Source organism: Rhinolophus hipposideros (genome assembly GCF_964194185.1).
Source record: "Rhinolophus hipposideros genome assembly, chromosome: 10".
NCBI lineage: Eukaryota > Metazoa > Chordata > Mammalia > Chiroptera > Rhinolophidae > Rhinolophus > Rhinolophus hipposideros.
Genome location: NC_138056.1, coordinates 12,669,683 through 12,957,143, shown reverse-complemented (window position 1 = coordinate 12,957,143; position 287,461 = coordinate 12,669,683). Strand labels below are relative to the sequence as shown.

The window sequence follows — 287,461 nt, the reverse complement described above, 5'->3', positions numbered from 1 at the left end:
ATCAAAGTTTAAATTCTGGTTCTGCCCTTTCCGACCCAGCCTTGACCTTCCTGGGTAAGGGTTCCCTCCCAGACTCATCCGCCTCGTCCCTGAGGGCCTAAATGGGGTAACAAGACCGGGAACCTGGCTCTCAGGAGGCTCTCAGGGAGGCGGAGTCCACCATCACCCTCTACCTGGGCCAGGACTCACCTTGACCTGGGCATAGAAGCTGCCCAGGCTGCAGCAGACGCGGCACTCCAGCATGGCGTCATCGTTGTTGTGGGCATAGCGCAGGGCCTTCTCGAAGCTCTCCAGGGCCTTCTGGAAGAGGCTGAGGCCCAGGAAGGCATTGCCCATGCTCACGCTCACCTGGCCTCCAAGCTGGGCGCCCGCCCTGGTGCCAGGCAGGCCGAGGCAGGTCTTGCAGTAGGAGATGGTCTTGTGAAACTCACACAGCTTCTCGTTGCTGCGGGCCAGGTTCAGGTAGCCCTCCAGGAGGAAGTCAGCATCCTCCAGCTCCCGGGCAGTGTCGATCTGCACCACGGCAAACTGCCCATGGGGGCGGTGGGCAGGGGGCTGTCAGCCTGGACTCCGAGCCTCGGACCCGAGCCTCCGTCCACCCCGCCAAGCCTCACACCCCAAAGCTTCCAATCCAGAGCTTCTAGCCTCAGCCATAGACTAGAAGCTTCAGCCCTGGAGCCTCTACCTCCCCAGCTCAAACCCAGAGCTTTCACCTTTCCCATCTGCAGTCTCCACTAGGCCCCGCCGACACTCTGCACACACAACCCCGCCCCCAGTCTCAAACCTACAGCAGACTCAGAACCCCAAACAGGAAGGCTGGAACCTAGACTCGCCGAGACCTAGACTCAAAATCCCCAAACCCTGAGGCTGAGAACCTCAGTCTGAGTCTCAAGACACTGAAATTCAAGGCCACAGGCCCATGTCAGAAGCAAGACCCAGCATCTAAGACTCAGGTCCTTGGATTCAGAGCCTCAGTCCCGGGCCACTAGCTCATGGGACACAGGGGAGCCTGAGGAGGCAGAAAGGGGGCCGGGAAGCCTGGGAGAAATCTAGCGCTCCCAGGGCCTCGCCCTCCCACGTCAGCGCTGGGCGCTCCCACCTTCAGCATCTCCTTGTAGCGGCCCATCTCCGAGTGGGCCGTGACCAGGCAGCCCAGCACGCGAAAGCGCCCCACGAGGTCCGAGCTCTTCTCCAGCACCTTCATCCACACCTGCAGAGCCTTCTCTGTCTGGTTAGACTGGTATAGCTGGAGCCCTTTCTCGATCTGCTGCTTCGTCTGGTCCTGCCCCATTTTCCCAGAGCCCTGCGCCCCACACGTTCAGACGCTGGTGGCTCTGTGCCTTTAGGCACTCATGGCAGGGGACCCACAGTGCCAGCTACCCACTGAGACCCGGGAAGGAAAGCAGTGCTGGGCAGAAGCTGAGCAGGGCCTGATGGAGAGCGGGTGCCACCCTGGGAACAAAGCTAGTTCGGCCCCTGTCTGCAGCTGTCCCTGCCAGTTGGGGTCACGTGGCCGCTGAGGAATGTCAGCCTCAAGGTCACGCGGGCCTCTGCCGTACCCACCCCCTAAGCTGGGAGGTGGCTTCCCAGGGATGCAGGCACCCTGCCCTCTGGGCACCTCCTTGGGTGTCTCTTCGGCACCTCTGACACTGGCCCTGACCCTCCTGGCAGGGCAGGCCGTCCCGCAGCCTTGCCAAGGAGTTCCCTGCAAGGGGTGGGATGAAAGCTGGGAGGAAGCAGGGGTGAGGCTGGGCACACAGGTGTCAAGCAAGCGGGGGCAGCACCCAGCCTGCCTCTCCCTCCCCCACCCCCACATCTACCCTCCCCCAGGTTTTGTTCCTATGATTTCCCTGGGCACCGAGGTCATGTACCCATGTACATGTCCACACCATTCCCAACATCCTAATAACCAAGCCAAGTCACTGACCTCTTTGCGCCTCAGTTTTCTCATCTGTAAAATGAGGATAACAATAGGCTGATAAACCCTAACTCATAGGGTTGTTCTGAGCCAGCATGGTGTTGTGGGTAACAGCGTGGACCCTGAAACCAGCCTGCCAGGGTTCGAATTCTGACTCTGCCATTTATTAGCTGTGTGAGCAGCGTGACTTTGGGCAAGAGAGAAATGGTACCTACCTCACTGGACGGTTAGAACTAAATGATGTACTAGTGGGCAAGGACTTCAGAACAGTGTCTGGCACACAGGAAACACTCTACGTGTTGACAAGCAAGGGCTCATCCCGAGCTCTGTCTGCTCCACAGTAAACTGCCCACCAGGGACACTAGGTGGCCCTAGGAGGTTTAAAAAGTGTCCCAATCCCAATCCCAACCTCAGTTTGAAAGGGTCCCTAATTAAGAGCTTTAATACCAGACATTGTGAAGAAGGGCAGGGAGCAGACATCTGAAATATTGGGGCTCCTGGGATTGAGAGTCAGGTCCTAGGTAACGGGGCCCCTGCCAACCCACCAGCTCATCTCACCCCATTTTTCTCCTCCCTTGCTGCAAACCAGGTTCCTTCTTGCCCCAGGACAAAGTTCATCCTTTCAGAGCAGGCAGTGGTTTTTAACATATTCCCAAATTTGTGCATCAATCACCACTAATTCCAGAACATTGTCATCCCCCTGAAAAAGCCACGTACTCATTAGCCCTCACTCCCCATTCCTCCTATGTTATGGGCTGAATTGTGCCCCACCCCCATTCATATGTTGAATCTTAACCCCCAGTACCTCAGAATGTGACATATAACTTGGTTACCCTGTCTTTAAAGAGGTAAAGTGAGGTCATTAGGATGAGTCCTACTTTGATAGGTCTAGTGTCATAAGAAGAGACTAGGACACAGACACACAGAGGGAAGACCATGTGAAGACAAAGGAAAACGACGGCCATCTACGAGCCAAGGAGAGACCAACCCTTTCAATACCTTGGTCTCTGCCTCTGGCCTCCAGAACTATGAGAAAATAAGCTATTATTTAAGTCCGCAGTCTATGGCAGCCCGAGCAGACTCATGCACCACACGAGCACAGCCTGCTTTCTATGGATTTGTCTATTACAGACATTTCACACAAATGGAGTCATACTATGTGGCCTTTTGTGACTGGCTTCTTTCACTCCGCCTGGTGTTGGAGCGTGTGTCAGCACTTCCTTCCTTTTTGTGGCTGAGTAGCATTCCATTGTATGGATACACCTTTTATCCCCCCATTAATTAATCGATGGACATTTGTGTTGCTTCACTTTTTGGCTATTATGAATAACGGTGCTATAAACGTTCACCTACAAGATTTCATGTGGACATGCTTTCATTTTTCTTGAAGATAGATACACATGCACACCTAGGAGTGGAACTGCTGGGTCATGTGATAACTCTGTGGCCAACTTTTGAGGAACTGCCCACCTGTTTGCCCCAGGGACTTTGCACTGGGATCCTTTCCTCCTCCCTATCCCGACATTCTGGGGTTAAGTCCTGGTTTGGGTGAATCAGCTGATTAAACTCTCAGAATTATAATTCATTCTGATATGAGATTTCTATCTATAGTTTTATATTCATTAATGAGGTTATTTGCATAATGTCTTTTCCCCCCATTCAAATGTGTGGGCAGGGACTTGGTCTTATTCATCACTGATTATATCCCCAGAGCAAGGTACACAGTGGCCACTCAGTAAATATGCTAAATGAATGAATGGGGAAAAAGGGGAGGGACGCAAGTTTAATTTTGAAATTTAAAGCAACTGCTGCAGACTTAGCAGCCAATCTGCCACTCCCTGCCCCATGCCAGGGACACTGAGCACAGGTAGCAATGACCTCCTGTTTACTGTGAGCCAAATGGGTCCAGAGAGGGGTCATGGGGGGGAAACGCATGACCAGCTCAGGGGTCCATGCCCCAGGCTCATGGCTTAGCAGAGGTAGAGGAGATGTAGGAGTGGGACCATGAGACTAGACAAGGCCACCAGGATTCCCCAGGGGGAAGGGCCCTTGAACCAGGACCACAGGAAACTGGAGAAGGTGGGGGAGAAAGGGAGGTACAGTGGTGAGTCAGGGAGCCAAGAGAGTTGGCTGGGATCTTCCTCTCAACTGGAAGGTGGGTCTGGGGTTGACGTTCACCTCCAGAGGGGAAGGAAGCTGGGTCCACAGGGAAAATGCCAAGGAGCCAGCAGCTTCTCTCCCACTCCGTAAACCAAACACAAGTTCACCTTGAGTCTTTGGCAGGAAGGAAAGGAGACGGACAGCCTGCAGTTGCACCCCAAAGGAGTCTGGGACCACAGTTTCCGGGCACTTGGGAACTCACATGATTTCGAAACTTGAAAACTTGACAGGAGAAAGTCAGCTCAGCCAAGAACTGACCATTGCACACAGTTGGGTCAAGGTCATGCTCTTTTAGGGGAAGAGCTGTGGTTTGTCTTTGTACTACTAGAACCTGCACAGCTCTGGCAAAGTGCAAGGAGACCAATAGAAGAATGATAATAACTAACATTGCCTGAGCTAAGCATTTTCTCATTTATAGATAAGAAAACTGAGGTAAAGTGTCCGGCCCAAGACCACACTGCTACCTAGTGACAGAGCAGGGACTGGACCCCAAGCAGTGTGACTCTGGGAGTCTCAAAAAAAAAGGAGAGGGAGAGGGAGGAAAGGGAAGGGGAACTGGACACCGTTTTCAGGAATCAGTGATCTTCCCCTGACACACAAGCTCACTGGGGATGTGATCCAAGGCTCTGGCCTTGGTGGGCAGAAGAAATGTAGACAGAAGTGGCTAAGGAGACAATGGACAGTCAAGCCTTGCTCGGCAATGCCCAGCGATGAAGATGGACAAAAGGCCCTGGGAAGTCGGGACGAGCCACAAAATTAAATGGTCTTTTCTGGGCCACTTACCCTCCCAGGATGGTGGGACAGTAGGGCGTAGAGGTGCTTGCTGTGTCTGGTACCGGCTACGTGCCTCACATTTTAGGTCCCTCTTTTATCGTCAAAAGGAGAAAATTACGTTTGGGGTCACAATCTGGCATGTGTGGGCTGAAGTTTTCTGCGTTGGTTGTTATTTGGGAGATTTCATATAAAAATCTGCATTTCCTGCTTCCCTTGGAGAATGAAGCCCAAGCAAGCCAACCCTGTGATTCTCTTAACCAGTCAAGTGGTCGGTGTCTGGTCCTAAGAGACTCTCTCTCTTTAACCCTATTCTCACTTTAACACTGAAGCCAAGTGTCACCCGTCATCTTAGATTGGCCTTCTTTCACATGCTCCCATCACCTGCCTGGTCTCTGCAGACACCTGCCTTTGCAACCTCTGCTCTAGAAATACAACAAATGTAACTGGAGGGACCGGTCCCTGGCCCCCTCTGTCGTGGTTAGTGATTGGGAAGTCTGTCCCTCTAAATAAATTTGTTTTTCCTGGTTGTAAATGGGGTATCACCTCTCTGGTAAGGTTTCTGTGAAAACCAAATGAGATGGTAAGAACTTACTTTGAAAGCAAGACGTTGAACTCATGTCCCTCTAATGGACCTCCTCAACCTTCCTTGAATTGGCTTTTACTATTTATAACTGAGAAAACTAGAAATAATCTGTGTCCAACAGGAGAGTGGTTGAGACACCATGAAATTCTATGTTGCCTCTAAAATTGAGAGTTGTAGACACTGGTGTACATACCCAGAAGGAAGGGTGCCCGTGACATAGTAACTGAAAAGCTGCAAGCCGCAGAACGTTCTGTACATTATGGCAGGATTTCATTTTTATTAACAAAAATGATGTATGCACATATTTTTGTATGTAGAGAGAAAATTTCTGGAAGCATAACTACCCCATCTGTTTGTTATCAGTGGGCTGTGGGATGGGAAACGCTCACTTTTATGTACTTACGGCTGTTTGCAACTTAAGCGCTTGCCAGGGCAGTGCTGTGCCAAGCGTTTGGGACAATCTCTCATCTTCCCAAGTCTACTGTGTGTGTGTTTTCAATTCTGTTGGACAGATGAGGAAGTTGAGGCTGAGAATCAAATCACTTGCCCAAGGCCAATACAGTAGGTATTATAGGCAAATTAAGAGACTCTATAAAATTAAGGTATTATAGGCAAATTAAGAAAAACATAAGCTTTTCCCACCACACTCTATGGCCTCCTCCTAACTATACAAATGTTATGCATTTTTTAAAAAAAACCTCAAACCTTAAAACAACTTTTAAAAAAAATTTTATTGAGGAAAATTGGGGAACAGTGTGTTTTTCCAGGGCCCATCAGCTCCAAGTTGTTGTCCTTCAATCTAGTTGTGGAGGGCGCAGCTCAGCTCCAAGTCCAATTGCTGTTTTCAATCTTAGTTGCGGGCGGCACAGCCCCTCATTCCTTGTGGGAGTCGAAGCGGCAACCTTGTGGTTGAGAGCACGTGCTCCAAACAACTGAGCCATCTGGCCACCCGGGAGCTGAGCTGCAGCTCGTTTTAATTCTAGTTGCAGAGGGCGCAGCTCACTGGCCCATGTGGGAATCGAACCGGCAGCCCTGTTGCCCAGAATTCGTGCTCTAACCAACTGAGCCACCTGTCCACCCTAAAATGACTTTTTAAAAAAGGTCATTGTGTCAAGTAAGCCTCATGCACTGGGCACACTCCATTTTAGAGGTGACAGGGTGGGTGGCACTCTCAGGGCTGGAGGGTCACAGGTAGGTTCCCCTTCCCCAGGGGCTGTCCCTGTTAAAGGGACTCTCCAGCAACAGAGGGCCCTGCAAAGCAGGTGCTGGCACCAACTTCCTGGAGAACAAGGCCTTGGTGAATTGCCTCAGAAGTTGTATTAGCAGGATTCCTGTAACATGGCTCCAAGGGCCTTGGCTATTATTTGTTTCGCAGCCACTGAGGGTCTGCAAAGAATTTGGGTACTGGCTGGTAACTAACAATCTATGAACTATGTATGGAAAAAAATTAATCCCTTTCTTCTGGAGTGGATGGAAATTTCTAAATAAAACTCTAGTATGTGTGTGTGTGTGGGGGGGGCGGTTGAAGCCCCTTTTTGGGGAAGCTCTTGGACAAAAGTGACTGTCATCTTTTGGTATCTATTGTCCATTTACTCAGTGTTTCCTGAATACTATCTGCCAGCCCTGGGGCTCCAGTGAGGAATAAGACATACATGGTCTCTGCCTTCCTGAAGCTCTGTTATAGAGATGGAATTTCAACCAGGGCACCCGGGGTCCACCACAGACTTAGGTGGACCTGGGTTAAAACCCCTCTCCTACCTATAGTCACGTGACAGAGGAACTGCAGCCTGTGTGTGCCTTACTCTCTACCTTCCTATGCTGCCAGTTGGTGATGGGCTAGTCTAGTGGCTAGGATCCATAAATGTAGTTACTTCATATTGTTAAAAGCAAAGCAACTGGCCAGAACAGTCCTGACCACTGTAACAGGCTGCAATGATGGAAACGATTGTGTCCAATTCGGTAGCCAGTAGTCACGTGTGGCTTCACCGTGAAACTGAGGAATGGAACTTTTTTTTTTTTTTTTATCACACAGCTACAGTACTAGTGGGTAACCATACTGAACAATGCAGGCAGGTCTAGAAGATTGCCAGATCCAGGGAGAAGGGAATGATACAGCAAGTAGGTAAGCAAGAGGAGCTGGGAGAAGTGGAACGGACCGGGTGGCTGCAGGAACATGGCTGGATTGCGAGGAGGTAAGCTCAGAAGGGCTGGAATGGCAGAAGCAGGTGGCATAAGGCTAGTGCTGAGTAGTTTTCAAGTAGGGGGAGGGAGAGCATGCCTCAGGAAGTAGGTGAAGTGAAAGCCAGACATAAAAAGGCACACATTGTATGACTGCATTTCCATGACACGTCCATGATAGGCAAATCTATACAGCAGAAAGATTAGTGGTTGCTAGTGGCTGGGAAGGGCGGGGGAGGGGGGTAGTGACTAGGGAGAATGGGGTTTCTTTGGGGGCTGATGAAAATGTTCTAAAATTAGGCTATGGTGATGCTTGCACAGCATAAAAGTCAATGACTTGTACACTTTAAGTGGGTGAACTGTATAGTGTGAAGAATCGTTATCTCCATCAAGTGGTTTAAAAACACCAAAAACTCAGGCATCAGGTCAGTGGGACGCCTGCGGGGGATGAGGTGGAGATGGAGGCAGGGGCCAAGTCCTGTAGATTTGGCTGCAAGAGTGTCAGGATGGCCCTTTTCAGGTGAAATGTATTCAATTTCCCATCCCAGGACTCTGATTTTAAAAAAAACAAGAGCTCTCTCTATAGCTGGAACCTTCACCAGGAAAGAGAAAGTCAATGTATGCAAAAGAAATTAAACACCAGCTGGTAGGGGTTGGAAAGGACTCCTGAGAGAGAAGGAAAATGCTTGAAAAAGGAAGGTGTAAGAAGCAGCCATCTATGATCTCTCCCAGAAGGACTGTTATCAGACATTAGTTTGACATTCCCAGAGGTGAAGGGACAAATCTGGTCTTTCATTTCCTTCTCGATGGCGGTTCTTCATCAGGAACGGAGATGCTCAGATGGGCACAGCATGTACAGAACCTGGGAGACAGGGGAGCTGTGTGCTAATGGAGAAGGTCGGTGCACAGGCTGTCTCTGCGGTAAAGCCAGGAACCAGGGGTGAGGCAAAATTTAGGTACTGAGGAATCTACTCAAAAGTAAAAGGTGACTGAATGTCGGTTTTTAAAAGGAATACAGTTTAATTAAAACACGGAGATATAATTATAAAGATGCACAAGTCCACATTTTAAAAGCTTAAAAACAGTACTTTTGGCATATTCCTTTTTTTGTAAATTCTAACGAGAAACAATAGCCTTTAAGTGTGTTAAATTGGAAGACGTTCAAGTTGTACTTAGCGTTCTATTTTTATACCAAGTTCTGTCTCAGAACACGGGAGTTCTAAGACCACGTTGGTCTTGAGTCACAGAAAGAGCCAAGCTAGCGTGGAGATGGGATGGACAGCAGAGAACAGTCAGTAACACTGTGACGACTTCTGTGTAGTCAAAGGTAACCAGATCTATCGTGGTCACTTCGTAATGTACATAAATATCAATCACTATGTTTCACACCTGGAACTAATAGGCTACCGGCAGTCAGTTATACTTCAATTAAAAAAGAAAACCTGGGGGGCCGACCCAGTGGCTCAGGGGATTGGAGCTCGGTGCTCCTAACTCCAAAGGCTGCCGGTTCGATTCCCACATAGGCCAGTGGGCTCTCAACCACAAGGTTGCTGGTTCAATTCCTCCAGTCCCGCAAGGGATGGTGGGCAGCGCTCCCTGCAACTAAGACTGAACACGGCACCTTGAGTTGAGCTGCCTCCCGGATGGCTCAGTTGGTTGGAGAACATCCTCACAACCACAAGGTTGTTGGTTCGACTCCTGCAAGGGATGGTGGGCTGCACCCCCTGCAACTAGCAACGGCAACTGGACCTGGAGCTGAGCTGCGCCCTCCACAACTAAGACTGAAAGGACAACAACTTGAAGCTGAATGGCACCCTCCACGACTAAGATTGAAAGGCCAACAACTTGACTTGGAAAAAAATCCTGGAAATACATACTGTTCCCCAATAAAGTCCTGTTCCCCTTCCCCAATAAAATCTTTAAAAAAGAAAAAAAAGAAAACCTGTGCTAGATGGGACAGAACTTTGGGTTCAACCACCCTCTAATCACAGAAAGAGGTCTGGGAAGGGAGTCCATGGAGGAAGCCCAACTCCATTCTTGCCCAATCTCCCAAAGTGTGAAACACAGCCTGGCAATGGCATCCAATGACCACATCATAGGTATATATAGAGATGCTTATGTAGCTTAATGTGTATTTTAGATGAAACTGGAAACGGTGCATTTCAAGTTGCTTTAAAACACCGTAGGTGGTGATGGTAGTATAACATTGTGAAGAACTGAATACCACTGAACTGCCCACTTAAAAATGGTTAAAGTAGAAAATTGTATGTTATGTGTATGTTACCATATGAAAACCATTAAAACAAACATCAGGTAAAGACGTTTCGGTGGTACCAGATCGAGGCAAGAACTGTGGAAGGTGAGCCGTTCCGGAAGCAGTCGAGTCCTCACAGGACACGGCCTCGCAGGAGCACGCTGACCAACCACTCGGGGCTCCAAGTTACCAACAGACCCCCTAAACACCACGACAGCAGCTGAGGAGGGCAAAGCAGTAACGATTCACCTCCCCAGGGAGCCACAAGTTGCAGGGTCCCCCAAATTCCTGTCACTAGAGCCCAGAAGGACAGTGTGGAGTCATGTGCAATGGAGACCGGTTAATTAAAGCATCTACTGGGTTTATTATTTCTCCTCTGTCTGGTTAAGGACTCAAGAATCAGGCTGACTGGTTGGATTCCCGGTGCATGCCCCCTTCTAGTCGGCACCCCAATTTCTTTCAACCTGTTTACTCATTTGCAAAATGGGGATGGGAATAGTAGCTCACTCCCAAGGATGTTATAAAGACTGGAACACACAATGTATACCAAGTGTTTTACAGCACTTGGACTGTGGTCAGTGAACACTAGCTCGGATAATGACTGCATATTAAAACAAAGTTTTGGTTTTCAGTTCAAAGTATTTTTAATGAAAACAAATGAGAAAGCAATATTCCCAAGTTTATTTGCGTTCAGAACCCCTACTTCACAGAACATTTCATGGGCTGGTGCTCAGTGCAACTCTCACTGGGACATATATTCTACTCCAGGTACAGCACACACAGAGGGACTCTGCCGAGCAGGCTGAGGTCTCTCCTACCCATCGGCCATATGCTGGCTGCATGTGTCTAGACAGCCACCAGCTTCCCAAGGACTGGCCTCCTGGAGGACGGAGGGCGCAGAGGCAGCAAAGGAGCACGTAAGGAGCAGACAAACTTATACTTAGGCCAGAGGGCCTGAGACTCCCCGCCATCCCAGGGGCTGAGCCCCTCCTTCACAGAGGACTGAGGTGGCCCAGGTGCAGGTCCCACGTGGAGAGTGATCTAGAATTACTGAATGGTAAATCCAAGCAACCTGGATTTACCAAGGGAATACCCTTCTGTGGCCTTGTTCGGAGGTCAGAATAAGGGGGAAAGGAGTTGCCCCACTGTGGGCTGGAGCGGGAGAGGGGAAGAGTCCCACGCGCCAACTCCGTGCTGGTCGGCCGCCTCCCTGGGCGTGGGAACTCCGCAGCCCAGGGAAGGGCCTTGCACTCACAGGATTGGACCAATTCTGCAGTGTGGCAGCCACTACTGGCAAGAGAAGCATGAAAATTAAGGCTGCCCAACAAGTTTTAAGGTGCTGCCATATCGGCAGGGATGCTGCAAAAGAATAGAGGGTGGTGGAGAAGACAGTGTTCTGGGAGAAATCACCGTTTTTCAGGAGCCTTTGGTGCGTTCACTTGCATACCAACAGGTACATGAAGATGAAACCTTCCTTAGCAGGGCGCCTACTCCTTCTCCAGGAATGCCACCCACCCCAACAATCAATAACTCTGAAGACAACATCAATTCTTCTCAAACAGTTTAATAGCAAATAAACAAAGAAAGAAGGTACCACACTTGGCAGATACAAAATGACTTTTTGTCCGTGTGTCTGTGCAATTAAAACAGATTTAGATTCCCCATTGGGACAAAAGGAAAAACACACAAAAAAAGGAAGGAGATTCCTTTTAAACACATACTCCCTTGCTCCAAACTTGTAGCATTTTTTTTTTCTTTTTTAATCCACTACACAAACTCTGTGATCAGGTCAGAAAAGCGACAAGGGCTCTTCTTGCCTTTTTTTTTTTTTTTTAAACCATTAAAGTAAAATCCATAATTTTCTACATAGTACAACACAAGTTCACACAAAAAAGACATTTTCTTTTGCAAATCAAAACAGGAAAGAAAGGAAAAGCTCAAACAAGGTAAAGGAAAAGCGTTTCTACGGCTGAATCACGACTTTGAGTTGATTGAATCCCGTGGTTGCTGCAGAACAGACTGTGCGTTTGGTCATAGTGGCAATTTTTTTTCTCTTCACATTGTGAAATCACTTTACATTGTTTTCTAGTAGAAAAGGCAAAAAACTGTACAAAACCCCTAGTGTTAAATACAACGTTTGTACCAATAAAAAACTCACACAGGTTTGTCTCCAAAATGTAAAGGTTCTTTTTTTTTTTCTTTTTAAATTATTCACAAAAAGCAGCTGGAAATCAGAAAGGCAGCTGCCTCTCCAGGGTCTCAAATCCATTAAAACCACCACAGAACAATTAAAACAATCAGAGAGAAAAGGAAAAGGAAAACAACGTCCAACATTTGGCATTTGGTTTTATCCACAGGTTTTCCCAGAGCTCCTCTTGGAATTGAAAGCAAAATATATTGGCAAACACGGATTCTGAATACACAGGAAGGGGAGCCTCAGCGCGCCTTCTGCCAACAGAGGCGGCTCTGTGCAGTCAGACTGTGGGGTGCCCGGCAGTCTTGCTCAGGCTGGGGTTCCTGGCCTCTTTCCATCCAATCACCCCTTCCAGGAAATGAAGCAGCCTACCATACACTGGGCCTCCATTTGGCTGCCCTTTCCTCCTAGTAAGAGTGCCCTCAAGCATAATACTAGGCAACCCCTGGGTCCCAGAGCAGAAATTATGCTGGGATCCCTTCCTTCAGCAACCCCAGCACAGATGACGCTACCAGTGCTGCTACCTTCCCCACCCCCGCCCCCGCCCCTCGGCTACCCCTCACCACCCACCTTCCCTGGACAATCCTACTACCCAGCTCTCCCACCCACCCAGCTAGGTCTGCGTGGGCTCTATCACGGACTCCTCCCTTGGCAACCTCTTACCTCCACAGATCCATCCCGTGACCTCTCATCTCCTCTGGCCTCTCCCTCCGCCATTCACATTCTCACTCAAGTCCCTAAGACCCTGAGGCTGGATGGTGCCACAAGAGAGGAGGGCAAGTTCCTCGCAGGGAACCAAGGAACTGGCTTGCCTGGCACCCAGGGACAGTAGCTATTTGGCTCTTCACCCAATTTAAAGAAACAAACCCCCACCCCACCAGCTAAGCCAGAACAGAGCTGTGGTGAAGAGCCAGTGTAGGGTGTGGTGGCCAGGGCTGTAAACAGTGTGAAGACTGTAGAATTGTGCTTGTCACCTAGGAGAAGCGCTGGCAGGTGTATTGCCGCTAGTGCACAGATGGCCTCCTCCGAGTGGCTGGAGCACCCTCCTCCTTCTGGGCCGAGGGCTGCTCACTGCCCCCGATGCGCTAAGCCTCCTGCCCACCTGCAGCCACCTTCTGGATCCTATCTCTGCTCCTCGTGCCTCTCTGGGCACCCTCCCAACCCGTCTCTGAGCAGAGCAGCCAGCCTCCTGGAGGCCCCGCTGAGGCCTGGAGGCCACATGAGGTGACAGTCTAAGTGCACAGGCAAACGCTCTAAGGGCAATAGAGGAGAAAGTTGCCACTTCAAAATAAAACAATACAATCTTGAAAAAAAATCAACCCCACAACAATTTAAAACAGCTTCTTTGAAACCCTTTTAAATCGGTCAGTTTTTGCACAAACTATAGAAAACAGAGAGGTGAAGGTGATATATACGAAGGTGTGAAGAAACAGCAGGAAACATGCAAAACTTGTTTTTTCTGGGCATAATCTTAGTAGGAAAGGAAAAAATTCAAAACAAAAACACAAAAACAATACAAAAACAGAAAAAAAACCAAAGCATCACATTTTGCTGTGGAGACTGTAGGAACAAGCATGGGGGTGGGGACAGTGGCCCAAGGGGAAGGGGCCGGGGGCCAGAGGGACCTGAAGGCTCCCTGCAGGTCGCAGGGTGGCTGCAAGGAAGAACCACAGAAGAAAAAGGGCTGGCTGGGGCCCAAACTGCAGCTGCTATCAAAAAGGAAAGGGGGTTCTGGTGTTTTCTGCAGCTGAGAACTCAGAAACAAAAACAAGAACACATGCGGTCTCCTCAAGCCCCATCAACTGTATCAGCAAAATGTGCTCAGGAGCCTCAAAGGTTTTAGTGACATCTTTTATTTCATTGTTTACTTCAAAGTTGTCTTTAAAACTAAGCACAGAGAAACAAAGCCTAGGAAGGGACTGGCTGTGTGTTCACAGAAACACAAACACCACGCGGTATGTGCTAGTAGGGCTGCTCTGAAGACAGTTACAAAGAATTGGAATCACAAAATCAAGTGGTTATCTTATGAAGTTCTAGAAAAATAGATTTTTTTTATATTCAAATGCAAGTTTAAATATTTCCCCTTCAGCAGTCGTTCTAGCAAAACCAATTTGGCAGCACAAAAGAAAAAAAAGGAGAGAAAAAAGAAAAAACAAAGAAAGAAACAAACATAATAAAAATACACGTCAGCATCAAAGGTCAACACAAGGTCAAAGGTGAGAGTTCAAGCATCAGAGAAGCTGAAGAGACAGGGATTTGGACGATGTACTTGACGCCACATCGACATGCTTTAGGCACAACGATGAACAAACGGCAGGAATCTAGAAAAAAAAACAAACCAGAAAGAGGGAGACCCACTGAGTTACACAGAGCAATACATCCAAACAAAGAGAGAGAGAACAGAACACTCACTGTGTACAGTCCTGCATGAGGAGGCGGCGGGGCGGGGCTGGGTAATGACAGGGAACTTTTGCACATGCTAACAATGGACACAGGGAGAGTCAAAAGGACATGGAGGACACCAAGAAAACATCCAACTGCCAGAGACAGAAGGGAACCTAAGGCTTGGATTTCCCCCGAAGCATCCAAACTTGTCTGAGGAGGTCTCTGGTGGAGCAGAGCCTCAGCCCCTCGCCCAACTCCCTGGTCAAAACCCGGGCAGAGAGCAGGAGATGCTGGCTGGGGTAGGAGAATTCTGTAGGGGAGAGGGCCAGGATTTCTCCTCAATCCTATGGGGATGGCCCTTTGCTCCCAGAAATCCAAGCTCTTAGCTTCCACACAAGCCCTGGCCACTCAGGTGGGACCCAGGAGACAGTGTCTGGCTGCATTCAAGGCAAATCAATTTCATGATGAAACCCAAGTAAGAAACAAAACGACAGCAGAAAACACATTTATGTAAGTGAAACCCCCACACAACAGTAAAGGATTGCTTAAGACTTGACTGCGAGTCTCCACTCTCCGAGCTGAACCCTTTCACACGGTGAGACTGATAGGGGAGCAGCTTCTTCACAAACCATCTTTGGCCTGGGGAGAGAACTGTGCTCAAGGGCAGTGCTGCTGTGCTAACGCACTGGGCAGGGGAGAAGAGGACAGACACAAGTGCCCGGTCTCACCAGCTGGCGGCCGTGGCAGCCCCGGGCCTGCTGGGGCAAACGCTCTTTTTAGAAAAGAGAACCTACCCACGAGCAGGTATGAAACCTCAGGGTCTGGTATCAAAGACGGACTGGTCGCACCTTTGCCTCTGTCATTTGTAAAGGGGTTTCTTAAGGTCCCAGTGCACAGGACAAATCCTTGGACAATAATGGTGAAATGGGGGAGGAGGGAGAGAAAGGGGAGAAAGTGGGAATGGAGTGGAGTTCTGGGCTTTGGAACTCCTCCACGATGGCCGAGGAGGAAGACAGAACAGCAGGTTAGCAATCACAGCACCGCAGCACCTGAGAGCACAACTCTCTCCTCCGCCAAGTCACAGCATTAACCCCTTCCCCCTCTGGCAGATTAGCTGGGCTGCAAACAGGCCACAGAAAGTCAGTAGTTTCAATCATACACAGCACCCTGTGTGTGTAACAATCACATTCTGGATTCTACAAAATCCTGGCCTTTTCCAGAGATATAATTTAGGTAATAAATATTCTCCACCCTGGAGCTGTATAAAACTTCTATAAAAATAGAAACGACATTCTTGGTTCCAGCCGGTTGGGATTCAGAACAGCGCCTCCCCAACCTAGCATTTTTTTCTTTTTTTGTTTTCTTTTTTCTTTTTTATTTTTATTTTTTGCATTTATTTAAAAAATCCCATCATGACCCTGGAAGCCTTTGGAACAGTTTTATCCTTGAAACACAGGACACATTTCACCCAGTGCGCAGAATTCAAGTTTACGTGGTTCAGCTAAGAAGTGTGTTTCATGTTTGTTTCTTAGAGGACAACAGACCCCAGTTATCACTATGCGAAGGGAACAGCTGTCCCAGCTTGCATGGGATAATCCAACACCACCAACTACCTGTATGACAGCAAGATGGTCAATCCCTGTCTGTAACCAAACGGACAGCATGACACGGAGAGAGCCCCCATCCGACTTACTTGTGAACCAACTCCTTTAATCTCATCCCTGCTGCTAGGGGTCAAGGCCGATGTCTGTGAAGTTTAGGATCGCAGGGACCCAGTCCCTATCCTTGGCTAAGAGTCGTATCCTAACAAGGCTACCTGTGCGCAGGTGCCCATTCCCAACAGCATGTCCTTACTGGCTCTCTCCCCCCACAGCAGTTCTTGGAGCAAAGGCAGAGCCCAGAGGCTGGGTGGGTCACAGGCAAGAGCTGGAGTGAGACCGTGGGAGGCAGCGGGGAGCTAACTGTAAGCACGAGGACAAAAATGAACACGGTAATACTGAGGTAAATGAACACTAAATCCATACGGAGGCTGTAAACGTCCTGTTGTCTCCTCTGTCCCCAAGAGCAGAAGATGGGGCTGGAGTGGTTAGAAGAGGGGCCTGCCTTGGTGAGAATACTACGTCTGGGACACCTCACGCAAGGAGGCAAGCGTTGATTTCTTAATCCTTTGAAGTACTAAGTGCTGGCCACTGGCAAACACAGCACTCTGGCTGGAAGGGCCCTTCTGATGCAGGCTCACCCAGAAGCAGGCTCCTTCTCCCCTAACTCGATGGCTTTTGATTCCTCTGCTCAGGAGAGGTGCCCCTTCAGCTGGGTCCTCTAAGCCCTTCTTGGTTCTGCCCTCCTGAGAAAGCTGTGGCTGTGACGGAAGTGATGGTACTTGCCTGGTCAGTTACAGGGAAGCAGCCCCGAGCATCTCCTCTAGAGGCCTTCTCTACCAGGACCTCTTAGAAATGGGCTGCAGGCTAACGATTTGGTGTTGACATAAACCAAAAATTACCTTTGACCAGCTGCTTCTTCCTAACAGCCACCAGCGAGGCAGGGCGAACCCAACACCAATGGCTAGCTGGGGAAGCTGGTAATGGGTGAAGTCTCCCTTTTTTTGCATGTCAAGCTAATTTAACAGGTGCTTTATTTCCAGAGAATCGTTAGCCCCTTCTTGGGAAAGAAGGACAGAAATCCTAATCAAGAATCTGAAAAATTGGTGGCAAGAACTCAGAGGGCAGCCCCGGAGAAGTTTCAGCCTGCAGCTCCCAGGGCTGCTGGGTGTCGAGCCCCTTTCCCTCTCCTCCAAAGGCACCCCCACCCGCTCCACACCCCCAGCTATTGGACGTTTAGTTCTCATTTCATCCGCTCTCGCACTTAAGGAGATTCTAGGGGTCAGTTTTTGGTTTCATTCAATCCTCTCTCGGGGGAATTTGGGGCAAGTTCTGATCTTCTTTTTTGATGTTTCTCCATCCCCTCTCCTCCCCCAGGGCGGTTTGATGTTGGTCCTTCTCAACACACACTGGTTACAAACACAGCAAACTTTAAATAAAGAAAAAAACTTAGGATATGGCACCTAAACTCCAAAGTAAAACACTGGAAACCAAAGCACAAACTTGTCCTCTGTACGAAGCGAAACTCCCACAGAAGGCAGTAGCCGAGTCTTCAGGGCAAGCTGTGCCTGCGAGAGTGGCAGGGATCAGGGTCCAGGGCTGTCAACACACAGCCTCAGGGCTTCGAATCATTAAGGGTGCTCCTCCCAAACTTACCAGAAGACCCTCTCACTCCAGTCTCAAGAGGGGAGCACGTTCAGTAGGGCTTGCTGTCATTCTTCGAACGTTTGAGCTGCACTTTAAGCCGCTTCATGCCAATCTGAAAGCCGTTCATGGACTGGATGGCAGCTTGAGCCGAAACAGGATTGTCGTAACTTACAAAACCTGTGTGTCCAAGCAGAAACCTAGGTGAGGGACATAATGAGGCAAGGGGATTCTCAGTCCTCCTTATGCAAGATACTTTATGAGCTGAGTCTCAAACCCCAATTTTTCTTAGCACGGACAAGAAGTCTGGAAATTCTATCACATGAAATAAATTAGGTTCCTAACAGTACCACATGACATCGACATGGTACTTTTCAGTTTTTCGGCCAAGCCGTTTTCCATATATTATTTTAACCTCTGGAGCAACAATGTGGGCAGAAATCATGCCCACTACAGAAATAAAAACCAAACAAACCTGAGGCTCAAAAAGAGGTCATGTAGCTATCGAGGACTGAGTTAAACAATAACCCAAACTCCAGCACAGCTGCCAGCCATCGGCCCCTTCTCCTTCTTTCTCAGTGGTAAGCACACTTACCACCGCGCCGCCCGCACACTCCAGAAGAGAAGCCAACATACCGAAACACTTGCTCAGATTCGTCTGCTTATCGATAAACACCTTGGCCGACACGACATTCCCGAAGGGCATAAACATCTGCAGCAGGTCCTGATCCCCAAACTCCTGGGGCAGGTGGTAGATGAACAGGTTGGCTCCCTCGGGACCTTCAAGCCACCCAACGATGGAAAGATATCAGTGTCAAGCATGCTCATACCCCTGCACCAATAGTCTCTCACTTCCCTGTGTTAAAACTGTCAGACCCCAACAAACAGAGATTCATTTGGAGAATTGAACAGATTCTCCAAAGACAAGGCAGGGAACTGAAGAGCAATAACTGAAACAGAGTCCTTCCCTCATGCTTAGCCACACTCCGTCTCACTGAGAGATGTCAGAATTCGACCTTGTGGGAGGAAGGTATGCTGAGACGATAAACTAGGCAGACTTGCGTGTGAAACAATAAAATCAGAGACTAGAGGCTTACAGAGGGTAACACAGAAATGGAGGGAGAAAGAGATTATAATCAAAACAGGTTTCAAAATGGTGCCTAGAAACTACAGGGACAGCAAATAGACTGGCAGTTGTCAAGAGGCAGGGAATGACTACAAAGGAACAGGAGGGAATTTCTTGGGGTGACAGAAATGTTCTGTATCTGTGATGGAGGTTACAGGAGTGTATACACTCAGCAAAGCTCATAAAGCTATATTCCAAAAAACGGTGAATTTTACCATATGTCAATTCTGCCTCAGTAAAAAAAAAAATTACATTTTAAAAGTTGCCTATGATTAACACTGAGCTCAAAAATAGAATATGCTTTCCTTTTCCCGCCACTCAACTCACCAATTTTCTAACCAAAGAAGAGTTTCATTAAAACCACAGTCCAGCCTTTCTCCAGCCACCCTGGCCTCCCTGATGTTGTCAAACACATTAAGGAACATCGCTGCCTCAGGGCCTTTGCACTTGCTGTTCCTCTGTCCCCATTACTCTTCTTACTCTGCTTCCATACTTCCTTCGGGTTTCAGCTTACATGGCAACTTAGAAAGACCTTCTCTGACCATTCCATATAAAATGCTGTGCCTCTGGCACTTCGCTTCTCCTCTCTTCTTTCCTGCTCATCATTCTACGGAGTATTATCTAGAACACCTCCTGCTTTTACCTGTTTATTGTCTGTCTCCAAAGTTCCATCAGTTCCCCCACTACCACATCCCAGGGCACGTAAGTGTATGATTCAGAGAAGGTAAGAATGTACTAGACCAGGACTTCTTGTTGCTATGGCAAGAAACTGGATACTTGTCTTTTTCCTACACTAGTGCTTAAATATTGCCAGCTCCTGGTTATAAAAACCCAGTCAAATATGCACAGAGGAATCAGCAGGACTTTTCTCTTCATTCAACCACCTTCAGCCCCTTTTCTACCTAGAAAGCCTCTCTTGAATTTAATACCCTTTATATCAAAACACGTATCGCCCACTGCATCGACCCCTGGGCCCTAACTCTTTCTGTCCACTCAGCCTTCAGTCTGTCTCAATAAGGAAAAGCATAGGTCAGAAAGTGAGGAGAACGCCAAACGATATTGCCGTACACAGAAGATACCCTGACAGGTTTGTAACACACAGAGAAGACTTCCTAAGACTTGATTACTAGATTGCCACTCTGGTGTCAGACACAGTCAAGTTGGTAAGTTTCCTCCTCTAAAAATGGCAGCCCAATCCCAGGAGGGTGCATAGAGGTTCTGATGTGATGAACATATCCAGAAAACATTCCAAAAACAGACCGACCACACTTCAGTTTCTCAGTCTACCCCTGACAATGACCACCTTTGCCCTGCCTTTCAGTTCTGGTGCAGATGGAGAAACCACCCCCATTCCTGACTCTAGCCTCCCTTTGTGCTCACCTTCCTTCTGGCTTCCAGCAGCACCAATACTCTGCTGTGTCAACAGATTCTGGTTGTACAGAGTGGGAAGCGCTGCGGCAGCGTACTGCTGGATCCCCGAGTAGGCCTGTGTGAGGGCCTCCATGGTGCTCCCAGTGCCATTGGAAAGGCCACTGCTGCCCAGGCCGCCATTTAGCGCAGCCATCCCTTGGGTAGGGAGTGGGGAGAGAACAGGATTAGCAGATTGGAAAGACTCAACCGACGCCGAAGACAAACTCCGAAGTCCTCCCTTTCATCTCTCTCTTAAGCCTTGCCCTGAGGAGGAATCCCCATCGGAGTGGTCAGATTTCAGGACACTCACCAGGCCTTGTTGCTAATAGGTCATTTAAAAATGCCATCCCCAGGTGTGGCTCTCCCCATTACCTTCTTCCAACCTGTGCATTTTGGCCTTTCTGCCACTTTCTCACACAGAGCTGGAATCTGGTAAATAAGAGTCCCAGGACTGGAGACCAAAAGGGGGAGATGTGGTTTACAACAAGATGTGGGTAAACCCTATCGGAAAAACAGCACCTAACGTTACTGAGTACATTCTACAAGCCAAACATTCTGAACAATGTGCTCAGAACTTTACCCATGTTCTCATTTAACTTTCTAATAACCTGCCAAGTACTCTATTCCAACTTCATAGATGAGAAAATGACCTTAGAAAGGTGCCCGAAAGTAACAGCTAGTTTAGAGGAGAAATGGGATTAAATTCAGGTCTCAATCGAAATCCCATGGTTATTTCTAAGTTCACTGGGCCACTCGTCATTCTAATGATGCCCTTACCCTGGGCTATTTAAAATGAGCTACCAGCACAAAGAATGGACTGGTGACATGTGGGGCTGCCCCTCACCTGCCAGAGAGCTGACATTGAGGCCTGCTGTCGCTCCAGCTAATGTCTGCAAGGCTCCAAGGGAGGCGATGGGGTTGACGGAGCTGCTGCTGCTGGAGCTTGGCGAAGACCCTGCTATCAGAAACCCATGAGTTAAACTCAAGCCAACACTTGCCTTCTCACGTCAACAGGAACCAAAGTCCAAGAGTGACCCTACTTAAGTACCCTCTTTTTTTTTGAGAGCCCACTGGCCCATGTGGGAATCGAACCGGCAGCCTTCGGAGTTAAGAGCATGGAGCTCTAACCGCCTGAGCCACCGGGCCGGCCCAAGTACCCTCTTTTAAAGAGGTTTTCAGTTACTAACTTTGATAACTCTCCCTGCTGGATACAGACTCAAATGATGGTTACAAGTCCCTAAAAATTATGAGCGTTCTCTTAAGTCAGAGGATGGCATTTGAAAATCTGTTGTTCATAAACTGACACCTTTGGGAATGGGAGTTAACTACTCTCCATAATGACATCCCCTCTCTTGGATTCTGACCCCTACATGCTTACCTGAACTGGTGAGTACGCTGAGGGGACTGCTGGATGTAGTGAGAGCACTGGTACCACTTGGTGTGTTCTGAGCAGCGCTGGCTGCAGCAGCTAGTGCAGCCAAATTCTGTAACTGCATTGCATTTAACCCTGGAACATCCAAAGCAAGACATCAGCCAGCAGACAAGGGTGCGTCCTATCCGCTCCAGCGTGACAGCACACACTGGCAGAAGGCTGGTTCCAAACAGGAGCTGTTCTAGGTGAGCCTTACAAGCAATCCCACAGGGCTCCCAAAAGATCCAGGGATCAGTCAACTCATTAAGAAACTGGACAGCATTTCCTCAGGGAAGAGGCATCTAATCCAACAGCATTCCACCCAAGGGAGCGTTAATAAAGGGCTGGGCAATTCGGAAACCAGGAAAGAGCGGTAGGTCTGTGGTCTACCATGGGCCAGGTATCCAAGAGAACAACAACACCAAGGCCTGCGGCACAGAACGGGACAGCGTCTGAGCCCATCCCTCAGACCTGACAGGGGATGTGCTCTTTGAAATGGAGGTGAATAAGCAGCAAATGTAGCAGAGATCCAGAGGCCAAGGAAGGAATGACGATGAAAATACATGTGAGCACAGCAACAGGAGGAAGAATAAAGGAAAACAAAACAAAACACCATTTGAATAGCAGATTAGTCATCTGAAGGAGAAGAGAGAGAAAACACTTGAGGGAAAGACTTGCAAGTGAGCCTAGGCGGCACAGTTCCAGGAGAGAGAAATTGGAACTGTGCTGACAATGTGCCGTAAATCATTTACAGACGATGGGCAGGCGGGGGTGGGGGGCAGAGGTAACGAGATAACAAACCACCACAGATTCCCAGTCTACCACTTTCTAAGTCTCAGGGAGAAAGTGAACTACACTACCAACATTTTTCAAACAGCAAAATGTGGGTCAGCTTAGCCCAGTCCTTTCTCAAATGCACTTGCCAAGGGGCAGGGGCAGGCAGCTCTGGAGCTACCCCACTACCTGCCTAAGGTTTGTCTGCGGAGCGCATTTGGTTATAAACTCAGGTATTTGTCAATTAAGTTTCCTGGGCATGTTAACATCAACAAACGGTAATTCACCTAAGAAGTAACATGTATAAGACACAGGTACACTGCCTGCCTGGGTTCTAGTGGCTTCAGGGGAAGCCATCTGCGGCTTTTCTTCAGAGGCACTGGAAAGAAAGAACTGCTGCAGTTTTCTTGTGATCAAAGAGCCTCAGATAGTCTGCCGGTGCTAACAGCTCTTTTCCACATTCTTCCTCAACGTATTGGTGGGGAGCAGCAAACAAGCCCAGAGCAAGCGGGTCTCCATGACTAACAGAACTTCCTTCTAGAGACAAGGCAGTAGAGTCCTGGGATGTTCATTTTATGTCAGGTTCATGTGAGTGGGAAAATATTTTTCCTGCATAAACAGTGCAAAACTCTGAGCCTGCTGTTAGCTGGGTCTGTTGGCCTGGCTGCTGCAGCTCCTCTACAGCAGTGAAACACTTACCTCCCATTGGGTGGAGGCTGCTCAGGGTGTTGAGGTTCCCAGAAGAGGCAGTCTGCTGAAGGAGCTGCAAATAAAGCTAGACATTACACCAAAAAACAGAACAAGAGTGAGAGTGAGGGCTGGTTCTGCATCTGGGGTAACTCTACAGCACAGCAAAGCGAGAGTGCAGAGGCCCCCAGACAGAAGAACGTCGAAGACAAGAACCCGAGCCAACACAACAGAACGTAAGGCCGATGACAGCACAGGACATACAACACAGCTAAAGCCCTGGCCCCGCGACAGTTATGTTCCTTGAGGACCGAGCCAAGTTCAAGTCCCGGGCAACAGAATACAGCCTAGCAAAGGACAGAAGTAGAGCAGGGAGCTAAGCTCCACTCCAGCAGGTATGTTGTCGGCTGCGATGAGTGTCTGAGTATGGGTGGCTGCCACTTCTATTTCCTCTCTCCCAAGTTCTCCTTAGTTAGGTCCACACATCTTATTTTGCAGACTGTTTCCATCTGGACACCCAATTTGTACTTTATACAACTCTCTTACATATCAAATCTGACCACACGAGGGTATTCCTTGGAGTCATTCTTTACCAGCCACAACAGATCAGTGCCTCCCATGCTCCACATACATTTATGTCCACCCGCCAAGCTGGTCTTCACTGCTGTGATGACCAAACGATTGCTGGATCAGTCCATAACAGTTCAGTGAACATTCTCTTTGAATGGGTGTCCCATAACAAACGAAACAAGAGCTGTCCATGAGCTTCTGAATCTCCATAACCTTGACCTTATTCTGTATCTTAGCAAACTGCAACCTTCATCTAACCAACCTGCTGAAAACCTTTGTTCCATACAAACACAATCACTGTTCCTTATGGATAATTGGTATTCTTGTTTCTAGATCCTTTAGTCAACCTGTTCTCCACTCCCTTAAATATCTAACCTGGTTTCTCTGTCATCGTGAATCCCTTTAGTCCATGGGTTTCAGAAGGTCCACGAACCTCCAGAAGTAGAATGAAAAAAATGCACATACACACAATTTTCACCAGGTTCTCAAAGGGGCCCACAACCCCACAATTACTAAGAACCACTGCTCTAGTCCAATAGAGATCAAATGCAATCCCCATATTCCAGAAGGAACCTCCGAAGTATGACGCTGCACTACCCCTTCCACAGCCCAGTAGCAGCCGTGTCTTCATTCCCGTCTTCCTAAGTCCCGTGGGCAATGTGTTCAGTCCAGCTCGTGGACCGCGCATGCTGTACTTGGCACCTTCATTTCTCTCTACGTGAGAAGAGCTCTTAGGGAGGGATCACACCTAACTTAGAGACCGTAGCTTTCACCATATGCCATCATGCATTTGTTGCAATGACAATAAAAAGGGGAGTGTTCCCTGAATAAAGGCTCCAAAACTCTCTAAGAAAAGTAAATGAGTATCACAGAGATCACTTTCAAAGCATTATCACTTTGCAGAAGACTAAAATCTCTTTGAAGTTTCTGAACTTTTAAGCAATGTCCTAGCATTAAGAAACAACTTAATCTGTTGAAATAGAACAATCATCTACACTTTTTTAACGATTATTGCTTCAATGTCTTTCTTTTTAAGGAGGGCACAGCTCACAGTGGCCCATGTGGGGACTGAACCGGCAACCTCGATGCCAGTATCAGCACCATGTTCTAACCAACTGAGCTAATCGGCCACCCCTAACCATCTACACTTTTTGACTTCAGAGAAATAGTAGCTAGGATAAACTGGGATTTCCTCTAACATTTTACAACTATGGAGACTAACGGGCATCAAATTAGCCAAATAATCTTTGAAAGGATGAGGAATGAATGACTATTCCTATGTGTATATTTTTGGACTATCCATATAAATGGAGTGCTTTCACCATTTATTTTCCTTCACTGGTAGCTTCACAGATGACCTGTCATTTCTGATTCGCAGATGACACGGTTTTAATTGTGTTGTCCTGTCTGCAATTCTTTTAGAGGTCAAAGCAGTGATAATCCCCTATAACACATTAAAGACCCAGTAAATCTAAATAACTGGAACCTGCCCCTCTTTTGGACTGTATGACTCAAACTCAACAGGAGATCAGATTAAAAGAAATCTATTTATGACATAGTGAACTCAAATATACATCTGTAATACTCATTTAATAATGTCCATGCTTGATCTTAGTCAGTAGAAAGGAACATTTATCATACTTTCAGGGAGACTCAATTAGGTCTTTAATGATGCCCTCTACATCTGGTAGAAAGAGACATGGAGAAAGATATTTGGTAGTTAAGATTCCCTTAGGAATATTTTTTTCTTAGGGGTAGGGACACATGAGATGTTTCTAAATCTTTTTATCAGGAAATTAGGATTTCACTTTAATTGTAGCAGAAGCCTCAAGATATAACCAAAGATGTGTGACGAGAGAGAGGGAGAGAGGTGGGGGGGGGGGGCGGGGAGAGGGAAGAGGAAAGGACTTAAAGAACATTGCATTGCCTGAATTCTGACATAAAATTTCAATGTGCCAAAAGTTGTAAATGCCATTCTGTCTGTTAGCTGGGGACAGCAGAAGAAGAAACAGCTGGGAGCTTGCACAGTCCGCAGAAAGCAAACCACAAAGACTCACTGCTAAATACTGGGGTCCGAGAGTATTCAGACCAGCGAGGTTTCCCCACACAGATGCTGCACTGATTTGCTGCATTTGCTGCTGGAGCTGCTGGGCCATTCTCTTCTGTTCTTTGTCCTTCTGTGTATCAGCAAATTTTACCACCATGGGGGATGAGCAACCCTGTGAGAACACCAAAACGAAAGGGTCAAACTTCTCCTTCTGGGGGAAGGAAAAACATCCTCCTTTCTAGTGACACACAGGCTGCACTCTAATTTCACTAATTGCCAAATGATTCTTTTCCTGACACTTGTAAATGATAAAAGAAGATTAAAAAAGGCAACTAGTTCCATCCAGTATGTTAATTTTAATAACATTCAATATGTTAACGAAAGCATCAATTTTTAACTTGAAGACGTCTGGCATGCTTAACTTTCACGGCAACCAGATACTGTGCATGCTGCTGGGCTTTGAAGACCAAACGTCTGGGTGCTCTCAGCTACGGAACGTCCCTCTTTCATTCATCTGTTCCCTACCTCCATGGTCTGTGCTTGGTGCATCGCCTTGATAGCCGTCTGTGCCATGGCTCTTGTTGTGAAAGTCACAAATGCACAACCTGGTAAGAGAAGGGTCAATAACTCATTCATTCACTTATTTATTTATAGACATTTATTGAGCACCTACTATGATGCTAGCAATAAAGACATGGTTCCTGCCTTCGGGGGCTCATGATGTAGTGGAAGAGACAGATATGTTACACCAGGGCGATTAAGTGCTATAATGGAAAACCAGGAAAGCACAGGTAGGAAACAAAGTCCTTAAGGGGTATCCTCAGTTCCTCTTGAGAAGGAAGTGTTTCCAATTTTGGCATCAACAATCTCTCCAAAAGGGGAAGAGGAAAACAAAAAAAAGAAAGGAAAATAAAAAAACCTCTTCGAGCACAAAAAGATACATGACGCTGGAGTGCAGAATATAGACTCCTTAAGGGTGCTGGGAAAATATAAAAGGGATCAACTGGGAAGAGGAGTTGTGACTGGACCTAGATATACAACACCACTCCTAACCTTTCCATGACAGAGCCATGTTGCCTAGGGATCACTGGTTTTCACTGGTCCTACTAAAAAGAGAATTTAAGACAAGTATCTTTGACAGCTAAAAATGGACCCACCTCGGCTCAGTCCATCAGGTCCCCGCAATATTCGGCACTCTTCAATCTGCCCAAATGAAGAGAACATGACTCGGATGTCATTTTCAGTGCACTTCTTGGAAATCATACCAATAAACAGCTTCCTGTCTTCCACTGCTAAGAGAGTAAAACACAAAAGGCTTGAACATTATTACTAAAGAGGCAGTATATAGCACAGACTCTGCAGGCAGGACCACCTGGGTTTGAACCCTGATTCTGTGCCCTTACACCACATTTCACGGATTCTAGGATACACACTTTTTAATAATTTAGCACCTCCTCTTATAAACAGTGGTATCTTAAAATTCTAATTGGAAGCATTTAGATGAAATATAGTAGCTCTGTGATCTTGTAAAAGTTACTTAACCATTCTGTGCCTGTTCTTCATCTGATAACTAGGGATAACCGGGTTTACCTCAAAGGTAGCTGCAGGCATTTAATGTACAGTGCTTAGATTCTTGCCTAGCACTTAGTAACTGTTGGCTCTTACTCCGTAGCAATACTACTAAAGAACGAGTTTTCACCCTTAATTGACAGGACAAGAGTTACAGAAAACATCTTTCAGAGTTTAACTGTCCACTTTCCTTTTCTGACTCTCCTCTTGAGGACTAAGTTCTCCTTCCTAACTTGTTTATTTCCCCCCTTTACTTCTGTCAATAAGAAATTATACTGACCAGACATTCCACTTTACTCTAAAAAGTTCTTGTAATGTTTCCCTACCAACTAACTGTATATACCTGTTATTTTTCATACTTATTTTAAAGAAAAAACAGACAATTTAGATGACAGGTTACTTAGAGCACTGAACCACTCTTACACCATACACAAAAATTCACTAAAATAGATTAGACTTGAATTTAAGACCTGAAACCATAAAACTCTTAGAAGAAAACCATAGGCTTGGTAAGCTCCTTGACATCAGTTTTGGCAATGACTTCCTTGGATATGACTCCAAAAGCAAAAATTAACAAGTGGGACTACGTCAAATTAATATGCTCTGCAGAGCAAAGGAAATCATCAATGAGAAGGCAACATACTGAATGGGAGAAAATATTTGCAAATCATGTATCTGATAAGGGGTTAACTCATTTAACTCAAGACAAAAAAACCCACATCTAATTAAAAAATAGGTGGAGGGAGCGGGCGGATGGCTCAGTTAGAACATGAGCTCTGAACAACAGGGTTGCCGGTTTGATTCCCACATGGGCCAGTGAGCTGCGCCCCGATGGCTCAGCTGGTTAGAGAGCGAGCTCTTAACAGCAAGGTGGCTGGTTCAATTCCTGCATGGGATGGTGGGCTGCGGCCCCTGCAACCAGACTGAAAACGGCAACTGGACTTGGAGCTGAGGGGCCCTGGAGAAACACACTGTTCCCCAATTGAAAAAACAAAGGTAGAGGATCCGAAATGACACCCCCCCCTTCAAAAACGACAAACAGATGGATAACAGGTACATAAAAAGATGCTTTATATTACTAATCATCAGGGAAATGCAAGTCAAAACTACAAGATATTATCACCTCATTCCTCTTAGAATGGTTATTATCAAAAAGACAAGAAAACAACAGATGTTGGTGAGAATGTGGAGAAAAGAGAACCTTTGTACACTGTTGGTGGAAGGTAAATGCATGTAAATTAGTGCAACCATTACAGAAAACAGTGCAGAGGTTCCTCAAAAAAATTAAAACTGAGGCCGGCCCGGTGGCTCAGGCAGTTAGAGCTCCATGCTCCTAACTCCAAAGGCTGCTGGTTTGATTCCCACATGGGTCAGTGGGCTCTCAACCACAAGGTGGCCAGTTCGACTCCTGCACCCCCTCCAACTAGCAACGGCAACTGGACCTGGAGCTGAGCCTGCCACAACTAAGACTGAAAGTACAACAACTTGACTTGGAAAAAAGTCCTGGAAGTACACACTGTTCCCCAATAAAGTCCTGTTCCCCCTCCCCAATAAAATCTTAAAAAAAAAAAAAATTAAAACTGGAACTACCATATGATCCAGCAATTCTACTTTGGGTATGTATCTGAAGAAAATAAAAACACTACCTTGAAAAAATACATGCACCCCTATTTTCATTCTAGCATTATTTACAACAGCCAAATATGGAAGCAACCTAAGTGTCCACAGATGAATGAATGGATAAAGAAACTGTGGTGTGTGTGTATGTGTACAATGAAATGTTATTCAGCCATAAAAAAGAACGACATCTAGCCATTTGCAATGATACGAATGGACCTTGAGGGCATTATTTAATTGAAAGTCAAACAGAGAAAGATAAATACAGTATGAGCTCTCTTATATGTGGAATCTTAAAAAGAAAACAAAACCCCAAGCTCATACAGAGAACAGACGACTGATGGTTGCCAGAGATAGGGAGTGGGAGGAGGACAAAAAAGGCACAAACTTCCGGTTATAAAATAAGTAAGTCAAGAGGATGTAAGGTACAGGATGGTAACTACAGTTAATAACATTGTATTGCATACTTGAAAGTTGCTAAGTAGATTTTAAAAGTTCCATCACAAGACAAAAATTTTTTTGTAACCACATATGGTGATGGATGTTAACTGGACTTACCGTATTGTGACCATTTTACAATATACACAAATAATTGAAACATTATATTGTACACCTAAAACTAATATAGTTTGTTAATTCTACCTCAAAAAGAAATTACTTACAGCACTACACAATCTGGATGCCATGAGAAACAGCAAACGAACTAAGAAGAAACCTGGTAAGGGGAGGGCTTATGTGCTTGCTTACCATTGTTCTTCTCACTGTCGGCAGGTTTCATCTGTATAGGATGATGCATCTAAAATTGAAAATGAATATTACCATGGCACACATTGAAGGCATTCAGGAATATAAATCAGGGTTCTAAGGGAATACCAAAACGAAAGCCTTAAGACTTCTATTGGACTCACGTCTGCTTCATGATCTTTCCCCCACAAAATACCAGAATAGGTAGAATGCTGAGTCAAGAAGTCAAAATTCTCTTGGCTGAGAGACAATTACTTTCAGCCTATCTTCTTTGAAATGTCCCTTTACATCAATCCCTGTGGCAGTCGCCCTTTGCCCAAACTGGTTTTCAGGGTGCACCTGACATGCATCAGCACGTTCCACGTGTCAAAACCCCCACAGCCCCACTAACTAGTAGATTTCTTACCCCTGGGAGGACCTTCATGTTGTGAAGAGCATTCTGTGCTTCCAATGCAGCTTTGCGGGTGTAAAATGTAACAAAACAGCACCCTGCAATAAGCAAGATTTCAGAAAATCAAACCAGTCCTTGGAAAGTAGACAATTCCTAGAGCACTCCCAGATACACTGGAACTTAAAAAGGGCAGGGTTTATTAATATTAGCCAGAGAGAAACACACAGAGAGACAGAGAGAGAGACACAGAACCTAGCGGCGGGGAGGGGACACAAAAAAACCCCCCACATTTTCTATGCATTTTCTTTATTGTTATATTCTCTCAGTTCTATTAAAATTCTTCTTTTGCTGCTCCTATAACTTCTTCGGGAAAGATGACTTCCCTTACAGAGGTCACAATACCATGCCATTCAACCCACCCTACTTGGAGCAACAGGTAGTGTACAGGGCAAGATGACTCAGGTCCAGACAAGACCGGGGCTTTGCATTCGTGCGGCATGGAGTCTACGAGGCATGGAGTCTACGAGAAACTCTTTCCAAGAATAAACCACTCCTTACATTGTAGCCAATTCCTACCACATGCCTCAAACATCATGATCATTTATTAAATTATAAAATGACTTGGAGAACCTCTTACTATCCTTTTGTGGACTCTTGGTTCTCATCAAATATAATTAAGCTTTTAACAGCACATGGAGCTGACAGATCTGTAGATTTTGTGCTTTGTATCTTTACTGGGGATATGAGGGAGGAAGTAAATCTTGTAAAGCTCAGATCCATATTCCCTCCTCATTGCTAAGCCATCATCTACAAACACTAACAAAAATCCATGGGTACATGGACAGTCTTCTTCTTTCAGCTTATCCTAGCCAAAACACTAAAGAAAACCTTATATGGTTCGTTTATTTACACTTTATTTTTGTCAATCCATTCCCAAGATCAAATGAGACTGTCTCTTGAATTCGGAGTTCTCACAAAGGACTGCTCAAGATCCATTTTACAAATAATCCTCATGAAGTCGCCTTAACTTTTTATTTTTTAAGCCATTAAGTGTGTCTGGGCTGGAATATAAGCCACTATAAAATGACAGACATCCCCCTTCCCCATTACCACAGGAACATTGTGCCAATGAGAAAACAGCATGCACACGCCAGAAATTACTATGCAAAACCGAAGCCCTCACCTTTGCTCTGAGGAGGGTTTTGGCTCCTATCCCTTAGGACGTTGATTTCATAGACAGCACCATACTGTTCAAAGAGTTCCCTCAAATCCTTCTCAGACCAGGTCCTCGGAACCTGGCCCACAAACATCTTGATAGCATCAAGATCCGGTTGATCTGGGTGGTCCAGGGTGCCGTTCATTTTCTTTGAGCTGCATTAGATAAAATAAAACTCTTATGTATTCATGTTGCTTTCCAGAGGGAGTTTTCTTTGCTGTAAAGATGTCAACTACTTTCTCGAAAAGTAGGGGGAAAATTTTACTTCCTTTCACTACTTCCACTCAATTTATGAGTTACCAGAGTTCCCCGGTTGCCCCTCACCATGGCCTCCCCCTTCCATTATAATTAGATCCCAAACTAAAGTCACCATTCTGATTAGGACATCCCGGGCTTTAATTAAGAAACTGAGTTTCACTTATTCCTTGTTTAGCATGAGAATTCTCAGAAGAACTTAAGAGGTAAAGTTCCTAAAGCAAAATTTAGTAATTTTTAAGCACAGTTCACATAACTTTTTTAAATGTCTGTAAAATCACAAAGGACTACTGATTATGAATAAGATTCAGGACTCTCAATGTATACAATGACAGGTAAAAAGTTTTCTTTCAGCAGACATTCAAACAGAAGCACTTGATTTCCAAGGCCTGAGCTCAGAACTGACTAGAATGTTGGCCTCTGTGGCTGTCTCACATGTTAATCCTGGTTCTCTCGAGTTAGGCCCCCAGACTAAAACAAAGCTTTGCCTCTTAAACTCTGACAAATGATGGTTATATAAGTATAAACAATGATGCCATCATTCTGGGTTTTTACTGTTTCTAAGTTATCCAATATACTATTTTTCCAAGACTTTACCGGTTAATTCCCTTACCAACTGCAACCATTACAATGTCAACAAATTCCTCCAATCCTATTACACCAAACTTTTAATGCTAACTTTAATACCTTCCTTGCTAGCCCTGCAACTGCCAAGAACCTGGGGGATTCTTGCACAATAAATATTTCCACCACTCAAAATACATCAAAGAACTTCTCCTACCACTGTTTACCTAAAGTAATAACTTAAATTCCAAACAGCTCGCATAATTAACTTTTCTGTTAGTGTTTGCTGTTTAATCCAGAATCACATTATCATATTCAAATTTGCCATGTTTTAATATCCAGTTCTAAAAAAAATGCTAGTTTTCATGAAAGAAAAAACAGTAGCTTTTCCACCACTTTTTTTTTGGAATATTGAAAGATCCTTGAGAATGCTGAATCTATGAAAGCAGCTCAACCTTTGCCTTTTAATTCCTAAATCTCTTGTAAGTAAACACCCACAGGGGCTATTCTCACATCACCTCTGCTGAACCTAGCACTAACTAAATCTCAAACGCTGATGAGATGAATGGTTATGGGATAGAGACCAACTCTCCCTGCTGTGTCTGTGAAGTCTCCCCACACTCTAGCTCTTAGCCTAGAGCTCCTTGAAGGCAGAAACTATTTTATTTCCTATTCATTCTTGTAGCCACACCTGCTACAGTCAGCGCCTGGTTCAAAGGAAGCGCTCAATGTGGGAAGGGAGAGATTTCTTTTCTCAGCAATTCCATTTAAGCAACTAGCCCAGATAAAAGTGAATGCACTTCATAAAGAGGGCTCACAAATTAAAGAGCAGCTATTATCTCCTATGATTACTTGACTGTCACAGAATCCATCTAGCCTTTTTTTGGTCACAGGATCAATCTACCATTTTTGTTTGCTTTTAAGTGTTTTGGGATGCACTGTTTTATTGGTTTTCCTTTAACCAATTAATTTAAAAGCACATGTGGCAAGTTGTTCCAAAAATATAATGTAACTGCTTTTAGAAGCCTAAATCTAATGTTCTAACAGAAATCATGCTACCGTGATTTTTTTAAAAAAGCACTATGCTTAAACAATGAATGTTACTCCCTATGACCTGCCCCCAACAAGTTTAATCACCAATTTTAATATTTTATTAAAATGTTGCTAATCTTTAATCATATTTTTATTCCAGGAAGAGTTAAGTAAGACAAAACCCCAGTGGTGCTCAGAGTGTTTGCTAAGGAAGCTGACAGCTATTTCTGCAGAGACAGGGGTTTATTCATTTGCATTACAGTGGAGGCCACTGTTCTCAGTTTGCCCCTTTCTCCTGAACTCGTGTGCCGTTTCTAAACTTTCATCATCATTGTTTAGTGCAGAAGCATCAATATAGTCAACACATGTGGATTACGGTGTGTCTGACAGTTCAGTAGAGCCTCAGCATTCCAGATACATGCCCTTCCTTTCTCTTTACTCTCTAAATCCCTCGTTTCTTCACTCCACCTACTCCATGAACAAACCCCCCCCCCCAATACCAATTCATTAGAAGAATCCCCAAGAGCAGTGCTACTACTCTAAGTGCCAAGGACCAGGGGCAATCTTCAAACTGAACTCGTTAGAAACTTTTACAGCGGTTGGATCAAGTGATTTTATAAATGTTCAATCTAATAAGACACAAAATACAAATTCACACCTTATTATTTTGTTTTTCTATTCAACTGTTTTATACTGGATTTTATAAGCTGGGGGCAGGGGCAGGACACAGTCCTTTCAGCAGTTTGAGAAGCATTTCTAGAGCACAGCAAATTATCAGGCCAGGTTCAAGATACTGTGGATATCATGCAACTGGAGTTAGGCCCTGGCTTAGCTCTCCCTCTAGTAAATACTGGGCCCTGACTTACACAGGCCGGGCACTATGTTAGATGTGGCATACAATGGTGAATAAGGATAACATTTCTTTGGAGCGCATGAAGATGACAGAGTTAGAAATAAAAGTGGCAACATCAGCAGAGAGGGAAAAAAGAGAAGCAACCACATGTATACCTATGTATATGTAACAAGCAGTCAGAAACTTTCTCATCAACTGTTATTGTGTCTGAAGAGATAAGCAATAATGCTCTTCTGCAACCTTCCACACATACTTCCAGTGTGCATGTTGTCCTTATTTAAAAGGAACCGCTGCAAAAGCAAGTCACCTGGGGACAAGACCCCCAGTGTGATGCGCCAAGGATCCCCCATTGTCCAAGTATGGCATTTTCTACATGTCGCTAAATCCACTCTCAAATCTGTACTTATGTCCCCCCTGATGGAGAGCTCCTCAGGGTCAGCGACCATGAATTCTGCGTATTTATTACGCCTGCTCAAGAACCGCCTGGAGAAGTGACAGGGTCCCTGTCACTCCTAAGAGGCAAGTCTGTGGAATTCTTATCTTCTGTGGGAACTGCCAGTACTTCTGTGAAGTACTGAACTGAAAGCAAGATGGGAGAGAGAAAAAAAGCAGGGTCTGCAGCAGTGCGGGAAGAGGGTAGATAACAGGCAGCAAGTACTTAAGGGGAGGGGCATGGCACTAACCCACCTCTTTCTATGTTCCGTTTCTGACAGCAGAAGCAACAATGGCACCAAGTGGCAAACCACTAAGAACGAGAAACTGAGAAATCAGGACCAGAGGCTGTCTCGTCTAGCTGATTCTCAATAGAACATGCCATAGGGAAACAGAGCAGAGAGCCAACTTGGAAGAGAAACCGGAGGGAAAACAAAGAGCTTTATTTTCAAAGCACATTATCTGTTCAAAACTCCTAAGCTCTCGCTTCTTTCTCCTATCTTTCTCCTTCTAGAAACTTCCCAGCCCCAGGCCCAGCTCAGGGAGCAGAGCTGATGCTCTCTACCACTTCCTTCCCACTCGCAAGCCCCAGCTGACTAGACCAGGGGGTGAATCTTAGCCCAACATGCGGAAGCACTGGCTGGCCAGAAAACTAATAGCATGACGGATGCTTAAAACAGAAAGATAGGCCTTGCCTGTCAAATTCCTCTTCAGATGCACTGAACAAGACAACAGCCACTACCCACATGTGGCTATTTAATTTAAAAAAACCAGTTCCTCAGTCTCACTAGCCACATGTAATTAGCGACTGCCACATAGGATGGCAGAAACATAGAATACTTTTATCATCACAGAAAGTTCTATTGTACAACACTGCTCCAAAGAATCTGGAAATGGTTAACAGAAACAGGCAGCGGTGAAGCCAGAAGTGGAAAAGGTGCAACTAGAGACAGTGTGAGTTAAGCTGACAAGATGAAAGAGCAGTAGCAAGAGATAACAGGGGTCGTGCTACAATATAGATGAAGTTTGAAAACATGCTAAGTGAAAGAAGCCAATCACAAAAGGCTACATACTGTGTGATTCCATTTATATGAAATACCCAGAATAGGTAAATCTACAGAGACAGAAAGTAGGCTAGTTGTTGCCTAGGAATGGGGAGTGGGGAGGGGGAGAAGGGGCGGGAATGACTGCTAATGGGTACAGGGTTTCTTTTCAGGGTGATGAAAATATTCTGGAATTAGACAGTGGTGATAGCTGCACAACTTTGTGGATGTAGTAAAAATCAATGCACTGTGCAGTTTAAAGGGGTACATTTTATTTTATGTAAATTATATCTCAATGAGAGAGACAGCGAGAGAGAGAGAGAGAGAGAGAGAGAGAGAGAGAGAGAGAGAGATCAGAAGACAGGCTGGAAGGGCAGTGGCAAGATAAAGAAAGCCAAGCTGCAACCGAAGTTACAAGGCAGACGAAGAGCAGAAACAGCAGCACACGTAGGGAGAGCAGAACATGCGTCCTGAGTCAGAAGGATAGTTTCCAGGTCTTCCAGCTGTGGGGTTCCAGATTATATTATAGCATAGTCCATAGCAGTCCTTACAAGAAAATCTTGCATATACACTAGCTTGAGTGGGTATCTGTTCCTTGCAGCCAAACAGGCTGGCAAATATTACTTTTGCATCTGTTTAAAACGCATTTCTGAAATCTTTCACTATTTTTTTCATTCTTTCTTATCATTACCTGTTGACCTCCATTTGTTCATTACACAAACGGAAAAATTTCAGATACTTACCAATCCCTTTTCCTCTCCAGCAGCCACAAATACTTGCTGCATCCCAATCTCCAGCCACCACCCACCCCTACCAGGTCCCTCTGGCTCACATACTGGGCTGTGAAAAAACTGGCACAGAAGACCATCAAAATAAAAAGGACCCAGAAATACTGTCCTCAGTTACTTACCAGCTGTTCTCTAGTGGGAACAAGACAGAATGTGTCTATGTTGGAAGGAACTAATTTTCATTTGGATAAAGGGAGATCTCCCTATGTTAGCTGGGGTGTTAGATACTAGGAGAAAAAGCTATCAATAAAGGTTTTTATGTGACCGTTCAACAACAGAACAGCTACCAATCTGCTTCTGAAGGTTTTCAACCTTCCTCCCCGAGTTATGAGATAATGTCTGTAGTCCTCATCTCTGTAATCATCTCTATTTTTAAAAAAAAAAAAAACACCTCAGGGGTGGCCGGTTAGCTCAGTTGGTTAGAGCGTGGTGGTAATAACCCCAAGGTTGCCACCAAGGTCGCCGGTTCGATCCCCGCATGGGCCACTGTGAGCTATGCCCTCTCTTAAAACAAAAACAAACACACACACACAAGAATGCAAAAACAAACAAAAAAAAACCCACGGGACTTATCATTCATTCAACTGTATTTTCCAAACTCCTACTATGTGCTAGACACTATGCACTATAAGGGTCTACTAAAGTGGACTGAGTGAGTCCTGCCCTGGAGGTAATGGCACTGAGCAAACGGATGGGCCCACTGTAATCCCCTACACATGCTTTAACAAAGGAATAAAAGTTCTGCGGAAAACGTGGCTCTATTTTATTTCGAGGAGAGGTGTGTGTGCAGGCATTTAAGCTGAATGGACTAAGCAGCTGGAAAAAGTGCTATATAGCATGGAGGTGTGAAAGCCTAAGAGGTGAAGAGGAAATGCTAAGGTCTCACTCAAAAAGGAAAGGACAGTGCGGTAACATTAGAAAGGTAGAAAAAGGACTTGATAAAGTTAGGGGAGAGTATAAAAATATTTTAAAATATTAGAAAAAAAAGAAAACATATTAGAAAATCAATGAGAATAGAGAGTTAGAAAGACCCAGTGAGGGCCTTTCCATGCTATACTGAAAAGCTTGGCCTTTATTCCAAGATTTTTAAACAGGAAGTGATCACATTTGTGCGTTAAAAGATATTGGGCAATAATCAAGAGAATGAAATACAGTGAGGAAATATGGAGGTCAGGAGGCTCTTGAAAATATTAGTTCCAAAAGTTAGGAACCAGTCTCAGGCAACACTGAGAAATTTCGGGGGGTTGGGTGGGACAGGATCCACTAGAACTTGGAGATTACTCAATCAAGAAGATGAGGAAATAGAAGTGATCGATTCTAGTGCAGACAATATGGGGGCTTGTTTGCGTGGGGAAGCCTCCATATGGAGGTAATCAATGAACAGTTTTTAAAACAAAGTTATAGAGCTCAGGGGACATTTAGGGGATAGAGATCTGAGAATCAGAAAAGCACATCAGTGCCCCCTTAGGCAATGGAAGACCTAAGAGAAAAGACCTGAGATACAAGCCCTGGAGAACAGCCATGTCTTAGGGTGCAAGCAAAGTAAGAAGAACCTGGAAGCTGAAGAGCGATCAGAACAGAATCAAGGACATTATCACAAATGCGAACAGAACTATGGCCCAGGTCCCCAAAGCCTTTCCACAGCTCTTCCACCAATTCTTCTCTGCTGTAAAGAAATTTGGAAATAAGACATCGCTAGATCACATTCCTAGGCAATATCACTTCAGAGAGAAAATCACTGATGTCAAGCCTGCTAAAAGTACTAAGAGCAAAAAGGGCTTAGAATCCAAGAAAGCAGGAGCAAGCACACACCATTCTCCAGATCTTTCTTCTGCCCAGCTCTGTGGTGTTTTGGTGTGAGAAGAGTTGATGGTAACTGCTCAGTGACACGTGAGGCCTGGTCTAGGGGCAAAAACAACGAGAGTATACCATGAAACTTGCTTTGCAGGCCCAAGGCAGACACCAACTCTCCTCAGGCAAGTCACTTATAATCTCTCCCAAGTGGGTTTCTTATCTGTAAAACAGGGGCAATGAACCTCACAGCGCTTTTGTGAAGACAGATGACTAAAACAGATGCGAATGCACTTGGGAAAAAATGACAGAAGAGTCTAGTCCTTGATTACCTCTACTCAGAATGACCTGTATTCAGCCTGTTAGTTCTCAAACTTCAGTGTGCAGGACACCCACGTGAGGTATTGTTAGACAACAGATTCTTAGGCATCCCTGCAGCATAAGATTATCTGCGCATGGGCCCCACCGTCTGCATTTTTACATTCCAGATAACGTTCATGCAGTGTTCCACGGTCCAGATTTCATGGGATACTGAATCAGTGCAACCACTTAAAAGATGAGAAAACAGACTAAGGAAAAAGGCTGTACCTAAGAATTGAGCTCTAGGCAATGGCAAGGCCTAGAGAGAGAGTTACAATGCAAGCTGACCTGAGCCACGAAATCCTGTTTCTGGGGCTCATATGCCTGTACACGGGAGGGGTTCCGCTATGTAGCAAGTCTCCATCACGGCATCACTGTGATTCCACCTGCTACCTCCCGCTAACACAGAATTTAGCAGGAAGGAACTCTCACAAAAAGACATCTAGATTATTATTATTTTGGAGACTACAGAGAAGGCTAGAATCTATTAGGTTGGTAAAACTTTTTTGCACCAACCTAATATTTCAAACAAGCAAGCAGGCTAACTTTGAGGTTCCCAAATTATTCCACGAAGAGCTGTTCAGAAGCTGCTGTTATCCACACCTGTTACACCCAAGCCCAGCGAAGCCTGATTTGCACATGGAGGCCTAAACTCAAAAACGTGCAACTACCACCTGCTATCTAGGGAATATTCTACCATTTAATATTCCTGGCTTTGAATAACCTAAGACTCATTTACTTGAGGTTCCAAGATACTCTGAAGCCTGGTTAAAGTAACTGAAATCAGGAGTTAGAAACATGTTCTCTATAAAGCCCAAACTTCAGGTTCCCGATAGCTACAACGCAGGGCCAGGTTGGCGTTTTTGCTGGTACAAGGGCACTCACTTCCTGTCACCTCCTCAACAGTACTGTAAACGGATGAGTCCTCTCATTCCCATATTGAAAATTTATTTGCCAATCAAGACTGATCTAGATTTTTTTTTGGGGGGGGGGCATCTGATACCTCCCAAATCATGTATTGTGTTGTATTTTCAATTAGATTGGGGGGGGGGAATCAAAACTCAGAATAACAGTATACATGTCAATATAGCATTCTGTATATACTACTAAATACACTCTCTCTGCTATGAGTCTAAGAATTTGATCATTAAAAATAACTTCCCCCCAAATTACTTGAAATTACATATCCAATCCAAAGCAATAAAGCTACAGTTAAAAAACGATGCTAGAATCTATCATACGGGAAAACAGTTTGAAGAGACAGGAGCCAGCACACTCGCGTTGATGCTGCTGGTCATTTATCAACAGGACCCTTAAGTACAGAACTTAGTTAGAGCTCAAGTTCACCAGCAGTAATGACACAGAATCAGACAACAATAGAAGATAACAATAGCATGGGCTTTGGCTTCCTCACCCAATTTTTTCTTCTCTCTTTTAAGGGACTATTTTCATTAAATAACCAAGAAGACAACCCAGTTCCTCTGCTTATGATAAAAAAAAAAAAATTAGACAACAGAAATACTTACACGGGACTGGAATTCAAAGAGCAATGATCCACCATCATTTCTGGAAGGAAATCCAACTTAAACGCAGCCATCACCTCACTCTCCCCTTCAGAAGCCAATGATATTAACTTGCTGCACTTGTCTGATCCACAAATACACACAGCTTTAGTTTCCTGGGCCCCACAAAAACACAAAGTGGAAACAGGAGCTCAGGGAAACCAGCAGTAAGTGCCACAGAAACAGGCAGGGCTGGAGAAAGGAAAGGGAGTACTGGATTAAAAGGGGGCTGTGACCATGTGCAGGGAGGCTCAGCCCGGCACACAATGAAAGCGCTGATGCGCCAGGCTTGTTTTGTGTGATTTTCCCTGGCGAAGCAGTACTGAGTGCACTGTCAGACAAATAGAGTGTCAGATCCATGAAGACAGCAGTGGCTAACAGAGCGGAAGAAACACAAACTTGTTTCACGTCTTCCAAACTCCTTCCTGCAAACCAGTTTTTGAGGGCCCTCAAAGCCTGAAACTACCTGAAGGAAAAAAGGGAAAAAAAAAAAAAAGGCAGCTCACCTCATATGGTCTGAAAATGGTTTTGGAAAGAAGAGCTGAGTTGAGCCTTAGTCTGAACTTAGTTCCCATGTGCCAAAGACAGCACTGAGTACAGTGCTTGGGTCCAAACTGACCTCAGAACAGTCACATAAGGAGGAACAGTTCAGACCATCAGAAGGAGGCCAGAGGCAAGCTGGCCAGAGAAATGGCCACCAGAAACTTACTGCTCACACACTACGACCCGCACTGGACCAATCTGGCTTTCCGAATGGTGCTGAAAGCAAAGTGTGCCTCCTCACCAGACTGAAGGACTTCAAAATTTGTTGCTTTGTGCTATTTATTAGGTGGCACAAGGCAGAACTTCTTGGCTATGAATCCTAATTTGCCAGAATATTTAAAAGGTAAAAATAAAAACGGAACTGTAACATTCTGCCTCTTGATAGAGTACTAGGAAATAATGTCTTCTCAGTTGTTTGACCTTTCTAATAATGAAAAAGAACCGGAGCCTGCTAGGGACAAACACTCAAACATGCAAGGAAGGACAGAGAAATGTAAACTAAGCCTCTTCGTTTTCTGTCCTCCTTTAAACTGTTGCTAAAACCAAGATTAATGAATGCGCACATAAAAATTCTATTGTGGGTGAGCAGCAGAGATGGATATACTTAGCAGTCAAGGCAGATGTGGTGCTCCCGTTCTCAATTTAGCTCCACATCCCTCCAAACAACAAATGGTGGCATTTCAATATTTAGGCAGTGACTCTAAAACTGTATCGCTGAAGGTTCCCAAATTTCACAGGCCTTCTTTCCATTTTTATCATTAGGGTTGCCTTACCTCAAAGATTTCACTTCACTCAAGCTCAGTTCACAACACAGGGAACTTTGAAAAAAAGAAGTTATGTTCAGCCTGTAAAGAGGTAAATGAACGAAATCTAAACATGTACAGTTGCTTTGTAAAAAATAACGAAAGGCTGCACGTCATGGTGTCAGCCGAAATGTTCTAGTCTATGTAACAATGGCTGACATCTGTCTACATTTGACCCCAGAAGGTAGAAACTGTGTTTTCTGTCCAATATCCAGACATAACCATCCAAAATGTAAAACTGTTAATAGCACCTAAATGCTTTTCTATTTTGTCAGAGATCCCGGCTCACTTGATCTACTGCTTCACAGACAGAAGTGGCAGGAGCCCTCTTCCATCCTATTCAAGGAGGAAGCAGAAACAAGTTACAATTGAGAGGAGACTGTGCAACTGGCACGCAATCCACAGTTCACCAAGCCCTGATTGCCAGACAGGCAGAAGATGGTAACCCAAGCTGGGACTGGTTAAGTTACTGGTTAGGTTTGTCCTACTTTCTCCTATGTACACTGGAGCGGATCACATGCCTCTTCCTACAGAAAGCTACCTGGACCAAGAAGTAAATTTGTGAGGTCAGTTAACAACCAAATTAGATTTTTTAGTTCAATAACTAAAAAGGAATCAATAACTTTTAAAAAGGAATCAATAACTTTTAAGGAATCCCACTGGTTATTGTTATGCTTTTATTATTCACTAAAAATACATAGCTTTTAACTGCATCTGTTTCAATCTGTAACAAGAGTACTTAAATGTAGGATACTTTACTGAGTAGCCGGGCACTGCTTGGTGTATGAAAGGATGAGCACTCCTCACAGTCAAGTTTACCAAGCCAAATGTTGGGAAGCACTGATTTAGAGCACTGTTTTAAAATTCATTTTATGATTCTATAAAGCAACACCGCTTTAAAAACCTACAAGATGAAAATGTTATTACATGAAAGAGGATGCTTCTCTTTAGGCAGGTCACAAGAGTTATCTCAGAATAATTAAATTCAACATGCTTATGGGGAAAAAAGCACAGAAATTAATCACAAGTCAGTCAACTTTAGAAAATGGTTACAAAGTTAAATGATGATAAAAATGATTGTGGAAATATAAAAATGCAGGTGTTAAGAGAAAAATGAAAAGGTAGAATTAAAAGTTATCCACAGAAAACTGCCCGTAAGTTTTCTTATTTCTTAATCAGAAACACATTCTAGGCTTTTGCCACAAAGGATGCATTAGAAATAGAGATGGCAGGAAGAGTCATTACCAAGGGTCCACTGCAAAAGAAGGCCTTAACTTTCCCTCAGTTCCTTTTTACCACGGGTCCTCTCACTATGAATTTACATTAGTGGGGTCCTCTTCTTTCATTGGTTGTCGGACTGCCTCCGTTTTCTTTGCCTTGAATAAGGACAACAATTCAGAGCCTGATTTTGTGAGCGCAGGGACAATCAGCCTGCTGTAACATTAAGATTATCAACTGATCATAACATTTAGGCAGTGACTCAATTAAAATTGTATCGCTGAAGGCTCCCAAATTTCAGAGGCCTTCTTTCCATTTTTATTGTTAGGGTTACCTTTCACTTCACTCAAGTTCAGTTCACAACATAGGGAATTTAAAGGAATCCTTGAATACAGAGAATGTTTAAGATTATCATCAGCTGATAAGGGAAACCCCTCAAAAGAATAGCACACTCTGCATTTACAATATTGTAATGGAATAAACAGTTTAAAAACTGGATTAGCAGAGAGAGAAGTGCTAGAAATCACAGCATTCGTTTTGTCAAGAGTAAAAGAGCAATTCAGAAAAGCATAGTTGAGCAAAAAAAAAAAAAAAAACAACAACACGCCGGTGGCACGTGCAAATGTCAGGCTGCCTATATTAATGTAACCAGGGAGTTCAACGACAGGTGAAGGGCTTTTATACTTCCACCCTGGTAATCTAAATATGTTTTAAAGGGCAAAAATGTGAAGTTTGGTTATATGAGCTTAGAGGAAATTAGAGCCTACTACTAAATTATAAAAGAGAAGCTACGTCATTAAAAAATCACCAACAGTCTCTGTAAAGAAAAGTATAAAAATCTAGGGAAGTGAAAACCTCAGTTAAGTGGGCTGGATATCCCCCTCTCCCAGCTTCTGGCAGTTAGATGACATAAGCAATATAGAAATTGATATAACTTGAAAATAACCAATCAGAGGAACTTAAAAATTTAGCTTAAAACCTTTATGGACCTGAATGTCACTTCAAAACTTGAGTACTTCTAATGTAATTAGTGGGTCTCCTAGAGAGCTCCCAATCCAGTACCTTGCATATGCAAAAACATACTAACCTATATTGATAATTATCTCTTTGGCATCTCACTTTGTGGTAACTTTTTTGCAAAAAACATGATGGTTAAGTATACTTTAAAACAAACCACAGTGAGTTTCCAGTAAGTCTTGACAATGAAAAAATAATTCTGAACGTGGGAGGAGAGTTTTAAAGTAAAGGAGGAATAGAAATATTGTAAAAACCAAAAAACAAAACCAAAAAACTTTTCTATTTCAAATCTAAAAATCACTGTAAGACAAAAAGCACTCAGTTTTGTGATTGTTTTTTTTTTTTTTTTTTTTTTTTGTTGAGAGCCCACTGGCCCATGTGGGAATCGAACCGGCAGCCTTCGGAGTTAAGAGCATGGAGCTCTAACCGCCTGAGCCACCAGGCCGGCCCAGTTTTGTGATTGTTTATGCAAGTTGGTTTGCCTGTAAAATTATCATAGGCGGTATATTGAGAGGATATGATTAGGTTGAAGGGGAAGAAACTACCACCTTTTTTGAAATCTAAAAGGTTTTCCATTTCTTACCCCATCCTTAATCACTGTCTCCCCCCGAATCAGTGTAAAAGATAAGGACTAGCAGAAAGACCCTCTTCTCAGCTTAGTGCTGTCAGCAAAAGTATAAGGTCAGAGCCTACCTTGGAGTTTCTGGGACTAAACCTGACCTAATAAACTGTCCTGTGAAATTGTGATCACCCTTCAAATTAGGTCATATTTTCAGATCCTAAACTAGCTCTGGAACTTAAGTATAATTCTTTAAGCTCCAGTACTAAGTTAAAAATATTATAAGATATTATAAGATTATAAAATATTGTAAGATTATAAGAATATTGAACAAATTCTGGTTCGAGGAGGGTAAGTATTATCTGTGTGAAATCCATTAAGTTCTATCCTCATCCTTGTTCTAGTTTGGGGTATTCCAGCTATGAAATGGGAATGGCGGAAGTTAGCTGGGTAGATGCTGTGTGGAATACTGCTCCCAACACACACACACACTCACACCCTCTCTCACATACTCACACGCACTCACCCACACTCTCACACATTCTCTCACACACACACACTCTCTCTCTCTCTCTCTCTCTCTCACACACACACACGCACTCACACACACTCTCACACACACACACTCTCTCTCTCTCTCTCACACACACACACACACACACACACACACACACCCTCCCCCCACCTCCCTCCCCATCCCACAGCTGTTAGAACTAGGCAGCAGCTAGTTCAACTGGGAGTTATGTCTGCCTTGGAAAATACCTAAAGGGAAAGAGTTGGGAAAGAGAACAAGAAATATTTCTATCTTCCTAGTAACAGGAAATTATATCTTATAATGTAGGGAAAAAGCCATCACCTTCCTGAAGGCAATTTTTTCATATCTGCACAACAGGCCTCATGCAAGGTTAAAAAGATGCCCCTGAAGCAAACCCATCCAGCAGTTAGCCCATACCTGTAGCTTTACACCTCCCTCTCTGGGCTATGTCTTCACTCTAAAAAAACCAAGGAAAGAAAAATAAGTGGGCCATGCCTACACTTCTCATAATTCTATATATGTAGCGTCTTTCCCAAGAAAAGCCTCCCCCCTTGTCACCTTAGCTAAAGATTTTTTTTTTAATTTTAAAGAGCCCTTCCCTCTCCCATTTTTAAAGTATGCAATACCTTACAGATAAATGCATTTAGCATCTCAAAGCTAATTTTAAAACATCAACTAAAAAGAGACTTGCCCCAAAATGTCACAACAAATAGTAAGACAATGACTAGGATTTATGAGGTTGAATTTCAATACGTTTAAGTCACCAAAATAATCAGTTTTAACATCTGCTTTCGGATGGGAAACTACAGTAAAGCTAAAGGTTGTATAATTTTTTTCAACAATTAAGGATCATGTTATTAACGTGGAGAGGCCACACTTCCCCAAAACAACCTTCCTGACGAATTGCCAGGCATAAAACCGTTTAAAGGCAACCAAGTTCCTGGCTGTGTAAATGTATCTCGCTGGCCCTGTAAATGCAGGGTGGTGGTGAACCACTGAAACCAAAAAAAATCAGAAGATGGGGAAGTTAATTGAAGGTAAAAGCAAACAGAGGAACCACAAAACCAATTTGTTTTATTTTTAAACATTATCAAACAATCTTGCAAGTAAAGATTGATTCTGTAAAGCTGCCCAACTGCCTACAAACTTCGTCTACAACCCCTGCCAGTTGTACTTCTGTCTGGACCTGTCTATAGACGGAGAACTAATCAAAGTCACCAAGGACGAGGCCTATACTGGAAAGCGTAAGAACTACCATGAAGGACAAAGCCAGAACTAGAGCTTACTGTGAGAGCCTATGACACTCTACCTACCTTCCCAGAAGACAAAGATGCTTCCTGACTGGCAGAACATCATTTACTAAATTCACAATCCCTCATTCAGCCCTGTACCATCATCACCATTTAAGGTGGGGACTACTCTTAAGGATTTAGATGCTAAAATAATGTCCCCAGCAGATTCTAACGCAGAGCCTACGGTCTGCCTGTCTGTCTGGAGAAATGTGACCATCATTTAGGAGGTACACACTTTTACTGAGGCAGGTATGTTTACTGGAGTAGTGTTGCCTTGGAGGGTAGAAAGCAAATTAAATTCTGTCAGTTTTATTGCAGATGGTGTAAAAGGCAAAGAAAAGACCAAGGAGTCATGTTTCTTCCAAAAATGGTACACGGAACATGCATGAACCGTTGAGAAACACTGCTGTTCTGTGACTCTGTGAGACCAGACTCAAAGTGCATGCTAGTTGGGCACTTTCCAGGATACAGAAAGCAAAAGGGGGGCCTGGTTGTTAAGAAGGGTGAGGGACACGTCTCTAGGTCTCAGAGAACACAGCAGCACCCATTGGGCTGAGGAACACTTGACCAAGAGAAAGAGAAAAATGAATTCTTTAAAACAAACATATAAAATATTAATCACCCTACTCCTAAGTCACCCAAAGACTTTTAAAGATAAACACACAAAAAAGGATCAACACTGTTTTCGCCCACACAGGCCCTAGTCACTTGAGGGAGGACAGTGGGAAGCCTACCTAATACAGGAATCAATTTTCTTTAAAAGCTGTTTTCCCAGTTTTGCTTTTCCTACATTCCGTTGCCTAGTCTGTAAGAAAACAAATGCTTTGGGGACAGAGGAATGCTAAATGGAAACTAAAAGATTTGAGTTTTTTACACCTTTCAATTTCTGTGAGGAGCTAAATAAAAGGCATTAAGCTCTGTGAGGAGAGGAAGCCGGTACCTCCCTGGAGCCCCACAGAAGTCTGTTTCCATTAACATTACCTCTACCTTTCGCAATCATCATGCACAGAGGCATAAAGGTGGTTCCAAAGAGGGGTGAGAAGAGTTAAGAGGGACGGGGTGGCCAGATGTCTCAGTTGGTTAGAGCGTGAGCTCTGAACAGGGTTGCCGGTTTGATTCCCACATGGGCCAGTGAGCCGCGCCCTCCACAACTAGACTGAAGGACAACGACTTGGAGCTGATGGGCCCTAGAGAAACACAGTTCCCCAATACAAAATTAAAAAAAAAAAAAAAGTTAAGGGAGCACCAGAAAGGTGAGGGGAGACAACAGAGGAGGATGAAGGGCAAGCTAGCCTAGCTCTGAGGGAAGCAAGCAGTATTATCTGCTTGGGATATGTTAAGATGGTCAAAATATGACCTCCTTTGAAGTTTTAAATTGTACTTGGTGAGTCAATGGTACAGGAGATTCTGAAAAGGCAAACTACCTATCTCACGATTTCCCCAAAGAAAGATAACCTGGAAAGAATTTGTATTTGGTTTTGGGCTACATCTTGGAATTTATATATGATCTTGACACGTTTCAAAGATTCAAGACTAAATGAACAGCATCACCTCTCAAGACTGATACAGAAGCTCTCAGATCTTCTACACGCCTTCCTTAGTGTAGGCAAGGTAATGAACCTTTTTCATTTCTCAGTTTTCTGCTGGCCTATGGAGCCTGTATGTCGAATAAATGACAAAACACTGTCCTTCTCAAGAAGACGGCCACTGACTCACTCACCATCAGCAGCTCTTATACAATCTGCACTGAATCACAAACCACAGATACAGGGGCTAGTAGCAGGTACAGTCATGCTCAATGACCTACATAAAGCTTGAACCCAGGGCTTTGGCCTTATTAGCAAAACTCACTCTTTTAAAAAAAAATTTTTATTGAGGTAACGTTGATTAATAACATTATATAAATTCCAGGTGTACAACAATATAATTCGGTATCTGTTGTCATACAACAGCCTAGCAGACTGCCCTCCCCCCGCCCCCGTGTCTTTCCTTAAGGAAAGAAGAGTCTCTGAGACTGTGCATCTCTGGGACTGTCTATTTTTCTCTAGAGGGTTTGCAGCCAATGACGAGTAAGATCCCCCACAGGGGAGGGGGGACGACAACTCAAGCCAGGCGGAACCCTATGGAGACCCCCAATGAGCTGTCTTAGAAAGATCTGGAAAGGGGCCTTGTCTCCCCTTCACCCTGCCTGAGAAAAGCGGCTGCTGACTCTGGGTTTTCCCTCTCACCTAATTGGGAGAAAAGTCTGAGAGTGATAAGATTCAACTCTGCTCAGCTCTGTGAAACAATTTCAACATATGATATATGTCCCTTAAAAGAGTTACATACCTCACCTCAAGGACTTTCTGCTTCGGCTGTTTGAAGATCAACATAATTGGTTTGGGTTGTTTCTATAACGTGATAAGTGAGTCTCACTGACCGTGCCAAAAACACTGCTACTCCCTTGTATACTTATCAATACAAACCTCCAGTCAGCTTTATTCTGGGCCCCAGTCTTTCAGAACTGAGAGACCCCTGGCCTTCTGAGATTTAAACTGCATTAAGTCTCTGTATGTTTCTTTCTTAAAACTTAACCCAAAGCTGCCCCTTCTCGTATCCTCACTGCACGTGCTGTGCACTCTATTGTGTGCTCACCACCAAAAGTCTAGTTTCCAATCCAGTACCATATATTTGACCCCTTTTACTCACGCTGCCCTCATCCGAATCCCTTCCCCCTCTAATAAAACCATTCTCTTAAGGTTCACTAAGAGTTACCTTACTAACAATTGTAAGTGCCCTCAACACCTTGAAAAACTATGTTGACATAAAGCAGGAACTAATGAAGAATTGAATAACTATGCAGATTAGGGTTTTCAAACATTTTTAAAAGCAGAAATGTTTTTCCCCTAAAGATAAAAGTGAAGCTATTGAGGCTGAAGACAGAGGAGGGCAAGGTAGGTCCCACCTATTTACCCATCCTTGCCCTCAGGGTAACCCTAACCCTGGGTATCCTGGGAAAATGAAAACAGGCCTGGAATTCAAAACAATAATTTACAGATAAGGGCGGCCAGATAGCTCAGCTGGTTAGAGCGCGATGCTCGCGACACCAGGGTTGCTGGTTCGATCCCGGCATGGGCCAGTGTGAGCTGCGCCCTCCACAACTAGATTGAAGACAACTACTTGACTTGGAGTTGATGGGTCCTGGAAAAAGAAACGTAAATAAAAGTTTTTAAAAAATATTTTACAGATTTTATATACAGCTTTGAGATGAACAGTTTTTTGAACAGATTTTTCTGCCTTATAGAATCTAACAGATTACCACAAACCAAGGAACTTAAGATTCCATCAGTGATAATATGTGTATCCTCGAATTAATGGAATATGGTATTTAAAATTTGTAAACCTTATCACCTGAAAGTAGGGGAAAATGTCCAGACATTTACAAAGTGATAATAATTATAAGAGCTAACATTTTCTGAGCATTTCCTGTATTCCATGTGATGTCTTGCGTGCTTTCTATTTAATCCTCATACCTAACTTATCCTTATTTACAGATGAGAAAAGACACAAGAAATGAACTCTCAAGGGCACCTGAATCCAGGCAATGAAGGGACTGTAATATAAGGTCAGACATTTTAACCCTTGAATAAAAGGTTGACTCAGGTTAAAAACTGTACAAGCAAGATCATGCACACAAACCACAGAAAAGGCTGTTTAAACGACAAGGGCCAGAAAGTTGAGTCTGACTGTTTTTCTAAGGCAAATCTTGTTAAGTGGGTAAATGTCCAAAGTCTCAACTGTCGGGTGAGATGCGATTAAGAGTAGTGAAGGGCCGGCCAGGTAGCTCAGGTGGTTGGAGCACCGTGCTCCAAACGCCGAGGTCGCCAGTTCGATTCCCACATGGGCCAGTGAACTGCGCCCTCTACAGCTAATATTGTGAACAACAGCTCTCCCTGGAGCTGGGCTGCTGCGAGCAGCCAGAGCTTGGGCTGCCATGCGGTGCTGTGTGCTGCAAGGAGCGGCTGGCAGCCATCGTGAGCAGCCCGAGCCGGCGAAAGCTGCCGACTGACGACCCGACCAGCGACCAACTGCCTGGGGAGGGGTGGGGCAGAAGAAGGGGAAAACAAAAACAAAAATACTCCCCCTCCTAAAAAAGAGTAGTGAAAACTTCCTGCTGTTACTCAGATGTGTGACTCTAAGCAAGTTAATTAACATCTCTAAGTGTCACTTTCCTCACCTATAAAAAAAGACAACTACAATCTGAAAAGAACCAAATGGATGCCCAGAATTCAATCAAGCCACTGTACAAATTTCTAACTGGAAGAGAAAGAGACAAAAATGTCTTGGGGAAACTGCTCTTTTTAAACCATCTTGTTAACCTTTAGACCTCTTTCAATGCCCTTCCTTCCTTCTTTTCCTCCTACCGTGTTTCCCCGAAAATAAGACCTAGCTGGACAATCACCTCTAATCTTTTGGAGCAAAAATTAATATAAGATCTGGTCTTATTTTATTATAAGACCGGGTATCACATCATATCATATAATACTGGGTCTCATTTTACTATAAGACCAGGTATAATATAATATAATACCGGGTCTATATTAATTTTTGCTCCAAAAGACGCATTAGAGCTGACTGTCTGGCTAGGTCTTATTTTCAGGGAAACGGGGTATCATATGGCCTGCTCAATAAGAAGGCTGGGCTTCCTACTTTGGAAAACTCCATGTCCTCCCACTCCCATACCCTGGAAAGCCAAGTAACCAGATAAAAGGATCAACTGGGAAGCTTTCCAGGCTAGCCTGGCTTACCCCAATGCAAAAATCCACCAGGGACTGGTGCTAAAATCCAGCAGTTTGCCTGGAGTAGTCAATCTATCTTCCTTGGGAAGCTGTAGTGGGGAAGTAACAGTTACCACCAGATTCTAATCCAGGATTCTGGGCACACACATCACAACTAATAGGGTAGAATCTACCTCAAGGCTAGTGCATTAAATGAAATACAATTTGTAAAAGCACTCAGCAACAAATAGGTGGACCCATGACTGAATGACCACAGAGAAACTATTTAACCACTGTTTTTTGCTCATCTGTAAAATGGGGGTAACTAGGTGGATTAAACAAATATACTGAAGCACAGAGTAAATTCCCTTCTAGTCCCATCATTCCCAGAAAAACTTCCACTGTAATAACCAGCTCGGTGTGGGACAGCCCAAGTCCTATACTGCACCAGGCTGAGTCCTGGCTTGTCCTGGTCAGCAGGGATAGAACTGAACACTTTCTCTGTGGAGTGTACATAAAAAGAAAAAATTGTGACACTTGCTCTGTGACTACTATTTCCATTATTCAGGTGTAAGTTTGGGGCTTCTAACTGTTTACTGACTGAGTCACCTATGTTTGTCCTCTCCCTGATCCTAGAAGAGTTTGTAAACAGATCTCAATCTCATCACCTTCTCCACCAGCCAGTATGCTCATCTTTTCTTTGGTGTCAACAATTTTTTCCCCAGCTTTTAAAAGAAACTGGTAAAAAACATGTAAAATTTACCATCTTAACCATTTTTAAGTGCACAGTTCAGTATTGTTGTGCAATGTGGCAACTATTTTAAAACCTTTCCATCATGTTTCTCAGTCTGAGACCATCAGATAGATCTCTTTAAAGTCCACAGATGGGTTTTAGGGAAATGGGAGATCTAAGGACCCTATATTTTTTTGCTAAACTGTGTGAAGATGGACACTGGAGGTTTCCTGAAAAGAGAACCCAAAGCCTTCATCTGATTCTCTAAGAGACTCATGACCACTGCTAGAATGGTCTCCCCCTTTGACTGCCTCTGCTGCAAGGTAACAAGACAGGCAGTATGTTAGACAAACGCCAGACCTGATGCCGTGTGTGATCTTCAGTGAGTCACTTTTCTGGGCCTCAGTTTCCTCATCTATAAAACTAGACGATAGGACTAGAGTAATCCAGACTATCATTAAATCACCTAAAAACATAATTGTTTTCTCCAAACTGTTTTAAAAGTAACCCAAGGTCTAGTTCAATCCTTATCATATATGGGATACACCTGGAAGAAACTATGTGTAAACCTCATTTCTAAATTTTTGTTAATAAATATCAAATGCTACCATTTTGTGAATAAGTAACAAGTCCCTCCTTTTCTGTTTATATCCCAGGACACCTGGAATAAAGAACATATCAGGCCTTCAATTGTTGAATTGGAATCCTCTAGTTTACTCTTATAAAATTTCCATTACTATTTAAATTAAGATATCTACACATAAGTATTTGTACTTTTTAGTAAAAAATGTCTTTTTCCCCTTTAATGTGTGGATATTAAAAAGCAACATTGTAAGCAGCCCCCCCCCCTTTAATTTTTATAAGAGTTTATTTGAACCAAACTGATGACATATGCTGGGGAGAAAGATCTCAAATGCTCCACAGTAGCCGCCTTTTTAAATAGAAGTAGATTTATTAGTACTTATTCCCCTTTAATTATTCTACTTCTTCAACTTAAACATTTACCTGTTTATTCATTTTTACATAAAATCACATTTTGGGTTAATTCCCACAACACTTTTGACCTATGCATATGTTAAGAGGCATACACACTCAAAAACACAGTATCAAATGTACTATTCTATTGCATAACCTACTTTTTTCACTTAACAATTATAAACAGTTTCTTATGAGCAGCCCATATGTAAGAATCAGCGTCAGAACTGGCCTAAAGTCTGACTTTGCCAACAGCATCCTTCCTGTATGTCACAACCAATAAATGTAACACCTATTTTACAAAGCCATCGTAATTATTAAATCCTCTGAAACTGCTACAAAAAAAGCGGTACACTAAAGATGGATGGGGTGGATAAGTTCGTCGCCTCTTTGTTCTCCTTCGTTTCTCTGATATGCCATCTATCTCATCTCCTGTTTAGTTAGATGATCTTTTCCTTCTGACACACCTAAACAACCAGTCATCTCACTTGAGTGGCATCCCATTTTCGGAGATGCTCAGGTGAGGCAGATAGGGAATGCAAAACACATTTTTAAAAAATCCCTTATCCTACTTCCTTCTAAAATGCCTATACCCTCAAAGTACTTCTCAAATAGCTCTCTACTGGGGGCTGGGGGTGGAGTGTAGGAATTTCATTCTGTTTTAGCTCCTCCAGTTTCCTTGGCAGCATTGTCAGAACTGGGCAACAAACTGCTGGATGCAGCAGTAGCAATTTACATATGGTAGCTAAGCTAATGTGCAGCTCTCTCTGGAGAGAATTGCTAACTCTTCTATGTGTCTTCCTAATGTGAACCCAATGTTCAGATATATCGAAGTTAAATATCTGCCTAGTGGCTTCTATTTTCATAGACACAGGGAACCATGCACAGAAGTCAGAGGCAGCAAAGGTTCCCCATTGTTTGAAAGAAGTGGGGGCTCTAACGACACAGAGGGGACCTTATCTACAGGGACTGAGACACCGGACAATGCACCTAATCCACACACGAGGGCTCAGTCATTCTACTTTGCCATAATATTCGTGTATCACTTGCTCAAATTTGGCATGTTCTAAGACCACCGGTTCCGCCTTCGTATCAGTGCCCTGCCATAAGGCCAAATCTGTTTCAGCTAGTGAGTCACTACTGCTCCTCTCTCCAACTGCATTTTGATTTCAGCCCACTTGTGCAGCTCATCAGGGCTACACCATATGTTAGTACCATGTAGGCAGAATGTGACTCATTTTTTTTCTAAAACACTGTCAGTTACTTTTAAAATTACCTTATAATCTTGATGTCTCTGAAGAGTCATTTCTATAATACATAACCTCCTGGAAATGACTCTGTAATTATTTTTCTGACTGCTCAAAGGAGATTCTTTAGCATTTTCACTCCCATTTTCAGATGAGGGAACTAAAGTGAAAAGAACGAATTAAGTGACCCAGGTTCCACAACCAGCCAGTGAGACTTGTATTTTCTGGAGTCACAGCACACTATTTTGGGAAAAGGCTTTTTTTTTTGGGGGGGGGGGGCTTAAAATATTACTTTGCTTTTGTTTTCTGAGGTGATTATTAAACATTAGCTGTAAGGTCTACTTGGAATTTAAAGGCTAATTCTGATGACTAAATGGTCTCATGATATCCATCTGAATAGTTTTAAGAGTAAAGGACTGAATGAGCCATGGACCACAAACGTTTTTCTGATTGGTAGAGATCATAAATGGGTAAAACTAACATTTTGAAAGTAAGAGAGAGACTTGCAGATTCAACTGCCATCACCAAATTCAAATAAAATTAAAAAGGAGGGGCTACTCCTGCCAACTCTAGGTAACTTTCCTCTTCTCTGGCAATAATGGCTGCTAGGTTTGATAATGAAGTTTATCCTGAGAAGGTTTCTTAAATCTTCCATTTCAGGTCATTTTAGGAACCATCTGGAGTGGCAGTTTGACTGCCATTGCATCGAGGCTTTTCTGATCACGAATAATATTCTTCAATGGGTAATATCACTTGCCAAGTATAAAAGAGGATCTTAAATATCTTACCAATATTGAATACATATGCCTTTTGAATCCAGTAATTCCATTTCTAGAAATATGGCCTTCAAATAAACTTGTATCTGATGTACACAGGATATGCCAAGAGGCATTCATAAGAACATTGTTTATAATAGCAAAAACTGGACACATACACGCCCATCACTTGGGTGCTGCTTAAATACGTTATAGTATAGCTATATAAGAGAGCACTCTGAGCTAGTAAAGAGTAAAGGCAGTTCCAACCACTACTAAGGATTGATCAGGAGGATATATTTATATAAGAAGAAAGGAACTACACGTAGCTTGTATTTAAACAGAACATCTCTGGAAGGAAAAAGAAAACCTGCTGACAAGGTTGCAGATGCGACATACTGGCTGAACTGTTCACATACGGATGTGTTACCTCGTCAGAAACTGTTTTTAAAAGAAAACTCTTGAAGAAACTATGAGGGACAAAGTAAATTCCCAACTCATGCTCTACCCAAACAAACACTTTGTTTTTGTATGTTTTCCTGCTTTGCCTGGAACCTTTATGTGGAAACAGCCACTATCCAGGTGAACCAGCAATACACCACATGTCAGCTGGGTCACTACACTGCACCATTTGAAGTTACCCTAGCAACTCAACTGATGTTCATGCAGCTTGGACTGCGAACCTTACAACTGGCCTATTTTCAAAGTTTGGAGCTATTTTCAATCACTCAGCTGTAGATCTATGTGTACATTTTCTTCAATCAACCTTTCCTGCCAGGCAGAGAGCACCATTAGCTGGATTCCAGTAAGGAAGGCAAAGGGACACGGTGAGATAATATGCCAAAATAAGTTCTATAAATACAGCTTTTGGCCTAATAGCTCAAAAAAGAATCAAAACAAATTCAAGCTTAAAGAGAAAAACTTTACAGTCCTGCAGTATCTTGCCTGAAGACTCTAGGGAACAGAAGAAGCCAGGGATCTGGAATCTTGTTTCTCACACCATTGCTTGTCTCCCTCTCCCTAATCTCAGGGGGATGTTAAGATTAAATTGCAGGTATGATTCCGGGTCAGCATTTCCTCACCTCTTCCTTTATCTTACCCCTTACACTCCTCAGCACATCAGTGTCCTTTCACTGAGCTCACTTCACCTCGTAGGCACACATGCCCAATACATACAACACACAGCCCCTCCTCAGCACCGAGCACCTAACTTTTACCATCTCCGAAACCCTTCACTCAGCAGCCAAGAACCCTGCCTGGACCATCTGCCCCAACCTCACCCCAAACACATGGGCACTCAAGCAGGAGGTTTCCATATGGCCTTTTCTCAGGAGGTTTATCCTGTTTTGTTGAAAAGCAGGAAACTTTATACAATCTCTTTCTGTTCTTAATATCATAATCCTACAAAACCAGAAAAGATTTTTTTCTATGGATATGCTTCCTGAAATAGAGTACGTGCAGAAAGTACAAAAATTACACCTCTACTTCAGCCAATCAGGGAGTATTCTGACATAGCTTGATTCATCCCAAAGGATGCGCAGCCCTAGGGCAAATTCTAAATCTCTCTTTAATGCTGTCACTTTTTTAAAAAGTTACTTCAATTATCATGCTTTCATCACGCTCAAATTGTGCTTCTAAAAGTGCTTCTCACATTTAAATACCCATTTATATGATCTCCATCACCTCCTTCAATTCATTCCTAAAAAAAAATCCACTGTTCCACAAAATTAAACTTGTCAGTGCTTTGATTTCATTTTTACAAAACAAGCTCTTTATAAAATGGGAGCTCTATCAATCAAAACCGCACGTAGAGAACATCCTCTTATTATAAACCCAGAAGGTACAAAAGAGGCCCAAACCCTGTCCGTAATGAGTTTCTAGTCTCGCTCAGAAGACATGACTTACACAGAAACAAAAAACACAGGACAGCATACATCCAAGGGAAAGCATATATGGCAAAGGACAATCTGCCTTCAATGCGAGAGAGACTGAAATATCTCAGGAGAGCTGATTCTTATTTCCCTGTCTAAATCAAACTTTTGTGCTATTCAATCACACCGCCTAAAACAGAATAACACTTTGCTACCCTCTACTGAAATTACTCAGCCTACCAGTAATTCTCCCATCATCATTTCTTTTGAACAGATCTCAGTTACCTTGTTACCCTCACACGAATCATAGTTAATGGATTAGGCAAAACTTGCCAACCCTCCCTTCCCATGCTTCCCCTGTGAGGGCATCTCTTAAGGATGTGAAGTGAGGGAACAAGAGTCAGAGAAGCTGGACAGCCGGATGGCTCAGTTGGTTAGAGCGTGACCTATGAATAACAGGGTTGCCAGTTCGATTCCCACATGGGCCGGTGAGCTGCGCCCTCCGCAACTAGACTGAAGGACAACGACCTGGAGCGGATGGGCCGCGGAGAAACACACTGTTCCTTAATATTCCCCAATTAAAATTAATTAGTTAATTAATTCGGCTTTCAATACCTTCAATAAACGTCTGGCATTAGCGGAGAGAGACTAGGAATCTGGAGGTACTCCGTGGGCTTGTCGTTTGCCCTGCGGCTCTTTATCATCAATAAAAGAGTTACTTGACAGCGCGCTGCAAACCTGACCCAAAATGAAACTGGGTTAGACTCACTCATGGTTCAATAACCCCAAGTAATATTCGAGTGGGTTAATAAAATAACAGACAACTATTCAGTGCAACATAGGCTCCACTCAGACTCTGCAGTCACACCACCGTGTTCTAATCCCAGTCTTGCCTGCTAACTAGCCAAGTAACTTTGGGTAAATTGTTGGCCTTCTTCATACCAGTTTCCTCCTCTGGAAAATGGTTATGGTATTTACCCCACAGGGTGTTTGTTTGAATTAAAGAATTTACACATGTACAGCATTTAGAGCAGGGCCTGGCACATGAAAGTGTTTCCATCTCATTATTATTCCATGGTCAAAGGCTGGTGCCTATGGTGAGACGGGATGAGTCCCAAAAAGTCTTATTCTTTGACAAGATGATTATTTCTCTTCAAAATGGGAGTACCTAAGATAACATACAAATATTTCCTATTGGAAGGAGGGTGAAGGAAGTAAGAAGGGAATGACTGGCTGACAGGCCTTCGACCTCCAACGAGGCGTGTTAGCTCCAGTGTAAGTGTAATATTCATTATGAAATACTGAACTACTTGTTCTAAGAGTACTTATTTATTTATAATCATTTACTTATTACCCTCATCATACCAAAAAGGATTTGAAGCTTTGAAATGCATATAATGAAAAAATATAAACTAATAAAATGAGACCAGGGAAACTGTAAATTTCTTCAAAAGATCAAGAAAAGGAAAGCTGGAATAGATGTGCCAGTCACAGTATCCTGTACCAAGGCTGAGCTGTAAAAATCAACGAGCTGCCACTGAGTTTAATCTCCAATGACAGCCCCTACAGAGGGTGTACAATGACTCATGGTATAAATGGGAAAACAGTAGGATGGTAAAATGAGATGGGCACTAAGAGTTGCCAAGAAGGGGAAGGTGAAGCCTATTTAATGCCACACTTAACAGAATTTTAGAAAGTCATTAAGTATGCAGGACCAATGACAGACTCAGCACCAGGTCTTAGGCCCTAAACAAACACATACAACAGAAGCCAACAATGGGCAAGTGGTAGAATAGATTCCTAAGTACTCAGAGTCAATACATCAGCAAATGGTTGCTCGGAACCTACTACACAGCCACAGGAAGAAGCTGCCTCAGTGAATGTGTTTCTCCAGCATTTAAAGTTCTTTTCTCTCCTGACTGGCCACAGTCACAAATATGTGCAGAGAACTGTCTCATCCCTACTCAGCTGACAAGTTCTATTCCCAACTCTGCATGCTTATGACTCATGGGGGTGGGGGCGGGGAATAAAAGAAAGTGTAAAACAAAGAAATAAAATTGAATTTAGACTCAAGTTGATCAAGAGTGAGATTCATTTCTGTCTAATCAGAACATCTCATAACAAATGAAAATATCCTTTAAAAACATAGTAACAGACCGAATACTATTTGGAATTAGCCTGAAATTTGTCTACATGTCATGTCCCCTACTATTCCTTAAATAGACATGACACCAAAACACACTGCAAGCCCTGTAAGGCCAAACTTGACAAAGCACTCTGAATCAGTGCAAACAGAGCACTGGCCACTGCAAAGCCCAAAGCCAACAGGGCATTTCCCACAATTCCTTTTCCAGCAAACAGCCAGGCCCCTACCGCACCCTCCTCCAAAAAGTTGTGTACAAAATAATTTCTTAAAGGGGTAGAGGTGTCTCAGCCTCTTTACTCAAATTTGTATCAGCAAATTTGTGTGCCAGGAAAGGAATTAATTTCCACCTCTAAGAACTGATCTCTGTGACCAGTAAAAAACAAAAAGGGAAAAAAAAAACACTAATGAGATTAAGTTTCTAAGAGACCCCAAAGACCATTTCTGACACTATATTTACCAGCTGGGCATCCTTTTTCTAGAACAAGTGTTGTTAAATATAAATCTTGCCTCCTCACCCCATCCCGGAGACTCTAAACCATTCTCTACAATTCATAACTGACAAAAAACAAAACAAAACAAAACAAAACAAAACAGGTCACCTCTTTAACTCGAAAACCTGAGTCCTCCACAGAAATGTACACAGATAGACAGATGGACCCACGTAAGAACAGAGCCCTGAGCAGCCCAGAACCAGTATGGGTGCACAGGGCAGCCACACAGCCTAGCTAGTGGGCTGCTCCTGCTGTTGCTGTACAAATATAGAAAGCTAAAAAGTGGCACAGCAGCTTCAGCAGAACAGATTCTGCTCCTTGCTCAGAGAGGGAGGAGCAGGGGCCTGAACGGCTTTACCCATACATGGTTGCTGAAAGGGGGCCATTCGTGAAAGCTCAGTTATCTCACACACATGCACGCTGTTCACATGCTCCAGACAAAAACCAGAAACACACAGGCTGGTACTTGAAGAAAGGTTTGAGAGATTCTATTACAGTCAAGGAACTTCCCAATGATTTCAGTCACAGCAAGAATCCCTCAGCGACGGGAAACAGATAAGACACTGTAAAAACTTTACTAGGTCAGCTTCTTAGCAGATCGGCAATAGCCATTAAGCTGAATTTATCATTTAAATTCTGTAATTTAACACACAAAAAAAGTTATTCCCCATCTGTGTGAATGATCCTAACTGTACTGGCGCTTTGCCGTTTTCAGAATGAAGGTCTCATCCCAACTCTCAGATTGTATTTTGCGGTCTTTTTTATTTTTTCTGGTTGGTACAAGTGTTTAAAAATTCTAATATGGTATTTTAAAGATATTTCCCAGGATGCTGGCTTGCATAATCAGAAGCCAAATATTTATATTCCAAAAATTAGTTTGCTTAGAATAATTCATTCAGATTCATCTCAATGTGAAATATATGAAAAACTTAATTTTAAGCAGAGTAGACCCTCCAACATGAGAAATGCACTGCCAACTGGCTTAAATGATTCTGTGCTTTAGCTCTTAAGTAACCAACCAAGTACTTACTGCACAGTGTATATTTTTCTTCAGTATTGTACAGACTGTGGAACAAACATAAGCCACGCCATCACTGACCTCCAATACTTATAATCTAGTTCTTGGAAAAGCATAACACTAGATAATAAACGCTGGTAGTATATAACTAGAGCTAAAGGATGGGGTTCAAACTATAAATGCTATGCAAAGTAACGGGAGAGACTGAGGCTAGACAGGCCAGGACCTTCCAGGGGTCCCACCTGCCAGCACTCTAAGTAAGGGCACCCGCAGTGAGCTTAAACGTCAGGATATAGGGTCTGTACCACATTATTTCTAAAGTCCCTCCATTACTGAAATTCCTTGAGTCTGTCATTTAAAATGTAAAGTAACTTAAAGTTAAAATGTTTCATAGTTGTATGAAATTAATACCACACTGCTTATGGAAGCAAAATTAGTTTTTGCCGACTTCAGGAAAAATATATTCTAAAGAAAGATAAAAAATAAACTGAGACCATAACTCAGCATCCACTCTAACGTCTCTCGTAACACTTTCAGGAAAACAGTCTTGCATCTCAGAAATCTCTGCCTAGCCTTTTGAGGAAATTTCACACCACCATTAAAAGAAAAACAAACACACCTGCCACAGGGAAACAAAATGGTGGAACTAAAAGTGTTGGCGCTGTTATACTCTGAGATCCTCCACTACAAAACACTGCTAAATCATCCAGCCATGAAGCGGGGCTCCAGAGAAAAGAGCACTGCTCAGCTCCTTTCCATCACTGAGCTGCCAGGTGTATGTGTGCACAATCCCAAGCTCATGGGGCACAAACACACAGATCTACTAAGCAGCCCCTTAACAGCAGGCTTTCCCTGAAACATAAGAAAACCATTCAAATTCTTAACATATAATTGGTCCACCATAATTACTTGCTTTAATACAGTTTACCAGCAAATTAACCACTTGAAATTTTGAAATTTTCTCTTGGCCCCTTGTAGGTAATGAAGTACTCAGAAAGGGTGCTTAATGAAAGCAAACTTGACCTTTCAACCCCACTACCTATACAGATCTCCCAGTGCAGGCAGAGCCCTGTCCACACTGCAGGATTCTTACAGTAGAGGCATTTTCATGTCCCACAAAACACAGGCATGCAAGTGTTCAAAATTGATTAAAAACCTCCTAACTGTGTATAGTGGCTTATATATTTAATTTTTCTGAGCAGCCCTGTTATTGCAACTTTGATTTCCCAAAGAGTTGCTTATTGTGAATTGATATGCTACCTTTTGAGGTAATATCAGAGCTTTAATGACCTGTTATGTACTTTATTAAGGTTATTTACGGTATGTGAAGGCAACTAAGTAAAAATAAAGAACACAATGTAAAATAACACAATTGTATATACCAAAGCTGATTACTCAAAAGTATAATCTCAAAATCAAAATAGCTACGAACACACAATATGGCCTTTGGCAAGTTATTTCTCCTCTCTGGACCTGTTTCCTCAAGTGAAAAATGGTACTGGACCAGATCAAGTATTTCATGGATCCCACAAACTCCCTTATGGGAGTTTGATTATGTGCAAGATTTTACATTTATATGTAAATTATATTTATGTACTTATTTATTTATATTTATAGGGAAGATGGGTCCATAGCTTTTTACTAGATTTTCAAAGGAGGTCCATGATCCAACATAGGTTTAAGAACCCAAGACTAAACAATGTACAGTCTGTTCCTGTCTAACATCCTGTTATCTCCTCTTACACTTCTAGTCCAAAAAGAAGGGAATCTTCATGACGAAACCCAACCAAGAATAAACAAGTTACCCTGGCCAAGAAATTATTCAAAATAATGTATTCCAATTCAAACTGAACCTGAATTGTTTTTAGTTAACAGACTAACTTTTCAATGCTTTTTAAAAAAAACAACTTTCAAACAAATTTTTCCACTACAGCTCATCTCAGGGGGCTTACATGGGAGATTCCTTAGGTGTGCTTAGGGATACCCCACTAGATAGTTCCTTTCTTACCAGGTGCACTTTTTAAGAAAGGAAAAGCTTTCAGTTTCCTACTTCTAATCTTATCCTGTAGCAAAGAGTAACAGGAGAAAGGTACAGAGGGAAAAAACTAGAGCATGAAAGATTGGAATGAAGGAGACTGATAATAGGCAAACAAAGAAGTTACCCATCCTGTAAGCAAGAGGAAATATATGAGAATGGCTACTGCCTAAAATCTCAATTTGTAAAAAGCATATTAGATAAAAGAAAAAACTAGCTTTCCTCTAAGACAATAAAAGAAAAAACAAGTCTGTTACTGAACCATTTAAGCCTAAAATTTTTAGGTTCTCATGGCAACCTAAGTCATCACACGGCACATACTGTATATAAAGCACATATTTACAGGCTTAACTAGTAAACTCAAAATGTGACATATGTGCAGTGTGGGCGACAACATTATTCTGGGAACTTTAACTTTAAAAATCTTCCAACTTTTATTTGCAGCCCCAAAGATGATATAATAGAGTCAACTATGCAGAAGTGCAAGCTCAAGGAAGAAGAGATGCAAAGAACACAAATATAGAAGCAAAGAGATGAAAGACAAGAAAATTCAGGCTATCAGAAAGTGTTTGAACATGGCTCTCCCCCACTGTGAATCAACTTGTAAAGGGAGGCTTAAAAACCAAGTCTGCCAGTGAGGACATGTATCAAGATAGCGTTTGCAACAAACACTCTTGAATGTGGGCCCAGTCCAAAAAGGGCATGGTCACAGATCGGACCATTTTAGTAAATGTGGCGCTGACTGCAAGGCAACCCCGGACAGGGCTGGTGTTTTGTCTTTTTTCTAGGAACTCACGGAACATGGCTGTTTAGAATCAAGAAGCAATTAGAGGCCCAAAAGAATGGCTGTGGGTCATGGGAGTTCCGAGAGGGGGACCTGATTTTAAGAAAAGGGAAAATATTAAAAAGAAGTTGGCAGTCTTACATCACATCATGTCTCACTAGGGAACCAAATAAAGATGTAACATCCAGTTTTCTCATCTACTAAATAACCCATGTGGGGATACCTCCACCTGTCTGCCCATAGGAACTCCATTATGATCCACGCATTTCTTTTAAAAGACTTGAAGACGCTATGCCATGAATGCTACCTACCTTAAAAGCACGTTCCATCCCCTTCTGTTAGGGTTCAATTACTCCTACTTGCCAGGACGAACACAGGGAAACAGTTTAGGTAGGGTACACAAAGAGTGTCTCACCAGGGTGGGTAATTGACGCCTATCTTCCTAAAGCTCTGTTAAAAACTTCTAGAATGAGATACTGAATTTACATTAATAGTTCAAAATTATACTGCCACATGAAAGAAAATGGTTACAAAAATTAGTTATTTCATTACTGTCATGAGACCGGGGCCTCAGTAAGCAAGAAAAGAACAGGAAAACAGCACAGCATTTGGAGTGTGGACTGGTAGCCAGTCCTGTCCTACCACTTAGTAGCTGGATGCCCCAAATAAGTGACAATCTTCAGTGAGGTTCCTACCCCAAGTTTCCTTGACGACAAAACTGTAAGGGTGCAACCGCACCTCTCACCCCCCTCTTCCTGCAGGTCTGTCTCCGTCTGTCTCTCCCCTACCCCTACCCCGCACCAACGTGAAGTCTAACGGCTGGTTTCTTTCATTACACTATAACCGGGCATATTATCTTATCAAGGAAAACTTTGTAGAATGAACTTTTATGCAAAAATTCACTGATCAATTAAGAATCAGAATAGCAACCAAATAATAAATGTTTTAGAGTAAATGACTGAAAAGGGCCCTGGGATGAAGCTAGGATAAGAGATTTCTTTCACAGCCAGGCCACACCCGCTAATGACTAAAACATCTGATTACCTTAATTATTACCTTGGGGGCACAACAAGAAGTGCTGGGGGTCATGAAATTCCAGAATATTGAAAACTTAGCCACATTTTCATTATAGCATTCTCTACTGTGTTGAAGTCAAGACAACAAAAGACTGCCAACAGCATTTTCACTTTAATTTTCTGGTAAGATAAAGAGAAAAATTAATATTGGAGCCAAAGTCTCCCTTTCTAGGTACGGCAAATTCTTCCAGAAAAAAAGTATCTTTGATTTTAAGAAACTGAAAACATTTCTGTATAACTTATTATAAAATATTTGTGCTTTGCTTAAAAGGTAAAAAAAACCTCAAGGTAATAATCTTAAATGTTTACCTATTACTAACTTTCAAGCAGTTCTAAAAGAGGAAAAGTAAAATAAAAGCTGAAGCACTTACTGACAAGGGCATTAAATGATTGGTATACTGAGCAACATGACATCCAAAAAATGGACCTTAAAAAAAAATCCCCTTTTTGGTGTATGTAATTAATAATTATCAAAATAATGTTGGTTTTAAACACCAAACTCACTTCTGTGTAAATAAACCTAGTCTAAACACTGACAAAAGCATTCACAATTGCACCAGAAAAAATACAAAACAACTTGCCTGTTTGGCTTTTGTCTGTGCCTTTAAAATGTTCTCAGGACTCTTTTGATACTCTCTAGCTCACAATCACCTCATCTTATTAAGCATATTATAAAGCACTTTAAGCTGAACATAGCATTTATCATCACTTCCCTCCCACCTGTTAAAGAGCTAGCTTACTCCACATATGGCATTATCTTTTCAAAGTTCTAGGTTAGGTATGAACTAATTCTTTTAACAAATTAGCTGTCTTGTCGTGATTGACAAGCATGACTTAAGTGGAGATAAATAGGCTAATGAAAAACATTCGGGTCTGATTTTCAATTGCTGTTTTATAGGGGAAGAAAAACGAAGTGTATAGCTTTAAAATAGGAAATCCAGGTAAAACTATCTTCTCTTTTAATTTAGGCAGTGGGTTTTTGCTAACTAGACAGGTAACCTCTACTGCCTGTCCGGAATGGTGTAGAAGGATTTCTTCCCTGGGTAGAAAGTTTCCCTGCATCATCTCTAAAGTCCTTTCCAGCCCTCAGAAACTGAGATTTCATTTATGAAAAGAAGAGGCATGGTAAACAATGCACGGATGGAAGCAACAGAACAGTATGCTGGAAAATTAGAAGGCCTGGACTGGAATCCTGCTTCTGCTCTATGCGAACCTAAGTAAGGCGTTTCACTTCCCTCATTTGCAAAGCGAAAGGATCAGAAAAGAATAATCTCTGAAGAGCATAACAATCTAAGCCTATGGCTCCCTAGGCCTGCCAGAGCCACCCACCACCTTCCCACTACCACACCTTACACAATTAGGCAGCCTTTTAAAGCATCTAATTAATGGAACACAGAAGAAATTAAAACCTTTAACTTTCTATTTCTGGCCCGTTGCAAATGTGCAACAGCATTTTATCAAGGTCTAGTTAGTTAATGCCACACAGTTCTTGATATACTGGCTTTTCTTTGAACCTCAGTGACAGTTTCACAGTGACAAGTTATAAGCAAGTTTGTTATGATGGGGACCCATTAGGATTCCTGGGGGTGGATCCAGCAGACTTTCCCCCTCCCTCTTTTGAATTTTTTTTTTTAAATGTTCTGGGTCTGGCAATTCAAAAAGCCTGATCTGATTTTTCTTCAGCAAGCTGCCTTCAAGAAATATTACCACGTAGTATACAGTTCTGAAAAAATATTAAACTCTGTTTTAGTGCCTCTCTCTTGCAAAAGAAGTTAATTATATTCCAATCTTTTCCCTCCCTATTCATAAACACAATTAAATATAAACTCAATGAAATTTCAGTGACCTATGTATGCTATTTCTTTCCAGAGCACCATACTGCATAAATTTTTTTATTTAGTAGTTTTCCTATCAAGACTGCAAAATATTCCAAAGCAAGTCTACTCGAGAAATTTCAGTTTCCCAACACATTAGAAATATATCAGACACATAAAATATAATAAATAAAACTGATGATAAAATAAACCAAACTGATTAAATGAGATCAGAGAAGTGTAAGTTTAAATTCCAAGTCTGCTCCAAAGTTGCTGTGTGTGAACAAAGGGAATGTAACTCAGGGAGATGAACTGCCACTCCCAGCTAAATGTGGGCTGCCACTCGGCTCCCCCGAGACACCTTCTGTTAGAAGATACCTTAGAAAACAGATCATTTACAAGTCTGATCTGTGGATCTGGTTTGTTCAGAGAAGTGGGGCAGTCAAAATTCAAAAACATTTTTCTAAGTTGTACACTTCTTGGAACAGAGTGAAGTTCTTTCTCTAGGTCTTAGCCCAGAGCAAAGTTACACCAAAAAAATGAACATTAATAAATTAAAAACAGTACTTGATTTCACAGTAATAATCTAGAATTTCAGCTATCCTAGGCCTGATCCACTGTGCTCATAAAAGTTTTTCCTTGATCTCAAACTATTAATTATGGAAAATTTGAAATATAAATGCCACTAAGATAAAATATGTTGGAAAGCTAATTCATAACAATATTATAAAAAAGTAAAACAGAAATTGCAAATTCACAAGCCTAAAGAAAAGAAAGATCTAAGGAGATAGGGCATACCATCAGTTAAAGGTAAGCAACAGGTATCAAGACATTCCACAGAAATATTGTATTTGGTTTTGATATATTTACTCACATAAGCTTTCCTGTAGCAAGTCCAAAAGGGTTATTTTTTAAAGTTTCCCAATCCCATTGCCACAATCTATAACCCAAATTAGTTCAATAAAGAATTTTGCAAGCTTTTTTTATTGTACTTGTAAATGTATCCAAAGGCTATTAAACAGAAACAGCATATGATAAAATCAATACATATATAATAAACATGGTGTCTTTACGTGATTATTCCCCATAAACTTGAAAGGGGCAGTGCGAAGGACAAGCCCAGAGGACAGTTTTGCCACATTAGTTTAATATCAGAGCATCTAAAGACAAAAAGGAGAGACTCAGGCCATGGGACACGAGAGGAGGCAAACTCCTGGGTGCTTTATTCATTTTCACTACTGGTTTACAATTCCCTTGATTTTATTTTTAAATGCATGTCTTGGCCCAGAAAAGCAAAAGACCATAGACTGCCAGGAGTATCAAATTCTCCTTTTCTTATTCTCTGGAGCTACAGAAAACAGAGCCAGAATAAGGGTTGTCTAGGAGCCTTCTGAGTGCGGCCAAGCAATATACAATATGAGGTTTCAAGATCACAGAGCTACATACACAAAGGCTTTCATAGTACAAATCTTAGGCAACTTAATGTCTTTCAATGGAAAGCTGCTTACTTTCTACAGCCCCCAGAAAACTCCTTGGAGCTTTAAAGTACTTTGATTATCTTCAAAAGGCAATGATTTGAACAAACAAATTCACAGAATTTCAATTTTAAACAGTTTCTTCCTACTCCTAATCCTTAGTACTGAATCCTTAGTACTGTCTCAAAACATAAAACTAAAGTGCCATTAGACCAGACATGAGCTATTCAACAAATAATCACAATGCACTGTACAAGTCGTATGCACAACTATACTATGCGCACACTCCATGAAGGCACGACACTGTTTAGGTATATATCCACAGCAACTTAGCCTCCCATGCCAAATAATGTCTTCCAGCTTTTTCTACCCTGCAAACCCATTCCTTCCTCCCTGGCTGTGTACAAATCCACATTTCAAAGCTGGCTCTTGTCTCTTTTTAATGCCTGCTCATTAATATTACAGGGAAATTTTACATTTCTCTGGAATGAAGTCTTTCAACTTAACAGAAACCGAATGATCACAAGATGAAAAAATACCAAATTAGAAGCATTAAACTGTCTTTCTCTGAGCTTCCCTCTCTCACTCATTAACATTTTTCAAAGAGAAAAACTCCACTGTGATGCTCCTATTACAGATCATTCATGAAGTTACTAACTGGGCAGAAACCAGACAGACTCCATCAACTGGGCACACAGCCACTCACCATTACCCTTTGTCTAAAGTCTCAACTGCCGCTCAACCCACATTATTGTGTTCCACTCAAGTCCATCAACCTTTTTTTTTAAGAGGAAACAATCAGGAAACTAAATGTGTTACTTAACTAGAAAAGAAGAAAGGAAGGACTTAATCCATATGCCTCACAAAAAAATTCTTTAAAAGCGATGGCTTACTTTAAGTTTTCTATCTGAAACAGTATTTTATTATCTGTCTTATATGCCTAAAGAACTAGTTATAACAACATGATGGAAGGAGAACTAACTCTGATGGTGAACACACAATGTGATATATAGATGATGTATTACAGAATTGTACACTTGAAACCTATGTGATTTTACTAACCATTGTCACCCCCAATAAACTTTAAGTTAGAAAAAAGAACTGGTTATAAACAAATAATCGTTAAAACTTGTAAAAAAATAAACAAAACTTCAATCTCGATCTGACAAAGCACCAAAGAGAAGTACTCTATACACCAAAAGCAACAACACAGGTGTATATCTACACTACAGACTGAAGAGCCAAGCAGCCTAAGCCTGGGTTGGGGGAGACTGTTGGGAGAGAAAGGGGCACTCTTCCAAAGAGCCATGATCCTAGGCCTGACTACTCTAAAATTCAAATGAATTTAAGGAATGTTAGGCAGAGATCTGTACTAAGTATCTTATGCAAAGCTCCCAGTTGTAATTAAGAGAAACCTCCTTCAAATTAACAAGCAAAAAAATGGAATTGAAAGGATACTGGAGTATCTCAAGGAACCCAAATATAGAAAATACAACACGCCACAGCTGGAAAGCCTTTATGTACTATTCTCCATGTGGACGGCTGCCTCTTTCCAAAGTTGCATTTCTCATCTATACATCTTTCTGGATAAATCTACTTAATTCTCCCTCCCTGCAGACAGGCCTTCACTGCTTCCACATGTACAAACCTGAACATGGCTGCGCCCCAGCCTCGGAGACTGTGTGTTTCAAGTTCTTTAAATTCAGGTGATCTGACCTGAATCTCAATTCCAATCTCAAATTCCTAGGAGAAACTGATTTACCCTGCTTGGGTTAGGAGTCCACCCTGGTCCAATAAGCGATTAAAAGAAGGGCTAAGTCAGAGTATGATTGGGGTATACTGATTATACTGGTATCTTTTGAGTCAGGCTCACAGTCTGCCTCCTCAAAAGATACGTAATACATTAAGCAATAAAGCAGTCTCCATCCTCAAAAAGCTTAAAATCTTGCTCAAATGAAAAATATAACATTAACTGGGGTGACCGGTTAGCTCAGTTGGGTAGAGCGCGGTGCTGGTAGCACCAAGGTTGCTGGTTCGATTCCCGCATGGGCCACTGTGAGCTGTGCCCTCCTTAAAAAAGAAAAAGGAAAAAAATATACTTACACACACACACACACACACCGTGTTTCCCCAAAAATAAGACCTAGCCAGATCATCAGCTCTAATGTGTCTTTTGGAGAAAAAATTATTACAAGACCCGGTATTATATTATATCCGGTGTTATATTAAAATAAGATCAGTTGTTATATTAATTTTTGCTCCAAAAGATGCATTAGAGCTGATGGTCCAGCTAGGTCTTATTTTGGGGAAAACACTATATATATACTAAATATTAAATAATATCCTCTGATACAGTATCGGAATGGATGGACAAGAAAAGCTTCATGAGAAAGGTTAGCTGCGCACTAACTGACAAATGGAAATTGAATCATGAGCAAGGAAGCACTGAAGAACACAACATGCGATGCCTGCTCCTGTGGCTCTAGCCATCTAAGAAATATGAACCTAAGGAATAATCTTTTAGCACAAAAACAGCCTCTAGTGAAATATCCTGTTGAAAGCCTTCAATAAGGCTTAAAATGACTATATAACCATAAAGCACTACTGCTTCAATGTGCGATAATCTGCTAGCTGATGAATGTCAGTTATCCATTTTCAAGTTGCCTGTCGCCACCACCCTGACTTCCTCTCACTCCCTGGACTCCCTAAGACTCTTGCTCAGACAGCATTCCGACTCAAGCAGGCAGCCAGTTGGACAGACAACACAGGTGTTTCTCTCGGGGAATATCCCACCCAACCTAGTATGGTAAGTTGGCAGCACCATGCAGACAGAATTCAGGCAGGAGAGAAACACTAGCCAAGCTCTGTGATGTTAGTGTGGAGGGAGGGGACCAGCAGAAAAGAGGACCGTTTCCCACACAAAAGCATGAAAAAGAATCTAGAATCTATATAGAAACTAGCAAAATCTTAACAGATGTCCAAATAATATTGGGTTAAAGACAGTCAATGCACAGTAGACTATTAGTTACCCCACATTATCACCAAAATGTCACACATCCCCACACACTCTACAAGAGCTTGCTTCAATCTCACAGGAAACAAAAAGATAAAAGAACAATGAGAAAGTGGTGACAGTTTCTAATTGAGGGACTCTTTTAGCTGAAGGGTAGCAATATTATGTAAATGGCAACTACTGGTCTTCTAAAATAAATAGTGAAACAATATAAAACTAAATAGCTTTGGAACCAAAAACCTTCATTTTATAGAATCCCCAAACTAAAGACATTTTCCAATTTAAAAACAAAGTTTCAACGGAGTTTCAATATGGGGATACTGATATTCAACTCCATGTTTTCAAAGCGGAACATAGCTGTAAAAAAAGAGCTGGCAGTAGTCCATGGAGGTCAGAAAGTTAGCGAACAGTTCTTTCTAAAGTCACACTCTGTACCTATGAACACATCCCAAACTGGCATATTAAAATCAATTACATGAGACACAGCCTCTAAACTCACCATTCCTCTTTATACTTGGGGCCATATTTTCTAAGTAGAGGAAAATAAAAAGCAAAGTGTTACAATCCAAAAGCTGTTCTGAAAATGAGTCCATTTCCTGTAAACTGGGGAAAAGGTCAGCTGAGTGTCACATCAGAACTTGACAAAGATCTGAGAGTTAAAATGCTTTAAATCACTTAAGATGCTGAAATATCTTATATTCAGTCTCTTCTCCTTTCTCATCCCTTAAGAAAAAAGTCTAATTTTAATGTAACTTTTCGTGTTTATGAAATTCATGTTCTCTGTATAAAAATTTAAAAACAATTGTAAGTATGAAAAAGAAAAAAAGAAATTACCAATGTCCCAGTGCTCAGAGAAATTTGGTATTTATTCTTCTAGCCTGTGAGATAAAGTTTTTAGGAGAATTAAACAAAGACTACAGTAAGTCAATATGGAGTTTATGATGGATATAAAGCGGTCTCGGAAAATTTTACACATCTGGAACTCAAAGAAGTTTAAAATAAACATATATGCTCATGGCCTCCACAGCAGAACAGAGGTTAAAAAATAACTATAGAGCAATTCTGCTAATTCTTTAAGGAAACTCCTATTTTAAGGAGATTCCAATAGCCAATTCCATGACAAGGATAAAGTTACAGTTACAAAGATCTCATGAAGAAAACTGTTTTTAGCAAATTACAAAGCTCAGATAAGGGTTCTTGATACAATATAGCTTACAAAGCAAATAGCTACAATTAATTAACTCTTTCCTCTACATTACAACTCTAAATATTAGAGTCCTTCCATCTTCCCTCCATGCCTAAAACTCGTTACCTACTTAGGAAAAGACCAAGGCGTCCCTATTACAAATCCAATAACATACTCATCTGTATTTTTCAATTTTCTATCAACAGACTCTCAGGTGAAGTAGACAATGAAGATGAATCTAGGAAACCACATTACCCAAGGACTCCACAGGGAACAATGAGCTCAAAGGTTCTATGGGGAAGGATGTCTTGTGTAGCAAAACATTTGGACAGTAGGAAAACAATTTTATCCCTTAAACTACAAGAAAGGAAAATGCAAAGCAAAATATACCCAGAGGGAGAAACAAAAGGAAAACTGACTTAGTAGCTACTGCCTATGTGTGGCACTGCTGGGCATTTTAACTGTGTCATTTCACTTGGTTGAACTGCATCACTGACCCACGTGATAAGTAGTATGCCAATTTTTTACAGATGAAAAAAGGAAATAGCATTATCAACACTATACCAGGCACTGTTCAGTGCCCAGCATAAGTTATCTCAATTAATTGTCACCAGTCCAGGTTGGTATCTCTATTTTCAAGATGAGAAAACAGAAATATATGGTGATGGAAGGAGAACTGACTCTGGGTGGTGAACACACAATGGGATTTATAGATGATGTATTACAGAATTGTACACCTGAAATCTATGTAATTTCACTAACAATTGTCACCCAATAAATTTTTTTTAAAAAAAAGATGAGAACACAGGCCCAGAAATGTTCAAGTCACACAATGATGGCACCAATTTTTAAGCCCATTGGCTGGAGCTGTCATCCCTATCCCCCCCCCCCCCCCCCGCCCCCAGGGTATGCTTATAAACCCCATTCAAGTCACATCATTCTTTCAAACCACAGGTTTTCATTTTAAGGACTCGAAAATCAAACAATCAACTGAATTACAGGAAAGACTACTTCTCCAGGTTTTCTTTTTTTTTAATTTCTTGTTTCTGTTATAGTTGCCTTTTGACCATTTTAGTGTTCCATAGCACACCTCTAGGAAGGAGTGTGCAGGTAAACACAGGATTCTATTATCATCAATCAACTTTGGAATGTGTTAGAAAAGTTCTACTTGGGAAGGCTACACTGAAAGTTAATTCTTGGTTCAAATTATATTTCTGAAATACTTAAACTTCCATGATACACTCAATTTCTACTATTATCAAAAATAAAATAATCAAGAATCAAAGAAATAGTTTTGAACAAAAGACTGGTTCATATATGTCCTCCCTAACACTAAAATAACATCTCATGTGTTAAGTACTGTGAGGGTGTAATACCTCATGGGACAATAGGGTTGACTAAATAAAACTTCCAGTTCATCCCAGGCCCCAAGGATTAATATTACACTTCCTTTATTACTGGAGAGGAGGAAAACGAAGTGGGAGGCAAGGTCCAAAAAGCAAAAAGAGAAATAGATAATCAGGCAGATCAAAATCAGTTATGAACCTCTAAAAAATAAGTAGAAGCTCATCTTAATAAAGCCTTTCATGAATAAGAATACTCTAAACAGCTTGGTTCCTACTGAAATAAACTGAGAGACCTATGACTACCTTCAACATGCTTTTACCCTGAAAGTATTAATCAAACCAGGCTATTAAATGTCAGGTTTTTAAACCTATCTGTACACAATATGGAATACCTGGACCTTAAAAAACTCTGTGCTAAGTGAAATAAGCCAGACACAAAAGGACAAATATTGTACGATTCTAGTTACATGAAATACCTAGAACAGACAAATTCATACAAAAAGCAGACTAGCGGGTTACTAGGGGTTAGGAGGAAGGGAGAATGGGGAGTTACTGCTTAATGGTTAAACGTTTCTGCTTGGGGGGGGAGAAAATATTTTGGTAAAAAATGGTGGTGATTGTACAACACTGTGAATGTACTTAATGCCACTGAACTGTACCCTTAAAAATGGTTAAAATGACCTATAAACCTAAAAATATAAATCTCCTACAAGAAAATGTAGGGGGAAAGCTTCATGGTTTTGGACTCAGCAATGATTTCTTGGATATAAGACCAAAAGCACAGGCAACAAAACAAAAAGCAAATGAAACTGCATTAAACGTTAAAACTATTAAGTTTTTAAAGGCTATAATCAACAAAGTGAAAAGCCAATGTACGGAACGGGAGAAAGTATTTGAAAATCATTTATTTGATAAGGGGTTAATATTCACAATACATAAAAAAACTGAAACAACAAAAAATCAAATAATGTATTAAAAAATGGACAAAGGACTTGAATAGACATTTCTACAATGATGATATTGGCCAACAAGCATATGAAAAGATGTTCATTAGTAATCAGAGAAATACAAATCAAAACCACAAATAAGGTATCACCTCACATCCATTAAAATGACTACTATTTCTTTAAAAATTAAAAAAAGAACGGAAAATAAATGTTGGTGAGAATATGGAAATATTGGTGCCCTTACGTTGTTGGTGGGATTTAAATATTGTGCAGCCACTATGGAAAACAGTATGGAGGTTCCTCAAAAAAAAAAAAAAAATATATATATATATATATAGGGGCAGCCGGATGGCTCAGTTGGTTAGAGCGCCAGCTCTGAACAACAGGGTTGCCAGTTCAATTCCCACATGTAGTGGTGAGCTGTGCCCTCCACAATGAGACTGAAGACAACAAGCTGCTGCTGAGTCTCTGGAGGAGCGGCGGGATGGCTCAGTTGATTAGAACACGAGCTCTGAACAACAGGGTTGCTGGTTCGATTCCCACACAGGCCAGTGAGCTGCGCCCTCCACAATGAGACTGAAGACAAGGTGCTGCTGAGCCTCTGGAGGGGCTGCTGGACGGCCCAGTTGCTTGGAGAGAGAGCTCTTAACAACGTTGCCGGCTCGATTCACATATGGGATGGTGGGCTGCGCCCCCTCCAACTGCGACTGGACTTGGAGCAGAGCTGCACCCTCCACAACTACACTGAATGACAACGATTGGAGCTAATGGGCCCTGGAGGAACACACTGTTCCCCAATTAAAAAAAAATTTTTTTTAATACATAAATGCCAAAAGATCCAGCAATCCCTTCTCTGGGCATTTATCCAAAAGAATTGAAAGCAGAACTCAAAGAGATATTTGGATACCCATGTTCATAGCAGCACTAATTATAATGGCCAGAAGGTGGAAACAATTCAGGTCACCGACAGATGAATGAACAAAATATAGTATGTTTATATATAAAATAGAATTGTTATTTAGCCATTAAAAGGAAATCCTGTTACATGGTACAAAGTGGATGAATCTTAACACTACACTAGGTGAAATAAGCTAGTCACAAAAAGACAAACATTATATATATGACTCCACTTACATGAGGTATCTAAAAGTAGTTAAATTCCTAGAAATACAAAGTAGAATTGTGATTACCAAATGCTGGGCAGAGAAAGAAAAGAGGAGTAGTTTAATGGGTATAAACTTTCAGATCTGCAAGACGAAAATTCTATAGATCTGTTTCCCAACAACATTAATGTATTTAATGCCACAAAACCATATATTCAAAACTAGTTAAGATGACAAATTTTTTGTTATGTGTTTTACCACATCAAAAATGCCAATATAAAAAATGGTTAAAATGGCAAATTTTGTATATATATTTCACACAATTTTTTAAAATTAATAATGTATCAAAACCCACCAAATTGTATGTCATGTTAATTATATCTCAATAAAGCTACAGGAACAACAACAAATACGGCAGAAGAAACAGCAATTTGTTGGGAGTATCCTAGAGCAGAAAGGAGTCTAACGCTCCTACTTCCTCCAACTTCACCCTGGCCTCCAGGTGACAGCTCTTCTCTGTCCCTTTCCAAGGCACACCACCACCTTCTAACCTCCCACTTCCTTATTAGGTCCAGCCTCACAGTAAAATAAAGCTAAAGAAGCGACAGTGGCAGTCACAGGAAGGGGTACTGAATTCAGGACTCACTCTACATTTAGGAGCAGAGCCTGAATCTTTATTTAAAAAAAACAGAAACCACCATACAGTAGGCATACAATCACTGTTAGGTCTCTCCCCTTCCTCTCCTCCTCTTCTAGTCCAGCATGTTTAAAAGAGCAACTTCTCTGCTCCCGTGCTGGGATATCCACTGGCCTACCTCACATGTGCTGGAGCTGTTAATACAGAGCATCATTTAAAGTGTGGTTGTTAAACCATGCCTATCACCTATTATTAAATCTTAAAAGCACGTCACAAAACCATTACTAGGGGGTTCCCTTTTGGTAAAATAAATATTTCTATAGCATATAAAAAGAATATGATAAAGACTAAATATTAATAATATTAATAATCACCTCTGACTGGTGGGAGTAAGGGTGAGTTTCTTCCTCTTGGGTTTATCTATTTTTTATAATAAATCTATAACTTAATAAGAAAAATAAATACAAGTCTTTATAAAAATAAACAAATAATCTGGCTCAAAATTTCCGTCTGCCTTTTATACCACCGGCTCTTTCACGTGCTATAGCACCAAAGTTAAATTAGCAGCATGTGAGGTAGACACTATTTCCTCCATTTTGCAGATGAGCAGAAACTAAGGCTCAAAACAGTGACTTGTTCACAATTATATAGCTAACAACTGACAGAGCAAGGATTACAATCCAGGCCTTCTAACTCCAAGCTCAGGGACCTTTCCTTCCAGTCCATCACATCTTAAAGGGCAATTTGCTCATGGTATTGTTTTTAAAAAAAATCTGCCATGAGACTGTTTTAAGAACACTTGCTATGTAACCTTGGGCAGAAGTCAGTTAACCTCTGGAGGCCTCAATTTCCTCATCTGAAAAGGGACGGGGTTGGGAAAAAACATTCTATCTCTCACAGCCCCACCTGCTAATGGATTTTACGTCCAGACACTATCTAGGCGATAGTATCTAGGAAAAGAAAACCCTATGAGGAAGAATGAATGGATGGAGAAAAGTTGTGGCCCATGCTCTGGGACAAGAGATATTCTTAATGGAAACAGGTGTCAAGAGGAAGGAACCACTGGGGGAATCATAAACTTCCTGGTTAAAGCAACAGCTGAAAGCTCCAGATTCAGTCTTGGCTAGCTCATGATCAGAACTCCGTCGTATAAAGCCAGAAGAATATTCACACTGGCATGGGGGAGTGCGGGGGAACTACAACAGTTCATGCATGCAATAGTGTACGCGTGCTATGGCAACTCCATGATTTTCCAAGTGGACATATCAGTGTTCAAACAGAAAGAGCCCTGGATGATTCTAAGTGGAGACACCTTCTACTTCCTCACCAAGAATTCCAGGAGGCTGAAACTTGCACAGCACTCCAGATGCTCCTCTTGAAGAGAGCCCACCCAACCCTTGTTGGAAAGGTGAAAGGGTGCAATAAAAGCCTCTCCAACCCCCAGAGACTCAAAGACAGTGAAAAGCCTTTAAAAGGTGAAGTTCCTGCAAGGAATTCCTTGGGTATCTGTGACCTCTGACACTGCAGGCATCACAGCACTCCACGCTATTGAAAACTGTTATACAGCCTTGTTACTCGAGGGTAATAAAAGTACAGCGTTAACTCCGCTGGCAAAAAAAAAAAAAAAAAAAGATTCCCTTTTGCTGAAAAAAGTCTCCGAACAAAATCTCGCCACCTTCTTCTCCACGATAAGGACGAGCCTAATCCAACGAGAAGCTCCTTAAAGCTTGAGCAATAGTCTTAGAGAATTAAGCCATCCTGCCCCGAGGACGACAACCAAGACGCCGACGGCTTTAAATTCAAAACCCGGTGCCCAGCAGAAAGCATCTCCCGGTGCGCGATGCCAGCCCGGCTCCCAGTAGGCCACGACCGGGTGAGCACCGGCGGTGGGGGGAGGGCGAGCCACGGCCCGTGCGGATCTGGGGCGAGCAAAAGGGGCTCGGACGCCTCCCGAGGGGAAGCGCTGCCCTCCCGCGGCGGGGGGTCCTGGGGCCCCCCAGCAGGGAGCTCCCAGAACACGTGGGGCGACAGGAGCAGGGAAGGGGTGTCTCGGGCCAGCAGCCTGGGTCTGGCAAGGCGGCCGGAAAAAAAGAGGACGGACCTACCCCTGGGCAGGGAACGAAGGCTTCTGGGCCCGGAGGTGAACGCAAAGGGCGCAGAGAGAGGGAGCGAGGCCACGAGGAGGGCGGGTCTCCCCGGCCGCGGGGGCACGCGCCCGGCAAGAGCTGCGGGCCCCGGGGCGCGGAGGACCCCGACACGCTGACGGGGACAGCTGACCTGCCTCCAGGGCGCGGGGAACGGAGAGCGGCCGCGCCCGGACGGCCCTGTGCCCCACGGCCGCCCGGACCGGACCCGCCCCGCGGCGCCTCCCTCCTGCCTCCTTTCCCTCCCTCGCTCCCTCCCTCCCAGCCGTGGCCCGTTATCCCGCGGCCGCCGCACTCACCAGCGGCTGCACCTGAGCCCGCCGCTACCTCAGCTGCTGCCTGCGCCTCCGCAGCCGCCGCCGCCTCGCTGCTGAGGCCGAGTCCCGGGGGAGCCTCCGCGTCCCGCCGCCGCTGCCGCTGCCGCCAGAACAGAACACCCCAAAATGGCGGCACTTCCGGCACCTACCACCGGCGGGGAGGGCCTAGGAGGAGGGGTAGGGCGGTGAAGGGGAACGTACCATCGCGGTGCCGCCCGCAGCGCCGGGCGGAGCGGAGCGCGGCGCAGGGGCGGGCCGAGCTCCCGGCGCTGCAGCGCCCCCTCGGGCTGGGGAGTAGCAAAGCAGCCGCGCGGTAGCCCCCCGGGGCTGCGGGGGAACCCGGGGAGCTGCTGGGGCTCATCTCTTTGTCTCTGAGCTTTCCTGGAGGCAAAGGTGGGAACGCCATGGCCTGGGAATCTGAAGTTCTCGGCTCTGCGTACCGCACCCAGCGGGAACTCTGGGTGGCCTGGTGGGCGAGGACCCCTGCTTGGCCCTGAATATGCGCATAATGAAATACTTGGTAAATGAATGGTGGGGTTGAATGCCTTGGTATTCGGCCGCAGGACATACTCTCCTTTCTGCCCCAGCAGATGAACTACAGGAGCCAGGCCTTTTTCCTTTGCTGAGATGTGGAATGTGAATGTATTGCAAGCTTTCTGTATTAGCCGAGTGCTTTCTAGCGGGATGATCCGCTGTGTGAACGCACAACCTTGCAAAAATCCCTCCAGCGCCACGAAGCTTATGGGGGTTCTGTTAAGAAACTGATGTCCCAGCCCTAAACTGCTTTCCCCAGAAAAAAAAAAAAAAACAATTCTGAACAGCCCAGGTTAGGATGCTAAAAACCAGGATTTAGGTGGAATGCAAACAGTGCAACAGTTTATTCGTTTTTAAAGGCTAATAACGTCTTTTGTTTGGCAGGTTCTACACCTCGTGGGACAGTGAAATAGAGTCAGAAAAAGAAAACTTAGTTCTGGGACCTTTTGGCCCCAGCAACATGCAAATAACTAATGGTTTTGCAAATGATTTTCCTGCAAAGTCATCTGGCTTCCCAAAGCAAATAATTCTTATACCCACCAATACTGATTATACCCTACCTTACCACAAAACACGCACAAACGCGCGCACACACACACGCACATAAGTGGACTCCCAAGCATAAGTCTCAAGGGTTATCCCATATGCTGGAAGCAACTTTTTCCCTCTTAGGAGTACAAAAAAAAAAAAAAAAAAAAAAAAAAAAACTAACCAGTTTTTGTGGTACCTTGTAGACCGGAACAATTAGCCGCTGAATTTAACACTATCATATTCCCTAATCATACTATGTAGTTTGTCATTTTACATTTATTATGCTAAGATATTATCTTGTTAATTGTTTTATGTGTAATTTACTGAAAACATCTTATATTTATAGACCCTGTAGCTTATAGAATGTTGTCACATTCCCACAATTTTATATCTGTGGTTTCTACCACAGATTATAGAAACCTTTTAAGTGGAGAATCTGTCTCATTTTTTGTGGACGATAGAATCATCCAGATATCCATACGGTTCACTTCCTTACCTTTTTCAGGTCTTAAACGTCACCTTCTCAGTTGGGCCTTCCCTGACCATCCTATTTAAAATTACACATTAATGGACTTATTGGGATGATTACTTTGTGAGGTATATAAATGTCTAATCGCTAGTTGTTTTGTACACCTGAAACTAATTATAAGTAAATAAAATTACACACACATACATCCATGCTTCTAACCTCCCTTTCCTGCTTTGTTTTTATCTAAAGTATTTATCACTATCTAACATAGTATATTTCGTACTTCATATTTTATTTTATTTGTAGTCTTCCCCCACCAGAAGATCACCTCGATGGGGATGGGGATTTTGTCTGTTTTATGTCCTCAGAGCCTAGAATACTGCTTGACCCACAGTAGGTGCTCAATAAATATTTTTTATTTGATTTACATATATTGTGTAATGATTACCACAATAAGTTTAGTTATCATCCATCATCACATAGATACAAAAAAAAATATGAAAAGTAAAAATATGGTTTTTTTTCTTGTGATGAGAGCTCTTAGGATCTCTTCTCTTTTAACTTTCGAGTGTACCACTATATAGCACTGTTAAGTATAGTCATGTCGTGCGTTTCAGCCCCCCGACTTATTTATTTTACAACTGGAAGTTTGCGCCTTTTGATCACTTTCATCCATGAGCTAAATGAGAGCAGGGACCACACCTGTCTTGTTATGCTCATGTTGGACCAGTGCTTTTCACAGTATCTGGTTCAACAGATGTTTCTTGAAGGGCACCCAGAAACTTCTTCCTATTTTACCTGTCCCTTGACCTCAGGCTCCCATTGTCAAAGAGGAACTGCCACTCCTAGCTGTTTCACTTTTGCATCTAATTACCCAGGGGCCACAGCCCATTAGCCCAAAGCTGGGGGGAAGAACAATTACATGAAGAACATAAATGAGCTCTTATAACTTCAAAGGACTTCACAGCACAGAAAAAATACTCAAGAGTCCAAATACAAAAAAAGCCAGATGTGAGATGAAAAACTCCCTGTTTCATTTTTTGCCTTCCTAATTGATTAAGATTTGTTTTTAAAAATAGCCAGTGTTAGCAAGGGTGCAGAGAAACAAGCCTTCTTCAAGTGCTGGTGGGAGTAAAATTCAGATAATCTGCCTGGAGGAATCTGAAATTTTATATCCCTTTCTAGGAACTTATTTTAAAGAAATAACCACGGATAAGTGCAGAGATGTACTGATGTATATGGATCATAACTTTGTTCAAATAGGATAAAATTCGATACAAAAGGAGATTGATAAAGTATAGTATATCCATAGCTTAGAATATTATATGTAATTTCAAATAATGATGCAGAAAAATATTTAATTGTGGGAAACTGTTAATATGATACCTGTTTAATGAATAAAGCAGGTAACAAATTAATAGGTACATATGATTCCACCTTTATTGGAAAGTGTTTGTTGAGAGAAAGAGCCAAAACCCAGAAAGAATATTTATTAAAGTATTAACAGTGCTCTGCATCCTCACCACCATTTGGTATTATCAGTCCTTTTTTAATTTTAGTCATTCTGGTAGGGGTGTAGCGGTATTGGATTGTGGTTTAAATTGTTTTTTCCCTAATGGCCAATAATGTTGAAAAACTTTACATATATAATACTGACCATTTGGATATTCTCTTTTGTGAATCACTTACTCAAGTCTCTCTCTCTCTCTCTCTCTCTCTCTCTCTCTCTCTCTGTCCCTGATTTGTCGAAGTTCTTTATATATTTTGAATACAAGTTCCTTGTTGGAGATATGTATTTTATATATCTTCTCCCAGTCTGTGACTTGCCTGTTACTCTCTTAATGAATAAAAGTTTTTAATTTTAGTAAGGCCCTATTTATTGGTCCTTATTTTATGGTTGGTAATTTGTATTCTATTTAAGAAAGCTTTGTTTACCCAGACTGTGAACATTTTCTCCTTTAATTTTCTCCTTTACTGCTTTAATCTTTCGCTATTAGATCTAGGATTCATCTCTAATTTTTGTATATGGTGTGAAATAGAGGTCAAGTTTCTTTTTCTTTCATGTGGATATCCAGTTGATCCATCACCACTTGAAAAGACCATCTTTTACCTCCTGATATTTGCAGTGAAGACTTTTTTTTTTTTTGCGCTTTTCAAATATTGTTGGTAGCAATGAGAATTGATACAACCACTTAGGAAGACTGACTATATCCACTAAAACCAAACAGCTAAATGGCTTATGTCCTATGATGCAGCAATTCTGCTCCCAACAGAAACTTGTACTTATTTCCACCAAAACAATGGTCTATAGGACTCTTTTTAATAATAGCCCAAACTGGAAATGAAAGGTAAATAAATATGCAGCATACTTACAATGGACTACTTATATAGCAATCAGAAGCAACAAACCGCTATTGCATATAACACTATGGATGAATTGCACAGACATAATATTGATCCAAATAAGCCAGGAAAAAAAAGAGCATATATTGTATGAGTCTATTTAATTAAAGTTTGGGAACAGTCAAAAATAATAAGAAAAGTCAGAAAAGAGGTTACCTTTGATTGACTGAAGGGAGTATGAGGGAGCTTTCTGGAGAATTAGAACATTTTATATTTAGTCTGGGTGGTTGTCACATGGGAGTATAGACAAATTAAAGTTATCAAGTCATACCCTTAGAATTTGTGCACTTTCTATCGCCAGGAAGAATAACAATAAGCGAGCCATTAGGGAAATGGACAAAGAAAACGAACATGCAATTCATAAGAAGAATACGAATGGCCAATAAACATAAGATGTTCAATCTCAGCTCACAAATAAAGATATACAAATTAAAACAATGTAAATTTATTTGTTTACTGTGAGTTTGGGATAGAAATAAATTTTAAAGGTTGATAAAGTTGTGAGAAATAGGCACTCTCAATGTATACAGACATAGCCATAGTGGAGGAAAATTTGACAATAGTCATTAAAATTAAAAATATTCACAGCTTTTATATAAAATTCTGGAAAATGCTAATCAATCTGTAGTGGATCAGTGGCTCCCAGGGAATGGGATATGGGAATAAAGAAGTGTGGGAAGAAGGGGTTACAAAGGGGCATGAGAAAACTTTTTGGGGTGATGGATACGTTCCATTATCTTCATTGCAGTGATGTTTTTGCAAGTGCGGTATATACATATGTCAAAGTGTATTAAAGTGTATACTTTAAATGTGTAATATATGTCAATTATACTCACCAAAACTATGAAAAGTTCTCCATGACCTTTTAAAAATGTGAACATATTCTTTAATATAGCAATTGTATCTAGAAATGTTTCTTTCAGAAACACAAGAAGTGGGAGAAGCATACACAAGGCCTTTTTTGACAGCATTCTTTGATTCAGCCAACTGGTATTAATTGAATGCTAACTATGTCAGACACTGGGCTACACGGTAGGGTCACAGGCATGAATAAGAGAGACAGGGCTCTGACCTCATGGAACTCAATATATTTGCTATTGGCTAAAAAAAAAAAAAAAAAAAAAAAAAAAGGAGCATATGCAGCTGGGTTCCCCATCCATTGATACGGAAATGGTTAAAGAAATGATGGTACACTTAAATTTCTGAATATCAGAAGCTACTTGGAAAAAATGTTTTATAAAAAAATATATATTATTTATAATATATGTACACACACATACTGACTGACATGGAAAGATTTTCAAAATACATGGTTACATGTCAAAAAGCAAGTTACAAAATTCTCAATTTTTTTTCAAAATCAGTCTTTAATTAATCATCAAAATTCCTTTTACATAAGAAAAAAAAGTTTTCAAGAATAAGCCAATTGCCAAGTGCCACTCAGCTAGTGTCAGAAGCTGGACAGTCTGACACCAATACCCACGTTTTTATTATATGAAACACTCCCTTTGCCTCACCAAAAGTGAATCTGTAAAATGTAAAGAGAAAAGTATTCAGAGAGTTCCCATACGAGTTTTCTGCTATTCTGGCTTCATTAACTAATAAAATTAGAATATTTTAAATGTTAGAATGGATGAATTGAATGTCTTTCAAATGGTTCTCCACAAATCTTTGGCCTCTCAGTTTGTTGATCCCCTCTTAGTTGGTGATTTTATTTTTCCTTTGTATCTCCTCAGTCATTCACTTTTATGATCACGTCCTAGATCTTGAGATCAGAACCAAATGAACATCCCAACTCCTGATACCATATACTTTAAAACAGCATTCCATACTCCTATCCTCACTTGTTCAAATACCCTCACAATCCTTTTACCCATCAATGTCGAAAATATATTGATAGTATCACTTTCTAACTATCTATCAATACCACCTGTTCTTATCCAACTTAAATTTCATTGTCTGTCATAATTACTTTATACTGCTTATGTCCCCAATTTTTTGCCCCCTTCTAGCATTATTTTCGGATAAACCTCAAACTTTCATGAAACCAACAGGCTAAATGCTCTCTTTTATTTTGAGTGGCTTAAAACAAAGTAAAAATTATTTATTTTTCATGTGACAGTCAATATAGTTCTTTGTAATAGGGTAGCTGTCTCGTGTGGCTTCTTTTTAAGAAGTTACCCAGGATGGCAGGGAAATCCATATTGTGATACTGCCACTTTCAGCATATTGTGTCACAGATATTGTAATTTTGGTTCCAGACCACTGCAATAAAATGAGTATTGTGACAAAGTGATTTGTAATCTTTTTGCTGGTGGAGGGTCTTGCTTTCAGTTTGTAAAAAGCACAACACCCTGGGCTCCGGAGAAGGGACAGTGACTCAGAACGCTCCAGAGACATACAGGGAGAGAATGAGTTGTGTGGCTTCAGGGCAAGTACTGGAGGGACAGCTGCCTTTGTCCCTGTGCTGAGCCCTCCTCCCTCCATTTCTGCAGAATGCCCTACATTCTGGATTTGTCTCTTGCTCCCATGATGACATTTAACTTATCCTTCTATCGTCTATATTTCCTGTAAATGCAAGTTGGTTCTTGAGGCCTGGTTAAATTCAGGTTCAACTTTTTTTGAGGCTGGTGCTAAGAGCATCGCACTGTATCACTCACATCCGGAAGCCTATGATGTCATGTTGTCTTGCCTTTAGGAACATGAAAATTAATCAGTGGTTCAGGTGGCTTCAGCCTGATTCCTCCATGGGAAAGTTTCCTATCAGCATTTCATCTCATGCTTTTATTCATTGATGACTATTAACTGAATCAATAATTTCACTAGGGATTGCAAAATACTGAGTTTCTAATTTTATCATTCCTTCCACATTTATTAGCTGAAAGGCAAAATACTGAGTTTCTAATTGTATTATTCCTTCCACATTTATTTACAGGAAGTCTGCTGTACAGAACTTTCCCTTACCAACTAGGGATATTTGGTTATTCTGAAATACAACTCATACAGAAAAGGCAAGAGAGCAGCAATGCTCACTGATGTTATTCACTGATGTATCCCAAGTGCCGGAATAACTGGAATATATAGGCTCATAACATGGGGGGATTGTAATGGTGGCACTAAATCTTCTATTTTGAGATTTGGACCTCTGGTATAATTCAATTTAATAACTGTAATTTAGCTTGGGACTTTTTGACAGTTTTCTTTCTTTTCTTTGCCATCCTTCCCTCCCATCAAACCTTAATGACTCCGTTTACTATACATTTACTATGCAGTTTCAATGGTTCTGTTTACTTTGGCCCAGTGCAGGCCTCGTGACTTGGGAGAGGTTTTGTATCTGTATGGGATACACTCCTGGCTCCAACTTAAATCTACATAACAGGCAAAGGTTGTGATAACCAGTTAAAACTGCGCCTTCTCCCACCCCAACGGACAAAGGCGAATAGAAAATTCCACTACAGGCTGAAGCAATTTACATCCTAGTTAGAAAATAGAAAACTTCAGGTGAAACAAAGACGTGAAGCAGTAGTCTCCAGCAGACTCTGCCCAGCTGACCCTCCTTTTTAATAAATCTTCCTTCTGTAGACTGCCTCGTGCTTTCACAACCTGCTAGCAGCAGCCATAACACAGGCCACTCAATATTTTGAATTGAATGGAAATTCATTGGAATACTGCATAACTCTTTGAAAAAGATAAAGTAAATGTACATCTCTCCATATTGACATGGCATAATATTTACAAATATTGTTGAGTGAAAAAAGCAGGTTACAGAACAGTAAATAATACGATGAGTCCATTTTTATGATTTGTTTTATATTTTAAATGTATCAAAAATAGGATGGATTAATGGGTGAATATATGATAAAAGAAACAATAAAATGTTAATTGTAGAATTTAGATGGTGGTTATATGGGTTTACCTTGTTCAATTTATTCGTTTTTTTATCTTATGAAAATATTCATCAGGAAATGTTGGAAACATATATGTATAAAAATCTGTATTTCTGACGTGAGTTTGGGGGTAAGGATTTTCAGGTTATATACTTTATATAAAGCAAGTTGTAAATGATTCTTTGACACAGTAATTCCACTTTTAGGAACTTACCCTAATGTAGTAATTCTAAATGTTTACAATATAGAAAAAAATGTTATACTGGAGATATTTGGAAACAAAAATTTGGAAATAGCCTGTCTAATAATAGGTGAATGATCATATTATGGTGTAGTAATTAGGTTCATTATAAATGATAAAGACAATGTAATAATATGGAAAGTGGATATAATACATTTAGTGAAAAAAGTCACGATACAAAATTTGATCACGATTTTTAAAAAAATAGTACACATAGACCATAGTGTTTATCATACCATGTTTCCCCCCAAAATAAGATCTAGCTGGACAATCAGCTCTAATGCATCTTTTGGAACAAAAATTAATATAAGACCCAGTCTTATTTTATTATAAGACTGGGTATAACATAATTAATATAATATTAATATTGGGTCATATTAATTTTTGCTTCAAAAGACACATTAGAACTGATTGTCCAGCTAGGCTTTATATTTGGGGAAACACGGTATGACCCAATAATTGCACTTTTAGGTAGAAATCCAAGAGAAATAAAAACATACGTCCACACAAAAACATCTATGAATGTTTACAACAGCATTATTCAAAATAGCCAAAAAGTGAAAAAAACACAAATGTCTATCAACTGATAAATGGGGAAACAAAATATGGTGTACCCATACAATGGAATATTATTTGACAACAAAAAGAAATACAGTGCTGATATATGTTACAACATGGATGTACCTTGAAAACATTATGCTAAGTGAAGGAAGCCAGACACCAATGACACATATTGTATGATTCCATTTATTTGAAATGTCCAGACTAGGCAAATCTATAGAAAGAGAAAATAAATTAGTGGTTGCCTAGGGCTGGTGGGTTGGGGGTACGTGGGGAGTACTAATGGATATGGGGTTTCTTTTGGGGATGATGAAAATGTTCTAAAATTGATTGTGGTCATGACTGCACAATTCTGTGAATATACTAAAAACCATTGAACTGAACACCTTAAATGGGTGAATTGTATAGTATGTGAATTATGTCTCAATAAAGCTCTTATAAAAAACTTTTAATGGTACACATAGAAAATAAAATTGGAGGAAAAAATAAATGTACTGTATTTGAGGTTGTAGGATTACGTATTACTTTTATAAGGAGAAAATACACCTGTTTTAAAAGCATATTTCTGACAACTATTTAAATGTAAATAAGCAGCATTACAACCATTCCTCAACCTCTTTGTAGGTTGTGGGTTTTATATTTAAGCTTATCATATTTTCTTATATTATTGTATTTTCATAATATATTGGAGATTGTATTTTCATATCTCCAATATATTATATTATATATATGTATATATTGGGATTGTATTTTCATATCTCCAATATATTATATATAATATATATATATGTATATATTGTGGTTCATAATATATGTATATATTGTGGCTTGGTCAGGAGGAGGGAGTCATGACTTTAGGTGGGATGCGAAGGGGAGTGCGGGAAGGGCCATATCAACCCAGGATCCCTGTTTGTCCAGGATCAGGCCCTCTCCAACAAGGCACCCCTTTGCTTAAAAGCTCAAAGCCCCTTCCACTCACCCCTTTAGGGTTACCTCAACCACAGCGTCTCTTCCCGGTCTGGTGTCCTTTTCTGGTGGGGTCACACCTTCACCAAGGGCCATAGCCCCCTCCCTCTGGCCCGGGTTGGGGAGTGTCACAGGCCCCACTGGCCATGGGCCAGAACCCCGCTTCCCTCCGCCCGGGTCACAGTTCCAGACGCAGGGATCAGATCGCCCTCACCTGGAGTCACAGCCCCCTCCCGAGGGAAGGGGGTCGCCGGCCACAGGCAGGGGACACAGTTTCACACGCGGTAGAACCACAGGCCGCGGGCCCGGGACGCGCTCTCCGTCGGCCGAGGTTCTCGTTTCCCTCCCAGGAATCCCCGGTCCCTCCCCCGAGGCCGGCGGCCCCTCCTCCATTACCATGCAGGAGGTCCCAGGCTCCCCAGCCACTACCGCGGAGACCGCGGGGGCCAGGCCCGAGATCTCGGCGCCCGAGGGGCCTGCGCCGGCCGCGTGGCCTTCGCGGGAGGCGGCGGACGACTCGCAGCCCCAGCCCTCGTCGCCCTCCTGGCTCTCCTCGCGGCCGCCGACCGCGAGCCCGGCGGTGGACGGGTCGCTGCTGCGCCAGGCCCCGTGGGGCGGGATGTCGGCCGGCGCGTTGCTGGAGGCCGGCCTGGCCCGGGTTCTCTTCTACCCGACGCTGCTGTACACAGTGTTCCGTGGGAAGGTGCCGGGCCGGGCGCGCCGCGACTGGTACCACCGCATCGACCGCACGGTGCTGCTGGGCGCGCTGCCGCTGCGGAACATGACGCGCCGGGTGAGCCGGGCCGGGAGGCCGCCCCGCGCCGGTCCCGGGAGCTGGGCGAGTGCGGCCCGGGCCTCGGAGGCCGGTTCTGAGCCCCCTCTTTACCTCGGCAGCTGGTACAGGACGAGAACGTGCGGGGGGTGATCACCATGAACGAAGAGTACGAGACCAGGTTCCTGTGCAACTCTTCGAAGGTGAGGGGCCCTGGCCCGGAGCGGGGAGCGGGGAGCGGGGAGCGGGGGCCGGGGCGCCGCCAGCCTCGCCCACCACCTGGGGCCTGAGCGAGCGGGAGGAGGTTGTGGGAGAGGCGCTGCACACGACCGTGCCCCAGAGACTGGTGTCCCAGGCTTTTTTGCCTCCCCAGGAGGAGGGTCTGGTACTCTAAGCCTAAATGGCTGCGGCTGGAGATAGAAACGAATTGTGAAATAAAACTCTGTTGTGAAATGCATTTAAAAGTAGTGTTGACAAAGTCTGATTACTTCTTTGTGTGCAAATGTATGCTTAATACCGGTAACTCAAATCAGTAACCAACACTGAAAGGCAATTTTTCTGACTTGCTCATTTCATTCGTTCCACACACACTGATCACTAAGTGTGGATCTGTTAGCACGGAGTAAGGCACTGCCCTAGACATTCAACATGAAGGCCCTATAAACTCTGAAAAGAAAAGCTACTCCCTCATCCCTACCCCTCAGAGAGTAAATTTATCATAAAACCACCCATTGAAAAACTGCATAGGGTTCATTTGGCTCTGATTTGAGGGAATTTTCATTCATATGTTAGAGATATAGTGGAATTCCAAAGTACTGTCATAACGAAGTTCACGCCTAAAACATGACTCTCATGAAATGTGAATGCCTGCTTGTGGAACTCTCCACAATGGTTATTAGACATCGCCCTATCTTTACATAAAAATGTTGCCCTCTCTTTATTTGAGAGAGTGTTTGACATCTATTAGCACTATACAATTGTATTTCTGGTTTAATCTACTGATACAGCTGGATGAATATGCTGTTATTACAACCTATAGATTTTTTGAAATCTTATAAAACATTTGTGACTCACATTTAAAATACATTGATCAGCGATGGCATACATAGGGTTTCCCCGCCCATTCTCAGGAATTTTTCTTGCTTTCCCGTTCCCGAATCCCAAGAAAAGTTGGTTGGGAAAATCGGCTCCTTGAACCCAGGTGGTTGGTAGTATCGGCCGTCACTGTGGAAATGATTCATCGTGGAGAACAGAAAACAGTTTATATCTCGGGATTAGGGTACGGGAAAGCGAAAAAAATTCCTGAGAACGGGCGGGAATTCCTCCCTGGAAACCCTAGGCACCAGTTATGCAAAGAACAGTTGTACAGCTTTTGCAGGTGAATTTTATACAGCTAATATTTTCCAGCTAAAAACTCAAATACCAAAGGGCCCTGTAAGGACACTTTAAATCTTGGACATAATTCTAACTAAGCAGCACAGCTATTGTTTGATGAAAGACCAACCATATAGGTCAGCCATTTTAAAAAGATTTCTCAGGGTGGCCGGTTAGGTCAGTTGGTTGGAGTGTGGTGCTGGTGACACCAGGGTTGCCAGTTCGATCCTTGCGTGGGCCACTGTGAGCTGTGCCCTCCTTGGGAAAAAAAAAGATTTCTGTAAAAAGTTTGTTTAGAAAACAGTAAACAATATATTTACATTGTGGAAAGCACTGAAGCTTCTTTGTTGCTTTGCTGCCTCTTGGGAGCCCATCTTCATACCACTAACGTCAGGCTTTTTTCATTCTTTTCTTTATGGCGATGAACCTGGTTCCAGGAGTGGAGGAGGGTAGGAGTTGAGCAGCTGCGACTCAGCACAGTAGACATGACTGGAATCCCAACCTTGGCTAACCTCCGGAAAGGAGTCCAGTTTGCTGTGAAGTACCAGTCGCTGGGCCAGAGTGTCTACGTGCATTGTAAGGCTGGGCGCTCCAGAAGTGCCACTATGGTGGCAGCATATCTGATTCAGGTAGGAAAGGTCTTTCTGGACTGGTCCCATTTACAGCAGATTTCCAAAACTTCAGTAGCATGGTCTACTGGCGGGCCTTGCTGGAAGGAGCCATGTTTCCAGTCTTAGGCAGCTGGGAGGTGGAAAGCATCTGAGCATTGGAGATAGGCTGATCTGTGCCTTTGCCACCTGCCAGCTATGCGACTTAGGCAAAGGTGGCTTACCCTCTCTGATGCTGTTTTCTCAAACTACATTTGTTATGACGCTTGAATGAACAAGTATGTCAAGCACTGACCTACAACAAACACTCAAAAAATGGAGTTGCAAAGGATGTTAACACCAGCAATAGGCCAGAAATACGTTATAAATAGCATGTCAGGAAATCTACTACTGTAAATAGTGCTGGTCACTTACAGCTCTATAGTACTCAGATTTCAAGTATTTTTTAGAGTAGAGTTCTGGACATTAGTTTCTAGAAACAGGACCCAATGGAATTTTGCCTGTCAATTTGTTATTATGGTCAGCAGGTGGGATACTTTTAAAAATATTTGGAAGCAATACTCTAGTCCATCATTCTTTGGTACATAGCCCCTTGTTGTATTCGTTTTTGTTACCTATTGGCCCCTGCAGAGCATTTACTAACTCATGTGGATAGTTTAAAGAAAAAAGTGTAAAAATAACCAGCCTGTCCTTGTTTATGTTACTGTGACTGGTGAGTATATGATTTAACAATACTAAAGCTTTGGTCATTTAGGAATGTTTGCCGGTAACAGGGTCTCAGGAGGATATTTTGGGCTGAGTGAGAATTGAACCAGCAGCTGAAAATCTATATTGTCCTGGTTCTGTTGAGTTCTAAACCATTAAGTATCCTTAGGACACAAAGATAACCCTCTTAGTCAAATTTAAAAAGCGCTGTTTTTCTAGCCGTGGTGACAAGATGCATAGAAACATCTACTCTTTCCAGGAAACTTGAAACCAACTGTCCACCCAGTTCATTGAGGACATCTAGTAGGCCTAGGCAGGCTTGAATTTAGGACCTAAGCTTCATATGTTCAACCTTCTTTTTCCAGGGTTTGGCAGAGCAAGAATTAGGTTGAAAGACTGACTTGTCCCTCCAGCCTGTGGCATAATAATTTGGGACTGGTTAACTGAGGGGGTTAAAGTGCGCCCCTATTTATAATATATCGAGCATGGTTTTCATCTCCCCTCAAAATGGAATTTTTTTAAAAAAATGCCATTCGGAGAGCCCTTTAGCACCTGTCAAGGATAGACTTACACCTGCTTCTTTCTAATTCCCCAACCCTGTATTTCAGGTATACAACTGGAGTCCAGAGGAGGCTGTAAGAGCCCTCACCAAGATCCGGTCACACATCCACATCAGACCTGGCCAGCTGGAAATCCTCAAAGAGTTCCACAAGGAGATGACTGCAGGGGCAGCGCAGGAATGAGACGTCACACATCGCAGACATGAAGTATGTGGACTAGAAAGAACTCGACCACCCCGCTGGCTATAGAATAACAAAGTTAAACAGGACCAAGGGGCTTAAGCCCAGACTTGCCCTAAGAGAAATGTGCTAAGGAATGGATAATTTTGCTCTCTTTTGTCATTTCATTTTCCTGAAATAACATTGTGGTATAGCTAGAAAGATTTAGCATGGCTTCTATTCACAGGGTACTGGAATGGGGGATAGAGATGAGGTTGTCTTATTTTTTTAAATAGGGACAAAGAAATCTATTGCGCCTCTAATGTTGTACCTAATGATATTTAGCACCATAACTCAAAGGCATTTAACACTAGGACAAGAGGAGAAATACTCAGCTCTGGCTCTTTGCCACTGTCAGAAGCTCAGTTCATTGGCCCCTCACTTTTGGAGCAGTGATCCTGGGTGTAGAAAAGGAAGTATGGGATTCAATCAGTATTGTAGTGGACTTGAAATATGTTGGCCATGTGATTCATCTCCCTTAGGATGTCAGCCCTTCAGAATTCAAAACAGACACACATATTGCTTCAAAAACTTTTATTTGTATGAACAGTTCCTAGCTTTTGACTTGGCTTAGAACTTCTGAAGGAGTAGAGACCTTATATATTTGAGTTTGAAAAATGTTTCTGCAATTAATCAAATAATCCCTTCTTCTTTTATTCTGGTTTATCCTTTAGAATAAGCCAAAAATCAAACCCGAGTATACATTTCCTGACAGACAGATGAGAAAACAGTAGACTGAACGTCCGAATTCTGGAGTTGACTCTTACTGGTGAAGGACACCTTCGGCTTAGCCCATTCTCCCAACCAAAGCGTGAAGGAAAACTCTTGAACACCTAAATTTTTGTAGAAAAATGACCAGGTAGCCACTTTGCAGGCTACAGAAAAAAAGGGAGACTGGGCATCTTTCCTTCTGTCTAGGGGTCAGAGGTGCTTTGATTTAACATTGATCAGGTAAAGAGGGGAGGCTGTGCCTAATATCTGAAAAGGGGCTTGCTCTACAGCCCCTAAGCAGTCTGAAGTGAGGCACAGGATTACCAGGAGACGGCAGAGAACAGGCTGGCCTTTTCTCGGTTCAAGCAGCCAGTTGAGCAGCAGCAGCAGCAGCAGCAATCTCAAAAGCCCCAAATGGGCCACCCCTATGGGTTCAGAGAAGGGCTGAGTGCTGCCTTTTGAACATGTGCCGAAAAACAACATAGTACTCTGAACTGGGACTTTGGGGACTTCAAGTTTGGAGGGGTAGGAGCTGGAAAAGGGGAGAACAAAAGTCAGCTGCTTTCCACCACCCCTCCGCCCCCACACAGCCTTAGGCCAACACAAACTGCAAGTTGGTGAGAAGCACCTTAATGCCTCTGGTGACAGTTACAGCGGAAGTGGCAGGGTCAAGCTTGTAGGTGTTGGCATCCCCCTTTTTATATCGGTCCCGAAAAACATAAATACTCCCGTTACAACTGGCGATCTTCCAGAGGGATGGGGCAGAGCTCCAGGCCTCAGGAAGGCAAAGCCGGGTGAAGCTGTCTAGCAGGGGATTATAGCACACCAGGGAGTCCCCTTCAGCCACGATGAACACCAGATCCTTGTGCACAGCTGCGTGCATGTGGCCTGCGAAGGGTAGTACATAGGGCTTCACGTAGCACTTGTCTGTGTCTGTATCAAAGCACTGGATGAGCCGGGAAGGTTTGGTAAAGAAGTCCAGGTCACTTTCCTCCCCTCCTAGTAAGTAGATGATCCCGTTGAGGTTGGCTCCAGCAGCCCCCGACACAGCCACCTCTAGCTGCGTTGTCTCTGTCCAGACATTATCACCTACCCGGTAATAGATAACTGCATTGGAGAGGGAATCTTGCAGTGTCTTGCCACCCAGTGAATATATGGCATCTTTCCCGGGCACAGACACCAGGGTGTGCTGGAGCCGGTCCCGGGGCAAGGGCGCACACCACTCCCAGTCCACGGTGGCATTGTTGCACTTCCACATGCGCCGTGGGATGGACCCTCCCACCACGTACAAGTCTCCACCATGCTTGCAGGCTGCAGTGATCTGGTGGCATAAGCTGTTTTGGCCACTTACACTGATAGAGTCGTCTTCTGCACAGTGCAAGGACACAGCCAACGAGTGGGTACGAGATGACTCTTTCCCGATCAGATAAATGTGCACATTCTCCCCAATTTCCTATTGGCAAAATTAAAAATGATATCTATCGGTTCTAGGCTAAAGCTCAGCCTAGACACATATCCTTAAGGTCCTGGACTACACACCTGTATCTTGTTCTAACGTATTCCCCTCTAGTTTCTGTGTGTCATCCTGTCTCTCCTCCAATCGCTTTCTTTCAGGCATTTTAAGCTGGGGCAGAGAATCTGTTGCACTCATCCTTTCAGCTTTTTAAAAACTATCATGAGTTGGTGCTTCAGACAAAGGATGCTCGGGATTGTTAATGCAATGATGAAAGTAGTTATCTCAAGGAGCTTTGGAGCTCAGAGGCTGGTGGCTTTCGGGCTCACACATGTATCCTCCTCCTCAGCTGTTATCAACTTCAAGCCAGAGACCTTATTCACCAGCCATCAAAGAGGCCAGGCCAACTGATGGCTATGATGCATGGCTATTATTGTCTCCCAACCCTAAAGAAATCTGCCTTACCTTCAAGCTAGTCCTGAGTGACTCTGCAAAAGCCTCTCTTTCCTCTTTATTAAAATTGATCCAGGCCTCTATTGCCTCTGTTGGGTTCTGGGAACATGGAACTCCATCTGTGAGAGCCAGAGGAAAGTCATGGTCAATGACAATCTGACAATCTTAAAGCGAAATTTAGAGCCAGAGGCTTTAAAGATGTGAACCACTTTATTAGACTACCACCTTGTACGTATGTGTATGTGTATGAGGAATTAACCTGAAGTTGCCTTGTTTCTTTTAATCAAAATGCATGGCTTGATACACTCCCACCTGTCATAGAAGCAATCTATTAAGCTGCAGAGCTTCACACCTAAATTATGATTATACCCCACTTGCAGGGCCAGGATTGTTACCTAAAGTTGGCCCATCACTTAATTTTTTTTTTTTAGGTATCTTGGCTCATCCATCAATAATTTACTTAGGTAACGAGTCCCACAGTTACGTGCAAAATGCAGGAAGGATGAGAACTTATGCACAAGAGAGATTAGAGTATAAATACAAATAGTTCCTCACTACCTTTTGTTTGTGGATAAGTACTGCTTTTATTTTCTTGGCTTCTTCCTCAGTAAGGGACTCTGTCTCTGAAACCAGCTACACTAAATCTCAATTTAATTTCTCTCACAAGGTATTTAAATTCCTACCAATAATAATAGCCTGAGGGTTCCTTTCTCGTGAACCAGAACATCTGCTGAACATCATACCCAAGTAGCTGGGTATGATATGGCCACTCCCTCAACTTACCTGAGATGATATCAGTGAGTAGATGGTGGGGCAAGTGGAGAAATTCCTCTGTGCTCTGCAGCTGGGCCAGGTGGGCCTTGGCACAGTGCTTGGCAGCAGTGTAGAGCTCAGGATCACTGTGCCGGTCTGCCAGCCACATCACCTGAAGGCAGTTGCCCACCTGCACTGTGCGGGCCAAAAACCTTGAACATTCCTCAAAGAGAGATGTCAGCTGATACATGTCTGACACCTCATAAATTTCCTGCAGTTCATCAGCTCGAAGTTTCACAGTCCCATGGTAGATATAATCAACCAGGAGCTGGAAAACAGACTCACTGACATCCTGCAGCACAATCACCCGGTTGTGGGCCTCCTTCAGGTTGGAAGCGAACATGGACCTGAAGAAGCAGCTCTGAGCTGAGAGGACCAGCCGGTGGAGCTGAAACTCCCGGCCTTCCACTGAAATGGTCACATCAGCAAAGAGCTCTTCCTCCAGACACAGTTTCATGATGCCCTGAGCCACACGGCCTGAGTGTGAACGATCTTTGAAAGTGTAGTTCACAAAGTAGTTCTCATCCATGGATGCTCCAGGCTCCTCTGGTGATTCCATGGTGGCCAACTTCTCTCTCTGCCAGCTGTCTGCAAAGCAACACCATACTCAGTAACTGGGGGAATCCATAACCACAACCTATTAATCAAACCGTCCAATTCAGGGCAGAAGGAACAGTGAGAGCAAAGTGGGCCGGGATGGACCTTAGTCCTGGCCCTGCTGATAACATCTCTGATGCTCTCCTTCAACCACAGTTGGGTTCATCCTTCTGCAATGGTACCCCATCCATAATAAAATCGATAAAATTTCCTACTCCGGGTGTTAACAAGAAAACACTGAATACTCCTTTCCATGATGTAACAAAAGACTTGCTATTTAGGTCAACACATGAAAGTGAGGAGCTGGAGGAAGCCTGTGATCTTAAAACCCTGGCAATAAACCTTACAAATCAAATAACTATTGGGTATAAAAGTAGTGAGGCTCTGGAGAGCAGAACCAGACAAAAAAAGACCCCCAAGACCTTGTTTTGGGACAGCCCCCCGTCCCTCTATCCTAACCCCCTGCCCCGCCCCTCCGCGTGCGCGTGGAGTCCAGATTCCAATATGAGGCTTGGCTGGGACATGTCAGCCCCACATTTGCTCTTTTCTGAGCTCTCCCTCCCTTCCCCGCTTGACCTAATGACTCCCCAAGGCTCCATCCCAGAACTCGAGACAGAGCCCAGCGGTCCCTAGACCGGGACACAGGGAAGCCCATTGCCACGTGCAGTGTCGCCTCTCCACCTGGAGTCACCTGGGAAACGGTCGCCAGGGAAACCGTTCCTCTTCCCCCCCATTCACCATGCCCGCCAGCCCTCGTCAAAAGCTTAGTTTAGGGAGCGGGGAGGGGTATGGAATGTGGAACCAGAATCCCCGCCCCTTCCCCTCTTCTCACCGGTCTAGTTCTTTAGGGTCCTCGCTTTCCCTCCAGCTTCTGACATACCAAGCTAGGGCCACGTTCACCTCACTGTTTCCCTACCTGCTTGCCTCGTTTTCTCACCTGCGTTCCCTCCTTTCATTCCGAAGCCCGGAATCCGGAACCTCTGCCTACGGCCCCCCGTTTGTCCGGAAGAAGGTGTAATGCACACTTCCGCTTCCCGTCCGTGCCCTTGGGGCTCCGTATCCTGTGGGTCGTACCTCCGCTACTTGATCTGCGTCTGAGAAACATGGCGGCGGCGGCGGCATCGGCGAGGGGCTGGTGGCGGGGGCTTGTGTGGGCCGTGGCGCTGCCCAGGGGTGAGCAGGGGACAGCCGGATGAGGCCCGGGACAAGAGCAGCGGCGCGGCCATCGCAGGGAGCCCCTCAGGACTCACCTTGCGCTCCTGTGCCTTTTATCTCCCCGTGCAGTGGCCAGGCGACCCTCGGTGCTGCTGCCGGTGAGGAGGGAAAGCGCTGCGGCCGACACGCGCCGTGAGTATGTGCGGGCCTGGCCCTTCTCGGGACTACAGGCGGGGCCCCTTCACTTCTTGTGTCAGATGTTTGTCCTTGTTCTGGGACGCCCTTCCCTGTGACCTGGCACATCACTGCTCGTCCTTGGGGATCGGACTGCGGTGGTCCCCACTCTGCAGGCAGAACCGGGCCTCCCTGTGCCCTAGGCCTCTCTTGGGCACTGACTGCCCCTTTGTCCATTTCCGTGATTCCCTTTTACTCTGTTTAAACTGTCAGCTGTGTGAGAACTGGAAATAGAACCTTCGGGACTCAGAGCCCAAGGTAAAGCCCGTTGCAATGGTAGCTTACATAATGGAGTGCTTATTGTGTGCCGGGCACCTTGCGAAGTGTTTTAGTGAATGATCTTATTTAATCCTCACAACAGTCCTGAGGTAGGTAGTAGTATGCTCTTCATGCAGTCGATGGGGAAACAGCGCACAGAAGTAACTTGCCCAGGGTCACAGCACCAGTGAACGACAGGCCAGGCCTGCTGGCTTCCATTATCCTAGAGCAGGGATGTCCAAACGTTTTTCAGCGTTTTTCACCAAGGGCCATAGGCGGTAAAATACACCAACAGCCGGGCCACTCACTCGAGGTGAAGTGTGTATTGCCCCACCTGGTTTCTTTAAGTAAACTAAACATATTTTTGGAGTTTGCTGCGGGCCAATTAACAATGGATGGTGGCAGCAGTTGGCCTGCGGGCCGCAGTTTGGACACCTTGTCCTATAGTCTATGATGTGTGGGTGCGCAGTGATTGATGGTTGCATGAATGAGTGTATAGAGAGATTTTACAGTCCACATAAGCTGACTGGGAGTCAGGAGACCTGGCGTTTCTCCCTCAGTCCTCAATTTCCTCATCTATGCGGGGGGTGGGGGGAGTTTCAACTAGATAACCGGTGAGGGCTCTTAAGCCTTGAAGTTGTTCACTTGAGAAGCTGCTATGAGCCAGGTGCCAAGGAGATACACAGAAGCAAAAGTTCTGATCCCCACTCTTAACTCCTGGTAAGAGAGCTGAGACACATGCTCCTTTAGCAGAAATGCAGGTAGTGTGAAGGAAGGACTATGGAGTAGTTCTGAGAAGAGGCAGACACCCCAGCTGCAGTAATGTGAGTCTTTGTATACTGTGTATGTGGCCTTTCCCTTAAGTTTTCATCATTTCCTGTTCCCTGGAAGAAGAACCCTCCACCCTCACCTTTCTCAAGATTCTACAGAGAGCCCTGCTGGGAGACGGTATCCCTTACAAGCCCAGGAGACTGGCTGCAGGGCTGGCTGCCGCCTTTGCCATTTCTTTGTTAAATACGCCTTCTCCTTCCAGCCACTGTCAGACCACGGAATGATGTGGCCCACAAGCAGCTCTCAGCTTTTGGAGAGTATGTGGCTGAAATCCTGCCCAAGTATATCCAACAAGTTCAGGTAACATTCACTACTGTTGTTTGGTCTGGGACAAGAAAACCATATTCTCAGGCCATGTGGAAGTGGGCTTCCCGGTATCAAAGTAACCACGATTCCTCCATCCCAACTGGGCTTCCTTCTCTGCCTTAAACCAGGAGAATCAGCTGCAGTTAGCTGTTCCCTCAGTAGCTCTATGTTGTGTCTGCCCTCTTGCATGTCTGCAGGTGTCCTGCTTCAATGAGTTAGAGCTCTGTATCCATCCTGATGGAGTCATCCCAGTGCTGACTTTTCTCAGGGATCACACCAATGCACAGTTCAAATCCTTGGCTGACTTGACGGCAGTGGACATCCCCACCCGGCAGAACCGTTTTGAGGTCAGTAAGGAGATTTGAAAAATGGTTTGGGAAGGAAAGAAAGAGGACAGAATAGTTTTAGGGTGAGCTACCAATGGGAATCATAGCCTTCTTAGTTTCAGTTTGGGTCAGACAGTTCAACATAGCAGTTAAACTGCCGCCTCAGAATCAGGCAGACCTCAAGTTTGAATCCTGGCTCTGCCACTCATAGACTGTGTGACTTCCAACATTTTGTTTAATCTTTCTGAGTTACAGTTTTCTTATGTGCAGAGTACATATAAAATTGTCCCCATTTCCTAGGGTGGTTGTGAGGATTAAATGAGACAGCCCTGGTAGATTGCTAGCACACAGTCAGTTCTCAATACATTCAACTGGTGATATTTACTGATCATATCCTGTTTGCCAGATCCTGGGGTTGACAGAGAAATAACACCTCCAGAAGTACAGGCCCTCCAGAAGTCCCCCACACTCTAGTGAGGGGAAGGACACATAAACAGCTGACTGTAATAACATCTAACGCGAGGCATGTTAAGAGATACGGTATAAGAATGCAGGAGGGCCACTTAGCCCTGTCTGGGAGGCTTCTTTGAAGAGAGAGAGAACGTTTGTGCTGAATCTCGATGACAGGAGAGCAGGAATTAGTCCAGTGAGGATTGGGGTTCGGGGAGATGCGGTTGGGAGACATCCCAGACAAAGGGAATAGTGTGAACAAAAATGAGCATGCTGACGTGTGCTACAGTGGGACCTCGGCCTTTGGAAGCATAGGAGGGTCTTGAGGTTTTGAGCTTCAGGACAGAAGGCAGGTTCACAGGGTGGAATCCAACCCACCCTGTATCCTCATCAGTGATGTTCCCACTTGGACTCCCACCTCAGACCCTTCAGCCTGTGGCCATCTTGGTTCTCTAGCTCCCTCTGTTCTCCTTAGATTGTTTATAACCTGCTGTCTCTCCGCTTCAACTCCCGGATCCGTGTGAAGACCTATACTGATGAGCTGACACCCATTGAGTCCACTGTCTCTGTGTACAAGGCGGCCAACTGGTATGAGAGGGAGGTGAGTTACTGCGCATGTCGGATCCTGCCTCTGGGCCAGCGTTGCAGAATTGGTTGAAACTACTGGATGCAGCATAGCCCTTCACCCGTGTTTGACCGTGATGCACTGGTTGCCTGAGGGCCTCTCTTTTCTAGATATGGGACATGTTTGGCGTCTTCTTTGCTAACCACCCTGACCTAAGAAGGATCCTGACAGACTATGGCTTTGAGGGACATCCTTTCCGGAAAGACTTCCCTCTGTCTGGCTACGTTGAGGTAGGAGCCTTGGAAGTGGGGCAGCAGCCTCAGAGAGGGTGGCAGGGAACCAGGGGAATCCTCAACATGGCAGGAAATATAGTTTGTGGATTGTGGTAGTTTAAGAGCATCGGCTCCAGATTCAATTCCTGGTTCCACTTTTATAATGTGGGGCAAATTAATTTCTCTACGACACAGTTTTATCATCTGCAAAATGGGAACAATAATATTACTAAACTAGTAAGATTTGCGGTAAGCTAAATGATTTATGTATAAAGCCTGCTGTATTACCAATGCTCAATTGATGTTAGCCATTATTGTAGTGGTCATTTTAATGACCAGGGCAGCCTGAGGACACTTAGTTTGTCCCCACTGAAAGTGGAGTATCACTTTACTCTGCCCTGGATCTCTGAGAAGGGAACTGAAAGGAAGACACTAAATGTTCAGCCCTTGAGAATGGCCAGGGGCAGAAGCAGTAACATGACTATAAGGGCCTTATAAAGAATTTCAGTGCTTTACTTTACCAACCATGTGCTGCAGGTTGTTTATGAGCAGGAGGATCTATTGTATACATACACACAGGTGATTTTATAGCAAAGTAATTTTTTATAAATGTTGAGATAGTGGCAATCCAGCCCTTCTCTTTAGTACCCAAATGCTCCTGTTTTCTTAGTATTTTGCCTGGTTCCATTTCCTTCTCAAGCTACTTCTGGTCAGGGCTACTTGCCCCTCTTCTTCCTTTCAGTCATCACTACTGTCCCCCAATCTGGTTTGCCCCTTCACCCCAGCACCTGTTTGTTCTTACCTTATCCAGCTGCTCCTTCAGTAACAAGAAAAGCCATGCCAAATTTATTGTCTTCCAAATTTCCTGCCTTGCATCTTGACAGCGGTAATGCCAAGGCCATAGGGCCTGAACTTGAGTGCTTTCCAGTTTAGGGTTACTCTTTTTCGGCCACTGACTTGCTCCCTAGACCTGGCCAAATGCTTACCATTACCTTATGAGTGTGTGGATGGGTGAGCAAGGTCAGTTATGCTGGAAAAGGAGTTCAGAGCTCATGCTGTGGGGACAGTGGGCAGGAGAGCCTGACCGGGTGATGGCAGGGCATGAGATAGAGGCCATTTGGGACTGTGGTTGGGATGTGACTTGATAGGTAACAAGACGTGGATGGAGACTTGGTGACGGGCCGGGACAAGAGTCAAGAACAGAGCAGCAAATGGGCTGGGGAAGTCACCCCTGGCCTTGGGAAAGTAGGCTGCTTACTGTAACAAGGCCTTCCTCAGTGCCCAAATATTTCTCTTCTGCAGTTACGCTATGACGATGAGGTGAAGCGGGTGGTGGCCGAGCCGGTGGAGTTGGCCCAAGAGTTCCGCAAGTTTGACCTCAATAGCCCATGGGAGGCTTTCCCTGCCTATCGCCAGCCCCCCGAGAGTCTCAAGCTTGAAGCCGGAGACAAGCAACCTGAAACCAAGTAGCTCCAGGGAAGGCATGTGGATCCTAGAAAGCGCCTTATCTATAATTGAGTGTCCTGTAAATAAAATCCTAGACTCACCGCTTGCTGTGTGCTTATCATGAAGCTTTGACTCAGGAGAGGGGAGGTGCAGCAGGGGTTTTTCCCTGCTCCTGTAGAGGGACTCTACCAAATCGGAGTCTGTTTTAATGGGACTAAATAGTGCAGTTGGAGACATGGTGACCTATAAGCCTGGATGTATTTCTTCTGAGAGAGGGATTCTGGAGCTGAAATTGAAATTCCCGTCCACAGGACTCAGGGTGGGTGTGGCACGGCCTCTCCTGAGACCTGGAGGGGGTCCCAAAAACTGCTGGAGAAAGCCCCTTATCTGGTGGTAGCTGATGGGACCAGGGGCCTGGGTGGAAGCAGGGAAACCCCCACCCACCCTCATCCCATCCACCCACCCTCATCCCATCCAGATAGCTACAGGGTTCCATGAGCCAATAGCCAGAGCCAGGAAGAGCCACAGCTCATTTTTGAGTCTTGAACCCTGCATCCTGCTCCTTGCAACCTGATGAGCCATCACACTTGGGCTAATGGAAACCTCCTGGCCTCTGGCCTGAGCCAAGAAGGTTGTAAGCCAGCCCAGGATGTCCCAGGGTCTGAGCGAAGCTGCAGATCTGTCTTCCAGGGTGTAGGACTCTAACCCAGCTGGTCTGGGGTCTGCTCAGCCAGTGACTATGTGCCTGAGGTGGAAGTGCTTGGCTCTGCCTGTCCATGGGTCCAGCCCGCCAGCCCAGACCAGGCTTTGCAGCTGATGCTCTTGTCTGCTGAGGGGCTCCCTGGAGGCTGGGCTGGACTGGGTGTGAGGAGTTGGGCTCAGCTGTAAGATATTTTGGGTGTGAGGACAAATAGTAAGGTAGTGTTAACTGGGCGCTTGCCTACCTCCTGGGAGGGCCAAGCTAGAACTGTTTGTTACCAAACACCTTGTTTCTATTAACTAAGCATCCGCCCATCTGGACAACAGGCTGAGGACAACAGGCTAGGTGCCTATGCCAACAACCAGATTCCACATTTCTACAGAATGGAAAGAGCCCCTGCGAAGCCAGAGCTAGCCCCTCCCTGTTTAGCACTGAAGTCAGACACGCAATGCAGGGAACGCCTGAGCAGCCTGCCGTGGAAAGTTGGAGCCACGGTATGTGGCAGGCGGATGCAGGACCAGAGGACCGGCATGGCAGGGAAAAGGCAGTTCCTGGCTTGGCTAATGGTAGCCACTTGCCTCCTCCTGGGGTTGACTACAAACAAGCACCATGCAGGTAACCAGGGCTTCAGGGTGGGGTGGATGGAAGCCAAAGAAAGCTGCCAGCTGATAGTAGTTACAGTTGGTTCTATCTGAGCCTAGCAGGCCCTAGAACTGGGCATGGTCGGTACCGGGCTGACCTGTGCTAGAGCTAATGTGTGGGCCCGACCCCTACAACCGGAAAGGTCCAGGTGAAGCAAAGGGAGGTAGCTCTAGGTGCCCTCACTGATGGCCCTGGACAGAACTGGGCCTGAGCCTATTCTGGTTGACGCACAAAGCAGCACCTCTTGACCTGCCGTGGGCTTGGAACAATCATTCCAAGGACCAGGCAGCACGGTGGGGTGAGATGAAGGCAGCTGCGAGAGACCTCCGGCCTTGCCTGGCCTCCTGCCTTGCATACCAAACTACTGAGGAGCAGTTAAGGAGTGGGTTCTTCCCAAAGGGGAAGAACCTCAACCTCTGGGGAGGGTCATTGGCAGTGTTTTAGGTTACACTGTCCCCAGATGATTATATAGAGGGAAAGTGGGGAGTGAAGTGTCTTGTGACCATTGGCCTAGCAGCTCTTGGCCAAGGGAACTGCAGAAGTTCAAGGAGTCCTGGACGTTTCCCAAGGTGGCATCTGGGTTTAAGATGATGATTTTGGGATCACAAGACCAATGCCTGGGAGGGTGAATGTCAATGTGCATGTATGTGTAGGGGGAGGGGGACATGGGATGGCATTCTTGCTCTTTTGCAGCTAGAATCTCTAGGCACCCTTACTAGGCAGCTGAGGGGCACTTCTGGGAGGCTGGGGTGTTCAGGGTGGAGCTTGGCAGGGGCCTGACTTCTCCCTGCTGCCCCAGGGCAGGCCATGGACAGCACCAGCCTGAGAGGTGGCCTGCAGGAGCCAGAGGCCCCAGAAGTGATGTTTGAGGTCTTTGCTCCAGCTTGGGACATGAGGGTGGGAGCGTCCAGAGGTCCCTCAGCTCAGGCTTGGGAGGGGGATGTCTCAAGCTGGGCCTGCTGGGGGGGGCACCCAGCATGGGCCCTACTGCCTGCTTATGCCTCCCCAGCCCACTCTTGCTCCCTGTCCCCGGGACCCCAGCCCACCGCTTACATGGCTCCCCTTGCAGCTACTCTGGGCTGGGCTGGAGCTGGATGTCATGGGACAGCTGCACATCCAGGATGAGGAACTGGCATCCACACGTCCAGGCCACCGACTCAGGCTCCTCCTGCAGCACCACGTGCCCAGTGACTTGGAGGGTGCTGAGCAGCAGCTGCAGCAGTTCCAGGACCTGCGGAAGGGGCCTCCTCTTGGCCCTTGGGACTTTGAACATCTGCTCCTCACAGGCCTATCCTGTGTCTACCGGCTGCACAAGGCTAGCGAGGCTGAGGAGAGGGGTCGCTGGGCCCAGGTCTTTGCCCTCCTGGCACAGGAAACACTCTGGGACCTGTGCAAGGGCTTCTGCCCCCAGGGCCAGCCCCCTTCTCTAGGACCCTGGCTCTAGATCCTTGACGCCTTCCCCTGACCCTCCCCTTTCACCTCCTAGCCCCACCACCTCCACGCCAGACCCATCCTGGGCAGGAGCTTCCATCTGGTACCTAGTTCTTCCCTCTGTGTTCAAGTCTCTGGGCTTGGCTTGTAACCCAGACCCATTTATCCCTCCCCCATCTTCTTCCCTGGGCTCTGAGAGGCTAAGATCTCCGGCTCTAGGTCCCAGACAGAAGGCTCACAGCCAAAGGCAGAGTTGTGTGTGTTTTGCGGTCAGTGTGTATAAGAGATGCTTTAAGGGAAGCTGCCCCCAAGTAAGGCCAGGTCAGACCCTCCAATTCCTCCCCGGCAGTCCATGGGAGAATCTAACGGGAACTAAGTGGTCAGCACCCAGTCCTAATTTAGGTAACTCCTTTTAAACCCAACCACTGCTCTGGGGTCCCTGAACCTCCAAGTTCCCCATGTGGACTGGGAGAATGGACTGGACAAATTTAGTTTGGTCTGTTGGAGGAGCGAAGGAAAACAGGTGGAGGAATACACTTTTTTTTGGGGGGGCGAGGGGTCGGAGGTATGTTTTTGGTCTATCTCAACAAGGCTCATGAGATGAACGCTTCAGAGGAAGGTGAGGCTGGGAGGGGACAGACAGAGAGACAAGCTGAGCTGGCGGAATAGCCCTGATCCTGTGCAGCTCATCCTATAAAACGCTCTGTTCTGGCCTCCTGGAGCCGGTACGTTCCCACGTCTAACCGTCCCGAGCAAATCACCCTCCCCATCCTGAAAGAGCGGCAACCAAGTATCAATGGCTCACCCCGTCCACACACCCTACTGGAAGGAGGAATGTGCGGTCTCCTGGAATCCATACCCCCAGGGAGGCAGCAGGGTGTTGTTGCCTTTGGTCCCAAAAAGGACCCGGCCATCAAAGGGCCCTAAGGACGCCGCTGGAGGTCAATGGGGGAGGAGTTAGACTGAGGGGCTGCCGAGAGGGACGCGACGCGGAGGCCCTCCCTGGGTTAGGTGAGTAGGGTTCAAATCTCCACCTGTCGGCCTCCCAGGACCTGACCAAATCGTGCCCTCTGACCCCCCCCCCCCGTGCCTGCAGTAGGCACTGCCTTCCCGCCCCCTCCCCCGCCCCGGGACAGAAGTGTCGCAGTCACGACAGAGGCAGGACCCTGGGGGACACAGGCGCCGGCGCAGGCCCACTTTATTGGCAGAGCCCAGCCGCACTGGGCGGGCCGTCATGCTCGCGCCGACGGGGTGTTCGGGCCACCGGCCCCGGCTCGGCATGCACGACCCCGGACGCCTGTCCGGTGGGAGCTCAGAGCTCCAGGGGCCCGACGCCCGGCGGGCCGGCGGGCGCGAGGTCGGGGTACACCAGGAAACCGGAGAAGGTGATGTACTTGCCGTGGTTGCTGTAGGCGCCGTAGCCGTCGTGGTCGTGGCTGAGCAGCCACACGGCGTCGCCGCGCCGCAGTGCCAGCATCACGCTCTGGCTCTGCATCTCGCGGCGTCGCGACGCTCCGTCGTCGTAAATCATGGCCTGCACCTCGTCGCGGTTCTTCATCAGCTTCACCGACAGCGTCTTGTGCGGCAGCTTGCCCATGGTGAAGGAGAAGAAGTAGGCGCCGGGGAGGCGGCAGCGGAAGACGCCGGCCGCCGCGTCGAAGTCGCCGCCGATGTTGACGAGCTCGGTGTCAAAGGCGAGCGGCCGATGCCGCGGCCCCGGCGCCGCGTCCGAGCCCACGAGGCTGCGCGTGCGCGCTGCCGAGAACGCCGAGCGCGGCTCCGAGGTCGCGGGCAGCCCGCGCGCAGGCGCGTCGGCGTCGGCGTACACCAGGTAGCCGCTGAAGGTGGCGCCGGGCGAGCCCAGCGCGTACTGCGGGGCGCCGTGCAGCCGCAGCCACACCGTGTCGCCGTAGTCGAGTTGCAGCATGGCGCTCTGGCTGGCAGCGCGCCGGGCGCCGGGCCGCCGCTGCTCGTCGAAGGCCAGCGCCTGCACCTCGTCGCGGTTGCGCACCAGCATCACCGACAGGCTTTTGTGCGGGGCCTTGCCAGCCGTGAAGGAGAAGAAGTAGGCGCCGGGCACGCGGCAGCGGAACTGCCCCTTGGCCGCATCGAAGTCGCCACCGATGTTCACGTACACTTTGTCGAAGGTCACTGCCATCTCCGACGTGCCCTCCAGCGGGGTGGTGCGTGCCGCGGAGAAGGCCGAGCGCAGCTCTGTGGAGCTGGGAGCCGGGCCCAGGGCGCAGCAGGCGGCCAGGCCCAGCAGGCCCAGCAGGAGCCGCAGCATGGCCCCTGGGAGAGGAGGCAGAAGGGGAAGGAGAGGAGGGTCGGTCAGGGGCCGCTTCCAAAATGCCCGGAGCTCCCGAACTGGGAGACAGGCTCTCTTACCAGCCCGGCGCTTGACCCACAACTAGGACTCGTCTCCTAGACACTTGGAGTGGATCAGTGGTTGTCAAACTGTAGCGGGCCTCTGTGTCACCTGGAGGGCTTGTTAGAACACACATTGTTGGGCCCTACCCCAGAGTTTCCATTTAGTAGGTCTTGGACGAAGCCTGAGAATTCGCATTTCTAACAAGTTCCCCGGCAATGCACATGCTGCTGGCCCACGGACCACACATTGAGAATCATTAGGTTAGGCTAGTGACTCTTCAGACTGTTTTAAAGCACCAGAACCCCTTCCTCAGGTGAAAGCTCACACACACATAACAGATACAAGCAGAGATGCTCTGTTGGAAGGCGCCTACAGCCCTGTCTGCTGAGCTTTCCCCATCCCCTGCCCCTTGGCACCCAGGGGCCCTGGGAACACGGGGTGGTCAGGGGTCTCAGTTTCCCTCGGCCTCTCGGTTGCTGCATTTTCCTGTGGCTATTCTGTGGTCTTTGGCTTGCCTCTTACTCAGGCACTGGCTCTCTGTACTGATGTCCCCCATGATGGTCATGGTCTCAGCCCCCATCTGGGCAGGAAAGGAAATAGCTGCTCCCTGACCGCTTTCCTGGCCTCTGACCCACTCAAGGGTCAGCTCCCACATTGGACCGCTGGACTCCCCAAGGGCCCTTGCACTAAAGAGGCCAGAACAGTTGGGGTTTGAGGTGGCTGCCTTCCCCCACGAAAGCAGAGTAAGTGAATGCGACTTCTTCCTTTGGGCTTGGGGGCTGCTCACTGAGGGGAAGGAGAGAGGCAGGAGCTGCTGGGGTCAAAGAGAGCAACAATTCCAGCAGAGGTTTGGCGAGACTGTGAGGTCAGCAGCTTTGTTTCTCAGTGGTGGAGAGAAAAGGACAGACGGCTAGCCCTGGGCTTGGGTCCTCGCTCTGCCATTTACACACTGAAACCGTAGGCAAGTTCCTTAACTTCTCTGGGCATAGCTTCCTCTGTGTAAATGGAAGGAGACCTGACTTACAAGCTTCCCGTGAGAATGCTCTGAGATAACAGATGTGATCACTGTTTGTGAATGGCTGTGCCACCCAGGTGTGCAAGACTTCTGCTCTTGGCTTTGAGAAAAACAATCTGTTAAGGTGGTTTTTTTTTAAATCACTTATTGTCAGACCACTGGTGATCTCAGAAGGCAGCAGGTTAACACCTTCAAAAACTGCCTTCTGATAAGTTCTTGACATAAGGGGTTAGGGACTCAGTAATTCCTACCCCTGGGAGTTTGGTGAAGGCATTGCTGAACTCAAAGGAGTCACTCTCCTGGTGGGATTTCATCATGCTTCCTAGTAGGGTCTAGGCTTTGGGGATTGAATACCCAAGGCCCGGAAGTGGAGACAAAAGCAGGACAGAAAGTGAGCTGACAGCAGCCTAGGATGTGGGCTTCTATAGGCAATACCCTGGGAGTGTGGGTAGCTTTGTGTCTCTTAGAGACACTGGGGGCCTGCTGAGAGGGTTGCAGGGTGCTGCCTCTGTGCACCTGAGGGTAGATGGGCACTGGAACGTAGCCCACATTCTACTTGCCCAAATGTGTGGGATTCTGTACCTGGGGAAAAGTGTGCCTTTTCCTAATTCTCATAATAAAGACCTCAAATCCTTAGCCCAGCTGAACATTCTTTCCCTCCAGAGGAGGTACTTTTCCTACTTCCTACAAAGGCGCCCCATGAGCTAGCCCATACCCTTGGAGAAGGCAGGGAGGCTGGAGGGAGCCCACCTGTGGTGGTGAAGATTGCATGGCACAAGTATCAGTGCATTCCCTTTTTACAAAACCAGACACATCTCAGCAAACCTGAGAGACAAGTGGGGCCTCTCCCACTTTGTAGATGAGAAAGCCCAGGCCCAAGAAGAGGAAGCGTTTTTGGGCCAAGGTCACCCATGGAGCACGAAGGCAAGCCCTGAACCCAGGTCTTTTGACTCCGAATTCAGTATACCTTCCTCTCCACCGCTTTTCCCTCAAGCACAGATATTTCCAGCCAACCTGTCCACTGCCTTGGTTTCCCTTTTTGCAAAAATAGGAGGGGAGACAAGTGGAATGAGCCTTGGGATGGAGGGTGAGGGAGAAAGAAAGCAAAACCCAATAAAACCAACCATAGGAAAATTCTAGCGTTTTGCCTTCTGAGAGTATGGGAACATCTCAACTCCTCCTGACCCTGCTGCTCTCCTAGCAGGTCCTGTCCCAGGAGCACCCGCCTGCCTCACCCCCCGCAACCTCTGCTGGGTCTGGTGCACCTACCAGTGCCAGAGGGTCCTTCTGTGTGTCCAGTCTCCAGCCCCCGTGTCACGCACTGTCCGTTTCCCAGATCCCTAGGTCCCTGTCCTTCCCTAAAATCCCTTCCCTGAGCAGGTCAGAGGTGGGAGGGTGTCAGGTGGGCATCACAGTTGCAGGGAATGAAATGGCTGTTCCTAGCTCTGTCCAGGTGGGGCTCAAAATAGTCATCTTCAAAGAGAAAAAAACTGGGACACAGAGAAGTGGGCAGACCCAGAGCCTCGGAACTGACGGGGGGAGGTGCAGCGATGTCAGCCTAAGAGCCCCCCTCGCCGCCCAACCCAACTCCCCAATTACCCCTTTCCCCAAGCGCCGCCAGAACACCCCTCCCCACCTGCCTTGAAAGCCCCTCATGCTCCCAGGAAGATAAGTCCCCCTTTCACAGAAGCCAATTAATCATTTCTCATGAAAAAAAAGAAAAATCCCTCAGAAAGGGTACTTCAGACCCTCTCTGTCCCCCGACCTTCCTTCATCCATCCCTTCAGAGAAAAAGCCCTTGAGTCTCTTTCATGAAAAAATCTTCTAGGTCCTTTCAGAGAAGGACCGGATTCCCCCGCATCTTCCCCGCCCCCGCTCCCAATAAAGGAGAAACCTTGCCCCCACCATCCCGCCCCCGAGCTGCCCTCACCTGGCTGGCTGGGGGCGGCGGTCGGTTCGGGTTCGCTCCGAGCCCGCAATCCGCTCGGGCTCCGGGCTCCGGGCTCCGGGCTCCGGGCTGCGCACTGGCCGCCCGCGCTGCGGCGAGCCGGGCCTGGCGGGGCGGCGGGCACTCGGGCCGCTCCTCCGGGTCCCGAGGCGGCGGCGGGGCGCTGGGACCCTGGGGTGGGCGCGGGGCTGGGAGCGAGGCGCTGGGAGGCTCGAGGGAAAGAGGACAGCTGGAGAGCTAGCGGACGGCCCGGCGGGAGGAGAGGTAGGGGAGAGGCGGAAAGGGGAGAGCGGGGAGGGGAAGCGGGCGGGAGGGAGGGGCGCGCGGCGGAGGGGAGCTGAGCGGCGGGGCCTAGGGGCTCACTGCACCAAGGAGGCCCCTGTGCAGGCTGCGTGGGGCTCTGGGCCCTTTCTCATGCGTGACCTCCCTGGAGCCTCATCCTTCTGGGTCTAGCGCGCAGGCATCATTCATCCAAGTTAGCAGATGGGGAAACTGAGGCCCCAAAGGGAAAACAGGCCTGAGGCGGAGGCGAAACTGGGGGTGGCCCAGGGCACTCTTTAGACCAGCCTCCTTCCCGGTTTGAGGAGAGGGGATGGAGCAGGACAGATACTGGACTAGCCTCTGGGCTGCAAGGACAATGGAAGGTGAGTCTTGGCTGGGATCCACTTCCAGGCATTGGGGGCGGGGGTTTGAGGGAAGAGAAGGATAAATGGGTCAACGTCGCCGGTAAAGGAAGGGCTTAAAGTGACCTAATTTTTCTTTCTCACCTCCAAATCTGAAAATGCCCGCAGTTGTTTCGGAAGGAAAGAGGAAGACAAAGGTCCTAGAGGTCAGAGGGTAAGCCTCTCCCACCACATGGGGAGAGGGTGAGAAAGGAGGGGAGGCCTTGGGGCAGAATTGAATTCTGGCTGGAAAGGCTGCTTTTTCAGTGCCTGCGAGAAGTGAGAGCATTGAAATGGGCAGTGGGAGGGCTCCTAGGGCCTGTTTGCTGAGGGACACTGACAGCCTGCATAGCTGGGGACAGGGTGACAGGATCCAGCAGGACAGCAGGGCTGGGCACAGCTGTCCTCCCACCTCAGCACTCACCAGAGGCCTTTCTGATGGCCCCACCGTGGAGGGCTCGAACTCCCTTCATTAGGGCAGCTGTTCTCTCTGCCCTGACTGCTGTGGAGGTGACCATGTGCTGGCACTAGTCGCCTGAGTGGGTAGCTTTTACAGAGCCCCACTCTGGGGTACCAGTTGCTGGTGCTGTCCACCTGCCCTGGCTGACTCAGGCAGGCAGGAGGCCTGCGCTCCAGTCCTGGCTCGGCCATAGACCCTCTGTGTGGTCCCTGAGAGGCCTGGTGCCCCAGGAAACCCTCTATCCTCTGGAGCTTTCCTTCTGTTACCCCCAAAACTTATGTGATCCCAGTTAATTTAATCCTTGATAACGATGATTGGCTCATTAAGGTTTCTTCAGGGTATTAGATAAATGATAAATTAATGAATATCTGCCTTAAAGGAATGAACAGAGGCATTTCAGGCTGGGCACGGGGCATTTGGGGGCATAGGGTGAAACCCCCATCGAGCCCTATAGGATCACGACTGTCTCTTTTACCAGCTTGAAAAGGCCTATGGAGAGGGCATGATGGAGGGTGCAGGTGGGAGGGAGAGCCACACAGGGATGTTGCCGGAAGTTCTGGGGAAGGCAGGAAGCCGACCTGTAGCAGCCACAACCTTTCTTAGGGCATTGGTCCTCTTCTGGACCAGAAGAGTGGGGCTGCCATCTTGAAGGTGCCTTTTGAAGGTGTGATTCCAATGATGGTGGGGAGGGAAGAAGGCACACTCTGCAGGCAGGACCATTAAATCCCAGTGGGGGGCTGGCCCAGGGTGAAAACCATTTGATACTTTTCCGTGGGTCCACTGAAAGTTCTCCAGAGAAGTCAGGGTTGAGGGTGGAGACAGGTGGCTCAGGCAGATGACAGAGGGTTTGCTTTAGTGAACTGAAACTTCATGGAGACCACTGGGAAAGAGATATGGGGGAAGAGCATGCCATGAGCTGATGGGTGTGTAGGGCAGGCTAGGGTGCTGGACATGGGGCGGACCAGGATGGACATTGGGAGGTTCAGAAAAGAGCCCTAGGCAAGGTTGGAGTACCTGCCCCCCCTACTTAGTTGTGTGGCTACCACAACACAAGAGGACTTTTAATAGCAGGTCCTTTTATTGAGTGTAGCAGATGCTCTCAGTGCCCCATCCATGCCCCCAGGCCTATGTAGAGGTCACCTACAGACACTTCCAGAACTTGCCAAACTTCCTAGGTCTCTCCTGAGGCATTCTTAGCTGGGGAAGTGAGTGTGGGGCAGGCTGGATGTGGAAAGCTAACCCCCAGGGCAACCCTCAACCAAGGAGGCATCAGTGTTACTGGAAACATACTCCAGGGTTGGGTCCCTCAGTGGGACAATTCCCAATTCCCATGCATGTTCCAGTCTCAGGAAGACTCCAGCAGAAGGAAACCCTGCTTCTTGGGATCACCTCCTAAATAAACTATTTGCATCCAAATCTTTGTCTCAAGATCTGCTTTTGGGGGAGCCCAAACTAAGACAGTCTCAAGTTAAGCGCTTTTTCACATCCATTACCTTGTTTAATTTTCTTAACATCCCCTGAAGTAGGTATCATTAACCCAATTTTGCAAATGAGGAATAAAGAGGATAAAGCAGGGGCAGGATTCAAACTCGGTCCTCCTGTCTCCGAAACCCAGTCCTTAGCCACTTATCCTGCAGCCTCCCTAATCCTCTAATCTTCTCCGGACCTTATTTTTTCATCTGTAAAATGGGAGATGAGCTCTTGAGTGTGAAGGGAGGCAATGTACCCAGTTTCTCCTACAGCTAGGCCTGGTCAACAAGATGTGAGCAGAAGTCATTGGGAGAGAAAGTGCTTTACAGGGACGGACTCAGCTGGGATGTCCATTCTTTTTGCCCTCCCTCTTCTCTTCCTGGAATGTATACAGGAAGGTTGGAGCTCCAGCTGCCACCTAGGGCCAGGAGAAAACAAAGACGTGTTCTAAAGCGCAGTGTTAGGGAGGTGTTCAGAAGCTGAGATAAATGAGATCTAGAGACCCTGCCCTAAAGAAGCTAATCATTTAATGGGAGTGGCTGGATGTGGACATAAAGAACCATAAGTGTAAAAGAGATCAGAGTCAGGAGAGAACTGCAAAATGCTATGAGAGCTCAGGGAGGGAGAAATTTCACCTGGGGGTGTGGGTGGGAAGGTGTCCCAAAAGTGGGTATTTCTCCATAATGGTGAGGATTTAACACAGTGAGATGGAGGAGTGTGAGGGTGGGAAGCAGTCAAAGGTAAGAATCTGAACAAAAGGGTGGAGGTGGCTTAGTGGGGCTGGGGAAGGGACCGTATGCTCAGTTCAGGAAGAAAGGGTTTATCACGGGAAGTTATGGCAGGTAAGGTGTGTGTGGCTTAAATGCCCAGCCAATCTCGCTTTATCCCACAGCAGAGGGGAGAGTGCTCAGAGCTGTAGTGTAAGATTACTCTGGCTGCAGAGTGAAAGACAGAAGAGCGAGAGGCAGGGAGATCTGCATGAAAATACTGTGTCCTGATGGATCTGAACTATGAGGGGCTAGTAAGAAAGGAAAAGGGAGGAGACAGATGGGGGATGAGAGACCCAGAAGAGATTCAGAGACTGACAGTGTGCGCACAAACTCAAAATTTAATTAGCTTCCCGGTTTGCCAGGGGATTACAGGGGAATTAACAGACCTCAGAGTCTAGGGACCTTGCTGGGAGTTGAGGGGAAGTTAATGAGAAAGTCAACAATATGCCCCAGGGAGAAATGAAAGAAGCAGCGTTAGCCAAGCAGAGATGCCGGCAGGAGAAACAGATGTCAGGGTGCTGAGTCTCTGCCTTGCACGCTGACATTCAGCCCTCCAGGGAAAGGGACATTTAGAGCTCCTGGGCGGGCTCCTGGCCTGCTTGGCAGGTTCCAGTTCCTCCCAGTACTTGGTAAATGACTTTGGAGGGGAACAGCTGAGAGTGGCTTCGAGGATCAAGGTCCCAACTCTTCCTTGTCCCTTTTCCCAAAGAAGAACTGAACCCCCAGGCTTCTTCTACAGAGGGGGAGGCCAGGAAGGGGAACGTGGCTTGCTCATAACCAGAGGTGGCAAACTGCACTTTCCAAAGACAGCTGGAACACCCACCCCACCTGCTCTTCTTACACTGTGACCTTGCCACTCCCCTCTAAGAGGAGGACTTAGGTTCAGTCATAAAAGGTGATACAGCTTCTGCCTGGCTCTCTCTCTTGAAACTCTCACATTTGGAACCGAGCCATCATGATTTGAAAAATCCCAGGCCACATGGAAAAGCCACGTGGAGATGTTGTGGCCCCCGTCAGAGTCAGCTACCTAATTTGCAAGGTCCAGGACAAAATGAAAATGCAGGGCCTCTTATTCAAAAATTCAGAATTTCAATGGTGACAACAGAGCATTAAAGCAAACCATTGTGCGCTTGGGGCCTTGTGCAGCTGCAGAGGTTACACTCCATGAAGCTAGCACAGCTGAGGTTCCAGCATCAGCTGCTGGAAATACGAGTGAGAAAGCCTTCAAGGACTCCAGGCCCAACCATCGATTGCAACTGTGAGAGGGACCTTGAATGAGAACCACCCAGCTGAACCCAGTGACCTCTGACCCGCAAGGGACAGAAATGATTGTTGTGTTAAACCAGCAATTTCTGGGTTACTACAGCAATAGATAGTTGGAACACTGGGACAATCAGAACTGCTCAAAACCGGGGTGAAGATAGCAGGACAGTCAAGTTTCTCCCCAAACGCAGGCTCATTCCCTGAGCTATTGGAGCACGTTCTCCTCAACCCATGGTGGCAGAGGAGATTAGAGGCACAAATACCTCAAGGTGGTCAGAAGACCCAAATTCTGTACATTTGGCCATGGAGTGCTGTATGTTGACACCACGATAGGTACATCCTTGGGGACAACCATCAACTTTTCAATTGGAGGAGGCTGGGAAAAGACCCACTCTTGCATGAGCTGAAACAGTGGTGGCAGTGGCCCGCGCAGGAGAAGGTGGTGAGGTCTCCAAGGCCTGCAGGAGCCTCAGGGAGGTACAGTCACTGGACAAGAGGGAGAGAAGGAAGGGTATGTCCTACAAGCTGGGCAAGGGAGAGAATCCCTGTGGCATTTCAATCCTTGTTTCTGACATTGAAGAGTGAGTGTTCTTTGATGACAGTCCTTGCATTGATTCTGAACGGTGTGTGTGTGTGTGTGTGTGTGTGTGTGTGTGTGTTTGAATCACTTTGCGTGTGTTATCTGTGTCAGCCAGTGGGTGGGTCAGGAGAGTCCCGATGACTAGGGAAGTAGCCTGAGAAACAAACACAATCAAAGTCCAGCTGAGCACCTGCTGGAGAAAAAAGGAAGGGGGCAGGGATAGGCGTGAATGGCACAGAGCAACTTATCATTGCCACCTCAGTTCTTTCAAGAGTAGACAATAAAAACCATGGATAAACCATAATACAAATAAACCATAGATAAAGTGCAATGGGAACACTAGGAAAAGAAATTCATTTCAAGAGGAGGGATACAGCAAAGATTAATGAATGAAGTGACATTTAAATGAAGTTGTGAAGGCTGCACTGGACTTTGACAGGTAACAAGAGATGGGAAGAGTATTCTGGGAGGAAGGACCAGGGAGCAGGATTATCTCCCGAGGAGGCAATCCAGAATCTTGGTGAAGGGCAGTGACTGGCATCAGTGACTGCTTTGCTTTGAATCCCAGCTCCATTACTAACAGCATGAACTCAGTTTCCCCACCTGTAAAATGGGTATAAGAAAAGTATCTATGCCTTGTTGGCTTGTCGCAAACATTGAAAGACATACTCGAAGTAAAGCACATAGCCGAGCCCGGCATATTGTAAGCACTCCGTATGTGCTATGATGATTGCCTGGTGTGTTTGAAAAATGAATAATCACCTTGGCATGGCTGAAGGATGAAGTCCAGGGGTGTTTCCAGGAGACAGGTCCAGAAAAGTGAGTTTGGGATCTGATCATGCAGGATTTTAAGTGTTTAGACTTTATTCTGGAAGCCAGTGGATCTCAATCCTGTATGATCTAACTTCTTTCATAGCAAGTATTTTTAAATTTTTGTAAAATTTCATTCCTATACTGAAATGAAATTTATAAAAAATAAAATCTGATATATTCAAAAAATCAATATAATGCTCCAAGTGTGATGTAAAGGAGAAATAAAAGGGTAGTAATTTTAATAAAACCATCTGTTTTTCAATGTGTCAATATCTGTGCATTGCTACGCTAATCAAATAGAGAAGCTGGATGTTTATACTTCTATGCAGAGTCACAAATGCAACAGCTACAAACGCAGGCTGATACAAGGATGTGAAATCTGGAACCCTAATATCACCAGAAGCACTGACATCTAAAATAGTGACAAACTCTTGGTGAAGTTCTAAACAAAACAACTACAATCCTTCTTCAATTTACAGGGAACTTACATTACTGGAAAATTCAGTGTACATTAAAACCACACAAAAAATTGTTTTGTATGTAAAAACAGTTAGGTTCTGTTTTTCCCCACCTACACGAATACGGTGAAGAATGAGAGCTAGTTATTTCACTTATCAACTGTCCCAAACATTACAGGACATCTAGCACCTCTGGTGCCTACTCACTAAATGCCAGTAGTGTCCCCCAATCATTGTGACAACCCAAAATGCCCTCCCACATTTCCCAGCTACCCCTACCTCCTGCTCTGGGCAACAGGGAATCAGGAAGGGGCATGCTCTCTTCTGGCCTTTATGTAATATTATGTGAGACGGTGATGCTGGGAGCTACTGTCACCATCTTGCAACCATGTGGGGAAAAGAGTGAGGACAAAAGCCAATACACTGGGGATGGCAGAATGCACAGATGGCAAGGATCAGGGTCCTTAACACTGTTGAGCCACCGAGTTAACACACCCTGGACTTACCCTCCTTATGGATCTGTCATTATGGGAGATGACAAAGCCACTTCGTGGCTGAGCCATTTTGAGTGGAGTCCTCTGTTTCTTGTAGTTAAAAGCACTCTAATTTTGACAAGTTATTTCCCCTTCTCTGGGTCTTGGTGTCTTCATGTGTGTAGAGAGGACTTCTTAATCTAAGGCCTGTGAGTCTATGCAGGGAAAATATGGAGGACCTGGTGACTAGAATGAACAGGGGGAGTGAAGGAGCTGGAAGAGTCAAAAGCTGCCTCCACCTCTTGCACTGGGTATCTGGGAAGATGGTGAAGGAGGAGTGGATTCACTCTGGCTAACATGATGACTAGCTCGGCTTTGGGCATTTAGATCACACTAGATTTGGGGGATGAAAAATTAGACTTATGTAGTATCATCTCAACCGGGTAACAATTATAATTACATAGGAAAAGATTGGATGAATAATCACCAAAATATTTAGTTATTTATGGTAGGTTCAGCGATCATATTTATTTTTTTCTGTATAACTTTTCCTGTTTCCAAACTTTCTACAACTATTTATTGCTTGCATTTCAAAAGTAATTTAAAATATCAATAAAAACTATAATTTCTTTCAAATGTATCAAAAGAAGTAGATCAATGGGACAGAGTATAAAATCCAGTATTATACCCAAATACATACTGGAATTAGAATATTATCAAAGTGGGATTTTAAATCAGAGGAGAAAAGATACATGATCTAGTAAATTGTATGGGAACAACTAGGTAACCATCTGGAAAAAAATTAAGTTGGATCTATACATCATGCCTTATAGCAAATCAAATTTTAAATGCATCCCATACTTAAATGTAAAAATGAAACCAAGAGTCCTGAAAGAAATCAAATTATATATATATATATATTTTTTTTTTTTTTTTTTTTTTTTTTTTTTTAAAGCAGGGCACAGCTTATAGTGGCCCCTGTGAGGATCAAACTGACAACCTTAGTGTTATTACTCTAAGTAATAACACTCTTAGTGTTATTACTCTAACCAACTGAGCTAACCGGTCACCCCTCAAATGATATTTAAAAAAAAATTTCAGAGTGAGAAAGAACTTTAAACTATAACATATATTCCAAAAGTCATAAAAAAAATGATGGATATATTTTACTACAGCTTAAAAGGGAAACATATTTACATGGCAAAATAGCCAGAACAAAATCAAAAGACAAACTACAAACTGGAAAACATATTTATAACACATCACAAAGAGAAAATTTCTTTTATAAAGAGCTCTAAGGAAAAGACAACTCAGTAGAAAAAAATGGGTAAAGTATGTAAACAGTTAATAAACAAGAAACTACATGTAAGTATTAGAAAAAGAAAATTACAGTAACAGGTCATTATTTTTTTTACCTCTCAGGTTGTCAAGAGCAATAAGATTTGTAACACACTGTTGGTGAGGAGTTGGAAAAACAGACATTCATACATTGTCGGCGGGCACAACTGGACAATATCTACCAAATTAAAAAATGTGCATCTTTGCACTCAGTGACTCCACTTCTCAAAAAGCTGTTCTTCACATCCATGCCCACGTCTGAAACAAGTTATTCATTAAGGCATTGTCTGTAATAACACACCCTGGAAACGATCTGCAGGCCCAGCACAGAGGACCCATTAAATAAATTCTGATCCATATACACAAGAGAACGCTATGAACCCTTTACAAAAGAATGAGGAATCATTTTGTGTAAGGATATGAAATAATCTCTAAAGCTTACTGTTAAGTGAAAAACAAGCATGCTATTGTTTGTGTAAAAAAAAAAAGTATGCATTTGCTTTTATGTGCCTAGAATACACCACAGCGGATCTACGAAAAACCTTTAGCAGTGGGTGCTTCCCAGGAAGAATGGTGATGGGAGACACTTTTCACTGTTTCATCAGTTTGTACCTAAAATAAAAAGGGGCAGGAAGGACCACTATCTTTTTAAGCAGCTGCTCCATTCGTACTAGTTTCTAATCAACCTGAGGTCAGCTAAAAGCCCTCAGCCTTTTTTCCGTGTGCACCGTCAAACCACACTTCCTTCATCCTGTGCCTGTGCGGCTGATTGAAAAAAAAATCAAAATGCAGGTCTTTCCGCTTTTTAAAAATTCATCCTGTTGGCTCAGCCCTGTTTCAAGACACTTTAGAATCTTGATTTTTGACATTCAAATATTAGCTTTTGCTCTCAATAGTGGTGCCATCTGCAAACATGGTGTGTGTGGCAGGCACTGATAATTACTGAGCTGACCAAATACCGAGTCTAGAGGCATAGAACTTGAGACTTCTCTCCAGATTTGCATCAACTGAATAACTCACTGGGGCCAGGGGGATAGTGGTTAAATGGGCTATGAATCCACCCAACTGGGAAATCTCCTGAGATCACTATTTTCCTAGTTGTTTCCTTAATCAGGAGGCATTCGATGTCTAACTGGAAACAAGGTCCACTATGTCCAAAGAATTCTCCCAGCGGCCTTCCAAATAATAGATTGTTGGTATTGTTCACTGCATCGTGTTCTTAGGTTCTTAGTGAAGGTACCAATTCTTTTTCAAGGTGCTTTCAAACCCAGTGTATTATATTCTAAAATTAATTTTGGGGCGAATTTACCTCAAATATTCCCACCTAGTTTCCAGAATCTACCTTTTCCTTTCTGAATATCAGGACATCAGCAGCCATTGGGCACTGTGGCCCCCTTCCTTTTCTCCATGGCTTTCTCAGCTGCATTGGCAAGGGTTCTGGGATCTAAACTGCAAAGGTTTTTCAACACCTTGGGGCTTGCACCTTATTTTAATAATGGCTAGGTGCTTAAGTCTTCTCTTACTATCATCTATTTGGGGTTTCAATTTCCTCTAAAACTTTTTTTTTTTTTTTTGCTTTATTCATCCCAGTTCAGAAATGCTTTTCCTTGGAGAATGAAGAAAATCAGAGTTGAGTATTCTGCTTTCTGACACCTTTGTCCCCCAGTGGAACCCTATCCTCTCTTTAATTCCTCTTGGCACTTCCTCTGAACATAATCACGACGTCCACACCTTTTCCAAATCTCAATTTATCAAGGACTTCACCTTTCCTGCCATTTCTTATCCCTTGCCTTTTAATTTCTGAGTAAGAAAGAGCTTTCCATAGAGCCACGTTGCTTTCTTCAGTGCCCCCCTTTTTGGTACAAGGACTTTCTCCAAGTGGGCTGTCCTCGTTTTCTATTTTAGAGCTTCCTATCCCTCTTGTTCCACATACATTCCCACTGAAAGTCTCTAAACTTGGGATCCTAATTTTTCTCTAATTTTTTCAAATTGTTTTCTAGGACTATTTATTCATTCATCCATTCGTTCCACGCCCCACGCACCCTTCCTTCTTGATTTAACTCTCCTGTGGTTCCTGTGACACAGCACCAGGCAATTCTCTCTCACGGTCAGAAGGTTGGGGGAGCAGTTCCCTGGTCGCTTTTTCTTCCCACTGAGAGAGGAAACTGTCCTTGACTCACCTGAAGAATTTCTCAGCTGTTCAGCTGGTAGCTGTGCAGGACTCTGGTTGCCAGGGCAGGGGTGGTCTCCCAGCCTGGTGCCATCCTGCTCTGAGCATGCCCCTTACTAGCAAGTTGTTTAAATCTCTGAGTTTCATTTTCTCCTCACTTGAAAAATGCGACTATTTTCTGGTTGATGGGGTGATTAATAATGTACATAGCTGTGCGTAGATTTCAATACACATCAACCTGTGAACATTCCAGGTTCATGGATTTTCCAAGGTTGTTATTGATGGACTGTTACTTTCCTTCCTGTTCTATTCAAGCTGTTTCTTTTAAACAGGCTGCAGTATATCTTTGCCCTGCAAACCTTCCTTTGATAAGCCGTGCCCCTCCAGCTCAATGTATAACCGTCCAGTGAGCTGACCCCTTCCGACTGGGCCTGAGCCTCAGGTCTGGCCAGTGAGTAATGCAGTAGTAGTCCACACTGGTTTACAGGGGGATGTGTTTCAGGCCAGAGTCGCCCAGGAGATGTTTGCTGGAGCTTCCCTGAGAGGTATTTGCTCATTCTCTGGAATTACAAGCTTTAAGAAGCCATGTGAGTGGAGCTGCCATTTCGCATGTTGTCACATGGAGTGAGCCTATCTAAGGGAAACCAGGCAGAGGCAGACAGACCCAAGGGATGGAAATGGGAATCTTGATGCCCTTGTCTGAAACAGTGGATTCATCCCTGGCCATTTCTATACTTGAGCCAATAAATTCCTTTTCTTAAGCCAGTTTGTTGGGCTTCTGAGTATGCACTCATAATACACGTTGACCCTTTCATTGTTATAAAACCATGAGTTCCTGCTTATTGTTTCATATTTAACTCCTGAAATCTGTTCCCTGATTTTTATGCGGAAAAACAGTGGCACTCAATACATGTGCGTGGCATATTAGAAATTCCCGACTTGCAGACCAAGGTTTGAATCCTGGTTTTGTCATTTACCAGCCTTGCGCAAGTCAGTTAACCCTTCTGAACTTTACTTTTCTCTCAGTGAGACAGGGGTAACATTTTGCTTATATGGCTGTTTTATGGGTTGGAGCTAATGGATATAAGAGCAGGGTATGTGGCAGGCCACCAATAAATATCCTATTGTTAGGTGGCAAACACATTTATCTCAATAGCTTTTACTCTGTACAGTTGTCTACAGGTGATGAATCCATTTCTATTTCCCACACTTCTTTCCAGGTCACATCTCTGGGCCACCATGCTTTCCAGGTTTACCATGATCTTAGTCAAGGAGAGGGCAGGAATTCACAGGCTTTGGGGAAAGAGGGAAGATGAGGAGGTGTACATGATTTCAAAGCTCAAATGGAAGAAGAGATGGAGTTAGCCTTGGTTTAAAACATTTGCAGAACTTTACACCCACTTTCTATTTATAAATATCCCTGTCTCTCAGCTTGTCTCCTCCTGCACAAGGCTTCAGGGGAAGATAACAGAGAGCAGCTGCTACTGAGGTACAAATGTGCAGAACAGAGGCTGGAGGAGAATTGGGACTGTGTGGCTTGGGCTCAGGGTATATTTAGGACGCGAAGGGAAAGAGTCTTAAGAAAGCGTAGAGCAGAAGAAAGTATTTTACCCCCTGCTGGACGCTGGTGTAGGCAGAGACAGCTTTGGCACCCTCCATACGTCATGGCACAGAGCTCCAGCTTATCTACTGCCTACTGTCCTGCGCCGATGGAAGGAAGACCAGATAAAAGGCTGCTGCAACGGCTGGGTGGAGGTGATCCACCGACACCAAGATGGTGGAGAGGGAGGGGAGATGACCAATTCAGGAGGCATTTCTGAGAACCCAGCAGTGCCTTCTTAGAAGTAGAGGGAGGGGTAGGGAGGCCGCTGTCATCTTCAGGGTTTTCAGCTGGGAACCAGGGTGATAATGAAGTGTTTAGTAGTCTGAGAATGCAAGTGCTACTGCAGGCTTGGGGACAGGGGTTGAGATGTAACCCCATTTCAGGATCCCATTTCATGAGCATTTACTGAGCACTGCGTGGTAGTTACTGCCCTGGGTGCTCATTATTCCAATGAGCTTCAAATACAGCTCTGAGGAAAGGTTAGGACCACTGGAGATGCGGTTCCACTTGCTCTCAAGTCTTTAGCCTTTACTAGCTCCATGGCTTTGCCCACGTTATCTGGAAGTATCCTCTCCCCCCCACCTTTTTTTTTAGGAGGGCGCAGCTCACAACGGCCCATGCGGGGATGGAACCGGCAACCTTGGTGTTATCAGCACCACACTCTAACCAACTGAGCTAACCGGCCACCCCTCCCCTTCTAATTCTTAAATAACAGCTTCCACATACCAAATAGCTACTGTCAGACACTGTACTAAATTTAATACTCCAGAGAGATGAGGAGCCTGAAGCTCAGAGTGATCAAGTAACTTGTCCAAGGTTGCAAGGCTACTAAGTGACAGCTGGAAATTGCTCCCATCCCACATCATGCCTCCCAGTATCCTCACTATCCTTAAAAAACCTACTCAAATGCTGCTCCTTCATGAAGTCTCCCCGAGTTCTCCTAAGTGTATGTGAACTTCCCCCTGTGGATTCAGGGATAAGTGGTTTCAACATCTCTTGGCGTACACTGCCTTGTACGACAGTCACCATGGCAAGTGTTAAGGGATTCAGTGTCCGTCCTCTCAGTGAACCAGGCTTTGCTATTCTGCACGTGGTACCATTTAACCCTCCCAATATTCCCAGTTTCCGGTCTTGTCACACTGCATCCTGCCCTCAGTGCACACATTCGCCCTGGGCAGAGATTTATTGCAGGCCTTTGGCTCCTCCTGGGCTCCCACCAGACTCTGTACAGGCTACGTGCTTAATAACTGAGGGCTGCATTTGTAAACTAAATGCAGGCCACTCAGGGACATGAGACACTGAATTCCAGTGGGAGGTGGGCAGTGTGAAGCGAGATGCCACTTTGTTGTTTCCATTTTCACCCTCTTTTGTTTCCAGCCAAAGGACATTCTTACCAGTCTCTTTGATGCCAGGAGGGCAGAGTGCCAGACTGGATAGAAAGCGAGTAGGTACAATTCTGTTTCTTGTCCTTATTTAACCTCTGGCTCTTCATGCTAGTCTGTGTGGAAATAAGCTGCAATACATAATAGATTTTCCAGAAATGTGGCATTACCAGACAATAGTCCATTCTGGCTACAGAAGTTGGTGCTAGAAAACTTCCTCTCACCCATTGTCATCTTGGAGACTTTGAGAGGGGGCAATGTTTATCTCATTTGTTCTTCTCCTCAGGAAGTTGGTGAGTGGTGAACAGCACCCCCAGGTCACACTGCTGTTTCTCTCCCACTATTCCTTCATGCTCTCCAAAGCACTGTACTCCAACCATATTTTGGAGTGTGACCCTCATCTGAATTTATCTGAAAACATTCTTTTTGTAAGGTTGCAGTAAGTTGGAATAATTGTGATTTTCGTATAAAGTCTAATTAGTCCCAGATAGGAGATTTGGGCCTGGACTGCGTAGGAATCCACTTATGAGACCAAGGCAAAATGGGCCTTTCAAGATTTCGTCTCTTGGCAGTCATTACTTCCAAATGTTCGGGCTTTCTTCTCCCTTACCTACCACTGCACTTTAGCCTGACCAACTGCATGCACTGCTGCTTGACCAGCTAGCCTTGCTATGAAGTTTAGTGTTTTAGTTGGCCTGTTTTAAAGAGCTGACTGCAATTTTTTTTTCAGTTTTCAAATCTAAGAGAAATAATTGCCCCTGCTGTAAGCCTTAAACTTGGTGTTTGATGTAGTTTCTGTTGTCAGTTTCCTTTGCACTCTTAGATTTGGGGGAGGGGAGATTGAAGGTAAAGACCTCATCAGTTGGGGGGACTATGAGACTTCGCAAAGAGATGGCACTAGAACTGAATCTAACTTTATAGCCGAAATTTCAATGGGGAGAGGGAAAGGAGGATATTTCTAGAATAGGAGATTATAACAAAGCCAAGGTATGTTTAGGTTAAGAGTAAGAAGATGGGATGCAGAGCCATATTTAAAGTTTATTTTATCCTAAGGTTGTTTTTATACTCTAGTATTTTAACCATCATCCCCAAAATTCCAGGAAACCCCACAGTTTCCTTCAATCAAGGTTTCATGGACCACCACACTCCCTAGGAGGCATATTTCCTCGCATTTAGCTCAGCAATGCCAAGGCAAACCCCTTGCCCCGTTTCACAGGTGCAGCTTACTAGATAATCCTTATTGAGGTCTATTATTTACACGAGTCAGTTCATTATTTCTTGCATGTGTATCTTATGAATATCTATCTGAATTTACTAGCCCCTAAACCAACTTCACGTGTTTGATTATGTTAATAGCTTATAAAATTTTATGGAGGATCACAGGTATAGTACCCTTATTGGTTCTACAGCTTGGATGCAGTTAGATTGACTAACTGAACTAGTACTTGAACAATCAATCGCCCGCCTTGGTGAAATTTTTCAGCAGCCCAACTTGCAGAAGTAAAACCAAAGCCTTGGCGCCCTCTGGTGGTAAACTGGTTCTCACAGTCAAACAAGCTTTCAACCAGGAAGAGGCAGGTGGTTGGAGCACAGAAGCCACAGGATAATAAACATGGCACATTTTCCTACATCATCTTTACTTGAAGATTTTTTGGGAAAACCGTGGATAATGCAAAACATTTTATATTAAAACCAGTGCAGATAATATTGAGTAGAATATAAAATTTACATTACTTTTTGAGACAAAGTAAGAGACAAAGACATTTCAAGGTAAACTACTCATGAGCTTCAGGCTGTATTCCTAACCCCTGGGGGAGGGAGGAGACCTCTGCATGCTCACTCTAATATTATGAGCGCTGCTGCTTTGAAAGAAAAGTCTGAGAAGCAGCAAATTAAGTGCTTACTCATTTGGCAACATCTCAGTGGATTATTTAAATATGTGAAACCATATGCTTTTTCATGTTGAGCATTTTAACCTGCTTTTAAAAGGTCTGAGTACACACGAGCTTTATACTTGAGTTGAAATTCATTTTCTTTTAAAGTGATTTTTTTTCCTCTATAAATGTTGTTAACATGCCTAACTGAGGGTATGACATGCGAGGTGGTCAATATCCTAAGAACTCTGCGGACTTAAGTCTCTATCACCAGACATGAAGTTACAAGTACACTTTCCAAAGGTGTCATAAGGAATGAAAAACAAACTACTCACCTTCTGCAACAACAAAAGGAAACAAAATAAAAATTGAAGAACAAAAGAGTATATACAGTTAGAACTGATGTCATTTAGGGACTGGCACTGACTTAGCTTTTAGAGAAAGGAGCACTGCTGTAGTATTCGCTTTTTGTATTTTAAATGACAAGAATGTCTTTTGGAAAAGAAAGCCATTATGCTTCCTTTCCAAACCTTGCTTATTCTCTATAATTGTCCTTTTTTCTGTTGTTGGCAATAATTTATTACTTTGCAGTAATAGACTGAGGGCGTGGATGCCTCCTTGAGATTCTCTAAGAGAATTTATTATAGCAATGTGTTGTCCTTTTTAAAAAATATGAGAGATGGGGTTAATCCAATGTGCTTAGAAATATATAATAGGAGGCAGATTCTGATGGATGTGCTGGATTTTTAAGGTCTTCTAAAAAAAGGTCATTTATGACCTCCCATGTAGCTTGCCTTACTAATTTTCTTAAATTTTACAGAATTATTTCTCTTTCTTCTTGGGACTGTACTCTTCATTTTACAAAGCCTTAAATTAAGACAAATCACATGACCACCTTAGGAAAATGAAACTTGTTTTTTCTGTTTAAGTAAAATAGAGTCTGGAGTGAAAATGTCCCATTTCAGAATAACTAAAGGGGGAATGTCAGAGGTAAATTATGTTGTGCTGGGAAAAAGAACAAAAAAGGCAGACACCAAATACCTCCATTTTTCCCAAGATTAAATGATTATTAAAAAAGCGCGCCACACTGTATAGAAATCAACATTCTCTCCCATAATTCTGTGCACTGGGACTATAGAAATGTCACTGTCCCTGCCCCACATCTTCAAATTAACATTCTCAGGTCACAACAATAAGTCTTCCCAAAGGGGACCTTCCGGAAAAACAAGCTATTTCCTCGGCTCATATTTCCCTGGAAAAAAAATAAAATAAACACAAATAAAGTCTAGTGTGAAGATAAGATCAGCAGAGAGATCCAACTGGACATGCTTCTGGCAGATATAACGAAATGACCAGGACAAAGCTGGGACTACCATTATAGGGCAGCAATTTGTACTCTGACTCAAGCTGAGCTTTGTGGAACTCACTACAATTTTGCCACAAGGATAAGGCAAAAATTTCTTACTTATGTAGACAAAATTCCCAGTTTGGATTCTGGCTCTGCCACTTGATGGCTGGGCTATCAAATGAGTCCATATATGTGAAGTGCTGAGAACAGTCCTTAACACTCATTAAGTGCCAGCTTTTATTTATTTTTAAATGGAACAGCCAGGTCTCTAGGGAACATTTATAAACTATTACAATTAAAGTAATAATGTTGTGAGCTTGTCTTAGGAGACTCTGAAGTTAGACAGCCTATACATGGAGCCTACTCTCCCTAGTACAAGCTGGTAACCCTGGGTTACATAATTGGTGTTACTTAACTGTTCAAAGTCCCAGTTTCTTCATATGTGAAGTGGAATGACAAAAAAAATGGTACCTATCTCATACGGTTATTTTGAGGATTACATGAGTTGATACATGGAAAGCTCTTAGCACAATGCCTGATATATAGCAAATTTCCAACCAAGATTTGCCATTGTCTTAGGCACTGAAAGGACCAACTGTTTCCTAGGTAAGGTGTCGGATACCCTCTTACAGTAATTTTCTATCTGCTCTCTTCCCATAGCAGAGAGTTAGTCAGAAAGTAGGAAAAGAAGGGCCATCTTTCCTTTTAAATTGGGACCACAACAGTAGATTGTCCAATAAATAGAGTGGTAAAGTTGGAATGAAACCCAGACGTTCAAGCTGGAAATCATTCATGTGCTCTAGCCTGGATTCACGGAGGGGCTTGCTGGGCTTGCACTCCGAGTGCAAGCAGCCAGAGCAGCACTTCACTGGACCTCAGGCGGGCGAAGCCTGAGCTTGGCGAACAAAGGCCTCTCTCATATGTATCATCAGCGCTATCATATAGTGCAACAAAGAGCTTCTTCATACACTTTCTTCTACAATCCTGCAAAAAGTGCTTCCCTCAAAAACGGCTTTAAACTGATGGCTATTTTAAGTGACCCTTTGTTATATTGGGCACACAGCCATCCATTATTTGGTTCCTAATAAAGTTTTGCCTAGCTTGATCGAGAATTTAGGTTGCAGATTATATACCTCACAGCAATAACAAACAATAAATTGGAGTCTAGACAAAATCATCCACTAATAAGACTCTAGAAGAGATCAGCTCCATCAACATCATTGTGACAAATAATGTCACAAATAAACAACTTATTTCTCAGTTTCCTCTCTACTGTACTGTGGGAAAACACCTGAATAAAAGGATTCTGAGAAGTTACAAAAAGGTGAGGTTGGAAGAAAATAATCTGAAATCAAGGTCATCATTTTAACAAACAAGATAACTGTCCACTGAGACCCTATTTGTAATTTGAATGGGTCACTCAAATGGCTTCTGGATCACATCTAGGAATTCTAGATCCTGGTGATTCTAAGCAGCACATTTTACTACTATGCCAGAATGACACATGCAACATTGCAAAGGGCACATTAATTGGTAGCTAAATGGTAAGCTACAAGAATTAACCTGGGATTCCAGAGACATTATTTAAGAAAACAAACAAAAACAAAATAAAATACACTAGGGGTGGGGGTTGGGGGACGAGAGAGGGAGAGACAATGAGAGAGAAGTACCTCTTTTTGCAGCATGCACCAGCAATCTAGCCAAGAAGTATATACTGGGGAGTAAGGAGGGCATCCACCAGCAAGCCTGAAATACACAAAAAAGATTCGCCTTTCAAGTTAATATTTACAAGACATTCTCTCAAGAGTTCAATAAATCTTTGTCAAAGTAGTCGTCTACCTAGAAGTTTCCCTGAGAGGCAATTTTAGTTCTAATGAATTTCCCTCCCTTACAGATAGGTTTTGAATCAACAAATAAACAGAAATTCCAATCAGTTACGTATTTTCTAAAACATCTAGGTTTTTAATTTGTGAACAAATGAAATTCTAGAACACAGCAATTATATGATTACAGAGCAGGGAAAGGGGATTTAAAAACTAAGTGGTGTTTAAAAAAACCTAAATATAACAATGGATATAAACAGTGGTGACTACATTCTCTTACTCAGGTATAAACCATAATCACTTCCTCTCTAAAAAATTGTAAGGAATAATACATTTAAATCATCCTTCAAGTACGCTCTGGGCTAAAAGATGGCAGCTGCTCTACAAATAGCAAAACAAACAATGTAACATGATATGAAATACGATAACCATGCTCAGACTCCACACAGCTCTCTGTTTGAGATCTTGTTTGAAAACAACAATGACATGTCCAATGGAATAATGCATCAGGTATTGGCACAGTTTTGAATTAAATCAAGAGGCAAAACCTTTGTCCAACTTGGTATGGTTACTTGGCATCTAGAAGCTGGAACTCAATGCTGTCCATTACCACACCGCCAAGCCACCCTTCCCAACCAATACCCTGAAACTTTCCATGGACCAAATTTCCTATTTTCCTTTCTTTAAAACTCACTTTCTCCATGAAGCCCCCAGGGAAAACAGGTATAGGCTGTCAGCCAATCCCTGACATACCTTTTGTAACTTTCAAGAAAAAGAGGACAAAGATGTAAAATAAAGGGAAGATGTGAAAACAGAATAATTTGGTAATTACCCCGCTCTTTGCAGAATGGGATCCATACTTGTACTGGCCAAGTGCCTATTACTTATAAGTACTTGAGAAATACTATTTATGCTTTTCCGTATTCCAAAAAAGATATGAGGTGGCCACTTATAATATAAATTGATGCCACTGCTGGTACATGGGGCACACAGAGAAAAAAATTAGGAAATTTAATGATAGCATCAATCATACTTTTCTTCCCCAAATTTCTACCTGGACTGCTCTGTCAAGACAACTGCTAGGATAAAAAATGCAAAGCACTTACCCACAGTTGTTGACAGCCATAAGATTAGAGACAAGCACAAAGGGATAGGTCAACATACTGGCAAAGAACTGTAAAACGGGAAAAAGACAGCTAAGTTATTAGCCATTCCTAATCTTTATTCTCTTCTTTCCTCTCCCTTCAAGTCCTAGTGGCACTGTGGTCAATACTCCTCATTGGTTTTGCTTTCTCAGTATCCCAGGAAAGACTAAATTACACATGTTTGAGCCTGGAGACGCTGCCTTCTCCTAATACACCACTAATCTAACATTTTAACAAAAGGGCCAAAGAATCCTCTTATTCTGTGATTGAGTCCTCATTCAAATAAAACTGAACTAAAATATTTCAGAGAAAAAGTAAATACAACTAAACACAATTTCAAATCACCTGTGAAGAAAATAAGAAAACGTGAACATCCTTCCAAAGAATGGAAACTACTTCAGAAGTCAACCACTGGGAGACCACATGACTAAAGAGGGTAAAGTGCTCCACTGTCAGCTCAGCGGGCAGCAGTGAGAAGCAGGCCTGAGAATCAGGGGCAGAGCTGTGATGAGAAATGCCCACAACCCACCTCTGAAAACAGCACCAAACTACGTGAGTTTGTTATTACTGCTACTGTGATGCAGAAACTCCAGGTTACTCTTCCCTCTGACAAACATTAACAAATCTGACTTTCCTGTGAGACATCTGGTTGCTTTAAAGCAGTGATAACACAGACCAAATTTAAAACAAAACAATTCCTAAAAGGTTAGAAGGATTAAAAAACAAAACAAAAAAACCCCAACTCACTCCTGTGACAGCTTGGGAATAACTCTTCATTTCACTCATGGTAGAAACCTAAAACAGGAACAAAACCTTTATTAGAATGAGTAAGAAAATTAAGCTGGTATTAACAGCTAAATGTCCCCAACCATATCAGTATTTTCTATCTCTAAATTATGAGTTTCTTTGAAAACTTGAGAATTAATTTTGAGGATGGCAACATAAAATACTGATTATGAGCATAAAAAGGCAGTGGTCAAAATGATCAACTTGATTCAACATTAACAAATTCATCGTAGATGAATTTATAAAATGGCTCAGGAACAAATGTTTAACAGCTTTAGGATTTCAAAAGAAAATGAGATCAGTAACCTTTTCCCATGTCCTAGAAATACAATCCCTGGAAACTACATTTACAGTTATCTGAGGGACAAGTCACTATCTCTATACACACCGAGCTATGTATCAGATGCTCTGGATATCAGTCTCTTACACTCAGGAAGCTTACAACATGGATTTAATCCTACCTCTGGGTGTGTTCTATTTCCTATGATGCTGTGGGGCTGCCTGTGTACAAAGAGGCCCACACCGCTGAGGCAGAGGAAACATTACTTCTAGGAAAGGCTGATTCCCAAATCTTTCCAGGCTGAGGTTTTTAGAAATTCCAAAACAGGAGTCCCCTAAACACTTCAGATTAGACAAAACACCCTGAATACACTATAAAACTGTCCTGCTTCATGGTGTCCCCCACAATTAGGAATCAATAAAGAAGTGGTCTCCTTGCAGCACAGAGCTTTTGGGCTTGCTCTGCCACATCCTAGGACCGTTTTAGGTGCATCTTTCTCTGGTAAACAGTACAGATCATCCCATTAGCCTCTGAACACCTGACAGATGTTCAGCTATCTAATGAGTCTGGCACATAGCAAACTGCCACCTTACTTTAAAGCTAACCTAGCTTCCAGGTGAATACAATCAGGTCAGCATCAGAGCATCTCATCAAGGTCACAACCTACCCCACTGTCCAGTGCATAGGTATTAACGAGGTAGGCCAGTGAGTTACAGAGCCACAAAGAAATGATGTCACCTAGGAGGCGAGGAATAAGACCCCTACAAGAAGAAATTAAAAAACGGCATTAGTAAAAAGATAATCCACTCAATACGAACACTGCTCAAAGAACCAGAGAATTCAAAACATTCTAAGAACTGAAAAGACATCGACTACGAGAACCCAGTCCTCAGAACTAGTTCATTCTAGTTGATATAACTCGACTTGAAACTAATCTCGAATGACTTTCAATCTTACTTTTAAAATGCAGGTCAGCTATATCCCTCTAAGCTATGGCCAATGGCTCACCTTACTATTAATAACTATAAGCAGGGAGGTCAAAAATTTGCCTACTTTGAAGAAGAGACTTAAACATGGTTTTTGTTAAACTACTTGATGTTCAAATTTGGCAGGGCAAGAGATGAGAAAAATTACAAAATTAGAAAAATCTGCCCAAACCCAGATATAAGTGAGAGACATCCAAAACCATTGTTTCGAGGGCCTGGGTGCTCTAGGTGAGGCAGCATGGAATAGTGGGATAAAACATTACCCCACAGACTGAAGATCAGGGTTCAAATGCCACTTCCATCACTATCAGCTATATGACCGGCTGCAAATGAACTTCCCAGAGTATCCAGTTTTTTAAATCTTTAAAATGAGAACAATCATGGCTGTTCTGCCTATTGCCCAAAGTATTTATGATACTCAAATGAAATCAATTATGTGGAAACACTCTGAAAATGAAAAAGGACCATTTACTTAATAATGCAGTTTTTACTGTTAAAAAAGAAAAGAGGGTTGTAGTCTAAGTTCTTCCAAAGTAAATTCAAAGCAATGAATACAGCCTTGAATGAATATATTCTCTAAAGATAAATAAGCTACTTATTAGATAATTTTCCCTTTTCAAAAATTAATTTTCCTCACTTTATCAACTGTCCTTAATTGGGAACTTACTGTAAGGGCAGAAACTTGGAATTAATTTATTTTAAAAAAAAACAAACAACAACAACAAAAATTCTCATTTCAAATGTTTTATTTATTTTTATTTTATTTTATTTTATTTTATTTTATTTTATTTTATTTTATTTTATTTTATTTTATTTAAGGAGGGCGCAGCTCACAGGGGCCCATGTGGGGATTGAACCGGCAACCTTGGTGTTATTAGCACCACGCTCTAACCACTGAGTTAACCATCCACCTCTCAAACGTTTTAGATGTCAGAAGCAAAAGTCTGGGATCTTTACAGGAGAATTCAAGCCATAGAGCGTAACATGAAGTAAATCCAGAGGACCATTTTCCCCAGGGATTAAACAAAAAGTCATGTCCTTATTTTCCTTAAAGCCTTCTACTCACAAAAATCACACCCACAAATCAACAATTTACTCACGCAAAAAATCCAAGTATGCCTTCCTCCCGATATATGGTTACTATGGAGTCAGAAAGTCCACTAGGTACAGAAGAAAGAAAGGGAAAATACATTAAAAATTATTTTGGAGCTATTTTTTATAAATGTTTTTTAAAAAATGATCACTTTTGACAAGGTAAAATTTACATGCCTTGCCCCCCATCCTACCACGCCCCCTCGGCAAAGACAATTGAATGTGCATGTAGAAGTGGAGATATTACAGGATGCAGTCACATAGAGTCAGGGTGAATTTTGGCTTCAGTGGCTCTGTAACTTATTCTGAGATCCCAGGTAGGCTCCTCAACCTGCCTGGGCCATTTTCTTCTATTTACTGGTTTTTGTGCAGATGAAATAATATAAATAATAAGATGAAATCATATAATATATATAAATGTGTTCTATAAACTCTAAGGAATCATAAAACCGTAAAGCACTATCATTCTAATACTTTGGCTTCAACAGATCTCCTTGAATACTTGAAAACAAAAACACTTACCAATACTTGGACTCTCTGCCAATGAATTGTACCATAGATCTCAGAGTGATCACTACAAAATACAGAGAAAAGATTTTTAAAATTACACTGAGATAAATTTTGATAGCCCTAGCCCTTTGAAAAAAAATTTTTTTTCCCCCACCTAAACACACTATTATCTGGATACACTAGATAAAAGCCAAAAAAAGCAAGCAAACAGAAAACATGCAGGCAAGGCACTGTCATGAACTCCCATGTCAACCATCTAAGCAGGCAGGATAAGAAATAAGATTTCAGGGGCCAGCCCGGTGGTTCAGGCGGTTGGAGCTCCTTGCTCCTAACTCTGAAGGCTGCCAGTTCGATTCCCACATGGGCCAGTGGGCTCTCAACCACAAGGTTGCCGGTTCGATTCCTTGAGTCCTGCAAGGGATGGTGGGCTGCGCCCCCTGCAACTAATATTGAACACGGCACCTTGAGCTGAGCTGCCACTGAGCTCCTGGATGGCTTGGTTGGTTGGAGTGTGTCCTCTCAACCACAAGATTGCCGGTTTGACTCCTGCAAGGGATGGTGGGTTGCGCCCCCTGCAACTAACAACAGCAACTGGACCTGGAACTGAGCTTGGCCCTCCACAACTAAGATTGAAAGGACAACAACTTGACTTGGAAAAAGTCCTGGAAGTACACACTGTTCCCCAATAAAGTCCTGTTCCCCTACCCCAATAAAATCTTTAAAAAAAAAAGAAATCAGATTTTAGTTATTAACTGTGAACATACCATGGAAGGGATGTGTGATGAGGGTAGCAGCAGAACGAGCCATCATCTCTCGTGTTGTCTAGAAACAATCAACACACACTTCTGAAATCTAAATAAATGACACTCAAATTCCTGTAAGAAGTAATGTGGGGGGTTATTGTGGAACAAGAAAGTGAGGACAGCACTCCTGCCCTGGAGTCAGCCAGAGGAGCTTGCATGTGATACCATGTAACCCTGTCATTCCATCATACCTTTCACTCATGGATTTCAGTGTTCTGTTAAGAGTTACTTCTCAAAATGTCTCTGCAAAGCAGATTTGTTATCTTCTCAACTTTACAGATAAAAACAAAAGCAAAGAAACGGGGAGAGTCACCAGCAAACAGTAATGGAGCTGGAATAAACTATTAGGCCTAGATTTAGATTATTAAGTTGCTCTCTCATTGAGTGTGATTTCAGAGGCTGATACCTGTGCTAGACAAACGTCAGGCTCCATTTCATGTGTACCAACATCTCAGGGAGAACAGAACAACTTTGATTTGTTTTTTTGACCACAACCCCATAACCCCACGTATCTTAGAGCTGCTATATTTATCCTAGTTTATCTTTCTTTTTACAGGATTCCGTAAAAAGATAGTAAAGAAAATTAAATTACAGTATTTGGACGGAGGCTATAAACCCAACAGGTCCATCATTCATTTTTGCATTTAAGCATGATCTTTAGTCAGTTAAGAAAAAACAAAATGCATATTAATACATGTATCTCTACTTTTAAATAAACTCCCTTCATGAAAATTTATAGAAAACCAACTTGATTCACCTGATATCGAAACCTGTAGTAAGGTTTGTTTTGGAATATATATTTTAGATGGCAGCATTTACTGAAAAATGATGACGTCACTAAAGACAATTAGACAATGGAAAAGACTAAGAAATAAGAGTCGTCTGAAAACCATAAATATTAGGTCAAGCATGAAACAAACTCCAGAGGCAGAATATGGGCGTGGGAAATGGGTGACAAGTAACATTCCAAAGTCAGAATAATGCGGAACATTCCAAAGTCAGAATAATGCCGCAAAGCATTTCTGGATACATAATATCCATCGCACAAAGGACCTGACCACTGTTTTAACACTTTGTACCAGAGGTTTTTCAACTCCAGTAGAAGATTTTCAGTGGAAGCCTCTTTCATTTTAAAGATGAAGTGAGTGGGCAAAATTGGTTTCCTTGAATTGCATCTGTTCTAAGCAGCAAACAATGCTTTTTCTCTCTCTTTTTTGCTATCTCTGGAGTAATGCCCAAATTAAATTGAAGGTTTAATTTCATTCAGAACAGACAATGAACGTACAGGCCTGATGGTCCTGATTTCACATTGCTGCACTGCACGCACTCTGCTTCAGGGAAACAGTGTAGGCCATCATTCATCTCTTACCTCCTTGATAACTCGGTCGAAGGAAGATGAGACTTCTTTCTGTATATTTCCAGGTCCTAATTCCTAGAAATCAAATGAAAGAAGACAGATATCTTGATGGTTTTAAAGAGAACTGTTCAAACTGGAGGCCACCCTGTACGCCAACACTCACTGGGATGAAAGGGAAACTGACCGCTTGTCCCTTCTCCTTAAGAGGACCAAAGAGCAATAACAACTTGCAAGAGAAATGGGCCCATGCACGCAAAGCAGCTCCAACATACCTCAACCTTGTCACTCTCCTGGTAGTGCTGCAAAGGAATAAGGGGGGAAAAAAAGGAAGGCTGATTAGGGCCATCATAACATCACAGAGAGGACCTAAAATGAAAACTCTATTGGTAGAAAGTAAAATAGTTGATTTTTTTTTTTTGCTGCAAATATCCAATTAACTTCTAATTTTAACGGAGCAACTGTAAATAAGTATCTCTAAGACGATCTTGTTACTAAGTTTAACATATTGATTAGCTGGAGGAACAAGCAAATGCTCTTGGAAACGCTCATCTAAAAGAAGGAAAAGGAAAACAAAACAAAAATCCAGGAACATTATTTACTGAACATACTCATTTAATAGAAAATAGTAACAACATAGCCTAGGATTAAGGCTATGGAAAAACCCTTATGGCTTTTTCATGGAAAAAGCAGGACCAATACCAAACTAGGGCAAGACTCTTTTCTTCACTGTATAAAAGAACAGAGAATTGGTGCTAAGTCTCAATAGCTGAAATCGCCTCACTTTGCCTTTTGTACCCAACTATTTCCTAAACAAGCAAGAGAGATTTTTTTTTGTCTTCTAAAGGGAACATGAATACCATTAGAGCTCAGATTATATCGGAAGAGGAAATATTATTTGTGGGCTATTCCAAAAACAGAAGATGGGTTAGATGAAACAAAAGAATCAGACAAGCTCCTAGTCAGATTTAAAAAGTAGAAAACACTTTCATTTGTAAAAACAATTGTTTTTAAAGATCAGAGACAAGAGAACAAAGGTCAAGATTAAACAAAATGGTGGTTTTGGGGTCAAATTACAGATCTTTGGGTAGAATTAATTCTAGTACTTTCAGGCCATCTTTAAAAATTCTCATTGATTTCTAGACTTTGCTTTTTATTCCACTAATAAAATTTTCTACCTCTCTCTTCTACTTTATTCTGAACAGATTTCAATTTAATTCTTGCTTAGCTATATAGAACTCTTTCTTATAAAGGAACTCTTTTTTTATAAAAGTTTTATCAACCCTGAATTGGTCTGTCTCTGACTATATAAGCTGCTTTTGATTCCAAGCGTAGTACCAATCCCCACTATATTCATTTGGCTACATGTGAAACACATTCAAAAAGTATCTGGTTACCTCAAGTTTGTCTTACTTTCCTTTTACATAAAGGAACTTGGTTTCAAACAGTAATTTCACTTTTGCTCTAAGTCTGTACATAAACCTCTTTGACTAGATGACAACTGCCTTTCTACATGTAAATCTCACTCAGGCCACAGCAACACTTTCCCTGATCCCAGAGTAGGGTGCCGCTGGAAAAGAAAGAATAGTAATCAATCCACTAAAAAGACCCCATCGCTCTGCTCCAGGGCTGTCTGGAATGGTGCTTCTAAATTCAGTCCACAGGCATGACAACAAGAATAATATAAAGAATAACAAAATGACTAAAGGGTGAAAAACATTTAAAATATAAGCCAGTTAGATCATGAAACTGTTTAACAAAATCACGATTTGCTCATCAGATGATAAAACATTAGAATTGGGGCAACATTACAGCCTAAAAAAGTACATGGAGGATTGTACTGAGTACTATTTAAATAAGCAGCTAGTAAACATTTGGAATTTAGCAATCTGCTATTATATAGGTTCAAAGTATTACATAGATTCAGTTAGCTGCTACATTTTTTGAGTTACCGCACAATAACATACTCTTTGTGTCAGGAGGAGACAATAATGCACTAGACAAAACCCATTAGTTTTATATTCTCAACCATACTCATGCTGAACAACCTTCCCATGGACTTTTCTAAATGGTACACACTTTGTATTCATAACACCTTTATAAATGGAGCAGGGGGGCAATTCTCTTTGACCCACATTGTAATTGGTGCAACTGAGAAATCAGAGTCCAGAGTGCTAACCATTACACCATGGAACCGAGAAATCAGTACCATTAAAATTGTAAGTTTTAGCATCTGAAGTTAAAAGAAGCTGGCAAAACAAAATGATCTCAGAAAGAAGGAAATGTAACTTCGATATTTTGAAAACTTTTATGAAACAGCTCAAACATACAGAAAATTAAGAAAACAATTCACCTATTTACGCACCATCAAGGTTAAACAGATGGACTACTTTGATCTTTTTGCTTAAGATCTCTTGCCTTCTTAAGATAAAACGCCACAGATATAGCTGAAGTTCCATTCCACTCTTATCTCTTTCCCCTTCCCAAAAGTAACCACTACCCTGCAGTTGATGTACACTTGGTGAGGTTTAAAAAGAAAACTTTTAAATTTATGCAAATATAACACAGGTACAGAAACAGTGAACAAAATACGAATGTACAATGTAATAAATAACTAAAAAGCAAATATCCATATAGCCATAATCCAAGTCAAGGAAAACCATTTCAATTACCCCAGAATCCCATGCATGGCCCTCCCCCTCTCCCCACAAATAACTATCCTGACTTTAATGTTTATCTTGTTTTTTTAAAAATAAGTTTGTAACAGAAAACTTTTTACTAGAGGTAACTCGAGAAACATGAGGAAAATAACTTCAGAAAGAAGTAAGTTGTGTAGATCAAAATCAATTACTTCATCTTATACAAATTCCCCTTGTGGAAAGCACTAAGAATGAGTATTTCATGTAAATGTTTTTCAAGAGGAAGAAAGATCATGGTTATAAATATATCTTTGAAATTGCTCTTCATAAGTAGAACTGCACAAAAGCAAATTTATATCTATGGGAAGATGAACTGATTTTCTTCTTACCTGTAAAACTTTACCATGGACCACAGTCCCAAGGACTCCTGAACACAGTCTTGGAGTTAAGCCTGTGAACAACCCACGCTTCCCATCGATGCTGGCAATATGTTGAGCTAAGAACACAAGTCAGAGATTTAAATTCCAGTTGAAGGAAATAGTTACACAGAAATTCCAAGGAAACATGCTTTCTATATATCTTCTTTCAGTAACTCCTGCCTATCATGGTCCTCGATGTCATCCAATTCCAAATAAATCAAAGACACTTACCATAACAGAAGAGACCGGGAAGCTGACATACTTGTCGGCCAAAAATATTTCGTCCTATTGTTGGAGGAAGAGGTTCATATCCAACCTGTCAAAAAATGAATATATCAATACGAAGCAATATTACTAAGAAGCAATATTCCTACGAATGCCTTGGTTACAAGGTCTTCAATTAAGAACAAAGTTATGAGTTAATTTTGAACACAAGTTAAAATGCAGTATGTTTTCCCAGGCAATGATGAAGCATCATCCTTGTTAGTTTTTTATTTTGTTAATTGGTAAGACTGGTTTCAATAAACTCCAAGTTTTCTTTTGGTTCAAATTCTACAAAGTCAGTCATGTAGCTGAGATAGACTAATGTCAACCTGAAAATAGAATAAGGGAACTTTTGTGTTAGGAAAGCGACAGTTTACTGAAGGGGCTCAAAAATATTTTCTAAAGAAAATTCAGCACATTCTTATATTTGGACAAAATGAGAAGATTAAGCCATCAACTTCATATTTGGTTAGCTTGACAAAACACTAAAAAGGCAAATGCAGATATAGCTGGATAATTCATTTGGGAAGTAATTACAAGCTAAGGCTATGTTAAACAGCACACTGTCATTAACAAGCTAATGAAGGCATTTTAGAGTTAATGATTATCACTTTATTTCTACAATATATTCAGGATTTTTAGTACTAAATGGACACTTGAGAGAATGAAAACGCTCTAGGACATGGTTTTGAGTCTCAACTGCTGCAATTCTAAACGTGCTCAATTAAATAACTCCTAACTGAGCTCCCTGAAAGTGTTACCATACAACTATCACGCGATATTTGGGAATTTCACTGAAACCCCTGAGATACTTGGCAACACACAGATGTTGTGTAATCGGGATTAAGGATATTCAAGTTTTTACGGTTAAAGAGCTCTACATGTCACTAGAAAACCCTGCCTCCAGGAAAAAAGCAATGGGCTCACACCAGCTTTACAGCAAAATGCTGTCATCTCAGATACTATATAGCTACAAATGTGCCAATTCTGTGTTAGACATCATAGTACATATCAAGGGCTTTGTTCTTGGCTCAAATAACTTATCTTACTATAGCCTTTTATATATAGAATCTGCATTCACATGGGTCAACTCAGCAACACATAATGTGGATTAGCATCAACTCAAGAATAAGAAGTGCAGCCCTCCCTAGTGTCTTGCCATTTCGGACAGAAAGGTAGATGGTGTGGACAGGGACTCTAAAAGCTGCTCACTGCATGACGTAATTATGTCAATTCTCAAAAGTTTAAAAAAAGGAATGAATGACCTGCCCATCACAGGGAAATTTAGAAAGCAATCGAAAACCCTATCTAATAGTTCCCCATCAGCTAAACCCTGGACTCCTTGCCGGGAATAGAAAATACCGCTGAAGCATTATTTCACAGATCGGAAACTAACATACATGCTGAAAACTCGCTGAAAACTCGTTCAGCGGAACTGATCTCCAGCTCAGACCGATGTGATTTTTCACTGTCAGTAGCCACATGGGCTACTGGGGTCGAGAGCGCTCTGTGGATCCTTCGGAAATTTGACTCGGCAACCACTTCATTATCGCTTCTGAATGAACTCCTGTGTTTATCTGGGTATCTGATGCTAAAATCTCGGAACAGAATTGCAGCACGAACCGTAGCACAAAAAAAAAAAAAAAAAAGAGCTTAAACTATATTGGCTCCCCTCATAGTGTAATTTCAACAGATTTCATGGTTTGCGTGTGGGGCGGGAGACGAGGTGAAGGCTAATTTCAGAGGGGCGAGCGGGGAGGGCTGGGACGCCCTCGGTGGCGACCGGCCAAGATCAACCGCAGGGAAGAAAACACAAAGTTCAGAGGAGTCACCGGGCAGGGCAGGGCGGCAGTTGGCTGCGCGGCAAGGAGCGGGCCTCACGGCTCGGCGGAGAGGAGAGCCCTCGGGAAGGCCTACGGGCCGTGGAAGGGCGGCGGGGGCTGGCAGGTGTCCCTGCGGGGGAGAGGAGCGGCAGCACCTCGGGAGACCCAAGGCCCAGGGAGGCTGGAGCCGCTCCTCGGGCGCCTTGGGCAGCGGCGATCGAACAGGGCGCCGGGAGGGGAAGGGAACGGCGACGACTCATACCTGGATGAGCACCTTCACGTACATGAGCGGCTGGGACAGAATGGTGAGACCGGAGCCCAGGAGCACCTGACTGGCCGCGTCCGCCATGATGGCACCCGCGGACGGACAGACAGACAGAGCCACTAAGCGACCGAGCCGGTCCCGGATCACGTGCCAGCGCCGCCGGCTTCACTGGCCCGCCCGCGGCGCGCGCGCACGCAGCGCGCCTCCCCGCCCAGTCCCCGCCTACCGCCCCGCCCTGAGAAACGGCAGGCGCTCGCGAGCCTGGGCAGGGGGCGGGGCGGGGCCCACGGGCCAGGGGCGCATGCGTTTCGCAGTGGGATCTGCGCCCTCCACTAGGAACGACAGTTTCTCTTGCGCTTGCGCAGGCCGGCAACGCCCGGAAGGAGAATGGGCGTGGCAATGGGGGTGTGACCCTGACAGCTAAGGCAAGGTCAGAGGAATATAACGAGTTCAAAGGATTCATGTTATGCTTCGCCCTTGCACTTGCCTTTTGGGCACCAGCATCATAAGCTCCAAAAGGTATTCAGTGTTAGAACCATAATCTAATGGCCAATAAAAACTAGATAAATCTGATAGCGAATAATGAATCTATCAGCAGGTTGCTATTCATGCATTCATGCAATTAATGTTAACTTGTCAGAAATGCCTTCTCTGATCTCTATAAATTTATCTCCCCCTTATTTCTTACCACGTCGTCCTGTAGCGCACATCATTGTCTGAAATTTATTTTTATCTGTTTGTGTCCACTAGAACGTAAGCTCTGTGCGTTCAGGAACCAGGACAGCCGTCTTTCATTGTATATTCAGTACCTGGCACATGCTAGGTGCTCGTGAATGAACAAATTCTTAAGTGCCCATCGGGATGTTACTGGCGCAGGGGTCTTTCCCCCTCTCAAGATGGAAACCAACACGGCGAGACAGTTTTGCAGAGAGAAAGGTTCGTTAAAGCAAAAGCTTGATGCACCTCGGGAGCACACTCCAAAAGAGAACGGATGTGGCTCTCCAAGATTTAGAGGTATAGGGGTTTTATAAGCTCTTTCTCTCCAGAGTATGTTGAGGCGGGTCCTGGTTACAGCTGATGGCCAACTAGTCACAGCTGATGGCCATCTACTACCCTAGCCAGCATCTTTCCACGTGAGGCCGAGAGCCTGGAAACTGCTCTCTGGGTCTCTGTCCCCACCGTGACCACCAACTACGAGGCCACAGGCTGTCGCGTCCAGCGCAACACTGGCAGTGAGAGAACGAGAAGGGGCGGCAAAGGGTTAAGAAAGAAATAGAAATCAAGAAAATTTTGAAACAGGGGCCAAGGGTCTCACAGCCTCAAAGGACTGAGAGCCTTGAATTGGGCCACCTTGTTGCTTTTATTGACGCACATACAAGGAAGTAGCATTGTTTTTACGACGGTCTGTGAGTCCCATACACCATACCAGAAAACTGGTTCAAACCAATCACCCTTGCCTGTCGAAAGTCCCAATGATGTATAAAAAATTATTGTTTGTACCTCCCCAGGGGACAAAACCTTTATGTTGAAAACTTACTGAGATGGAGAACTGATGTTATCACATCCCAAGCAGGCTGTGGGAAGGAATACAGCCACAGAGACAGAAGCTCTCCTTAGATGGGGGAATGTGGGGGCTGTGCCCACCTCCATCAACCCCGTGAATTCTCCTGGTGGTCCCTACACGACTGTGCCTGTCTTAGGTTGTTCCTTTCTTGAGGAATCTTACCTGTCCTTGGCTAGCCAGCCATCCTTTGGGTCCAAACAGAGAGATGGCATAAAGGTGAAGCAATGTCCCTGAAAGGAATAGTCTCACGGACTCTTCTTTCTTTTTAGGGGTAGGTACGAGGGGACAGGCAGGCATGCTGCTGTGTGACAACAACAGGCTATTGGAGGCAAAAAGAAAAAGGCATTGTCCTTACCCTGCTGCTCCCCAACTCACATGTTCTGCATCAAACAACACCTAGAGCATGGCACAGAGAATGAAGTACCCAGAAGACCTGCATTTGAATCCTGGCTTTCTTTTCTATCCCAGTGATTCAGAAAGCATTTTCTCTTCTTTTGTTTTCAGTTTTTGTATCTAAATCGAAGAATAACACTAATACTTACCTCTCAGAATTGAGCATTAAGTAAAATTGTGCACATAAGGTTTTTTTTAAAACTGTTTATTGAAGTACAAAAGTTGATTTTAGTTACTATTGTCTTGTACTCAGCACAGTGCTAGGTCATTTGGGGAGGCAGTTTATAGAGTAGAGGATCATGGTCTTCGGAGTTCAATGGACCTGGTGCAAATTCCACCTCTATCAGTTACTAACGGTGTGACTTTAGGCAAATCACAGGACTTCTTTGAATCTTAGACTAATTAGTATGGTAATGTCTACTTCATACTCTTGTTGTGAGGATTGAATGATATAATATGCCTACTCATCCTGGCCCTCAAAAATATATCAAATTGTAGCTTTTAGAGTTATAAGAAACTTACAAGTTACTCTAACTAAATCTAGAAAGTTTTAGACATCAATACAATTGATATCTAAACAACAGTGTCTAACCAGAAAATGTCTGATACCTAACTAAAGAGACCATTTAGCAAGGGGACTCTTTATTCATGAATTTGTGTGTTGGTGGTACCAACAAAATATTCACTGTCTCTGCCCCACTAATGCCAGTGGGCACTGAGAGGTACAGAGCCTCTTGCGAGGGTGGGTGGTTGTGGGAGATGCAGGCTGCTCCACCATATTCTCCAATGGTGCAGGGCAGAAGCTGCCCACCAAGTCTGGGGAAGAATCTGCAGAGGAAAGGGAACTGAAGTCAGTAGCATAGATAAGAGAAGTGCAAAACTTACAGGGTTACTATAAACAGTTGCCCAACCTGTGCACGGTACAACTCCAAAAAGTGCATTCACAAAGCCTATGATGTGAATGAATGATGTTTCCTGATATATGCGTAGTTCAATATGGTGACCAGAAGATGGGTTATATTTGGTGACTCATATTCAAGTGGTGAGAGGAATAAGTGAAAAGGGGCAGAACTAATTAAGAAGGGAAACAGAACTAGAACAGCATAGTGTCAACAAAGTGAAAAATTTGGAAAAGGTAGGTGTCGTGTGGGGCGGCCTGCGAGGTCTCTGCTCCCGCTCCCCTCATAAGAACCCAGGACATGGTGAGGCCAAAAAGGAACACCCACGGAGCCATAAGTAGGGGAATCATATCACTATATTCTCACCAGTGACATCCGTCTCTCTGCAATCCGCTCTTGCTAGCCCCCATTTCCCTTCTGCTAGCATAGCCACAGCAGTTATATTAGTGGCCAATGGCTCAACGGTTACAGCTGACAGCCAGCTAGCCACAGCTGATGGCCATCCAATCACAGTTGATGGCCATTTACTACCTGAGCCAGCACTTTTCTATGTGAGGCCGAGAGCCTGGAAACTGCTTTTTGGGGCTTTGTCCCCACAGTAGGGATGGTCAGTGTCATGTCCAGTGCAACACGGGCAGTGAGGATGCGAGAAGGGGCGGTTTGGGTTAAATTTTTAAGAAAGAAACAAACAGAGGCTTAATGCAGTTAAATCTCTCCGAAGGCCAGGGGTCTCTCAGTCTCAGAGGACTGGAGCCCCGAACAAAGCCGACTGGAGGCTTTTATTGATGAGTATGTAAGGGAGTAACAGTGTTTTTTGGGTTTTTTTTGGCACGGTCTGTGAGACTCACTTATCACGTTATAGAAACATCCCAAGCCAATTATTCTAATCTTTAAACAGCCGAAGCACAATGTCCCGCGATATCTTAACTAAGGTATGTACCTTCTCAATGTCAAGTCGCTCATATAGGAACAGCTCCTAGAGATAACTGATCTTTGTTCTCCTCATTATTTCTCTAACAAACAGCTGCAAGGGGAAAGCCAGAGCCGGCAACAGCTTTTCCCAGGCAGGGGGAAGGGAGGCAAGGCCCCTTCCCATACCTGTCTAAGGCAGCTCATTGGGGGTCCCCACTCGGTTCCGCCTGGCTTAGGTTGTATCTCCCGTGAGATATCTTACCCGTCTTTGGCTGCAAACCATCTTTTGGGGATCAGACAGAGAGACATAAGGTGTAAACACAAGGATGGAACAGAGTCCCAGAAAGGCACAGTCTCACAGACTCTTCTTTCCTTAAGGAAAGACACGGGGGGACAGTGGTCTAGGCTGTTGTGCCACTACAGGTCAGTAATGTCAAAAGCTGCCAAGAGGTCAATAATAATAAGGAAGCCCAGGGACAGATGAGTGCTTTGCCAGTTAAGAGACTCCCGGGCTGACAGGCAATCTGACCTGGGAGAGAGGTGGAAGATCCTGTAACTTTTCCCAATTTTCCAATTCTGATTCTGCCACTTGCTAGTTGACAGCCTTGGGCGAGTCATTTAACCAGTTTGGGCTGAAGTTGGGGTGAGTACTCCTCCTTCACTGCTTCATTGTAATAAGTTTCAACAGCAATCTGGCATTCCCTATTCCTCCTCCTTGCTTTATTTTTCTCCCTAGCCTTTATCACCTTCCAAAGTACTAATTAGTTTTTTTATACAATCAACCTGTTTTTTAAAAATTTTATTGGGGAATATTGGGGAACAGTGTGTTTCTCCAGGGCCCATCAGCTCCAAGTCATTGTCCTTCAGTCTAGTTGTGGAGGGCGCAACTCAGCTCCAAGTCCAGTTGCCATTTTCAGAACTTGGCAGGTTTTCACTAAATGTTGGTTCTCTCTTCTTCAATCAGTCAAGAGTTACTGAACTTACTATAATGCAAAACACCTCATATTTTTAGAACAGGTCACACTTCCAGTGCTTCTTCACATACATTGTTCTCTCATTTGATTGTCATAACAGTCTTGTGAAGTGGGCGGGCAAGGGATCATCTCTGATTTTAAAGATGAGAAGACAACTTCAGAAAGGTTAGTGACTCCACCAGATCACATAGGTAGAAATACAACTCCCATCATGGGGCTGGGAACTGAATTTCATACCACATGGATCCTGCAGGATGTGCAATCTACTTAGGGACAGAAAGGTCTGATATATGAAACTGTTGAGGACTGAATTGTGTCACCAATGCATAGGGAAAGCAGGAAATGGAGAAATCTCTGACAGCAGATTTAGATTTAAGTGGGCTTCATAGAAGAAGTAGAAACTGAACTAAGTTTTGAAGAGCAAATTCATCCATCCATCCATCCATCCATCCATCCATCCATCCATCCATCCATCCATCCATCCTCTCATTCAATACATTTTTAAAAATTACAATAGACATTTATTTAAAGTAACACATTTGGGGGCCGGCCCAGTGGCTCAGCCGGTTGGAGCTCCATGCTCCTAATTCCAAAGGCTGCTGATTCAATTCCCACATGACCCAGTGGGCTCTCAACCACAAGGTTGCCAGTTCAACTCCCCGACTCCCTCAAAGGATGGTGGGCTGTGCCCCCTGCAGCTGAAATTGAACAGGGCACCTTGAGCTGGGCTGCCACTGAGCTCCCGGATGGCTCAGTTGGTTGGAGCACGGGCTCTCAACCACAGGTTGTTGGTTTGACTCCCACAAGGGATGGTGGGCTGCGCCCCCTGCAACTAACAATGGCAACTGGACCTGGAGCTGAGCTGCGCCCTCCACAACTAAGATTGAAAGGACAACAACTTGACTTGAAAAAAGTCCTGGAAGTACACACTGTTCCCCAATAAAGTCCCGTTCCCCTTCCCCAATAAAATCTTTTAAAAAATGTAAAAAAATAAAGTAATACATTTGGAGCCCAGATAATTCTAAATTGTACATTTCAGAGTTACACAACGTCATAAAAATACTTTGAGGTCAGCTGCATCCAAACATTTCCATTACATGGTTATTTCTTTGCTCATTCTTCCCTCTCTTTTCTTTCCCAAATAACCTCTTTCAGATATGGTTCAAGGTAGAATTTATCCTCTTCATATTTTGTCCACTGCTCTTTAGACAAGATCTGCTGCCTCATGGTCAGGTCCATTGCTCTCTTAATTCAAAGCACCCTGTCATTACACAAATTCTCAGGAAGCCTTCCTATTGCTTCTTTTACATCTTCATCCACATGTATTGTGTCATCTCGCATTAACCCCAGTTTATTGAACCCTGCGGCATTGTAATTCCATTTTCGAATACCCTCTAGCCATCAGCTTGATGCTGCAACAGCAAGTCTGCTCGCCATTTTGGCCCGTGAATGAAGCGTTGCCTACTGGGTAAGTCCTTTAAATAAATATTTTTTGAAAGTCTTCATCTAGTTGCTGGGTCCTGGCTGGGGAAAACCACACGAGCAGTGCTGGAGGCAGCCAGGAACGTGACTTCAATGGAAGAGAATTTGTGTAGCAGGGATGATTGAGACTGAGGTAGGATAGGTGAAAAAGGAAGGTCCTGGATGTTTTGATGATGAGGCCATGGGAGCCCTAAAGATTTTTAAACAGGGAACAGACAGTAGAAATGGGAATGTCACTTGACTGGGAGTCAGAAACCCAGAAGTGCTGTTCTTATTTGCTTTATGGTTTTCACTAAATGTTGGGTTCATGCCCCTCTCCAGGCTTAAGTTTCCAACACTGACAAAATATGGATACTGAAGAGCTCCAGTAACTGTGCAAGTGAAGATCTCTGCATCGATGTGGCTTCAGCAGTAGATGATTCCTGGGCTTGTGACAACACAAATCTTTAGCTGGACTGACCATAAAAAAAAGAAAGAACAGACAGAGGACCAAAATTAGGAGTGTAATACGAGACATCAACATAGACCCTGCAGAAATGAAAAAGGGTTAGAAAGCAATATTAAGAACAACTTTATGCCAACAAATTATAAAATTTAGGTGAAATAGACACATTACTAAAAAGATACAAATTATCAAAATTGATTCAAGGAGACACTGAAAAACTGATTAGATGATAATAAGAAAATACTACACTTGATCTTAGCCAAAAGGCCGAGAAGTGATTGATAATAAGAAAATAAATTGAATTAGTAATTTAAAATCTTTCTACAAAGAAAAACCCTGGCCCAAATAGTTTTACTTCTAAGTTCTATCGAACAGAAAAAATATATATATATCAATCTTGCAAAATTCTTTCAGAAAATAGAGGGAAGAAATGTCAACTCATTCTACGATGCTTATAATTACTTTCATATCAAAGCCGATGGATTCTGGCCAATGTGGCATAAACAGAAATCCTCTGTAGGGCTTCTGGGAAGGTTTTCCTGGCATTACAAAGAGACACATAATCACCAGTGATGTCATGTGGACAGCAAGTGCCCCTAATTAATGTGATGAGAAGGGCACTTCTCTGTAGTAATCCTTCCAAAAACCTACAACCCCAGTCAAATCGTGAGAAAACATCAGACAAACACAATTTGAGGACCGTTCTACAAAGTATCTAACCAGTACTTCTCAAAGCTATCAGTTACGGAAAATAAAGACTGGGAAGAGACTAAGGAGACATAACAATGAAATGTAAGTTCTGGATTGGATCCTGGAAGAGACAAAGGACATTAAGGGAAACACTGGTGAAATCCAAATAAAGTCCAGAGTTTAGTTAATAGTAATGTAGCAATGTTTTCTTGGTTTTGATAAATGTGCCATCGTCATGTAAAGTGATAACATTAAGAGAAACTGAAACTATTTAAGGGTACATGGGAACTCTATTTTGCAACTTTTCTGTAAATCAAAAATTACCAAAATAAAAAGGTTCTGAAAAATAAAAAAGACACACAGAGGCAGTTGTTCTCTTTCACTGGGCATTGTTGGGTCTGGTGGTTTGCCTGGATCTGCCGCAGCCATACAGCCAGCAAAGTTGGACAAAGCTGGCGCTGAAGGTGGCAGAACCGGAAGACGATAAGGCCTGGATCTTTGATGACGCCAGTGAGCTGCTGAATAAATTAACAAGTCCTGGAGTTGCCCTATATCTGGACTACTTGTTTATGTAAAGCAGTAACTGCATTTTGCTTGAGTTTTTTTCCCCCTCCTGTGGGCCAGAGTCGAAATCACTCTAATTAGGAAAGGCAGACAAGTAAACAAATTGTGTACTAACATGTTTCAGGAGCTGAGGTAGATGTCTGTAGGACACAAAGGAAGGATTGGTGAGTTCTGCCTGCAAAACAGCATCAACGCTAGTTTCAAATAGTGGGCTACATTTAAGCTGAGATTTTTTATTTGTTTATTTGTTTATTTTTTAATTGCGGTATAATTGACTCTTCACTGAGTCTTGAAAGAGTAATGGAAGTAATGGAAGGGAGTGTGGAGGGATCAGAGAGAGGCGGTCAATGTTCCAGATTCATAGGGAATTCAGAGTTGGAGGCTGAGGGGGCAGCGGGGCCGTATCAGACAGAGATGGACTGTCCCGCAGGAGAGAGGAACCTGCAAAAGGACCAACATGATCAGACTTGCCTTGTAATCAGCTCACGTTGGCTGCTCTGTCAAAGAAAGTTCAGGACCCATGAGACTGGAGGCTAAAGACCAGATTTAATAGTTTAGAACAATGATAACCTGAACTAAGGGGGTGGAGAGAAGTTTATGGATTTACGAAGGGGGCAGAGTCCATAGAACGTGATCTCTGACTGGACGTGGAGATATAGGGGAGGGCAACTAGCAGTGCTGAGGTTACAGACATGGTAATGTAATAATGGCGATACTGTTTACTGAGACAGGATACAGAGGGAGGCTCTGGTGTAAGGAAAATAAAATGAAGTAATTCCATTTGGGGCATGTTGCCTTTGAGGTACAGAGGGAAGGAAGACGGAGGGGAGACCGTTGGACCTAGTGGTCTGGGCTGTGGGAGAGGCCAGACCCCATGTCATCACGGAGTACAGGCACCAAGGGTGGGAGGAGATCACCCAGGCAGTGTATGTACAGGGAGAAGGCCAGAGCCCAGCGTGCATTCAGGGAGCCGAGGTAAGCGATGTTGCAGAAGACAAGAGGCCATCATTCATTGTGAGATGAACATTCTAGAACAGTGATGTCCAATAGAAATATAATGCCAGCCCCATATATAATCTCAATATTTTTAGTAGCTACATTAAAAAAGAAAAAAAAACCATGTAAAATTAACTTGAATAATGTATTTTATTTCACCCCAAATATCCAAAATATCTAAGCTGGCTCCTTTGTCTTGTGACATGCCTTTTTTTAAAAAAAGTACTTTCTTATGTTTTGGCATGACAAAATAGCCAAGCTCCTCATCTCATAGCTACAGTGCCCTACCTTGGAAGCAGGCATTTCTCTAATGAACCCTGATTCCTTTTAGTGGGGAATGGCATTAGAGAACAAGATCTCAATGCAAAATGTGCTTATTGCTAATGGGGTATATTTGGTTTCAGGCCCATTTAGCAGACAGAGCTGAATATACTTACATATATGTATATACACATATGAATATACATACATATGCATATTTTAGAAATTGAGTTCACACTGGTATCTCCAATTCCAATCCATTTTCACAGGTTTTTTTCCCTTATTTCCCTCCATTAAATATTTGCATGTTTCTTCTTCCAGAGTGAGAACCCTGGCTCTTAACATCAACACATGTATTGATTTGCTCAATCACATAATACATCTAAAATAGTTTCAGAATCATCTTGCCAATACCAATACAGAAACAAACCTACTAAAGAGAGTCCAGAATTCCTGTGTGGTTTTCTCTCTATCCCCCATCCCCACCCCACCAGAACCCAGATTTTTAACCACCACCTCCTAGCAAGGTGGTTTGCTGGGAGGTAGCAGAGAGGGAGCAGCGGACTTGAAGAAATGGAGAAGGTATGAAGGGTGGGGGAACTTCAGGTTCAGAAGCAGAGGATAAATGTCTGAGCCTGGAGGAGATACAGGAGTGGTGGCCCTGGTCCACTTGATGGCATGTTTTCCTGCAGCCATCTTGGCAGCCTGGGAGTAGGAGGAGAGTAAACAGATGGTTGGGATGGCTGGATGGATCCAAAGTTGGGGAACTACCAGGTGGATGTGGCAGAAGGATAGAGGGTGAGGGCTTTGGAGTGCTGGCAAGACAGTGGCTGACGTAAGGCACCCTGGAGTCTGGGCTAAAGGGTGAAGGAAATGAAATCAAGCAGAGAGTGACTGGAGCTTGAGCTGAAGTGATTTTTGGTCACTTAATCCAACAGTCTAGGACTAGCCAGCGCAGGAGACTATGGGGAGAGATGGCTTGTATCAAACTGGGTTGGAGGCAAGATGGGAGGGGCTGTACTTAGAGCAGCCGAATTGTCATTGTTTCCCTAAGGACTAGAGACTGAGTGAGAGAAGACCTAACTGGCCCAGGCTGAAGCAAGAAGCTGTTTTAGGCTCAAGATTGCAATGTATGATCAATAGCTGAGAGAATTATTCAAATAAACGTGATTTCATAAAAATAAAGGGACCTTAGAGATCATTTCACCTGGACAGTCACTCACTTTTGAGGTCGGGAAATGAAGGTCCAGAGCCATTAATCAACTGCCCCCCCCCATCCCCGCCCTAGCACCATCCCTGCGGCCTGGTGGGATACAAACCTAGGTGTTTAAAATTCCAGGTTGGTGTCTCTCCTTACCCACTGCAGCAGTCTGAAGCTAGCAGAATGTCTTCCTGACCGGTTTGTTCCTGTACACTAGTCTTTGTTCTCCACTTGAGTTTCACGCACAGGGGCAGGAATGGAGTCTCACACATCATTGCGTTCTCCATAGTTCCTAAGTCCGTTACTGCTCAGGATTCTTTTTTGATGGAGGAATCTGTGGAAATCACCCCTATCTTAGGGTAGGAGTGTTGGCAGGGAATCAGAATTTTCGAGTAGCATTATTTTTTTCCACATTCTTAGGGATCTTCATTTCTTTTGACCCTTATTAATCAAGCATTACTCTAGACATGTGGCATTTACTTTGTCACTAGAGTTTGTCTGTTAACATACTTATTAAAACAATGCCTTTTGGAGCCTGATTTCACCAGGAAGCTTGTTTCTCACGTACCACATGATTCAGCTGCCCAGAGCCAAGGTGGAACCTATTTCAAGGGGAAAATATATTCCGAGAGAAAGATGTTGGACCTCAGCAAGCCTGAATAGTGATGAGCTTATCCTCCCCGGGAGTATTCCTCTAAGAAGTGGACAGACATGTCACTGGTGGAAGGTAGTTCAACTAAACCTAGCCATGCCCTACGGCCAGTCTTTGTAGTTTAAAGGACAGAATAGGCTTTGTAGCTTCAAAGTCGTCGTGCAGAAGCTGCCAAGTGTCTGTGCTTTGGAAACATCTGTGCTATTCTAGCTAATTAAACCAGAACTCGTCTGAGAACAACCTGGAAAACCAGACGTTAGCAGTTCTATTTCTGCAGAGCATTTTGTGTGTGTGTGGTATTTTCGCTAATAGCTGGGATCAAATTTGGTGACAACATAACTAAACCAGTAATCAACGATAGTTTCATAGTGGCCAGTGTCGTGCGGGGCGGCCTGCGGGGTCTCTGGTCCCACTCCCCACATAAGAACACAGGACATGGTGAGGCCAAAAAGGAACACCCACGGAGCCATAGGTAGGGGAGTCATACTACTATATTCTCGCTGGAGGCTGGGTTGGAGACACAGGAAACAGGAGCCACACTATCTGCAACCTGCTGTCCACTTCTCTGCAATCTGTAACCCACACTCCGCCATGCTAGCTGCAATCCGCTCTTGCCAGCTCAGCCACCATCTTCTTGCTAGCTCCCATTTTCTGCTAGTGTAGTCACAGCAGTTATATTAGAGGCCAATAGCTCACTGGTTACAGCTGACGGCCAACTAGCCACAGCCGATGGCCATGCAATCACAGTTGATGGCCATTTACTACCTGAGCCAGCACCTTTCCACGTGAGGCCGAGAGCCTGGAAACTGCTCTCTGGGGCTCTGTCCCCACAGCCAGGTACCAACAGATCTCCAAAATTCTTGCATGTTTTTAATGACAAGTGAAAAAACATCTAGAACTTTTGTTTTCAAGAAGGCCTCTACGTCTATACAGATTTCCTGTTTAATGTTCCATCAAAAACTTCTTTAGAGTAATACTTACTGTCATCTTTTTACCTTAGATTCATTTGTACCACTTTCAAGAGGTGTTGTCACTTCTCCAAAAACAGAAAGGGGTATGCTGTCAGCAGATGGTAATAGGACCGCAGTTATGACCCCATGGTCCAAAAAGTATGGCTTCTAAAGAAAATGTGTACACCTGAAATTTTGAATCTCAAAAAAGTACTATCAGTGAGTATGCATTTAGTTTATTAAAAAATAAAACAAACCTGGAGCGGCCGCATGGTTCAGTTGGTTAGAACGTGAGCTCTCAACAAGGTTGCCAGTTCATTTCCCACATGGGAGGGTGGGCTGTGCCCCCTGCAACTAAAGATTGAAAACACCCTCCACAACTAGATTGAAGGACGACGACTTGGAGCTCATGGGTCCTGGAGGAACACACTGTTCCCCAATATTCCCCAATAAAAATTTTTAAAAAAGAAAACAACTCCCCCCAAAAAACCCAAAGTACTAAAATACACTCATTATCCCTCCCCTACATCCCTAACTTTTGTTGACAACTGCAGAATGTCAAGTTGATCTTGTCTTCTGACATGACGAAAATGCTATTTTTCTACTTTCCCCAGGTGCCATTCTCACAGTTCACTTGTAGTGGTCAAGATGCTTCAGATTGTTTCTCCTGCAGCATGAGATTTATCATGTTCAGTTAGAATGAATTACCTTGGTTTGCCATTTTAAATTCTCTAGCCAGAGTCACCTCTTGCAGCCTTCTACCAAAAGCCAAACGAGCAAAGATAGGCACCTTGGCTTCGAGATGCCACAGCATATAAATTCCCTGTGGGCACTTCCTAATCTGAGCAGGAAAACCTCCCTCTCTTTTCTGAAGAAAACACACAGCTACTCCCTTACAGGACTGACTGTGTGCTGAGCAGGCTCAAAAAACCGAACTGTCATGGCTTTTTGGCAATTAGTGGATGTGGAGGCTATGTCTGGACTGCATAGGATTCTCTCCTTTTGCCCCTTCAGTGTCTTAGCACCCCCACCACATCTCTCAGAAGCTCTTTACTCTCAAGAAGCACTTTAAAAAAATCTGATCCAGTATTCTGACTTTTGATTCCAACAATGTCACCATACTGGGATGCTTTTTATAAATCTTCTCCAAAATCATTTGGAGCAAAAACAAGTATTTTTGAACAACTTTCAAACAAGGTTTTTCCTCAGCAGTGTGTAACTGTTTTGGGACTTGTCCTTTAAAGATACCTTTTTAGGGGTGGCAGGTTAGCTCTGTTGGTTACAGCGTGGTGCTAATAATACCAAAGCTGCCGGTTTGATCCCTGCATAGGCCACTGGGAGCTGCACCCTCCTTAAAAAAAAAAAAAGAGAGAAAAAGAAAAAAAGAAAAGAAAAAAGGAAAAAAAGCAGTTGGCGATATGAATCAAGACCCTTAAAAAAAAAAAAGCTGGGGTAGAAATACACTTAAAAAAATAAAGATACCCTTTTAGGGACAAAAAGTGGAGTTTTGGCAGGGTACTTTCTGGATACTTAAAATGCAGATGAATGGTTTTAGGGTGTGAGTCACATGTGAAATGAGGGAAGGCCATCTGCAACTTCCTGTGTAAAGAGCATGGGCAGATATTCCCCTTAAAAAGACAATGTGTGTGAGGGGTGCTTGGGGGACAGGGCAGTATACGGGAACTCTGCACTATGTGCTCAATTTCTCTGTAAAACTGTTCTCAAAATAAACTAGCAATTAAAAAATAAAAGACACAGACACTGGAATTGTAATAAAAGCTGTGTTGCCATGGGGTTCTAATCACCAGTCACCCAGATAGTGGGGTGGCTGAAAGGGTTTAAAGGTGATAATGAAAAATATACTAGGAAACCTTCAATCCAATGGGATAAAAAGGTAAAGCCAAAATAGGAGGCCTGCTATGAACTGGAGTGATCCTTCTCTAACTGGACTCTAGCACATTGCTGTGACTGCTGCAGAAGGCAGACAGCGCTTGTGAGGAACAGCACATCTGTTCACATAGATTATGCAGTTAACCAATCAAAGGAAACAACTGGTTAGAAAGAATTTTAATCAATGGGTTAAAAAACTTACATAACTTTGTTGAATATAATATACGCAACATTAACTTCCGGGTAACAAATGAAGTATTTTGCGTATGTGGGAACACCTCACCCTGAGAAGACCTGATACACCACAGTCTGACAGATCATTCATCACTTAAGAGCTCTGGCACAGACATTTTGAACATAGCGCACACTGCCAGAATATATTTCAAACAGACTTTGATATTTTAAAGTGGATTTGCACGTAATTTTAGAGAGAGTATCTATTGGTTAAAATGAGGTATATCTGTGCTGTAGTGCCATAAGCACACACTTCAATTTCTGATAAAGAAAGCTTTTCTATACATCATAATAAAATTTCATTTTGTGAAAAAACAATCCGTGAAGTGTGCATCTTGAAGGCATGCACAGAGTGAGCACGTAGTGTAATGTCAGCGCATGATGAACGCACAAGAGTTTACCACCACGATCGTAGTCCCCAGTCACACTACTCCCCTTGTCATAAAATGTATGTAACTCAAGACATGTCAAAGAAGCGTCTGTGTGGGGTGGCCCAGGCACCCTACGGGTATGTGTATATGTGCAAGGAGGGGTACGACACCACGTTGGCGCCGCTTCTCTGTGTGGCAGGAAATGTGTTCCTGGACCAGTTTGGCTTCATATCTGGAGCTGGCTCCTGGCTGGTATTTGTGCTTCTCTTTGGAGAGCATGACACTGTAAATCTTGGCTTCTTTCTCTGTGCAAACAAGATATAAAAGTTGAACTTACTTTATGCTGCAATTTCTAAAGTTGTAATAAGGGTTTGGGTTGGTTTTACAAGGAATTAGTGAAAAGTAGTTGCATTTTGCCCAAATACCTAAGTAGCTGATGTTGTGACCAGGCAGAGGAGAATCAAGCGTTTGCCTGAGTCCCGCAGATAGCCAACGTCCCATGGGTAATATGTGAACTGCCCTGAGCAGTCCAGGGACTGCATTTTATAAGCTGTCTAGAAACATTACACAAAAGAGAAAAACTTGATCAATCAAGGTGGGAGACTGGCCCATTTTTTTCTAACTCTCCTTATCCAACATGCCATGGAAGTTAAATGCCTACATCTTTGTTGGAGAAATATTACACCAGGAATTTAAAGAAAAATGCAGTAAAGGTAAGGGTTTGGATGGCATTTATCCAGCACACTGGATTTAACTGAATCCCTGGTTACATGTTACACTCTAACTAGCATGTGTCAGTTAGGGATATGGTTTTGGCCACCCATAGACGTCTTGCAATGAATGATGAATGAGGAAAAAGGACATCACTTATCAGTCAAACTCTCTTTGGTTTGACTTTCTTTAAACCTCTCTTTTCATTGCTCTTCAGCTTCTGTTTTACCAGTGTGGTTGGACTATCCTGTCACCCCTCACATAGGATCACTGCTTTAAGGGAGAGATGAAAAGGGCCCCGCACCTCGTAGGTCCTCTGGAAGATGATGATGGGTAAATGAGAACATCAACCTGAGCATTCCCAAGCAACAGATTTATGAAGGCAGCGGGGACCTCACTTTGGGAGAACCGTGCATTCCGTACTTAGTGCACCTACATTAAGCCAGCAGTTTTCAGTCTTTACCTGGATACACGTGGGCAGCACCCTCCCACCCACGTGACCAGGGCTGTGTGAAACAACAGCTTCCTGGCTATTTCTCCCTCTTTTTCCTCCCTTTCAGGACACGATATGCAACTGCAAATGAGCAAGAGTGATAAGAGTGATGACACAGGGATAAATGTACATGCATTCTAACTTATTCTTTTCAAAACTCCAATCATTCCCAAACCTGGGTACTGAACGATCATGGGTAACACTGGGGTGAGGCACACCTCACTGCTGCGGGGGCACCCCGTTTGTTGTTGACATCTCCGAGGGCTGAGAACTGCTGCGTTATTCACTATCACTGTATCACCTGAAATGTTGCCTTGGAGTTACAAAATAACAGCTGCCTAACAAATGTTTGTTGAAATAAAACTAAATTCTCCATGGCAAGTTTTTATCTCTGGGTGGGCTTCCTCGGTCCTACGGTATCTTGTGGGCTGTGCCCCAGGGTGGTCGGGTGGTTTGTAGCCTGAGGGTGCAAATTACCTTGGATGTTCACCTAAGCCAAACCAATCTGAGAAGGTGAAACTGTGGCCTGTGGGTCACCACTCCTCCAAATCACATAATACATTTCAAAACAACATAAATCACTAACAATGAGATCTGACAATTAAGTTCACGAACCTGTTTTTTTGATATCAGAGGGATTATTCATTATGAATTTGTACCAACTGGACAAACAGTTAACCAAGTTTACTACTTGGAAGTGCTGAAAAGGCTGCGTGAAAAAGTTAGACGACCTGAACTTTTTGCCAGCAATTCCTGGCTCTTGCATCACGACAATGCACCAGCTCACAGGGCACTGTCTGGGAGGGAGTTTTTAGCCAGTAAACAAATAACTGTATTGGAACACCCTCCCTACTCACCTGATCTGGCCCCCAGTGACTTCTTTTTTTACCCAAAGATAAAAGAAATATTGAAAGGGAGACATTTCTGATGACATTCAGGACATCAAAGGTAACACGATGAGAGCTCTGCTGGCCAATCCAGAAAAAGAGTTCCGCAATTGCTTTGAAAGGTAAACTAGGCGCTGGCATCGGTGCATAGCTTCCCAAGGAGAGTACTTTTAAGGTGACCGTAGTGATATTCAGCAGTGAGGTATGTAGCACTTTTCTAGGGTGAGTTCGCGAACTTAATTGCCAGACCTTATAAGTATGTATGTATATGTGTATATATATTAGGTGAAATACCTGCATTCTCTCTTTATTCTTAGTCAGAATTGAGGTGGTCATTTTTGGTGGGTCCAGGGAGGTGCCTTTGTCTCTTCCATTTAACTATGACCAAAATAAATAAAAACATCCTTACTAAAATTTCCACTTGGACAAATGTGATTATATACAATATACATTATTTGAGTGTTTTTTAATTCATGCATGTTGATTCATTATGATATTCTAACACAAAAAGAGAGACAGAACTCAAATAGTAATTCAAAGAAAAGAAGGAAACTAATATTTACTGAATGCCTACCATATGTCAGGCACTTTATACACACTTTCCAACAACCTTATGATATAGATGTTATTACCCCAATATTTTAGATGCAGAAACTGAGTTCCAGGGTGGTTAAGTAACTCATAGTAATTTACATAGTGGGGCTGGGATCTGAACTCTACAAGACTGCAAAGCTTGTGCCTTGGCCACGATTACACTAGACACTAAATGGCCCTCCATACCACTGTGTTCTGTGGGGGTTCCTCAGTGTAGCACAGTGGGACCTTGTCATATCATTGGTAAGCACAGGTGGCATTCTGAGTGAGGTGGGCCCATCTCACACCCTATCCACTAAGAATTAGCTACTGTTGTACCAAAACCTATTTTTATACATGAAAGAATCAACGAGTTCATAGCCATAAAACGCCAAAGTACTAAACGTTGGTTAGGTGCCTCTCCTCTGTGTTCCCACTGCACCCCACTGTTATGAACTCCTGTTCAATTGTTAAAATCCCCAGTAGATTCTAAGGCCCCTGAAGCAGGGACTGTTTTGTTCAATGTGGCATTCCCAGCCTCCAGGAGAGGTCCTGGCATGTAGTGGTTATACAACACAATTTGTTGACTAGATGAATGGATGGATGGTAAAATCAGGCTGGTCTTCCATTCTGGGTATAAAAATCACAAATCATCAATATTTGATGTCAGACTTCAGTGATGTCTGCTCCAAAGCAGCGTCAGTGTCCCCTCCAATTTTAATATTCCTCTGCTCGCAGTGGCACTGACAGGTAAAGGGTGACATAAAGGACTATTGCGTCCTTCACCCTGTGGGTGAGACATGCTAATTAGAAAATCAGAGAATCAAAGATGGAACAGAATATGGAAGCCAGAAATAAACTCATGCATACATAGTCAATTAATTTTTGACAAAAGAGCCAAGAATATACAATGGGGAAAAGACAGTTTCTTCAATAAATGGTGTTGGGAAACTAGATATCCACATGCAAAAGAATGAAAATGTACACCTATCTTATACCATACAAAAAAATTCAACTCAAAATGGATTAAAAACTTAAATTTAAGACGTAAACCATAAAATTCTCAGAAGAAAACACAGGAAGTAAGTTCCTTGATAATGATTTTTTTGGATTTGACATCAAAAGCAAAGAACAAAATAAAAAATAAACATGTGAGACTATGTCAAACCAAAAAGCTTCCACACAAAGGAAATCATCAGCAAAAAGAAAAGGCAACCAATGGAATGGGAGAAAATATTTGCAAACAGTATGTTATTTAACCTTAAAAAAGAAGGGCATCCTTCTATTTTTGGATGTGCGAACAAAATGGATGAACTTGGAGGGCATTATGCTAAGTGAAATAAGACAAATACTGCATGGTATCACTTATATGTAGAACCTAAAAAACTCAGACTCATAGAAACAGAGAGTAGAAGGGTGGTTGCCAGGGGCTGGCAGCTGGGGGAAATAAGAGATGGTAGAAGGGCACAAACTTTCAGTTATAAGATGAATACGGTCTAAGGATCTAATGTATAACAAGGTGATATAGTTAATAATACTGTATTGTATAACTGAAATTTGCTAAGAGTAGATTTTAAGTGTTCTCACCGAAAGAAAAAAAAGGTAAATATGTGAGGTCATAAATGTGTTAACTAACTCAGTGGTGGGAATCCTTTCACAATATATCAAATCATCATGTTGTACACTTTAAGTACATTACAAAAAGTTTTACTAGGTTGGTGCAAAAGTAATTGCAGTTTAAAAGGTTAAAAAATAATTGCAAAAACCGCAATTACTTTTGCACCAACTTATAATCAATTTTCCAGTTAAAAAAAAAAAAGTCAAGTAGGGCCCGCCCCGTGGCTCAGGCGGTTGGAGCTCCGCGCTCCTAATTCCGATGGCTGCCAGTTCGATTCCCACATGGGCCAGTGGGCTCTCAACCACAAGGTTGCGGGTTCGATTCCTCAACTCCCACAAGGGATGGTGGGCTGCGCCCCCTGCAACTAAGATTGAACAAGGCACCTTGAGCTGAGTTGCCGCTGAGCTCCTGGATGGCTCAGTTGGTGGAGCGTGTCCTCTCAACCACAAGGTTGCCGGTTTGACTCCCGCAAGGGATAGGGGCCGGCAAATTGACCTGGAGCTGAGCTGTTCCCCCACAACTAAGACTGAAAGGACAACAACTTGACTTGGAAAAAAGTCCTGGAAGTACACATTGTTCCCCAATAAAGTCCTGTTCCCCTTCCCCAATAAAATCTAAAAAAAAAAAATGGCTATAACGGTACATTTTATAAAAAAAAAAAAGAAAAAAAGTCAAGTAAAAATTACTACCTCATTCATCCTTGGCTTTTCATTTTTTATTGTTGAAGAACTGGTATTCCCTGAATTTTTGAAAAAGGTAGGCTGCCTTTGCAGAGTAGAAGCAATTTCTGCCCTTTCCTAGAATGGAGTGCAAAGAGAATACTTTTCAATTGATCCATTGCAATTAACCAACTCATAATTGACCCAATTCACCCAACAGTAAAAACTCCCACCTCTGAAAGCATTTTCCCCGTTTAAAAGCAGGGTGTATGGTGTGGATGTGGCAGTCAGGAGAAAGATTAGGAAGGAGCTATCCAGGGGTCCTTAGCCTAGACCAGGCCTGATCCCTCCATACCCAGCAACGCTGGGCTAGCTCCAGCCACCACTTCTCCAGCCAGTATCTCCTCTTTCCCCTGGAAATCCAGACGTGGTCAAAACCCAGACTTGCTATACCAGAGTAAGGTAGAGGATCTATGGGCCAAGGCTGAAAGCTGCTCAGAGAGGCCCAGAGGGCTCACCGAAGAGCTCTGAACTCAGACTAGAAAGCTTCCCGGCCCCATTCTCCTTTTCCTTTGTGCTTTAGAGTAAACCTTATCCCCTTGTGCTGCTTCCTCCATGGAATGCTCTTTCACCAGACAGTGGAGATACGCAGCAGAGCTTTCTTACTGGGGCATAGTCTGTTGACTTGAACTCCCGTATCATATTATTTTTCTGATACTGTTCATTTCGCTGTTTCCTAGTCTGAAGTGGCTTCTTTTTTTTCTTCTTATACATCTTCTTCTGATTCAACTATTCCAGAAAGTATAGAGAAATCAGTCATTGAGGATTCCAGAGAAACGCCTACCTACAAGTAGCACTCTCTTCACACAACACTTACGACACAATGGCTAATCCAGTGTGCGGCCCTCACAGTGTTAAATTGTTGTTGGTTTGAAGAACAAACAAACAGTTCAACTATCTCCTTACCAGAGGCTGCTCCCCACTTAACACCCCGACACCCCACTATTATAGATATATTGCCAAAGAGGCACCTATACCCATGACCAAATATCTGTGATTTATAATATGAAACCAAATTATTATAGCAACAATGTCAGGTACAGATAATAATGATTATCAGATGCGTGCTTAAAAGATTCAGTTTGGTTGTTACCACAAGGTGGCTTTAATAATGAAGCTAATGAAGCTTAGGACCACTTTTCTCAGTACCATGGTGTGGTGACGCTAAATCTGATGTTGCTGTAAGTCCAGCTGCAGAAAGGGTAGGGTTTAGTCTAATTTGACAGGCTCCCCCTGACACAGCCTTAATTTCATCCTATGATGGAGATATTTCTTCATGCAACTAGGAAATCATGTGCATAATAAACCACAACAAATATTTTGCTGTCTCTAAAGCTCTTACATCACCTATGTAAGAAAAAGTCTGGGGGCAGCTGGTTGGCTCAGTTGCTTAGAGCGCAGTGCTCATAACACCCAGGTCCCCAGTTTGATTCCCACATGGACCAGTGAGCTGTGCCCTCCACACTAGATTGACAAAACCAACGACTTGACTTGGAGCTGATGGGTCCTGGAAAAACACACTGTTCCCCAATATTCCCCAATAAAAATGAAAAAAAAAATTGTAAAACAAAACAAACTGCAATTACTTAAAAAAAAAAAAGAAAAAGTCTGTAAACAGATGGGGGCAAAAAATTACTTAATATATGGAAGTATAAAAAACTATTTAAGGGGCGGTGGATTACGGGTTAGCTCAGTTGGTTAGATCGTGGTGCCTCTTAAAAACAAGTTTGCCAGTTCGATCCCCAAATGGGCCACTGTGAGCTGCGCCCTCCACAACTACATTGAAACAACTACTTGACTTGGAGCTGATGGGTCCCGGAAAAACACACTTAAAATAAATAAAAGTTTGAAAAAACAAAACAAAACAAAACAATTTAAGACTACATGAATAAAGAAACACTTTTTTAAAAAAAAGTATGTATCATTTTTAACAACCTCTATCTCAGCACGGTTTTTTACTTTTTAAACTTTGTTTTTCACTTTCAATTAACTTTGGAATAATATGGAATCCTCACATTTTTTTCCCTTGATTTTTTTTTTTTTGAGAATTTTTGTAAGAGTTTATTTGAGCCAAACTCACAACATATGCCAGGGAGTAAGATTCCAAATGCTCCTCCCTAGATTTTTAACATGAAAGCTATAAAGGACAAAATGAAAGACTCCAGAGCGGGATAACCAGTTAGGACACTATGGCTATATTTTCTGCAGATCTTAGGATAGTTGGAAAATTCTATCAAATTCTCCAGTACTGTTATGTTTTAAGCCTACTACTTCTGGGCGTTAAGAGTCTACACAATCTCACCTCACGTGCTATGCTCAGGAGGTGAACAGGAAGACCATCTGAGAGGGAGCTGTCAGAACCACTGGTGCTGTTTTCAAAAGTAGAGAGGAAAGGAAAATATCTGTTATTAATGTCTAGAAGTAGAACATTTACCAGACCAGCCGCATGAGATTAGCATATCTAGTTTGCTATTTGCTCGCACTGTCTGTTTCAATTACTAAGAATTCTTGACAAGCACGTTAATTCGTTCGTTTGTTTGTTCGTTCATTGATTCTTTGATTCATTCATTGATTACTTCATTGATTGATTGATTGATTGATTGATTCATTCATTCATTCATTCATTCATTCCGAGTGCCTGCTGCATTCCAGGCAGTGCGTCGGGCACAGGAAACAGAGATAGCCATGGCAGAGCTCTGACCCCAAGCAGTTTGCAATCCGTGTGGCAAAATAATACCAGCCAGATGGGCAGAGCTGGCCTTGGCAGTGATTGTGAGAGGCTGTAGGATTCTTAATGTACAGCCCTACAGAATACCAGGGACTGTGATTTGTTTGAAAGCAGGGACTTTGTCTAGTTCGTTCCTATCTGGCCAGTATCAGTTCAGAGAACAAGGATCCTACCAGGTACTCTTTAAAAACGTGGTCAACTTATAAATAAATATATTTAATAACAAAGAATATGTAGGTCAGAGACTAGGAATATTATTTTTATCACCACATAATAAACCACAACAAATATTTTGTCTCTAAAGCTCTTACGTCATCGATGTAAGAAAAAGTCTGTGAACAGATGGGGCAAAAAATTACCTACTACATGGAAGTATAAACAACTATCTACGCCCTCTTCAAAAGATTTGGATGCACATCTAGACTGATCTAAAGTCTTCCCCCCTGCAAACTGTCCCCGCCCCCTTTCTTCAAGGGCTGGGATGAATGAGGACTCAGATAATGGATCCTTTCTTCTATTTTCCCCTTTCCTGGGGTGTGGTTGGCTAGCACTGAGAGCTGTGTTCTATGATGTGGCCTCCACATGTAAAAAATGTCTTAGACACAACACTCAAATCTGGGAAAGACAGCATTTCAAACCATCCCTTTGCTCAGCCCTTTCATTCTGCTAGTTCTCCCTCACCCCTCCTTTACTGCACAATGAGGAGCCCCACAGCTAGACAGCGGGAAGAAAGCCTTCTCTTCTCTGATCTAATTCCCAACTCCCTGTTCTCACAAGGCTTTTCCAGTCTGAGGAGCAGCCTTTGAGGCCACTAGATAATAGTCTCTGAAATCCCTTTCAGAGATAACAGAAAAAGTTAACCAATGGGATGAAAGCATTAGATGCAGTGCGCCCCAGAAATGTTGCACACACACAGAGCAAACTCAAACTGGGCTTGTACACTCAGCCTGCTTTTCTGGGTAATGGTGAGAAAAGGTGGCGCCCTGCGGAGGCCTGTGATAGCCGGCTTCCTGGTGCAGAGGCTGACAAACTTGTTTCAATAATTGCTAACTAAATGTGTCAGAGTTATTCCTGCTGAGCCAGCTGGAATGCATTTGCCTGTTTCTGAGTTGATTCCCTCTGGATCTGTATGTATGAGGTGATATGCAGGAGACATTTTTTTGTTTGTTTTTCTTTTTTTTTAATTTATTGGGGTGACAATTGTTAGTAAAATTACATAGATTTCAGGTGTACAATTCCGTATTACATCATCTATAAATCCCATTGTGTGTTCACCACCCAGAGTCAGTTCTCCTTCCATCACCATATATTTGATCCCCCTTACCCTGATCTCCCACCCCTCACCCTCCTTACCCTCTGGTAACCACTAAACTATTGTCTGTGTCTATGCGTTTTGGTTTCTCTTGGTTTTGTTTGTCTTGTTCTTTTGTTGTTTTTGGTTTAGATACCACATATCATTGAAATCATATGGTTCTCTGCTTTTTCTGTCTGACTTATTTTGCTTAGCATTATACTCTCAGGATCCATCCATGTTGTCACAAATGTTCCTGTATCATCTTTTCTTACTGCCAAATAGTATTCCATTGTGTATATATACCACAACTTCTTTATCTATTCACCTATCGAAGGACATTTTGGTTGTTCCCATATCTTGGCCACCGTAAACAAAGGTGCAATGAACATTGGAGCACATGTGTCTTTATGTGTAAATGTTTTCAGATTTTTTGGGTAGATACCTAGGAGAGGGATTGCTGGGTCATATGGTAATTCTATTTGTAATTTTTTGAGGAACCTCCACTCTGCCTTCCATAACGGCTGCACCAGTCTGCATTCCCACCAACAGTGTATGAGGGTTCCTTTTTCTCCACAGCCTCTCCAACACTTGTTACTATTTGTCTTGTTGATGATAGCCATTCTGACTGGGGTGAGGTGATATCTCATTGTGGTTTTTATTTGAATTTCGCTAATGATTAGTGATGTTGAGCATTTTTTCATATGTCTATTTGCCATTTGTATGTCCTCTTTGGAGAAATGTCTCTTCAGGTCCTCTGCCCATTTTTCAATTGGGTTGTTTGTTTTTTTGTTGTTGAGTTTCATGAGTTCCTTGTATATTTTGGATATTGGCCCTTTATCGGAGGCACTATTTGCAAAAAACTTCTCCCATTCAGTTGGTTGCCTCTTTACTTTGTCGATGGTTTCTTTTGCTGTGCAGAAGCTTTTAAGTTTCATATAGCCCATTCGTTTATTTTAGCTTTTACTTCTATTGCCTTTGGAGTCAAATTCATAAAATGCTCTTTGAACCCGAGGTCCATAAGTTTAGTACCTATGTTTTCTTCTATGCAGTTTATTGTGTCAGGTCTTATGCTTAAGTTTTGATCCATTTTGAATTAATTTTGGTTCATGGTGACAGATAGCAGTCCAGTTTCATTGTTTTACACATGGCTATCCAATTCTCCCAGCACCATTTATTGAAGAGGCTGTCTTTCCTCCATTGTATGTTTTTAGCTTCTTTGTCAAAAATTATCTGTCCATATTTACGTGGTTTTATTTCTGGGTTCTCAATTCTATTCCATTGGTCTATGTGTCTGTTTTTCTGCCAATACCATGGTGTTTTGATTATTGTAGCCCTGTAGTACAAGCTAAAGTCAGGGAGTGTGATACCTCCAGTATTGTTCTTTTTTCTTAAGATTGCTTTGGCTATTCTGGATCTTTTGTGATTCCAAACAAATCGGATGATTTTCTGTTCTATTTCTTTAAAAAATGCCATTGGGATTTTGATGGTGATTGCATTAAATCTGTATATTGCTTTGGGTAATATGGCCATTTTAACTATGTTGATTCTTCCAATCCATGAGCATGGAATGTCTTTCCATTTCTTTGTGTCTTCTTCAATTTCTTTCAAAAATGTCTTACAGTTTTCAGCATATAGGTCCTTCACATCCTTGGTTAAGATTATTCATAGGTATTTTATTCTTTTTGCTGCAATTGCAAAAAGAATTGTTTTTTGTATTTCTTTTTCTGAGATTTCATTGTTAGTATATAGGAATGCAATGGACTTTTGTACATTGATTTTGTAGCCAGCAACTTTATTGTATTTGTTGATTGTTTCTAATAGCTTTTTGGTGGAGTCTTTAGGGTTTTCTATATATAGCATCATGTCATCTGCAAAGAGTGATAACTTAACTTCTTCATTCCCAATTTGGATGCCTTTTATTTCTTTCTCTTGCCTGATTGCTCTGGCAAGGACTTCCAACACTATGTTGAAAAGCAGAGGTGGTAGGGGACAGCCCTGTCGTGTTCCTGAATGTAGAACAAAGGGCTTCAGTTTTTCACCATTAATTATGAGATTAGCTGAGGGCTTGTCATAGATGGCCTTTATTATGTTAAGGTATTTTCCTTCTATACTTATTTTATTAAATGTTTTAATCATAAATGGATGTTGTATCTTGTCAAATGCTTTTTCTGCATCAATTGATATAATCATATGATTTTTGTGCTTTATTTTGTTTATGTGATGTATCACATTGATGGATTTGCAGATGTTGAACCATCCTTGTGCCCCGGGGATGAACCCCACTTGGTCATGATGAATAATCTTTTAAATACATTGTTGTATCCGATTTGCTAGAATTTTGTTTAGGATTTTTGCATCTGTATTCATCAGAGATATTGGTCTGTAGTTTTCTTTTTTTGTGTTGTCCTTACCAGGTTTTGGTATCAAGGTGATGTTGGCCTCATAAAATGAGTTAGGGAGTACTGTTTCTTCTTCAATTTTTTGGAAGAGTTTGAGCAGGATTGGTATTAGATCCTCTTTGAAGGTTTGGTAGAATTCACTAGTGAAGCCATCTGGTCCAGGACTTTTGCTTTTGGGAAGGTTTTGGATGACTGATTCAATTTCATTACTGGTGATTGGTCTGTTCAGATTTTCCAGTTCTTCATGGTTCAGCCTTGGAAGGCTATATGTTTCTAAGAACTTGTCCATTTCTTCCAGGTTATTGAATTTGGTGGCATATAGTCCTTCATAGTGTTCTTGCATGATCCTTTGTATTTCTGTATTGTCCATGATAACTTCCCCTTTTTCATTTCTGATTTTGTTAATTAGTGTCTTTTCTCTTTTTATCTTAGTGAGCCTAGCCAAGGGTTTGTCAATTTTGTTAATCTTTTCAAAGAACCAGCTCTTTGTCACATTAATTTTTTCTATTGTCTTTTTGTTCTTTATTTCATTTAGTTCTGCTCTGATTTTTGTTATTTCCTTTCTTCTGCTGACCTTGGGTTTCATTTGTTCTTCTTTTTCTAGTTCTTTAAGATGTAACATGAGGTTATTTATTTGGGATTTTTCTTGTTTCTTGAGATAGGTCTGTAATGATATAAATTTCCCACTTAAAACTGCTTTCACTGCATCCCAAAAATTTTGGTAGGATGTATTTTCATTGTCATTTATCTCTATGTATCTTTTGATCTCTCCTCTAATTTCTTCTTTGACCCAGTCGTTCTTTAAAAGTATGTTGTTTAATCTCCATGTATTTGTGTTTTTTCCTGCTTTCTTTTTGCAGTTGACATCCATTTTCAAAGCCTTGTGATCAGAGAATATGCTTGGTATGATTTCAATCTTCTTAAATTTGCTGAGGCTGATTTTGTGTCCCAATATATGGTCTATCCTTGAGAACGTTCCATGTACACTAGAAAAGAATGCATAGTCTGATGTTTTAGGATGAAGTGCTCTACATATGTCAATTATGTCCATTTCATCTAATGTGTCATTTAGGGCTGCTATTATGTTATTTATTTTCTGTTTGGATGATCTATCCATAGCTGTCAATGATGTATTTAAGTCCCCTAGTATAATTGTGTTTTGGTCAATTTCTCCCTTTAGTTCTGTTAGTAGTTGCTTGGTATATTTCGGTGCTCCCTGATTGGGGGCATAAATATCGATGACTGTTATGTCTTCTTGTTGTATAGTCCCCTTTACCATTATGAAATGTCCATCTTTGTCTCTTGTTATCGTTTTCACCCTGAAGTCTGCTTCATCCGATATCATTATGACTACACCTGATCTTCTCTGGGTACCATTTGCTTGGAGTGTCAATTTCCACCCTTTCACTTTGAGTCTATGCTTGTCCTTGTAGCTGAGATTTGTCTCTTGGAGACAGCATATGGTTGGGTTTAGTTTTTTGATCCAATCTGCTACTCTGTGCCTTTTTATTGGTGAGTTCAGTCCATTTACATTTAGGGTGATTATTGACACGTGAGGATTTCCTGTCATTCTATCTTTAGTTTTCTGGTAAGACTGTGTCTCCATTGTTTCTTTGCCTTTTTGTTGTTGTCTATTATTTCTGTGTGGTGGTATTCTATGATGTTTCCCTCTGTTTCTTCTTTTATTACAGTATATATTTCAGTTCTGGATTTTTTTTGAGTGGTTACCCTTAAGTTTATGTAAAAGAAAATTTGCTATTTAGAGTATGCCATTTTCTTCAGCATGCTTACTTTCTCCATTCCCATATTCCAGTTCAGGCCTTTACTCTCCCCCTTTTTATGTTTTGGTTGCCACAAATTGTCCCTGTTGATGCTGGTCGAATAGCCTCCTTTAGTATTTCTTGTAGCGCAGGTCATGTATTGGAAAATTCCCTCAGCTTCTGTATGTCTGGAAAGGTCTTTATTCTTCCTTCATATCTAAAGGATATCTTTGCTGGATATATTATTCTTGGCTCATAATTTCTTTCTTTCAATAGTTTGAATATTTGGTTCCACTCCCTCCTGGCTTGTAGAGTGTCTGCTGAAAAATCTGATGATAATCTAACGGGCTTTCCTTTGTAGGTTACCGGCTTCTTTTCCCTGACTGCCTTGAGGATTCTTTCTTTGTCATTGATTTTAGACAGCTTCAATACAACGTGCCTTGGAGAAGGCCTGTTGGGATTGAGGTAATTAGGTGTTGTATTTGCTTCTTGGATTCGAGGATCCAGTTTTGTCCACAAGTTTGGGAAGTTCTCATCAACAATTTGTTTGAATATATTCTCTGTTCCCTTCCCTCTTTCTTCTCCTTCTGGTATGCCCATTATTCTTATATTGCTCTTTCTGATGGAGTCAGAAAGTTCTTGTAGAGTTCTTTCATTTCTTTTAAGTCTCAAGTCTCTTTCTTCTTCCATCTGTGTAATTTCCAGGTTTCTATCTTCAATGTCACTGATTCTTTCCTCCATCTGGTCAACTCTACTTAAGTAGAGTTACTTCCTAACTCTAAGCTGGTTATTTCATTCTTAATTTCTTCTATTGAGCTCTTAATCTCCAGAAATTCTATTTGGTTCTTTTTAAAAATTTCAATCTCTTTAGTGAAATGCTCATGTTGTTCTTTGATTGTGTTTCTAAGTTCATTAAACTGCCTTTCTGTGTTTTCTTGCATCTCATTGAGTTTTTTCAGAACTGCAATCTTGAATTCTCTATCATTTAAGTCACATATTTCCATATCTTTAAGTTCCTTTTCTGGAGACTTTTCACTTTATTTCTAAGCTGTCTTGTTGCCTTGGTTATTCATTGGCAATTACTGATTTATTATTTCTCTTCCTAGACATCTACAGGAGTGGCTTCTGCAACAGGTTGATAGGAAGATGTCTTTCTTTTGTTTTCCAGTACCTATAGGTAGAATGTTTTATTTTCTCTCCGACTGCAGCCTTTTTTTTCTCTCTTACATGGTAGTGCTATGTTTTCTCTGCACTATTCCAGCTTCTCACACAATGGGGAGATTCCCTGGGAGACGGGCTTCTCCTCTGTTAATAGTTTGCCTGGGTCACAGGGCGCAGTGTCCGTGTGGGTATGCGGAAAGCTTTTGAAGTTCCAAAGCTCTTCCTGCACCAGATTCAGAGCCCATATGTTTCAGCAGTTCTGTTTACTCCTGCAGAGATCCACCCAGATAGGTGGGGCCAGGGGTGGGGTGAGTTTTTAGAGGTGGCCCAGAGCAATGGCGGCAACCATCACCACAGCAGGTCCTGCTTCCACAGCTCCCTCCCCTTTGCCGGAACTAGTTGGGCTGCAAATATGTGTCTGCGGTCCACAGTTCTCAGAACTGTAAATATTCTGTTCTTTTGATCTGACACTGCTACTGTTCCGCTTCTAGCACAGGGCAGGGGGCGCTGGGCGAGTTCTGGGAGGGTAGGGAGGGGACGGCTAGTCTCAGTGCCTAAGGCTTCCTTCCGTTCTCTGCTCGTCAGTGAGGGCTTAAACCAATGTTTTCAGCCTTCTTCCCTCAGTCTTTTCTCTGAGGTCTCTGCTGGGAGCGTTGGGTTCAGCCGGGTTATATGCTGCCCCCTCAGCCCTGTGGGCCATAAGCGGAGCCCTAGCAGTCCGAGTTCTTCCCTCTCCCGCAGCTGTGGAAGTTCCTGGATGCAGCGAGCTCAGAGCACTGAGCTAGGTCTGTGTCCTGCGCCTGCGGCTCCGTCTCCTCACTTCTCCCTTCCTTCCTCCCCTGCTTGCACGATTCGCCCACCTTTAGGTGAATTCAGTAGTGGGCCTCTTCGTCTTGCCTGTCTGCTGTCCAGGGAATCCTTTCTGGAGTTATTGTTGTTTGATTAGTTGTAAATTCCAGGGGAGCTTTCCAGAGGCTCACCTCATGCTGCCATTTTGATGATGTCTAATCTCCGACATTTTGTTTTTGAGACTGAAAGTGAAGAGCGGTTGGTGCAGTGGTCCTACATAGTTAGGTAAAGGATCCTGGGAGAGTGGGTGAGGCGACATGGTGAATGGGGCATTCTACCTGGCCTGATGGTCTGCTTTAAAGTTCCTAAGAAGACATTTGGGAGACTCAGCTAGCAGAACTGTGTTAGGGCCAAGATGTCAATGTGGCACACAGAGTGGGTGGGAGAGCCATTGTTTCCCATTGTCCACTACAGACTACAGTGCTGCCTCTGGCAGACACCTTCATGCCCAGCCTTGAAACCTTCTGACCAAGGGCAACTGGTTCAGGCTGTAGACTGGAGTAGGAGGTGTTCTTGCATACAAACGAGATACCTGCACACCTGGGGGATTCCTAAAAGAGCTGTGGAGACAGTGAGGCTGGGGCTGAGATCCTCCATACTAAATTAATTCAACAAATATTTATTGAGTTCTCTCTAAGTGCCAGGTACTATTCTAGATGCATGAGATACAGAGCTGAACAAAATAAAGATCTCTAACCTTGTGGAACATACATCCTAGTGATGAAAGACAGATAATAAATAATAGACATAATAAAGTTATAAATTATGTAGAATGACAGAAGGTGATAAAATGCTATGGGAAAACATTAGAGTACCTAAGGGGGATAGGGAATGGCAGGAGGGGGGAGACAGGGAAGCGCATTGCAGGATTAGAGTAATGAGAGTAGGCCACATTGAAAAAGTTGACATTTAAGCAAAGACTTGAAGGAGGTGAAGGAATTAGCCATGCAGACGTGAGGGAAGAGTATTCCTGGCAGCTGTATTCCAGGCCCTGAGGCAGAGGGCCTGACAAGTCTGAGGAAGAGGGAGGAGGCCAATTTAGCTGTAGCAGCGTGTGAGAACGTGAGGGCAGAGGTCACAGAGGTATCAGGTGGCTAGATCCTATAGCCTTGTAGGCCATCATACGGTACTTGACTTTTTAATTTTTTTTAATTAAAAATTTTTTTTATTATTAGTTTCAGGTGTACAAAACAATGTAATAGTTAGACATTGATACTCCTCACAAAGTGATAAATCCCCCTCCTGGTCCTTGACTTTTTATCTGAGTGAATTGGGGTTCCCATTAAGGTATTTTAAACAGAGGAATGACATGATCTGATTTACGCTTCAAAAATAATCACTCTTCTGGTTTTCTTTTGGCCTGGCTGGTCCCTTCTTAGTCTCATTTGCTGGCTTCTCCCTATCTCTTTGACCTTGTAAAGCTGCAATACCAGCTCAGACTTGGACTTCTTCCTTATCTGTGCTTACTCTGCTGGGATCTCATCCAGTCTTAAGGTTTAAATTTTAAATATCACCCACCCAGTGATGATTCTATTAGACCCCTCCACTGAATTCCAGACTCATATCCAGAAGTCTATTCAGTATAGCCATTTAGATGTGTAACAGACATCTCAGACTGAATATCCCAACATTAGATTCCTGGTTTTCACGACCCCCCTGACCTTCTCCCCCTCCTCCCTCCCTTGATTTTCCCCATCTCAGTTAAAAGCCAGTTATGGAGTCATTCTCTCTTTCTCTCATGCACCATGTCCAATCCATAAGCATATCCTACGGTTTTGAAACTTCAAAATATATCTAGAATCCAACCAGTTCACACACCACCAACCACTACTACTCCTCTGGCCTAAAGCACCATCACTTTTCACTTGTATTATTACTACAGCCTCCTAATGAGGTCCTACTTAGACCTTTCCTCTTTACAGTTTATTTTTCACAAACAAGAGGATTCGTACTGAAACTAAAACCTACGTCAAAGCATGACACTTCTCTACTGAGAGTTTTCCAAAGGCTTTCTGTCTCCCTTGGAGTAAAAGACAAAGGCTTTACAGCTGCCTACAAGGCCCTACACCAACTGCCCGCCGATCTCCCTGGCCCTTCCTAGTGCCTAGAAAAGAGGCTGCCGAAGAACAGGCACTCAGTACATAGCTGTCCAAGGAATGGAATGTATTTAAATGTGCCATGATTTACTCAATATGTTGCACGTGAGGTTCAAAACCAACAAAACAACAGAGCAAACAAAACAGTTTTTTAAAAAATTTGAATTTCTCTGGTTTTTCTTTGAAATGAAGTTTGTTACCTGGATTCAATATCAGACAAAGAGATATCATTCCAACTTCCTTCTAAATCCATATCTTGTCCAAGTTCACTGAACTTTTTATGGATTTCCTGTTGTAAGAGTTCTTTAAGCTCTGCTAGACACTGTGTGAACTGTGGAAGGGAATAATGAACTATGTTTGATTATTCATTTATTGATTCATCAAATATTTACTAAGTCTATGCTGAAAGCCACTTTATTGCTGGGGACATAAAGACGAGTAAGCTATTAAGCACATGTCAACGAATAAATTACATGAGCTGTAAGAACAATCAGAATACCAGTGAACATTGCTTTATCCACTTTCCTCTGGCTATAGCCAAAAATAAACTTCTTAGGCACTGCAACGGTCTGATTTATTTGATTTTCTTGAGCAGTAAGGAAGGAGAAGTGGGGTTGTTCAGATTTTGGCCTATGGCAAATACAATTTAATAGGTCATGTTGTGGTCAAATTTTCCTTTAAATATTTCTTATTAAACAATTGCATCCAGAGTGGTACAAAGCACGTGTTCCCAGGGCTAACATTTCAGAGCGGGTCGGAGAGATGAGTTAGAGACCATGAGTACAGACCCCCTTTTTAAGAAGTTGGGTGATGGAGGGGAATGGAAAAAACCTGTGGGAGAAACAAGGCCAAAGGAAACCTATTTCTGTGATTTAGGACAGAAGCAGCTTGAGAACATCTGCAGTTGAGGGGAAGAAGTAAGAAGAGGGGAAAACAGGACAGAGAAAGGAGGAGGTTTTCACTGAGGCACGATCTCCTGGTGGCCATAGGGGAGGTTGGCAAGCGCACAAAGGGCAGGGTTAAGTTTAGACAAAAGAAAGTTGAGAGTGTGCAAGTGGGGGGCTTTCTTATTTTCTGATTTTCTGAAACAGGAGAAAGGGAACTAAGCATTGGCTGCCATGGGTAAGCCTAGAAGCGAGGGAGAGGTGTGCTGAGGGAAGAAAGCTGGCATGATGGTTTCTATCTTCTCGGTGAATTTGAGGTCTTTTTATCCTTTGCTGAGAGTGTGCAAGTGGGGGGCTTTCTTATTTTCTCTGATTATAAAAACTTGAGAAAAATATTAAGGAGAAAATAAAGGTCACCTGTAATTCCACTGAGCTGACTTTGGGCCCATGTGAAACTCATCAAAGTAGCATCACCACATTTCTCCAAACACCGTTTTTACCTTGGTTTGGTCAGGATCACAGAAATCCAGAAGGGTGTCACAGACATGATAACCTAGGGACTTCAGATCCTCAGTGGTAAAGTGAGTGTGTCTTTTACTGCCTAGAAAAAATTTGTGAACATTTCTTAGTAAATCTTAACGCGCAAATAAAAATCTATTTTATGACTATCTCATGAAAAACACCACCTCTGATTCTAGAATATGATGCTTCTGGACAGGGTCTCTCACCTAGTTTTAGTTTGGCTCAGAAGAAACATTGCCAATGCAAAAGTTTATAGTCTTTTACTTATGGGGTTATAATTACAATGATAAAGTTTTACTTGGTGGTAGGCACTATGCCAAGTGCTTTATACGCACTATCTCATCAAGTAGTACCCATAAGTCAGGTACTATTCTTATCAATAGTTAAAGAAAAATGAGGTCCAAGGAGTTAAGTAACTTACCCAGGATCACACAACTAGTAAATGGAGCTGCAATTCAAACCCAGAGCCTGATTCCTGCTCCTCAGTAACCGCTAGGCTGTACGGATGCCCCATCAAGTATTACATTTCACACTCATATTTGGGTTCTCAAATTCAGCATAAGGCACAGGCAAGAACACCCTCTACATCAATTGTCTCCCCAACATTTGAAGAGGTTTCGTCTTCCCAGTGCTTTGCTTGGCTTGCCCTTGCCATGCTGGCCTATGATATGCAAGAGCGCTCACCCAGGGTGGACCCGCCAAAGGTAGACTCCATGGTGTAGCTGTTTAGGATTCCCATCCGCCACATCACAACACGTCCTGTTCCTTCTTTGCACTTTTGGATCTTAAAATTACAACTAGGAAAAGAGAACTAAAGAGAAATCCATATCTTTTGTGAATCATAAACTGGAAACTGTACGACTGTCTAAGACTCATTAATATGATGCAAGACTGGTTCCCTTGGGGTCTACCTATTACTTCTGAAAGCATGTTCCATAAAATACTAATTTTAAGGGATGTTAATAGGTATTACTGGGAAGTATGAGTTTTGTGGTCATGTTAGTCAGGGAGATGACGGGTTAACCAAATTAACCAGGTTTTCTGTGCAGGACCTCTCAGAATATTTGATATGTTTCTGTGGACTATGACCTTCCCAAGGGGCGTAGATTCTGGTTTTCATTGCCTGTGTACCCTTCCGCTCCTTCCTCACCTTCCCTGGGGATATTCTGCAGGACTAGGGTTCCTTGAACTTCTGTTTGGGAATGCTGGCTTACTTCGGCATTCAAGGCACTAACGAACCTGTCTAAGACTTATTTTCTACCCCTCCCCAGCTTAAACCCTTGTATCTAGTTGGGTTTATTCTCTATTCTCTATATAATATGATTTCTGTACGCCTCACTCCTATAGTGTCTGCCGGGACCTCTCCTGCTCCCTTCTGCCAACATTCTCATCTCGGAGTTCAATATCCTCTGTTGTCTTTCATGACCATCCAACCCTCTTCCCTCACTTGGAGTTTATAACATACACATGGCACCTATCCCAGCCTATCCTGCTGAAAATGTGTCACAGTGGGAGGTATCTCACTACCCAGTGGTCTCTAAATTGTGCTCTGTGGAATCCAGGGGTTCTGCTGAGGAGCCTGGGGCACTGCTGCCACAGGACTGAGGGAGGAGGCGGGACGGGAGGACTCCAAGCCCTCTACCCCCCTCCACTTAGTGCAGTTCTGCTTCTAATGATTTTAGATACTGGCTTCTGGATGTGATTTCATTTGAAGAAAGAGATCCTTGGCAAAAATAGATAGGAAGATCAAAAGAGGAAAGGAAAGGAAGGAAGGAAGGGAGGGAAGAAGGAAAGCTTCCCCCCACTTTTTTTTATAGAGTAGCAGATACAAAATATTTGTTTTATGTATCTCTGTGTGAGAAAATCTGCACTATCATTTAAATACTTTTCTAAAGCCAATCTAATTTCTTCTTTCTAATGACAGTAATGTTTTGTGGATGTATTTATGATGCTGAAAACCAACTTCTGGGCAGATGCTCTGTCTGTGCCCTACTGTCACAGAGCTGTTCCTCAGCCAACTATTAAAGACGGGAGTTGTTTTCATTAGCCCTTTAATATCTTACAGTTATTTGTGATCTTGTAGTATAGAAACTTTTCTGTGGAGACTCATATAACATCAGCACTTTGTCCTTCCATAGCTGCTTTCCACTACAGATAGTAGGATTAAAGGTGACGTAGGACTCTACTACTCAGTTTGAACTTGTGCAAAACAGCCAGAGCTGTTTTTAAAAATCACCTTATAGAGATATAATCCACATACCATAAAATTCACACATCTGAAGTACACAATTCAATGGTTTAAGTATATTCAGAGTTGTGCAGCCATCACCGTGACCTAAGTTTACAACATTTTCAATACCCCAAAGAAGAAACCCAGTACCCATTAACAGTCAGTCACTCCCCCATGCCACCCTGCCCCACGGGCCCCGGGCAGTCACTAAACTACTTGGTCTCTGTAGATTTGCCTCTTCTGAACATTTCATAGAATGGAATCATATAACGTGTGGCCTTTTGTGTCTTTTTTTTTTTTCTTAGCATCATGTTTTCAAGGTTTATCCTCGTCCTAGTGTTATCAGTAGTTAATTCTCTTTATTGCCAAACGACATTCCATTGTGTGGCTATACTACATTTTATTTATTTTGTCCACAGTAATTCTTAAAGCCACAACTTTCTAAATTCTTGGATAATGGAAAGAGATACAAAGTGGCAAATCAAATACTAATAGAGGAAGCAGTGAGTTCCCTTCTCCCTTAGTCAATGGACAGAAAATAACTGTACGTGCTCACCTTATCTGGTGCATTTTTGCTTAACATTAAAGGAAAGACTCGCTCATGAAGCCAGTACTTGCGATCGTTGTTATTACAGCCATACAGGAAGATATTATTCTTACGGCTGTGGCCATGAAAATCACAGTACAAGAGAACCTCCCTTTCTTCAAGAAGTCTGTTGGGGGCGGGGGGGGGGGAAGCAAACAAAAGACTCAATGGACATCCAAATGCATGGGAATAATCAAATACTTTTTGGAGTCTCTTCTTTAAGTATGTCTGTTGATATCTTCCCCCGTAAGAAAATTTCAACCATCAATGGCCTTTAAAGGACCCTCTACCTATCCTCAGCCACTGCTGTAAACATGTCACCAGCACTCCTTGCCCCTGCCAGTCAGATGGACTTGAGATGGAAAAGTCCTTATGTGGAAAGGGGTGGTAGGCAGGCCTTGCACACGTTGACAAGGAAGCAGAGAAAATCTATTGAAAGAAAACCTAGCCTGGTGCAGATCAGTGGGAAAAGTGAGAAAGGCAGAGAGGCTGCCATTACAGGGCTGAAAAAGACAGAACCGAAGAAAGGCTTGGTTCCTGACTTTCCAGGGCTAGTTCCTGTAAGGCTCAGCTCTTCTTGGTCTCCTGATCGCCCAGGACTCCTATTCAATCTTCCAAACAAGGTCGATTTCCCCACAATAATGCTGTTCGGACGAAGAGGATGGGAACAATAATGCCACACATTTACAATGTGCTGGGTACTATGCTAACTAAATACATTACATGGATTATCTCATTTCATCCTCACAGTAACCACCCAAGGCAGGTATAATTATCCCCATTCAACAGAGGAGAAAGCTGAAGTGCAGACCGTAATCATTTCCAAGGTCACAGAGCCTGCCAGTAATTAAAACAGTTCTCACATCCAGGCCTGTCTGACTCGCAAACATATGCTCTTCGCCATTTGACTACCAGTGCAACAGTACTCCCACCCTTCCACACAGACATGTTTAGAAGGTATGTGCATTCACATATTCTCATATGCTGGAGTTTCATTTCCAGTGACATGGAAGCTCCTTTATGCTGGGTGCTATTACATCGTAGCCTTCAACTGCTTTTACACCGGCTGGAGAATGCTAACTGATTTAGGATTCTTTCTTCATGAGAGGCAAATAAGATGGTAATAAGGAATGCAGACTCTGGAACAAGAGAGCCTGTGTTTAAATACTATTCACTAGTTACTAGGCTGTGTGACTGTGACTTAACAGGCATGTCACTTAACCTTTCTGAGCTTTTATTTCCTCATCATACGCGTGTATACAAAATGGGGATATTGATTGTGGTACCCCATCGGGTTAATGTGAAGATTAAGTAGGTCTAAAGTGTAAAGCACTGAGAATACTGCCTGTTTCCTCATACAAAAAAGTACTGACTAATGGTTAGGTACTATTATTATTATTACACAAGTCTTATCATGAAAACCTATGAACTGCTCTGACTTCTGACCTTTTCCATTCAATCATTTCACTTATAAGCGAAATACCTCTAGTTGAAATGTTGCATGTTCAGTTTTAACCCAAAGATAAGACCTAATTTAAAAGTTTGAAAGTGAACAAACCCAAGTGACTGCAAAGAGAATGGTAGAGACGCTGTCCCCAAAGCCTTCGAAATTCCCACAACATCCTGAGACCTCGGCCCCCATTGGACAGAGCTCACAAGATCCAGAGGAAGGTCAATAAAGGGTCTCACCTCTGGATCATGTTCCTGGTGTGCCAGATGCAAGGGAAAGACTCCTTCAGAATGGTTTTATAATGCCTGTTCAAGTCCCTTCCAGCCAATGAACAGCGGTAATTTCCCACAATCACTCCGTCTGGATTTAACATGGGAACCACTTTGAAGACAAAGATGTCTCTGAGGAGCTCGGCATCTGGGGAGTTGCTAAGAATGAAGTCCAGAAAGCCTTTCATTACCCAAGAGCCATTACTTTCCCCAGGGTGGACCCTGGCGCTCAGGACCACGGCTTTCTTTGCAGCTGCCTCCTGAGGGGTCTGGGATGGGTTGGTGATGGTGAGCAGGTAGACGGTATTTCCTGCGAGGCTCCTGCATAAAGTTCGGAGTTTGCAGAACTGCGACTGGACGGGGTTGTTTGCCACAGCCAGGAGGTAGCACTGCAAATCAGTGTATGTATATGGGTAGAAGTGTGCAAAGAAGCAAGTGTCCTGGTCATGTGGAAACTGAACGGTCCACGTGAGACAGTAAAAGGGCTGCAGCCCATCACCCATGTGGTTCTTGTAATACTTGATTTCTTTTCCTTCTCTCCTCCAGCCAAGGTTGTGGGTGTCGGCATCCAACTGAGAGTACATGAGTGGCTTCATCCCTAAAGTATAAAGGCTCTTGGGTTTCAGTAGGTTGACAATGGTGAAGCGATAGGTGGCACCTTTTCTGGTGTTCTGCACTCGAAAATAAAACCACTGAGTGTGTTTGTTTGTGTACAGGTCAGTTCGCAAGGTGAGTTCATACTCATAGGTGTCTCTGTAATGGAGAAAAATAGAAGAGGATCTCTGTAAACCCACACACCCGGCAAAAAACAAATCTGGGAAAATACTGTCAAAACAGATCTTATTAAAACAGAAAGCCCACTACATCAACATGTATTTCCTAATTTACCTAGTTCTCTAACTCATCTATTGAACTAACAGGAACTTGGGGAAGGAGAGTTTATTTGGAGTAGGACAGCAAGAGTCTCAAAATTCGCACTGCCTCCTGCACTGGATGTTTGGGAGCACTGGGAGCTCCTTGGCAACAGGCACTCTCCTGCACTGCTGATGGGAACTGAAATCTCATTGGCGGTCCCTGTGGTAAAAAGTAGCCATACTTAGTGGTCACACACTTTGACCCAACAATCTTAGAGTACCTGCTGGCAGCTTTAACCATGTCACTACACCTGCTCTGAAACACACTGAACAGCAGTGAAGCTGGAGCTTTCTGCTGGCTGCTAGCTGCATCCTGGACATCGTCAGGGTGGAGACCCTTCAGCCTCCTGCACAACTTTTATCTCTGATCATCAACTGTTTGAAGATGAGGGGGCATCTCGGGAATGCACACACCTTGTTGAAAAGGAGCAGGACTAATTTGTGGAAGAGGAAATATAAACGCTCCAAACATGAAAGCATATCCACTCACATGCATCAGTAAAGAAATACAAATTTAAAAAAAAAAAAAAGAAAAACAAAGAAAAGAAAAGAAATACAAATTAAAATAGGATGTCATTTTATTCTCCGTCTCATAAAGAGGCCAACACTGGGCAACAGACACTCTCCTACACTGCTGATGGGAACTGAAATCTCGTTGGCGGTCCATGTGGCAAAAACTAGCCATACTTAGTGGTCACACACTTTGACCCAACAATTTTATTTCTAGAATTCATCCCATAAAAACACAAATGCTTAAAAAGATAAATGCATAAGGGTTTAATTCTGTTAATTTGTTAAACAAAAAATTGTAAACATCTCAATTTCCCATCAGTTGAGGACAGGGTAAAAAAGGCATGGAATAGCTATACAATAGAATAATATGAACTATTAAAAATAAGGAGATATAACTGTAATACTGCCGCAGAGTTTATTGAGTGGAAAAAGCAATTTGCCAGCAGTATGTATCCCATTATCCTAGTTTTAAAAATACATAACGTGTATATATTACAAATACACAGAGAGGGCAAAAACTAATGCATATCCATCAAACTGGATCTGGGAGGTATGATTATAGGACTCAAATTTTTGTTGTGTATTTTTATTAATACAAATTTTAAATGAGCCCCAATTTCTTTTATAGGCAGAAAAAAACCATTTACATTTTTATTCTGGGGAAAAACGTGAGCCACAATTATTCCATTCTTCCCCCTCATCCTCATAACCATTTCCCATCACCTCTCTCTTTTTCGAAAACATGCCCGTCTCCTAATGTGATTCCTGGAGACATGTCTCAGTCACTGCAGTCACCATCCCTTTGGGAAAATCTGCCTGGTTACTCACACTCTGACAGCTTTTTGCAGATTGCCACTCTCAAACCTCGATTCAAACAGTAGAGTATTATCATCTGGTCCTTGCAGTGTGACAGCCAGTTCCTTGATAACGCCTCGTTTGCCTCCCACTCTGGAGCTGCTGAAACAGGAACCTTCGGTGGGCACTGCAGATGACAGACATAGTGAGGCCACATCCCTCTCAGACTCCATTTGTCCAGCAAACACTCACTGAGCCCCTCTATGTGTTCAGCACAATTCTAGGTTAACAGTTGTCCTTGCTGAGAACTTTAATTTTAACCAGTGTATTTATTTCTTTGAAGGCCTGTAAGTGTTTCAGAGCACTTCCTTTTGATGCATGGCTACCCTTGGCATCTCTGATATTACTTGTACCCATTTAAACCCTAATTTAAAAGAATATTGGCAAAAAATAATGTTCTAAATAAAGCATCTGAAAAGATTTGCAATCTTACTCAAAAAGAAAAGAAAAGAAAAACACACCAAATAGCACCTATTGATTAATTTTAAAAAGATAAAGGTGGGGGAGGTGGCCGGATGGTTCAGTTGGTTAGAGCATGAGCTCTCAACAACAAGGCTGTGGTTCAATTCCCACATGGCATGGTGGGCTGCACCCCCTGCAACTAAAGATTGAAAACGGCAACTGGACTTGGAGCTGAGCTGTGCCCTCTACCACTGGATTGAAGGACAACAACTTGACTTGGAGCTTATCAGTCCTGGAAAAAACACAGTTTCCCAATAAAAATTAAATTAAATAATAAATAAAAAACATAAAGGGGGGGCCGGCCCGGTGGCGCAGGCGGTTAGAGCTCCATGCTCCTAACTCCGAAGGCTGCCGGTTCGATTCCCACATGGGCCAGTGGGCTCTCAACAACCAAAAGAAAAAAAAAATGTGTAAAAAACATAAAGGGGAAAACAAAGTATATTCCACGCAATTTTTTGGTACACCTTCCAGATTTAAATGTAACAAAAAATAGAAGTTTGGGAAGAACTGGCATGAGTGAATTTTCCTAAGAGGGGAATCAAAATATCACAGTAATTAGTGAAAAATTAAAGGTTATGATTGAAATTTTATCTTTAAAATGAGGCTGAAACAAAAAATTATGAAATTTATCTAACAAAATTTAGATTATAATCACAATTTCTTCCTAACCCTTAAAATAATAATCAATTATTAATTTTTTTTTGGTGGGGTTGCAATTTTTTAGACAAATTCAGTGAGAGCGCCGTATAACATTTGTCATTTTTGTAGTTACTTTTGCAAAACTTTTAGGGCTTCCTAGTTTTCCCAAGGACTTCTCTTTGTACCACAATATTCTCATCATTGTACCTAAAAGAACGTATTTTGTCATCTTTTGTTGATTTTTCTCTTTGTTAACTGATAAGGTTCTCCTTTGTCAGTGGCTTTGCAAGGGATTCAGGCAATTCTTTAACATTCATCAATTTCAAAAAAAAAATCCTGTATCTCTTGTTAAGGACATAATTTCACTTTGCAATTAATTTGTACTTTATTTGCATTTTATTATTAGATTTTAACAGTATCTACCAATCAGCAAGTAACAGATATCAACAAAGATGCTGACCATGAGACAGGATAAATACTAGCATTAAATAGCAGTATGTGTGGGGCCTGATTTCCGTGTTTCCCCCAAAATAAGACCTAGTCGGACAATCAGCTCTAACGCGTCTTTTGGAGCAAAAATTAACATAAGACCCAGTCTTATTTTACTATAAGACCAGGTACAATACAATGTAATGTAATGCAATGCAATGTAATGCAATATAATATAATATAATATAATATAATATAATATATATATATAATAAATATAATATAGTAAGACTGGATCTTATATTAATTTTTTGCTCTAAAAGACGCGTTAGAGCTGATTGTCTAGCTAGGTCTTATTTTCGGGGAAACATAGTATCCAACTGGTCAGTTCATTAGTAAATACAGTACTAGTATGACTTTTGCTTCTATCTTCAAGCATGTCACTGTAGAGACTTAGATAATAAACACTGGATAATAAGTGAGAGCAAAGTTTAAGCAAGCATGTAAAGAAGTGAACAAAAAACAAAAAAAGAAGTGAGTGAATGAAAACAAGCACAGAGGAAGTAGAAACAGAAGCAACAGCAAGAGTACATGTAATCCAGTTAAAAGCTGGGCACACACATGGTTCAGTCTCTTCATGGAACTACAATCAGAGAACAGACCAGCAACCAGATGTCATTAATATAGAAATTTCAGTATTTTCTTGAGTGTCTCAGGTAAAATTAAAGATGATCCAATTCACAGCCCACAGTAACATTTCTCAAAAAACAAAACCAATCTCATTCCCCCTACTCCCCTTAATATTCTCACAGTATGTAGTTGCTCTGGGGCCCCAGAACTGACAAACTCCCAGATTCTCCCTGGAACCCCAACATTTCAGTTTTCTGTTTCTTTATTCCTCCAATAAGGTGGGCTCAGCTCCCCTTGATGAATCCAAAGGACAAGATCAAGGCAGCTGCTACAATTGTGTGATAACAGTACAAGGACAATTCATAAAAGCTGCTACATCAGGAGAATGAGCTCTCAGCCCCTGGGTTTCCTCTTGGGAAAGATATGCAGAAATACATAAGTGCAAGCAGAACAGAAGAAACAATGTGGATTCACGGTCATCTGGTTTATTGAAAATGACTACAACTAGGTAAAACAGGCTTATGATCCCAGGAATTTCTTGAGGTGGTAGGAACAGTACATTCCCTATTATTTACAACCCAAATCTAATGGTCTCATACTTTAATGCCTCCGAAACTCCTTCTCAGACATTCCACAAGGTGGAGGTAGGGAGATTGTGAGTTGCTCCACTTTATCTACTTCATTGCATACAGGTTTTCCCACCATAATATTATTAAACATGAGGATAGCTCATGATCAAGTCAAGTGGGAATGGAGTGTGTATGCTTATATCTCACTTGGGCCCTCTGGAACAACTGGCTCATTTTATTCTTTCAGTTGTAGGAATGTTAACATACTGCAGTCCCTTCCTCCTATTTCTGGTTGTTTCTCCCAAAACCTCCCTTTATTTCGCTGATTTAACACATTCTATTTCTACTAACTAAACTTAGTACATATTTGTCTTCCAACAAAATAGATTTCTTTTCTGATAATTATTATTTAGCAGAGATTGATTTTCAAAGTATGAGAATTATTTTTCTTGCTTTCTATTTCTTGAATACAACACTTCCCAATGGCAGAGAACTCACTGAAAAATTCTGATTAGCTGAGGCACACACCTGTGTGTGCAAGGAACATTGGATGACCTTTGGTGATAACAAAGGGTGCCCTTGTTGGCAGCTCCGTTACCTCCCCATGTCCCTCCCTGTTACTCACTTGGCATCCTGGCATTAATTCAAAATGTACTTCCCTTTCCTTGGGAATGTTTGCATTACATTTCTTGGCTCACTGCTCTTTAATATTACCTTTCCTTTCTGTCGTAAATGTTAGTATTATCACCTGCTCCACATCCTCTCCAGCACTTGTTATTGTCTATATTTTTATGATAGCTATTTTGGTGGGTGTGAAGTACTTCCTTGCTTTCCATAAATACACTTTATCAAGTTGAGGGAATTCTCCTCTACTCCTAGTTTTCTCAATATTCTTAAATGAAAGGCTGAATTTTGTCAAATGCTTTTTCTACACTGAGATGATTGTGTGTTTTCTATTTCTGTTGTTCTATTAATGTGGTGTGTTACACTGATTTTCTTATGTTAAACCACCCTTGCACTCCTGGGACAAATCCCCCTTGGTCATGATGTATAATCCTTTTAATGTGCTGTTGGATTTGGTTTGCTGGTATTTTGCTGAAAAATTTTGCATTCATATTCACAAGGAAAAACTGAAATGAGTTTTCTTGTGATGTCTGGCTTTGGGAACAGGGCAACACTGGGTTCACAAAAAAGAATCGGGAAAAGTGTCTTCCTCCTCCTCTGTTTTCAGAGTTTATGAAGAATTAGTACTATTTCATCTTTAAATGTTTGATACAGTTCAAACAAACCCTGTCAAGCCGTCTGGGTTGGGGATTTCTTTTGGGGAAGATTTTAAATTACTAATTCCATTTCTTTGTTATAGCTATTCAGACTTTCAATTTCTTCCTGAATCAGTTTTGGTAATTTGTGTCTTTCTAGCAATTGTTCCTGTTCATCTATGTTGTCTAATTTATTGGCATAAAGGTGTTACCAGCATTACCTTGTAATTCTTTTGATTTCCGCAGAGTGATGTTTATATTCCCTTTCTTTCCTGATTTTGATAACTGTGTCTCCTTTTTCCTTGGTTGGGCTAGGTAAAGTTTTGTCAATTTTGTTGATGTTTGCAAATAACCAACTTTTGGGTTGATTTTTCTCTGTTAGTTTTCTGATTTCTATTTCACTGACTTCATTATTATGTGTATTATTTCCTTCCTTCTGCTTGCTTTGGATTTATTTTGCTCTGATTTTTCTGATTTATCAAGGTGGAAGTTTAGGTAACTGATTTGAGATCTTTCTTCCTTTCAAATATAGGCATTTTGGGGCTGGCCCGGTGGCTGAGGCGGTTAGAGGTCTATGCTCCTAACTCCGAAGGCTGCTGGTTCGATTCCCACATGCGCCAGTAGGCTCTCAACCACAAGGTTGCCGGTTCAGCTCCTCGAGTCCCCCAAGGGATGATGGGCTCAGCCCCCTGCAACTAAGGTTGAACACAGCACCTTCAGCTGAGCTGCCGCTGAGCTCCCGGATGGCTCAGTTGGTTGGAGTGCGTCCTCTCAACCACAAGGTTGCCGGTTCGACTCCCGCAAGGGATGGTAGGCTGTGCCCCCTGCAACTAACAACGGCAACTGGACCTGGAGCTAAGCTGTGCCCTCCACAACTAAGATTGAAAGGACAACAACTTGACTTGGAAAAAAGTCCTGGAAGTACACACTGTTCCCCAATAAAATCTTTTGAAAAAACACACACAAATATAGCCATTTAAAGCCATAAATTTACCTTGCAGTGCTTTAGCTACATCCCATTTAATTTTTTTTTTAAGTTACTGCCCATAAATCAAGCACTTTAAAGACTTTCATCACATTTAGAATTTTAAACAATGAAGAAAGCAGGAGCTTTCCTCTGCGGGAATTGTCCACTTTCATCCCCAGGGTGATGTTTCCCACGAGTGAAAGAAGGCATCACATCATCACTTCCAGGATTTCGCTGACACTTCTCTACATTGGCAAGTATCTCCTTTATATAGCAAAGCAAAACGCTTTCTAGCACCTCAGCTTTTTTTCCTTTTTTCTTTTTTTTTTTTTTTTTACCAAAAAGTATTTACTGGTGAGGTGGGGAAAGGATTGCAACCCAATAGCCTGCAGACACGGTGATCCATGTGCAATTTCCACCTCAGCCTCTTAAGAGCTCCCCAGGTTTCAGGTGCTTCCATTGTGCAAGAGAAGCTCCCGGCCTGCATCCTATAAATTTTGACATGTTGTTTTATTTTCACTCACTTCAAAATATTTTTTAGCTCTCCTTGTGATTTCTTTAACCCATAGGTTACTTAGAAATGTGTTGCTCAACTTCCAAGTATTTGTGGATTTCCCAAATGTCATTCTGTTGTTGATTTCTAATTGAATTTTATTGTGGTCAAAGAATGTATTTTGTATCATTTCAATCCTTTTAAGTAATATCTATTAAATGCTTGCTTTACAACCTAGCACATGGTGTATTCTGGGGAATCTACCATGTGCCTTTGAAAGGATGTGTATTTTGCTGTTGTTGGGTACAGTGTTTTGCACATTTTTATAAAAGATATGGATTCTACCCCTAGGGAGCCTGCAACTTAATGCAGGAAACCACATAGTAAGTGACAGTCATATGCACACACTTTAAAAGGACTCACTCAAGTATACACAGGAGGTGGAGAAAAGAAGAGCAAGTTCCCCAAAGACCCAATATCTGAATTTCAGGCAGAGGAATAACAAGGGAGAACCTATGAAATGGACTTAGAACTAATAAGAAAAAGGTACTGTCATTTTTCAAAAGATTGAAATTTTAAAGCTGATTGGTCATGAATATCAGGACTCCCATTCAGGTTGGTCAGAAAAGACAATTTATCACTAAACTATGGACTTTTAAAATCACGTTTATTATAGAAAATATTTATAACCTTGTCATAATTACTTATTATAACTTTGTCATAAGATTAATTACTCACTGTTCAGTGTAATGACAATACCTGAATCTAATTGATAGACAACTGTGCCTTTTTCTTCTCCTACAATTTCTGGTATCTTTTCATTTCCTGTAGGTTGATAGAAATAGTCTGGTTGAGGTGGAACGCCCTCTGAAAGAAGACATTTAAAAAGTACAAAATAAGAAATAATATAAAAGGCACTTTATCAGAAATGATATAAACTTATAGTAATTATTATTCAAATGGCTAGTTTTGTTGACTCAAACCTAATTCCCACCCTAAGTTTCCAGTTTGTTTAAAAATTAGGTCTTGCTTCTTTCCATAAAGACTATGGGGAGAATTTTAACAAAAAACACATACAACAAAAGCATAAACTTTAAATAGAAGACTTAAATAGCTGGAAAGGTCAATATAGTTGCTGCAACAACTCCTCAAAATTTGGTACTGAGCTTCCTTTCAAAATCAGGGAAACAGGATCAGCTACATACCTTTTATTACCAGAGAGGAACAAGGCTATCCATTGTTTCAGAGGAACAAGGCTTTTTCATTAACACTCAATTCTAAAAGATTTCTAGTATGGAACTTGGGCAACTTCTCAGTATCATTTTAAGTACAGTAGCTACTGATGAAAGCCAAGGGCATATAAAGACGCAACTCGGTAAAAGACAATGCCACTTTCTTTTCTTTACAGGTGATCGGGAGTGACAAGGCTTTGACAATTTGGTTTAAACAGGAAGGTGCTTGCTATTAAATTTCCTTGAAATTTATTAAAAATTGCTTTTTAAAAGATTTAGTGGCTTAGTGGCTTACCACTGCAATAACTTGGACATTAAATTTCAGTTTCCCACTAGTTTTTTCCACTCTTGGAACTGAGTCCAAAATCCTCACAGGAATTCTCTTACTCTGTTTAATAAAGAGAACAGCAAAATCCCATTGTCTGGCCAGATCAACTTGGGACTTTCATCTAAAAATTTTACAGGAGAGGGACAGATGACCTTAAGACTTTTCAGCTACTGTGCCAGCTCAAAATGCTCCTCCACCAACACATGCATTTCCAAACACCCAAATAGCAGTTCTGGCCCCAGTGAAGACACTGAGCCCACCTCTTTACTTTCAGCTTTATCGCTTGTCTTTCACACTCGATGCTCCATGGTTGTCCAAATACGCCACGTTCTTTTTCTGTTTACTCTAACTGGAACACTTTTCTCCTACCGTCTCAGTTGGATCACTTCTAACTCATCCTTCAGACATCAGCTTGCATGTCAACTTCACTTGGAAACCCTCACGGATCTTCCAGGCTGGGGTTAAGAGTTCCCAAAGGGACCAAGCTCTATGCAATTGCCTGGTTGTATCTTTAACTTCCTCACTAATGTCTGACGTATAGATGTCTCCATCTTGCTTATCACTATTTCTCTAATACCAAGCACTGTACTTCGCTTATGGTAGATGCTTAACAGATATGTACTGAATTAATATTTTATGAGGGAAGTGAGAAAATAAGAAACAGTCTATTGTTTATCCAGCAGTCTAAAGCAGAGACATAATGTTTGGTAGATGTAAGTGTTCCAGCAATTAGAAAAGTTCCCCACTTTTCAATACAACCTACTTCTGAAAATGCTTCATAAAATGAATGCTAAAGGTTGTACCTGAACCAATAGCTCAAAGATAAAACCAGCAATGTCATAAAAAAGTCCCCACCATTCCTATAAAAAACTCCAATGAACTCAAAATGTAATTAAAAACAGTAAAAACTATGTTCTGGCATATATTAGGTTGGTGCAAAAGTAATTGCGGTTTTTACAATTATTAACCTTTTAAACGGCAATTACTTTTGCTCCAACCTAATACAATGTTCGTTAATTGTACCAAGGCTGGTAAAGTACAACTTTTACAAAACTCAACCAAGCATGTTAATACTGAGATGGGCATAATCTAGAAAACAGATCTAAGTGTTAATATATTTTGGACTCTAGCAAGGTATTCTCCCAGTCCCATGCACTCAGAAACATTCTCATTTACACATTAGTGTAACTTTTGACTTTGGGGAGTGTATATCAGTTTCCCAGAGCTTGATCCCTTTGGGGTGAGCTAACGGATGTTCAATCTGTCCTGCCTTGCACTTCCGCATGCAGGACTGTGAGGTCTCCTAGCAAAGTCTGTCGGAAAAGGAAGACCATGACACGTGAGTCACATTACCAATATGACGAATGTTTTCCTTGATGACCTCACATTCTATTGGCCATCTTGGAGCCTGCAGTGGCGCGCTACCAGAGAAAAAGCCAAAGAGATCTCGGGGTTCTCGAAGACGTGGGTTTGCTTCACCAAACTCATTATGAAGAAGCTGTCTGCTCTTGAGAAGGTGTGAAGTCAGCATAGAAGAATCTGCCCAAGGAAACCGGAAAGAGTGAAGAGCTTCCTTTTTCTCCTCCTTGGAACTTTACTGCTCAGCTGTAATAACTAAGTAACATTAGTTAAGCACTATATTGAAATATGGGCACAGATGTGCCATCCTGGGACATGTTTCTCCCTCAAGGAGATTTAGCCCAGCATCGAAACTGTAAAATGTTAAGTTAAAATTCTGCATAGTCTATTAAACATTTAAATGTAAAGCTTTAAGAGTAAGTTAGAAGAAACTTTTTTGGTTTTTAAATCAGAGCTAATGGGGCTAAGACATTTCAACAATGGATTACAAATGAATAAAAAGTTACGTGTTTTATTACTTTTGTTTAGAGGCAAGAGGGAACTTTTAATTCGCTGATTAGCATTTTAGAAAAATGTACATAAAACTTTTAACTACAGTGAGACAATCTACAAATTAAATTTCAAGTTCATAATATAACCATTCAAAGGACAGAGAGACGTATAAAACAGGATGAAAGGGGGGGCAGAGGAGTAAGAATTGTCAGAAGAGAGAGAAGAATTCTTGGGAAATAGAGAATGAAAAAAAAAGGGAGGAAAAGGAAGGAAATGATAGGAAGAATGAAAATGAAAGGGGGAAGGAAAAGCTGACAACTCTGTGGTGTGGTTATTCTCATCTCTGGTGGGGAGAACAGTGGGTGAAGACATGTTCCCATAAAGCAGTTTGAGTTTTCTGGTCCGGAAGGACATGAAATACCTCTATTCAGAGCTTCTATCTGTCTGTGCAGAGTTGAAGATAGACAGGTAGGCCCTAGAAAGAGGAAGGAGGCACGGTTTGTCTTAGGAATCTTTGCCTTTGTTTTTTCAGCCCTCTTTCCCTACCACTTCCACTTTGGGCCCCAGTATTTCTATCTCTAAATCTTTTCCCCACTGTTTGGGGTGAGGGAAGCGAAAATATGGTAAAGCTGCTCAATCTCACTTATAAAGAAATGTAAATCAAAATGACAAGGAGATACCAGGTATTTACGTAATAGGAAAAACATTTACATGTTTTTACACTCATCCTGGCAAAAGTGTAAGTAAGCAGGTTCTCTCAGAAACTGCTGGCAAGAAGGCAAATTGGGGCAGCCATTCTGGAAAGCAGTTTGGCAGTACTTAGCAAGATTTAAAATACACAGACTCTTGATCCAGGAATCCCACTGCTGAGAATTTACTTTATTTATAGATTTTTCTCACAAAAGTTCGTCAATATACATATGCCAAGATGCTCATTGCAACACTATACAAATAACAAAAAAAGATGTAAACCACCAAAGCATCCATCAAAAGGGAAGTTAAAATAATTATGACATATTAATGACATGGAATACTATAGATTTCCTTAAAAAGAATGAGGTAGATTTTTTTTGTGCTCATAGGAAAGGTTCTTTTATGATTTTTATTACACAAAAGAAATCAAAGTAAAGACTGTGTATAGGATCTCCTGTGAGCAATTAAAGAGAAAATATATACACACACAAGGATTTTTTTTTCCTGAAAAGAATAACAGCAGCAGCTACACGGGGGAGCGGGGGGGGTCGTAGGGAAAGCTTTCAGTTGCCCTTTTGTGTTTTTTTCTACCATTTGAATGTAACTCAATCCTTCTTGCCCTTGTACATTTCCAGTTATATAAAACATACATAATGAAGTGCTTTGCTACTATAAAGATAAAAAATATTTTTTTCACTCCAATGGTCAAAACAGGAAAATAATGATCAATTACACTGTAAAACTCATTCACATGGTTGTGTTAGTTCTCCAAGCTGATTTTGCACTTTTTTTTTATTACATTAAGACTGGCAATTGTTTCTTATAATGTTATTTTGAATGTCAGCAAATAGGGCAGGAGGAAACTGATGGGGGAGCGGTCAGCTGGAGCCTGAGCTATCCCACCCAGACCAGTCGTGTTCTTTATTCAACCTTTGCCTTTCTACTCCCTGACAGGAGGTCTGGGCCACAGAATGGGAAGAGCCTTCCAGGCACTGGGGTGAGCAAACATGTAAGATACATAACAGAAAATGGAATTGCTACATCAAGGGTTAAGTATTGTTTTAAATTTCCTAGGTATTGCCAAATTGCCTTCTTGAAATAGTCTACCTATCTACATTTCTAACAGCAGTGTACAGGAGTCTTCCCCCCATACCCTCATCTATACTAGGTACAATTAAAAGATTCTTTTTGCCCAGATCTCATAATTTAAAAAAATGGTACCTTGACATTCTGATTTGTATCTTTAATTAGAGGTGAAACTGAGCATCTTGTCATAAAGCTTATTGACTGTCCGTGTTTGTTTTTCTATTAATTGCTTGCTCATGTCTTTTGCCCATTTTTCTATTTGGTCATCTTTTACGTATTGATTTGTAAGAGCTGTTATGGTAAGGAAATTAATCCTTTGATGTATTTGTCACAAATATATTTATTTTCAGTTTGTTATTTTTCCTTTATTGATGGTACATTTTTTCAATACAGAACTTTAAATTTTTGCTGTAAAAATTACTAATGTTATATTTTATGGCTTTTGGGTCTTTGTCATTCAAAAATTTTAACTAGCAAAGGGACACAATCAGATTTGCAAATAAAAAAACAATTGCTGTGTGGTAAATGCATTGGAAAGGGGCATCATGGAATAAAAGAGGAAACCAGCAGACCAATTATGAGGCTGTTTCAATAATGAGAAAAGGTGGTAGAATGGACTGGGGATGGGGAAGATGTGGAGCAAAGAGAAATTGATGTTTGGTGAATATGTAGATATTGAGGGAGAAATCCAACTGCATTCCTGCCTTTAGATTCTACAAGAAACCTGTGGAATCCCTGTGAACAATCACTTTTGCTTAAGCTAGCTGGAATTGGTTTCCATCACTCTTATGCAGAGCCTTAACAAATATATCTATCAAACCTGAGTGAAAAGTCAACGTTTTACTCTTGACTAAAGAGTCTTAACAAATTTTCCAACAATTGGGAAGAAGATAATCCAGCATGTACAGTATTTTAATTTAAGCCTACAATCCAAAGTAGATCTAGGGAGAACATTTTTTGAGTGATGCCAGAAATAGTAGCCAAGGCTGCTCCTCTGGCTTCTTGTACATCAGGCCATGTTCTCCTGAAAACCTGGAGCAGTTGCTCAAGGCACTGAGGACTCTGGGGCTCAGACACACTGATTATTACTCACACAGAAGCTTCTTCTTTTGCAGGGGGTCTGGTATCAAATCTCTTTCCCCAAAAGAGCCAGTCAAGACGAGTCGGGGATTATTCTTCCAAGCATGCTGGTGCGTAGCAGAGTCTGGTAAACTGTCCCTCTCAGCTAAGAACAAGAAGCTTAATTAAAAGGTACTGGAAGGCTAGTTCATCACCTCTCACATCTAAGTCAATACCAAAATCACTGCTACCAACCCCCCCCACCACAGGCCTTTACGATGAATACATCCCATTTTCCAGAGGGCTTTCACGTTCCAATTTACTTGGGTTAGACCTCATTTTCTCCATTTTACAGTGAGGAGAAGACTTGAGAAGCAGCATAGTATAGCATCATGGTAGCTAAAAGAGCAGCCAAGAGAACCACAGCCAAGTGAAGGCTGGTACTCGGAGTTGGAAGGGGGGAGCCCTGATGCCCACAGCTGCTTTGTCCTGAGAGCTCTGCTGACTCTGGCAAACTGGAAATTCAACTTTCAACAAATTAGTAATCACTTAAAAAATGAAATAGTTAATAAGAAACTTTTACAAGATAGTTAGAAATAAAATCAATGTAAAAATTTTATTTCTAAATACCAGGAACAAAGTTAGAAAACCAAAATTTATAAAGATACCATTTATAATAGCATAAAAATATGAAGTTCTATGAAAAAAGGTATGAACCTTTATTGGGTGACATTAAGGAAGACCTGAATAAAATGGAGAATTACACTATATTCATAGATTGGAGAACCCAGTATTGGCAAATTCTCAGTTTTTGTGAATTTAAATTCTATAGATTCAATGCAATCTCAATAATTTTTTTAAACATCACAAGCCAATTCTAAAATTATACAAAAAGGCAAGAATAGCCAAGACACTTTTAAAGAACAAGACTGGAGGACATCTAGTCTTTCCTGATAGCAAGACTATTTTCATGCCATATAGCGTAATCAACAAAGGGTGGTACTCGTGTTAGTGCAAGGATAGAGAAAAAGACCCTTGTATCTATGTACACTCAACAGAGGTGACATAGCAGATCAATGGGGAAAGGAAGTACCTTTCACTAACGGTGCTGGAAAAAGTCATCATTAGTTTATCCAAACATAACTCCCCCAGTTAATCAAACAATTTACTTCACGAACCCAGGAAAGGTGATGCTAATAATAACGAGCTATTTACCTTTAAAGTAGCCATAGTATTGGAGGTGATGGTACATAAAGTCTTCATAGGGATCGGGAAGAGTCTGTGAAAGGAAAGCCATCTGAGACAGGAAAGTCCTTTCAAATAATACTGAACTCTTAATAAAAGATACACAAGCATTGTTGCAGAGGACAGTGTGCCTGTAAACAAATCAAGTGAAAGTTTCATGTGAATTATTCTATCGTAGGGATCAAGATCTCCAGGTAGAAAAAGCTGCCACCAGAATATACCTTCTGAGTTAGTGTTGGACTTCTGTGGAGTTCCTGGAGAGGGGTGTGTACCCACCTCCTGCTTTAGCTCCGTTTCCAATGCTGGGAACATGTTACTTCTGTGTGGTACACTGACAACCAGTCCGTGACACGCGCATCCAGCCACAACCCCTGCCCGATTTCCAAGAGGGCGGGTGATTACACAGAAGCAGCTAAAAAAACAGAACAGGACTACTGAAAAAAACTGCCGATATTCACTACTCCCACCGTCCACTTCCGCAGCTCCCACGCTCCTTTAGGAAATCCTGCCACATCGCTCCCTTTTCTCTGCCAACTCAGCCTCTCATCAGCAAACAAGGTCCCGCCTGGCGGTTCCCACTATGAGGCCCGGAGGTGCACCTGAGGAATCAGGAAGGGCAGCACGTCTTCCAGCCTCCTCCTCCTGAGGCGCCAGGACCCTTGCAGGCCCCATGCTTCCCTCTCCCTGAAGAGGGAGATATGCCCACCACCAGGACGCCGCAGGAAAGTGAAAAAAAACGGGGATGGAGGGATCTGGCGAGTTGTCTCAGGGTAGATGAAAAATAAATGTCAGGGGCCCAGAGAGTGGGCTCTGAAAACCAAATTCAGGGGTTCAGGGCTTCCTGGTCTGAGAAAAGGTAGTGAAGGGGTTTCCGGAAGGGTGGGAGAGGGATGCAGATTTCCTAGAAGGGAAGAAAGGACACGACTGCCTCCGCGCTCCGGTCCGACCCAAGCCGCAGGTGTGTGTGCAGCGTCTACAGGAGCAGAAAAGCCTGAACAAGGCGGGAGGCCATAACACAGCAGGTACAGAAACCCAGCAGCACACCGGGCAGAAAACAGGGACACCGCCGCATCACCGCTCCATGGTTTCCAGCTAGGGTCCCGGTAGCCTAGCAACTGCGAAACGGAAGGGGGAAGGCGGGGCGATTGAGAGCTTCCGGGGAGCGAGGCCCCGCCTCCAAGGAGAGGGTGGGGAACCCGGGAAAAGTTGACCACTAGCGCAGTCGCAGCACCAGCTGATTCAGACTCCTTCCTCCTTTCATACTGTATTACAGACTAGCTTCTGGGGAATCAAAATTGGGTTGCTGAGTACAAAGGTTGAATATGTCTTCAACATATTCAAAACTTCTTTGCTGGTCCTTAGCTTTGGGTAGCTGTGAAGTATTGCTCAAAGGGTTCTGCTCTCCTTTCACTTTGTATAGCTAGAACTGAAAAATGACTTTCTACATTGCAAAAATACAAGAAACGAAATATGTTAAAACCACATATTTTGACTACTAAATTATCAGATTAAAAAAAAAACTATTCTGGTAGGACAGTGACAAAGGCAGTGGTGCTTTGTAGAAATTCCTACAAGTCTGGAATACTGTTAAAGCTTTTGCTTTTACAGCTAATTGATGGCCTCTTATTTCCAGATATTTGCTCTATGCAATTACAATAAAAACTACCGTGTTTCCCTGAAAATAAGACCTACCCAGAAAATAAGCCCTAGCATGATTTTTCAGGATGACATCCCCTGAACATAAGCCCTAATGTGTCTTTTGGAGCAAAAATTAATATAAGACCTGGTCTTATTTTCAGGGAAACAAGGTATATACAAAATGGTCACCCCAATATTTGCATAATGGTAAGTAAAATCCAACACACTGGTTTGGCAAAAATTTTAAATCATATGCATATAAATATACTGGAATAAAATTTAAACTTGTCATCTTTGGTTAACTTTATACGAATATAACCATATATATTTTACTTTTATAATCAGAGGGGAAAATACACTTTTTCAAAGTGTTAACATTATTAACAAGATTTCAGTAGGTCAACATTAGCTAATATTATAGAGTATGAACTCTTAATTTAAGTCACACAGTTCCTTCTAGGACTAGAAGCATTTTTCTAACCTTCCCTTCCCCCGGACCCCTCACCACCATCCCCAAAGACACAAGAGCCTGCTGCTTGCTCTTCCTTTTCTTAAGAGCTGTTCTTTAATGTTTGCAAATGACTTATACCATACCGTATTTGATTAGGAAAAACAATGAATTGACTTAAAAGTCTTGGTTACATAATCACTGAGTAACAGGTTTAGAAGAGCAAAAAGGTAACCATTCAGAAGTATAAAAAAAGCTTTATTAATGCATATATACAAATTTACAAGGTCAGAAACTGGAGAAATACAAACAGCTTTAAAACAATTTGCCTTTTCTTCAGTTTAAAGTGACTTTTACCTGATTGTGATACAACAGAAAGTACGTAACAGTAAACTGCTTTTTAAATACTGGAATTTTAAGGAAAATACGTTCACACGTAAAAGGGAGCTGAATTTCGGAATAAGGTAAGACAATGGAGACACATCAATACATACAGTGGCTCTTGTTATATTTACTGCCACAGATGTTGAGGGGGAAATTCTCAAAATCAAAGACATGAACACCTGCTGCTGCTTGTATTGTAATTTAAATATTTCACTGAGTGTATGAAATGAATGAGCTATCAGTTCTAGAATCTGTGAGAAAGAACACTCTAAAGAGTGTGGCCATCTGTCAGCACAAGGTTAACGACTTGATACACCTCAGCACATCAGGGGTGGCAGTCTAGAGGAAGAGGTCAGAGATTCTGATAACCCCATTTAAGCAAGGTAGAACACAGAGCTGCCTTCTTAATTGCACTTGTTGTGGAATAGAAGTTAGAGAGAGGGAGAGCGTGCCACACTGGGGACTAAGTGAGCCTCTATTATGCAGGAAAACCCTTCACTTTTTGTCAGTGAGTCCTCTACAGAGGTGTCAGACTCATGAGCCACATGTTCGACATTGATGAGATCAATGTACCTGACATACTGAGTTTGCCAGTGGGAAAATAAAGGCAGCCAGGTCAAAGTATTCAGTCACCTCACCCTTCAGCAAAACAGAAAAAATTACGTTTCACAAACGTGAAAACGTTTTATGTGTATGCTCATTAGGAAATTCGTATGGTCTCCCTCATAACATTTACAGTTTATTGACAACAGTAAAACTGGTTAAGACTCTGAACTGAATACACAGACACAAAAATCAATAATAAAAATAAAAAAATTTTTTTCTTTTTAAAAAACTATGTGTTTGGAGCCATTTTCCTTCGTTTCAGTCTTGCTCGCCAATCCTCAGGAAGAGCTTCAAAATTAGCATTTCTTTCTGCCATACCACTGTGAAAACAACACAAAGATTACTTCACTGGAAAGAAAAAAAAATAAAACTGTTCATTTCCTAGCAAATAAATACTTCTTTAACTGAAACAAAAAATCTGATGTATCACATGTAGGTTTGTGAAAATGCTTCAGGTTTCTCAGTTAAGTACCAGCATATTCTTCATCAAATTTCTTCTGATGCATCGTACATGTAGTTTTATATACATGTGCATATTTATTTTTACATATCTTCAGTATCCATTAAAGCCACACTGAAGGAATAAAATATGTTCTTGCAAAAGTTCTTCTTGGCCCCTAGGAGTTATGATTCTTTAAGGAAGATATATTTAACCTTCAATATACCATCAAGGACCTTTGGACCTAACGTTTTTAAGATTCTTTTAATCAGTTCTATTCGTAAAACTTGATATCTCATGGCATATTCAATCATTTGAAAAATAGATTAAAACAGATTCTATCTTGCAATTACTAGAATGGCTGCACCGGACTCTTTCATAAATCTAAAATAATCTAAGATAAATTATAAGATCCTTGTGATTTCCCCCTATCATCTTGAAATAGTTTCCTATTAATTTTATCACTGTTAAGAATTAATCATTATTCAATTCCCAGCAATACTAAAAAAGACTAAAATAATAAAAAACTGAGAAATAATGGAATCACGTATAAGAATGATGCAAAAGTGAAATAAACTGTCACTGATACCATCCCTTGATTTTCTTATAATGATGCGCAAAATAGTGCATCACCTTTCAAGGAAGAGAACAACCATGGGAGAAAGTATTACAACTCTGATAGTTCTGATTTTGTAAAAAGATAAGCTATGATTTTTATAGATAAGTACTTCTATGAATTGAACACAGCCCACCCCCATCTGTGGTCTCTCTTCTTTTACCTGACCAGTTGCTGCTGTTTCCACTCTTCAATTCGCTTCTGTGTGGTTGATTCCCGGTCCTCTTCACTGGAACTGGAGTTCTCCTCTTCATCTAACTCACGCTGGATACTCTGCCACTTTTTTACCAGAGATGGCATTTTGGTTTTACTCTTCTTCGCCTGTAACAAACGTTACTGGTCAGAAGGAATATTTACATAAAATAAGGACTCGAGTCCTCCGCATGACACCAGGATCTTTCCCTAGTGCTAAAGAATTAAGTGAACTAACTTTACAATCAAAAGAATGGAAACGCAAAATAAATACCACTCTGCATTCTTGCCAAACACTTGATTAAAAATCTGAACTCTGTAGATGTGGTTATTTTATGAAATAAGGTTATAAAAATTGCCTTTAGCCTCCCTAGTCTGTGGAATTCAAAACTATTGCCCTTATCTCCTCAGAATTAGTGTTCCAGTTGAGAAATTTTAAATAGATGTAGTATTGACATGAAGTGAAAAATAGAGCTGAGAAACAAATGACTAGCTTTTCTGGAAAGAGCAACAAAGTCATGGCAACTATTAAATACGAAAAAAAGCAAGGAGACATATCAAAATATGAATGATGAGATTAGTTCTAAGAGGAGTTATAATAAATTTTATTTTTCTTCTTTTGGCTTACCTTTATTTTCTAAACTGGCTATAATAAACATGTACTTCTGTAGTAAAAAAATACTTGCGAAACTTGCCAAAAGTAAAACTACGAGGTTGGACAATTAAGTTTGTGAACTTTTTGCAAAGATGTTGCTAACCTTTTTTGATATCAGAGGGATTATTCATTATGAATTTGTACCAACTGGACAAACTGTTAATCAAGTTTACTATTATTTGGAGGTGCTGAAAAGGCTATGTGAAAAAGTTAGACGACCTGAATTTTTTTTTTTTTTTTAATTTTTATTGGGGAATATTAGGGAACAGTGTGTTATTCCAGGACCCATCAACTCCAGGTCAAGCTGTTGTTTTCACTCTAGTCGTGATGGGCACAGCTCACTGGCCCATGTGGGAATCAAACCACTGACACTGGTGTTATGAGCACTGCGCTCTAACCAACTGAGCCAACCGGGTGTCCCCAGATGACCTGGACTTTTCACCACCAATTCATGGCTCTTGCTCACCAGAATGCACCAGGTCACATGGCACTATCTGTGAGGGCATTTTTTTTTTTTTTTTTAAGTTTCAGGTGTACAAGACAAGGTAATACTTAGACGTTCATCATTTATATCCCTCACACTGTGAACCCCCTGTGAGGGCATTTTTAGCCAATAAACAAATAATCGTGTTGGAACACCTTCCCTACTCACCTGATCTGGCCCCAATGACTTCTTTTGTTATCCAAGATAAAGGAAATATTGAAAGGAAGACCTTTTGATGACACTCAGGACATCAACAGTAATATGACGACAGATCTGATGGCCATTCCAGAAAATGAGTTCCAGAATGCTCTGAAGGATGGACTGAGTGCTGGTGTCGGTGCATAGCTCCCAAGGGGAGTACTTCAACAGTGACCATAGCAATATTCCGCAATGAGGTATGGAGTACTTTTTCTAGGATGAGTTCATGAACTTAACTGTCAAACCTCATATAAACATGGGTTGGCCTACAACACCTTCAGGCTTCTGATCAATGGCACTCTATCAGAGAGGTCTTCCCTGACCAGCCTATCTGAAATAGTACCACTTCCCAAAGACCACTTTCTGTCCTCATACACTGCCTTGTTTTTCCCCCACTGCATTTTAAACACCTAACATTTACCTGCTTATCTATCTCCCCAACTCTGTTCCTACTTCTCCCGCATCTGCTCAGAGGGAAGCTCTACAAAAGGCAAGACTGTATTTGTCTGATTTCCTACTAAATCCCATGCTCCTTGGGAGAATGCCTGAGAAATGTATGTATTCAAAATATACGTGCTGACGTGATTAGTTATGTAACATTAGAGAGCCACTGCATTAGACACTGATAAAAGCGATTTATATTCCTGTGTGTTTGAAGAGGAGCAGAGCTATGTGCTTAAAAACCTGACCAGGTTACACTATGTGCACAAGCAGGCACTCAAGAGGTAGGTGTGATGGCATGCTGTGCTTGTATGAGAAATGGGTATGTTTTTTCCTGCCTGCACTTGAGACAAACTTCTTGATTCAGTCTCCAAAGATCTGAGAAAATAAGCTTAATATTTTTAGTCTTTTTTTTTTTTTTTTTTTTTAATTACTTGGCTCCCTGCTCCATACCCTATTTTTGGACTGTCATTGACAGTTCTTAACTTTCTGGGGGAAATGAATGCCCATCTATCATGCTTACTTAAACCTTCAGCTCCACATACCTTCCCACATTTCATTCTGTCCTTTCACCTACAATCTGACCCATTGCATACACACCCTCCCAGCAAACTCCAACACAGCCCATTCTGGGTTAGCATGGAAGCAACTGAGTAAAAAGTAACATAGGTTAATAATGGTCACGTGCGCACATGATTAAAAACCACAGATCTCAGTAGAGTCACTATTGTTTCATTTTGACTTCTCTAGGGTTTCATGAATTTTCAGCATACTTGATTCCTATCTGTCATGGTAAAATAAATTTTGTTTTAGAAGTTATGTGTTGTCTATCACATTTGAAACCATGGCTCCAGAGTTACACTTGCTGTCTGAGCACATTTTTAATAGAAAAACACTGCAGTCAGAGGAGTGATGATTATATGGCTAGAACTTTTTTTTGTTTAGTTTATATTAGCTACACACAAAACTCTTCAGCAAACACTGGAAAAATATACTGCTCTCAAATATTCTTGAACATTATAGGCATTAAGTATGCATTTTACATTCTTTAAAAATTGCTTGTTAATAATAAAGAGAAGGGTCATCATTTGTTTTCAGATATCAGGTATGTAAAAATGTTACATTAACTTTAAATTCTGGATTTTGCAAAACTATTATTTATAAGACCATACAAGCATGACTGGCTAAAGATATTACTTGTTCAATGAACAGAGGAGGAAGTAGTTAATTACCTCTCTTGGAAAAGTGGAGGAAGAGGGACAAGGAAGGCTTCATAAAAGAAGTGATTCCTGAGCTCTGGTCATTCTAACATTTAACTGTGCAAAGAATGAACAGCAGTGGGGCCAGTAGATAAAGATATGGAGGTGGGGCTGGCCCGGTGGCTCAGGCGGTTAGAGCTCCATGCTCCTAACTCCGAAGGCTGCCGGTTCGATTCCCACATGGGCCAGTGGGCTCTCAACCACAAGTTTGCCAGTTCAACTCCTCGAGTCCCACAAGGGATGGTGGGCTGCGCCCCCTGCAACTAGAAACGGCAACTGGACCTGGAGCTGAGCTGCGCCCTCCACAACTAAGACTGAAAGGACAACAACTTGACTTGGAAAAAAGTCCTGGAAGTACCCACTGTTCCCCCCAATAAAGTCCTGTAAAAAAAAAAAAGGTATATAAATAATTAAAAATAAAAAAAAAAAAAGGTACGGAGGTGATAAAACAGTATGTTGATTCAGGAGAAATGTATATGCTATGGTAAGTAGCTTGACAACTGTCTACTCAAGACACTGTCTTAATTGTCACTGTTGATTTTTATATTCACTTCCATATACTTTGGAACCATGGTACCAACTTGGACAAATGGTTCAACCCAGAAATATCTTCTCTCTTTTGTGTGAACTCAAAACTCATTTGGGAAGGTTCCTTGAACCATTTTAAGGCAAATGAATTTGCCTTGCTTACCCATGGTGCAAAAGATCCCAGTTGAGGCAGATTACAGAGCACCAACACTGGGAGGAAAAACTGCTGAGAAAGTTTCTTTGGATAAAGTTTCTTTAGGTAATTAGGGAATTCAAAGGTGTCTGTGAGTGTGATGTTTAAAAGACGGCTGACTATGAAGCTCCAGGCTCTTGTTCCCTCATAGAAACACTATGTAAACAAACACAGACTGACTAAAATGGCTTTGTGAGAACTCTGAAAGAGTCAAAGCTCCGCAGCAACCTTATTGAGAAAAAGCCACTCAAACGGTTTGCAAGTTTTGTGGTCTGTTTGCTGGCACTTACATGACCCCTTTCCTCAGTGTGGTTGGGATAAAGCAGTCCAATTCTCAGTTCCCTCCCTCAGGATGGAAGGAAAAGAGTGGAATGTATAAAATGTTCTGGCCTATCTGTCACTGCTTGAGGGACTGGTGTCGATATTGCCTAACCTGGAGCTCCAGCAGGAATGGCAGCATATTTGGAAGGCATGAAAGGAAGTGGTAAGTGCTATAGCATCTGAAAACCAGAGGGGACTGCAGAGTCATGTGGACACCTGAGGGCAAGAGGTTATGGACAGAGGAATGCAATAAAACACCTAAGGGTCCCAGAAAAGACTGGTATGAAACGCTTATGGAAATTAAAACTAAAACTAAACGTATACAGGGGAATAGGAAAAAAGAACAAGTAGAAGTCCAGGGAACACAAATGCACAGAAAACGCCCGAAAAGATGTACAGCCTGCACGTTGGGCTCATTAATGAAGGTCGTCTTCCACCATACAGAGCCAGTACACGAAGACTAGGAGAGGTAGTTGTTTTGTCGAATGCCCAATTTTCAAGAAAAGATCACAAAGTATACAAAGAAATTAAGAACCATGCCCATTCAAAGGAATAAAATACATCTCTAGAAACCAACTATAAGGAAACACATGCTTCACAGTTACTAGACAGATTTTAAAGCAACTGTCTTAAAAGTGCTCAAGGAGCTAAATAAAACAGGAAAAGTACTAAAGGAAATCAGGAAAATGATATATGAACAAATATCAACAGAGATAATTATAAAAAAAAAAACACCAAATAGAAATTCTAGAGTTGAAAATTATATCAGCTGAATTGAAAAATTCATTAGTTCAACAGCAGGCTCCAATAGGCAGAAAAAGGATCACCAAAATTGACAGGTCATTGGAAATTATGTCTGAGGAACAAAAAGATAAACAGAGCAAAGTGAACAGAGTCTAATGACTTATATGATACCATTAATTACACCAATATATGCATTATGGGAGTCCTAGGAGAGAAAGGGGCAGATAGCTTATCTGAACAAATAATGGCCAAAAACTCCCCAAATTTAAGGAAAGACCTGGACATACATATCTAAGAAAGAAGCCTAATGAACTCCAAGTAGGATAAATCCAAAAAGAACACACTGAGACACATAATCAAATAGTCAAAAGCTAAAGAGGGAATCTTTAAAGCGGCAAAACACAAGTGACTTGTCTGTATAAAGGATCCTCAATAAGATTGTAATAAAATTTCTAGCAAAAACCTTGCATGAGATGATGTATTTGAAGTGATCAAAGAAAAAATTACCAACAAGAGTTCCATGCTAGGCAAAACTGTCCTTCAAAAATAAGGGAGAAATTAAGATCTGCGAGATAAACAAAAGCTGAGGAAGTTCATTATCACTAGACTTGCCCTACAAGAAATGCTAAACGACTTATAACTTAAGCATATTCCCACGTAACAGCAAAGAAAATATAGAATATACACGAGAAAGAAGGCAATCAAAATATGTCATTGAAATAAAAAGAACTAAACACAAAGGAAGGCAGTAAAGGAAAAAAACTAAGACATACACAAAACAAATAAAATAGCTATAGTAAGCCATTACCTATCAGTAATTAGTTATACTAAATTAATAATTATTAATATAAATGGATAAACTCTCCAATCAGAAGACATATACTGGCAGAATCAATTAAAAACAAAACCTCAACTGATGATGTCTATAAGACATTTCACCCTGTATCTAAGAACACACACAGATTTAAGGTGCAAAGACAGAAAAAACATTCCATGAAAACAGTAACCACGAGAAAGCAGCTACATATAACAATGTAAGACAAAATAGACTATAAAGTCAAAAATAGTTATAAAAGATAAAGAAAAACATTATATAATGATAAAAGGGTAAATCCAAGTAAATTAAAACAATACCTCTTACAATAGTATTCTAAAGAATAAAATACCTGAGAATACATGCAACCAAGGTGAAAGACTTGTACACTGAAAACTATACCATGTTTCTCCGAAAATAAGACCGGGTCTTAATGTTCAGGGGATGTCATCCTAAAAACTCATGCTAGGGTTTATTTTCTGGTTAGGTCTTATTTTTAGGGAAAAACGGTAAAACACTGCTGAAATAAATTGAAGACCTCAAGAAATGGAAAGGAATCTTGTGTTCATGGATTGAGAGATTCAATCAGTATTAACCCTTTTGCCATAACAGTCGGATATATATGAATGCGTATCTCCAAAATTTTTATACATAAAAACAATTCATTTATATACAAAGCAGCTGAAATTATTATTAAATGCATAAAATACTCAGAATATCAACTTTTTGTTTTTGGTGGGTTTCTGACACATTTTGGGGGAAAACAAAAAAACCTGAAATCAATTAACGCAGCAAGAGTTAAGATGGCAATATGACTCAAACAAATGACAATAAAATGTAATCCTTGTAAAATTCCACTGGCCTTTTATGCAGAAATGGAAAAGCTAACCTGTAAATTCTTAGAAGGAGGCCTGAATCGCCAATATTAAAATAGTACAAAGTCGGAGAACTCTCATGTCTCAATTTCAAAACATACTACAAAGCCACAGTAAACAAAACATTGTGGTATTGGCATTTAGACCAATGGAATAGAATTCAAAGTCCAGAAATAAACCCATACATCTATGATAAATTAATTTTAGATATGGTCTTCCATTCAATGGGGAAAGAATGGTCTTTTCAACAAATGGTACTGGGACACAAGTATGTCCACATTCAAGAGAATGAAAATGAACTTTTGCCTGACACCAGAGACAAAAATTAACCAACAATTGATCAACAACCTAAATGTAACTGCTAAAACTATACAACTCTCAGAAGAAAACATAGGGGTAAATTTTCACGACCTTGGATTTGGCAATGAATTCTTAGATATGTCACAAAAAGTACAAGCAGAAATGAAAAAAAATTAGCATTACCAAAATTAAAACCTTTTGTGTACCAAACGACACTATGAGAATGAAAAGGCAAAATATTTGCAAGTAATGTATCTTTTAAGGGACTTGCACCTATAATTTATATGGAAGTCTTACAATTCAACAACAAAGGACAAACAACCCAATTAAAAAATGGACAGAGGACTTAAACAGACATTTCTCCAAAGATACACAAGTGGCTAACAAGCAAATGAAAAGATGCACAACATAATTACTCACTGGAGAAATAGAAATCAAAACCACAGCAAGATACCACCTCATAGTCACTAGGATTGGTATAATTTTTTAAAAAATGGACAATAAGTACTGGTGAACATTTGGAGATATTAGAAGCCTTGTACATGCTGGTGGTACTGTAAAATGGTTTCGCTGCTGAGGAAAAACTTTGGCAATTCCTCCAAGTTAAACACAGAATTACAGTATGACCCAGCAGTCCCACTCCTATATACCCAAAAGAAGTGAAAACAAGTACTCCATATTCATGTACTTGTATGCATGTTCATACTGGTACTACAAAAAGGTGTAAACAATCCCAATGTCCATCAATGGATCAAAGGATAAATTGTGGTATACACACACAGAAGACTATTATTCATCTATAAAAAAGAATGAAATACTAATACATGCTACAACATGGATGAACTTAGAAAACACTGTGCTAAGTAAAGGAAGCCAGACATAAAAGTTCATCTCTGCATGACTGCAAATAACAGGTAAATCCACAGAGACCGAAAGAAAACTGGTGGTTCCCAGAGGCTGGAGTTAAGGGGATGCTAGGGAGTGACTACTTAATTGGTACATGGTTTTCTCTTGAGGTGATGAAATATTATGTAATAAGAGGTAGTGGTTGCACAGGATGCATGTACTAAATGCTACTAAACGGTGTATCGTAAAACGGTTAACTTTATATGAGTATCACCTCGATAATAAGATTTTCTGAAAATACAAATTTAAAGAGAGCTTCACTATACCTTGTCTTTCTTCCCCTTTTTCGTCTTCTCGGGGGGTGGCACTTTGGGAGCTGGCGGAGGAGGTGGAGGAGGGGGAGGAGGTGGCGGTGGTGGCGGTTCTATAATGGCAGTGGCGGCGGGTACAGCACCTCGGGCTGGGACTGGCTGCAACGTGGGAGCAGTCACTGACATTGGAACAGAACACTCAGCATAGCTCATAATCGCAGGAGCTGATGCCAGGCCTAGGTAACTGGACTGCAGGCTCATTGCTCTGGCCTGATGACCCATTCCTGTGGCTGGATGGCTAACTGACAGTGCCTGGTGTCCAATCCCTGCAGACTGCTGACCAGTCCCTGTCGTCTGGTGACCTAATACAGAAAACGTAAGAAAAAACTTTAATGCAAAGCCATAAACAAGGAAAAGAAGGAAAAGGGAACTGAAGTATGTGTAGATCATCTACAAAATAACTCCAATAAACCTTTCCTCGAAAAACATAGCCACTTTTTCTGGTAGCAAAGTATTAATTTCTGAATACTTCAGCATTAAGGTACTTCAACATCAAAATCACTGATGTTATGTAAATCTAGAAGGACATGTGCCAAACTGTTAAAAGTCACTAAACTGCTTAGTAACTGAAAAGAAATGCATATAAATAGTTTTGCAATGAAAAGCCTTTGACATTAATTTATGGTATCTAATTCTGAAAACAAAGATAATACATTACGGAAAACACATTTTCATCACAGTGCTTACCTGCAGCTATAGATGACTGGCTGTAGAGGACCGGAGAACTACCAATGGTAGCTGATCTCTGAACTACCGCAGTACTAATTTCTGTAGCTTTTCTCTTTATCGCTTTAGTGGGAGAACTAGAGATGGTAGAATCAACTGAACTCTGAAACACAAAGATTCTAGTCAGTGGCTAAAGGTCCTGGTTAAATATCCTCTTCTAAAATAAAACACGATGTCAATCGTGTTCCAGTCCCCCTAAACTCTTCCTAATGCCAAATGTCATTTCTCACCTGGCTAGTTACAACCGTGGTTGGTACAGAAGGTTTCAACGGAGTATCCTCCTCTGTTCCTGGGGCAGGAGGCTCCTCACTTCCCTCATCCTCCATCTCTACCTCCTGGATCTCACCATCTTCTACAGGAGGCGGGGGAGGGGGAGGGGGAGGAGGGGATTCTGGGGGTGGGGGTGGAGGCGGTGGCATTTCCAAAGGTAATGGAGGTTGAAGCACAGGCACATTTGACTGAAGGAGGGTCCAGAATGGAGTAAGTGGCATGAGTGATGAAGAAGAAACTTGGCCAGAAAAGGACTCTTTACAAAGAGAACCTACGAAAACAAATAGGAGTCAGGGAAAAAGCAAGATAAAAACTACATGGCTTATATTTACGGAAATGTTCAATTGACTGGTGAAATAAAATCTGACCCACAGATCTATTCTACATTAATGTCACTGAAATATTAAACAACAGTTCAAAAATGATTTCTGTGGAAAGATAAATTTATGAACCTCATAGTTAGCACTCATTCCAGTTACAAAAAACTAGTCTTTCAAATATATGGTGATGGAAGGAGAACTGACTCTGGATGGTGAACACAATGGGATTTATAGATGATGTAATACAGAATTGTACACCTGAAATCTATGTAACTTTACTAACAATTGTCACCCCAATAAACTTTAATTAAAAAAAATAAATAAAACCAAAACAACAAAGAGGCACAAATTGGTAGTTACAAGATAGTCATAGGGATGTAAAGTTGGGCATGGGGAATATAGTCAATAATATGGTAACAACTAATATGTATAGTGCCAGGTGGGTACTAGACTAATTGGGGGATCCCTGCCTAAATTATATAATGTCTAACCACTATGCTGTACAGCTGTAACTAATATAAATAATATTGTATGTCAACTGTAATTAACAAAATAAAATCTAAAAACAAAAAGCTAGTCTTGTTCTTTGGGTCCAGATTTACGGATAAGTAAATGAAGCACATCACATCAAACCAATGAGAAATTCACTTATCTGAACCTAAACCTACATTCAGTTTCAACATGTGCAAGTAGAAGGCAACCCTCTGGGGTTTTCTTACTCTAAATAGTGATGAGGGGAGTGAAAGATGTGCATTTGTAATACTGACTGTATTTGATTTTTCAGTGAGCTAGATAAGTAATTTATGACCCAGAGAAGTACCCATTCAAAACACACAAATTCTGTTTTAATTGATTTGGGTTACTAAGTTTTAAAAATCCATTTGCAGGTGCCATTGTCAACCTTATCATTCCATTACATTCATTTGCTAAACCACAGCAACACAAATCAGGGAGGGTAATTTTTAATTTCTGTAATGAGAAAAGGGAAATTGAGGAGACAAATCTGCAGGGTAAATGATAACTAAGGCACACACAAAAGAGGTGTTTGAAGATGCAGAGGATTTGAAACTGCTGTTGAAATCTGAGTTAAGAAATTACAGCTAAAAAGCTGCAGGATCAGTTTTCCTCTAATTTTGCAAAAGCCAGTTAATTACTGTCCTTTCTCTGCTGGGAAAAACTTTAAGAATTAGAGAAAATAGGAGGATATACTTACTTGTAGCCTTCCCCATCCCTCTTTATCGTCAATAGGGAAGTTTCACAATATATGGGACAATTAGATATATATCCCAGGAATGCTGAAGGGGATTTTCTCCCTAAAAACCATAGAATTTAGGAGTAGAAGAGACATGAGAAATCATCTATTCAACCCTCTCGTTTTAAAGGTAATGAAACCCAGGAAGGAAATAAGTTGCCCAAGATCATACAGCTCTTAGTGGCCATGTATGACTCCTAGTCTAGCGCTATTTTATCAAGACGTCCTGGTGAACTATCAGGAGTCCAAGAGCTTTAGAAATCTCAGTCAAATAAGTCTCACTTCTCATGGAGTAGAGATCCAGATGCAGCCACCTGTTCAATTTCATGGTCAAAAGCAGTGGATTATGTAAGGGCTGTATTGTAACAGGCTCTGGCACAAGGATAAGGCCTTTTATCTTACTTTGGTCAAAACACGCCACACTGGCACTCAACAAGGTAACACAGAAGTGACCATGAACCATTTGACTTTCAGAACAGCTTTACTTTTCATGGAACAGATAAATGATACATTATATAAAAGATTTTAAGAACATGATTCACATGGTTACTGTAATTATTTTAAGTTATTTACTACCAAGGAAAAGAACACTGAAAAAATTCACCAGAAAACAGGAATGCAGTTTTCTAGCTAAAGATTTAAAACATATCATTAAACTTCTGTCTTTGGTCATATCTAATATGAATTCATACATTAACTTTTAGACAAAGTCTGGGTATGGCCAGTCTATTACATTACATAATAGTATGTCAAGATTACATCAGAACTAAGTAATAAACACTGAAGATTAGTATCTTATTAAACTTCATTCTACTAAACCAACCATAACATATTGTAGGTAAATTAAAATGTCACTTTATATATCGGTAGATTCCTCATCTAGAAGCATAATGCAACACCGATACAATTACGACGGTGACATGCTGCTATGCAGAGGTACTCAAAAAAACCCACAGTAGGTTCAATATTAATAATGTGGTTTACAACCTCTAGCAAAGCTAGTCAGAATTCAACGTTGGGTAAATGAGATAAACCAGACTTGGTAAATTTAGCAGCAAACAAGGAGCACTTTTAGAATTAATATTTGAATCCCAAACTACATTTACACAAAACATAAAAGCTGTGTCTTAATACTCAAATTATTTCCTTAAACTTAAATACAAAGAACTTCAAGAAATCCTACTATGAATATCCATGGATTTCATATCACATGAGGCTTTTATTCATTTCAAAATTTAACCCAGTTGGTGTATTTTTCTACTTAAGAGAACATTTAGTCTGAAGTCCAAGGTGAGATTAAAATGGTATGCACAGCTTTTATTATGTCCTCATAGATTTTACAACTACAAGCTTAAAGACAGAATAGTGTGGGGATACAAATTTTGAATTCTTCAAGAATATATCTTTTCCATGCTTCTTTATATCTGTTTATAGGCAGGCTTCATTGTTTTCCTGTATTCCCCCGCAAAAGAAAATTTTGCTTAGTATTTTGGCCCAAACACCAGTTTAGCAATTTAAAGCATAAATAATAGGTTTGCATAGACTTTTTTTTGAAAAGCAGCTAAATTTAACCTAAGTGACACAAGCCCAGTAAGACAGACATACTGGGTTTACCTTGAAATATCGCTTATCTTAAGAAATATGTTGAATTCAAACACTGAAAAATGAACAAGGATAAAAAATGAACAGAACTCTGCAACTTTCTCGCCCTCCGAAGGTAATATAATAGGTTTTTTTCTTAAAAGGTAAGGTTTAACCATGCTAGGCTGACAAAGAGTATATATTATATAAACTTTCTTTATAGGCTTAAAATAGTGATTGGTATTGCTCTTAAATCCCAAAGACCTAAGTACAAATTTGGATTTTATTTAGACAAAGTTTATCATGTGGTCTTAGTGGCTCTCAATAAAGAGACTGAAGAATATATACTGGTTTATCAGTGGCTTTTTCCTACAGCATAACTAGTTTTTGTTTTCATCAGACAGGAATGTCTCCAAGGCCTTCCCTTTACCAGGCAGTACCAACTGTGTGAGTCATTAACAAAGGGAGAAAATAATAACTGAACTCGAAGGTGATCACAGAACACTTAGTTGGTAATTCTAGAATGTTCAGCTTTGGAACATACAAGGAAGGGACATTAGACAGTGGCCAAGAGTGGAGTCACCTACCCAGAACCACCATCAAGCCTTTTCAGTTCACTAACTGCTAAACAGCAAACAATAAAACCAACTTATTAGACGTATCTATCATTGCTACCGAAAGAATGGGGAAAGTAATCAAAAGAAAATTATCTTTGTGAAAATGGTAAATACCCTGTAAGTTGAGAAAATATATTTCTGAAATATGAAGTGGAGTAAAACCACCCTTTTGCTATGTTCTAAAATTATCACTGCAGTCATATGTAGCTTTTTATTTAGAGTGATCTGATAACGACTTCTAGGTTATTTAAGAAGTTAAAGTCATGATAAGTTTCATTTGGTACATTATCAGATCTTTTCTACTGGGATCAGGGAGCCAGTAGAGTACATAGCATCATTTTTGATAAGCAGAGGACAAAAGAACTCAGCTCTTTACTCTTTATCTCACCACAAATTCCATGTGGTTTTTATCTTCAAAGGTTTATTACTTTAGAAACCACTCCATAGACTCTTGCCTTCACATGCCATTATTTTAACAAATAGCTTCCAGTGTTTTAGACCAAAAAACATTGCTAATCAGTCTTGACTATGCTTCATTATTCACTTATTTTTGTCATTCCAAGAGGGACTTGGAAAAGAAACGTATCTTTTTCCATATCATGGAAATGAAGCCATGGCTCTTAGAAAAGCTATCAGATTCTCAGAATAACTAAGGAGCTATGAAAGCTCTTTTTTCTAATGTATACCAGGTCCTCAAATAATGTTGCAACATTAATGAGATGCCGTAAGAACTTAATTTTTGTTTAAACCAATTAGCCTATGGTAAAACTGGTTTCATTATATATTGTTTTGCTTAAAGTCACAGAACCTATCAAAGATGTTAAGTGAGGACTTACTGTATGCAACTAAACTGAAGACCTGTCTAAGAGTACTTTAAATGAGTTGAGCTATTTTGATCATTTTATTCAAGAATATTGTTGGCTATTTGCAAGGATCTACTATTATGCTGCTCTGAAACAAATATGGTCCTAGTTTCACAGCATTTATTCAGATCATTTTGATTTGTAGTAACCATACTTTTTATACGACTTCTTATAGGTGGAGTTGAAAAATGAGGTTGCAGTATCAATACACTAAGACTTCTACAGAAAGGCGGAACAAATGTCGTATCACTCCACACAGATAATCACAATTCAATTATCTAGCTCCTTGGCATTAATTAGCATTCCTATGGAAATTCGACAATCTTTTAAAAATCAAAATATATTGGCTCATCATTTCATTTTTTAGCAGTCTGATATCAATGACTGATTTCCAACTAGTCACCACCTTAGTTTTCTTCAGTTTAATGCCTGTATTCTTTTTTTAGGTCAAGCCACTATTTTTTTAACTAGAAATTTAGGTTATGGTTTAAATTATTTTCTTCTTTTATATTAATTTATAGAAGTCTTTTTTTCTCTAAAATCATTTGTCTGCAATTAGTACTGGGTAAATTGTCCCACCTGTAGAATTCTCAGACGATTCTGTAGAATTTGAATCAGTGCCAGTTTTGTCTTTCAATGTCTGTTTAGGAAGAGTCTCGTCTCTACTTTCTTGTGCTTGGCTTTCTTCCTCCTCCTCTTCACCATCTGGGAACTCCCACTGAGATTCGCCCGACTGTTCGTTTACATAGAAATATCGTCTATGATCCCTAAATTACAAGAAAGAAAACACATGTTTTAAGACCCATTCTCCTACAAAGACACTTCCATTTGGTCCTGTCCCAGGACAGCAGTCTGCTCTCACAGGGACGAACCTCTCCTTTAATGGACTGCTATTCACAAAGGCAACAAAGAGCTTTGACACTTGAGGATGGAGAACCAAGGACAATTCAAAGCTATTTGCACTGCCAGCAGCTCTGTGAATACAGCCCTGAGCCCTCTCACTTCAACAGATGACTTAGAAAACACCTCTCATATCTTTTCTTTCTTTCCTTTTTTTTTTTTTTTTGGCAAATGCTTAACAGGGTTTAAATTTTCATGAATGGAGGGACTCCATTTCCTAGAACACTAATTTCCCTTCCAAAGAAGAGAACAACGAAGTTTGCGAAAGGTGACTCTTCCCCTCTTGGACGGTGGAATTCACAATTCATACTCTTGATACCAAACAGTGAAAGCTAAAGAGAGGGAGAGGATCTGGGAGCTGAAAAATAAAAGAGCAAAGATTTCAAATAACGAAAAAAAAATCAAGAAAAACCAAATATAAAAAGAAATATTTTCATCTGACCTGCTGGCAGAAGATAGTAATCTTGTTCTTCATTCACATCTTCAGCCACGAAGCTTTCCTTAACTTCACCGAGGTTAATCAGGAGTAGTTGCTTCCAGAGGTCCTGTAAAGCGCACAGAGCTCTCGCATGCGCTTAACCCCCAAGCCCGCCCTACTCCGTGCAACAACACTCTGGAGAGTAAAAACCAGCTTTGTCCAATCTTGGGAAAAAATCCGTTACATGGAACACTTTAAACACTGTTTTTTGTTTCTCCAACGCGTGGCTGGCCCAGACTCTGTAAGTGCTTGCGGTGCTTTGCCTGCCTGGCACCGCTAACTGCAGCTGCTCTCAGTCTCCAGACAGGCTGTCATGTTGTCAGGTGATGGTGATCACAAATCATGTTTGAGATGTCAAAGGTGAAAGGTGAAAAGGGGAGAAGAGTGCGTACCTGTCCCAGTGGCAGGACCAGCCTTTAGGAGTGGCGTTTATTTCATACTGTTTTAGTTGTTCTGCTGCATCCTGAAGTTTTCGTTTAAGGTAGTTTCCATTAAGAGCCCCTTCCCGCCAGTCTGCAATCCGAGTCTAGGATCAACAAACACCAGTAAGTGTTAAAGAGTTTTTATTATGTCAGGAGGCAGAGATAAGAGGAACATGCATCTTCTGGTTCATGACTGTATTGCTATACTCTGGCAGGAGCAGAGCAATGAGGAAGAGAAATCCCACCTTAATTTCATAACAAATCTTGTTTGCTCTGCAGAGTTCTAAAAAGTAAGACTGCCCCAGTACATTTTTACATTGCCAACTCTCCAGTACCTGTGAAAAGGAGTAGCAGGGTTGTTTTTCCCTTTAAACTATATTAAGATTGGTTCCCCAATAATTTTACCTTCAATTTGGGTAGACAGTTCAAAATTAAAGGCTCAGTTCTTAGGGGAATCAATCAGCTTCCTATAGGAGTTTCTCACCTAATTCTACCCTGCCATTTTGTCCAGTACGCTATACTACGCTTACAAACAGGACTCAGAACTTTTTAAGTAGATTTCTAAAGCTTTAATACCTATAAAGTGCTTTCAACATTTTATGGCCTCATCCAATTTATGAACAGAATTTTAATTTATTAGAAAACAATCTATATTAAAATATGTGCCTACCAAGTTGTACACCTGAAATTTATATAAGGCTATTTATTAATCAATTTTACCACAATGAATTTAGTAAGGTATATATGCCTATCGAAGGTGGTTAAGTATCATCATTATACACAAACTCTCAGTATTTATCTCCATAATTATATTTTCTTTTGGCTAATACAGTTTTATTTCCTGGGGTGGTACTTCAAATATGCTTCAAGGTTAAACATTTAATTTAGGATTAAAATATAAACAAGACAGATTCCTCATACACACAGCATTTCATTCAAACACTGTTTATACCAAAAACGACTAAATTACCTCAGTCTGTAAGAGCAGCACATGAAAGTTGGAGATGGACTGTCTATTAATGCCTAAAAATTCCAATTTACTCATCAGGGTATTTGCCAGTTCTCCAATCTGGAACTGTAATGCAGGAAAGAAAAAAAAGTTAAAAATGGAATCAGCAATGTTTTCTGTATTACGTAAAATCTCATTTATTGTTTATAGATACTAGAAAAATGGGTCTCCCTATAAATTATACAGCCTTTCTCAAATAGCTGCATCCAAGTAGCTTTGCAGAAGATAAAATTCTAACCTACAGTAAAATAATTCACATAACAAAGTGATATGACACAAGGTCTGGAGAAATTAAATGCATATATACTCTAACATAAAATGGATTTCAATAGTTGAAAACAGATCCTAAAAGATACGATGTCTGATAAAAAACTTTGTGAATGTTTAAATTCAAAAAAAATTATTACAATAAAAGGCACACTGCCATTAATTCCCCTCAAAATACTCCCCCCTCCCTTCGAATACACTTATCCCATCATTCTTGCCACTTTCTGAAGCAGTTCTGGAAGTCCTCCTTCCTGAGTGTCTTTAGTTGAGTTGTCATGGCTGCCTCGATGTCCTAAATTGATTCAAAACATTTACCTTTCAAGGTCATTTTGACTTTGGGGGAAGAATCAGAAGTTCCATGATTCCAGATCTGGTGGATAAGGTGGCTGAGGATGCACAGTAATGTTTCTGACAGAAATCGCCGTACCAGAAGCAATCTGTGACATGGAGCCTTTCCATTGTGATCAAAAACTATGGTGAATGCTGCTGCCAAGTGCCATCCAACAGAAAGGCAGGGATCTTCAATACGGTAAGCAGCACATCGAACCTAGTAACAGCGTGTGACTAGTTTCAACTTGTTCAGTGCAGTCAGTCGGGTGTGAGCTCCAGTTGAGAGGTGTTTTTTAAAGTCATCCTCTATGACAATGCTCCCTGTCACACATCGCTTATGATATACAACTATGGCAATTTCTGTCAAGTAAAAACATTACGGTGTATCCAAATCCACCTTATTCACTGGATCTGGCACCAGGCGACTTCTGGCTCTTCTCCAAAGTCAAAATAATTCAGGATATCAAGGCAGCCATGACAACACAAACTAAAGACAATCACGAAAGAGGACTTCCAGAACTGCTTCAGAAAATGGTAAGAATGATGGGATAAATGTATTCGAAACAAGAGGGAGTTATTTTGAGGGGGATCAATGGCAATGTGTCTTTTACTGTAATCCTTTTTAAAAAAACTTATTTTATGTGTGTTTTTCCAGCACCCATCAGCTCCAAGTCAAGTAGTTGTTCCAATCTAGCTGAGGAAGGCGCAGCTCACAGTGGCCCATGTGGGGATCGAACTGGCAACCTTGTTAAAAGTCCGTGCTCTAACCAACAAAGCTAACTGGCAACCCATAATAATTCTTTTTTAATTTAAACATTCACTGTATTGTTAGATCATACCTCATATAACTCCTAATATTGTTCAAACTATCATTTATCCATTATAACTGCTTATACTAGTCATACTCTGAACAAAATTAACTCTCCCAGTCCCTTCTACATAATGGTACAGTATCCAATAACTGGATAAACTCTTTCAAGTCAAAAGAATATGCCAAGTGGTCTTTCCAACAAACCACCCTTAAATAGCTACGTAACTTATATGGTCCTATTCTCCTCATGTTAGAAATAGAAATGAAATTGGAACCAAATTTGACTTTACATAAGGACATGTAGTTCATGTAGGAATTAAATTTTGGTGTAGTTTCTTTAGTACTTCTAAACCAGAAAAGCCAGTATCTGATAAACTATTGCTTTTCAATGGAGGCTTAAGTAATTAAAACATTCAGAATTTATTTTTAGATAATTTCTCTACATCAAATCAGTCTTATAATTCCTTATTTCTGCCTTATATAGGACCTTTTCACCTAACCAAGTAAATGATTTATATCTGAAGATAGTAAAGATTACTTTCATTAACTATAGTTAGCAAATTTTAAAATATTTGTTTGTCAAGCTGCATTAAGTAATATGCGTACATACTTTTAAATCCTGTTCTTCTTCTACTTTAGGTGCTGTTTGTACTTTCATCTTCTCTGGAGATTCCTCTACTTCCATCTCTTTGTCTGAATTCTCATCTATTTTTTCTGAATTTTCAGCACCAATTGCTGCAAAAGAAAATATGTGAAATTAAATAAAAAAGACCAATACTGGTAGAGCCCCATGTACATTTTCTGAACCCTGTAGCAGAGATCTTTTTGAAAAAGGTTATTAATTCTCTATCCATTGCTGTGTTTCTTACTTGTTCAAGCGCTATTGACTTAGCAACCTACTGTCTTTACAAAGCCAAAAAAATTTTATTCTTTATAACCAATCACCTTTCTTAAAATGGGTCTATGGATAAAATTTACTTTTTTTTTACCATATTACTCTGTAGTGTCTGCTTTTTCTTTCTTCTTCATTAATCTTTTCTAATCTTCTCTTCTACAATACCATGGCTTCAATTACTTACAAAAGCTAGATATCAAACTTGGGATGTTATAAGAATCTTTACCAAGTGGCTATTGAAAAAAGGTTTTAAAATCAGAGCAGCATTTTTAACTACCTGTTAACTTCCTTCCTGAACTAGTTAAGACCTGTAGACAGTCTAAACTGGACCAACCTACTTTTCTGTTTCGTGGTAATATCCGTGGGTAGTGGGAATCTCCAGAAGAGAACAGATTTACCATTAACTTGAATGGAGTAGAAGATATGAAGTCTCTGTTATGCTTGCTTTGGAACACCTGCTTACCATACTAATCTCCATAAACAATGTAAATCATTCTGTCATGAGGATCACAGGTATTTTTAAAAAATAACCAAATTTGAGTACCTCTTCTTGTTTCTGATTAATCCTTGATCTAAAGAAGAAATATGACTTTAACATCACTTTCAACAGCTTTTATTAGCCTGAAATTTTATATTAAGTTCTTAACCTTATCATATAATGGGCTCGTTCTTTTCATTTGATCATTAATATTTCTTCTGCATTTTCAAATGGTCTGAAACCAAATCTTTCTGCTCTCCTACTTATCAGTTTGTAATTCATTTACATATTAGATACCTTAGATTTGGTGGCAGGTAAAAGAATTGAACAATTTTAGGCACCAGCAGACCTCTAAGGCTTGATCATTTTGGAGGGCAATTAGGCAGAATCTATCACATTAAAATGAACACACCCCTTGACCTAGCAACATACCAGTAGGAATCTATACTATGATACTAAAACCTGCATAAAGCAGTATGTACCAGGATTTTTATACAGCATTATTTTTATTATTATGAAGTATAATAAATGTTTGTCAAGTATAACAAGTGTGTGTATCATTTTAAGAAATAAAATAAGTATTCAGGTAACCATAAACCAGCTTAACAGAAGACTATTACTAGCACGTCTGATGCTCCCTGTACCTCTGCCATCACATCCACACCAGACATAACCTCTACCGCGATGGTATCAGTAATAAGTGCCCTTAGTTTCATCACGCATAGACAGATCTTTAAGCACAATATTTTTGCCTATTTTCCTACTTATATACATAGAATATTAACATTTGCATTCTTCTGTGGCTTTAATTGAACATTACATTACTTCTGAGATTAATCTATATTGACGCATATTACTATGGCTCATTCATTTTTCACTGTTTAGAATTTAATTGCAAGAATACACTGAAATTTATCCAATCTACCTTTGGTGGACATTTGAATGGCTTATAGGTGTTTATGGATAATATAAACGCTGTATTATTTTTAAGAGTGAAACATGGACAGAACTTAAATGTCCATCAATGGGGGAAGAGTTAATTTAAGACATATAAACCACTCAGTGGTTAAAAATAATTTTCAAGCCATATGAAGCGAAAAAAATTATGTCATTAACAATTTCATCTATGATAAAATTATGCACACATACATGTACCCATACACAGACATAAACAAATGTAAAGAGAGGGAAAGTTCTAAAAGGATATGTAGATAAAGGATAGAGAAAATGGACTTTAGTGATAGGGAATGAGAATAAAGAAAAGATGAAGTGGGACCTCTAGAATTCTACTTCATATTCTTCTATATTGCTGATAGAAAACAGAAGATTCAAACAGATACTCGCATTTCCTACCTGTGCTTTTGTTTATTTGTTGTTGAACTATAACCTATAAGGTATCTTCTGCTAGGTATACTCAACTAAGGTTTGGTGTTCAAATCTTATTGCTAACTTGCCTCTACAGAATTAGGGCCAAATGGAGCTTCAAGTGTTAGTTCTGGTAATAGACTGGAAAAATGCAGCAGGGTCTCTTCTACGTTACCACAAATAAAAGTAACTTGGGTCCTCATGACTGGACCACGCTATCTACACAGCCAACCAGAGGCTGGGCAAATTGTACAGACTGCAGTGAAGAGGCTGGGCTTGCCTGCCTTGTTTACCAATTGGAAACAGTGAGCTGAGTAAGGAGAACCCATGGTCTTTACACCGATCAAGGAAATTATTGTGGCAAGCGATAATAAAAAGGGGAGGAGTCAATGTTGTTTGTTTTAGAGGAAGAAATACCCCTCAATCAGTGGTGAATGCACAACCAACGGATGTCAGCCTTTCAGAATCTTACTCTTCCACTAAGAGTTGGAGTAGGAAAAGGTAGAAAGAAGTTTCTTCCCAGCATTACCCTATAAGGGTAAAAGTGCTATCCCTTTCCTTTTGCAGAAGAGGGAAAAAAAGGATTTCCCCTGTACATCTTTCACTTCTCAAGTTTAATGTGAAGCATGAATTACCAGTTTCTCCATTTTCTGGAGTCTCCCGTCCAGTTTTGCTAGAACTTCGGCTGGTAGATTCTGGACTGGTAGCTCGAACAAACATCTTCCATTTCCCTTTTTTAGACATAAGTTTACGCATTCCATCTTGTGATGCTGGCTGGCTGATATCAGAACATGGACTAGACCCTGACACACTACCATCTCCTTCCTCCAAGGCTCGCAACTCTGCCTACAACAAACAGAAAAATAAAGTGAACAGTGTCATTAACTGTTTATTAACATTTTAGTGTATGAGTAGCAAGAATGATAGCCATGTGTTCTTGGAATTTAAACCCTTTGAGGACAGGAAGCATTTCTTAATACAATTGTCCATGAGAGCGGAGCATTATGTCCCATATTCAGTTTTTACTCAGTAAATGCTTATTAATGATTGTAGTCAACAAATGTCAATTTGAAGCAGATGTGTTCTAGAAATCCACTAATACACAAATTTTCCAATATATGCACACAACAGATAAAGCTTAACTTAGCTAGTCCCTCTCCATAGCTTCAAGGAGGTAATACCGATATACAACACCTCTGAAATTTTTGCTTTATACCAAAGGCAGCAGTAGATGAAACTGTTACAAGAAACCATGGCAGCAATAGGTAAAAATCAACTTCTCAATCAGGAAAGTTTCCCGTGGACCACCTTCTTTAAAGATGGTACTTTTTCCTTTTATAAAAAGAAAGCACATGTAATGAGGGTTTTCTTACAATTCTTCTGTTATCTTACAAAGCCCATTTAACTATTCAAACAATGCCATGGCTAATAACTTAAAGTCAACTTGTACTTTAACTGTTGGGTTAAAAACCAAGTTATCACAAGAATTTGCAATGTTCATTTGTTAAGATGCTAAGTCAAGGATGATACTCATTGTATCCATCCTTAAGTCAGAACAATATCAGATTTTATTGGTTGTCAACTACCAAAAGCATCATCAGGGACCAAAAGAATTATAAAAATCCATTGCTCAAGTTTTTACTGCATAAGCTTAAACATTAGCTAGATGAAAGGATAAGAAAAACAAAATCCCAATACTTGTGCTGTAAATTGAGCATAATGGTACCTGAGTATGACAGTACTGAGGGAAGAAAATGTACTTTAAAACTTAAAAAACTTACTTTTTTCCTTTCCAAAACTAGCTCCAGCTCAAGGGTATCTTGTTCCTCTTCTTCTTCACTTTCTCCAGATTGAACAACACTGCAAAGATCCTCCTGAGAAGGGTCTTCCATATTGTCCAATACAATTTCCTGTGGCTTTACTATTGTTGCTGCTTCTTCTGTTGTACTTGTTTCTTTCACTTCTGAAACTGGCTCTACTTCTTTACAAATTACTTTTCTTCTCCATCTCTCTTCTTCCTCTTTTATTCCCTCAGGCAATAAAGGAGCAAGCAGTGATGCTGCCACCCCTTTCCTCTCTTCCTCACTATTTGAGAGAGCCTGAATCCCTTCATTTACTTCCTATAAAGAATAAAATCATCACACTTAATTTTCAAAATCTCACCTCAATATATATTTAATTGTTCATGTTAAAAATTACTATTTTTCAGTCACTGGATATTCTTAAAATCCAATTCCCAACAGATTAGCATATTTGTTTGTACCATTTTCCTTACATGTGTATACTGGAGGCATTGCTACTTCAGGAAAGCAGTTTGAACTAGAACCTAGTTGTGGGTAGGACTCAAACATTTCCTCTCCCCATTCTCGCTATGTCAAAAGACAGACTGACTGATAAGAAGCACAGGCAGATTTAAATAAGATCAGCTTCAACATGACTGGATAAATCTTCACTTTCCTCTTCTGTATAATCAGGTAACCTCATATTCTGCTATGGTGGTTTGAGGAAAGCGAAATATTTCTAAACTGAAGTGTGTGATTATATTTAAAGGGTCTACTTCCTCCATTGGGATGTTTATTCTACCTTCCTCCTGGAGCTTTAGATTAAATTATTGTGAAAATACTGTTTGATACATTCCCCATCATTTAAAAATTCAAGATAAATTAAAATTCAACACACACACTCACTGTAGAATACAACTTACTTTTACTACTGATGAGGTGATAGAAATGCTCAAGATTCACTAGTAGTTTTAATTGTTAAGGTAGCTGATCTTTTCATAAGAAACAAAAAAAACTCCACATCTGTCAGAATGGCTACCACCAAAAAGTCAATAAATAACAAGTGTTTGCGAGGATGTATAGAAAATTGAACCCTCATGCACTGTTGGTGGGATTTCAAATTGGTGCAGCCGCCATGGAAAACAGTATGGAGCGTCCTCAAAAAATTAAAATAGAACCACCATACAACCCACAAATCCCACTTCTGGGTATTTATCCAAAGAAAATGAAAACAGTAATTTGAAAAGATATATGCACTCCTATGTTCTTTGCAGCACTATTTACAATAACCAAGACAGGGAAGCAACCTAGGTGTTTCACTGATAGATGAATGGATAAAGAATAAGTAATGTACATATACAATGGAATATTACTCAGCCATAGAAAAGAATGAAATGTAATTTGTGACAACATGGATGGCTAAGTAAAATAAGTCAAAGAGAAATACAATTACCATATTTCACTTACATGTGAAATCAGAACAGACTCACAGCTACACAAAACAAACGATGGTTGTGGGGGGTAGGGGACGTGAAGGAGAGTAAGAGGTACAAACTTCAATTATAAATATGTCAGAGGGATACGACGTACTGTTAGGGAATATAGTTAATAATAGTGTAATAACTTTGTAAGATGACAGATAGTTACTAAACTTATGGTGATCACATTGTAAGGTATACAGTTGTTGAATCGCTATGTTGTACACCTAAAATTAATAAAACATTATCAACTATGTTTATGAAAAGAATCCCAAATAGAAGTATTCTGAAGTGGAGAAGAGAACCTGAAGCCCTCTCTGCTTCGTTGCTCCCACATCCTTCACAATGACCCAAGGAGCCTCTGTGGCACCCTACAGCTCCAAAAGAAACACTGGTGTGGGTAACTGCTATAAGTGCTACATAATAAACAAAAACATTAATTTTAAAAACAGAATTTATCCTATTTCATATTTGTGTTGTAAAATATTAACAGAAGGCTTCTATACCTGTGCCAGAGTAACATTAAAGTTCTTTAGATTTGAAAATAAACAAGTGAGGTAAGTTGTGACACTAACCTTTTTAACTTCTCGCTTGGCTATGACTGGTCCACTTTTACTATTAGAAACAGAAATACTTTTCTCCTTAGTATATACTTCTGTATTTACCACAAAACTAGATTCAGCACCTGTTACAGAACTTAAAAAAGAAAATAAAATGCTTAGCAAGAGAAATATAAGGCAAATTATTACCGGCAAAATATAAAGACTCTAGTTTCCTTTGGGGGGTGGGGGGGCGGCCAGTTAGCTCAGTTAGAGCACAGTGCTCTTGACAACAAATTTGCCAGTTCGATCCCCACATAAGCCACTGTGAGCTGCGCCCTCCACAACTAGATTGAAACAACTACTTGACTTGGAGCTGATGGATCCTGAGAAAACATACTTAAATAATTTCCTTCTAGGTAATTTCTTTTTAAGTCTATTCTTACCTGGGCTGGTAATGTTGTAATCCCTGTACCTGGGTGGCAAGATACTGGGGTAACTCCCATGTCACTTCATTTGTTTGTGTGTTCCAATAATAATAGCATCCTGTGTTCTCATCCCAGACTTCTTGCCAATCTCCCATCTCAATTTCAACTAGAAGAAAATAAAACCAATTTTTTTTTTTTTAATAAAACCAATTTTAACAAGCATAAATTGCTCCACAATTCTGACCTTATATCACAAGTGATGCCTAAATCCCTAACAATCTAACATACGGTTTCTCAACCTTCGATTGTTAACATTTGGGCACGGTAATTCTTTGTTGTTGGGGCCAGTCCTCTGCAGTGTTTGGCAGCATCCTGGCTAGATGATACAGCAACACTTTCCCACCCGCTGCTGTGACAACCAAAATTGTCTCCTGACACTGTCAAATGTTGCGGGTGGGGGGACTCCCCCACCCAATCCTCTGTGCACATGTGGTTAAGAGAAGCAGTTTGATGTTTCTGTTTTGAACCCCCAAAGACTTTTTTAAATAATGGCTTCAATTATTCACCTGGCACAATATGCTACTGGTTAAAAGGGCAAGCAATCATCTTTCAAAAAATAAAACTACATCCTAGTAGTTCTCAGGGGTAACTACCCTACTTATCTTCCAAATACTGTATTTAAAAAGGCAGAACCCTTAAGCCTGGAGCTAAGGCATACAGGCTTTCATCTTTGGAATCTCAATGCCTAGAACACCCTTAAGGACTGCACTTTATATTCCTTTAAAACCCAAAGGATCAAGCTTACCTCCTGCCAGTGAACACTGCGTATCATACTGCCACCCTGATGTCTGGGTTGAGTCCGTTCCATTTGAAGAAGTGGAAGAAAGGGCAGATGCTGCCGATTCCTTTGGCTCTGGTCGAGGCGGAGTTGGAGGTGGAGCCGAAGCTCCAACAGGAGCGGCAGGCTGAGGAGCTGTTATAGCATCTATCTCCTTTAGAACGAAAATAGTAACAAATGCATTAAAACATCAAACCAGAAAATGGAGAAACTGGCAATCACTTTTTAAAGAATCCTACATGCTCAGTTCTTAGCTTCCCAAATCAAAACCCTCATCTTCCAATAACACAAGTCCCCCAAACCCTTCTATGCTCCACTTTTCTCCTTCTTACAACCTTAACAAAGAGAAAAGGGAAAGAGTCGGAAGGGACTAAGGAAGAGACGTAAAGGGGGAGATGAAGGGAGAAGGAGACAGAGATTGTCAAGTAGGCTAACCAGTTGAGCTCTGAGTCCCAAAGTGGCTTCAATAACTTAAAAAACCCAAACAGAACACCACTAACCGCTAGAAAGTTGGCCAATGTACTATCTATATCAGTTGACTGGTTTCCATTCGACTCTTTAGATTGTGCTGGTTTTTCTGAAACATCACTCTCTTCATCATCACTGTCAGCATACGCACCAAGTAAGCATAAGCCTCCTAGAAACAAAAAGGTAAACATTAGTAATAACAATACAGTATGTTCTAGGTAGTATCCAAGAAAAAACATAACATGGTTCTTTAGCCAAACAGTTTTTTTATTTATAAGATTTTATTTGAGCCAAACTGACAATTGCCAGAAAGCAAGATCTGAAATACCTCCTAGCCAGTTTAGTTTACTTACAAACTAGAACACACCCTCAAAATAAATCATCAAATATGCACTTAGAGCTAAGAAAATCAATCTGCATAGATACTTGACATCCTTCTCAAAATACATGCTCAATTATTCAAGTTCATACTCTGTCAAAATAGCACATATCGTGGTTTTAGGATTTGTTGATTTATGTGTCCATTTTAAACAAGTAAAGCAATTATGGTTTAGTAAATTAAACAGATTTTCAAAGTTAAAAAAAGTTGTTTTTAAATGATTTTTCTTCAAACAGGAAGTGACAGATTTAAAGGGAATTTAAAACTCTAGAACCAAAATAAAAAATAAACAAAAAAACCAGCGAGAACCAATTATTCATGTCTTCCTCAAACTCCAGTTGTATGAGGTATGGCCTCTGAAATGCTACTGTGGTATGCTATTTCCTTTTGTAGCACCTGTGGTTACCCTAGTTATACAAATTAAGTGAGCGTATATACCCTTTACGTATCATTTTATTATCATAGGTACATAGAATGTTAAAGCCTAGCTAGACTTTTCAGCTTTACTAATAAGACTAGATTTCCCAGTGCCTGACACATTATATGTTCTCAATAAGTATTTGGTAAATGAACAGATTTATCAGGAAGTAAAATCTAGTTTTCTTTGTCATAATTCCATAAATGATTTCATGGGTTCAGGTAAAAGTAAACTTAAAGTGCTTTATTTTTATCATACAAGAGTTCACATTCAATGATTTAGTCTCATAAATCTTACCTTCATTTTTAGTATATAGATCAGTTCTTACACTAAATATTAATTTCCAAAATTAGTTAGAAGGATTCAAAGTGGATATTTGACAGTGTTTCCATTTTCCAGTTACCAAATATTTTACATCTCATTGTTTTGGGGCATGCCAGTTAATTTTCCTGATTTTCTGAACAACAGGTAATAATTAATAACTTTATTGGGGTAGAACTATAAAAGGAGAGATTTCTGTATGGAAAAAATCTGCACTCAGCACTGATGGTTTTGTGTGTGTGTGGGCGGGGGGAGTAAGAAGATGGAAAATTGGGGCCAGCCCAGTGGCTCAGGGGGTTAGAGCTCCATGCTCCTAACTCCAAAGGCTGCCTGTTCGATTCCCACGTGGGCCAGTGGGCTCTCAACCACAAGGTTGCCGGTTCAATTTCTAGAGTCCCGCAAGGGATGGTGGGCTCCGCCCCCTGAAACTAAGATTGAACATGGCACCTTGAGCTGAGTTGCCACTGAGATACTGGATGGCGCGTGTCCTCTCTCAACCACAAGGTTGCCGGTTGATTCCGGCAAGGGATGGTGGGCTGCGCCCCCTGTAACTAGCAACGGCAACTGGACCTGGAGCTGAACTGCGCCCTCCACAACTCAGACTGAAAGGACAACAACTTGACTTGGAAAAAAGTCCTGGAAATACAAACTGTTCTCCAATAAAGTCCTGTTCCCCTCCCCCAGTAAAAAATCTTTAAAAAAAAAGAAAAGGGAAGATGGAAAATTTGTATTTTCACCTAAAATTAGTTTAGAGACAATCACAGATATAATCACCCAGGTCACTGGCATTAATTCTACATATGCCCTTTGGTAAAAGGTTTCAACCAGATGAGCTGTGTGGAATTTTGATCACAAAATTCCCCAAGCAGGGGTAATTCCTCAGGCTTGGGGTGGGTCTCACAGGCAGTAGGCTTAGCTTATTCCTCGTTTCTTCACCTCAGAAGAGCTTTCCATAGCACAAATCAAACCTCTTCTAAACTTCTAATAACATAATGACTATTAAATAGTAAAATAAATGAAACCGATTAAACCCAGTATTGGGGGGAAAGAGGCATACTTAATATTGTTAGAGACATCATAAAATGATTCAATATTTCTTAAGAAAAATCTGGTAACATATACCAAAAGCGACTTCAAGTTTCTTTTAGCTAGATAATCTCATCTTTCAGGATATAAACTCAAGAAATAACTCAAAAAATGTTTCTGCGAAAAGCTTCTAGCAGCCTCAAATAATTAAAAGCTATAAAACAACTTGAATGCTCTCAAACGGGACTAACAAGGCAAATTACAGGACAGCACTAGATGCAATATTATTTCATGATTAAGCAGACCATAATAGGAATGTATGAAATAATGCTAAGGGGACAAAAAGTAATGCTGAAGAAATAAAAGCAAGATAAAAGTCATGAAATGCATGCAAGTTCTAATTACACCTCTGAAAATTTAATCCATATGTTGGTAAAAATAGGCATAAATTTAAAACATTGAAAAAATGTATACATAATAAAAAATTGCTTAATCTTAGAAAAATAAACAAAAGTCTCACAGGACCATGACATAGACCGCTCCTGAGATGTTGCTGCCACCTGAGACCTGAGGAGGCAAGGCCATTCTTTCAGAGCCACAATCCTTAGCAGTCTTTTTCTGAGGGGTGCTGACTCCTCAAACCTCAACATACTTCCTTTTAATGAATGGTGCCACACAATTTGCAAATCATCTATATCAGGCAGTAAATTATTTCTCAGATTATAAACTTTACTTTCCTGATAAGCTTCAAACAGTAACTGTACCTTATATTTCTAGTTAACTATCACTTCCTCGTAACATCATTTGAACAGTGGTTTGTAAACCTTTTAGTCACAGAAATTATTAATAATCTCATAAAAGCTACAGACCTTCTAGGAAACACACTTGAGTGTGCCATTTCAGGGGATTCACAGACTGCTGACACTCATCTGTGGAACCACATTAAGTACCCTTTTCTAGAAGATGCTTAAATACTGGTTGACAATCAAAGTGGTCTATCGATCTAATTTAATAGAACTTATTCTAAAATTTTTCTTAATTTCACAAGCATATGCAATGTTTTTAGCATAAAAGTATTGAGATATGCTTGTTTTATTATATTATAAAAGCATATTTAATAACAAAGTTTTTATTTTTGTGGAAAGAAATTTGGTATGTTTATAGTGATAAAGATGTATTTTAAAAAGTAAATTCTTGAGTATCTACTCTATTTGTTACACAAAGCCATGCAAATAATAGAAAATTGTTTTCCTTTCCGTTTTTGTTGGACAAACTTTTTTACTATGCATCATACCAACTGGTAGGTTAAGAACTGAATAAAGCTGATATATTGTTTACCTTACGGGATGATTTTGGACCGAATGAAAACATTTCTGTTCACAAAGCACAGAAATGCCTAAAGTGCTGACTGACATAGCAATTAAAGAAATTTCTCCTGGGAACATTTAAATTCTATCTGACGTGATTCTTAGAGGACTCAAATGAAATAATATATGTAGTTAGTAAATACAAAATAGTATTTTCTACTTTGGAAATAAATATCTCTCACAACCACACTGACATTTTTTAACCCACACTGGGATTATTTTGTTTTGTTTTAAGTGGCAAATAGGAAGGGGTGGGGGGGTAAGGAGGAATAAGCATCTATTATTTCAGTGACACATAGTACAAAAAGTACTCCAAACTGCAAAGAATAAAATTACTATCAATTATAGAATATTTTAGTATCAAAACATATTTTAATTTTTCAAGATATATAGAAATTAGAAAACACTTGGCATTTGCTATGTGCCAAAACTTTATATACATTGTTTGATTTAATCGTCAAATTAACTTAGGGCTGAAAGATCCATTGTATAGGTAGATGAGGTCCTGAGGCCTTAGAATAAATGCCAGAGCGGCAATTTAAACCCAGGTTTGCCTACAAAACCACTGTCGCAAATACTCTTTAGTGCTTAATACGTATTTAGTAAGAGCAATTTTCAGCTCCACAAACATTTGCTAGGTACCACCAAAGCAGTGTGTTAAAGAACACCAACCTAGTGGTGGGAGCCAGAAAATTCATTACCAAATGGCATTAGAAGAAAAAGTAGTGCACAGTATTTTGCGTACAAATAAAAAGCAACAAATTTTACACTGGTTAAAGTGTGTGCGTGTGTATGTAGGTATATATATATGTGTGTGTATATAGTATATATATACGTATATATACCTATATACACTATATACGTATACATACATACGTATATAATGTATATATGTACATACATACTATACACACACGTATCAACAAACACAAAGATTTTAAATGTTCATTTTTATGGGATAAAGACAAATCAGCAACACCGAAGCATTCAACAACACTATATACAAACCCAATTTGATCCTAATGAAAGATACTGTAGAAAAGATGTAGAAAATAAAAAAAAAATCTATACCTGTTGCTTTAACGGCTGTGGGTCTGGCAGTCATGACTGGTTTTGGAGGATTCTGAACAACTCTGGGAACCTCCACCACCACTTCCTGTTCATCTGGATTTAGAAAACGAACAAAAGAAAACCGCAGTCAGATGATGGACCAGAGAAAACACGACAGGTGACAAAACAATCTTTGATTTGACCTTTCAACTCTATAGATTTCATCCATTTAAAAGCGGGGTATATAATCCATCACTGACCCAAATAAAGTGCGAGATGAAAAACAAGCAGAGCTAGAATCTTCCAACTACCTAATGCCTTTTTTTTTTTCATCTTTTCTTTTCTCCACCTAGTGACTTTCACATTCAGCACCTGAACGTTACCTATAAAAATCACACCTGAAATAATTAAAAAATACGCAAACAATAAATCTTCTCCAAGCTACCACAGGGCCTTTACCACCAGCACAGCGACAGCATGTTTATCCCCGCAGGAGCTGCCAACGTGATTTTTTAACCCCTAAAATAACCGCTCCCGGGTCTGGCTTATCGAAGCGTTGTCCAGTTACCACCGCGAGGAGAAACACCCACGTACGTGGGAGCCCACAAGCTCTCTTTCTCCGGGAATTTTTGGGAGACCCGCCAACTTGGGCTTCCTTACACGTTAGCTGGCACAGTAAAAACGGTTTGCTCCCTTCTAAAGGGTCTCTTTCAGTACCAACAAAAAACGAAGGGAAAAGCGGATGAGGTGCGGAAAAGATCAGGTTCCAGACAGCAAGCCTCAGACGCGGAAACGCATACTCACGTCTACCCCGTAAGTTATCCCATACCGAGCGTGGACGTTGACGAAACTCTGGGTGCCCGGGCCAACCCCTGCCCCAGAGATGGCGCCTCTGGGACTGGCGCGCGCGATGCCGCGGCCGCTTCCGCCACCACGTTGGGGCACACTGCCTGCCGTCCTTCCCGCAGGCCCCGCGCAGCAGGCCTCGGATGCAGACGCCGCCCGCCAGGATTCTCGTCCTCCCCGGCCTTGCCCGGGAGGTCTAGGCCACAACAAGACCCGGGCTCGAGTTGTGGACGCCCCACCTAGGGGCCGCGGGCCCTCGCGCACCCTTACCTTCAGAAGGCGAATCTTCCGGGGCCGGGGCGGCAGTCGCCGCGGGGGTCGTCGGCGGCGGCGGCGCCGGCGGGGCTGACTGGCTGGGCGCCACCGCCGTCGAGTCCGGCTCGGTGTCGGGTTCCGGCTCCGGGTCCCGGCCAGGTGTGCTGCTCCGGGGACCCGGTGGAGACAGCTGTAAGATAGGCCTGCGGCCGGGCACCGCCCGGGACTTCTTCCCCATCGCGAGCCCAAGCGCGAGCGGCTAGCGTCGGACAGCCGAGAGGGGAGGGCGCTCGGCGTGGCGCTGCGTCATCAATATTCATGTGCGGCGACACCGCCTCTAGCGAAGATCCACTTTTAACCGCGGAGCGCGCGCCAGCGCACGCGCCCTGAGCACTTTATGGTCTTCTGGCTTCTCCCCGCAGAGAGGGAGGGCGGGCTTTATCCACCGCGCTCGGCGATTGGCTATTTTGACCCATTGAAGGAATCTTTAGCCAATTGAAAAGGAAAAAGAGTGAGCCTCAAGCCAATACTGCGGAAGGGCCTGAGTTTAGAATTACTTGCCCATCACGTGGGGCTCCACCCAGGCGTTTTTGCGGAGTCTTTTCTTTACCCTCTTGTCCTCCATCTTGTGTCGGTTTTGGGCTTACTGTTCGTCTTCGTTTGTCCTCTAGGAAGCTATGCTGATTTGAGGGCCTTTCCCCGAGTTTCACCCTGATTATTGTGGTTTACTTTGGGTATAGCATTGAACAGTAAATAGAATAGTGGGTCTTTTATGCTTTTATAAAGTTTTATTTTAGCGCACAAAGATGATGCCTCATGTTGCTCATCAGCTGGGGGGAAAAATCACTAGAAGTGAAGCAGGATAGGTAGCCTAGGAAATTGACAACTCCCTCCAGGACACAACATGAAGGACCTCACTGGTTACGCAAGTAACCACCAGTGACTATCCACCACCTGGAGAAAAACAACCGGTTTCATCCAGTAAGGCTAATCCCTATGACCTTGGGATCTGACCTTTAGCTAATTTTAATGTCATTATGTCATTTGCATTGCGGTTACTATGCCTCCCATCATGCATCTGAGGCCATAATGGTCTCTGAGGAATCATTTAAGGAAGAAAAAGCAGGAAACGGAGGGTCCCACCCAGAGGACTGAGATGAATGAATCACGTCAATGGGATGTCACCAGTTCCTTCCCTCGGAGGAATAAAATTCCCTGATCATATTCCTTCTCTCAGTTGGTCCACACTTTCTTCTCGAGTATTTACTTCTGTTTTCAATAAATCGCTTTTGCTTTCCTGCATTTGTTTCGCTTGTGAATTCTTTCTTATGCAGTGTCAAGAATCTGGTCACCGCTGCTCTGGGTTGAGTTCTCTCTTGGACATACCTATTAGCCCTCTGGTGACATCTCTGGCCATTCAGATGGGACGTCTTTGCCAGAGCCTGGACTGGACTGGTCTTCCCATGGTAAGAACAGATCCATTTGTGTGTGTGTGTTTAAGATTTTATTGGGGAACAGTGTGTATTTCCAGGGCTTTTCCAAGTCAAGTTGTTGTCCTTTCAGTCTTAGTTGTGGAGGGCGCAGCTCAGCTCCAGGTCCAGTTGCCGTTGCTCGTTGCAGGGGACACAGGCCACCATCCCTTGCAGGAGTCGAACCGGCAACCTTGTGGTTGAGAGCCCACTGGCCCATGTAGGAATTGAACTGGCAGCCTTCAGAGTTAGGAGCATGGAGCTCCAACCGCCTGAGCCACCGGACGGGCCCAGAACAGATCCGTTTTTGTCTAGCTTTCTTTCTGTTTCCAAGACCACCTCGGAAGATTAGGGGCATGGCCCAAGCACTTAAGGTCTTGAAGACCCCCATGACAGAATAAGTTGGTCATGGATCAGGGTAGATTGGCTCTAGGCATTTCTACCAAAATGAAGATAATATCCGTGCAATGAGGTACACAGTTCCACAATTATACCTCTCCACTTTCCCCGTGGCAATTTCCCGTCTCAGGATTAGTACGGCCTCTGAGATTCTGGACTTCTCTTTTATCCAATCTGTCTATCCTGTCTATAATAGTGGAATCTGTCTCGACTCACTATTTGCAGATCCTGGGATCACTTTTTCATCCTCATCTTCTCATCTGTGAACAGGCCCAGGCTCCCCTCCTCCTCTTTTGACTTTCCTGACTTTTGGTCTCCTGCCGCCTCTGGGTTTGACAGCTGTCAGCCTGTTGCCCATGGACCCCAGTATATCAGTGCTGATTGGGCACAGAGGGGTGGTCTAGCGGTTAGGATTTGGCACTGTCACTGCTGCAGCCCAGGTTGGATTCCTGATGTGACAACCAATCTTGCAGGTAAAATCCATTCAGTCCTTAGATCACTTATTTGCCATTCCCACTCATTGTCACAGAGACAATCTAGGAGTTCTTCCCTCCAGGAGTTTTGTATTTTTCAGGTCATTTTTGTGCGGCGTGAGGTCCTTTTTCAGAAAGTCCCATTCCCTCTGTTCCACTAGCCCGGCTTCTGTTGCCTGGAAACCTCTGTTCTGTTCTAAATCCCTGAATTGCCAGGGGTCAATAGCTCTCAATACTGGGGACTGCCCAGGTCTACCCTGGGGACACCCGGGTTTCGCTGGTCAGACACCAAGAGCCAGTGGATGCCCTCCTCCTAGTCTGACCTTCTAGTTTCTGTTTTCTTGTTCTGGGCATCATGAGAAATTCCTAGTTTACACCTGAAGACTCATCACTCGGCTGCATAGTAAATAACTGGAAAAATTTTAAATTGGTCATCCTTATTTTCTCTTGCAATACGTCTTGGCCCCAATATAAACTAGGGGACAGGGAAAACTAGCTGGAAAATGGGACCCTAAAGTATAACACAATTCTCCAACTAGACCTCTTCTGTAAGGGAGAAGGAAAATGGACAGAGATTCTGTACGTACAGGTCTTCATGGCCCTCTATCGAGACCCAGAAAAGAGGGGCTCCTGTAAAATTTGTTATGCTCACACTCCCCTGGCTGCCCCACTTGAAGAGAATCCTGACCTCTTGGACGGTCACCTTCTATCGGGAATGCTGTTGTCCTGTCAGGGAAGGGGTTTGATAAGAGCAGCGAGGTCCAGGGCCGGAACACTTAGTTTCTTCAGTTTATCCCTAGCTCTGTCCTCCACCTACAAGTTCTACCTCACTTCCTCTCCCTTCTCCTCTATTCCCCCGACACTCTTTGCCAAAAGAGATGGCTGAACTTAGCCCCCCAGGACATACCCAGAGTGGAGCTTCTCACCACCTGGATTCTACCAAATTACGTCTGTTCAGAGAGGTTGCAAATGGAGATGCAGGGACCATTAGAATCCATGCCTCATTCTCCATGATAATCCTTGCCCAATGCAAAATTAAGTTAGGATACTGCTGAGGACCTGAGTAAATTTACTGGTGAATTCCAGGCCTTAACAATGCCTTTCCACCTAACCTGGAGAGACGTCCTGATAGTCATGTCCACTTGCTGCACTCCTGAAGAAAAACAGAATCTGGCTCACAGCCCAAGGACATGCAGATAGGATGGCTGCCACCCAGCCAGACAGACCCCATGGGGAACAACTGTACTCCCAAATCAGGACCTTGCCTGGAATTATCATTTGGGGCAGGGAGATCTTATTAAAAGGGACCATGTGGTGCTTTGTCTAACTGAAGGTATGAAAAATGTATAGTCAAACTACTCAATTATGAAAAGGTCAAGGAGGTTACTCAGGAATGGGGGTGGGGGGCAGAATCCATCCTTGTTCCAGGAGCAAGGCTTTCAGAAAATTTACCAATATTGACTCTTCCTCTCCTGAGGGAAAATCTCTCCTTGGCCAGCATTTCGTCAGTCAGTCTCCTCCTGACATCAGGAGAAAGATGCAAAAACTTCACTCTGGCCCTCTGACCCCAGTGGCTCAATTGTTGCTTATGGCCTTTGGAGTCGAACAATTGAGACCAGGTTAAGGAGGATAAAAAGACCCAGTGTGAGACCAGGCAGGCCAGGTGACAGGCTCAAATGGTAGTGGTCGCTATCAGCAGCGCCCTGCAACCTCAGGGTCACCCCACAGAGATAAAGGGATGGTCTATAGGGACATTCCCCACAGCCCTGAAGGGGGACTGCTTTAGCTGTGGAAAATCAGGGCACTGGAGCAACCAGTGTCCTTGCTCCAGGAAAGAGCCCCTGGGTCCTGTCCTCAATGCAACCAATCAGGCCACTGGAGGAGGGAATGCCTCTGGCTCTGAAGGGAACTGGGGGCACCTAAACCCATAATGGTCCTATCTGTGGAGGACTGAAGGAGTGCAGGGCTCCTGGTGATGCCTTATGAAAGACGTCATTTGTTATTATGCAAAAATCTTGGGTGACCCTTGATGTACCGTAGCAGGTAAGAAAATAGATTTTTTAATTGTTACAGTAGCCACCTACTCGGTCTTGACAGATCATGCACGGGACTTTGACCTCTAAAGCTGGCACCATCACTGAGGTAGATGGCCAACCTAAAAAAAGATACTTCACCCCACCCCTTTGCTATGGCCTCCAAGACTGTCGTCTAGTCTCTTAAGAATTCTTAGTTATGCCAGAATGCCCCACTCCCTTAATGGGAAGGGATTTAATGATGGCTCTGAGCACGAACATCCAGCTTCTTGACTCACCCCGTGAACTCAATCATTTGATGTCACTCTTGGCCTCAGACTCTGACCCAACCAAGGTTCCTGTGGATCTCATCCCGGCCCATATATGATGGGCTGTAAATCCTATAGTATGGGATAAGGGAATGCCTGGAACGTCTAGTCTACTCAGGTACCTCCCATAAAGATTAGGATAAAGGAAACAGCAGGATACCCATGCAAGCGCCAATACTTGAGACCAGAAGCTCATTGGGAACCAAAACCCCACATTGATAAATGTATTTGTCGTGGGCTGATAATCCTCAGTCCCCTTATAAATCCCATATACTGCCTGTAAAAAAGCCAGATGGAGAATATTGTATGGTCCAGGATTCGAGAGCTGTCGATGAGGCTAGTCCCAAACTCTTACATCCTTTTGATTGAAGTTCCCCATGATGCAATGTGGTTAGTAGTAGAATTCTCACCACCTGCCCCATGGGAAACCCGGGTTCGATTCCCAGCCAATACACCCAAGATAGTGGACGAAAGACCAGAAGTTATTACCTCCTTCCAGGGACAAACAGAAAATTCCACGGCTTAATAGCTATTTTCTGTGTAGGTTTTCTCTTAGCTCTTATTTTTCCCTTCACCTGTGCCCCTCCCGGCACCCCACTTAATAATTGCTTCTTCCACAACCAGACTAGACCACCAACATGCTTTTAATCTTTTTGGTCCTATTTCATTCCTGGCCTCTCTGGGGGGGATTGGGAAACCAATAACCTTGTAAACTTTTCTAATATAATGGCTAAGGGCAATGACCTCTCTGACTGCTGGATATGTCATAGCTAGCACCCCTGGGCTAAAAGTCATGAAGCAATAAAAAAAAAAAAAGGAAATACTGTATAGTAGAGGGTCTACAAGGCAGAGCAAGTGTGGAATGAGGATCGAGAGTGGGGAATTCTGTCATCTCAAAACAGGTCTAGGTGGTCACATTTTGGGTGGAAAGATCATATTGTAATGAAAAATATAAAAAAAGTGTAATGAGGAAGGACTAGAGTAGGAGGCAGTAGTAGACTAGCTCTTGAAGTACCAATTTGGAAGGAAAGAAAGGACTTGGGAGATAGGAAAATTTATAAGGAAGCTGATTAAGGTTTGAGTAGGGAAGGGCATTAAAGCGGGTCAGAATGAGGGACACTGGAAAATGACAGAGTTGCATAGTAAGTAGAGAGATATACGCTATGTAGAGAGAAAGTGAGGAGGGAGTGGCTAAAGAAGAACTGGTGTTAAGATGGAGTGCCGGGTGGGAATCTTATTTGAAGGAACAAGTGTGGCCAATGGAGTGAAAGGTTAAAGAGTCTAATGGGATGGATTTCAGCAATGGCTGGTGACAGGAATCTGAAGGTCTGGATTGAACTGAGAGTGCAAATGTATTTAGAAAGGTATGGAGGAAATGAGGAAGATGTTAAAAAGATATGTGATCAAGCCAAATGGCTTCATGATTTCGCAAAGAGAAATCCAACAGCTGACTCTGTCTGGCAGGCTGTAAAGAATGTTTTGCCCTCCATAACCTGGTTTCTGTCTGTTAGGACCCTTGATTTTTATCCTCTTCCTCCTCCTCCTCCTCTCCCTCCTCCTATTACTACTACTTTTCAGACCGTGTCTTTTTAACCTCCTTGTCAAATTTGTCTTCTCCAGGTTATAGCAGTTCCACATAAAAATTATGGTCCTCCAAGGATTTAAACTGGTGCCCTCAACGAGCCGACACTGGAGGGAGGTCTTGACTCCTTAGATGAGGCAGGTAGGGAGTTTTGGTCCCAGGCTAGGTAGGGTCAATGACCCATCTCAGCTTGAAGCAGCTACAGAAGTCTGACCTCCAGTCCCTCAACAACCCATATGATCATGGGTTGGAAAATCTCTCAGATAGGATTTATATGCAGGATAAGTAGCCTAGGAAATTGACAATCTCTTCCAGGGTACAACATGAGGTGCCTCACTGGATGGTTACAAAAGTAATAAGTGACTGTCTCCAGCACCTGCAGCTGGAGAAAAGCAAGAACCAATTTCATCCAGCAAGGCTAATCCCTATGACCAGGGGATCTGACCTTTAGCTCATTTTAATGTCATTTGCATTGCGGTTACCACGACTCCCATCATGCATCTGACTCCATGACAATCCCAGAGGAACCATATAAGGAAGAAAAAGCTGGAAACGGAGGGTCCCACACAGGGGAGATGAATGAATCGCGTCAATAGGACATCACCAATTCCCACCCCGGGGTAGTGGGGTGGATAAAAACCCCTGATCATGACTTCCGAGGCTCCATGCGTTCTCTGAATCGGCCGGCACTTTCTTCTCAAGTGTGTACTTTCGTTTTTAATAAATTACTTTCTCTTTCCTGCATCTGTCTTGTTCTCAAATTCTTTCTTGCACGGAGACAAGAACCCGTCACCACGGCTCTGCTCTGGGTTGAATCCTTGCTTGGACATCCCCCGTGAGCCTCCAGTGACAGAAGTTGTACTGCTACGAGGAAAAAGCCTAAATTGCTATGATGGAATACAGGAGCCTTCCCAATCTGGCCCACTGGTATCCTCGTCGACCTGCTTTGTGTATCATCCTTTAGCACATTTCCTCCCCTGTCCAGTGCCCACCCCCATCTTTCACCCCTCTTCTGGAGCCAGCCACTTGGAATGTCACCTCTCTCACCTTCAATCCTTCAGCCTAGCTGGAATAGCTACTGCAGTGCAAGATGAAATTTTTTTACTTTCCTCAAGACCCAGTGCAGGCATTACCTCTCTGAACCTCCTATCTCCATGCCGAGCACTTGATGTTCCTACTGTTGACACTCCTCTCCCCCTTTTGAGTTTAAGAAGAAATCCACTGGTACTTATTTTCACCTCCCTGGCTGCTAACTCATTTCTTACTAGAGCATACTAATAATATCTAAAACATTTATGGAGCACTTAATCTGTGTCAGGCACTAAGCGCTTTCTTTACATGTAGAATTGCATTTGATACTCACCACCTTATAGGGTAGATATCGCTGTCTCCTATTTATAGATGAACCCTCAAATTGGTTGTCCAATGCAAGAGCCATGAAAGCACTGACTTGCCTGTTTTGTTCCCTGTATATGAAATGCACTTTCTGGAATATAAGCACTCAGTTTTTGAGTGAATATAGTGCATGAATATATAAAAACTTGAAATAAGTAGTTAAAAGTTCTTTCCTTTTCTTGCCCATAGGAGGAATATCTGGATTAGAGTGTCCTGAGATTAGACTCCCAAGATTTCTGAAAAATTCACAGCTAGAAGAAGCAGGGGAGAATTGTTTTAAAGCTATTAGCAATTTCCTGATTTATTTCTTGAGAGGAGAGGCATTGAAACAGTAGTTGTGCATAGGAATTCTGAAACCAAACATCTGGATTCAAAACTCAGCTCCAGCACCTTCCAGGTACGATTTCTTGGATGTTTCTTAACATTCCTAAACTTGTTTCTGCAACTGTAAATTAAAGTATGTTAGTACCAGTATCCATAGGGTTGTTGTGAAGTTTAAATTAGATTATAGTTTTAATCTCTGTGCATTGTATCAGGAATAAAATAAACAATCATTATATGATAGCTATTCTTACTATGAATGAGACTTTTGTTTACATAAAAGTCCAGATTCTATTATAAAACTGGCTGGAACCAAGCTGAAATAATGAGCTAAATCACAATGCATGTGAAAGGCTGTTTTCTTTGGGGGTAACTTAAATTTCTGCTGGTGACTGTTATGTTTATAACCAGAGTTTTAAACCCTGGCTATTCACAGAACCATCTTGAGAGCATTAAAGCAATTTAAGAATCTGAATCAGTTAAATTGGGGGTGGGAGTGCAGGGCCCATATAAATTATTTTTAAAAAGCTCTTAGGTTGATGCTTAACCAGGGTTGAGAACCACTGGCTTTCCCCAGACATATTTTGCTGTTGTTGACCTCACAGGTGTTAAGGATCTAGACCAGGGGTGGGAAAATTATGGCTAAATTAGGCCTACTTTTTAAAGGGTTAAACAAAACAACAAAGAATATATGCCAGAGACCATATGTAGACTACCAAACCCCAACTATTTATTATCTGGCTTTTTAAAGAAGTTTGCCTATGTCTAGACTCAGAATGGGTAAACATGGTCAGTGACTTCCTTTAAAGAAAAATCAGATCTGATCCTTGATTGCCAGGGGCCTAAGCACCTCTGGAATTACTGAGGGTTATTTTGTTTGTGGTATTATTTCAGTAAAACCAAATTATCAGGACACTTGACAAGTGAAAATCTGGGAAGAGCAATCATTTGAATAGACATGTATTTTCAAATATATTTATAATCATATTTGGTAGGTATCATGCCTCCATGGAAATTTCAAACGCTGACCTTCCTGAACCCATTTTAAAGCCCTGACTTTTGGAACTTCAATAGGTTACCTGCAGAGGTGGACTGTTCTCCAAAGTCCCAGCTTCGGTAGGGTAGAATGAAGTTTAATGTGTGTTGACTGATCCAAATTTTGTCACTTGATTCTGTCTCACCCCCAACTGAGCATACTTTGGTCAATTCAATTCTGAAGATAACCCCTGGAAGTTAGCATCAGTCCCCCCCAAAACTGCTCTTACTTTAGAAGCCAGTTCCAAGGAGGTCCCCAGGCCAACATCCTTCTGACTGGCTATAAAATTGGGGGTTCCCACAACGTCTTTAAGCTTGAGAATTCTCTGGAACAATCCATAGAAGTAGGATAGTACTATATGTATGATTCTATTAGAAAGGATACAAATAGGGCACGGTCTAGGAGGAAGCACAGCTCCCATATTGCCTCGCTGTGGAGTCAGGTCTGCTGCCCTCACAGCACGTCAGTGTTCTCCCAACAGGAAGCTCCCTTCAGCCTTGGTGTCCAGTTTTTATGGGGACTTTATTACATGGCACGGTTAATGAAATCATTGGCCACCGTGACTGTGATTGAAAATCTCCACGCCCCCTGTCCTACCACGAGGGTACCTTCTGCTTTGGTTGGGAAGCAGAGTAAGAATGGTGGAAGAAAATGGACAGAAGAGATGGGCTGGGTCCAGCATGTCTTGAACCAAAACAGTGAGGACAGGAAAAGCTGGTCAGTGTCTTGTGAACTGCCACCATGGAAGCCACTGCTTTGACCAGCAACACAAATGGATAGGTTTCTGCAACAGGGCCGGTTGTCTCAAGTTACTTCGTGTTCTCCAGAAATGGCTACAACAGTGTTTGCTATTTTTCAGACTGTGAGTTATGATCCATTAGTCACTCGGGAACACATCAGGATACATAGTAAGCAAGAACACATACTTTTGTGAAACTTTCCTTTGGTTATACCTGTGTATATAGGTCAAAATGTATTTCTTGCTCTTGGAAGCCACTGGTTCATAGAGCTAGGAGGGCAAGGGCTCTCAGTCCCTAATTGCCTCAAAAGCTTATCATGGCAGAGCTAAAATGAAAAAAAGACCATACACTGCAGTATCTACCAATACAGTACCACAGGGAAACTCACATTGATATTTAAAATACATAATGTAAATATGTACTGATAGCATAAAAATTAAAGGCTTATGAAAAACTCGAGAAAGATCAAAGGCCAAACAAGTAAGTAGTATACAGTTTGTTTCCTTAAAAGATAAATTTTAATATATAAAATACAAGATTTTATTTTTCACTTTCTCCAAATTTGTGGGCATGAATGCTTCTGAATCTGACCAGGGAAGTTTATATTTTGGTCCAATACATTATTAGGCTAACTGTATGATCGAGTCCAGCTTGATTACCATAAATCATAGAAGTCAAGAAAATTTATTTTGAAAATCTATTACTTTTATGGATGGATTCCTAATTTTTTTCTTAGCTAAGAGTTTTCTCAACTTTAGCTTCAGAAGCAGATTCAACATAAGATATCTTCTTTGACAGCTGGTCATCATTTTAGGCTTAATCTAGGCAAACTGTTTAATACTTTATTGAAGATCATACAAAAACACAATAAATAATGAAAAGAGTACGTAAAACCATCAGCCTCTGTTTGCAATACAGAAAATACATGTCAGTTCTGGACCAAAATAATTCCCTGAAATACAAAAAGTGATAGGGGGGAATGAAAGGATTTGCAGTGACTGCTTTTGGTAGTCAGCTACAACAAACCAACACCGTCAGTTATTTTGGAAAGTGAAGGTGGCTTTTAATTTGCAGATAAAGAATGTCTTCGGTAGTTTAAAAAAATATAAACTCTAAAAAAGCTTGTGAATCCTATACAAAAGCAGCTGTTTGAGGCCAAGATTGACACCGGAAATTGTGTGTTAGCACCGCCAGCAAGCATAGGTCCTGTGACTCATGTGCACTCCTTTTGCGCAATGAAGACTCGAATGTTGGACTCATCATTTACAGGTATAAAAATCAGCCTGGAGTACAGGGCTCCTGTGGGGGAAAGTCTTAAGCCCTAAGAGGCACCAAGCGGTTACAAAGGCTAGGCAACCATCTGGATCACAAGTTCCGACGATATAATAAGTCCCGTGTTGCCTTATCAACTTTTTGCTGGTAATCCTCCAACTTGTCAAGTATTTTCTGGGACAGCTGTAGGAGAAAAGAAGGAAATCATTATAGAATAGGTCAAGGACCGCAAAAGACTGAGGTTATTAGTCACTTTGACTTAATGGAGATGTTAGCTACTCCACTTTATTTCATCGCTGTTCAGTATCGGAGTCTGCTTTGTGACTCTCCTGCTAAAACTGGACTTCTCTGTTATATCCTGCTTGCCTATCACATGTTCTAAATATGCAATCACACCAGTATTTTTCATAATGCCTTATTAGCTAGCTGTCTTCCCAGAACCAGAAAGGCTACAGCTCATTGAACTAATCATTTTATAAAGGGATTGGGGCAGCATGTGAAGAGCAATACATAGCTTCTGCCCTTCCCTTAATCCTTGAGAACTGAAGGGCAAGCCGGCAGGTGTAATGGTTAATGCAGGGCTTAGAAAAGAAAGGCTATCTTACGGCAATGTTGTGACTGTTGGCACTGTTCTCTCCCAGAGCTTGGAGAAGCTGATCGATAGAAGAGTACGGGAGCCACACCATTGGAGCTGTTGCAGACAGTGGAAACTGCAAGGATAAAGGATCTATTATTTGAAGAAAACCTGAAAAGTGGACCATTCCTTCTGGGCAGTTACTTTCACAGGTCTTGATAACATAAAATGCTTTACTTATTTTTTTCATTTAAGAAATTGTGTGTATGCGTGCATGAGTACACGTATACACACACACACAGTAAGAACCCTTCCTCTTACACACACAGTGAGAACCCTTCCCCTTTCTCTTTTCAACTGAGGAACTTATCCTTTTCTTTGTTAAATCAAATGTACTTATTTTTTTTTAAGGAGGGCTCAGCTCACAGTGAGGGGATCGAACCAGCAACCTTGGTGTTAATTAGCACCATGCTCTAACCAACTGAGCTAACCGGCTACCCCTCAAATGTATTTTAAAATTCATGTCATCTCGTATCTTAAAAAGGAAGCCTAAGGCTCCTCAATTTATCCTATGAAGAATAAACACACTCAGCAAAACTTCTCTAAATTGTCAACATATACCCCATTTCCAGTCTGAAATTTAGATTCAAAATATCTGGGAAAAAAAATTTTTTTGGAAAAGGAAAGCTCAACTTTCAAAGTTCTGAATTCTTCCCGGAAAGTTTAAGAACTGGGCTCTGTAGTTGACCAGACCTGGATTTTAGACCTGGCTCTTCTATTTACCATCTCTCTGAGCTTTGGCAACTTAACTTTGGAGCCTCTGTTTCCTCATGGGGGGAAAAAAAGGCTTAAAACAATTCCTTATAGGCTGCTGTAAGGATTAAATGAGAAAACACTGGTAGCCACTCAGCAGAGTCTTCAGCACACACAAAATACCATTTTGTTCTTATTTACCTCCTTCTTCCAAACATTAACTAAAGCCACATTATTTTGATGGAGAAAAAGGAAATGTATTCCCATTTTATAAACAGGAAACGAGAATCATAGAGGAACAGTTTTGGGTCTGAGAAAAAACTAGCAGTATAACTACTAATAGTAAAGGTTAAATCCACTATTCCATAGTTCAATTTATTTTCAGATCCTATTTTTACTTAATGTGATGCTTAGTGTGATAACACAGAATGAAAAGAAATGTGCATACATGCTCACCTCAATGCCGAAGTACTGATGTCCTTTTCCCAGAACAGCATCCACATATTCTGAAACCAAATCCACAGCTTCTTCTAAAAGGTCGTAGTTTAGGTACAGACGGAGCAACTCAGCAGCATCAACCTTCTGTAAAGAGTCGGTGAATAAGAACATCTATCTGTTTCCATCTTGCCTGGGCAATGACCAAAGGATGGGGACTGCCTGATTCCCTGGCACTTACACTTCTCAATATGAATAAATGAGCACATCAGTTTACTTATCTTGGTTTATTTATCTTGGGATAAGGGTTGGCTTACCCTCTGGGCACCTTATGAGGCCCTATCTGTTAAGTGGCCTCTCCCTCCCCTGTTTTGTGATCTAAGACACATTTTAGTTCTTTTCCACAGTAGTAAAAGTCAACAAACCTTCGCAGAAATATGCTCAGTACCAAAGAGACAATATATTCACATTAATCCTCAGAAATATATGAAGGACAAATGCAAAGAACTTAAAAGAATCACCAACTTTAAAAGCCTGAATCAAATTTGTATTTTACTTAGGGTGAGAGAAAAGTAAATACAACCTCATGCAGACATTAAGTTAATCACTAAACCACAGAACTTTAAATCTAATCACCCAGTACTTCACGTGGAATTGAAGTTAAACTGTTTTGTTCTTAGCTAAGATTGAGAAGCTGCCCGAAGTATGTCAGTCAGTATATTTCCATAAATTATCAGTCTCTCTTTTTCTTTTGAATCATCTCCTGAAGTTATCAGGATGACAAAGATCAGCTTCTCGCTCTCTCCAAGTGAAGACACCACTTACCTTATAGCTGTTTATGAGCCAATTAGGCAGAGGCACTCCGTGAGCTAAGAGCTTGTGGATTACACAGTGGTGATATAAGTTATTCTGGACTTTGTGCCTTTCCAGGTAAGTTGATAATAGTCGCCAGGCTTCATCTGTAGAACTTGATAAAAGCAGAAAGAACTAATGAGTTCCAGATACTTAATAGATATTCATAGTACTATGCAAAGCATGTATTAACAAGGAAAAATATCTTAGGAGCTCACAACTGAATTGATCATATTGCTAAACGGCAACTAATATTATTGGAGTCAATGTGCCTTAGGGCTGGTACTAGAAACTAGATGACTTGGATTCTTATATTTCTCTCCCACTAATCACATCTATACTTGACTACACAATTCACTTAATGTCTTTGTTCCTAATTTCTAAAATAAGAAAAATGGCTCAGATCGCTGTTTCCAAACCTGATCAAGCACTAGAATCATGTAGAATGCCAGGGTGATAGCTCATAATCTGCATTTTAATAGTGATTCTGGTGTTTCCAGTGTAGGAGTTGAGTTGAAAGATTTCCAAACTGTGAAATGCTACAATTTTAAAGTGCTAAGCTGTATAATACAAACTGTAAACGCAATTCAAGGAAGGGTCGTCTACTGAGGGCTAGAGCCGTTAAGAGGATTCTGAACAAATTGAGGTGCAGTCAGGTAGACGCTAACTGGGGGCACCAGGGAAGTATCTGGGGGGGTAAACCCTACAGGGTCAGATGATTCCTAGGGCTGTACCTGGACTCCTTTGTGGTGATGACTGATGAGAGCTGATTGGCTGCTAGCCAGGCCCAGGCTTCTGCTTGTGCTGCCTCTCCTCCAAACTGCAATTTGATGCATCTGCAAAAATAAAAAGATTCCACACACAATAAACTAATTTGCTGAAAAGCACCCATTATTTAGTGACTAAAACTAGAGATAAGATGACAACTTTAGTTCTAGTCTATTGTCCATTTCACTACTGAGGTATTGGCTTTTCTCGCTCTTCATAGCCATATAGCTGAATGACCCACAAGGCCATCAGTAAGTGGTAAGAGATAATTTATTTCCAAGAGAAAATTGATGATGAAAAATTCTGAAAGTTTAAAACATATTTCCAATTCACAAACAACTTGACTACTGTTTATGTATAAGGTAGCTTCAATAAGGAGCACTTTTTAATAATGCTCACAAGGGCCAACAGATGTCTGAAAGGACAGAAGAAAACACGTGCTGTCTAAAATGGACACCACTATTTAACCCAGGTTATCTAGTCATGTGGGAATGTAGGTCCAGGAAGGCCAGATCTTCTGATTTCTCAAGAGAAGCTATAAATCAAAATTAAAAAAACAAAACAAAAACACAATCAACAACAACAAAAAAATCTTTGTGTGAACTCAAGGAAAATACTTCTTTAAAGCACAACTGGCTTATAGGGTTCTGGCTTGTGTGACCACTGCTACACACTAAGCAATAGTTATTTTTGCATTAGAAAATTAAGACTATACAAAAGATAATGTCATACATACTTGAAAGCAAGTCCCTCGAAGACTGGCGTTAAGGGAAGCTTAAAAGTCTGACAGAGTGAGATGGCCGAGTCAAAAAGGCCAGCCTGAACCAGGAGAGTGACCAATTCCTCGGCTGATGAACTTCCTATGGAAGTGGAAAAGTGCTATTTAGTGCAACCGGAAGTATATGAAATGAGCCCAAAAACTGCTTGTAGATGAGTAACTCCAAATGACAATGGCATACTTTATACCCATGTAGCGTACCAGGCCCACTGCCTGGCCCTAGAATGTGCTGTTGGTATGGACAGACAGCTGGATCCTACCTGCAACTGCGATGGCTGACGGATCATGCTGAGCCAAAGTGAGGCGAATGCGAGCCAAGGACCACGCTTTCTCTAGGTCCTCCAGCTCCAGGATTTCAATCTGCTGATTTGCTATAAGTCAAAGACAAATACTTTCCATTCTCAAAGTGCAAAGGAAGCGCCAATTAGGTTAACTCAACCTGTCAATTTCTACTAAACATGAAATAACATTCAATTTGATTTCCAAAGGCATTAAATTGGGGAGATGGGGGAAAAAACAGGAGGCTCAATAAAAGCTAACTTAAAAAAGAAAACACTGTCCCTGCTTCATACGTAAAACTGAGTCAAATCAAAGCAGTACTCTATTAACAACAGCTGCAGTTGAGGAAATGCTTATAAGGTATTTTACACAGAATTTCATTTAGCTCTTATAACCATGAAATTCTGTTATCTCTACCAGTTCTAAAGGAACATGCCCAAAGTGAGAGAGGCAGAATTAAAACCAGGTGTGTCCAACTCTAGAGTCCAGGCTCTTTAAGGAAGGGTATCATGTCTCCATTGAAATATCAAAGGAGCCTGATAAAAACAAAAGTTTAGTACTAAGCTGATTTAAATACAACAATCAACAAAAACACACTCTTTTTAAAGCATCTGCATTGCTCACATAGCCATACAGTTTTCAAAGGGCTACCAGACCAACCACCCTTTAGCAGATTAAAATATTGAAAGTACACTAAAAACAAAGAAAGTTATAATATTTTTACAACATATAAGTACAGTACATATATAATACCGTTTCCCCAAAAATAAGACCTAGCCGGACAATCAGCTCTAATGCGTCTTTTGGAGCAAAAATTAAGACTGGGTCTTATTTTACTATACTATAAGACTGGGTCTTATGTTAATTTTTGCTCCAAAAGACACATAGAGCTGATTATCTGGCTAGGTCTTATTTTCGGGGAAACAGGGTATGTAATATAGTATGACTATATATACTCCAATATAACATACACATATATGTATCTATATAAAAATGCTACTACTATGATACAACAATGTAATTACTGTCCAGCAAAGAATCAGTGTGAGACCCCAGACTCACTCGGGGCAGCTGTGCATTCTCCATCATGATTCCTCTTGGGGGATGCTCCAGGGCGATCATACTGAAAAGACAAAGAAGTTATTTAATTGTGAAAAACTACTATTTTATTTTGATATCATGAACTGTGATCCGGAGCTTCCACGCTTAAATTCTCTCCACATGAATTATGTTTATTTCAACTAGCACAGCTCTTCTTACAAAGGTTCTGTAACTACCAGACAAAAAAGTGGCGAGTTAGCCAAGTTGGCTCACTTAGCTAACATGCTACTGAGTCCAGGGATGTGGATTTGATCTCCACATAAAACATGTGACTGTCATTGGTTCCAGAGTTGTATTTCCCACCCATAACCCTGGGAAACAGCGTAGTAAATGCACGAACTATACAATACAAGAAGCTGGGCATATATGACCCTATCAGCATAACAGGAAAAACTCAAAGTCCATGTTCTTTAAAACAGTAATTGTAGATTGAATTAATAAAAATGAATGAAATAAAAGTAGCAACTACCATTTATTGAGCACTTTTTGCAGGCCAGGCACTGTCACAGTTCGAAGCAATCTCTACATGAATTATTTAATACCCAAATAATCCTATAACACAGACATTCTTATTTTATAAAAGAGGATAATCGGTCAGCAAAAGATTAATTTACCTAAAGTTAGTCTGGTCTAAATCTAAAACTACTCTGCAGTACTTCTTCCTACAATAATTCTAAACTTGGGAACTAAAGGGATAGTAATATATAACAATTGAATTACAGCAAAAATAGATTAAGTTCACAAATATCCCAGTAGAAATTTTAAATGAAATGAAGCAAAATGACGAAAATAGTTTTGAAAGGACCAAACCAAATAAATTAAATCCCCAAATTCCAGGATGGAAAGTTTTCATACCACTGCACCCGAGGCTGGCTGCACAATCCATGCATATTCTGGACGAATAAGTCGTAAACAATTAATAGCAGCCAGATAACAGTTGCCTTGCTTCTCAAGTCCCCGGAGAGTTCGAACCTCTCTGCCAAGACGCATTCCATACTCAAACATCACTGTGCCAGCTATGAGGCAATAATAAATCAGACATTAGAATTTGAAAACTGTGTTTCATTAGATACGCAGAGAGAATTTGCTTTACTTATCAAATATTAAAACTTAAAATTGAGTTTAACTTAAAACCACCAAAAAAAAAGAGCCAAAGTAAAAATGTTACTTTTGACTTTTAGATACTACAGGCCCAGGCAGGATGGGAGACTAGCTCAGAAAGCTAATCTCAGCCAAATTGTCACCTACTCCCATCCAGGACTCTGAGACCAAGAAATGTTTGGATGCTCTGCTCAAGAACATAGACCCTTATTTTTATAAAATTTTGTTTACAAAGCTTGAATAAGATATTGAAACTACATTTTTCTGAGACAGCATGGGGCTCCAGAAACTAACTAGCATTTAAAAATTCTCCTTCAATTTTCAAAGAAAACTACTTTCATTCCAACAAATAGTTTTGATTATCTGCGCTTTGTAAGACATTTTGTTAGAACAGCCTTGCTCCAAAGACCTGAACAGTAATCTAGCTCAGGGGTGTCCAAACTGCGGCCCGTGGGCCAACTGCGGCTCGCAATCCATTGTTAATTGGCCCGCAGCAAATTCCAAAAATATATTTAGTTTACTTAAATAAACCAGGTGAGGCAATACGTACTTCACTTCGAGTGAGGGGCCCAGCTGCTTGTGTATTTTACCGCATAGCCCTTGGTAAAAAACGTTGAAAAAAGTTTGGACACCCCCGCTCTAGCTAAACTGGTCTCAATCAGGTTGATGAATGGATGCTGTTACTGTGAAAGCAAACAGTAGGAGATCTTTAACCTGTATTTCCCTTCTTGTATGATTCAAGAAAATAAATAACATGTAAACATGTTTTGCCATTAGGAATATTAACAACGTGCCTACAAATTACTTCCATTGTTTCCAATGAAAATCAGCAAGAAACCTAATGAAAAATTCTGAGGGAAAATGGTATAAAAATGTTAGATGTTCCAAAGGGGAACCACAATGCTTATCTTGCAAAACATGATCTTAAAACAGACCTGTAATTCCTTGGTTTTAACTGTTCTGGTAAAGACTTCACCAGTCATCATACAAATCCAAATTAAGACACAATCTACAGAAATGACTGGCCTGTATTTTTCAAAAATATCAGTGTCTTCAAAGATAAAAGGCTAAAAAATATGCTTCAGATTAAAGGAGATTAAAGAGGTGGGACAAAGAAATGCAATTCTAGATCGGGGGTGAGCACAGCATGGGAGGAGTGTGCTATTAAAAACATCAGATGACAACTGGCACAATTTAAATATGAGCAGCACATCAGATCATAGCACTACATTTACATTTAAGTCACAAAATTAATTAGTTACATTTCCTTAATTTGATAATTGTATTGAGGTTGTATATAAAAAAAAGTCCTTAGGAGATGCATCTGAAGTATTTATGCATTGAGTCACGATATCCACAACTTACTCTCAAAAGGATCAGCAAACATAAGTAAGCAAAGAGAGAAGGCTAATGGCAAAATGGCACTCAAAACCAGCCACAAGAATGCAAGGTGCCTCTCATGAAAAAGTGTCTTTGAACCTCAGATAGAACATATACATAGAATGTCATCTCACTGGAAATGCCTCAAGAATGTTCTAGAATGGGAACAAGTGCATATCTTTAAGGCTAACAGGTAATCTCCAAAGGGGTGAAGCTAATCTTGTCCTTAAACATAATTTCCCCAAATGCTTGTAGAGAACACTCACCCAATGATAAAAATAAGGCAAAATTACAAAATTACAAACATAGTATTTTTGTAAAACATGATTAAACCGGTAAGGCTGACTCCAACTCATACTGCTTGCTTCAACTGCTCACCCTTTCGGTAATTGTGGCGATAGATGTGAAAGGCATATAGAAGCTCATAGTAATTATGAGTCATAAGGTCCACAGCTCTGGCACGTGATTCGATTATGCCCACAACCTAAGGAAGGGGAAGGGATGAGACATCCAAATTAGTGGCCAGTATGACAACCAACACAGCTGTGTGCAGTCAGCAGTGGAAAAACAAAGTTACCTCATTCTGCAGATTCACATAGGGAAACTCAACAAGATCCTGCAGCTGCGAGCGTTCACAAAGAACCACTACCAGCTGCCGTAAGCAATCTAACTGCCTGGGAGGAAAGAAAGGGATACGAGGATAAACTATCTCAGTGGATGAAACAGGGCTGGCCAATCACCTTCTCTGAAAAAGACTGAGCCTGATTACCTGCTGGAATCAGGAATTTGGGTTAAGGCCTCATATGCTTGGCTGTTGTGACCCAAATCCAGATGATGTTTGAAAATGCACGTCCTTAAAGTAGCCTAAGTGCCAAAAATAGGGGAAAAAAGAACAACAGAGATTAAAATATCACATCCATGACAAACCTCCAGAGAAATAACAAGATTATGGTGCTTACCTGACTTTTCCAGTCATCACCGGCTTCAGTTATCGCTGATGTAGCCAACTGAATAACCAGTTCAGGCAAACCAATCACATCGAGTAGACGCAAAATCTAAGGAGAAACAGAAGAAATTTCCATTAAAATTAATATGGTAGTACACTTCAAATTGAAATGCGATTTAAAATCAATTAGGTAACAAAGCAAGATAAAGAATAACTAAAACGTGCCGACAACAAGATCAACAGGGTTCTTTGGTCAATATTTAATATTTTCCTTTAGATTCTATTAAGTATTAGGCTTGTTTTTTGCTCTATCCTCAGTGGTTAGTACATAGTAGGCTCTCATTAAATATTTGTTAAATGAAGGAACAAACACAATTTCACTACTAACTTTTCCTATCAACAGTTTGGGTTATAGATGAATTTAAAGCCTCGTAAATAAATTAACATCATTGCCTTATAAAAACCTCGAAGAGAATACGTTAATGTTCGACATAACCCATTTCTAATTCAACACAGAATAGCACTCTTCACACTTTTAAAATTGTCTGCCCTACTAACAATGTCTGTGCACACCGTCCAGACATATACACACATCTCTCTAACATGTATGTATAACATACACTCAAAACATAAATTTATAAAGAATGAAGATAAAAACAGAGTTTAAAATTATTTTTTATTAGTACTTATTATTTGCTTTCTTTTCTTTATTAACAGTACAAAAAATTTTTTTGTTCTGGAAGCTTAGTATTATTTTTAAGGATACAGTTTGCACTGAAGTATAACATGTATTTAGAAATGTAGACAAATCCTAAGTACATAGCTGGCTGACTGCTCACAAAGTACACATATCCATGTTCCCAGCACCCAAATTAAGAATTGTATCAGCACTCCAAACCCGCATGTGACTCCTTCCAGCTACTACTGACTTTGAATAGTTTTATTTTTAATTTCATGGAAACAGAATCTTATGGTATGTATTAATATTTTTTTGTGTCTGTCTTCTTTTGCTTAACATATTTGTAAGATTGATCTGTTATTAAATGCAGTATTTCATTTTACTGAAAGAATACACCATAATTCATTGATCCATTCTGCTAATGAACACTTGCTTTGTTTCTAGTGTATGACTTTTATGAACATGCTACGGCTTGGAACATAATTATACATCTCTTGGTAAATATGTACATCTGTTTTAGGATTGGAATTACTCGGTCATAGGGTATATCAATGATTGGGGCTAGTAGATAGTTTCCCAAAGCAGTTGTAACCAATTTATACTCCACTACAGGTGATTAGCTCACTTAATGTCTTGGTAATTTTTATGGTTTAATACTATCTTGAATTGACATTTCAATTCAAGGTACACTTAGATTTTAAAACAGTGTTCCTGAAAAGTTTAGTTGTTCTTGGCTGACTCTTGTCAGATCTGATTATAGACTGTCACTGTTTTTACCCTGCAATGTGGCAGGAATGTGAGCCCCCAATTTCCTTCACTTGCTTGTACTTTGTTAGTATTATCTTCAATCTGGCTTCTTTGCAGGAGTTTTTAAAAGCCATGTCCATGCTGTAATGGCAATTTTCATTAAAATTAAGCAATATAATGTGTAAATCAATTTAACCAGGCAATCATAGCCTATTAAAATCAAATGGACGAGGGTGCCACTATGCACCCCCGCCCCTCGCTATGACACTCACTCTCCCCTCAGATGCCTACCTCAAGACTAAGTGATAAGTGACCACCTTGTAAAAGGACCAAATAAGGGCACCAGAGTCAATCCTTATATTAAACATCAGCACATCTTGATTTATTTCTTCTGTGAGTAAGAGATCTAGTATTTTCTTTCTAAATCCTACTTTGGGGCCCAGTGGAGCAGCAGTGATTTTTCATGTTTTGAATCAGTAAGTTTCTTCTGATGAAAGCTATGGAGACTCTCCACAGAAAAAACACAAACATTTTGCACATAATTTCAGGGGTTTATCGATTCCTCAAATCCATCTGGCCTCATTAAAAATCCTTAGAACTCAAAGTAATTTTCTCATGAGTAGGATGGTGGAGGGTTATTAAGAGCTACAAATCTGTTTCATTTATCTCTTTAACAAGCAATGAACAAAACAGTGAAGCCCGCACTTGGTCGCATTTACTTTTTGGTGGGAAATCCAGACAACAAAGAACACATAGATATCTAAAACATAACATCAAGCACAGTTAAATGTTATGAAGACAAAAAAAGCGGGCAAGGAGACTGTCCAGCGTCTCCATCTGCGTGAGTGCCTGAGAGGGAGACAGAAAACAAGCATGCGTAAGGCCATGAGCACAGGAGCACAGGCGAGGCAGGGAGGAGCTCAATGAGCAGGTGACACTGAATGAGCAGAGACCTGAATGAAATGAAGATGTGACACACTTGACTACCTAGAGGAAGAGCATTCCAGACTGAGGGAGCAGCAACTAGCAAGGTCACGAAAGAAAGTTATGTGCTTGGCTTGCATGAGGCAGTAAGAAGGTCGCTATCACTACAGCTGAGTTATTACCAGAGGAAAGAGTGGTAGAAAAAAGATCAGGAGGAATACCCAAGGGCCAAATCACAAACTAAGGCTAAATACTGCATTACAAGGTAATTCTTTGAGATGCCAGCAAGACTAATACTAAGTAATAAAATTCTAATAATGACTGGGCTAACAAAATGATACCATGAAGGTATTTCATTTAAGTTAAAAACATTTATCAAGTTTAATTTAAAAATATGTTTCACCGGGCGATTTTCGTTCCCCAGTGATCAGTTGTCGCAGTTGGTGGGCAGTAACTGAGTCAATATGCTGCGGAATCTGCTGGCTCTTCGTCAGATTACCCAGAGGACCATAAGTACTGCTTCACGCAGGCAGATTGAAAATAAAGTTCCAGAGAAACAAAAGCTATTGCAGGAGGATAATGGAATTCCAGTGCATGTAAAGGGTGGGGTAGCTGATGCCCTCCTGTATAGAGCTACCATGGTTCTTACAGTTGGCGGAACAGCATATGCCATATATCAACTGGCTATGGCTTCACTTCCCAAGAAGCAGGACTGACTTCAGTTCATTCTCCCAGCAATTAGCTGGTTCAATTTCATTCTGTTCTCCGTGGCCCAGTAAGCTGATAGATAAGAATTCTTCTTTGGGGATCGATATTTATGGACTTGTACTAACTGCCACCAATAAAGCAGTCTGTACCATAAAAAAAAAAAAAAATATGTTTCACCAACTTCTCTAGGTTTAAACCCATCTTCTCTTTACTTGGAACTTCAGGGAATAATTAAATTTTTATATCATTCTCAAAAAATACCCAAGCAACGTATTTCAGATACATTTCTACACAGGGTGGTGTAAGGAGAGCCAAACAATGGTATTACCTTATCGTAATACTGTAGCCTGGGGGTGGACACAATCTCCCCATCCTCTGACCGGATCAACCGATCCAAGAACTCCTCTTTGCCCACTTCAGATGCTGCCTGGCAGAAACATTCCAGTGCCTGGAGAAATAAAAGAAAGCAAAGTGACTTATACTGAATTGTCCTAATTCTAGGTGCTCATGTGCTAAGGAAAACCAACACCCTCCCAATTATTTAAGACTGTTGACTACATTCATAATTTCTGCCATTCTAAATTCTGACGCATTATTTCATATTTATTTAATTTATCTCATTTTACTAAAATGCTATTAATTAAAAAGTAAACTTTAATTAAGATAAATATGTAATAAAGCAACTGTTGCAACATGTTAACATTTGTAAAATTTGAGTGGTAAGTTTATGACTGTTTAATGGGGAAAGAAGCAGCATTATAAAAAGATATAATGAAAACATAATTGAGAAATAAACTTTATTTACAAAAAAGCATCCCTAAAAACACCTGCACAGGGGCAGGAGGGTTTTTGTTTTCTTCTTTGTATTTTCTTGTCTCTTAACTAATCTGCAAAGTACTTGAAGCTGAATACTTACTGTGTTTCCCCAAAAATAAGACCTAGCCGGACAATCAGCTCTAATGTGTCTTTTGGAGCAAAAATTAATATGAGACCAGTCTTATATTATATAAGACTCAGTATTATATCTGGTATTTCACATTATTTATATTATGATAGTATATGACATGACATGATATATTATAAGACCCGGTCTTATAGTAAAATAAGACTGGGTCTTATATTAATTTTTGCTCCAAAAGACACATTAGAGCTGATTGTCCAGCTAGGTCTTATTTTCGGGGAAACACAGCAGTCCCCACAGGTATATTGTGCCCCTGGATGGCACTAAGTAGTCTTCTTCATCTACAGGATTCTGTGTATGTCCTCCAACCTGAGACGGGAACTAAGTGTCCTCCTTGTATTCAAGTTTATCACTCAAACGCAGTTTACCTTCTGTCCCTCTCCTGTGACCAGGTAACAGCGTCCCAGCATAAACCGACAGGAACCAACATTGACTTGACACCAGGGATGTAGCAGCTGGATATAATCCTTAAAGGCATAAAAGGTACTTTCTGATTAAGAAAATAAATACTACTTAAGGAAACACTCATTTCTAAGTTCTTCAGAGAGGGAGAGAAGATAGTGGTCAATCCACACAAAAGTTGTATTTCCTGAAATCACCTGGAGCGTAAAACCTAATCCTGTTAATGAATTCTCATATTAGGCTATGACACTTTAAGAAAGCAAATAGGACTCCAGTAACATTAACACATGTAAACACACATAGGCTTTCCATTTTAGCAATTTTCCAACTTTTGGTATTTACTGGTTCTATGACTAGATTCCAGTAAAGGATTTATATGAAAACAATGGTATGTTTGTTTTACTACAAAGGGAACCTAACAAAGAGAGAGAAAGGAAAGGAAAAGGGGGGAAAAAAGAAACTTCTAGAAAAAATTGTTAGGAATGATACTGTGAAGAGGGAAGTAGAGAAAATCTCTGGAGTATGTTTTGGTGCAATCGAGTATAAATTATTACGGTTCTTATTAACAGCCCAATTAAAATAAAAGTAACATTTACAAAGAAAAAAATTCCAGAAACCCAATTCTTTACAACAATACTCACTTGCAACTGTACATACTGACAATTTCCCATCAAACATTCTAGAAAGAGGCAACCAGGATTGCTAGGCCATCTAAGTAATTGGTTAAGGAGATTTTTTTACTTTTTTGGCAAAACTTAAACATACATACTGGGCAATCAAACTCCACGAAATGGCTTAATTTTTTAAAAAGAAGATCAAGAGAAGGTGACAGAGCATGTTCTTTCGACATAACTATGTAACCTTAATATTAGACAAATACAATGAAAAAGTTATATGCTAAGATCCTAGTCACTTAGATTAGAACTCAATTAACTACGGTCTAAAGCATGTATTTCATCCCTAGGTGGTCAATGTATCTAGCGGATACATTGCACAAGCCTACTGTTGGTGCTACTGAACTGCCAGCACCTAACACAGTGCCTGGCATATAGAGCCATTCAATAAATATCTGATGAACGTAAAATGCTTTAAAAGAGATCTAGGTGTTAAATGTATGCACACCACCAAAATCTGGCTGAACTCCTAAGCAAAAGCAAAATAAAAATTGGGAGCATATCTGAAAATAAGTATTATCATCTCTTGTTGGGAGGATAAGCACCCAACCTAATTAAAAATCTTTATTACAGAGGCAGAATAAGAACCTTAGACTATCTATTAGGTTGGTGGAAAAGTAATTGTGGTTTAAAAGGTTAAAAATAATTGCAAAAACCGCAATTACTTTTGCACCATCCTAATAGAAGAAATCTTTCAACTTTTTTTTTTTTTTTAAATTTTATTGGGGAATATTGTGGAACAGTGTGTTTCTCCAGGGCCCATCAGCTCCAAGTCGTTGTCCTTCCATCTGGTTGTGGAGGGCGCAGCTCAGCTCCAAGTCCAGTCACCGTTTTCAATCTTTAGTTGCAGGGGGCGCAGCCCACCATGCCATGTGGGAATTGAACTGGCAACCTTGTTGAGAGCTCGCGCTGTAACCAACTGAGCCATCTGACCGCCCCCTCCGGAAGCTCAGCGGCAGCTTGTCTTCAGTCTACTTGTAGATGGCACAGCTCACTGGCCCATGTGGGAAGTGAACCGGCAACCCTGTTGTTCAGAGCTTGCATTCTAACCAACTGAGCCATCTGGCCACCCTAAAGTAGCTTTTAAATAAAAGGATACAAGAACTGCAATAAATAATTGGTAACTGCCGTAATCATCTCAGGCCAGTTCAACCCAGTTTGGCTCAGAGGTGTCTTTGGTTCAGAAAAGAGATGAGATATAATGTGTTTTCTTGCAACTTCTTGGAAGAATAATTCCACTATTGTCTGAGGACTAGATGCTTAAAAAGAAAAAGTTATGACAATCACCAACTTGTGAAAGTAATATCAATTTTCAGTTAAGACAGTCTACCAACTCATTTTATGCTTATAACAAGGAACATTTATTATATTATAAAATAATATGCATCACTGGTGTAATCAATGGCAATATACATAAAAGCAGTTTGTAAACTGTGAAGTACTATACAAATGCAATAAAAAAACCACTTAGATCAACACTGTAGTCATTTCTTTTCACTGGTCTCACTAGACCTGTGTCTTCCCTAGAAAGTGTTTGTAATAAATATAGTCCCAGATTCCAAGTTTTATACCAAACAACACAAAACAAATTCTCCAGAATGATTTTCAAGCACAAGAGGGGCTCCTTATGAATGTTTGCTGATTAAGACAAGATTACAAAAGCTACCATGAACTTACTAAATCTAAAAAATGATTTTGTTGAATGTATTACTGGAGTATCAATAAGCAACGGAAAAGCAGCAGTATGTATACACATATACTCAACACCCTTCATTTATGCCTCATCTAGGACTATGGTTTCATAAGACCCCTGTCACAACCAGACGTCTCAGGCCACAGCTCGCTGTGACAGCAGATCCCAGGCAAACTTTCTATAGCAAAGGTGGCAGAAGTCCATTTTAATGAATATGCAACAAACGCCAAATTTAAAATCAAATGCATACACAATGCAGTCCTTACCAAACTTATTTGCCATTAAAGTACCAGAGTCAGTTAGTTCCAGTACTGATAAGTGTTGGAGATTAGACTCCCTGTGAGAAAAAAAACAAAAAAAAACAGCTTAATAACTTCTATGCCAAATATTTCTTCAACAAGTTATCAAGAACACTGTCAATGTAATTAATAAATTGTACATGAATGCTCCACTGAAAGTGTGAGAAAAAAATTCTGGAAAACATGTCAGTTTAGCTTGTTGCCCATGGTATCACTCAGTGATCCTTCAATGAAAAGCCAGAGCAAAAATTTCTTTTAGACCTCCATGTCATGAAAAGCCTCACCTTAACACAGAAAATGGGATGGTTTACCTTACTGAAAATGTGAATCCCTCTAGCTACTAGGGAAATGCAAATCAAAACCACAATGAGATACCTGTCAGAATGACTATTATCAACAAGACAAATAACAAGTGTCGGAGAGGTTGTGGAGAAAAAGGAATCCTCATACACTGTTGGTGGGAATGTAAATTAGTGCAGTCATTATGGAAAATAGTATGGAGGTTCCTCAAAAAATTAAGAACAGAATTACCATACAATCCAGCAAGCCCTCTTCTGGATATCTACCCCCCAAAAATCTGAAAACATTTATCTGTAAAGATATACAAATATGTACTCCAATTTTCACTGCAGCATTATTCACTGTGGCTGAGACATGGAAACAACTGAATGTTCTTCAATGGATAATTGGATAAAGAATATGTGCTATATACATACAATGGAATATTACTTGGCCACAAGAAAAGATGAAATACTGCCATTTGCGACAATATGGATGGATCTTGAGATTATTATGTTAAGTGAAATAAGTCAGACAGAAACGGTTGAGAACCATATGACTTCACTCATATGTGGCATATAAAACTGAAAGCAACAAATGAACAAGACAAACAAAACTGAGACACAGACAATAGTTTAGTGGTTACTGGAGGGTAAAGGGGGAGGGGGATGGTAAAAAAGGGTAAAAGGGGCCAAATATATAGTGATGGAAGGAGAACTGACTTTGGGTGGTGAACACACAATAGAATATATAGATGATGTGTTATGGAACTGTACACGTGAATCCTACACAATTTTACTAACCAATGTCACCCCAATAAATTTAATAAAGATTAAGAAAAAGAAAATGTGAATCCTTTAAGCATGGGATTTTCTTTCTCCTTTTGGTTATAAAGAATTTCAGCACCTTTAATATCTAGCACAACATTTTTGTGTGTAGTCTAATTTTCCCTCTGACCTCATCTTATTATTTTGCTTTTAACAGGACTTAGCTTTACATTTCACACACATATATAATACATAATGATAAATACTTATTTATAATTTTTATTCTCGTAAGTTGCCTTCAACCTTTAGAAAATGAAGCATCTAAAAGCTCTCTGAATTTTAAAGGCAAAACATGTTACAGCATGTTTATAATATTTTATCTTATAAGACAATAAAAAAATAAACTCAAAATTTAATAATAATTACAATAATGAAACTCACAGTGTGTCAATTGGAACATCAGTTGCCAAGCACTGACTTGCCCACTTAATGAGGTGATAAGATAAGAATAGGGGAGCTGTTCGATGTAGTAGGTCTTGCTGAGCTTGAAAGAGCTGACCAGCTCCCAAAATCACCTACACATGATGGGTGGGTGGGTGAGACAGTAAACAGCAATTAATGATAACTCTTAAGGTTCAGGTGGAGGTAAAATATAATAACAAACATTGTTACAAAGGACATACAAAAAAGTAATGTGCGTGTGTACGCATGTGCACGTGTGTGTGTGTATAAAAGCAACATACATTTTGGGGTAGCAAGTAGCAAAAATATCTACCCAAACATTTAACAGTATAGAAATAATCAAAACAGCTCACCAAGTCATGGGAGCTGAGGGTAAAGAAAAAAAACATCGAAAAGCTTAACTTTCATTAAATCTGTGGGTTCAGAATTCAAGAAGAGGAACAGGGAAATCGAGGTCCTTTGCTACGCTTCTGGTCTTGGGTGAAAATAAGTATGATCATTAGAGGGAAATTGACAGTACTACCAAAAGCCATAAAAATGGGTGCAGCCTGTGATCAATTAATTTTAGTTCTTACTTAAATTTTATCCTAGAGATATAATCAAAGGCGTACAGAAAGTTATAGCTATAAGGGAAAAACTGGCAACAACCTGGATGGCCACAAATGGGATTGATTGAATAAATTAAAATTGTACTAAGGAACTATTAAACATGTTATGGAATACTTAATAACGTGAAAATGCTGATGAAATTTGTGGAAGTGGAAGAATAAAAACCACCGAATTACAAATGTAGCATATCCTAATTTTATAAATAAAACAAACAAAAATTCCTGATTTTCATAGAAAAAAATGGTGTACACCAAAATCTAAATAGTGGTTATCACTGTGTAGATTACTAACGAATTTTATTTTTATGTTTACACATAAAGGCTTACATATAAAAGATCTACAATGAACCTCTATTGCCTATTACTTCTGTGTTTAGAAAAAAGCGATGAAAGTTATATGAGGTATGATCAAACAATATGGTGAATGTTTAAATAAAAAATAATTTATTACAGTAAAAGACACGTTGCCATTAATCCCCCTCAAAATACACCCCCTCCCTTTGAACACACTTATCCCATTGTTCTTGCCACTATCTGAAGCAGTTCTAGAAGTCCTCTTTCGTGAGTGTCTTTAGTTGTACTGTTGTGGCTGCCTCGATGTCCTGAATCATTTTGACTTTGGGGAAGAGCCAGAAGTCGAACAGTGCCAGATCTGGAGAATAAGGTGGATGAGGACACACCGTAATGTTTTCACTTGACAGAAGATGCCGTACCAGCAGTGATCTGTGACATGGAGCATTGTCATGCAGGATGAAACTGTTTGCCCATTTCAGGTTAATGCGTTGTTCATGATCCATGATTTACACCATATTTTAAAGCACACCTTCTCTCAAACGTAGCTCATACCCAACTTCACTGAATGAATTGAAATTTGTCACACACTGTTACTAAGGTTTGACGCACCACTTTCCATATTGAAGATCCCTGCCTTTCCGTTGGATGGCACTCAGCAGCAGCATTCACCATTATGTTTTGATCACAATGGAAAGGCTCCCTGTTACACATCACTTCTAGTACAGAAATTTCTGTCAAATAATAATATTATGGTGTCCTCATCCACCTTATTCGTTGGATCTGGCCATTAAAGGTAAACGTTTTGAATCGATTCAGGACATCGAGGCAGCCATGACAGCACAACTAAAGACACTCCCTAAAGAGGACTTCCAGAACTGCTTCAGAAAGTGGCAAGAATGATGGAATATATGTTTGAAGTGAGGGGGGGTATTTTGAGGGGGATTAATGGCACTGTGTCTTTCATTGTAATAACTTTTGTTTTGAACTGAAATTCCACCATTAGCAATGTATTTGAGTTAATAAATTCTGATTTAAAAAGCATGAATACCTCTGGGAACACCAAAGGCCTTTCCATTATTTACACACTACCACGACTTAGTTTAATTAGATTGCTTCCTGGTGAGGTTCAGAAGAGATTACTGATGGAGAGACAAGTGTTGAACGTGGAACATTCAGTAGGGTGAGAAACAAGGACTGCAGGAGGTCTGGTGTAGAGTCTTTAGAATCTGGTAGCCTAAGAAGAATAGGATGGAAAAGGAAGCCCAGAATGGAGTTGGGAGGACCCTGAAAACAAACTGTAATCTCAAAACTGTGCTTAGGTAAATCCTGTACTGCAGGAAGAGAGAAGCTCTTTTTCTTCTTTCTCTCTCCTCCACACTAAATGGTACCCAGCTATCACATCCAAATTAGTATTAATAATACTCTATTTCGGGAAGGCCAACCTGAGAAAATTTCCCCCCACTTATAATACACACAAAAGGTAATAGTGAAACAATCTGCTCCATGTATATTCTTGATCTATAATTTTAGATTACGATGCTTGCTCATTCCGAATTCAACAACTATTTATAGAGCACCTGCTAAGGGCCAAGCATGGGGGACAGAGCAGTGAACAAAGACAAAAGTCTGTGCTCGCAGAGCTGACATTCTGCTATGTGCCTGCAGATGTATACCAGGTTGTAGATTTTACAGTTTTTCCCTTGGGTAGTACTTACTGCATCTCCTAGTCTCATTAATAGCTGCTGTAAGATTAACAGGTCTCGGCAGATGAGGAAGCGAGTACTGGCAATTTTACACACACCTCTGCACACAAGATATCCTGCTGTGCTACTACCATACAGCTGGGAAAGATTCATTCGAATGTTCAAAGGCTGAGCTGTAATTAACAACAACAACAAAAAAGGGGTTAAATGTATTATTGTTTTTCTCTAAATTAAAGAGGCACATTTGCTGTTTTGCCATTTACCTGGATTGAATCCCTTTTCCATTTCCACTTCTGTCTCATAATCCATTTCCCGTATAAGAAGTCCAATGGCATGGATTGGGTTCCTAATCTCTTGCAGTTTACTACAAATATCCTCCATCACATTTTCTCTATAAGGACAATTAGAAACCTCCTATTACTACCAAGAACACAGAAGGCAAACTGTGCACATGTAAGTCCTGAAAGTTAAATGCTCTATGAAACAGGAAAACCAGCCACACAATAAAGAAGTGGGGATAATCACTCTGGCATACAACATACTTTCACTCCATGTAGCAAATTTCTCGTTTCCCCCCCCCCAACAAATGACAGACAATATGAATGTGAGCAAAATACTTTTGTGTTTTAGAATTCACAGGTCAGTTAATAGTGAATAGCTAAAACCACAATTTATGAGTCTGTTTCCAGATCTGAATTCATGTGTTAGATTTTCTGTTTAAAAGTGGAAACACCTATTTAGAGTCATGGCAACTCTGTAACTTTAAGCCACTACTTTGAACATATCTGAATTTATATGAAAAGCCTGACTTTGGCACTAAAAATTGCCAAATTTCCATTAGGAAATGCACTTTACCCTAAATTCTCCTTACATATCAATAGTGATCAAATCTTCCAGAATGTGTTCTGCAGCCTTTTCTGGAGACTGTAGGTTGCTATAACGACTCATTTCCATCATTACTGACATATCCATAGTCACTGATTCTCCAATAAGCCGAAGGCATTTTATAAGACATATGACATCCCGAGCAACATTCACATCTACAAGTAAGAGAAAGTTAACATTCATGTCACAAGCCAATGAAGAGCTACTGATTAATATTGTACCAAAAGAAAAGATGAATAATTAAATGCCAAGGATCTATCTGAGCTCTTGGAGATGCTTAGGCCTCTTTAGTTTTCCTTAAAATATCTACAATGTGGTAAACTGACCAGGAAAGGTGGCAATCAATGTTTTTTGCATCCATTTGAAACAACGCATAGGATTCATGTAGGAAAGAATTAAATATGGACATAACAATAACTATTACCATCAGATATGATCGTCTCATCCTCTGTCAAAAGGTTCTCATCAGGCAGGAGATACAAATGATCCACTAAGGAGGAAGGCACAAGGAAAGACAGGTACCCCTAGAAATACAAATCTTCCAGTTACATTCTTTTCAGTGAATGTTTAAAGGCATAAAATAATTGAGACCCAAATCTTTTTTGTTTTTTTTTTAAGGAGGGTGCAGCTCAAAGTGGACCATGCAGGGATCGAACCGGCAACCTTGGTGTTATCAGCACCATGCTCTAACCAACTTAGCTAACTGGCCACCCTGAGACCCGCATCTTATCACGAGGAAGCACCAGACAAATCCAAATTGAGGGACACTGTAAAACAACAGGCACCGTGTTCAAAACAGGTCAGTGCCACGAAAGACAAAGAAAGGATGACAACAGTTGGAGATTAACCTAAAGAAACATGACACATAAATCTATGCCAGATCTTGGATTGGATCCTAAAGCAAGAAAGAAGAATTATAGGCACAATTGGTAAAATCTGAATAGGAACTACATATTATATCAATATCAAATTGCCTGATCTTTAAATTGTGCTGTGGTTATGTAAGAATATCCCTAATCTTAGATAAATGCTAAAATATGTAAGGGTAATGGGGCATGATGTCTACAACTAACTCTCAAGTAGTTCAGGAAAAAAAAATTACAGAAGCAAAGCATGTGAAAGTTAAACAGTGAATGTGGGTATACAGAAGTTCTTTGTGCTATTCTTTTAACTCTTACATTAAGTTTGATATTACATCAATATATGAGGTAAATAAAGTAAAATGCAAAAAGTATAAAATTTCAGAAGGCTATCTAAATACAAATGAACTGTAATTTTAGGGGAAAAAAATAATCAAAGTACTAAAAAGCCAACTGCAACATACAATAGATTAGCATTCTGAAGGACCCACTGATGTCTAAAGGAGTTTTCTGTACGTTTCAGCTCCCTTACTTTTTTCAGCAGGCACACCATGTTTGTTTGTGGATTCAAATGCAGGGCAAGAGGATGAGAGAGGGCTTCTTGATACTGAAGACAGCAGGCATAAAACTTGCTCCAGAATTCCTGTTGCAAATTTCGAAACTCCTCCTGGGAAAATTCATACTCTGTTACACTTCCTTGGAGCTGGCAAAGGGGGGAAAAAAAAGAAAGAAACTCTTGATACCATTTGAGATCTCTCCGCCCTCAAAACATAGCGGTCTAATATTATTTTACTAAGCTATAGTCAAATGAATATTGCTCATGCATTATATGCCATGGACTATGTAAACATGTATCTAATTGTCTAATTAAAAGGTTTAAACATTTATACTTCCTACTAACAAGGTCCAGTGAACAATTGGATCAATTCCTCAGTATCAATCTTTCAATATCAAAATGGAAGAATATCTTCTTTCTTTACCCTAACCTCACCTCATGTTCAACAGCTAAAGTAATTTCTTTCTTTAGTTCACTCCAGGAAAGATCTAAATTCCTCTCAGTTCCTCGGCAGAAAATCTAAAATTAAAAGAGACAAGAATGAGGATTATATCATACACAAAACTGAATGAAAAATACTCCAATCAAGAAGCACCAAGGCGGTATACAATATAATCGAAACTAGACATGCCCAGAATACGTATTTGCCCCGAACATTGTGCAAATAATTTCTGTAAGTGAAAGCATAGCAAGTTTGAAATAGTTTCTATAAATTAAACTATAGAAATCCATGAATCTGAAAGAATTATAATCAGGTATGTCTGGATCATTACAAAAAGCAAACGGAAACAGAATGGCTATTGCTCAGCTGAAAGGAAGACAGTAGGTGACGCTAAACATACGCATGCTGAGACTGGCACAAGGTGAGCCAGAGAGTGATGGGCTGGCTTATTAGGAAGGATTCTCCTAAAGGAAAGCATCTGGTAAATGCCTACTGATTATTTAATATCTCAGTGTGCAAGAGGTATCATGAGAAATAGGATCACATTTGATTACGGATAAAAGAAAAAATACCTCAGGAGAAAGCGACCATGTCATTCTAAAGTTTTATCAGAGAGAAAACAGAAAATATGCAATAGCCAGATGTACAAGAATATATCTAGAAGAACAGTCAAGGATCTGGCACTGTATCACCTGAGAAAAAGTTAAAGAACTGGAAGTATTTAGTCTGGAGAAAGACAACATGGAAAGAGTCTTAAAATACCTGAAGAGTAACTTTATAGACATGTTCCACGAATTTCCAAAAGAAAGAAGCCACCACAAAATGGGGGTTAACTTTGATCCAATACTGGGAAGAACTTTTAAATGACACAGTTTGGGAACAGAAACTCACACAAGAGCCAGTGAGAGACTCGTCACTGGAGGCAGAGACAACCAGAAGCTGAACAGCTGTCTTTCAGAGAAGCCTGTTTTGTGGGGGAGGTCAGATCAGGAGATTCGAAGGGACCTTTCAATTCTATGAGTAATTATTCTATTTTAAATCCATGATGTATGGAAATTTAAGGAAGCCTAAGTGACTTTAAAGTAAAGAATCCTTTTGTAAAGTTTTAAGCATCTCTTAAACCAAGTGATTTTGAAGCTTAGATTTTTAGAGTTTTCTTGAACCTTTCTTGAATTTTTAGAGTTTTCTTGAGACCTTCACTAGCAATATAAGGGTAAAAACAGAGCAACCACAAAAATTAACCAAAAAAATATTTTAAATTTCTTTCAAGTATAGAGATTATATGTGGTGTAGTATGGTATCTTTTCATAATAGGGTAGGCACAAGTTTCTCTTTTTACTACTGGCACGCTTCACTGGGAAAGTGCCCCATTCTACCTCCCTGCTGGGAGTCTTACTTAACAGAAAGAACATTTATAAATGTTATGCTAGTATTTATAAACACATTTATAAATATTATCTATTAAAAAACCCTAAAAAGTATTACTCAGTTGCAAAAATACATTCAGTGTTTAGTACATTGCAAAACAATAAAAATTAATAATCGTTATTATACAGTAGTAATAGAGAGTCTTAAATAAACATTAAACATTTTCTCACTGACCTGTAAAGCTTTACATAAAGCTGCATTTACGAATCGTCCTGGTGTAAATAGATTCTGTAAGTATATCTCCTGTTAGCACAAAACAAAAATTAGTATCATTCTAAAAGGATAAAAATTGGAAAAATTTGAATAATTCAACATGTTAGTATCAATGCGGAGTTTCTATTATATGAACATGGAATTTTGGCCCTTCTACATTTGAGCAATGACAAGTAGTAAAGCAGTTCTGTATTTTCACAGTGAAGAGTGAAGATGGCGGTGTCTTTGAGTCAACTAGATGTACTATTCTGGAAATGGTGTGCTCCTCAGGGAGCGCATCATTGGGTTATATAGGAAAACACAGCTTGTCAAATGCCACTTGTGGACGAAAAAAGGGGTAAGTAACCTCACAGGGAGATCTGATCATAAATTCCTAACTGGGCAGGTCGGGGTGGGTAGTCACGCCCTAGGCCTATAACCTCTTTAGTGAAAGGTTGATCTTTGCCTTAAGCAAGCCCTCTCCATTGTTTCTGTGCATCTAGGTTAATACACATTTGAAATAAACTGTAACCACTCTCAAGAGAGCACATAATCTTGTTAATCATCCTGGAATCCAATCCCTGACTTGCTTTCTCCTACCTCCATGCAATTTTATGTTCCCTGCAAAACTTACTCTTGGGAGCATTTGAAATCTTGCTCCCTGGCATGTATCATCAATTTGGCTCAAATAAAACTCTCACAAAAATTTTGTACAGGTTTGGACGATTCTTACATCAGCACTATCTTAAATGGAACAGTGAATTGGTAGTATGCACTGGCAAGAGAACAATTAAACTAAACTGGTTTTGACACCATCCACAAAGTACTCATTTTATGGCTCACATATTAAAGAAAATCAACCAAGAATAAGAGGCATTATATGTAAAAACAAACAGAAAGCTGCATAAACTCTCACAAGTGGAAAATAGAATAAAATGCATAATCTCACATTACCTAATTATTTTGACCAAATTTAATAAACCAGATTTGCTAGTAAGTAGCAAACCTGACTGACCTTTATTCAAGTTTCCTTCCTTCTACTGAGGTTCTAGGGGATGATAAAATAACCAAAATGAAGGAGAAAAAGAAGGATTTTAATAATCAGCATGTGGTTTTGGCTACTAGACAAAAGTCAAATGCCAATAAACTCGGGATTCAAAACACAGCAATATTCAGTTTCCGGTATTTTAAAGTGGCTTTTCTAATCCTACAAACAGTTACTGTTTCAGACCCTCAGCCTGTAATTTTCAATCACATTTTAACAATAAGGCACCAACTGAAAGGTTTTTCTTCCATTTATCCTGAGGGCACCCTTGGAAAACAGAGACTGGAGTGTTTTGCTCTCCGTTGCATTACCTTTCAAAGTTACTTTCTTCACAGTACATACCTCTATCAGAATTTATCTTATTTCTAGTTCATATGCATGTACCAACATGGTTAGCGCAGTGGACAACTAGTGTTTGTGCCTGCCTAGAATCCGGTTGCCCTTCTTTTACTAACAAATCTTTCTCTGGGGAACCATTCCTCAGCTATCCATACTCAACTGACTTTACCACCCTCCACAATAGCAACGCCCTGGTTGGATGTATTTCTCATGACAAGCCAGACTATTCTATTCCTTCTGATCAAAGTGACGTGTTAGGAATTAGTACACGGCTCAAGCCAGGACAGTGACTACTCCAGGACCACAGACGGAGGTGATCTCTTTCCTCGGGGGTTGCTTCCTTCACAGAATGCACAGGCTCAGGAAACTTGCCTTAGAATAAACCCAACAAGGAGGAAAGCAGAACAAAGCCAGAGAGATCAAGCCCTGAAACATTGTTTCAGCCATGGCTGAAGCCAGGTAACTGTGAACTTCTCCGCTGCACTAGCCAATATGTTCTTTTTTCAAGTTTAAGTCCGTTTGAGGGGGGTTTCTTCCATCTGCAACTGAAAGAGTTCTAATACAACTGGTTCTTCTCAAACTACCCATCAGGGAAAATCATCCCCTTATGTAAGTCATTAGCATTGCTTACTCTGGGCTCTTGATCGTTTCTGATAATGATCTCTTCCTCTGGCAGCGGCTGCATAAAAACGGGATTCCACTGACCTGCAACATTACTGCAGAGAAAAAAAGTCCATCAGCTTACATAAAAATGACAAATAACCACAAAGCTTATGCTGTTGGCAGTGTCTGGGCAAGGAGGGCCTCATCATTGAACTTCTGCAATGACTGCTTGATCAGGTTTACAAAAAACGCTTCAGAAAAAAAGAAACTTATTCTTAGCAGAGTCTGGTTTTATAGAAGTTAACTTCCTTAAGTTGAAACTCTAACACAAGTCTACAAATAGCTAATTTTTATTGTGCATTTACTATATGCTAGACATTACATTAGGTGCAGTTCTAGATATTACGTATGCTTTACAACTTTGAAAGCTGTATTAACCATTTCACAGATGTGGAAAGTGAAGCTTAGGGTAAGTTGTACTACAAGGATTCATTCAAACTCTAATCTGATCCCAGATTCTTTGCTTTTTTACCACTTTGCTTGAATGCCATCTGTCAGGAGTACTTTCATATTTTCTGAGGCGGGGCTGCTCAGGGTCAATGTGGGGGCAACCATTCCTAGAATTCTATTCTAGAATACAGGGTTATGAGGGAATCTCTCCTTCCCCCTCCCACACACACCAAGGTTCAATTAGTTTAGTTCCAGGGACGTCAAGCTGTATTCCAGGAAATCCTGCACAGGTGTTTCAAGGGTTACACAAGTGTTTAATTGAAAATTGGTTTTCAAATTGTATTTGCTTAAAAAATTTTAAACTAATACCATGTACATTAAAAATAACAGATACCAAATATATCTAATATTAGTAATTATCAACACATTAAATTGTTATAATTTTATACTCATAAAAATACTAGTTTTGTTATATAGAAATACATTATCTTTTAAAGAAAAGAGTTTCTTGTTTTTAAAAAAGTTTGAGAAGCACTGTTCTTGTACAATCTGTTTCTCATCTTATGATGAAGAAAATGAGAACCCAAAGGGGCTGCAGTGTCTTTTGGAAGTTGTGTGCATGAGAAATAATCTTTGCTTAGAAGCAAAAAAACAAAAAAAAACAAAAAACCACTCCCCAGATTAGAAGTATTCTGGATATGTGCTATCTCTCCCAAGAAACATGGTATTTTTCAACCGTATGAATCCTCATTTTTGTTTTAACACCAAAAGGTAAGAAATAACACAAAACGCCAAAGAAGATATTTCAGAAAATAGTTAATAGGCTAAGTTCTTTAAACGCAAACACTTGACCTTGGTTCTACATAAAAAGCTCTTATGTTTTCTTAGTATGAAACTGCGTGGGGTAAGGTAGGATGACAGAGATACGTGATCCATACTGTTCAAAGTTGATGTATTTCACAACTGTTTGGTTCTCAGCATCATGCCACAGGGCCCAGATATCCGTAGGGGTTAAGGCAAAGTCAATCAGTGTCTCCTAGGAGGAAATGTGGGGGAGAAAAGGGGATTAAAATAAGAAAGGGTAGTAGATTATGATGAGTTAAATTCGTATTAGTAGGAGAGGTAAAAGCATGAAAGCAGAAGATAGCACCACATGAACTCGGTAAAATCTTAACAAAATTTTGTTTGCGTACATCAGGAAATGTTCCATTTTAACATTTCAGTCCCATTACAACATAGTCAAGTGAGCCAATACTGCTTTCCTGTACTTGTGTAATATGCAAAGGATGATCCAACCCACCTGAGAAGTGAATAGGGAGGAAATATGATCCAGACTGCAGCGGTTATTCTCCGTGCTCACCATTTGGAAAATGCAGAACTGTTAATACACAAGTTGATAATTTATTAGTTGAAATAACAGACATGCTACGTTTTCTAAACAAGAATTATTAGCAGACAGAAACCAATTTTCAAAGAAGTGTGGTCAAATACACATAACATTTATCATCTTAACCGTTTTTAAGTGTACACTTCAGTGGTGTTAAGTACATTCACATTATTGTGCAAATGATCCCCCAAACTTTCTTCATCTTACAAAACTGAAACTTTCTACCCGTTAAACAACTCCATTCCCTTCTCTTCTCAGCCCTTGGCAACCACCATTCTACTTTCTGTCTCTATGACTTTGACTACTCTAGGCACTTTATATAAGTGGAATCATAACAATATTTGTCTTTTTTGTGATTGCTTATTTCACTTAGCATAAAGGCCTCAAGGTTCATCCATATTGTAACATGCATCACAACTTCATTCCTTTTTAGGAATACTACTCCATTTTATGCATACACCATATTTTGTTAATCTATTCATCTGTCATTGGACACGTGGGTTGCTTCCAACTTTTGGCTCTTGTCAATAATGCTGCTATGAACATAGGTTTGCAAATATCACTTTGAGGCCCTGCTTTGAATTGTTTTGGGTATATATCCAAAAGTGGAATTGCTGGATCATAGGGTAATTCTGACTGACTTTTGAGCAACCGCCATACTGTTTTCCATAGTAGCTGTAGCATTTTACATTCCTATCGGCAGTGCTAAGGGTTCCAATTTCTCCACATCCTTGCCAACATTTGTTATGCTGTTTTGTTTTTTATAGTAGCCATCCTAATAGGTGTGAGGTGATATCTCATTGTGCTCAGAAACCTATTTTTAAGTTTATATTTTTACCAAAGTACAAAGACAATTGAAAACATACACATAATACAAATCAACACTAGTCAGTTATTCTTTCTTAAAAATAAAACCCTGTAAAATAACTTGCGTTTAGTATTTAACTCCACTGTCAAAACAAAAAATTTCAAACTCAAAATAATATTTGATGGGTCTTTAAAATTTTTTTTGATAAAGAAATTCACTGATAAGAGCGAAAATGATTGAAACTGATAAGAGTGACAATGATTCTGTCCTTAGAACATAAGCAATTGTCCAAAAGGAAGTACAAAGAAAAATATATAGTGAGAGTCCGTTTGAGAGAAAAAAAGGAGTGTATGAAATATGAAAAATATATGTAGTGTTCATATTCACCTAAGCCTAGAGCTGCATTTTACAATCTGCAGATCTCAACTCATTAGTGGAACATGAATCAATTCAGCAGGACTCAAAAAGCATTAAAAACAAAACAAAACAAAGTGTCACAGTTCGTTAATCACTCATAATAAAGGTAAATGTTTCATGAAAATGTTTTTCTGTTATGTGTCCTTCATTACATATGAGCGGCAATGCAAAATATTTATTATAGATTTTAGCTGGTCTAGTGCAGTGGTTCTCAAACTACCAGTGGTAAAGGACCAGTTATTTTACTTTATTTTAATTTCCAATCTATTGCAGACTGATTACTTTTATAAAATACAGAAACCTTGAATTGGGATGTCTATGGCAATGTCAAATAACTAAAAATAGAGAGAAAAACCCATGCCGAAGAGCAGTTTTTGTGAAGCAGAACAAAAAAATGACTGCAAGTTCATTACAATCTTAATAGACATGAGTGTTATAAAAAAGTGTATCGGATTTTAGGCTTCATTGATAGAACCATAATACTCAAAACAAAGGAGGGAAGAGCTCTGTCAATTTGACACCAGTCCTAGAATACCACATTCAATTCTGGATCTAACTTTTAGAGCAGTGATTCTCAAAATGTGGTCCATAGACTTTTTGAGGTCTCTGAGACAGTTTGAGGGGGTCAGAGAGGTCAAAACTCCTTTCATAATACTACTATGACATTATTTGCCTGTTTCACTGTGTTGCTATTTGCACCGATGATGCGAAAGCAATGGTGGGTAAAATTTCTGATGTCTTAACAAGAATCAAGGCAACCATACCAGAGTGAGTACACTTTCATGATAAAAACACTCAATAAACTAGGAATGGAGAGAAATTCCCCAACCCGGCATTTATAAAAATTTCATGGAGAACCTCATACTTAGTGGTGAAACACTGAAAGTTTTCTTTAAATGGCATGTAATAAGCATGCCATATGTATTTCCAACTAAGACACTAAGGATGTCAGCTCTTGCCACTTCAACATGTACTGGGGGATCTACACAGGAAAATTAAGCAAAAAAAAAAAATAGAAAGAAAAACTACTTTATTTGCAGATTACACTATCTTTTATACAGAAAGTCCTAAGGATTCCACTATAACACTATTCGACCTATAAGAGTTAAGTAAAGTTGTAGGATACAAGATCAATATACAAAAATCAATTGTATTTCTATAAACTTGCAATGAGCAATCTAAGAATGAAATTAAGAAAATAATTTCATTTACAATAGCTTTAAAAAGAATAAAATACCTAGGAATAGAGTGATCAAAAGACCTGCAAAACTTATACTCTGAAAACTACAAAACATTGTAAAAAAAAGTTAAAGATCCGAATAAACAGAAAATCATCCAATGTTCATGGACCAGAAGATTAATACTGCTAAGATGGTAATACTTTCCAATATGATCTACAGAGCCAACATGATCTTTATTAGAATCTGTGAAATAATAAAAAAAATATATATAGGTCTCTACCCCTGGCTCCTGACACTGAGCATCTAAAATAACACTCTTGCAATCTCCTGAGTGACAGAAGTGCTAGGAGCTTCTTTTGTTCTAATATTTAGTGTTTGATCCAGTTCCCGACACAGAGACCCTAAATCCCTTGGAACTGTCTGGGTGATAGGCATGAGGTGACTTCTGGATAGCTGCAGGATGGGAGGCTGGTCACCAGAAAGACCAAGCCAGGATTAGAAGCCTGGAACATTCAGTCCCAATCCCCATCCTCCAGAGACAGGAGAGAGGCTAGAGATTGAATTAATAATGGATCATGCCTACATGATGAAGCCTCCATAAAAATCCCTAAAGTACGGGATTTGGAGAGCTTCCACGCTGCTGAACACATGCATGTGCCGGGAGGGTGGCACACCCCAACACCTGGGGAGAGAAGCCCTTGCACTTAGTACCTTTCTGGACCTTGCCCCATGTGCCCTTTCATCTGGCTGTTCATCTGTATACTTTATTATAATAAAACAGTAAATGTTTAACTGTTTCACAGAGTTCTATGGGCTGTTCTAGCAAATTATCAAGCCTAAGGAGGGGGTTACAGATGAATCATGAGCCCAAGGAGATAAGAAGACTATCCACATTTGGGAGTGGCCTGGCTCAGGCTGTAGGAGCAGGAGAAGGGTGAGAGGGTTTCCACATGTACCAAGTGCCTGGCGTGGTGGGAAACTACAGCAGGACGAGGAGGTTGTGTACACAGTGACAGCCAGCATTGGGGATTAGAGCCCAAGTAGGTGAGGAGGGTGCTCACTGCACAAGGGTGGACTAGTGGAGAGCGTCAGGGCCCAAATAGGGTGTGGAGAGCATCCGTATGAAGGGGCAAGCTGTAGTGGGGTATCAGAACCCAACAGGAATGGGGGCTCCCAGGCGGAGCAGCAGCCAGCGTGGGGAATCAGAGTTCCAGCAGAGTGAGGAGGACAAACCTCACTGGAATGTTAAGATTAAATGGATAACATGTAAAGTGTGAGCTCAGATAAGCAGTTCCAGCGTTTGCCATTACTGTACATGAAGGGCCTGGCACGGCGGCAAACACACAATACCTAACAAATGGCTGTTTGGTATATGATTATACCATTACATTACATGCTAAATACTCATCTACGTACAACAGCTCGTGTTTGGATGATGAGCAAAATTACTTCTAAAAATTAACTTCTCCTCAACCACTTAACACATCCCTTTCATAACTCCATTTTCTCATAGACCTCTAAATTTGCTCTTTCTTGTTTGGTTTTGGTTAACTTTTCCTTTCAGATTCAACTCTCTACCCCCTTTCATCGTGACTTCTCCTTCCAGACTTTTTAATTCACAGATGAGCACAAAACCCACCATCTCAGTGGAAACAATACATGAGACACCTAGGTTGGTGAGAAGAACTGAAATGAATTCAATCAGTCTGCAGCTACTTCCCCACAACAGTACATAGAATAACTTGACATGTGTCATGTGTTTCATACCTGTCCTCGTTTGGGGGCGTGCATGTATATCCCTAGGTAGAGTCCCATGGAAGGGGAATAGGCTAGACGCAATTTGTGTCCAGTCCCAGCAGTGAGCCGGAGGTCTTTATTCACAGGGACATACTCCAGCATGTCAGCTACCATCAGGCACATTTGATCCTGTCCAAGACAAGAGTTAGTGATATCAAAGAATATTTAGGTTAGAAAGCACATCCGCCCCCTTTTTAAAAGACACACATCCAGGGTAAGGGGGATCAAATATATGGTGATGGAAGGAGAATTGGCTCTGGGTGGTGAACACACAATGGGATTTATAGATGATGTAATACAGAATTGTACACCTGAAATTATGTAATTTTATTAACAACTGACACCCTAATAAATTAAATAAATAAATAAAAAGAAAAAAAAGAACCTTGAAAATATTTAAATAAAAGCTACCTTTTCCAGTAAAAAAAAAAAAAGACACACATCCATTATACCTAGCAGTCTACTAGTTTATCTGCTGAAGGACCCTAGAAGTTTCTCTTTGAGGACTAAGATGAAATTATCTCTTAGTCTGATAGATAAAATTAAGTGCTGTTTTGTTTGTGAATCTTAAAAATTATTTTACCAACTTGCATTTCTTCTTCTTTTTTTTAAACAGAACTTTATTGGGGAACAGTGTGTACTACCAGGACTTTATTTTCCAAGTCAAGTTGTTGTCCTTTCAATCTTAATTGTGGAGGGTGCTGTTCAGCTTCAAATTGTTGTCCTTTCAGTCTTAGTTGTGGAGGGCGCAGCCCAGCTCCAGGTCGTTGCCATTGCTAGTTGCAGGTGGCACAGCCCACCATCCCTTGCGGGAGTCGAACCGACAACCTTGTGGTTGAGAGGACACAGTCCGACCGACTGAGCCATCTGGGAGCTCAGCGGTAGCTCAGCTCAAGGTGCCGTGTTCAATCTTAGTTGCAGGGGGTGAGGCCCACCATCCATTGTGGGACTCGAGGAATTGAATCGACAACCTTGTGGTTGAGAGCCCACTGGCCCATGTGGGAATCGAACTGGCAGCCTTTGGAGTTAGGAGAACAAAGCTCCAAACGCCTGAGCCACCGGGCCAGTCCCCAAGTTGCATTTCAAAAGCCTATTTGTTCCTCTGAAGTGAAGGGTATGTACTTTGTACTATTATTAGGTTGGTACAAAAGTAATTGTGAGGCTGGCCTGGTGGCTCAGGCAGTTAGAGCTCCATGCTCCTAACTCCGAAGGCTGCCGGTTCGATTCCCACATGGGCCAGTGGGCTCTCAACCACAAGGTTGCCAGTTCGATTCCTTGAGTCCCACAAGGGACGGTGGGCAGCGCCCCCTGCAACTAAGATTGAACACGGCACCTTGAGCTGAGCTGCCACTGAGCTCCCAGATGGCTCAGTCGGTCGGACTGTGTCCTCTCAACCACAGGGTTGCCAGTTCAATTCCTCGAGTCACCCAAGGGATGGTGGGTTGCACCCCCTGCAAGTAGTAAAGGCAACTGGACCTGGAGCTGAGCTGCGCCCTCCACAACTAAAATTGAAAGGACAACAACTTGACTTGGAAAAAAGTACTGGAAGTACACACTGTTCCCTCCCCAATAAAGTCCTGTTCCTTTTCCCCCAATAAAATCTTAAAAAAAAAAAAAAGTAATTGTGGTTTTTGCAATTATTTTTAAGCTTTTAAACTGTAATTACTTTTGCACCAACTTAGTATTTCAATTTTTCTATAGGACTTATAGTTTTCTAAATAAAATGACAGAAAGGGGAGAAATACATGAAAAATAAAGCCAAATGAAACTGTCTGAATCTGGAAATGGCCTATAATTTTCAAACTAAGTGATCTGAGAATCTATGAGAAGCAGCAAGATTTACTTAGCTCTATTACAAGACAGAATCCTGTTCTAACTTACAGTAATTATGAATGCAGCATTTACCTTGTAGGACCACATTCGGAGTTTATGGTCCTGGCACAGAGCGAAGATGAAGGCATCGTGCTCGACAGAATGCACCGCCAGGCTGAGCGGACGGTGTGAAGGCCCCTGATCACCTCTAAGGACATAAGGCCAAGTTTGAGAGTTTGACTATTACAAACCGTCTGACTGTTAGAGTTTGCAATTTAACACATAAAATTGTAAATGTACACTCTTCATCAACAGGAGAAGCAAGTGTTTATATGTTGGTGTAAGATCACTATACTTTCTATTTGACTTACAACCAATTACTGTGATAAATTTTAAAAGGCTGTACGTAACAATGGAATACTGTCCTAATGATCAAAAACTTCTAATATTACACAAAATTGATTCGGTATGTCAGGGCAGGGGACTGAACTAGAGATTAGGAGGATGTATACTCAGTAAACTACTCTTTGCGGTCAAGATGGCCAATCCCAAATGAAGTGGGCTCTGGAGTATGGTTCTCCTCAGATGGGATGTGATGTGCAGATTCTTCTCCTTTCCAGCATACTCTATATCTGCCTTGGAGTAAGACTGGAAGCACTAACAGGTGCTGACCCATGGAAAAAGATTAAATTCTTAGGCCTTTTGCTTTACCTGCCAGATACCACTCACCTGATAGCTGTTGGCATCCAGCCGATAAGCAATCGTTGCATTACTGAACTCTGTTTCAGTTCCACAACTGACACCATCCCTATAAGATTGAAAACAGACCAATGATATCCAATTAACCTCCTGATGATACTTAGCGAAACCCAAAGGTAAGGATGCAATCATGAGCAAGGTCTTTGTAACAGGTGACAGGGTTTTACATTTCCATCTAAGCAAGGCTTAAGATGTACCTTTCCACGTATATCACACCTAAAATATTTTCAATCACTACTGCATCAATAAAATAGCATTTTTAGATTCCGAGGGGAAAATTCTTCCATTTATAGGTAGTAACTCATTGCTCAGAAGAAACACTTCATTCTTTCCAGAAGAATCACTGGGTTCCTTTCCTGTGTCCAACAGAGCTAAGTGCTGGAGATGGAGCAGTAACAAAATAAACAAAAACTCCTGTCCTCGTGGAACTTACATTCCATTGGGAAGGGGGAGAAGCAGGACAGTTAACAAATTAAGTAGAAGACTAATAAGAGAAAAATAAAACATGGAAAGGGTACAGTGACTATTAGGGTGGGGTGTGTGTGCCATTTTGAAAACAGTGGTCAGGAAAGGCCTTACTAAGAGGACATTGAGTCAAGACCTAAGGGCCCTGAAGGAGCCACGCTGGTGGCCAGAGAAAGACCATCCCAGACAGAAGCCCTGAGGAAGGTATGCCTGGTATGTTCAAGGAATTATAAGTAGGCAAGTGGCTGGTGCAGGGAAGGTGAGGGGGAGATGAGAAGCTGAGGTGAGGTGAGGGAGGCGGCAGGGGGTCACTGTACACCAACGTAAGGACTTTGGGTTTATTCAGATGAGATGAAGAATCACCCTCATTTGAGGGCTTTGTGCAGTTTACTGACATGATTCGGCTTAGGTTTGAAGTGTTTCAGTTTGCTTGAGAAGTTTATGTAGGGGGTAAAGACATATCTGGGGAGATATTTAGGAAGAAATATAATAATCCTGGCAAGAGACAGTGGTGACCTAGAGTAGGGTGAACAACTTAACTCCTGGTTTCAGTTAATTTGTTTTAATTACAGTACCTCAACCTGAAGGTAGGCAATTAGTCATCTCATCTCTACTTGAGGCCTCAGAAAAGGCTATCTTACAGTTATCTGTTTTTTCCTATTCCAACGAGCTCTATAGTTCCTCATCCACTGTATAAAATCTTGCCCTCTTGGGAAACAACAGTAAAGCATTAGGGATGCCTTAAGTAAGTGGTCGCTGAATGACCATTTCAGGGGTGGCAGGGAAGTAAGTCGTGTTGGATGATGGGTTTGGACTTCTAAGGTTTGTTTTAATGCTAACCTTCCTTGTTTGAAGTTAAATACACGCTCAGTTCCCATTCTTACCAGGTATGTCGTAAGGAGGTAGTTTAAGAACGAAGACTCCCCCAGCAGCAGATGGTAGAGCAAACAGGGCCTCCCCATCACTGCTAAGCCAGGCTGCCGAGGTGGTACAATTAGGGGGGAGTCCAGGGACAGCTGGAATTAACTGATAGTTGCAAGGATCCCTGAAATCAACTTTTCCAATGTCAGTGAATACTGATTGCATCTGACTTTCAACTACCAACTCCTGTGAAGGAATTAAAAAGAAAAATCTGTTAATAAACTGAATTTTGCACAGTTCCTCTCAACTGCTACCAAAGCTTTTAAAGTGAAAAATTATTTAGCTTAAAAAGAAAGCTATTCTTTTTAATGAAAACAATTTCTTCAACTTACAACATGCCTGTTATTTAAATAGTATCTGTTAACGTGTGCATGGTTAGGGCTAACAAGAACTCCAAATCTCCTTTAATTCCAGAGGATACTCCTCCAGCACTCACGTGTGAGAGCCAGAGGAATCTGGGAAATAACGGACTTAGCCAACTTACACTCCTATACATCCGGGAAGGGTGCGGTAAAGTCAACCTGTGTACTGTTTGATTGGTTAATATCAAGATTATCACATGATTGTGAGTCTCAGAGACATGAACCCCTCCAGGTAAGAGGCTGCAATTTTGAAATCTGAGGCGAACTGCATTATTCAATAGATTTATATCCAGTGACTCTTCCACCAGCTCCAGTGTATCTCCGGAGGTCTTCCTGTGAAAAAACAAAAAACCATTTGTTTAAATGTTTATGATTTTCTTGCTGATTGTTGCAATGAAATACAAAGTCTGACAATTAAGTCTGCGACCTGTTGCAATGATGTCGCTAACATTTTTTGATTACAGAGGGATTATTCATTATGAACTTGTACCAACTGGACAAACATTTAACCAAGTTTACTATTTCGAAGTGCTGAAAAGGCTGCGTGAAAAAGTTACACGACCTGAACTTTTCGCCAACAATTCATGGCTCTTGCATCACGACAATGCACCAGCTCACACGGCACTGTCTGTGAGGGAGTTTTTAGCCAGTAAACAAATAACTATTGGAACACCCTCCGTACTCACCTGATCTGGCCCCAGTGACTTCTTTCTTTACCAGAAGATAAAGGAAATATTGAAAGGGGGAAGACAGTTTTTTTTTTTATTAGTTTCAGGTGCACAAAACAATGTACACCTCTCACAAAGTGATAACCCTCCTTCTCCAATCTACTGTCCCTCTGATGTATGTAGCTGTTACAATTCCATTGACTCTATTCCCTATGCTGTACTCCACGTCCCATGACTATGTATATACTAAATTATAGTTGACAGGCAACATTATTCAGCTTCAGCTTCAGGTGTACAGTGCAGTGGTCAGGCATCTACACCTTCCATGAAGAGGTCTCCCTAATAAGACACGTGCCCATCTGACACCCTACAAAAATCTTTACATTATTGATTATATTCCCCAAACTGTCTTTCATATTCCCGTGGCAATATTGTGCTACCGGGCTGGCCTGGTGGCTCACGTGGTTAGAGCTCCATGCTCCTAACTCCGAAGGCTGACGGTTCGATTCCCACATGGGCCAGTGGGCTCTCAACCACAAGGTTGCTGGTTCAATTCCTCAAGTCCTGCAAGGGATGGTGGGCTGCGCCCCCTGCAACTAGCAAAGGCAACTGGACTTGGAGCTGAGCTGCGCCCTCCACAACTAAGACTGAAAGGACAACAACTTGAAGCTGAATGGCACCCTCCACAACTAGGATTGAAAGGACAACAACTTGACTTGGAAAAGAAAAAGTCCCGGAAGTACACACTGTTCCCCAATAAAGTCCTGTTAAAAAATGTATATATATTGTGCTACCAATTTGTGCTTTCTAATCCCCTCCCTTTCTCCCTCATTCCTACCCCATTCCCATCTAGCAACCATCAGTTTTTCGCTATGTCTCTGAGACTATTTCTGATTACTTTGCTTATTTATTCAGTTCTTTAAATTCCACATATAAGTGAGATCATATAGTATTTGTGTTTCTCTGTCTGACTTATTTCACTTAGCATAATGTTCTCTAGGTCCATCCATACTGTTGCAAATAATAGGATTTCATTTTTCTGTATGGCTGAGTAATACTCCGTTGTATAAATGTAACAGTTTCTTAATCCAGTCGTCTATCGATGGGCATTTCAGTTGTTTCCAAGTCTTGGCTATTGTGAATAGCGCTGCAATAAACATAGGGGTGCACATATTTTTTTCAAATTAGCATCTTGGATTTCTCTAGATAGATACCTAAGAGTGGAAATGCTGGGTCATAAGGTAGTTCCATTTCCAGATTTTTGAGATACCTCCATACTGATTTCCACAGTGGCTGTGGGGAAAACATTTTGATGACATTCAGGACATCAAGGGTCATCAAATACGACAGCTCTGATGGCCATTCCAGAAAGAGTTCAAGAATTGCTTTGAAGGGTGGATTAGGCGCTGGTGCCGGTGTACAGCTTCCCAACGGGAGTACTTGGAGGGTGACCAGTGATATTGAGCAACGAGTATGTAGCACTTTTTCTAGGATGAGTTCATGAACTTAATTGTCCGACCTCTTATATGGAAATAGTTTCCAGGTGAACTCTCCCAATTTGAAAATTTTGAATAAACATATTCAGACGAAATTTTACATTCCAAACCACCGCATTATACAGATTTACAAAATTCAGCATAATATAAAATTCAAATCTTATTTTATGACTTTGTTAAGTGGCTGCATTTCCAAACTTGATAGTCCATTTATTTAGAACAATATTCAATGCAATTAAACTCCACTATAATGAAAATTCACGCCACACATCCCCATTACTTGTGGTGGAATGTGACCTCTACAAACCTAACTCCAGCCTCAAACTACAGTGACCTTAATAAACATGGGTATCTCCCCTTCCATTACTTCTGTTACTTCCTCCTGCTAGAATGCAGGGCAGACTCTTCTTCAGGTGCAACTCTGCCATGGGGTAGCTCTGGAACCACAGAAAGCACCAAGCTGGGAATGCCCTAACTTCCCATCACCTCATCTACCATATTACCCACATCCTTCTCTAAAGAGCAGGTCTCCTAACGGCAATTAAAGGCCAATCTCTGACTTTCTCAAGTATAGTCCCCTGCATCCATCTCTCCTTCTTGCAGAGCCTTCCATCAACATTCAAATATGCTCTTCCCAGGCCTATCCCTTTCCATTCTGGCCCACATCCAGCTATCATGTTTTCTCCAATCCCCTCCATGGCCAAGCTCTCTCTATTTCCTCACCTCTCTCATACCCTTTTCTTACCAAGTTCCCCAGACCAATTCCAAAGGACTCTTCTTTATTCCTTCTCTTACTTGGCCTCTTCGCAGCAATCCACATTCTTGACCATGCTGTCCTTAAAAGTCTCTTCTCTTGACTTCCATACGACCCTCTTCTGATTTTACACCCGTATCTCTGGGCATTCCCTCTTCTCCTTCACTTGACCTCTACATGCTCGTTCTCAAACCTTGATCCTGGGTCATCTTCTCTGCTCACTGTACACATTCTCCCAAAGCACATCTTATCTACTCGCAAAACACTGAAGCACCACTGGAGCTCTGATGATTGTCTAGTGCTACCTTGCTTCTGATAACTAACTAATGGTGTGGCATCATCAGCACAATTTTCTGGACCTTCACCATCATCATCTCTGAACAATCACTTCACCTTCCTGCCTTATGGTTAAAGTTGGGTTCTAGATCTTCCCAGAGAACATTATCCCTCAGACCCCTCTCTAATGGTGGTAGCTGTCTTACCATGCTCCTTGTACTGGGGCCTCAGGGTAGGGCACAGACAGCCTGCTTGCTTCCCATTGCCTTTCTAGGCCATTGTTCCGCCCTCCTGGCTCAAACCACTCAGCTCTGAAGGTCATGCAATCAGATACCACCTGCCACCCTCTTCATTGCAGTTGTCTCCAGATCTCTCTCATTCCTTAAAAGATTTTAGCTCCTGGCTCACTCTCACATCTCCTGCCATAATTGTGAATGGTTTCAATATCCATGTGTTTTCTAATGCCTCACTTTTTCAGTTTCTTCAATTCCTCTCCTCTATTGGTTCCCCTTGACAGCATATAATTATACTGTGTTTCCCCTATACCCTCCATTGCCTGCCTGCTACCTTTTCGCTGTTTGCCTTATAGCAATGCTCCTTGAGAGACTTGTTCTACACTCACAATCCCCCTCCACCCCTGAACCTACTCCCCTTGGGCTTTTGCACCACTACTGGAGCAGGTGCTGACAAGGTCACCAGTAATCTCCACGGTGAAAGATCAATTTTCATTTTTCTGACTTGTACGTAGCACTTAGCAGTTTTTCAGCCTCCTTCTCCCCGAAATACCTCCCTTAGCTTCTGGGACACCACTCTCCTTTTGTTCAACTCTTACCTTACTAGCTACTCCTTCTCGGTCTCCATTACTGACTGGTTCCTCTTCTGCCTAAATATTGGAGTTCCCCAGGGTTCAGTCCTCAGGCCTCTTCCCTCATTGACACAGGTTCTCAACTGGGGGCCATTCTGCCCCACTCCCTGCGGACATATAGCAATATCTGGACTTTCGCTTGTCACAACCGACTGTGTGCGCGTGCTCGTGCATGCGTGTGCATGTATGTAGGGGGTAGACGCCAGGGATGCTGCTCAACACACTACAACGTACAGGAAGCCCCCACAACAAAGACTCATCTGCCTGCAAGAGCAATCCCTCCAAACCCTGATTTATACTCATTCCCTACACGATTTCATTCAGCATAACAGCTTTATATGCCATCCAATGCCAACAATTCCCAAACCTGTATCTTCAGCCCAACGTCTCCACTGAACTCCTGACCTCTGCCTCAACACTTCCACTTGGGTATCTAACAGGGATCTCAATCAAACCTGTCCAAAATAGAATTCCTGGACGCAGCAAACCTGAAAAACAGAAACAAAAATACCTATTCACACACACTCTTTTCCAGTTCAGTAATGGCATCTCTGTAACTTCCAGTTGCTCAATAGAGAAATCTGCAGATCACCCATGACTCTTCTTTTTCTGCATACCCCACATGTGATCCAATGGTAAATTCTAACAAATCCACCTTCAAAACATGTCCGCAATTAGAACATTTCTCACTGCTTCTACCAATGCCACCCTGGTCTAAGCCACCATCATCTCTTGTCTGGATTGTGGCACCAACTTCTTAAATGGTCTCCCTACTCCCACCCTTTTCTCACTACTCTGTTCTCAACCCATAACCACAGCAAACCTTTAAAAACACAACTTAGATTATGCCATTCCTTCACTTAAAACTCTCAAATGGCTTCTTTCCATCTCACTAAGAGTAAAAGTCATGGCCTTAAAATAACCGACAAAGCACTGACCTGGTCCTTGGCTACCTTTCTTATTATTCTACCCTTTGTTCACTCATCTACAGACTCGTATACCCTTGTCATTCTTTGAACACAACACACAAGCTCCTGTCTTAAGGTTCTTTGCACTTTTTTTTTCTTAGAAGGCTCTACCTGAAATTCTCATCACTCAAATATCCTTACTCCTCTGCTCAAATGTCACCATATCACTGGGTCTTGCCTGACTACCCTATTTAAAATATTAACTCCCACAGGCATTCCCCTTCCCTCTTACCTTGCTTCCCTATTCTCTATTCTACTTGTCACCTGACAAACTGCATTTACTTGTTTTGATTATTATTGTTTATTGCCTGTCTCCCTCTACGAAAGCAGGGACTTTGCTTTGTTCCCTGCCATATCCCCAGTCTCTAAACATTGACTGTAACATATTAAGAACTCAAAAATCTCTCTTAAGGAAATGAGATTTGTATCTTTAACATAGGTCTTTCTTCTGTGCCTCAGATCTTTAAATTTCAACACTTACTTAACATTGCCAAAGGGCTGCTGCAAATACTTCACATTTAGTACGTTTAAAAGAATTATTCAAATCTCTCAAAACCCATCTTCTGTATCTCAGTAAATGGCCACCCCTCTGCCCTATACATCTGGTTAGTCACACTAGAAACCAAAGAGTTATTCTTGTGTAAGGAATAGAATATATGAAGGTCTGCCTGGGAACATTTGGGGATGTAAACTCTCACAGTGGCTGGGATACGTGCTTGGCCTTGGAAGGATTGGCTACCCTCCCAAGGACCAAGAAAATATTTATAGGATGTGGAGCCTGGCCTTCGCCTTGGTGCAGGTGGGCCGAGCTCCGATACATCTAATCTTGTACCAAGGACTGGCCCCGGCTCCTAGCCAGATCCGAGACCAGTTTCTTGTTTTGTTAACACGCATGCTTATTGGCTCCTTGCCGCTTTTGTTAGTGAAGTCCTTAAAACCCCAGAAAGCCGAGGCAGGCATAACAGTAGTTGTTGTTCCCAGGCCCGCCTCGGCTGCTGCAAGATGTTTTGCCCGTGCTGATAAACGGCCGGTGCTGTTTCTGAGCATGATGTTTTGCCTGTGCTGATGAATGACCGGTGCTGTTTCTGCGCATGGTGTTTCACCCATGCTGATGACTTTACTTGACTGGGATTTTGCCCACGCTGATAAAGGGCCGGTGCTGTTTCTGCATATGATGTTTTGCCCGTGCTGATGAATGACCGGTGCTGTTTCTGCGCATGAGTTTCGCCCGTGCTGATAACTTTACTTGACTGGGATTTTGCCCATGCTGATGAAAGGCCGTTGCTGTTTCTACGACTCTAATTGACTGGGCCCTGGTGGTATGATGAATTGCCTCCTTGCTTGTTAGTGGTATGATAATATATGCCCCTAATCTCTGTCTTGTCTTATTTACTTTCACTCTGTAATAAAACTCTTTAACCCCTTCATCCCGACTTGTGGTGGTGTGTCTTGTGTATTGGGCCTTGAAAATAAGTCTGTGCACAGCAATCGATAATACTTATCGATACATCTTGCTCCCTCCTTTTCCCTTATCACCCCGCACTCCATATTCAATCTATCATCAAGTCCTAGTGAATCTACCTTCTCAATGTATGTGGAATCCATCCATTTCTCTTTGCCTAGCCATTCTCACAACCAGTATCTATTACTTGGGCCATCATAAAGGCAAATTGTTTTTTTGTATTACATATATTTAACCCAAATCCACTTTCCACAAAGTAGCCAATTTAAAAAAAATACAATTCTGATCACGTTAGTAACCATGTAAAACCCTTCAATAATTGTTCAATGTACTTAGGATAAAATCCAAAATCCTTAAAAAGGACGCGAGGGTCCTTCATAATGAGTTCTGCCTCCCTCCCCATCTCAGCATCTCTCACATTATTTTCTGTTTCGCCCATTGCACTTAAGCCACAGACCTTCCGTCAGATCCTCAAACCTGCCAAGTTCTTTCCACCTCATGGGCTTGGCACATGTTGATCCCACTTGCCGAACTGCTTTCTCCCCGAATCCCCTGCCTGGCTAACCATTTAGATCTCAGGTTAAATATGACCTCCTTCAAGGCCTTCTCAGCTCCACCAATAAAATGTGGTCCTCCCATTAGCCTGTCATAGCCTCTACACTATTCTTCTGAGACAAGTATGCAACATTTGTATTGTTATACTTAGGTTGTGTCATCAGTTTAACGTCTTTTCCCTTCTTTAAACAGCCCAACGAAAGGTGAGTCCACAGCTGACGCTGCTACAACATCCAGCATGATGAAAACGGTGGTGGTTTTTGTTCATCACTTAATCCCCAGCATACCTAGCACAGTGCCTGATGGGTAAAAGCCCACACGTTTGCAGAATGAAGTTGTAAAGCACTACTGTATTTTCCCCAAAATAAGCCCTAACAGGAAAATAAGCCCTAGCATGATTTTTCAGGAGGTCATCATCCCCTGAACATAAGCCCTAATGCGTCTTCTGGAGCAAAACTTAATTTAAGACCCGGTCTTATGTTCGGGGAAAACACTGTATAAAAACACAATGGACTGATGTTTAAAACTGATCTTTGGGCCTCTATCCCCGAAGCTACATTCCCTCTGCTTTTAGTGCTGCCCTGGGAGGGTACCTCTCTTAGAACTCTGGTCTCCTTAATCTTCTCTTGATTCAGATACAGTCAGAAAACAGTCTTTCTATGCCTGTCAGTTACTGCTTTCGGAGAAGAGCGGAACAGCCTTTATAAACAGCCACGAAAATTCAGACACCAAGTCGACTTCCCAGCGGGGTTTGGCGAACACAGCACTTACCAGTGAATGAACCTGTTTCTGGTGACAGAGAACAACTTGCCACTTTCCAGATAGTAGAAGCCTCCAGCGCTCTCACTGTACTTGACGGTTCCGGTCGAGGCATTTGAAGTCCCTGCAAAAGGAGAGTGGTCAGTCCGCACACGTGGTTCTCTGGGGATGACAGGGACTGAGGGCGCGGAGAAAGCAGAGGATGACAGACTGATAATCCATACGAAGAGAAGGGGAAGAAGAGAAAGAAGAAATGGGACACTAAGGAAGCTCAGATCTCGGGGCTATAGGCATGTGGACTTAAAAGGATGAACTGGGGATCAGAGATTTAGGACTCATGGGAGGAGCCTGAAAGGCAGGATCGGATCGCGCCCTCTTTGGCTGTTTCCGTACCAACGCCACAAACTGTAAATTCCCGAAAGTGCCTCGGCCTTTCGCGCTCCGGACCGAGGAGCTCTATAAAGCTCCGTTCCAGGGATCCCGCCGCCGCCATCTTCCCGCCGCCGCCGCCGCGAGGCCCGACGGGACCCCAGCACAAGCGAGTGGTTGCCGTCACTTCCGGGGGCGGGGCAGGCGGAGGCGCGGACAGTCGGAGAATCCCCGGGAGGAGAATGGCAGCTTCAGCTGTGTCTTTCGGGGTTCCTCCGAGTGGCTGGAGAAGAAGGGTTGGCAGGGAGGAAAGCAGAAGAGAAAGGGGCAGGGGGAGCCGACTCCCTCTGCGGGAACCTTCGCTTGGCCGGCCTGGACGCCTCCGGTCTTGGGGGTGGGACGGAGCCCTTTTCCCGGCGGCCCCAGGGCGGGGGGCGGGGCTGGGTTCCATTTTAAAAACCACGGCGCGGGCGGCAGGATGAACCTCCTCGGAGGATGTTGTCCGGGAGGCCATGGCGCCCTCTGCCGGATTCCGACTTGGCGGTCCCCTTTCCCTGAATCTGGGTGTCCGTCCGTCTGTGAATCTCCGCCGGGTCTGCTTTTTTCCACCCGTCTGTGACACGTGGGATCGGGTGAGAGGGAGTGAAGGGCAGAGGGGCCTTTTGCTTTGCGTTGGAATTTTTTCAAGAGACTATATTGCTGTATTTTTCTATGATGGAACATAATGGGTTCAATTAAATAGTGATGCTGCAACCTGCTGAGATTACCTAAATGCTGATCTCTTGCATACACGAATTTGCTTTTCTTTCCACCCGTGATCTGGATGTGTGGAGGTTACCGTGGTTTTACCCCTATCTAGGGCAAAGTAGATGCTCAATATTGAGGAAAACGCTAATTTTGCGGGGGTCAAGTTATTGTCTCGATAGTTAACGGTTTGTTAAGCACTTGTGTTATTTTTTTGGTATTACCAGTGACCACAGACCTTCTCTGTCCTCTGTTTCATTCATCCTATTCTGACCACTCTCTTCTCTCCTAGAACACCAGCTCTAGCAATGCAATCCCTCCATTCCACCTACAATCTTTTGTTCCAACCACCGTTTCACTGTTCCTCTCTTGATGTTTCCTCTTGCTCTGCTTAAATTCTATTTAAATTAGTGGTACCTCGGTTTTCCAACATAATCCGTTCCGGAGGACCTTTCGAGTTCTGAAACGTTTGAAAACAGGTGCAGTTTCCCCATAGAAAGTAATGCAAAATGGATTAATCCTTTCCGGACCTTTAAAATCAACCCATAAAACTGCAAATTTAGCATGAATTTTACTATCTAATGATACCATAGATCCAAAGAATTAACAGCCACTCCCTTGTTCAGACTACTCCCTTTCCCAACTCTGGGCAAGGAAATTCATCATACTCTGATAAAATCTACAACTGTGATCAAATCCAAATCTGCAGCTGAACAGGCCTGCAGGAAAATACACAGTCATACTGACATACCTCCCTCTGCCTCCATCATGACGCAAAATGTTGAGTTGGGTCCATACTGCTGTCCCACAAACACTGTATATCCCTTGTCCACGTACTGTCCTAGATGAATATTTCACAGCTCCTCTAACCTGCAACACCTCCTCCCCATCCTCACTGTCAGCTTGCATCTGCACTTAGAAAAATGATGCAATCAAGAGTTTTCCCCCACTACCACCTCTCCCTACCTACCAGCATCTGTATCCACATATTCTGCCTTCCCTTCCTGTTACTATAAATAGAAGTGTCCCTGAGCTTATGGAAGAACAATCTTTCTACTTTTTCCTTAGACCACTTGCCCAAGGACATCATTCCAGCAATTGTCTCTCCTACATCTTCAGTTTTTATTGAAGTTATTGAAGTTTTTATTGAGTT

General features: G+C 41.8%; 12 protein-coding genes and 1 pseudogene across 66 annotated transcripts in view; 4 read left to right on the top strand and 9 right to left on the bottom strand.

The window, feature by feature from the left end:
• Nucleotides 1–1,666, bottom strand: part of RAPSN (receptor associated protein of the synapse) — a 12,199-nt gene extending 10,533 nt beyond the window's left edge. For 2 of the 6 annotated variants that reach the window (XM_081064878.1, XM_081064877.1), the window contains exons 1-2: nt 1,100–1,494; nt 190–528 (exon numbers count right to left, since the gene is read on the bottom strand). In XM_081064878.1, the coding sequence (XP_080921004.1) occupies nt 190–528; nt 1,100–1,291 (531 nt within the window). In that variant the 5' untranslated portion in view covers nt 1,292–1,494. Of the gene's footprint in view, nt 1–189; nt 529–1,099 lie in introns of all 6 variants that reach the window. The other 4 variants (XM_081064875.1, XM_081064873.1, XM_081064874.1 and 1 more) reach the window with 4 other exon arrangements.
• Nucleotides 1,667–11,415: 9,749 nt separating this feature from the next.
• Nucleotides 11,416–77,930, bottom strand: CELF1 (CUGBP Elav-like family member 1). 34 transcript variants are annotated; one of them, XM_081064841.1, is made up of 16 exons: nt 77,750–77,901; nt 45,023–45,062; nt 39,895–40,122; nt 31,218–31,405; nt 30,050–30,132; nt 29,647–29,695; nt 26,871–27,005; nt 26,239–26,318; nt 25,724–25,885; nt 23,109–23,184; nt 21,603–21,731; nt 21,069–21,179; nt 20,195–20,380; nt 18,325–18,468; nt 17,701–17,868; nt 11,416–14,382 (listed from the first exon to the last, which is right to left on the bottom strand). In XM_081064841.1, the coding sequence occupies exons 3-15, from the start codon at nt 39,963–39,965 to the stop codon at nt 17,741–17,743; spliced, it is 1,542 nt and encodes a 513-aa protein (XP_080920967.1). In that variant the 5' UTR covers nt 39,966–40,122; nt 45,023–45,062; nt 77,750–77,901; the 3' UTR covers nt 11,416–14,382; nt 17,701–17,740. The 34 variants fall into 34 exon arrangements, with proteins under 34 accessions (XP_080920967.1, XP_080920934.1, XP_080920956.1 ...); XM_081064808.1 differs by having other exon boundaries at nt 21,069–21,182; nt 39,895–40,046; XM_081064830.1 differs by having other exon boundaries at nt 39,895–40,046.
• Nucleotides 77,931–87,529: 9,599 nt separating this feature from the next.
• On the top strand, nt 87,530–91,761 carry PTPMT1 (protein tyrosine phosphatase mitochondrial 1). The gene is made up of 4 exons (XM_081062594.1): nt 87,530–88,152; nt 88,254–88,334; nt 89,943–90,134; nt 91,427–91,761. The coding sequence occupies exons 1-4, from the start codon at nt 87,757–87,759 to the stop codon at nt 91,559–91,561; spliced, it is 804 nt and encodes a 267-aa protein (XP_080918720.1). The 5' UTR covers nt 87,530–87,756; the 3' UTR covers nt 91,562–91,761.
• Nucleotides 91,762–92,118: 357 nt separating this feature from the next.
• KBTBD4 (kelch repeat and BTB domain containing 4) lies at nt 92,119–96,624 on the bottom strand. 3 transcript variants are annotated; one of them, XM_081062591.1, is made up of 4 exons: nt 96,562–96,624; nt 94,998–95,615; nt 94,227–94,333; nt 92,119–93,761 (listed from the first exon to the last, which is right to left on the bottom strand). In XM_081062591.1, the coding sequence occupies exons 1-4, from the start codon at nt 96,578–96,580 to the stop codon at nt 92,901–92,903; spliced, it is 1,605 nt and encodes a 534-aa protein (XP_080918717.1). In that variant the 5' UTR covers nt 96,581–96,624; the 3' UTR covers nt 92,119–92,900. The 3 variants fall into 3 exon arrangements, with proteins under 3 accessions (XP_080918717.1, XP_080918718.1, XP_080918719.1); XM_081062592.1 differs by having other exon boundaries at nt 96,457–96,592; XM_081062593.1 differs by lacking the exon at nt 96,562–96,624 and adding an exon at nt 96,457–96,502 and having other exon boundaries at nt 94,998–95,611.
• A 46-nt stretch (nt 96,625–96,670) lies between these two features.
• NDUFS3 (NADH:ubiquinone oxidoreductase core subunit S3) lies at nt 96,671–101,568 on the top strand. Its single transcript, XM_081062595.1, has 7 exons — nt 96,671–96,797; nt 96,909–96,971; nt 98,305–98,402; nt 98,606–98,755; nt 99,660–99,785; nt 99,920–100,039; nt 101,324–101,568. Exons 1-7 carry the CDS (start codon nt 96,728–96,730, stop codon nt 101,489–101,491), a joined length of 795 nt encoding a protein of 264 aa, XP_080918721.1. The 5' UTR covers nt 96,671–96,727; the 3' UTR covers nt 101,492–101,568.
• Nucleotides 101,569–102,697: 1,129 nt separating this feature from the next.
• On the top strand, nt 102,698–104,253 carry FAM180B (family with sequence similarity 180 member B; the record flags this gene model as incomplete). Its single annotated transcript, XM_081063371.1, has 3 exons — nt 102,698–102,782; nt 103,609–103,679; nt 103,879–104,253. The coding sequence occupies 3 exons, from the start codon at nt 102,698–102,700 to the stop codon at nt 104,251–104,253; spliced, it is 531 nt and encodes a 176-aa protein (XP_080919497.1).
• Nucleotides 104,254–105,406: 1,153 nt separating this feature from the next.
• Nucleotides 105,407–109,977, bottom strand: C1QTNF4 (C1q and TNF related 4). Of its 2 annotated transcripts, none has more exons than XM_081061595.1 (2): nt 109,557–109,977; nt 105,407–106,532 (listed from the first exon to the last, which is right to left on the bottom strand). In XM_081061595.1, the coding sequence occupies exon 2, from the start codon at nt 106,525–106,527 to the stop codon at nt 105,553–105,555; it is 975 nt and encodes a 324-aa protein (XP_080917721.1). In that variant the 5' UTR covers nt 106,528–106,532; nt 109,557–109,977; the 3' UTR covers nt 105,407–105,552. The 2 variants fall into 2 exon arrangements, with proteins under 2 accessions (XP_080917721.1, XP_080917720.1); XM_081061594.1 differs by lacking the exon at nt 109,557–109,977 and adding an exon at nt 108,896–108,988.
• Nucleotides 109,978–125,932: 15,955 nt separating this feature from the next.
• Nucleotides 125,933–140,647, bottom strand: MTCH2 (mitochondrial carrier 2). 3 transcript variants are annotated; one of them, XM_081064898.1, is made up of 14 exons: nt 140,172–140,588; nt 139,740–139,930; nt 138,307–138,391; nt 138,046–138,152; nt 135,293–135,319; nt 135,033–135,095; nt 133,625–133,682; nt 132,873–132,924; nt 132,359–132,418; nt 130,940–131,033; nt 129,954–130,001; nt 129,168–129,235; nt 127,909–127,984; nt 125,933–126,142 (listed from the first exon to the last, which is right to left on the bottom strand). In XM_081064898.1, the coding sequence occupies exons 2-14, from the start codon at nt 139,821–139,823 to the stop codon at nt 126,056–126,058; spliced, it is 909 nt and encodes a 302-aa protein (XP_080921024.1). In that variant the 5' UTR covers nt 139,824–139,930; nt 140,172–140,588; the 3' UTR covers nt 125,933–126,055. The 3 variants fall into 3 exon arrangements, with proteins under 3 accessions (XP_080921024.1, XP_080921023.1, XP_080921025.1); XM_081064897.1 differs by lacking the exon at nt 139,740–139,930 and having other exon boundaries at nt 140,425–140,647; XM_081064899.1 differs by lacking the exons at nt 135,293–135,319; nt 139,740–139,930 and having other exon boundaries at nt 140,425–140,645.
• A 5,635-nt stretch (nt 140,648–146,282) lies between these two features.
• Nucleotides 146,283–146,901, bottom strand: LOC308503500 (cytochrome b-c1 complex subunit 7-like; annotated as a pseudogene). The gene has a single exon. The product of its transcript is annotated as a cytochrome b-c1 complex subunit 7-like (transcript).
• A 7,561-nt stretch (nt 146,902–154,462) lies between these two features.
• AGBL2 (AGBL carboxypeptidase 2) lies at nt 154,463–194,463 on the bottom strand. Of its 5 annotated transcripts, none has more exons than XM_081064246.1 (17): nt 193,958–194,463; nt 193,635–193,770; nt 193,329–193,392; nt 192,148–192,279; nt 188,778–188,963; nt 186,624–186,731; nt 180,390–180,543; nt 178,105–178,887; nt 176,386–176,542; nt 174,284–174,410; nt 173,578–173,678; nt 172,394–172,524; nt 162,209–162,275; nt 160,513–160,635; nt 159,877–159,984; nt 157,291–157,374; nt 154,463–155,210 (listed from the first exon to the last, which is right to left on the bottom strand). In XM_081064246.1, the coding sequence occupies exons 2-17, from the start codon at nt 193,668–193,670 to the stop codon at nt 155,037–155,039; spliced, it is 2,535 nt and encodes an 844-aa protein (XP_080920372.1). In that variant the 5' UTR covers nt 193,671–193,770; nt 193,958–194,463; the 3' UTR covers nt 154,463–155,036. The 5 variants fall into 5 exon arrangements, with proteins under 5 accessions (XP_080920372.1, XP_080920370.1, XP_080920371.1 ...); XM_081064244.1 differs by adding an exon at nt 189,697–189,750 and having other exon boundaries at nt 193,635–194,337; XM_081064245.1 differs by lacking the exon at nt 193,958–194,463 and adding an exon at nt 189,697–189,750 and having other exon boundaries at nt 193,329–193,489; nt 193,580–193,665.
• A 1,218-nt stretch (nt 194,464–195,681) lies between these two features.
• FNBP4 (formin binding protein 4) lies at nt 195,682–229,876 on the bottom strand. Of its 7 annotated transcripts, XR_013994360.1 has the most exons (18): nt 229,504–229,876; nt 228,409–228,501; nt 223,859–223,995; nt 223,326–223,512; nt 222,539–222,686; nt 222,129–222,249; nt 220,076–220,414; nt 218,930–219,140; nt 216,167–216,291; nt 214,110–214,214; nt 213,110–213,243; nt 212,682–212,784; nt 211,919–212,106; nt 206,667–206,977; nt 206,398–206,539; nt 205,666–206,012; nt 197,653–197,810; nt 195,682–196,754 (listed from the first exon to the last, which is right to left on the bottom strand). XR_013994360.1 is itself a non-coding variant. In XM_081065050.1 (17 exons), the coding sequence occupies exons 1-17, from the start codon at nt 229,724–229,726 to the stop codon at nt 196,664–196,666; spliced, it is 3,060 nt and encodes a 1,019-aa protein (XP_080921176.1). In that variant the 5' UTR covers nt 229,727–229,876; the 3' UTR covers nt 195,682–196,663. The 7 variants fall into 7 exon arrangements, 5 of the variants coding, with proteins under 5 accessions (XP_080921176.1, XP_080921179.1, XP_080921177.1 ...); XM_081065050.1 differs by lacking the exon at nt 212,682–212,784; XM_081065053.1 differs by lacking the exons at nt 195,682–196,754; nt 197,653–197,810; nt 205,666–206,012; ... (1 more) ...; nt 206,667–206,977; nt 212,682–212,784 and adding an exon at nt 207,708–207,746.
• Nucleotides 229,877–239,909: 10,033 nt separating this feature from the next.
• On the bottom strand, nt 239,910–285,717 carry NUP160 (nucleoporin 160). Its single transcript, XM_081063277.1, has 36 exons — nt 285,589–285,717; nt 285,208–285,319; nt 277,515–277,725; nt 276,994–277,216; nt 275,615–275,693; nt 274,979–275,093; nt 273,044–273,202; nt 268,784–268,861; nt 268,422–268,519; nt 267,062–267,146; nt 265,029–265,097; nt 263,420–263,503; nt 262,961–263,131; nt 261,993–262,092; nt 261,555–261,723; nt 260,947–261,074; nt 260,696–260,856; nt 258,058–258,191; nt 256,538–256,608; nt 255,678–255,837; nt 254,546–254,615; nt 253,871–253,969; nt 252,870–252,989; nt 249,497–249,592; nt 249,307–249,401; nt 249,115–249,211; nt 248,916–249,021; nt 246,912–247,072; nt 246,018–246,078; nt 244,937–245,047; nt 244,635–244,758; nt 243,865–243,966; nt 243,104–243,245; nt 242,300–242,425; nt 241,122–241,226; nt 239,910–240,699 (listed from the first exon to the last, which is right to left on the bottom strand). Exons 1-36 carry the CDS (start codon nt 285,686–285,688, stop codon nt 240,610–240,612), a joined length of 4,212 nt encoding a protein of 1,403 aa, XP_080919403.1. The 5' UTR covers nt 285,689–285,717; the 3' UTR covers nt 239,910–240,609.
• Nucleotides 252,245–252,708, top strand: LOC308503697 (cytochrome c oxidase subunit 7A2, mitochondrial-like). Its single transcript, XM_081063278.1, has one exon. It carries the CDS (start codon nt 252,298–252,300, stop codon nt 252,547–252,549), a length of 252 nt encoding a protein of 83 aa, XP_080919404.1. The 5' UTR covers nt 252,245–252,297; the 3' UTR covers nt 252,550–252,708.
• Nucleotides 285,718–287,461: the final 1,744 nt, after the last annotated feature.

Excerpts from the sequence above, each read along its gene's own strand:
- CELF1 (XM_081064808.1), bottom strand. The coding sequence starts at position 39,965 with ATGGCTGCGTTTAAGTTGGATTTCCTTCCAGAAATGATGGTGGATCAT. Across the intron at positions 23,185-25,723 it reads TCGGACCCCAGTATTTAGCA|CTTTATTTGCAGCTCCTTCA; the intron begins GTGAGTCTTTGT and ends TGTAATGTCTAG. Across the intron at positions 21,183-21,602 it reads CAGCGTACTCACCAGTTCAG|CAGGGTCTTCGCCAAGCTCC; the intron begins GTAAGCATGTAG and ends GGTTTCTGATAG.
- PTPMT1 (XM_081062594.1), top strand. The coding sequence starts at position 87,757 with ATGCAGGAGGTCCCAGGCTCCCCAGCCACTACCGCGGAGACCGCGGGG. Across the intron at positions 88,153-88,253 it reads TGCGGAACATGACGCGCCGG|CTGGTACAGGACGAGAACGT; the intron begins GTGAGCCGGGCC and ends TTACCTCGGCAG. Across the intron at positions 90,135-91,426 it reads TGGCAGCATATCTGATTCAG|GTATACAACTGGAGTCCAGA; the intron begins GTAGGAAAGGTC and ends CCTGTATTTCAG.
- KBTBD4 (XM_081062591.1), bottom strand. Across the intron at positions 94,334-94,997 it reads ACTCACTGATATCATCTCAG|ATGGAGTTCCATGTTCCCAG; the intron begins GTAAGTTGAGGG and ends TGGCTCTCACAG. Across the intron at positions 93,762-94,226 it reads CACTCAGGACTAGCTTGAAG|GAAATTGGGGAGAATGTGCA; the intron begins GTAAGGCAGATT and ends TTTTGCCAATAG.
- NDUFS3 (XM_081062595.1), top strand. The coding sequence starts at position 96,728 with ATGGCGGCGGCGGCGGCATCGGCGAGGGGCTGGTGGCGGGGGCTTGTG. Across the intron at positions 96,798-96,908 it reads GGCCGTGGCGCTGCCCAGGG|TGGCCAGGCGACCCTCGGTG; the intron begins GTGAGCAGGGGA and ends CTCCCCGTGCAG. Across the intron at positions 99,786-99,919 it reads CCAACTGGTATGAGAGGGAG|ATATGGGACATGTTTGGCGT; the intron begins GTGAGTTACTGC and ends TCTCTTTTCTAG.
- C1QTNF4 (XM_081061595.1), bottom strand. The coding sequence starts at position 106,527 with ATGCTGCGGCTCCTGCTGGGCCTGCTGGGCCTGGCCGCCTGCTGCGCC.
- MTCH2 (XM_081064897.1), bottom strand. The coding sequence starts at position 140,511 with ATGGCGGACGCGGCCAGTCAGGTGCTCCTGGGCTCCGGTCTCACCATT. Across the intron at positions 135,320-138,045 it reads TCCATGGTAAAGTTTTACAG|CACTACCAGGAGAGTGACAA; the intron begins GTAAGAAGAAAA and ends ATTCCTTTGCAG. Across the intron at positions 131,034-132,358 it reads GGCATACTTGGATTTTTTGC|GGGTCTTATTCCTCGCCTCC; the intron begins GTGAGTAAATTG and ends TTCTTCTTGTAG.
- AGBL2 (XM_081064244.1), bottom strand. The coding sequence starts at position 193,670 with ATGTTCCCAGCATTGGAAACGGAGCTAAAGCAGGAG. Across the intron at positions 193,393-193,634 it reads AAACGGAGCTAAAGCAGGAG|ACTCTTCCCGATCCCTATGA; the intron begins GTGGGTACACAC and ends TTCCTTTCACAG. Across the intron at positions 160,636-162,208 it reads TCCTGAGCATAGCACGTGAG|TTGAATCAGAAGAAGATGTA; the intron begins GTGAGATTGTGT and ends TTTCTGGAATAG.
- FNBP4 (XM_081065050.1), bottom strand. The coding sequence starts at position 229,726 with ATGGGGAAGAAGTCCCGGGCGGTGCCCGGCCGCAGGCCTATCTTACAG. Across the intron at positions 228,502-229,503 it reads GGAAGATTCGCCTTCTGAAG|ATGAACAGGAAGTGGTGGTG; the intron begins GTAAGGGTGCGC and ends TTCTAAATCCAG. Across the intron at positions 222,687-223,325 it reads GCAGTGTTCACTGGCAGGAG|TTGAAATTGAGATGGGAGAT; the intron begins GTAAGCTTGATC and ends ATTTTCTTCTAG.
- LOC308503697 (XM_081063278.1), top strand. The coding sequence starts at position 252,298 with ATGCTGCGGAATCTGCTGGCTCTTCGTCAGATTACCCAGAGGACCATA.
- NUP160 (XM_081063277.1), bottom strand. The coding sequence starts at position 285,688 with ATGGCGGCGGCGGGATCCCTGGAACGGAGCTTTATAGAGCTCCTCGGT. Across the intron at positions 285,320-285,588 it reads ATTTACAGTTTGTGGCGTTG|GGACTTCAAATGCCTCGACC; the intron begins GTACGGAAACAG and ends CTCCTTTTGCAG. Across the intron at positions 275,694-276,993 it reads ACCTCCTTACGACATACCTG|GGATGGTGTCAGTTGTGGAA; the intron begins GTAAGAATGGGA and ends TCAATCTTATAG.